Source organism: Hakea prostrata, chromosome 7 (assembly GCF_041222555.1).
Source record: "Hakea prostrata isolate BN-2017 chromosome 7, UWA_Hpros_2, whole genome shotgun sequence".
Classification (NCBI taxonomy): domain Eukaryota; kingdom Viridiplantae; phylum Streptophyta; class Magnoliopsida; order Proteales; family Proteaceae; genus Hakea; species Hakea prostrata.
Genome location: NC_142606.1, coordinates 13,939,251 through 14,176,357, shown reverse-complemented (window position 1 = coordinate 14,176,357; position 237,107 = coordinate 13,939,251). Strand labels below are relative to the sequence as shown.

At 38.0% G+C, this 237,107-nt stretch overlaps 9 protein-coding genes and 5 pseudogenes across 26 annotated transcripts; 6 read left to right on the top strand and 8 right to left on the bottom strand.

Annotated features, from left to right (window-relative positions):
* Positions 1-1,072: 1,072 nt before the first annotated feature.
* KEG (protein kinase KEG) lies at positions 1,073-40,449 on the top strand. The gene is made up of 16 exons (XM_089161745.1): positions 1,073-2,152; positions 8,305-8,673; positions 8,753-8,983; positions 9,908-10,033; positions 10,152-10,488; positions 10,580-10,737; positions 18,444-18,601; positions 31,247-31,377; positions 31,507-31,641; positions 34,212-34,336; positions 34,527-34,631; positions 34,774-35,007; positions 37,617-37,950; positions 38,048-38,236; positions 38,334-38,639; positions 38,755-40,449. Exons 1-16 carry the CDS (start codon positions 1,392-1,394, stop codon positions 39,991-39,993), a joined length of 4,938 nt encoding a protein of 1,645 aa, XP_089017871.1. The 5' UTR covers positions 1,073-1,391; the 3' UTR covers positions 39,994-40,449.
* Positions 40,450-43,332: 2,883 nt separating this feature from the next.
* On the top strand, positions 43,333-54,007 carry LOC149009997 (pentatricopeptide repeat-containing protein ELI1, chloroplastic pseudogene; annotated as a pseudogene). Of its 2 annotated transcripts, XR_016174624.1 has the most exons (3): positions 43,333-47,322; positions 52,420-52,536; positions 52,763-54,007. The product of XR_016174624.1 is annotated as a pentatricopeptide repeat-containing protein ELI1, chloroplastic pseudogene, transcript variant X2 (transcript). The 2 variants fall into 2 exon arrangements; XR_016174623.1 differs by having other exon boundaries at positions 52,420-54,007.
* A 7,164-nt stretch (positions 54,008-61,171) lies between these two features.
* CLT1 (CRT (chloroquine-resistance transporter)-like transporter 1) lies at positions 61,172-77,689 on the bottom strand. 3 transcript variants are annotated; one of them, XM_089160814.1, is made up of 11 exons: positions 77,477-77,689; positions 76,838-77,377; positions 73,952-74,097; positions 73,068-73,105; positions 72,685-72,800; positions 71,208-71,307; positions 71,076-71,111; positions 70,880-70,930; positions 70,609-70,732; positions 66,103-66,228; positions 61,172-62,464 (listed from the first exon to the last, which is right to left on the bottom strand). In XM_089160814.1, exons 2-11 carry the CDS (start codon positions 77,308-77,310, stop codon positions 62,271-62,273), a joined length of 1,404 nt encoding a protein of 467 aa, XP_089016940.1. In that variant the 5' UTR covers positions 77,311-77,377; positions 77,477-77,689; the 3' UTR covers positions 61,172-62,270. The 3 variants fall into 3 exon arrangements, with proteins under 3 accessions (XP_089016940.1, XP_089016942.1, XP_089016943.1); XM_089160816.1 differs by having other exon boundaries at positions 76,838-77,352; XM_089160817.1 differs by having other exon boundaries at positions 76,838-77,323.
* Positions 77,690-81,052: 3,363 nt separating this feature from the next.
* On the bottom strand, positions 81,053-85,694 carry LOC149009995 (Thioredoxin z). Its single transcript, XM_089164011.1, has 4 exons — positions 85,368-85,694; positions 85,107-85,229; positions 81,863-81,943; positions 81,053-81,735 (listed from the first exon to the last, which is right to left on the bottom strand). Exons 1-4 carry the CDS (start codon positions 85,587-85,589, stop codon positions 81,619-81,621), a joined length of 543 nt encoding a protein of 180 aa, XP_089020137.1. The 5' UTR covers positions 85,590-85,694; the 3' UTR covers positions 81,053-81,618.
* A 4,676-nt stretch (positions 85,695-90,370) lies between these two features.
* On the bottom strand, positions 90,371-93,531 carry LOC149009994 (uncharacterized). 2 transcript variants are annotated; one of them, XR_016174496.1, is made up of 4 exons: positions 92,922-93,531; positions 91,630-92,299; positions 91,239-91,428; positions 90,371-90,981 (listed from the first exon to the last, which is right to left on the bottom strand). XR_016174496.1 is itself a non-coding variant. In XM_089162062.1 (3 exons), exons 2-3 carry the CDS (start codon positions 92,114-92,116, stop codon positions 91,322-91,324), a joined length of 594 nt encoding a protein of 197 aa, XP_089018188.1. In that variant the 5' UTR covers positions 92,117-92,299; positions 92,922-93,531; the 3' UTR covers positions 90,998-91,321. The 2 variants fall into 2 exon arrangements, 1 of the variants encoding a protein (XP_089018188.1); XM_089162062.1 differs by lacking the exon at positions 90,371-90,981 and having other exon boundaries at positions 90,998-91,428.
* Positions 93,532-95,026: 1,495 nt separating this feature from the next.
* LOC149009993 (rho GTPase-activating protein 6-like) lies at positions 95,027-116,389 on the bottom strand (annotated as a pseudogene). Its single transcript, XR_016174538.1, has 14 exons — positions 116,132-116,389; positions 115,953-116,027; positions 115,760-115,796; positions 110,946-111,022; positions 107,645-107,715; positions 107,483-107,561; positions 107,198-107,360; positions 106,934-107,053; positions 102,882-102,959; positions 102,658-102,713; positions 102,502-102,571; positions 96,843-96,930; positions 95,730-95,973; positions 95,027-95,188 (listed from the first exon to the last, which is right to left on the bottom strand). The product of XR_016174538.1 is annotated as a rho GTPase-activating protein 6-like (transcript).
* Positions 116,390-118,793: 2,404 nt separating this feature from the next.
* Positions 118,794-167,745, bottom strand: LOC149009992 (ferredoxin-dependent glutamate synthase, chloroplastic-like). The gene is made up of 33 exons (XM_089164243.1): positions 167,286-167,745; positions 165,071-165,383; positions 161,486-161,928; positions 161,273-161,404; positions 159,975-160,073; positions 159,541-159,611; positions 158,463-158,559; positions 158,222-158,314; positions 157,283-157,428; positions 145,722-145,881; positions 143,106-143,216; positions 142,731-142,946; positions 140,190-140,347; positions 138,427-138,556; positions 136,470-136,528; positions 136,217-136,322; positions 133,995-134,091; positions 129,831-129,946; positions 129,509-129,706; positions 129,265-129,375; positions 128,761-129,000; positions 128,576-128,674; positions 127,848-127,943; positions 127,528-127,725; positions 127,348-127,422; positions 127,015-127,143; positions 126,808-126,906; positions 120,776-120,918; positions 120,523-120,616; positions 120,203-120,441; positions 120,032-120,110; positions 119,598-119,681; positions 118,794-119,498 (listed from the first exon to the last, which is right to left on the bottom strand). Exons 1-33 carry the CDS (start codon positions 167,589-167,591, stop codon positions 119,337-119,339), a joined length of 4,899 nt encoding a protein of 1,632 aa, XP_089020369.1. The 5' UTR covers positions 167,592-167,745; the 3' UTR covers positions 118,794-119,336.
* A 5,789-nt stretch (positions 167,746-173,534) lies between these two features.
* LOC149009991 (ALG6, ALG8 glycosyltransferase family) lies at positions 173,535-177,396 on the top strand. 5 transcript variants are annotated; one of them, XM_089161161.1, is made up of 9 exons: positions 173,548-173,617; positions 173,708-173,775; positions 173,868-174,026; positions 174,191-174,610; positions 174,707-174,890; positions 174,998-175,105; positions 175,455-175,616; positions 175,721-175,973; positions 176,083-177,395. In XM_089161161.1, the coding sequence occupies exons 4-9, from the start codon at positions 174,222-174,224 to the stop codon at positions 176,526-176,528; spliced, it is 1,542 nt and encodes a 513-aa protein (XP_089017287.1). In that variant the 5' UTR covers positions 173,548-173,617; positions 173,708-173,775; positions 173,868-174,026; positions 174,191-174,221; the 3' UTR covers positions 176,529-177,395. The 5 variants fall into 5 exon arrangements, with proteins under 5 accessions (XP_089017288.1, XP_089017286.1, XP_089017287.1 ...); XM_089161162.1 differs by lacking the exon at positions 173,708-173,775 and having other exon boundaries at positions 173,535-173,617; positions 174,181-174,610; positions 176,083-177,396; XM_089161160.1 differs by lacking the exon at positions 173,708-173,775 and having other exon boundaries at positions 173,535-173,617.
* Positions 177,397-177,879: 483 nt separating this feature from the next.
* LOC149009990 (bet1-like SNARE 1-1) lies at positions 177,880-189,060 on the bottom strand. Of its 4 annotated transcripts, none has more exons than XM_089161166.1 (6): positions 188,999-189,060; positions 188,416-188,511; positions 182,056-182,206; positions 179,175-179,231; positions 179,034-179,093; positions 177,880-178,918 (listed from the first exon to the last, which is right to left on the bottom strand). In XM_089161166.1, exons 2-6 carry the CDS (start codon positions 188,427-188,429, stop codon positions 178,829-178,831), a joined length of 372 nt encoding a protein of 123 aa, XP_089017292.1. In that variant the 5' UTR covers positions 188,430-188,511; positions 188,999-189,060; the 3' UTR covers positions 177,880-178,828. The 4 variants fall into 4 exon arrangements, with proteins under 4 accessions (XP_089017292.1, XP_089017291.1, XP_089017294.1 ...); XM_089161165.1 differs by lacking the exon at positions 188,999-189,060 and adding an exon at positions 188,860-188,967; XM_089161168.1 differs by lacking the exon at positions 188,999-189,060 and adding an exon at positions 188,896-188,914.
* Positions 189,061-202,341: 13,281 nt separating this feature from the next.
* On the top strand, positions 202,342-210,517 carry LOC149009989 (nonsense-mediated mRNA decay factor SMG7-like). 2 transcript variants are annotated; one of them, XM_089161521.1, is made up of 8 exons: positions 202,342-202,576; positions 204,333-204,443; positions 205,259-205,864; positions 206,009-206,131; positions 207,198-207,418; positions 207,541-209,477; positions 209,658-209,797; positions 209,990-210,517. In XM_089161521.1, the coding sequence occupies exons 2-6, from the start codon at positions 204,372-204,374 to the stop codon at positions 209,453-209,455; spliced, it is 2,937 nt and encodes a 978-aa protein (XP_089017647.1). In that variant the 5' UTR covers positions 202,342-202,576; positions 204,333-204,371; the 3' UTR covers positions 209,456-209,477; positions 209,658-209,797; positions 209,990-210,517. The 2 variants fall into 2 exon arrangements, with proteins under 2 accessions (XP_089017647.1, XP_089017649.1); XM_089161523.1 differs by having other exon boundaries at positions 209,650-209,797.
* A 3,451-nt stretch (positions 210,518-213,968) lies between these two features.
* LOC149009988 (non-specific phospholipase C2-like) lies at positions 213,969-216,344 on the top strand (annotated as a pseudogene). Its single transcript, XR_016174457.1, has 3 exons — positions 213,969-215,159; positions 215,241-215,420; positions 215,754-216,344. The product of XR_016174457.1 is annotated as a non-specific phospholipase C2-like (transcript).
* Positions 216,345-217,058: 714 nt separating this feature from the next.
* Positions 217,059-218,722, bottom strand: LOC149009987 (aspartyl protease AED3 pseudogene; annotated as a pseudogene).
* Positions 218,723-222,334: 3,612 nt separating this feature from the next.
* LOC149009986 (hydroxyproline O-arabinosyltransferase NOD3-like) lies at positions 222,335-230,392 on the bottom strand. 2 transcript variants are annotated; one of them, XM_089161930.1, is made up of 9 exons: positions 230,224-230,392; positions 229,141-229,686; positions 228,663-228,730; positions 228,362-228,563; positions 227,906-228,003; positions 227,732-227,801; positions 227,538-227,609; positions 227,271-227,384; positions 222,335-222,906 (listed from the first exon to the last, which is right to left on the bottom strand). In XM_089161930.1, exons 2-9 carry the CDS (start codon positions 229,552-229,554, stop codon positions 222,832-222,834), a joined length of 1,113 nt encoding a protein of 370 aa, XP_089018056.1. In that variant the 5' UTR covers positions 229,555-229,686; positions 230,224-230,392; the 3' UTR covers positions 222,335-222,831. The 2 variants fall into 2 exon arrangements, with proteins under 2 accessions (XP_089018056.1, XP_089018057.1); XM_089161931.1 differs by lacking the exon at positions 227,538-227,609.
* Positions 230,393-234,116: 3,724 nt separating this feature from the next.
* Positions 234,117-235,377, top strand: LOC149009985 (NADPH:quinone oxidoreductase-like; annotated as a pseudogene). The gene is made up of 3 exons (XR_016174587.1): positions 234,117-234,384; positions 234,487-234,677; positions 234,838-235,377. The product of XR_016174587.1 is annotated as an NADPH:quinone oxidoreductase-like (transcript).
* The last annotated feature ends 1,730 nt before the right edge of the window (positions 235,378-237,107 follow it).

Sequence of the window (237,107 nt, the reverse complement as noted above, 5' to 3'; positions counted from 1 at the left end):
AGGTTTTGGGTTCGCACCCACTCGACGGCATTAATATAAAAAAACTCCCTTGAGGATGTAAATCGTGGTGCGCGCAAGCAACTACCTCATAACAAATTTCTTTATTAACCTAGTCCTTCCCCAAGGAATAAACCATACCCTACTGCTTCATTACACAGACAAGACCAACCAGATTTTCGTCCCATTATCCTGGGCAATATATCTTACAAAATTCTTGCAAAAAAAAAAAAAAAAACAAAAAGAAAAAGAAGTCGGGTGCAAAAATTAGGGTGCCATGTGAGCATAATGGTTCTTTAAGTTATGAAAGTATGTTTGGTAATTTTTTATCTCACATTGAACCAAACAGTCTATACTTCGAAATTTTGTTAACAAATTTGTTCATTTATTTATTTAATTTTCCCATTTTGCTTCAAATTCTTTGAAATAAATGATAGCCATCGAATGTTACTTTTGGAATGATTTTTCCTTGAAGAAGGAATCTCTTCATCTTTCCCTCTCGATGGTGATATCGGATTCTTCGAGTTGTGCCAAGGGTATTTCGGACATTTTAAGTATTAAAATAATTAATTATGAGATAATAGCTAGCAGATTCTCTTCACCCCGACCGCCCAACGTCCAACGCCCAGGAGAAAAAGAAAATACTCTCTCTCCTCGGTTGCTATTTGGACCTCTGTTGGTGGGCTTTATCAACGATGCACAAGCCCAACAGGCCCAACAGGCCCCTCAGATTCCACCAATCTCAGTCCACTTTCAGCAGCGAATCTCTCTATCTTGAAGCGTGTGGAGACTCAACAATCATGACCAAAGCGTCCGCACACGGTTTCGGTAGAAAACCCAAACCAACGCAAAATAAATAGCGACTGGTGAAAAGTAACACGAACCGTCAGATTAGAAGCCTAGGAAACAAAGAATCATCACATGGGTTTCAATCCAACGATCACAACCACATCTGCATGTGTAGACGTTCTGTCTGAATAGCTTTCCATTTACAGAAACTCCTTTTCCCTTCAATATATATATATATATTTTAATTTTTTATTTTAATAAATACAAACAAGTAAAAGTGAAAAAAATCGCCGGAAGAAACGGGTTGGGGGTGTCGAACGCAGCGAGGGCGAAAGAAAAGGGGTGGAAATTGTAGAGCAGCTTGTGCTTCTTTTTCTTCTTCTTCTGCTCTGCTCTTTCTCAGTTACGCTGTCACAAAATCTAATCTCATCTAGCCACTTGGATTCCATCTCGATTTCTGTTGTATTCACTTCTCAAGGATGGATCTGTTTCTATTACTCCCAATTTTCATTTCAATTGAATGTGAATCCGAATTCGGTTTCTAAGTGATAATCTCAATTCCGATCAATTTCCATCGATCTGCTTTCTCAGGTGAAGAAGAAGACATGAAGGTTCCTTGTTGTTCAGTTTGCCATACGAAATATGATGAGGAAGAGAGAGTGCCACTCTTACTCCAATGTGGTCATGGATTCTGCAAAGAGTGTTTATCGCGAATGTTTGCAGCGTCTTCAGATACTACTCTCTCTTGCCCCCGATGTCGGCACCTGACCGTTGTGGGAAACGCTGTTAGTGCTCTTCGCAAGAATTTTGCTGTTCTTGCTCTCATTCACTCCTCCTCCGCCGACTTCGACTGCGACTTCACGGATGATGATAGCGAAGGCGATGGAGCAGCCGATGTTGACGATGAAGAGGAAGAGTTCGGACGCTGGAGAAGGCGGAGCAGTCAGTCTCATACTTCCAGCTCTGGTTGTGGCGGTACTGGTGCTGGTTCGGTTATCGATCTTGCTTCGCACCAGGACTTGAAGCTGGTTCGTCGGCTTGGGGAGGGGAGGAGGGCTGGGGTAGAGATGTGGTTTGGTATGCTTTATGGTAACTCCTCTTTGGCTTCTTCTTCTGCAACGGGTAGGTGTCGACACAAGGTTGCGGTGAAGAGGGTAGCAGTTGGGGATGATACGGATTTGGTGTGGGTGCAGAGTCAGCTTGAGAATCTGCGGCGTGCGTCGATGTGGTGTAGAAATGTTTGCACTTTCCATGGAGCTACAAGGTTGGATGGTCGGCTTTGCCTTGTTATGGATAAGTATAGTGGTTCCATACAGTCGGAGATGCAGCAGAACAAAGGGCGGCTTACTCTTGAACAAATTCTCAGGTTGTCCTTAAACTTCAATTTGCATTTGCATTTGCATTTCAGTCTTCTACCTTTTAGATTGGTTCAAACATTGTTAGCCATTTTGCTCATAATTTGTGCTTAGAACATATTCTCTGATTCATAGAAGTATGTCTTCTGGGCAAACTTATGATGTCTTAACAATCTCTCTTTCTCTCTCTCTTCCTGGGTGAATTAAGATTTTCTGTTGAACTTCGTTCTACATCATTTTACAATTTTGAAGGTTAACAAATTGATGACGATAATATTTAGTCTGTGCCATTACGTATCTCAAATTTTTTTGTTAAAAGAAAGGGGCGAAGGGTTGTGACTTGTGAAACATGGTATGGCATTCTTTCAGTTACTTTTCATTTTATTTGGAATAAGTGATTCAGTAGTTTCTGTTTTCCCGGTAGAGTTGGTTGCTTTCAGCAAATTGGAAATATAGAGCCGTAGATTAAGTATTCTACTGTCTGGGCATGCAAGTCAGGAGTGCAATTTTTTTATCAAGGATTTGCAATAATAACAATGGGTGTCACTGAGCACAATCATGATTAGGGATTCCTTCCCACGTAAGCAGAAAAACTAAGGCACTCTTTAAGAGAAGTAAAACCCCGCCAGGGCGGATCCTTGTAGAGAGTTAGATAACAGAGGATATTTCCCAAAATTTTTGACAGGCTGAGATAGATTAGAGTCGTTTTTTTCTTTTTCTGTGATCAAGGCATTGAAATGAAATTGAATTCAATATGTAACAATCTATCAGAAATATAAGATGACTATCGTTTCAGTTAAACTTAATTGAGCATGTTGGTTGGTTAAGAAGCACCTCATGCAAGAATTGCATTGATGAAATAGACTAACAAGACTGGAAAGTTTATTAGCAGAACCATCAACCAAGAGAAGATTTAAACCTTGGGGTATACCATCGTTTGGTCATGTTTAACCAAAACTACTGGCTACCTCTGGTAGAAACATCTTTCTTAGCATGTTTTGAGAGAGAGAGAACTCCATTTTGACCTTGTTGGAGTGAAAAGCAAGGCTCTAAACTGCTTTCTACCTGGTTTTGCAAGTTCATCTTGGTTTCAAACAAGGTCTGGAAGTTTTGCAAGTGTCGGCACTGCAAAGGAGAGGCTTTTTCCCAAAATATTCATTTGTTAAGGGCTAATCACTTGATAGCTTTGTGCTTTTTGGCTCTTCTACTCAATCAATTCTTCTGCAACATGGTTATGTGTGATTGGAGGATGAAGCTAATAATCCTCCCCCTTCTCCCCCCCCCCCCCAAAAAAAAAAAATGTACTTTTTTATTGGGAAGGATTACTGGATTAGTGTGGTATATTGCTAGGCAGAAGTATCATGGGATACATGTCTGCTGCATTTGGAGGATAATCGCAACCACCTTTGGTGGTGTGCAACTAGCTGACTAGATTCGCTAAGACACTCCGTTTATTAAGTGTTGAGTGTTCTGTTTTATATTTCCCTAGCCTGATGTGTTTTGATTGCATATTTACATTTCAGTAGCTAAATTATATGAAAGCAGTCTTAATAATAAGGTTAGTGTACAGCACACATTCAGTGCACACTAGCAAGCTTGGGTCCAAACCGAAAATTACTATTTTGGACTTTCTCTTTTAGATACCAAGTCATGTAATAGCTGTAAAATTGTAAAAGTGGGCAGTTCAGAAAAAGAGATGTCAACAAACAATTCTTGGACTAGAAACCGTTTTGGTTGACCCAAGATATCTTGGTTTCTGGATGGCCTCAATAAAAAACTAACTAAAACAGCTGTAGGAGTTCTCCACGCATTAGTAACTGAGTCTTCAAACTGGAATTGATTTAGGATTCTTTTGTTTAATTATTTGCAACTTGCATGGGGATTGTAGATGTTTAGTATTTTAGTTAGTTTTAGGTTAGGAGTAGGAGTTTTCTTAGACTTGTACTAGTTTCCATTTGAGTTGGAACCCTGATTGGGAAGCCTAGTTAGACTGTAGTTTTCTTTTTTTTGGTCTCAATCTAGGGCCGGCCTTCGCTCAATGGTTGGTGGACCACTGTTATAGCCTGAGGTCAAGGCATTGAAACAGCATCTCAGCAAAAATTGCTGGGTTAAGGCTTGTTAGAAGAAAGCCACATTCGCCTTCACGTGGTCCCTTATCTCAGATTCTTTTCTTGATTTGCCTTACAGCTGTATTCTGTTGGTTGTTATTTCGGTCCACTTGTTTATGAGTGCCACAACTTGTCTTAAATGGTATAATTGGTGACAGGTTCTCCTGTGTTCCTGGTTTCCCATCTGCTCTTGTCTGTCTTTTCCTCTTTTTGTGGAGCTTTAATGGCTTCGTCGTCTTCTCTCTCGGTTTTTGGTGCTCAGCCTCCTGACTTCTCCTGTATTCCTATTAATAACTTCCAGCACTTCCTCATGTCAAGTTTATGCCTCAGAACTGTATTGTTTGGCGATCTCAGTTTCTTCCCTTGCTTCATAGTTATGATCTTCTTTGGTTTGTTGATGTTCTTATCCAGTCATTGATGTAACTAGGGTTGGCAACCATAGGGCACCTCAGTTTTGGAGCCCCACAATAGACCCCAGAAGGTGCACCTATAGGCTAGCCGAAACATATGAAGGGCAAATGTGGTATTTTACCACCTCCTTGGGGGAGGGGGTCCAAAAGGTCCTGCTGAGTCTAGACTAATTTTAGGATCCAACATGTAATTTTTGTTTTTCACTTGGACAAGTGGTTAGATTCCCAATCTGGTTAGGAGTCCCAATTAGAGAAGGGATATCCATAGTTGTACTCGACTTTCTACAAGGACTCTAGATCTACTTTTTGTTTTGAGTTTGAGTCCTTGGTTAACAAGTTTTTGAAGGGTTTTTGTCTAGTTGGGAGTCCCAAATTGAATCTAATTTTTCAAGTAGAATTCTTTCTGGAAGTTGGTTGTTTGTTCTGCAAGTTGTCTTTGTTCAGGAGTTCTTTAGAAGACTCCTTGTTTAGTTGTTTAAAGAGTCCTTTTTCTTAAGCTGTTGAGTTGTAATTGGATTCCCTAAGTTGAGCCCAAGTAGGGTTTACTAAGTTGAATCAAAATGGTTTCTTGAGTCCTACTTATTTCCTTCAATGTAATACTACTATGAATAGAACCACCCCACTATGTAACAAATCAGATTTGGTGAATTGAATAAACAAGTGTTGAAGGAAAACTTGAAGTCACCTGGGTTTTTAGTATTCAAACAATTTTCTGCAATTTCAATTCGGTCCACCATCTTCAAAGCTTGCGGCAGCCATAGAAGAGTCCAATTTTCTTCAATTGATCAACGGATGCCTTTCCCTACAGTACTGCATTCTCAACCCCCTCCCTAGCCTTCTCTCTTCTTCCCCTTTTGCTGCACCCTTGTTTTTTATTTTCTTGAATTTTTGGACCTTTTCAGTGACCCAAATTTTAAGGTCAGATCTACGCCAATCTAACAGTCAGATCTATCCCGAACTTTAGGAACCTCATCCCTCCAACACTTGACCTTAGAACCCAATGTGACCCCATTCTTATTGCTCGATTTCAAGATATAATTATTTTCTTAAATTCTCGTATTTCCCGAGACCCCAAAAGCAAGAACCTTAATGTCTTTTTAATTTAGCCATCCAAACCCTACCAAACTAGGGGGATCATATCCTCCTATATTATTATCTTCATCCCCTCCAAGTTTCAAACCCTTTCTGATAGCTTTCATCTCAAGGAACTTATCTGTTGTGATGGGTTGTACCCTTAGGATCCTAATTATCATCTTAGAGCATATTATAGTTTACCGCAAAACATTAACCGAACCTTTCCCCTTACGAAATCATCCCTTCACAACCCATATCACAAAGGAATTTCATATCCCCAAAAATTTCCAAAACCCTAGAACCTTTTTTATCAGCCATAAACCTACAACTGCAGGGTATTATTGGGCAATACAAGCTGCTTTCCATAAATTTGGTTGGGATCAGGCCTATTACAGCATGGTTTAACCCTAGTTTACTGCTGGTTCTCTAAAAGAGGATTCTGAAGACTGGACCAGACCCTGGGTTACATCAATTGGTGTCAGAGCGAGCATGAATCAGCAATTATCAGAGCCATGGATGATTCAACATATTAAGGAACTTGACTCTAAGACCCCTATATGAAGAATACCTTTACTGCAACTCTTCCCTCAGTGTCATATGACTCATATCAAAGATCCTGGTAGCAGAAACAGAAGAAGACCAGAGAAGTTGTATCTTCTATACCAAGCTCAAATCAGGTGAATATAAAGCTTTGGTAATTGTTGATAGTGGTAGTAGTTCTACTTTGGTGACTGAGATTTGTAAAGAGGACTAATGTTAAAATTGAGAGGCATCCCCAACCCTATAAGGTCTCCCTTTTAAACTGTGAGAGATTAGAAGTAACCCAGAGGTGTCTGGTTTCCATCAGTCTCCGTTCTTACTTTAAGGAGGTCTGGTGTGATGTAGTTAGTACCCATGAGGTTGTTTGCTATTATTTTAGGAAGACCCTTGTTGTATAATGATGATGTAGCTATCATGGAGAGAGAACACATGTAAATTCATACACAAAGGCCAAAAAATTCTTTCCTTTGAACCTACCAAGAGAAATCAGGAAGACACAAGACCTCAGAGCAGCTCAAAGGGACACTAATACCAAAACGCAGAACTTGGTGGTTCTGTCTTCAGAATCTGAAGGACCCAGTCAAGAAAGCAACCAAGGCACCCTAAAAGAATTTAAGGTTTGAATGAAGGCTTAGGGAGATCTAGGGTTTTGAAAATTATAGGGTTAGGGTTCCCTAATAACAAGTTGCAGAAATTCTAGGTTTTAGAAGTAGGATAAGGATGGGGGTTGGGATCGGGTGTAAGGGGATGGGAAAGATGATCCTGCAAGGTTGGGGGAATTGCAGATGGGGTTTAGAGTATATAGTTAATCTAGGTTTTAATGGGTTGGAATAATTCTGGTGTTGGGTTTTCTCGGTTTCCTAGCTGCTGCTGGTTAGAAGGTTGAATAAGAAGATAAGAGTAAGAAGGGAGGCTGGAAGCTTGTCCTATGGTTGGGGAGGAGAGGGTTTAAGTGGAATAGGGGTGGGGAAGTCCTAGGGTGCTGCCTCAGGATTCTTGGAAGGGGGGGGTATGAGGTTGTGTGACAGGGAGGGGCACTGTAATCGCAGAAGCAGGGGTTGGGGGAAGCTTGCGGGTGGGCCTCGGATTGGGGTGGGGTGCTTGTACTTACTTGGGGATTGAAGATGAAGGCTATAAACTGAAAATTTTCTGCAGAATTCTTCGTCTCTAAAGTGCTGCAAGCCCCCTATGAGGGAACTCAGAAGAAATTTTATCTGTTTGACTCAGGAGCTAGTGTGATTGTTGTTGGAGGGCATACATGCATAAAGATTTAAAGGAGCTTGCTCAAGAATCAAACAACATCCTAACTTTTTTTGTAAGCTCCAAGAAGAAAAACCAAAATAACAATTATAATCCAGAAAAAACCTTGAGATTAGATATTCTTCTGGTTTTATCTGACATTGCTTCTAAAACTGAATGGTTTTTACGAATCCTGAGCAGTTGTCTTAATTTTTCTTATGGATGACATTTGCTCTTCCGGTGATAAGGGCTTTGAGCAAGAAGCTGAGAATTTTCCCCCCTAGATGTTGTAATTGCCATGGGAAAATATATTTCTTAGGAGTTACTATTACCATGGGAAAATATATTTCTTAGGAGTTACTATTACTATGGGAAAATATATTTCATAGGAGTTACTAACCACTTGTTAATAAACAAATATGTTATAGGGTATGCATGTAGGTTGTTCATCTTGAGGGATATGTTTAGTTCTTATGAAAAATAATTTTGTATACAACTTACCGTTAGGTCTGTCAAAGATTTGTTTACCACCATTGACTTATTTGGGCCTCGAGTAATTCTATTTTAAAGTTTCAGGATGATATGAATCAAGTTCCTGGCGTTTACCAACTAGAAATGAAATATTGGACTTAATGCCTGTTTTTCAATAGTCAATGGTGTTTTTGCATCTTTCTTTTTTTGCTTGCCCATTTGATTGACTTTTTTGTTTCATATGATGTCTTCATTGTCTGGAAGTTATTGGCATCTGTAGTTCCTTCCAGTTTTGACCCATTGGGCATTTGTTGATTGCAGATATGGGGCAGATATTGCACGTGGTGTTGCTGAGTTGCATGCAGCTGGTATTGTTTGTATGAATCTGAAGCCCTCCAACTTGCTTTTGGATGCCAGTGGTCGTGCAGTGGTTTCTGATTATGGTCTTCCAGCGGTTCTGAAGAAGCCCTTTTGTCGAAAGGCTAAATCAGTTCCCGAGGATGATTCTTCAAGAATGCATTCATGCATGGATTGCACAATGCTGAGTCCACATTACACAGCTCCAGAGGCATGGGAGCCCTTAAAAAAGTCATTGAACATATTCTGGGATGATGCGCTTGGTATATCTACAGAGTCGGATGCTTGGAGTTTTGGCTGTACCCTGGTGGAAATGTGCACCGGTTCTGTCCCGTATGTAGTGTAACATATTTTTTGAATGTTTTGGAAGTTTGCAATTCATACTGCTGAATAAATTGAGACTTTTCTACAGGTGGGCTGGTTTAAGCTCAGAAGAAATTTATCGTGCTGTAGTTAAGGCTCGCAGACTGCCTCCACAGTATGCCAGTGTTGTGGGTGTTGGGATACCGAGGGAGTTGTGGAAGATGATTGGTGAGTGCCTACAGTTTAAGGCTTCGAGAAGACCCACTTTCCAAGCAATGCTTGCAATATTCCTTCGCCATTTGCAAGAGATTCCTCGTAGCCCTCCTGCAAGCCCTGACAAGTATGGAATTACATCTTGTGACCCTTCAAATTTTGCCCTTCTCTGTTTTCCTTTATTTTTGTTAGTCGTTATTTTCATCTTTTAAATCCCTTTGAAGCCAGAGATAATGAACTATGATGTTATGAAGTTATATTTTGCGCTAACTAATACTTGTCAGATAGATCAGAATACTTCTCCTGCAGAGTATCTTGGCTCCAGATCTAAATAAACATAGAACTTATTCTGAACCATGGAATCCCATTTGTTGATCTATTTTTCAGTAATTTGAGTACTGGTGACCAAAAAACCAAAGGTCCCCCCCCCCCCCACCACCAAAAAAAAAAAAAAAAAAAAGAAGAGTAAACCAAAAGGGAAAAAGAAAAAAAAGATTGTTCACTGGGTTGACTACAAATTCTGCCTGTCCAGGTTAGTTGCACGTATCTGTGGCACCAGTCAGTTTAAAGGTTGAATGCGCTTCCTGAATAAGTACTATTTCTGCAACCACCAATTTTTGTGTGTTGTTTTTCTTAATTATTTTGAAGTTGCTTTTTCTGAACACTAGTTATGAATATAATCTTTCAGTTCATATGCTTACCCCGTAGTCACTTTATTGGTTAACCAAAGGTGGAGTTTAAGCAGAATAATTCTATTAGCTTGTCCTCTTTGCGGTTTCATAACCAGAGTGTGACCAATATTAGGAGGAAACAGTGTCTTCTTTTTGGGATTTGGTACTTTGAGGGAGGATGGTCAACTCAGTTTCATGTCTCCTTTTCTGTGGCCTTCATCCAGACCTTGTTTTTCGGGTGTTCTATTGATTAGTTTGACGGTGAATTTTTTCAATGGAACTTTGTGTTTTCTGTAACTGCGAAACGACTATAGTTTACCCCTTTTCCCCATAAATGGTTTCTGAATCATGAAATGCCATGTCTTATTTTTAAAATTCAGTGAATTGGCCAAGTGCCCTGGTATGAATGCCACGGAACCATCCCCTACATCTGTATTGGAGATTTTCCAGGACAACCCCAACCATCTACATCAGCTTGTTTTTGAAGGGAATTTGGATGGTGTTAGGTGAGTCCAATGTGGGAGATATCTTACTTGTTTTGAAGGACCGTTGTATGAGGTTTGTTGTTTAACCTGTCTCTCTTTCTCTGTGTGTTTGCGTGTCTGTGTGTGCACGTGCGTGTAGAGGGCTGCTTGCAAAGGCTGCAACAGGAAACAATGGTAGCTCACTCTGTTCTCTATTAGAAGCACAAAATACAGATGGTCAAACTGCCCTGCATTTAGCTTGTAGAAGGGGCAGCCTAGAACTTGTAGAAGCTATTTTGAATTATGAGGAGGCAGATGTGGATGTCCTTGACAAAGACGGAGATCCTCCAATTGTGTTTGCCTTAGCAGCTGGTTCCCCAGAATGTGTTTCTGCTCTCATCAGAAGATCTGCTAATGTTAGATCTAGGATTAGGGAAGGGTTTGGTCCATCCATTGCACATGTTTGTGCGTACCATGGCCAACCAGATTGCATGCGTGTAAGTTCTCATTCACAGACATAACTGATTCCTTCCTTGTTTGATTTTAGATTTTTCTGATTTTCTCTTGATCTGTTTCTAATTTTTGCAGGAGTTACTGATGGCAGGGGCTGATCCCAATGCGGTGGATGATGAAGGTGAATCTGTGCTACACAGAGCCATTGCCAAGAACTACACAGAGTGTGCTATTGTCATATTGGAAAATGGGGGTTGCAGCTCCATGGGTTTTCGCAACTCGAAAAATTTGACGTAAGACCAAATGGTTCTCTGATGATATGATCTTAATTTTCTGTGAGGTTTATAGTCTTGAAATGGATGTGGTTCATATACTAGGCATTGACTGCAGCTTTGTGAAGCTTGGGTTAGTTCAACAATCACATACATACATGCATACATACGTACATATACACACACCCATAGCTATATGTTGAAAAATTTGATGTAAGACCAAATGGTTCTTTGATGATATGATCTTAATTTTGTGTGAGGTTTGTAGTCTTGACATGCATGTGGTCATTGTTTGAAATTTTGTTTTGTCTGGTTGAGACACCGAGATACTGAAATTTCGACCGTGCCGAAACTTGGCACACCACTATACCATGTTTCGGTGGGTTTTAGGTGGTTTTCGGGTCTGATTTTTGGTGTACAGCCTAATTTTTGGTGAATTGCAACCTGAGTAGAGGGGAAAGGGAAGGCAAAGGGGTGGGGATTGGGGTTTAACAAGAGAGGGGCTCTACTGTTGCCACAGGGGAGGACAAACCAAGAGGGGAGGGGAATGGGGGAGCTGTAGGGTAGGGGAAGGTGGGGGAGGGCCTAGGTGGTGTCGCAGGGGGTAGGGTAGGGGGATAGGGGAGCTGTAGGGGTTGGTGAGGCTTCTGTTGAAGTGCAGCAGCAAAGGGGATGGGGTTCCCTAGGTGCGCAGGAGAGGGAAGAGGGGGGAGGGCGCTGGAGATGAAGGGCCAGGCCCGCCAGGGGTAGGGAAGCTTTGCATGGGCAGGGAAGAGGGGGGGGGGGGATGGGGCTGGGATGATCACTTAAGTTGAGAGCTCCTGGAATTGATTAATGGCAACTGTGAACTAAGAATAACTGCTGGAAGTAATGGAAAGTCCTTCAAATCTGCTGTTGTCCTCCCAAAGAGAACTACGACCTTGTGTTCAACAAAGGCTCGTAAATTTATTCAATCAAAACTTAAGAATTACAATGAGCAGAGGCTAATTTATAGCCTTTACGAAGAAAGAAGAACTTGACTCAAACTCAACTAAGGCTTAGAGACCAACTTAACTACCACCTAATATAAAAGACTTCTTCTTGAAATAAAAGACTGACGTATCTATAAGAGTCCTCTTTAGGAAAAGACTCCCTAATGAAATAAACCACAACCACTTTATATAGATAAGTTCTAATCAAAGGCAAACTCCTAAGAGAGAAGAATACTTCTTATATATGAGTCTTATCTTATCCACAACTTAATTAGTGGAAACCCACTCAAACACAACTCGAATAAGAATTTAAAATGGACTGGGACTTTTTCATAACTCACATAGTATTATCCCAAATAAAAAATTTGATAGATACATAAACCTTGGATCGAGGGGGTTCCGGCCAGACCCTTCTTGAGCCTTCGTAGGGCTGGAAAAATGACCAAAATGCCTTGGGAATGGGCTTTGGCCAGCATTTTAGGTGTGGGGCCCGCATTGGGGTTCAGCCATTTTTTTTTTTGGGAGGGGGGGGGGTCTCTGTGTTCACATCAGCATGCTTTTATGTTTCAATGAGTTTCAAAACCAAAATATGCTGTAGGGATTTTGATGTTTTGAACCATGACCATTATTAACAGACATGTGAAAGAACTTGCCTTTTACTTAACAATCAGATATGACTTCTCATTATTATCTTTTCCTCTTCTGTTTTTTTTTTTTTTTTTGGGGGGGGGGGTTGGTGTTGGGGGTTGAGGTTACAAAGATTGCCTCTTACGATGTTGAAGATGTAAGTAAAGGCATGCATATCTAGGTCATACTCCTAATAGAGCCTAAATTAGAGCTGATTGTGGATCTAAGATCCATGTGGACGGCCCTGTTTGGTTCAACTTTGTTGTTGTCTGCTCAACTTTTCAGGACCTAGGGTGGAATGTTGGCAATGCTGGCAGTTATTAACGGATCTATTAGCTTTTTGGATTTATGTAGCGACTTAAATAAGTTTGGACATGGCTTAGATGTTGATGTTGTACCGTGTTGATTGTTGAAGATGTCTGCTTGCGGAAGAAGTTTGATTTTGGCTAGGATATGATTTCTGAAATATGAGTTGATTCTCTGTTGACTTAGTTTACAAATTTACAGTGGTGGAATCCTGTGATTGAACATAATGGTAGAGAGGTTTTGGATATGAAGAGAATATTTTTATCAATTTGTAAGGGCATTCTCTGTACAATATACAACTGTACATGGTCTTTTTTATGCTATCTCCGGCTGTTACTGCTACACCAAGAAAAGAAAGAAACGATGACACTGGTGGCTAAGAAGACCCCAAGGCCTAACCTTGGATGCTCTTTGAGCAGTGGTTCTGCATGGCATTGGTGCCACAACAAATTCTAGAGTTTTTCATGTTTGAGTCACTTAAAATAGGCTCAAATTCGGGTTGAGTCACTTATCCGCCCAAAATTACATTTGAGTCACAAGTTAACAGTTGGCAGTCAAGCCCAGTTAACTCCCATTGTTAAATGTCCAAAATACCCTCCTGTGAAATTTATAGCGAGAAAATTAGTAAAGTACCCTCGTTTTCATATCATACCCTCCCCCCTTCACCCTGCCCGGAAATCACCCACCAACACCCCCTCAAAAAAAAAAAAAAAAAAAAAAAAAAAATAAAAAACCCACCTTGCCCCTCTAAACCCTGGGAAGGGAAAACTGAAACAATTCTTTGAAGCTCATCAAGAAGTCGGTATTTGGGGTTCTTCAGTGTCAAGTTTGCTATTGACCTGCTAGTTTTCCAGCTACTTTAAGCCAGAGGCTGGAAGTTTGTCGTGGCACTTCAATCCTATCAAGTTTGGTTGATCTGCTAATCTTATCGGGAACAATTTGGAGGCGTTTTGCAAATTTTGTTTGATCTGGATTTATGTTGCTTTTAGCTGAATTTAATACACTAGACTTCTGTATTCTTCCTAGTGCCAGCTGTTAGAATTTGTTTGAGTTACAGTCGATCAAGTAGTGTCTGAGTTTTGCTTCATTTTGATATCTGGTTGGTGGAGAAGTTCAGCATCCAAGCGTCTAGCTTGCTCCTGATTCTCATCTTAAGAGAGGTGTTGTTTTTAACTGACGCTGGTCTGGTGATATTAGGGCTTTTATTTCTTTAGATCTTTGTCCCAGTGCTTTCATCTACTTCTCTGTTAGACACAGTTGGTTCTTTGTCTACTGCCGTTTCTGAAGCTTGCTACATGTGTCTTATCTGTTTCCGGCTTAAAATTCTGAGGGTTTTTAGCTTTGTTTGATTAGATGCAGTCTGACCGACGAAGAAAGGTAAATATACATATATATCCTCTTCTGATTTATCTCTGGATGGGGATTTCTTTGGTTCTCTGAGTAGGAAACCAAAAAAGCTGCAGCTACCAAGCTGTGAGTGACTGTGTATGATCAGCAATAAGTTGCAGGTTCAATTGGATGGGGATTTCTTTGGTTCTCCGACTGCATAATGTGATCGCCACAGATTTGTTGTTCAAAGAATTGTTTCCTTGGTAGTTATGTTCATGGTAGAAGATCTCGCTCTCGAGAGAGATCTCGCCACCTTGAAAAAGAGAGATCTCGACCATCTCGGTGAGATCTCGGTCGAGATATACAATTTTTTTCGCGTCAACTCGGTGGCCCATCTCGGTGGGTTTTAGGGTCCCAATTGGGTTGAAACTTGGTATTTAGCTTAATTAAGGCCTTTTGAACACGTTGGTGGCCTTGGATTTGTCATAAACAACCCTATGTATGATTTCTAAGTCTACCCATAGTGTGAAACCGAAATGTAGTAGGATTATGGAATGCAATGTTATACAACATGTAATATAGAACCTTTAAAGCATATAAAGGAAAAGCAAGTATATCAAATGCATCAACTAACTTCAATGTTATCAAAATTCCATCCATATGAGTATCATAATCTCAATTTTCAAGAATAAAATAATTATACAACCATTAGAAGTTCTATATAAGTCATTAAATCATAAATTCATCAGACAAGTAGAGAATGATTGATCTTCCTTGTTGTAGATGTGTTAAGAGTAGTTGCAAGTGAAAATTCAGCCAAAATCCACAAAAAAAAGGCAAAAATTGAGAGTTCCAGCGAGATCCAGGGCGAGATATGGCGAGATATGGCGAGATATGGTGAGATATGGCGAGATATAGCGAGATATGGCGAGATATAGCGAGATATGGCGAGATCTCTTGCGAGATATCCCAACTCGCAGATCTCGACCTCCATCTCGTCTCGCCAAGGTGGAAAAACGAGATATCTCGCGAGATCTCGGCGAGATCTCGCGAGATCTCCCACCATGGTTATGTTGTTATTTTTCGTAGTCTTTTAACATCCCTACATTTATTTGTTAGTCTTCTAATTTCTAAAGAGTAGTGAAAAATTATAGTCTTTGAGTTTGAATCTAGCTTTTTGGTATATTAATTTTAACTTGAGCTTGAATCTGGCTTTTGTATTTTCATTTTAACTTCTTGGAAACAGTTCTCTCTTGGGCACAAATTTATTTATCTTGAAACTGTGGTTGATTTATGGGGAATTCTAAAGGGGCTTTGAAATTCTGAGTCTCCATTTTAATGCTACTGTATATCTACTTTAGGCTTCTAAAGCCATCCTTTATACAGTGGGCTGCTTTCAGAGGATCCAATGATGGTTTACAGCAAACTGTCTGGCTTCTTTCTTGTTTGACTAAGGAGTGCTCACGTGAGATGCCTACAGCAGGGCCTAAGTGGGATTCCTGTGGCTGGAAAACTAGTTGGATTTGAGCTTGCCAAAGTTATCTTACTATCTTCAATGTCCATCATCCATAACCATTTGCACCATTACTACCTTATCATTCAACACCAATACAGCAGGATGAAAACTAAATCAAATCTGAACCAAGCTGTACAGCACCCACATTCATGCTGTTAATGTTGTCCATTTGGGGCTGTTGTGTCAGAAGACTTTATTTTGGCCTATGGTTGGGTTTTTATTGGCCTAGGCTTCGTAATTTTTGCGTTTTTGATATAATGGGCCTAATTTGGTTTGTTGAATTCGTTTTCATTGTATTAGGTCACTTCAACAGGTTTAAAAGGGGAGTAGACGCTAAGAATATGATATTATTCAAATAAGACTAATTTAGTCCAAATTTGTGGCTTTATTTGAGTCCTTTGATACTAATGGTCGAGTTGAGGCAGGAATCTTAGCATCATTCAATGTTATGCTTTTAAGACTTCTTGGTTGAGTAGGAGTGTCAATACTTATGACGTATGAATAGGTCTATGGTTGGGTTGTGTACATGTTGGGCCTTTATTCTTATTGGTTTTCTGTGTGTTGGACTATGTTTATGGGCCTGAACCATCGTAGCTGGGTGACAAGCTATGTTATCTTCAATTTAAATTATTATAATATGTCCTTCGATAGCCTAAAGCCTAAGGCCTAAGGGGCTTGATTGAGACTTTGTTTTGAGTTTACTTCAGTTTACTAGTCAGAATAAGTTACCAACTAGTTTGATTATTTGGTTAGGTCTATAGGAGCCTAATTTTAAGCATTTTGTATTTAGTTGTAATATTTGACAAAGTGTAGCTTGGTGAAACCCAAGCAACGACTTGATGACAAGGTGTTTTAGGAGGCCCAAGGGCGATGGCCCACCTTTTGTGTGTGTGTGCAAAAAAAATGTATGCTTTGTTTCTCTAGGCAACGCCTTGTATGCCAATGACGCCTTACAGGCTGAGCTGGTGCTTTTTTGACATTTTGTATATAGATTTAATTTTTTGGGTTATTTTAAATGATCAAAATTTATTTTATAAGTCACAACACTATGTACTATTGGTTGTTCACTTTGTTACCATGAAACAGGAAACATAAGATGAATTTACGACTAAAGAAACAGAGGCAAGTTAGGACTGATGTCATCTGTAGAATACTTTCATATCTATATAAATCATAATCATTTATGATATGGGATGTTGCTATTGTATTACGATGAAATGAACTTATGTTTGTGTTTTTATTTTTTATGATAATCTTGAATCATTGTGATTCTTTGATATTTGTTTAACTTATAAGCAGAATTATCTAAGTCATAAATCGTAATATGCTATATATGTCACATAAAATGGTCGTAGAAAGTGTACACTAGAACACTGTTATATCGAAGGTGACGCCATAGAGCCGCCTAATCACCGTGGCGCTTGGAGAAGCCCTCATACGTTGTGGTCACTTTGCCACTTTGATAACTATGGTTGGAAGAGAGGCAACTTTTGAACATGGACTAGATTAATGAAATTGCTCTGCAAGCTTTTGCGGCTCATTGGTGATGAAGTTAGAGAGTGATCTAACCTTGGTGTCATCGGTGTGTGTCCAATCAATTACTGGAACCATGTCTCCATCAATTATTTTGAACATTTTTTAATACTTTTTACTCTCAGTTCCTTTTAGCTTCCATCTTTATTCATGATTTTCTAATCAACTGAGCTGCTGCCGCAGTAAATTGTATGCTAGAGTAAATTTGATCCATCCCATCAATACTCATTCTTCTCCTAATGAGTATTTTCTTTATTTTGTTAATACATGTTGGTTGTTACTTGTTATGTTAGAAGAAACTCTCTGGCCCTGCCTTTTTCTATTCCATGATTCTCTCTTCTGTTTACTAGGTACTGGCTACAGGTTCTATAATTGTATACCCCCAAAAAATAAAAATAAAACTTAAGTAGATGGGAATTAGAAACTAAACCTTGTTTCTAATTTTAAAAGTAGCTACTAAACTATGACAGCGTTAGGATAGAAGCTTTCTCCCCTTGATGGGTCCTCATGATCATCTAAAAAGCATCCCCATACAAGGCAAATATGACCTTTTTATATGCTTCGTGCAAATAGTACCATGAACAGTGTTTGCTCTTTTATTCTTCATAGCTACATCAAAATGTCTTTAGAAGGAAAATTTCAGATCCCTCAAGCATGAACTGCCATGACTTGGTTATGAATATTTCAAAGAAGGAATACCATGGATTGAAACTTAGGGGCTTTCTTGCATCACAAGTTGAATAGTGGTTCGATTTCAGAATATCGAATTGACTCTTGTTGCCTCAGTTTGGGCAATATTCTAATGTCTATTGTTTCACATGGTCTTTATGTTCATGGATGGTGAACGTATTCCCTGACTGAGGCTTTGCCTGGATGTTATGGGATAACTTGGAAGTTGCACTCTTTACTTGAGTGTATTTCTCAGTGTGTAATTTCCCCCACCGGCCAACACCCCTCAACGACCCAACCGAAAACATCCCCCCATACCCCCTCCCAAAATTTTATTTTATTTTTTCCCCTATTGGATGTGCTTGTGATCAGTTTATTCAATTTGTTGATCAATGAAACCATCCAGTTATTAGTTAAATTATTCGATGAGAATGATTAAAGTTCCTGACCTGTACAGAATTTTGTAAGCTTCACTCTGAGGAGATTTTGCTCCTTTGGATGATAGTAGATTTTATATGAAATTTTGATCCTTCAAATATTTGACATGGTTTAGAGGAAACACTTTGTAGCTGGAAAATAAAATTTTCTTTGTAGTTTGCACTTGGCTCAAGGCATATTTTTGAAGTGCTCTTTTACAAGAAAAAATATATTTAATGCTTGATAACATTTCATTGACGTTTTCGGAGACAAGGATGTAGAGCTGGGAATAACTCTGCGTTTGTTTAGTGTGTCTTTCTCTAAATGTTATAAGCTAAGCTAGCCCCTTGATTTCCCAGACCCTTGCACATGTGCATACAAGCATGGAACGTGGCTATAGTAAAAAGATGGGTGGAAGTTGCATCCAAAGAGGAGATAGCTGAAGCAGTTGATGCCCCAAGTCCATCTGGTACTGCACTCTGTATGGCGGCTAGTCTAAAGAAGGATCATGAAACAGGTAAAACTATATTATCAGAAGCTGTGGTTGGCTCAAAATTGTAGGTTGCATGGATAACTTTGTTGCTTTTTCTATCAGCAACAGCTTTACAGCCATTCTAAAATTTCTTGAGACTGAACAATACGATTCATTCTTGTCAAGCTATTACTACTTTCACCGAGAACCAATAACGCTCATGTATATTCTTTCCACCGACCAGAAATCAGTGTCATGTGGATGACTAATTTGACCAATCAATATAGTGGACATTGATTAGAAATGTTATAAAGGAAAGACAATGCATAAAGGGTCTTTCTATTTATGTAAAATGATGCTTCAATCAAAATCCTCCCATTTTTTGAATTGTAAGCTTCTGCTGGTAAATTTCTCTTAAGTTCTCAACATTGGTCACCATGATTAATCAGCTGGAATTGTCAAAGTTTCACCTTGTAATGTAATTTCTGTACTTAATTAGACTTTTTGGAAATAAAATTCTTTGGGTTGCTTTTGTGCTATATGCTTGTTGAGAACTCTGGTCATGACTTGGGATTGCAACATGCTTGTTGAGAACTCTGGTCATGACTCGTGATTGCGACATGCTTGTTGAGAACTCTGGTCATGATTGCGAAACTCTGCAGACTTTCTTGATGGTTTAAAGGATGCAGGTATCCTTCTAGAATGAATATTATAGGATAGAGAAATCAAATTTGCTGCCCATTTTTTTTTGCATCAGAAGGTTTTTTTAGAATAAATGGAGCTACAAAATTACATTGAATCTTTGACATCATTGTGGCCAGGAGAAGATTTTTAGCAAGGGATTTCATATCTTCTTTTATAACAGGAAGAAAACCACAATATTTAGTGAGGTAGTATTTTTTGAGTCTGTTGTCCAGCAATTTTTTGACTGACCCTTAATGGAATGATTGAAAATTTGAGTTTGTAAACATGTGTACCAAGTCTTGTGCTTTGATCTAGAAGGTACAAACAACATCAGGTGAGGCCGTGAGGGTAGTTATTTTTGTCAACTTCTTAGGATAATATTTCATGGTTGAATTCACATTGATTTGCAATTTATGAAAACTTTTTTCCTTTTTAAATTGAGTATCATCAATACCTAATACAGAAGGAATGTGTAATCCTTTGGGTTTCCATTTTTAAAATTTTCGTTTGCATCTCTTTGGAATTTTGTTATGCTGCCCTTTGTTCGTATGGTTCCTTTGCATAGCTGTATGGGTGATGTAGATTAATGGAGGTTAAAGAGAAGCAAGAACCGCTGCCTGACCTGAAGCTCCACTGTGAGCATGGTTCAAGATCTAGGTTTTGGTGGCCATCTCTAGGCTTTTATATTAAGATCTCGCCGAGTTGGAGGACTTTTTCCTGTCCAACTTGATGGACTAATTCTGTGTGTTTTAGTTGTCTTTTAGGCTGGGGTTTGCTGCCCAGCCTACATGATATATCAGGACTTTTAAACACTGTGGTGGCCTCAGAGCATGGAAATGGTACCATAAATGGTTTTGTTTTTATTTAAAATAATAGAAAAGCCTCCAAAATCCATAATAGACTTTTTATCTATTATGGATTATGGTGAGAATTTCATTTTCTTCATTTATGCAAAGGTTTACTTAAAATTTTATAGTTAAGATGAGGGTAAAATAGTCAATACACATTCTTTTATAAAAAAACCATATTTTTTCTCTTTTCTCTTTTCTCACTTGTTCACTATCTTTTTCTAACAATTTTTTATTTTTACATACCAAACTTATTTTTCATTCTATAATTTATTTTTGACAAAATTCACCAAACCATTTTTCATTCTTGACCAATAATGAATTATTGTACCTATTTCTTTTAAATAGGCATAATAGAGAATGAGAATTGATACCAAAAAGAGCCTAAGAAGCTTTTGTCTTCTTTTCTTGTTAATTTACCTGATCAATGCCTTTCACTGCTTCGTAAGAGGTTTGGCTTTGTAATAGTTTTTCTTTGGTTTGGGGTCCCCCCGCCCCAGCTGTTTTGTTGTTCTAGGCTCTTTTCCTTTAATATATTCCAAAGGATCCCCTCAAAAGGCAAGATGCCTAGAAGTGTCTGGCCGCAGAACTAATGTGATGAAGTCCATTTTTAAGTCAAATGTCTTGGCTCCTAGATCTGCACAATAGAGCATGTTGAGGATTGCTGTTTTCTTTTACTTCTTTTCCACCAAATGTATTGAATCACAAGATTCACAACAATAAAAGCCAACTCCCCCAAGTATATCGCAAGAAGTCTTGCAACATAAGTCTTCATGATCCTCCTCCATTTTTCATAAATAAGAAGGATCTCAAATGGGAAGGCTTCCTAGGTTTCCTCACTATAATGCATTGATTGAGATCATCTTCTTTTATTTCTTTCTTGCATTTTAGGGGCTTTAGATTTCACCTTTTTATTCCAAGCAGATGAAGATGAGAGTGTCTAGGAAGAATGAGCAAGCCAATGGGTTAACCCCTACGACCTCGAGATCTCAATCTGATGCTAGGAAGTTCGTTTCGAACCTCAATCAGATTCTGGGAATTACTAGGGCCAGGAAACCAAGTGCCATCAAACATAACAGAATAATATCTTGGCCATTTAATCTGAGGTAGCATCATACTTGATTCTATCACCATATTGAGAAATGAGCACCTGTCAAGTTGCCAATTATTGAGCTAAAGGAAAGTGTCAACCATCATCAGTAGTTCAGTACTTGTGCATGTAATCACAAAAATGTCCACACTTATGAATCTTTCTCCAGGTACAGGCATGTGGCTCCAGATAGAGCCAGAATGGAGATACCTAGAATAGCCACATCAATGCAGTGGTCTTCTTTTAGAAGCAATATTCCAAATAAGCTTAATTATGATTGCAGTATTAGATTTCTTGACCCCACAAAGCCCAAGCCGTTCTCATCTTTTGGACAACAAATCGTCGCCCAACTGAGGAGTATGAATCAAGAGGAGGTCCAAATAGGTAATATGAATACAATCTTCTAAGTAACCTAACATATGACTGGCTGAGTTTTCATATCATCGGAAACTCTCTTAAATAAAAAAAACAAAATTTTGGGCTTTAATAGGGAGGCCATACATCTCAGAGAAAATAAATTAGTTAATGCCTTGGAAATTGTCGACATGAAAAAGAGGCTTTGATGAAAACCATGAGGTCATTGACAAAAAGATAAATTAGTTGACCTTAAAGCCTGATTTTAAGAATTGGTGGGATAGAATTTGCCTGAGTTCTTATCATCAAGGTTTGAAAAGGCCCTCCATTGCAATAGAGAAACTCAGCCGAGTGATAGGGCAACCTTGACAAGTTCTAAGGGGATATTAGCCTAAATAGGTAGAAAATGAGCTGATGATATGAAACAGTGGATCCAAGAGATGAAATTAACTGGGAAGTCAATCCTAGATTAAGACAATCAATGTATTTCCAATTGATTGTATCAAAAGCTTTGTATGTCAAGCTTAAGGGGAAGTGGAGCAGGAGGATTTTTCCTATTGTAAGTTTGTAGCTCCTAAAATTCATGACATAAAGCAATATTATCTCCGACTTTCCTACCAAGGATGACTTACTAGTGATTTTTGCAATTAACCTGTATGAAGATTTGCAAGAGAATTGGGGTGAAAAGTTATGATTGACAAGGTTCTAAATCTTGCAAGATTTCTTGCGAAATCTTAGCCATCTTGACCTTGGCGAGATGAAAAATGGTCCGAAACTAAGACAAAACATGGTCCAAAACTGACTGACTGAATCTCAACGGAATTTTGGTATTTCAGTGAAATTTCAAAAATTCTGGTGAAATCTCGATGAAATTTCAGAAATGTCGGTGAAATTTTGAATATTTAAAGGGTTTGTGCAATATAAATGGTAAATTCATTATTTGTAGCTTCTAAATTATAATTGAGATTTGACTACTCAGTATTTGTTTTTGCATTATAGTGACAGTTTTAATGTTTTCTTGTGTATCCATGCTTAGATTTGTGAAAATACGTGATCCAGGCTCATCCGCAATAGTCTGGCATGGATGAGTCGAGAAGACTAGTTTGTGTTAGGTTTTAGTCAAACATAATGTTGCCATTGTGTTTATTGGCCTCATAGGCTGAACATAAAAAATAAGGCCCAAAAACAACCTGAAACCCCACCGAAACGCTCAACTGAATTGGCGAGATCTGGCCCAAATCTCGGTACTTCCGTTGTATCAACTTGTTGAGACACCAAGAGGAGACAAGATTTTGAACTTTTACAATTGATGCTTATAATCTTAGCTGGCCCATAAAAGTATCTTTCAACAGCCTCAACAAGATCTTCTTCAAGAATGTTACGAGTGTTTCAGTTATGCTGGATTATCAGTCTCTAATATGACATTTCTTGCTTTATTTGTCCAGCTTTTTTCACTATTTTTATCTCCGATATGTTGAGTTAATTTCAGCTTCCTAGTTCGGTTAGGCTTCCTTGTCAGTTTAGCATTGGTTTATGCTTTGCCTGTGAAGTGTTTGAGCCTGCTTTTGAGTTCCCATATAAAAATTTGGAGGTTACAGTCTCTATCACAAATTTGAGTTGTGATTTTGGCTTGTTACCTTTGATTCTCTGGTGATTTAGAATGCTCTCTACTATGGTTATTCAGTAGCCTCCCTATGGATAATTCCAGATTTGATTGGTGATAATTCCCATCAGTAGCTTGGGGTGGGAAGCACTGGTACTGTTATCCTATTCTTTTGATGCATTCTTGAATTTTGTCATTCAGTTTCTGCTCTTGAATTTTCTGTAATTGATTTCAAGTCTGTCCCTATGATAAAGGCTCTTCCTGTTCTAAATATGATCCTACTTTTCAGTTCTGAATTCAAGTCTGGTTTCAGAAAACCTTTGTTGACATTATTCTAGTCACTAATCTGATATCAGCTTCTGAATCTATTTCCTAACCTCCATAGTACTACTCCAAGTGTGATTCGGTTCAGCTGATTTGGACTTTGAAAGCCATTCAGACACCGATATTGATGATGATAGCCAGATATGCTATCTTGTATCAACCCAAACTCAACTGGGTTTCCAAATAGAGATGAACTAGGTCTAGTTTGCTTCCGTTTTTCTCTTTGGTCCCCATCGAGTGTAAAAAGAATGACGAAAGAGAGTGATAGAAGAGGAGAGATTGTGGGGAGCAAAGAATCCAAAAATCATTAAAATTTAAGTGTCTAGGCGACTCCCTTTGGGCCATCGTCCATTGATGTTGTTGTAAAGTACCACTGCTCTCTAGTACTTTCACCAGTTTGCCCCTTTTTCCTCCGGTTTTGGCGATAGTAGCATTGCTGTTCCATTTTGTCTTGTTTTTCTAAAAGAACAGTGTGTGCTCTTTTTCTTCTTCTTTTTATTTATGTGTTTATTCAACTCTTCGGATTCTATTCCCAACCTAATAATCTCCCCCCTCTTAATTATGATCTTTCCTCGAGTTATTTCCCCCTGCCTAAACTGCCCTCCTTCTGTTGTATTTCCTTTGTCCTATTTCCTCCCTTGTTTCCGATTTTACCCCTACACATTCATTCCCTTTCTTTCTTATTCTTAACTTTCAAAACCACGGTATTACCATTGTGTTTGGAAGTTTGATTTATTTAGAATTCTATTACTCTTATGATAAACTCACACATCATGGACGTTGATGTAGTTCCTCATTTTGATTAGTGATGTGTTCCATAAGGTGCCAACTGAATATTCTAATTTATTGACTGGTCTTCAGGAGTTTGCCAATATTAGAAAGAACTTATATAATATGATGTCAAGCATGGTGCAATCATCAGAAGGTTTATTAAATGTGGAACAAACTGTGAATAATGAAAGCGACAATGAAATCGATGTACATAATTCGATTAAAGTTGAGATTGGAGAATTGGTTGGAAGTTTTCAGTTATGAGATCCTTGTGATTTCATTAAAGAGATGTTTGCTGACGACCATTAGCTGTTGACCATGACCTTCCTTGGATTGTTGTCCCATCTAAAGTTTTTCTCAACCCTGGAGGAGTTGATGCAGATACTTTACCTGGGATCAACCCTACTGGGATCCAGATAGAGATGAACAGGTCCAGTTTTGAGTCTTGGGTATAAAATATTAGGAATTTATATTATTTGAGGAAATATTGTTTTTCTTTATTCTGTCACTATTTTTATAGAGTTTGATGAATAGGATATGTGTTTTTTAATTCTTTTAATTTCCTTATTTGTATTGATGTTCTAGTTAAGAGTCATGTCTTATTTAAGGAGTCCTTTAATTTTCTCTGTGTAACCTAAAATATTGTTAAAAAACAGATTGGGTAGAATGAATTGAGTTATGGTGTGAGAGCTCTGCTGGGCATATTAAATTTGTTTTCTTAGCAGTCTGTCAACTCCTTGTTTGACTGGTTTGACCAATTCTTGTTCCAGTAGGACTTGTCCACATCTGCTGGTTTGGCAATTGGATCCTTCTGGAAATCTTGGCAAAGTTTATGCCGTCTGAATGGATATCTCAACCAGAGCAGCCTGATCTGGTTTTCTGATTTCGGTCTAGGTGTTTTTCTCCTAATTCTGAAATTTTACACACTTTTTTGATCTTGTCTTGGTGCTGGTTTTTAAATCTAAATTAGGACCTTCTTGAAGCCATCTTTAAAGTGTTTATTTATTCCATCAATGATATGTGGGTTTCTGCTGGCCTTGTATGAAGAGGATGCTTTACAGGGTTTCTCTTTCTGTTTGTAAGTTCTACCCTTAAGGGGGATTGGTGTCGGTCTCAAATTTAGTTTTGGGGGATAGGTTTCTTTTGGCCTTGTATGGAGAGGTGCTTTTCAGGGTTTCACTTTCTTTTTTAAATCCTATACTAAAGGGGAATAGGTGTCAGTTTCAAATTTAGTGTTGAAAAGAAGAGCGACTTCTGCTTTTATAAGGGGGTCTTTTTTTTCTTGATTCCAAGTTGATTTTTTTTTTTGGGGGGGGGGGGGAGGACTTGGCCTGTTTGTAATTTTTAATTTTTAATGTTCAATTGACACCAAAATTTTTAAGAGCTTTGTGGGACAGCCCAGTTCCTGGTCACATGATTGGCTAGTGTGGACATAGTAGTGATGGATCATCAAATACAAATTAGTATTATCTGTATGCAGGGTAATAATTTTGAACATAAAAGTGTTTTGTGATGATTCTATTTATTCTTTGTTCATTGACATAAGAGGTCATAACCATACTAGAATGATGATCTCTTGGGAAGTAGCCATGTTGCAATTAAAATAAAGGATTCAATGCTATTGATTTACTTGTATTTGTTAAAGTGAATTATGGCCTTCCCATTTCCTTGGTAGTAGACATCTTCTTGACGTTATCATTAATAGGTGAATCAATGTCACTGTTCATGTCATGTTAAAAATCGGTATAAATCCGTTCCTCCTTTGAATCCCTTTTGGATCTCAAAGTCAATTTTGAGAAATCCACCATCTTTCTCTCGGGTATCTATGACGCCACTCGTGCTTCTCTCCTGCAACTCTCCGGATTTAATCTAGGCTCCTTTCCGGCGACTTACCTTGGCCTTCCCCTTATCCCCAGTAGGCTCACCCGCCACCACTGCTCCCTAATGCTTGATCATATTCGGAAAAAACTCTAGCTCTGGAAGGGCAAGTTTCTCTTGTTTGCTAGGAGAGTAGTGCTTATCTGGATCGTTCTCCAATCTTCCTACCTTTACTGGTGTGGTATTTTCTCCCTTCCCAAACCCACCATCCATTCTATGGAAGTCATGTTCTGTGCCTGCCTTTGGAAGGGCCCAGAAGCATCCCGCTTCCTTCACCCTATTATTTGGAAGGCCGTTTGCTGTCCCAAATCTGAAAGGGGTCTTGGAATCCGCCGTATTCTTGATGTAAAATTTGGCATGTCTCATGAAACTCATTTGGAAAATCACTTCTAAAACATGATTCCATGTGGGTCTCCTGGGTCAACTTCTATCTTCTTAAATCGGATTCCATTTGGACCGTTCCTTTCCCCACCAACCCCTCTTGGATCTGGAGAAAGCTACTGCTTCTCCGGGGCCGTGCTCTTTCTGCCATTTCTGTTCTCATCTCTTCTGGCACCTCCACCTCTTTTTGGCTTGACCCTGACATCCGATGGGTATATTGTTCACTCTTCTTGGCCCTAGAGCTGTCCATGACTCCTGTATCCCAAAATCTATCTCCCTCTCTTCCTATATCTCTCTTGGTCCCTCTCCCCCCACCCTGGTCTCGCACAGGTATGGAGCTCTGTTCCCCCCTCATCCCATGCCTCTGACCGCACTATATGGCTTCACTCCCATATCAAATCCTTCACCACTACCTCGGCTTGGAACCTTCTTAGAACCGTTTCCCCATGTCCCTTGGGCCTCCCTCATCTGGTTCAAAGGCCATATCCCCTGTCACTCCCTCACCTTTTGAAGAGCCCTTAATCTCTCTCTCCCTACCCAATCATTTCTCATTAGCCGCCATATCCCTATTAGCCCCATCTGCACCCTTTTCTAGAATAGTTCAGAGGACCTTGACCACCTTTTCTTCTCTTGCCCTCTCTCTCGCTCTATTTGGACCTTAGCCCTTGCCTCCATTTGGCCCCAATCGAGATGCTCTTTTGGCTTTGCCCGAGATTGGAACTGGATCTTGAGAAACTATGCTGGTGCCATTATTTGCAACCAAGTGGGTAAGCTTGTCTTTGCTGTCCACCATTTATGGTGGGAGCGTAACATGAGAAGATGGACTTCCAAATCCCGATCTCGAGATATAATTTGGAATGCCATCTATTTTGATGTTTATTCGAGACTTCTCTTTTCTCCCATCCCCCAGTTATTGATTCTCCAAGAAATAGGCTGATCGTTAGTTCTTGGAGTCTCAACTCCTCTCTCCAGTCCCTTCCTTGACTGATCTCCCCCCCCCCCTTCTTTCCCTCCTTTGTATCTGCCCTCTTTGTTGTTGCTTAATTTAATTATTTATTCATCCAAAAAAAAGGGTATAAAGGGTTAGTCAGCAACTGGTAGTATGTCGCTGATTCGTGATTTGAAAATAGGAACTTTGACATCTCTTTTATTTGTACTATTTTGGGAAGTATCGGACAGTTCAAAAATCCTTTGAGATCTTGAAAATCTCTACCTGGTTGAGGCAAGATAACATATGACATGAAAATGTTATCTTGATTGAGCTCTCAAGATTTTGAGAAATTTTGGTGTATTGGGTCCCATGCCTTAATAACTCAACGCCTGTCCAAAATTTTGACAGGAAGGGCTTTGAAATTGCTGTTCTGTTATAGAGAAAGGGGACACTTGTTTTCCTTCACTTTTTGGCCTCATTTGCTGATTCTTACAAGATTACACTTTAAAGGTGTTGATTAAGAAGAAGCCTAATCCTTGAGATTTTTGTGTGTTCAGCCATTGGAATTTGGGACATGGAAGACTATGGTGGGGTGTCTTAACCTTCTATGACTTATGGTTATGTATTGTTGTTCACTGTAATTAGTAGTTTTTGGTATTCCGTACGTGGAACTTGTTAGTTGAAAGTTTGGTATTATACAATATTGACTTAGTTATTCTTTGAGATGAGTTGTACTTTGTGGTAAAAACACTTCCAAATCTTTATCTATATTTTACTTAGTAATTAGGGATAATTACTGTTGCCCCCCTATAGTTTGATTTTATTACTAATAAAACCCTGTTCTTTACAAAATTACTGTTGCCCCCCTTCCTTGTAACGGTGTTAAGTTACCGTTAAGTTTGAATATATAATGTCTAATATGCCCTTCATTAAAATTAAGAAATCAAAAGACGATGTTATCCCATTTATAAAAACCAGATTAAATGTCAAATTTACTCTAAACTTTATTTATTTTAAATTAATGAAATGGGCAAAATCCAAATCCAATTTGGTTTCCCACCTTCACTAAACTTCATTTGTTTTGAATTCATTTATTTTGAATTAAAGAAATGGGCAAAATCCAAATCCGATTTAGTTTCCCACCTTCACTAAACTTCATTTATTTTGAATTAAAGAAATGAGCAAAATCCAAATCCAATTTGGTTTCCCACATTCACTAAACTTCGTTTATTTTGAAAATATTTTAGGTGATATTCAGTTTCCAATTTGAGTTGAATTCGATTTTCCTTCCACTTCGGTTTCTATTTGAGTTTTATTCAATCATTCTTTCTTTTCTTTTGAGAACAAAACGGATTATAATTACTTTTTTCTCCACAGTTAATTAAGGGCACTACTGTAACTTGACAAAAGGGTAAATAAGTAAATAGATAAGTATAAGGGTATTTTGGGGGTTTTTGAAAAAATATAAGGATGCCACATCATCAGTAAACTAACAGAACTTAACAGTAGGGGGACAATAGTAATTGTAGACAAAGTTAAAGGTTGGATTAGTAATTTTGAAAAGTACAGGGGATACAATAGTAATAAAATCAAAGTACAGGGGGGCAATAGTAATTATCCCTAGTAATTATGTTTTATATTATTTGAAGTTTCAACCTGTGCAGAACATGTAGTATTACATGTTGATAATAAGAGTTCGGCCTTAATTGCCAAGCAAGGGTGCAAATTCAAATTGATATTGTTTATGTGTTTTCATTAATATTTGATCAAGCTTCCTTTAAATTTTTGGAAGCAATCATCACCAAAACCCAGAAAAAAGGAAAGAGAAAAGAAGGGGGTGGGGGATTGAAGAAGAAAATCTCTACCTGGTCAAGGTGGCAAGTCAAGACAAGTTTTTGAATCTTGGTATCAGAGCACTCCCAGCACAGTACGCATCTGCTAGATTTGTCTAAGTTACGCAGATATCTTAAATTGAGGGCCATAAATATCATGAAGATGATAGAGTTAGAATTATTTTTGTAGTTTTATACTGCAATTGTAACTGTATCAGAATTATGACTGGTGTGTGGTATGGTGTCCACTTTACTGATGGGTGACTGAAGGGAAGGGTCTCCTTGGTAGGCCCTTCTCCTCTACTACTTTACATGATCGAGATAGGAAAAAGTATAAAGGTAGTATGAAACCATATCTACTCCCTCTGTGTGAATTCAAAATATTTGTACAGATATTCCTATAATCAAGATGTTTCCATGCAGTCATGTTTTTCTTCATCATGAAATGGATTATATTTTAACACCCCCCCCCTGCGCAAAAATAAAACAAGAAATGAACTATTTCAGACATGTTTAGCTAGCTGAAGGACATAGAGAAATCAAAGAAGACAATAGAAAATTTGAGGACTTGAATAGAACACTGTTATTGTTCTGGTATGGATTGCTAAATTTTGGTCCATCTTTTAACTTTTAAAATTATGGACCTTTTAAGTCGAGCTAATTAGTGGAAAGCTGGTAGTCTGTTTTCTGTAGTGGATCATGTTTGGAATTTTCTTTTATCATCTTCTGCTGCTTAGTCAGATGCCTTTGATTATCTTAGGACCTTAACAAAGTGCAATCTGGTCAATCATTTTTGATGGAATTCATTACTAATAGCCATGGTAGAAGATCTCGCCACCTTGAAAAAGAGAGATCTCTACCATCTCGATGAGATCTCGGTCAAGATATAAAACTTTTTGGTGTCAACTCGGTGGCCCATCTTGGTGGGTTTTAGGATCCCAATTGGGTTGAAACTTGGTATTTAGCTTATTTAAGGCCTTTTGAACACGCTGGTGGCCTTGGATTTGTTAGAAACAACCCTATGTATGATTTCTAAGTCAACCCATAGTGTGAAACCGAAATGTAGTAGGATTAGGGAATGCAATGTTATACAACATGTAATATAGAACCTTTTAGGCATATAAATGAAAGGCAAGTATATCAAATGTATCAACTAACTTAAATGTTATCAAAATTCCATCCATATGAGTATCACAATCTCAATTTTCAAGAATAAAATAATTATACAACCATTAGAAGTTCTATATAAGTCATTAAATCATAAATTCATAAGACAAGTAGAGAATGATTGATCTTCCTTGTTGTAGGTGTGCTAAGAGTAGTTGCAAGTGAAAATTCAGCCAAAATCCACAAAAAAGGTAAAAATTGAGAGTTCCAGCGAGATCCATGGCGAAATATGGCGAGATATAGCGAGATATGGCGAGATATGATGAGATATGGCGAGATCTCGAGCGAGATATCCCAACTCGCCCTCCATTTCGTCTCGCCAAGGTGAAAAAACGAGATATCTCGCGAGATCTCCCACCATGCTAATAGCAATCAAGAAACATGGAAAATTTTGAATTTTTTAAGATTTGAAGATACAACAGTCTACACGTCTTCTGTACGCTTGAGATTGCCCTATTTCACCATATAGCTGGAATGGCTGTCTGAGGCTTTCACGTGGCAATAGTAATCATGATTCTCACTGACCTGGAAAAGATTGCTTTGCTATTGATGTAGGAGATACTTTGCATAACTGTATGTATAACACTAAATAATTACATTAGAAGAAAGCAGGCTTTGTTAGGCAAGAAATAAAGGTGAAAAAGCAATGATCTTTTGTATCTCTTTGTTTTCTTGGTTTTGCTTTTCAATACTTCTCTTGCTAAATAAACATAGCCTAAGCACTTTTTGTTCTTTCCATAGCCCACTTCCTTTGCTTCTAATCTTTGTGTTCCACCTACCTAACTAAGTTTTCCTTTTTGATATTATTTGATTTTTGTTCCTTTTAGAGGGTAGAGAATTGGTAAGGCTACTGCTTGCTGCTGGGGCTGACCCAACTGCCCAAGTTGCCCAGGAACCTCAACATGGGCGAACAGCTTTGCACATAGCAGCTATTAATAATGATGTTGACTTGGTCAAGGTATGATAAATGACTTCTTGGTTGGAACATGCTTTTATTCAACTTGATTCATAGGAGCAAAACGAATTACTTTGTGAACTTCTCTCTAACTTCAGGATGACTTATTTTATTTAATTTTTGGTTGAATAGATCATTCTTGATGCTGGAGTTGATGTGAACATAAGGAATGGGCACAATACCACCCCTCTTCATGTTGCTCTGGCTAGAGGTGCTAAGTCATGTGTTGGGTTGCTTTTGTCTTGTGGAGCAGATTGTAATATACAGGTATATTAGTTATGATTACCCCTTCTTCTAGATTTTTTAGTTTGTCATTACCACATTTTCCATTTCCCATCAATTTTTCCTTTTGCTCCCCTACCGTTGTTTAGCTGGTTGTGGTACTTTCTATAATGTTCTAGTAGGCTAAGGCTATTAGCCCTTATTGTCATCCTTACTAAGATAAAGTATGTTAAAATCATTCTGGTCTCTATGTAGTTTTATTATTAAACGCCAGTCTGTTTCTGGTGATCAAGGATTCTCCTAATCTTTTAGTGGTTAAGAGCCTATTTGCTTATAGTCATAATTTTCAAAGCATCACCTAGGTGCCTTGTTGATGTTGCACTGATTCTACACTATTATCATAATTTGAGAACACTATATCTCGTTCTTCAACAAAGGTGAGATTAGATTGAAGGGCAAAACTGGTGCTGTAGGCTTCTGCTCAAGCAAAGTGGGGGGGGGGGGTTAACAATTTTCCTATGCAGCCTTGCCTGCAATAAAAAAAATCCCAACTTGAGAGATATTGTGGTCAACTCGAGATATCTTGGTATGATTAGATTTTGAACCAACTTGACACAAAAAGGATCCCAGTCTTGACCTGGACGAGATAACTTATTATCCAAATCTCAATTGAGTTTATGAATTTTGTTCCTGTAAGCTCAACTCTTCAAGTTTTGGTTGGTATTTGCCATGCAGGATATGCCTCTCCCAAATCATGTATGATTTAGTTGTCTTTTATTACTAAATTTTGCTGAGAATGGGGTATTTTAGATTATGCTGAGAATAGGGTATTTTGAACTTTTAGCTATTGCCTGAAATCAACTCTGATTTTCAACTTATTGTTCTCATAAATCCAATGGTGCCATTGTGTTCAAAAGGCCTAAGGTTGGCTATATTATCTTATTTCCACCCCATCCCTATCAAACCTACTGAGGTGGCCAAAAAAATGCACCAAAACCTGATGTCTGGGAGCTGGTGACCAAAGCCCCCGTGAAAAAAGGCAGTCACTGTAACGGTTCTGCTTGTGTGAATCTCCTTGAGGTCTCACCCCAACTCGGTTTTCTGGGTAGCAAGTTGGGGCTTGAGTTCAAAATCTTGAACCGTGGCCATAAAATTGTCTCAGCATTTAAAGGGTGCCCTTGATTTCCCTACTCGAGGGCCAAGGGCTGCCTAGACCCCGTAATAGGTATCATTCTAATATTCATCAGGAACTTGGTGCAGCACAGTGTTGGATCCACTCAAATCTGTTTGAAAACCCAAATTGAGATGAACCAGGTCTAATTGAATTTTGGGTTAGATAGGATATTTAATTATTGAACTTTTGTTTATTGTGTTTTATCTTGTTATTTTTATTTTAGATTTCTGTTTGGGTTTTGATTAAGGAATAAGGATTACATTTTTAGGTTTTCTAATGTTTCTTTAAATAAATATATTTATTTATTTATTTTTGGCAATGAGCTTTGGCTTCATGCGCATGTGCACCCCTCTTCTAAAATTAAGAAATTAGTAAGGGACCATGAGAAAATGAGGAAAGCATTTTACTTTTATCAGACGTGAAAACAAGAGGACATGACAGTTATAATCTCCTGAAACACACTTATAGTGAATTCGCCAGAAAAGGACTGGATTCTGTGAGTTCGCCCGAAAATAATGATAGCAGTCTTCTGAGGTGGAAAAATGATATCTTTCTACTGGAAACGAGAAGAAACTAACCAGTAGTTGTCTGATGAGAAGATGGAATTTCGTAGGAAAGTCAGAAACTTCAAAAGAACCACTCAGGGGAAGGGGAATAGACAGTAATGGAAGAAAATAGAGCACAAAAGCTTAATAAGCATAAAAAACCCAGCAGGTCATGCTCATAATGCAAGAAATCAAGCAAAAAAGCCAAAGAAAACAGAAGAATTGAAGAGGAAAACCTTACCTGATAATCTGGGATTGAGATCAGCACATGAATTCAGGCAGATCTGAGGAATTTTGGGACTAAAACCTGAGGAAAGCAGCATCAAAAACCCCCTTTCATTCTTGACCATCGGACCTTGATTGCGAAGACTCAAAGACACGCAAGAATCTTAATAAGATGAGATAAAATAGGATTAATCCAACGCGAAGGAATCTTACCAAATCAGATAATTAACTCTAGATACTTGAGAATCAATGGGAAAACTATAAGTTCAAATAACCACTCTACCTTTCTACACATTTGAACATGCTCTAACATGCTCTTCAACATGACACAACGGGTGAGATATACATATGGAGGCAGGGAGCAAGGACATGGCACAATATGCTTGATGACAAGCAATGGTTCATACTGGATACTGCACACATCCTTTGCTTCTCATGTTCTTATTTCTTCAGTTTCCAACAGCTATCACATGGGTTCTTTCAGATCTTATATCTGGCAGCTTGATTTTGTTCTTAAATTTATAGTTCTGGGTGAAAATATCCCCCTACCCCACACCATGCCCTCAGGGAAGGGGGGGGGGGGGGCTAGTCTTTTTGTCTGTTGCATTTAGTTGAAGCAGACTCATCTTCTTCACATTTGTTTATGTAATGACCTTTGCTTACATTGGCAGGATGATGAAGGAGACAATGCTTTTCATATAGCAGCCGAATCGGCAAAAATGATACGTGAAAATCTTGAATGGATTGTTATTATGTTGAATTATCCAGATGCTGCTGTTGAAGCAAGAAACCACAGGCAAGTACCTGCTACTTGGATTGCCGATTTTATTTATTCTCTTGGTGTCTTTCATTAGGTTACATTATTTCATAATTGTCTCGATTTCGATTCTCATCCATTTGACAACCAAATAAGATAGTTGATGGATAGTACTGTATTATGATTATAGTACTGTATTATGAGTAATATAATTGTTCTGTGGGATTAGTGGTAGGACATTACGCGACTTCTTGGAAGCCTTGCCTCGAGAATGGATTTCAGAAGATCTAATAGAAGCACTTGCAAATAAGGGAATTCATCTGTCTCCTACAATGTGAGTAAATATGGTTGTTTTCTTGCATTTGGTTTTGATTTCTTTCTTTATTGGTGTCAATCATGTGCAACTTGTAGTGTTTCACTTTTCTAATAATGTTAACATGTGGTTTGTTTATCCTTTTTTGTGTGGTGATGGTTAGATATGAGGTGGGCGATTGGGTGAAATTCAAAAGAAGTGTAAATACTCCAACATATGGGTGGCAGGGTGCAAGACATAAGAGTGTTGGTTTTGTGCAGAGTGTTGAGGACACGGACAATCTAATTGTATCGTTTTGCTCTGGGGAAGCTCGTGTCTTGGTAAATGAGGTCATAAAAGTGATACCTTTGGACAGGGGACAGCATGTGAAACTTAAAGCTGATGTCATAGAACCGAGGTCTGATGCTTCATGTAGTTTCTATTGAATCTTTAAATTGAGTCTTTCTGGCTTTCATTTTCTTTTTCTCTTTGCAAAGAGTCTTTCTAGCTTTCATTTTCTTTTTCTCTTTGCATTATTTCTGTTGGTTCCTAGCATAGTTTTCTTCAATAGGGGCTGTTGTATACATGTTATCACTTGGAGTCTTCTTATAACTATGTCAAGATAGAAAGTTTATTCCCTCAACCCTTCTGCCTAAATATTATATATATTTAACATAAATAATTATGTCAGCTTTCCTTATCTAATTGGCCAGCTATTCTGTCCATATGAGAATACATCATATATCAAATTTCCCTTTTTTTGTTTTTCCCCCGGGGGGGGGGGTTTGTTGAAGGGCAAGTAGACTTGCAATATGTATTCAATCATGAAAGTTTTTAAACTCATTCTGCTTAAAGGATTGTCTGAGACTCTGGAAGTGTTTTTAGAACATTTAGGATTCTTCTGATTGCCTATTGTTTTGTTCTTAACAGTTTTTTCACGTCAAGGATAAAAAAGAAAATTCTAAATTATACTTAAATCATTATGTTGTTGTCAAGTTCTCAATTGTCTAGTTGTCTCTCTTAGTTTTCAAAGACGAATGTGAAGTGACAGAATTCCATTCTGCAGTAAGAAAAGTGTGGTAAACTAGGAGGGCATAAAAAAGGTGGCAAATCATGGCATCATTGGCATCTAATGATCCAAGAAATTATGTAACATTTTGAATAGAGGTGTCCTGGAAGCTCCCCCCTTGGTCACAAACATGGCTAGCAACGGTTTAGGGGCAGGTGAGGAGGACAACACATAAAATCATACTCCTGATTGTAAGAGCAAGTGAACAACGATGGGATTGTGGTGTTAGTTCTAATGTTGATTTCTCTTTCTGGTATTTTTAATATGGTGGAGCTTGCCCACATGGAGACTAACTTTCACAAATGCATGTTCTTGGCCTTGTGTAAAAGGTATTAAGGGCTTTGGTGTTGCCATCCTGATATTAGTGGTTCCTTAGGATTAAAAAAGCCTCCCTTTTTAAATTTTGACTAATTTTGAACTACACACACACACACACACACACACACATATATATATACAGCACAGCTCTGTGATTCCAACCTCCTTTTTATTTATTTTTTATTTTTTTTATGTTGATTGGTGATTCAGTTTTAAATATTTAACTGAACAAAGAGGTAAATATTCAGTGAACCTGCCCTGTTGCCTCAAATTTTGATTGTGTTTTCTTCCTCCTACCTTTATACCTTCTGTTCTCTGAATTTGTCCAAAAAGAATAGTGCATCTTTTTATTATTATTATTATTTTTTTAATTCCTGCAAACTCATGTACGTGAATTCCTTATAAGGGATTTCAATCTACCAAAGATATATTTTGGCTACTCGGGGATATGTAACTTCTTGTGTTAACTTCACTGGTTAAGTTTGGATTCAGTTCTAGCTTGTTCCCAGTTGCCTGGAAGTTATGTCATTCTCCTGGGCTGCTCAGTTCCTAATAATACTTATTTATAAACTAAATTGGAGAAAGGGTCTAAACATGCCCTTAATTTGTCCTGGCATGGTTGGAAGTCTGGAAGTAAAATGATGTGCTTTCCAGGTTTTGGTATCATCTTATGTCCCCATTATATCTTGTACCTGAAATGTTTTTATGTCCTGATCTTTCCATCTCTTACCAGGGATTCTGCATGAATTAAGTGGTGTTTTGTGAAGCCAGCTGCCCCTATTGTTTCGTAGAGATATATATATTTCATGGTTTCTCTAAACAAATTTTACGATAATTTATCCAAGTTTTTCTGTTTTTTGAAAAATATTATGCTGCTTCTTTTTGCAAACCATCTTCAGAGAAAATACTATTGTTATGGATAGGAGTCCTAAAATCTCATATGGGCATATGGCAACATGAGCTTGACAATTTGGTGGTTCCCTTTGTGGAGGCATGAAGCGCTTCTTTGTTACTTTGAGATTAGAAACACTGGAGGTCATCAATATAATATACTAAAATTCAAAGAAAGAGGTTATTCATACTTTTATTGTATTGAATATTCCTACTTGATAATCTCATCCGTTTGGCTGCCATGTCTATACCTTCACATCCATTGTCAATAATATTTTGAAGCTTTTTTCCTGCCACTTAGAAAATTTTGTTTGCCTGTAACTGATACAGATAAGAGAGTGGGACCTACGTATTCACTGAATTTTGGTGCTAGTTGGCCATTCATAGCCTGCTTATTTTGCTAGGCTTTGTGATAACTACTGTGCTACCCAATTGTTGTGCTTAATTCAGAGTTTCAACATTAAATTTTTCTCAGAAAAGTTCATGGATTAGGTATCGATACTATCTTGTTTTAAGTAACCAATAACTTTGGTTATATATGTATCACAGCCTCCATTAATACTTCACACAAAGGTAGATGTATAATTGAGTCAATATGTTGTAGCCCTATGTTGCTTCAATTGAGAACTAGAATTCAGGTAGATTTTGAACAGGAACCTTGAATATGAAAATTTTATATTTACTAGTGTAATGCCCTATGTTGAGACCCCAGTAAGAGAAAACTACTGAATGGATGGTCCTGTTCTCAGGTACGGATTACGTGGTCAGTCACGTGACAGCATTGGAACAGTTCTTTGTGTTGATGATGATGGGATTTTACGTGTTGGTTTCCCCGGAGCATCTAGGGGATGGAAAGCTGATCCTGCAGAAATGGAAAGAGTTGAAGAATTCAAGGTTGGCGATTGGGTGCGGATCCGCCCATCTCTGACATCTGCAAAGCATGGATTGGGAGCTGTAACTCCAGGGAGCATTGGTATAGTTTATTGTATTAGACCGGATAATAGTTTGTTGTTGGAACTTAGCTATCTCCCAAGTCCATGGCATTGTGAACCAGAGGAGGTAGAACCGGTGGAGCCATTCAGGGTAAAGGAATATTCAATTTATTTTTTATTTGAGAGTAGCTGGTTTTCATCCTTATTCTTTTCTTCCCTTTTTATTCATTTTTCGTCAATTTATACAGATTGGTGATCGAATATGCGTGAAGCGCTCTGTTGCAGAGCCTAGATATGCTTGGGGTGGTGAGACACATCATAGTGTAGGAAGAATAACTGAGATTGAGGGAGATGGTCTGCTGATCATTGAAATACCAAATCGACCCATACCATGGCAAGCAGATCCTGCTGACATGGAAAAGGTGGAGGACTTCAAGGTAGCATCCTTTTTTGGAATTTGTATACAAGAAGTACCTGTGAAGTAAAAAAAGATTTCTCTTTTACTTCTAATATGTTCTGTTTCACCATGAGCAGGTTGGGGACTGGGTGCGAGTGAAGGCTTCAGTATCGTCCCCCAAATATGGATGGGAGGATGTAACAAGGAACAGTATTGGAATAATCCATAGCTTGGAGGAGGATGGTGATATGGGTGTGGCCTTCTGCTTCAGAAACAAGGCTTTCTCCTGTTCTGTGACTGACATGGAGAAGGTGCAACCTTTCCAAGCAGGGGAAGAGATTCATATGATGCCATCTATTACTCAGCCCCGGCTTGGATGGTCCGATGAAACTCCAGCTACCATTGGAAAGATTGCAAGGATTGACATGGATGGGACTCTAAATGTAATTTATTGGCTTCTTTAAAGTTCTTTTGTTGTATCTCTATATTTAGTTGTTGTAGTGTCAGCCACTTTTGCTTTGCTTCTAAATCAGCAGTGGTTCTGATTAATTTATGCAGGTGAAAGTTGCTGGGAGAGAGAGCTTATGGAGAGTTGCTCCTGGAGATGCAGAGAGGCTTCCAAGCTTCGAAGTTGGTGACTGGGTTCGTTCAAAGCAGTCTCTCGGTACCAGACCCAGTTATGATTGGAATAGCATTGGTAAAGATTGCTTAGCCATAGTGCATAGTATACAGGATAGTGGCTATTTAGAGCTGGCATGTTGTTTTAGGAAAGGAAGGTGGAATACCCACTACACAGATGTTGAGAAGGTTCCAGGCTTCAGAGTTGGTCAGCATGTACGGTTCCGTGCTGGACTTGTTGAACCAAGGTGGGGATGGAGAGGCACTTCTCCTGATTCAAGAGGTGTTATAACTGGAGTACATGCTGATGGAGAAGTAAGGGTTGCATTCTTCGGTCTATCAGGTTTGTGGAGAGGAGATCCTGCAGACCTTGACGTAGAGGAAATATTTGAGGTTGGAGAATGGGCTAAACTGAAGGATGAAGCAAGTGGGTGGAAATCCCTTAGACCTGGGAGCATTGGCATTGTGCAAGGCTTAGGTTATGGAGGAGATGCATGGGATGGAAGTGTTATTGTTGGTTTCTGTGGGGAGCAAGAAAGGTGGGTGGGGCCAGTGTCTGACCTCAGCAGAGTGGATAGGCTTTTGGTGGGGCAACACGTGAGGGTAAAACTATCTGTGAAGCAGCCCAGATTCGGTTGGTCAGGCCACTGTCATGCTAGTGTTGGGACAATATCAGCTATAGATGCGGATGGAAAGCTAAGAATATATACACCTGTTGGCTCGAAGGCTTGGATGCTGGACCCGACAGATATTGAGAAGGTGGAGGAAGAGGAATTATGCATAGGAGACTGGGTAAGAGTGAAGTCATCTATATCCACACCAACATATCAATGGGGAGAGGTGAGCCCTGTGAGTATAGGAGTAGTTCACAGGATGGAAGCGGGGGAGCTTTGGGTAGCATTCTGTTTCATGGAGAGGCTTTGGGTATGCAAGGCCTGTGAAATGGAGAGGGTGAGACCATTCAAGGTTGGGGACATAGTTAGAATCAGAGCAGGTTTGGTGACCCCAAGGTGGGGATGGGGTATGGAGACACATGCAAGCAAGGGTGAAGTGGTTGGTGTTGATGCAAATGGGAAACTGAGAATCAAATTCCAATGGAGAGAAGGGAGGCTCTGGATTGGAGACCCTGCTGATATTGTCCTTGATGAGGCGTTTAGTGGCACCAGTGGCATTCTATAGCAATTGGGTTTGGTGCTTCTTGTGTTCCTAGTGGTGTTTGTAAACTATTGGTTCATGAGCTGTGGTTTTTTGCTGTCTCAGCTCATGACAGGTGACTGGATTTAGTTGATCAATTTGCTCAAGGCTCCGCTTATCAGGGGAAATGGTAGGGGGCTCGAGTGATAAAATTCATTATTTGTTGCCAGATAAAAAGGAACAGCAGTCGGCCGGTCTTCTTGTTCTCCATTCAAATTTACGTAAGTGCATGAAAGATAAAAGCAGGGGTGGGGGGCATTTGTATTTACTTCTTAGTCAGTGACGCCTAGATGAGCTCTTTGGTGTCTATGGTCATGTAATATTCTTGTAGCCTGTACAAATTAACCTACTATTCTTCGAGTAGGCCATCTTTTGAGGCTTTCAAAAATTTATGTCATTACCTTCATTTTTGGGTCCCAAAACTTTCATGTTCTGTGCAGATTTTTGAAAGTGGCTTGGGTTAACGAGCTTGGATCCTCTGCCGGGTTTCTCCTCATGAGTGCCAAGTTTTAGGATTTAATCTCGTGAAATATTCTAGTCTAAGATTAGGATAAATTTAATGAATTTTTTTGAATTAGAATATTATTCTGTGATGGAATTCTTAATAATTCATTGGACATTCATTGGCAGTGTCAAATATTAGGTTAAGCTTATTAATAATTTAATATAATCTAAGTAACCAGAGAAGAACTGGTGGATCGAAATTTCTGCTTCAGCCGGACAGCCACCCATGTGAAAGTTGGAATTTCCTCGCAGCATTGGGCAAGCCTCCTGCTGTGGTCTTAAGATTCAGTGTCAACGTTTAGAAGGTTTCCGTTTCGATTTGGGCTGTCTATTTTGTATTTTTTTTCTTCTCTCTTTTTCCAACCGTGTTTTGGGAAGTGTCAGCCTGCCTGAGTTCTACAAGTACATTGTGAAATTTCAATAGAAAAGAAGAAATTCTGCCAAGCGAATGTAATAGGAAAAAAAAAAGGAACTACAGATCCATGTGGACTTTACACTTGTACGACTGCTGAAGTCGACCAGTTCGTGCAACCAAATCAGACATGCTCCAAAGAATCTTTGTTTGGTAACAATGCGATTGCAGTTGTGAAAGAAGACGACGTTAATCATCAAGCCCTTCTAGCCACCATTAAAATTACCAACAAGGCATTCTTTACATCAAGAATATGAATCTGCAGTTAAAATGGCTTCTGCACTACTCGTTGTTTGGACAATATGCTCCGGTACAGGATTTTCACTTCTTTCGTTTTTCCCTTCTTTCTTTCTTTTTAAAAAAGAGTTTGGTTAAGTATAATTGTCATTTTGGCCGTACATTTCTCCTTTCTTTCAGATGATATCGAATGGGTCTTTGTTTCTTTGTATTTCAGGATTTGCTAGGGTATTATCATTTCAGTGGCAAGTTCAGCACATGAGGGTGTGTGCAAAGCTGCAATGTTTGCTCAGGAACTGGAATCATGGCCAGAGCAGAGCATCCGCCAGAGGAAATGGCTGGTTATCCGAGATGCAGTTGAGCATTGCAGGCATGCATGAATGCAAGAGGCCCTTGAAGGCTTCTCCATGTGGTATGCTGATAAGATAAATTAGAGAACACCCAATTTCTTTGCCTTCCCTAATCAGCCCTGGTTGTGTTGCTGCACATTCTATTGAAATGCTCACAAGCATGCACCTAACTGAAGAAGTTGTTTTTTTGGGGTTCAAGTTTCTATCAATTTCGTTGCTTCACGAAGTAACAGACCCATACCTGTGAGGATGCTGGTCCAGTCCATTTACTCATGTGGTATTTTTTCCTATTGTCCCCATGTTCCAGGCTTGACCTTTAAGATATATCATTCAACAACAAGAAGTTTCTAGGCTATCTTTAATATTTTTATGCTATCTCTCTCTCTCTCTCAGATCTTGATCTCACCTCATTTAGAGCGATGAAATCTAAGGTGATTACATCTTAAAAGTGTAAGCACTGGTAAGTTTCAGGTCCATGAAATGGAAGATGACCCGGGAATCCTCCTTCCTGGTAACTTTCAGGTCTCCAAATGACTCAGGCTAGTGGCTCAGGAGAATCACAAAATGTCACTGGACAGAAATAAATATAGAATACAAAACGCGATGGTTCAATTGCAATTTAGAAACTGAAGTTTGGACTTTGGTGTGTTCTGTTCATCTGGACTGGAATTACTAATGGAACAGTGCAGGTTGTGAGAATGATTGATGCTACTATTGTGAGGTTACCCAAAACCTTGATGAATGATCAAACATATTAGCGATGCACTATAATACTTGCTGCTGCTGTTCTGGTTGCTGAACCTACGTTTAACCTCACTTGCAGGTAGAATCTCCATGACCCGCAGACTGCACTGAAACAGATTGAATCAAATATTTCTGTTTCTCTGCGGATTCAGATATATGAAGTCCTCATTGACTGGAGAGCACCCGTGATCAAATTCTTGCCCAGTATTCTAGTTGGTTTTCTGTAACTTCTCTTAATCTTTCATTGATACTTGGCTAGAAAAAATCATGATTCCATGAATCACCTGCAAGGAAGTTCAATGAAATGGAAGAAGTGGCTGGGCCCACTGTACACTTTATTCTTCCACCATGCTTAGTATCCAAGATCTGCTGCACCCTGTATCTGAAAGGCATAGAAGAGCATCTTCCTCCTTTACTTTGAGGCCCCTCTGGGAACTTTTGACTTCATAAAATGCCTTTAACCTTCTCAGGCTAGATTGAAAGATTGATTTGGTCTCCATGACTCCGATTTTAGTAAGTTGAAAATCAGTTCCGGGTTCAATCTGAGTGCGTTGGACAACAATGAATGCGATGCGTGCTTCAAAAACCTTTCCCTTTGGTTTTGGGCAAAAACTTCAAGAAACACTTTCAGTGTTTAAAACACCATTATTAGGCACAGGGCATACTTGTTCAGGACCTTAAATTCGGTGAGTGAGATCATGAGAATAACCTCTACATCTTTTTCCATATAAAAAGGGCGAGATGCATTTCGGAATAAGGTTGTTAAGAACTAAATAGAGATTAGATCGAACAGAAGTGTTAGAACTTAGAAGTGAGACAAAAGCTAACGGGTTGGTCTCCATTGGGCTGATGCAGTGTTGAAGTATAAATATGAGTTCTTGTTCTAGGAGATAACTTCTTGTATAAGAACGTTTTTATTCTGTATGGAAATCTATTATTACCTGATTCATCTCATTTGATCCCAATTATACCCAAATGGTCTTATTAAACAGTAAAATAAAATAATAATAATAATACCCAAACGGAAAAAGATATATACCCAAATAATAGAAATACAAAGTGCAATAGAAAATATTGAGCTAGGTGGTTCGTTTTGGTTTCAGTTCATCCGGGCGAGCTGCATGCAGGGTTTAATTTTATCATTCAGTTAACCCTATTTATGAAGTACGTATCAGTATCAGAATGTCGAAGCAACAGGTTACTCGATTTCGGGTTTTGGGTTTTGGGTTTTGGGAGCTGATATTCGCAAACCATGAGCTGCAAAAGATTAAAGATTAGTACCTTTTTTGAATGATTAGCAGTTACGCAGATGATCTTCGGCATGATTGGTTGTATCCTCCACCGTCGTCGTACCCTTTCTACTTTGGCTCTTCAGGTGTGTCAGAGACCAGAAAATGACTTGTACCTATGGAATTCGAGGATTCAAGAGCTCTCCAAGCTCGGACAAGTAGATGAAGCTCGTCAGTTGTTCGATAGCATAATCCAAAGAGATGCCATCACCTGGAACATCATGATAACCGGTTACTTCCAGAATGGACGGATAAATGAAGCACAGGCACTTTTTGACAGTTTTGCTGGTAAAAACATCAAGACCTGGACTACTGTTCTAACTGGGTATGCTAAGAACGGCAAGATTGAACAAGCTAGAAAGGTGTTTGATATGATGCCAGATCGCAATATCGTATCTTGGAACGCTATGATTAGCGGTTATGCACAGAGTGGTGATGTAGAGTCTGCCAGATACTTGTTCAACAAAATGCCCAACAGGGATGTTGTGTCCTGGAACACGATGATCACTGGGTACTGCCATGTTCGTCTGATGACTGAAGCCCAAAATCTTTTTGATGTAATCCCAGAGAGGAATTCAGTATCATGGATGGTTATGATATCAGGTTATGTTCATATTGGCGACTATCGTAAAGCGTGGGATATATTCTTGAAGATGCACCAAGGCGGGTTTAGACCAGATAAACCTATTTTTCTCTCCGCACTCTCTGCAACCACTAGTCTGGACGATTTGAGATTAATTAAGAATTTACAGGCATTGGCAATCAAGTTGAATTTTGAAGGAGATGTGGTTGTGGGCACTGCAATTTTGAGTGCTTATACCCGGATTGGGAGATTTGATTATGCAGAGCAATTCTTTGAGAGAATGCCAGAACGGAATGAGTTTTCTTGGACCACCATGATAACAGCTTTTTCACAGTGTGGGAGATTGGATGACGCAGTTGCCTTATATAGAAGAATTCCAGAACAAAGTGTTGCTTCCCGAACAGCAATGATGACTGCATATGCTCAGAGTGGCAGAATCCATGAGGCAAGGTTTTTGTTTGACAAGATCCCAAATCCAAATGTGATTACATGGAATTCTATGGTTGCTGGGTATGCTCAGAATGGAATGGTTGATGAAGCAAATGCAATTTTTAGGAGAATTCCTATGCAGAATGCTGCTTCATGGGCGGCCATGATCTCAGGGTTTGCACAGAATGGACGAAGTGAAGAAGCTTTAAAGCTTCTGTCTGAGTATCATAGATCTGGGGCAGTGCCAAATGAGTCCAGTTTCACTAGTGCTCTTTTTTCCTGTGCAAATATAGGAGCTATTGAAATGGGTAGACAGGTACATTCTTTGTCCATTAAAGTAGGCTGCCAGTTTAATCCATTTGTAGGAAATGGCTTGATTTCCATGTATGCTAGGTGCTGGAAAATGGAAGATGTTTCTCATGCATTTTGTAAAATGAGAGTGAGAGATGTTGTTTCTTGGAACTCCCTCATTACAGGTTTCTCTCAAAATGACATGTTAGATGCTGCTCGTAGCACTTTTGACAAAATGCCTACACGGGATGTTGTTTCTTGGACGGCCATTATATCAGCATATGTACAAGCTGGGCATGGAGACATGGCTTTTGAACTTTTTATTGACATGTTGGCTGGAGGAACTAAGCCTAATGCATCATCATTGAGTACCCTTCTCAGCACATGTGCAAGTCTTTCCGCAACCAAGCTTGGCAAACAGATTCATGCATTGATCTTCAAATTAGGACTGGATTCAGATAATTTTGTAACCAATGCTCTGATATCAATGTACTTCAAATGTGGTTGTCTTGATGGGTTTTGCGTGTTTGAAGAGGTGCCTGAACGTGATTTAGTCACATGGAATGCAGTTCTAGGAGGTTGTGCAAAAAATGGGTTTGGAAGGGAAGCCATTAACATCTTTGAACAAATGAAGACTGAAGGTGTGTTTCCAGACTCATCCAGCTTTCTAGGTGTCTTATGTGCTTGTAGCCACGCAGGTTTGATTAATGAGGGGTGGCACTACTTCAATTCCATGAGTCGGGACTATGGGATAATGCCCGTGGAGTATCACTATGCTTGTATGGTTGACCTTCTTGGTCGGGCCGGGCTCCTTTATGAAGCTGAAGCCTTTGTTGAAACCATGCCTATTGAACCAGATTCTGTTGTATGGGCAGCTCTTCTTGGTGCCTGTAGGATCCACAAAGATGTTGATCTTGGCCGGAAAGTTGCAGAAAGGCTATTTCAAATGGATCCACAAAACTCCGGCAACTACATATTGTTATCAAACATATATGCATCTCTAGGCATGTGGGGTGAAGTGGGGGAAATTCGTAAATTGATGAAGGATCGAGGTGTGACAAAGGAACCAGGTATAAGCTGGATTCAGATCAAGAATAAGATGCACTCATTCCGCACAGAGGATAAGACAAATGATCAGAGTGAAGATATTTATTCAACGTTGAAAGCGCTCTATGGGCGTCTCAGGGAAACGGGTTACACACCTGATACAAACTTAGTTCTTCATGACATTGAGGAGGAACAAAAGGAGAATGCCCTCCTCTACCATAGTGAAAAACTTGCTATTGTTTTTGGTCTCTTGAACACACCAAATGGGATTCCCATTCAGATAATGAAGAATCTTCGTACATGTGGTGACTGTCATGCATTTACAAAATACTTGTCCAAGGTCACTCGGAGAGAGATCATCATGAGAGACGGAAATAGATTCCACCATTTTAGTGATGGATCATGCTCTTGCGGTGATTACTGGTGAGTTTTATGTTTAAGGGCACAACAGTGGAATAAAATATTTATCTAAAAAACTGGAGATAAGGGCTAATGGAACCCCATGAGTTAACCGAAGTGCTATAAGGCCTTGAGATAAATGAAAGATCAGAAAGATGCAACAGAGTTATTATGGAACTTGGGGGGGGGGGGGGGGGATGAGATATTCTTACCTGCCCAAACTCAATTCTTCTTGTGGAGGAGCCGGAATATGTGGACCCTATTAAACTAGTGACTCTCCATTGCTTGTATTTTGATGCACACTGGATGGTGTTGTATAATCTGTAATATGATGTCAGATGTTCTTGTTATCAGTGACCATAGATCTGTTAGGACATCTTTCATGTCCAATGGTTTCTAAAGAGTTCGTCATTGGTTAGAGGAAATTTCTACTTTGGGTGAGCTATGAAATATGGGATGTCAGGAGGAACTTTTGATACTTGTAGTGAAGGATTCGAGTTGGTTCTAATGTTACAGAAACTATGCTCTGCAAGTTTTGAAGCCTCTCGCAGCCTGTTCGGGCCCAAGACAGGTTTGGACCAAACTTAAACCCCTAAAATTATATTCTGTTATGATGGGCTTGTCATATCTGGAGAGTCATACACCTGGAGCTTTTGGTTGTATCCTGGTAGAAATATGCACTGGTTCTATCCGGTATGTAATGTAACTTATTTCTTGTATGTTCCAGAAGTATGTAATTCATACTGCCGAATAAAATTTTGACTTTTCTGCAGGTGTGCTAGTCTGAGCTAAGAATTGTGCTGTAGTTAAGGTTCGTAGATGGTCTTCACAGTATGGTAGTGTTGTAGGTGTTAGGATACTGAGGGAGTTGTGGAAGATGGTTTGTGAATGCCTACGGTTTAGGGCTTCAAGAAGTCCTACTTTTCCAGCAATACTTTTAAGACTTAAGAAGACCCACTTTCCAATCAATGCTTGCAATATTCCTTTGCCATTTGCAAGAGATACCTCGTAGCTCTTGTACAATCCCTGGTAAGTAAGGAATTGCGTCAATTGAACCTTCAAATTTCCACCCCCTCTGTTTTCCTTTATTTCTGTTAATATTGTGAATTTCTTCTGTTAATTCCATGATGTAGTCTAAATAAATGAACAATATATTATAAAGTAATGTATTGCGATTTAGCTAATACTTTTTGGATGGACTGGAATACTTCTCTTGTAGATTTTTCCAATTGCAGTACTAAATAAACATCAAAGTTATGCACTGGAATATTTCTCCTGCATTTATTCCAATTCCATTTCTAAATAAACATCAAAGCTATGCTTAGCCATGGAACTCCATTTGTTGGTCTCATCTCGCTCATTTGAGCTAACTTTTGCATGAAAACCTTTCTAATATTTAAGGTTTTCTATAGGTGTATTCCATTTAGGTGGAAATATTTTGAGGATAGTAATGTTCCCAACTCTAAGTAAGTTGTTGAGGTGCTTATGATCAACTCAACTAGTGGACCAGGTCTTAACATTGTCATATATATATTGTTATAGCTTTTACTAGTCTCCTACTCTGATTTGTTCTTGGTATGTCAGTCCTTTTTTCTACCTTTCCCCAAAGTTTTATCAAGTAACCTACTGAGTCACCAAGGATATTGTTGTCTGGACTGAAAAAAATGATTGAATTTGTTCAGTTTTATTTTTCCTGAAGGGGTTTTGTTCTTTTACTATTCTCATATTTTGTTCGTGAAAGCTATATTGTTCTTAGTGACTGTCTTTGGCCTTGTAATTCAAGAGGTGTGTGGTGGCTCTGACAAACTGTTGCATTTTAAACTTATGGCTCTTTTTTCATTGGTTTTGCTTGATGAAATTTGTAGATCAATGGGAAATACTTATTCAAAACAGAGTGCACCTTGCAATATGTTTACAAATATGTTTTTTCTTGTATCTCAACATGTCAATGTTAACAATAAATTAACCTTGTAGGAGGCTTCACTTTATTGAATCTTGACCTTTAGTCACCCATTTAATACTCTAGTTTCTGCTGTAGTCCTCATAGTATGTTTTATTTATTTCCTTCATAATGGCTAAGATTGATGGGTGCCAAATACTTCTAGATTGGAAGATCCAGCTAGGACCCAGTATCTAAGAACTGGGATGAACTTGTAAGCTTGGGTAAGTCAACAAAGGGTTTTAGGTCAAAAGTAGGGTCAGGGTTTTGTAGAATCTAGGTTTTGATGTTAAGGCTACACCAAATGGTGTAGGGGAATCCGATGGTTGAGGTTTTGACGGTGGAATAGTGCTGGAATTGAATTGGCTGCAAATTAGGGTATAATTTCTGGGTCTCGTCAAAAAAATAAGATGAAGGAATCCAGAATTCTAGTTATCGGAATGGGATTCAGCCTGGACTGAGTTTTCCTAGGCTGTGAAGGTGATCCAACCCAAATATGGTAGCATTTTTATGGTTGGATTGTACTGTGTAGGTTTTAGGGTTTGTAGATGGTTTATAGAGATGGAGGATTGATATAATCCCACGTCAGGGGCTAGTCTTCAGGATCCTCTTTTAGAGAACCAATTGTAACTTAGGGATTTAACCTTGCTGTTCTAGGTCAAATATCAGTCAATTCTTAAAGGCCAGCAGCTGTACAGGCTCAAATCACCCTGCAGTGAAGGGAGCTTGACTTCCAACGTTGGGTCCAGGGCTAACTGGGGAGTGATTGGAAGGGATTATTAGGGTTCAGCCAGGCTGTATTAGGCTTTGAAGAATTCAGTTCTGTTTCAAAGGATTCTCAATTGCAGAGTTGTTCCTCAAGCTAGGGTTGAAGTTTTAGGGTTTCTAGGGCTTAGGGGTGTTCTAGGGTTAAGGTAATTGAGGATAGGATTCAGCTAGCAGTGTTAGGGTTTTGTGAAATTAAATCTGAATTCTGTTGTTGTAGAGTTCAGGTTTGATTTCAGAAGTTTGGGATTAGAAGAACTAGGGTCTCTCCCAATTCTTGGGTTTCTAGGACTTAGGGTTGTGTTTAGGGTTGGAGGGAATGGGCATCAGGTTTGGCCAGGGGGTTTTTGTGTTGTAGATTAACTGAAATCAGAATCTGTGGTCGATTATGTAAATTCAGTTTTCTGTTGTAGGTTTAGGCTTTATTGGAGAAGATGAATGATGAAGTTACTAGGGTTTTGGGGTAGGCTTAGGGCTACTGTCTTATGGTTGAAGTCTGTGGGTGACAGCACAATTGTAATTCTAGAAGGGGGAGGGTTTTAGGGAAGGGAATGAGGAGTTACAGGGTTTTGGGTTTGGGATGATGTCCAGGTTGCTGCAGGGAGAAGATAAGAGAAGGGGAGGAAGGACAGCGCAAGGGGGAACAGAAAGGGGGCATGCAGGGTTGGGTTTGGGGATGCACTACTTACTTGCAGCGGGGAGAGAGGTTGATGACTTTTAGCAAAATCAGAATTCTCAAACCAGCCGCATGCTTCCCTCCTAGGGAACCCACAACTCTAATAGTCTTTCTTCAATTCTCAGCTTTATTCAATAATCATCAACTGTCATGATTACACATGGGTGGCTCTATTTATCGCCTCACAATTGGAGGAAATCATACTAGGACTCAACAAAATAAAAGACTGCTTTGGACTCAAGAAAGGAATTTAATTGGGACTGGAATTCCTTCTCACACTAAGACATTACTTAGGCAACTAGAAAAGGAATTCAAACTAGAACTCATAACCAAATAAAGCCTTGCAAAATTAAGACTTCCTACTTTAAGAAGGAATCCCAATTGAAAATTAGGATTCCAACTAGTGGGACAAGGACTTTGTCATAACTTGCTAACAAAGGACTCAAAACTCAAAACAGAAAGTAGATCTGAACTCCTAAAATTAAAGTGAACTTAACTTGACCATTCTGCACTCAAGAGGTTGGTAGAATGACCAAAATACCCCCATAAGGTTCATCCCGCCATAATGCTGCATGCTGTTGGGCTGTCCTTTTTTTATTATTATTTTATTCTTTTCGTTATGCTTTTGGGGCTTCTTCTTCTTTTTTTTTTTTGGGGGGGGGGGGGGTTCCCCTAGTCACATCAAGGAAAAGCTATGGATTATGATTTAGAGTTTTAGAAAGGACTGAAATTGGGATTGGTTCAACTCACTGGTGTTCAAGGTCTTATTAGACAGCAGTTTTGGTGGTTGAAGATTTCTTTGGAGGAAGAAAAGAGGAGAAAAAAATCAGGTTTGGTAAATCATTCTTGTATGCATTGCTCAACAGCACCAAAACTCTTAGGAGAAAACTTATATTCATTATTCAGATCATTGCACTATTAGAATAAATAATATGTTACCCAGACAAATATTGGGTAGAATCCTTTTAGTCTTTGTCTTCTCCTTATTTTGCAGGGTTTCGATATTGGATGTGTCCCACAGGTTCATGAGGTGCTTCACAATAGCTTCTTTGAGGTTACTGAACCCCTTTCCGGTGAAATATAGCCTACCTGTACAATCACTTACAAATAGATCCTGGAGTATCAGTGGGGGTTTAAAAAAAAAAAGATGCTTCATCATCTAATGGACTCAATAGTCTGCACTAAATCTCAACCTTCATTTACTTTGTTTATTCGCCTCTTTTTTGTATACAGTAAGTCTATTAGTTTATATTCTGGGATGATGGGCTTGGCATATTTGGAGAATCATACACCTGGAGCTTAGGCTGTATCCTGGTAGAAATATGCACTGGTTCTATCAGTATGTAACTTAACTTATTTCTTGTATGTTCCGGAAGTATGAAATTCGTACTGCTGAATAAAGTTTTTGACTTTTCTGCAGCTGTGCTAGTCTGAGCTAAGAATCGTGCTGTAGTTAAGGTTCGTAGACAGTCTTCACAGTATGCTAGTGTTGTAGGTGTTAGGATACTGAGGGAGTTGTGGAAGATGGTTGGTGAATGCCTACAGTTTAGCCCCCCCCCCCCCCCCAAAAAAAAAGAAAAAAGAAAAAAGAAAAAAAGAAGAGTTTAGTTGGTTGTTGAATGGATTTACTATGAAGTATGCTCATCCATTGTAGTTGAAGACGCCAGCGGCCCTGTAGGTTTGAAGGTTGAATCTGCCTTTTGAATTAGGGACTATTGCCACAGCTACCAATTTTGCGAGTCATTTTTCTCCTCAGCTTATGAAAAGTTGTACCCTTGATCACTAGTTATGAATATAAGCTTTCATTTCATAAGTTGACCCCTTGGTTGAAGGTTACCTAAAGGATTAGGGTGAAAAGATCAGTTCTAATGGCTTCTTCTCTGCTCAGTGGCAGAATCAGAGTATCACCAATATTAGCAGGAAATAGTCCCTTCTTTCTGGGATTTGGTTCTCTGGGGCAGTGTGATCATCTCAGTTTCACGTCTCTTTTTTTGTGGCTTTCTTCTGGACCTTGTTTTTTCAGCCTTATTGAAAATTTTGGCCTGAGATTTTCTCTGTGAAATCAAGTGCTGTTCTATAATTTTGAAACGACTGTATTCCCCTATTCTTCTAATTGGGGTAAGACTCTATTGTCTGAATCATGAAATACCATGTCTTATTTTTTAACATCACTAAGCCTTGTGTCCTGGTATGAATGCCTCAGAACCATCTCCGTCATCTGTTTTTGAAGTTTTCGAGGATGACCTCAACCATCTACATCAACTTGTTTTCGAACAGAATTTGGACAGTGTTAAGCGTATACAATATGAAAGATATCTTACTTGTTTTGAAGATCCACTATGTGAAGTCAATCTTTTGACCCATGCATCTCCTCATTTCTCTTTTAGAAGCCCAAAATGCAGATGGCCAAATTGCTCAGCATTTAATTTGCAGAAGGGGAAGCCTAGAACTCGTAGAAGCCACTTTGGATTACATAGAGGCAGCTGTGGATGTCCATGACAAAGATGGAGATCCTCCAACTTTGTTTGCCTTTGCAGCTGGGTCCCCAGAATGTGTTTCTGCTCTCATCAAAAGATCTGCTAATGTTAGATCTAGGATTAAGGGAGGTTTTGGTCCATCCATTGCTCATTTCTGGACATATATGTCCCTTCCAGTTGCATGCTGAGTTTCCCTCAACATAACTAGGTAACATCCTTGGTTTTACATTTTTCTAATTGGTCTCTTGATCTGCTTTTAATTTTCACAGGAATTATTGTCGGAGGGGGCTGATCCCAATGCAATGGATGATATAGGTGAATCTATGCTACACAGAGCCATTGCCATGAACTACAGTGTGTGTGCTATTGTCATACTGAAAAATGAGGTAGGTTGCCGATACTTTGGGTCTTTGCAACTCGGAAGTATTTTTTTATTTTTTTTGGTAGAAGCAACTCGGAAGTATTTGATGGAAGAGAAAAAGCTTTGTTGATCCCATGGAGTTTTCTATGTATTAGGCCGTATTTATGGAACCTCAAAATCTTCAAACAAATGAAGACTGAAGCTGTCTTTTCAAACTTGTCCAGCTTTCTAATCGCCTTATGTGCTTGCAGCCATGCTGATTTGATCAATGAGGGTGGCGTTACTTTGAGATTCTATGAGTAGGAATTACAGGATTATGCCCATGAAGTATCACTATGCTTGTATGGTTGTTCTTGGGTGCACTGGGCTCCTTGATGAAGCTGAAGCCTTCATTAAAATTATGCCCATAGAACCAGATTCTGTGGTATAGGCAGATCTTCTTGGTGCATGTGGGATCCCCCAAAATGTTGGTCTTGATTAGACAGTTGGAGAAAGGCTATGTCAAATGGATCCACGAAACTCCAACAACTACATATATTTTTCATATATGTCTCGTAGTAAATTGGAAGATTGGGACCTACAATTGTACGAGCTGGGTTCAGAGGATAAGACAAACGGTCATGCTGAAGATATTTACTCAATGTTGAAATCATTCGTGGGCATCTCAGCAAAACAGGTTACACCCTTGATATAAACTTAGTTCTTCAGGGCGTTGAGGAACACAAAGAGAATGGACTCCTCTACCTTGGTGAGAAACTTACTGTTGTTTATGGTCCATTGAACATCCAAATGGGACTCCCATTCAGATAATGCAACACCTTCATATGTGGGGTGACTTTTACAAAATACTTGTCCAAGGTCTCTCAGAGGGAGGAGATCTTTATCAGATGTGGGAGTAGATTTCACCATTTTAATAATGGATGCTCTAGTGGAGCTTTCTGGTGAATTTTGTTCTAAAGGTTCCCAGCAGTAGAAGAAAATATTTACACCTAACGAACTGGAGATAGGAGCCAATGAAATACATCATACATTAGCCGAAGTGCGACAAGGTTTAGAGATATATAAAAGATCAGAAAGTTTCTCTGATCCTGAATCAATTGGATCCTATGCATTTGCTGGCTGCAGTTATCCTTTGAGGAAAAATAGAGTTTTATGAAACCTGGATGAATGAGTTATTCTTATCTGCTTAAGCTTCATTCTTGTGTAGCAGCAGCAAAAATTGAATGGGAACCCCTACTAGTTACTCTCCATTACTTGCATTTCTCTGTGCACCCCATGGTGTGTATAACCTGTAAATATGACTACAGAATTTCTTGTTGTCAGTTACCATACTTTTCGTGTTCTATCTTCTATGGTGTTCAAAGAGGTTTTTTTTGGTCAGTGGTTTTCAAAGAGTTAAGTCATTGGGGATTTGAGAAAATTTCTACTATTTCAGAACTATGGAATGTGGGTTTGACACTTAAGAGGAACTCTTTAATCAATGGTATTCTCGCCTCAGCCATTATCAGCCCAAAAACGGTGTGAAATTTTGTGGACTTAACGTGTAAGGTTTGCACAGTTGGGGGTGTTTCTATAATATTGACGTAAAGTCAGGGTGCATATAAAAATTCTAAAAATAACAAATAAACTCCTAATGGGTACATTTTTCACCAAAAGAATGGTATGTTCCTGCCAGTATTCTTCCCATTGCCTATGTTTAGAACATTCCCATTTGAGATTTTTCAAACTTCCCCAAGGCCCCAAGGCTGGGACCCTCTCGATTTTTTGAAATTACCCTAGAGAGACTCCTCTATCCCTATTTTCATGTGTAAAATATCAGCACTTGACTCCCTTTCTAATTTTTTGAAATTGCCTTAGATTTATGTGTGAAATACCAACACCAGCCTCTTTCCATTCTCCCTCTTCCCTTCCAATTTTTTGAAAATTTTTCAGAGAAACTCCTTTGGTCCTTCCATGTGTGAAATATAGAACTTGCCCACATCTTAAATCTTGCTTTGCATCTACCTCCACCTCCTTCATAAATACATGATGAAAAGATGCCGAAATAATATTATCCTCTTTCACAAGTTACTGTTAACATCATGTTGACGTATTCAACAGCCTAACATTTATATTTAATAGAAAAGTGGAGTTTGGATCACCTCAATGACAAGGAAAACAATGCACTTTTTTGGACGATTTTTCATCACCCAATAGAGGTAGGACTCACCTATAAATACTAGTAAAATTAATTATAGATGAGACTCCAATGAAACCGGTGACCCTTCACCACTATTACCTGATGGGAAACCACAAGGACATCAAATTGTTCTCCTTGACAGAAAGGTGATCTTGGACTCCAAGATATTTCGAAACATGAGGTCAAGGTTTAAAACTCCAAGAAAAAATCAAGTGGGTTTCAATTATTCAAACGCTTTACTTTTTCTCTTACCCAAAAGCTGAGACTAGAAATAAAGGGAATCATCGTTCAGCCCTCTTTGGTAGATAGGATAGAAATTCAGGCAAGGAGCCAAGAATCTCTATCTTGTCCTTGCTCCTAAGCACTGTTTGGCTATACTTTCCTAACCTCTAATTATAACCAATTACGAAGGGAGAGAAAGAAAGTGATGGTGCAACGAATGATGGATAATCTCAGTCAGCTAATTCAATAAAGCTGATGACGATTGACGATGAAGATGGTGACGACGACATAGCTTTATGCTACGACCTTTGCATATCTCTTTCTTTTGATAAGAGAGAGATTTCCAAAGTACAATGCATCTGAACAAAATCTATTCTGAAACGTCTACATCGTCTCTTTGTTTCTTTCACTCAAAGACAAAGAAAGTTGGTGAGAGCTGCTTTGAGGCCCTGAGAAGAAAAACTAAGTAGAAACAGAGCTAGACACTAATAATTTAAAATTGAACCGATAAGAGATATACATAGAGGATAGTTGCTACCCTCACTAGATTTCTTTTCAGTTGTAATTCTCATTTTCTATTGAGATATTGATAGCCACCTGTTGCTGTATCATGGGCTATTAGGATCTTGGACACATCCAATGATCCAACATCGATAAGTCAAAAACTGAACTGCTCTCAGCTTCTGGTGAGGAAGAGCACCATCTGTATTACTGTATATGTGACTTGACCTGACGTTTCTAAGCTATAATGCTTCATTCTATATGAACTCAACCTCCAATTATCCATTGAAGCTTGACAAATGACTTTCTAGATAATGGAGCTCTGGTGATATCTACAAGTCTAGGATCTTCAATCCTCCTTCCTGATAGAGCCGTTTTTCATCACTTGATAACAACGGTCAAATCAATCAAACATTCAATAATTCCAGGAAATGAAGCTGATGCATGCATGAAGCTAGCTTTCCCTATAAGAGAACAAATGAAAAAAAGTTGAGTGGGTCGGTTAAAGACTTAAAATTGTAGCAAAACCTCCTAATTGCATAAGTGGGTTGTTTTGACTTTCCATCTGTTTGCCTCCCAGACTCCAACATCTTCTTCTACCAGGCGCAGTCACTGAATGACACCCATTGGAAGTAGTCCAAACGTACAGGATTCCACTGAGAATTGAAAAAACTTATCAAACACTTTTGTTCTTTCCTTCCAAATTGCATTAACTGCTACAGCTTTGACAGAAAACTAAGAGCAAATCCATCTCTAGTCACAACTTACATGCACTCGTCTCCTGTCCAACATATAACATATTGAAAGGGGAATTAACCAAATAAGAAAGAAAAAAAATAATAAACCTTCTTTTTGTAAATCTGGGTTATCACTTATTGGTATATTAGTACTTGATCTATCTAGTGGGAATTTTTTTCGCCTAACCTTGTGAACTAAGGTAGTGTGAAATCTTAAAGAAATGCTCGTTGGAGTGGTTTTAATAACAATATACAGATGGGAACCACTAAACCCAAATGGTGATTGATCAGATCCATTAATCTTCTGCCATCTCACAAGGATTTATTTATTTTTATTATTGTATTTTTTTGGGGAGATACAAGGAAGTTTGTATATATAAAGGATGTGATATTACATGTTTCGTCAGCAAGAGTCACACTCATAATTTATTCACTAAAAGGTGTTGATCCTGTCGAGCAACCATGCAGCACTTTACACGAAATTTGATTTAAGAATTAAAGAATTCTTCTATTTGAGAGAGAAAGCCAAACAACACTGTAAAGGACCACCTTAAATTTTAAGAGATTTTTATTTTTTGGCTAGCTTTTGAGAGTTGGGGGAGGTGTGGCTGGTGTAGGTAGTTAGTTTAGTTTGGTTTGGTAGACATTTGGAGGAAATAAAAGAAAGTAATAGGAAAGATAAAGTAACGAAAAGAAAGAAGTTTTCTATTTCTACGTTTGATTGAAAGCGAATGTGAATTCAATTTCACATAAAAAGTAAGAGCAATGTTGATTCTTAGCTAGATGAAGAGAACATACCTAAAACATAGAAAGAGAGTATATAATAATTCTTTTAGGATGTTGGGAAATGGAAACTCAAAAATGGTTAAAATTTTGATCTACACCTAACGAAATATATCCCACTTGGGTTAGAGGTTCCTTGGGCCAGTTTACGTGTACTTCGACTATATTTTTAGGGGGAAAAACTTTAACTAATATGCCGTCCAAAAGGGTCTAACCCATGTGTTCCTCATTGAAAAGTATGGAACTTATCACTCTATCAACCTTGAATTGACAAGTTTTTACATTTTAATGAGGATAACATAATATCTTTGCTTGCTTTTGTGTTTAGATAGGACTCATAAGTTTTCTCAAGTGTTTTTTAAGTATTATCTTCAATAAATATGGATGAAAGAAGAGAGCATTTTAGTCATAAAAATCATTGAACTAACATAAACTTTCGTTATTGACAATGCGTCTTGTATTTATAGCCTACATATGGAAAATAATAACATTGTTTTTCTCAGTTATCTTCTCTCTCTGGGAGGTGAGTGGAGAGAGAGAGAGAGAGAGAGAGGAAATGAAATAAAGAGTTTCAAGAGTTATCTGGAACTCAGACAAACACCACATATGGAGAGGAAATGGATCAAACCCTTGGCAATAGGGTACTTTTTCTCGCTATTTTTACTCTTCTTGTTATTCCAAAATCTCTCTGCATGCAATTTGGTCCACTGCTAGCCCGAACTAGATTCATGTGGATCAAAGAGATGTGAGAGTGGGCTGTCTCTGGGGACGGAAAGCCACCTCGAATGATTAAGTCAGATTCAGGAAAACACATATCCGTCTATTGAGGAGTAAATGCTCCAAGAATGAATGTCTTCCTTGGAACTTGCAGGAGAATTAATGCTAGAGTTATTGTAAGTGGGTTTACCCTCGTTTGTTCTGAATGTTTTGCTTGTATATCAACTCCCTACCTCTGATATTGTGAAGACGGATCTTGACTGTAGGATCTCTTCCATTAAGATGAAGGGTTGAGATTGTTGCAAGCGGATAATTTAATCACCAAGTCAAGAACTGAATCTCCTCCCTAGAGAAGCTTCAAGCCAGCTACACTTTTTCCCAAATTGATCATTAGTTCAGAGTCACATGGGCTTAGACGTGACATCCATCCCTTTAATCTTCAGACAAATCGTAAGAGAACAATGCTCGAAAAGACTTGAACGAATGGGAGGCTTCCTGATAGGCACTGAGCATTTAATGCGCTTCAAAGCATTTAATATTGAATTTAATGCTCTGATTGATGTTTGGATTAAGATGAACCGAATTCTCTTGCAGTGTTACTTTTGCTGAGAAGTGAGATTCCGAGTGCCACGTAAAGCATATGTCGAGAAGTCCCTAATGCCACGTGACATTCATTGAAAGACATTCCTCAAGGCCAACATCACTCTGAGAAGTGGCTTTCCTAAAAGTGCTTGAGCAACTTCTTCAAACCGGGTTTAGAAAAATGTTCTCAACCAAATGGTTTGCACCGGTTTAAGGGTCTAAACCATACTATACATAACACTTCTTACAACCATCATCTCCCCCGATGGCAATATTCTCTTCCCTCTCTACCGTTTCACCACCGCCTCTGGTGCTATCTTCATTGAATCCAAGCTCCGCCCTCTCTTTGTCCCTTCTATCTCTCTCTCTCTCTTGCACTAGCATTGGCAACACTGGACATAGCTGACAGTGGAGGGGAGACTTTTTTCATCAATTTGGAAAACCAAAAAACTCTAATCTTCAATGGAGAGGATGGGTAACACCAGACATTTTAATAATTTAATCATTTGAGAGGTATTTTATTTAGTTGACCATTTAAATTTAAAAAGATAATGGTCAAAGCTTGAAAAGTTAAGTGTGGGTAACTTGAAAATTTGAAAAAAGTGAATTGTGAACAATTTAAAATTTTTCCAACTAAGTGGCCAGTAGGAATTTAGACCTAATTTAAGTAAGCACCATTAAGAAAAACTCAAAAGAATAAGCGTCTAATCCGTGACACTGGGGGCAAGAGAAAAACAGCAAATTGCTTGGCGCTAGGCAGCCTAACTAAACGAAAAAACAAGAAATTTGCTAAGAGTGACAAAAGATGAAATAAAGATCGATTCAATCTTAATAAATTTTAATATGCTTATGACTTTGTATTCTTCATGCAGTAGTGATCCACTTGCTTCAAGATTAGAAAGTTAAACCATAAGAACATAAGAAGATGATTATGTAGTTTCACCCACTTCTTTCCTAATAAGTTCAATTTGTATTCTTCATACAATGCACCAACGATCCACTTGCTTCAAGATAAGAAAGTTAAACCATTAGACAAGAAAAAAACATTATGTTGTTTCACCAACTTGTTTCCTAATAATAAGCTCAGTACGTAATTATTGTCTTTCGAAATGTTATCTTTATATATAGAGAGAGAAGGACAAATTACATATAGATTCATGTGTTTGCAATCAATTACATTTACTATTGTTTAAAAAAATTTAATTACAAAAGCCCCCTCGTTGGTTAAATGATGGGGTTGAATGTTGATGTCATCAGTAAACAAACATTCAAAATACCAACTTTATCCTTACCAAAAGATCTTGATTGGATAGAACATTCCAATCAAACGGAATTGATTTGCAAATATCAAAATGGAATCATAGCGACAAGAAATATAGTTACACTTACACCAAAAGCAGAGGTGTGCTAATTCCTCACCTTCCACCAGTGACGATCATCTCTCTTCGCCACCCAACTCAACGGGCACTTGTTGTAGATGTGGTGGCGCCACCACTCTCTCGTGGCGCCAAACATTGTCAAAGTCAGACATCTCTCCACCCACTTACTGTAAAATTGCTTGGGTGTTGCACAATTAATGTGCAACACCTACAATGAACGGTCAAGATTTCAATTTCAATTGTCCATTTCTTAAAAGTGTATTATCACACTTATACGAAACGGATGGTCGAGATCTCAACCATTCGAAGCACTATACTGCACATTAATTGTGCAGCACTGAAGTAGAGCTCCATTTATTGCCCCCATCCACTCTCCAACGATTTACTTCCCTCGTAAAAACATGTAGCAAGCGATAATCCTTGCCCTTGTTCCTCATTCCAAGAAAGGTTCTACTTCTACTGTTCTCCCTCCTTACCTCTTCGAAACCCAGTCAAGAAGATCATTTTTTCATCTTGGGTCTTGGAATTGCATTGAAAAGATTTGAAAATAGGAATTTTGTCTCCTTGATTGTAATCCTATCTTTAAAAATCATTCTTCACGGTTAGTGCTGGTAATCTGAAAACAGTGAAGGAAACAAGAGAAATTTGTGAAGCTATTGAGCTAGGTGGAATCCTAGGTTGGAGGTTCAAGAAGGTTTGCAATCACCGTTCAGAACAGCAGAGTTAAAATAAAATGTGTCCTAAGGATTAGGGTTGTAGGGGAAGAGTTCCAAAAGGAAATTGGTGGAGGACTTCTTGGAACATTCTCTCTAAACAACAGCTTAAATCGGTATTATAAAAAGACCTGAATGGATAAGGGTAAAATTGGTATTTTGAATGTTGATTTATTGAAGACGTTAATATTTAGTTCAATTCTTAACAATAAGACGGCATTTGTAATTGATTTTTTTTTAAGGAATAGTAGTTGTAATTGATTGCAAAACAGGAAGTCCATATGTAATTTATCCTATATAAAAAGAAGGATAAGCTTCATTTGAACTCAATAAAATAATATCATTTCCCCTTTTTCACTTCTTAATGGTTCCTTTGACATAGTCTCCAGACCAATCTTATAAAGCATTTCTTGAAACAAAAAGATCTAAAAGAAAATTTTTGGGAGGAAGAATTGTTCCTCAAGTTTGAAAATTCCTGGTTACTGGCCTCATCATGCTATAAGAGACAGTTTTCAGTAAAGATAGCGTTTTTGACCCAACTCTTACTAAACTGGTCCCTTTAAATCATTTAAGTTTCTACCTGACCTGTAGGTATGAATGCATGATGGTTCATTGCACTTGGGTTATCTTTCTTTATTTGATCATTTTTAATTTAATTTTGCAACAATCTCTTAAATCCAGCAAGTTGGAATCAAACTGATCTTTTCTTCATACACGTTTCTTCTATGCAGTGGCTAGCAGTGAAAACGATAATCAAAATCGGTTAGCCTATTATGTGGGTCGGTGTGGTTGGGACCCAAAGCATTCAATATCAAAATTAGCACCAGAGGTTTGCAATTCAGTGGTCAAGAATTCAATAACTACATGCATCAATTGTGTTTTTGAATTAGGGGAATCAAAATCGTTCACTCCCAATTCCCAAGTTTCAGAACCTGGCGACCCGTGCTGTCCTCAACACAATCGAAATTCCATGATTTCCATGGTAAACTTTGAATTAGAAAAAAGGTAGAGAACAAACAAGTCGTTTTCAGGTCTACTCCTACCTATTTTTATTATTATTATTATTATATTTGTAATGACCCAGAAATGTAAATTATATATAAACAAGGGAAATTCAAATCCCCCAAACCTAGGTTGTTTTGTTGGCTCGTTCCTTCAAATACCAGCAATACCTCCAAACACACACAGAGAAAGAGTCGCTCACAGAAGAAGCAACAAGAGAAGCAAAATCAAAGAAAAGACCCATTTATATTTCCTTGGCTAAACTTAAGGAATCTGTCAGGGAGGATCTGACGATCGAACTGGGCAAGTGGACAGAGCTCTCTCTGCATCCAGATAAGAGAGAGGTGGTGAAAGACGTTAAAAAGGGGAATGCAGCGTCTCTAATGTCATTACAGTTACTACTACCGCTACCACAACAACAGAAGAGAGAGACCGACAGAAGGTGAGCATCATCATCATCTGCTGTTGCTGGGAATTGAGGAGTGTTGATGAACGGCTTCAGTACAAGCTCTGTTTTTCTCTTGCTCGTCTTGACGGTGACGCTATTGCTGTTGCCACTGATGGTGCCGCCGTTGCCTCCTCCGCCGTTGCTGTTGCTTCTAATCCCTGTCATCATCTTGGTTGTACTCATGTTGTTCGCCTTCTTGCTTTCCGATGTCACCAATGTAATAGCTTCTTCTGTCTAAACTCTCTCTCCTCCCCCCAAGATGAAATTTGCATGAGTTTATCACCACAACAGCGGATTCCCTCTGGTTTTCCAGTTTATGTAAATACTCCAAAGGGAAGCTAACAGAGGATGTCAGTTGCAGAATCATCTCCAATTTTGCATTCCCCTCAACACTTTCTTTCATTATTTATTGTTTGCATTAAACTAACAGTACATTTTCTTCAGTCTTCAGCTTTATTCTTTCTTGGGTAGAACAGGGGGCTATGATCGTTAGAAACTAGGCATGATGAGGGTGGTCAATGGAGGGGGAGGAGGAAGAGGTGGTGGCAGCGGCGGTGGTGGAGGAGGGAGACCAGCAGTAAAAGAGGAGGCCGGAGACAAGAACGGCCACACCAGCTACGAAACCAGGAGGAAGTGAGGAGGCGACCATGTAGGGGAGAGGAAGTGTGAAGGCGTAGACAGAGAGAGGCACTGCACCAACAAACATATCAGACATCAAAAGCAAAACCAAGACAAAATCGAAAGTCACAACAGCAAGAACAGCCACAGAGAGAGGGGGTCAATATCAGTTATCTATATCGCACCCACATCGTGACCTCACCTGAATACATACCATTAACGGCTAGAAGAAAAAAAAAAAATAAAGTAAGACAAGAAGCCCAACCATCGTCCTGTCTTCTCTCTCTGTCCTCACCTCTTCCGCTGCCCACCGGCATGAAGAGAGAGAGAGAGGCCAGTAGAGGAGTTGGTGCAGAACGGTGGACGTCGTTTTGCATTTGTATCTTACCTGTTGCTTTTCTTGTCTTGAGTTGCTGTATAGGTTGTATTGGGTAATTAAAAATTACCGATCCAAAGATTATTATTAGGGTTGCTAATTTATTTATATCTTCTATTATTATTTAATGACATTTTTTTTAATGGATGGTTTGATTATCAAGAAGTCTCTCTACCAGAAAAGCAAATAAAAAGATTATCAAGAAGTCCATAGATTTTGAGTGCCGCTCGAAACCTGGAAAGTGGAATGAGTTTTGTTTTCTGAATTCTGATACAGTCAATTGATATTTTATCCTTTTGGGATTAAGAACTTATATATCGCCATATCCAGCACATAAGGTTTTTTTTCATTGTGGACATTAGAGAAAGCAGAAGGGTGTCCACCCGTCATGGGTCCCTCCAGTGGCTCCTCTTTTTATTTTATTCACCTATTTTCTCTTGCAAATAGGGCTTTGATTTTCCTTCCGCCTACACCAGATAAAGTGATAAGATATCCCAAGTCTTCGATGTAGGCGAGGATAAGAACTAATGATGACATTCAAATTTTCAGTGAGTTCTCTAATAAGCAAATGGCATGGAAAATACAAGAATGGAAAGGGTGAAATGGTCTCGTGTCACCATTTGTTTAGAGCCTGGACGATCAGAGAATCTTTTGTCATTTTTTATTTAATTTTTCATTCATTTTATGGTTTATTTTGTACTTAATACTCAAGCTGGTACGAAATGGCCAACGAAAGAGCTGGATGCTTCATCGCATGAGGATTTCGTTCCACTTGCCTCCAAAGGGAAGTTGTTTATTTATTGGGAGATTCTAATTTCTAAGAACAGACTAGGTTAACTGTATTGACCCAAGATCTGACGTTTTCATTCCCCACTTTCCAGGTCTTGACGTCCTCCCACTGCCCATGTAAGCAATGGTGGACATTTTCTTAATGATCGGGACGTAACGTCCACTCTTGGCCTTTTTCACGAATCATGGTTTCTTAAGACTTAAGAGCACCTTCTCTAGCCTATTCCACTCCTGATGTAAGCTGGACTCAGCAGGGCATCAGAACAAACAAGCATTGTGTTTGCTGGCCTTGGACCTACCAGCCCACTTGACATAAACTATTAGCCCGTACAAACCCAGCCTTCAAGCTAAGGCTAAGCCAGCTTGAGACAGACACAGAGAGAGAGAGAGAGAGAGAGGTCATGGCCTGCACCTGGACAAGGCCGTACCAGGCTACTAAAGTATATCTATCTACTTGCTCATCTTGTCTATAAGTGAGGAAAGAGCGGCGAGAGGAACAGACTACCCCAAACCCCGACACTGCATGTATCTATTTACTGAAAAATCAATCAGTGAATATGTGTACAGGTATGGGTTTCTAAGCTGCCAGCATAAGAAGAATCTCCAAGAGAATTTTGTACACAGTTTCACCGTTCAGTATGCTGCTTAATATGTGAGAAAAGAGTCCTACACTCTACCCAACAGAAAGAGATCTATGCTTTCCGCACACCTATGAGTTCTAAGATGGCGAATCAAAGATAAGACTTTGTGAATCCCTATTTAATGTGTGATGAAAAAGTATAAGGGGAGCAAAAGCCTCTCTGAGCTCATGAGATCATAGGAAAGAATTGTCCCATCGCTCACATGGAAATCTTTTTCCCAAAAGCATATATTGATTTCTATCTATTTCTTATATCACTGAAAATAAAGAACTATTAAAAGAATGTATCCACTAAGATAAACTTCTTCCCACTTGGCGCTTTCTAATCTTTGAAATAGCAGTCATGACTATGAATAGATAATTATGGGGAAAAAAACACTTTATAGAATTTTCAAATGATGGAAAGTGGAAGGTCCAAATAATTAAACATCTATTTGAGGACAAAAGTATATTAATTACCTGATCCACTTGCATAATAATAGGGAAACATTCAAAGGGATCATCTTTAAGCAAAAAGGTCCAAGGTTGGAGATGAATGAGAATATATGTCAAAGAGAATCGTAGAAGAGACTAGTTTCATTGAACCAGACAGCTAAAAATTAAAAATTAAAAATACTGGGGCCCTGAAAGGGTGGCTTTCACCCTCTTGTTTTCTTTTCTTTTTTGGGTAATTGGCTTTCACACCCCTGCTCATAGCGATAGATAAATTTCTTCTATATCTGGCAACATTAGTATTTCGATGCATTGCTTCATTGTTCTTACTTCTTAAAGGTATTTTTGACTAAGGAGTCGGGATTTTTTTTTTTTTTTTTTAATAAATAGTTTTTCATCATTGAGTATGATTTATATGGGTATATTCGGGGGAATAGCATGGACATATGCAATGGAAGCCTCTGACTGCTCAGGTTTAGAGGGGTAATTGAATTCAGATTAAAGGAGTTTAAGAGCCAAGGGATAAAAAGTGACTCTAAGAGAAATGGTGAGGAAAGATATGCATAGCTAAGGACTCGTAACAAGTGAAATTTGGTATATAGCATTGGAGAAAAAGGACTCATGCAGTTTATCCCCTAGTTGGGATCAGGTTGAGTTGAGTTGGGATACACAGGGAATATTCTATATACAACCACGGTGATTCTTGCTAATGAGAACAATAATTAAAACTCTATGTGGACTGATAAAAACCTTTGGATGAATAGCCTACTTTAATAGGAGCAGAATTTACTTCTTGTATGGACACTGATACATGCCAGCTCTCCCTGTAATAGAACTCTGAACATTGTAAGCTTTATTTCAGCTAGCCAGCCCTAAGATTTATTTTGCAGCCGGTTAGGTCTTATATCAATCTTTTCAGCTAAAGAAACCTGAATGAACTATGTCAGGCTTGGCTACCCTAAATGTTCAGCTCATTTAATCAATTGTATGTGTCTAAATGTTCAGCTCATTTAATGAACTGTATGTGTCACATGCCATTCTGATATGTTAAGCTTATGAATAAATAACTAATATGTTCTAACATGTTATGATGTGTAGAGTAATGAAAAGTATCAATACTGGATGATATCCTAAAAGAATTTGGTGTGCAGTAGTTCTATCTCATGGGCTTTCAGCTTTAGGCCTTGAAATAACCTAGCTTTGTGAGCTGAAGCTGCACCTAGTCCAAACCTAAACCAATTAAATCTAAATGGAAGCCAGAGCCCTGCAAAAACAAGACTTTCTCATATGTATGCTACCCACTTCAAGAGTAATGAACAAGGGCCAAGCTGGGCAAAACTCAGGTGAAATAGACTCATTACTGCCCTTCCTGACTTGCTTGGACACAAGTCATGTGAATGTCCATGTTTACTTATGTTTATTTCATATTAGCATTGATGACTTTTCATTCAGTTGGTGGATAGGAGAAAAGACCTGAAAAAGTGGATGCAAGGCAAGAAACCACAGCAGAAGATATCTTCAGGAGGTGTAGCAGTGATATGTTGAAGCCCATATTAACAATTACAAACAGCAATGGCAGCCATGGTGCCCCTTCGCATCCTGCAGCCAAGGAAAGCCCACGTAAGAAATGATTTCTTTCCACTTATGGAAGTGCTACAGCAGAAAGTGACCATAGTATGCTAAGAAAGTGGTCAAAACTGTAAAATTGCTCACAAGTCACAGCACAATGAAGATATAATGGGGGAGAAGGCCATGCCACCTGCTTCAGGTAAGCTAGAAGGTGGCAGACACAAGGGAAGCCATGGGCAGGAAGTCTTTTACTAGGAGACAGGAGAAAGGCAGAAACATGGCAGGATGTGCCCCGCCTTTTCCCATTATATAATTATGTTGAACTTTCAGAAACCAATCCACAAACAAAATATCTACACTTATGACTACAAACAGATTCAGACCCACCAGTTAATGCTTTCCCCAATTATACTTAAATCAGCAATTTTCCCTGGTGGTTGGTCATACTGGTTTCATCAGAAAGGATATCTACAACAGCTGTGATTTATTTTTGAGACACCCGTTTTGTTAGTTGTGCCCATCAAATGTGAGGTCATAATAAACAGTAGAAGTATGATAGGTAAGAAAATCTAGACACTTTTTTATGGGAGCATATCGCATTCTTGCACATGGACATCAAGGGCACTTCAGGGGCCACACACATAGAATCCACTGTGGGACCCCCAGCACAATGAGTTCCATGTGTGTGGCCCCTGGAGCATCCTTGACGTCATTGTACAAGGGCATGATCTAGGTTCCTTTTCTTATCAACCTTTCAGAAGTGTTCCGCTACTTTCTAACCACCTGTAATTTTCAGTTCGAAAACAATTTCAGAAGTCATCCCTTTCTTATCCTGAGTCAGTGGCAATGACCGGACCTCATTTTAACATTAGCCAAAAGTTGCAAAAGTTTTTTAATCCCTGTTAGATCCTTTTCAGGCTTGAGGGTCTAAACAATGAAAACACACACCAACAGTTGTGTATGTTAATTTTCTGGTGAGCCAATGTTTTAGTAAAATCACCCCCAAGGGTAACAATTCAATATCAAAACAAACTTTTACGTTTTCGTGAAAATCACGTATATTTCATGAACTTCTAGTATTTGATTTTGATAAATTACAAGGGGGATTGAAGGGTGTTCTGAGACCGGTACTCGCACAGATGAGTAGGTAAAATTTTTAGTCTAGTTAAGAATAGGCCTCATGGATGTGTTCTATTTCCTTACCGGATGTCTCCTACAATGATTAGAGAATAGGCTTAAGAGAACAAAATGAGAATTTGATCTTCTGCAAAAAGGTTGACACTGGCTTCAGAAGGTGATTTGATGTTTACAGCATCCATTTTATCAGCAAAAGCTGATTGGTAAAGCAAAATTGTGTGTTATGTATTATGTAGACAACTAGTTTATTTGAAGAGTCAACATCCCTCCATTTTAATGTTTTAGTTACCCTTTCACCAAAAAGAAGCGTTCAGTGACCCTCATGGTTGTCAAGGCGACAAGGAGAGGAGAGGCGATAGAGGGCAACCAAACCAAGGCGACACCAAGCTAGGCGATGAGGCGACATCGGGTCGCCTTGACCCAAAACTAAGCCCAGGTGATAAGGTGACCGCCTAGGCTGACAACCTTGGTGACCTGTTCAAGGAACAAAACAATAAATTATCAACTTATAACTTACTAATAAAAAGTTAGTGATGTAACTACCCTTCGTGAACAACTACAAAAAAGTCCCCTACTTAAAGTTTCCTAAATGCAATTAACAAAGACTAAATAAACTAAAAGGTGACTATCAATCAAGATCATTTGTTATGTGCCTAATGGGGACCACTTTGCATGGGTGCCAGATATTGGGCCAGCCTAGTATGGGATAGGTTGAAAAGCTTGACTCAACTTGTTCCATCATCTTCAGAGCTTTCCGCGCACTAGTCAAGTAACTAACTTTTGGTATCAGAGCTGACACCACGTCAAGGGTTTGAATTCTAGGAAGGGCAACCAAGGAGAAAGGCGGCCTAAAATAGAGGGAAAGCTGTCAAGAAAAGGCTAGCTTCCGCCGCCAAAAAATTGAGGGAGCAAAGTCAACCACTTGGAGAGGACTACCTACAGCCAAAGTGTGAGATGCCTAGAGTGAGAGTCATCGAGGACGATGACTGTAGAAACTGGCGCTAGATATTGGGCTAGCCTAATACGGGATAGGTTGAAGGGCATGACTCAGCTTGTTCCATCAGCTTTGGAGCTTTTGGCGCATTGGTCAAATACACTAACATCACTAAATGTCACCACCATCTGAGTAGCGATGAATTAGGTTGGATAACTTTACATATATTGGGTGGTTCAATGAGAATGCTACATAACTGGCATTATCTTCCATCTATTAACTGAAAGGGTTGGCAGAAAATTTGTGTCAGATTTCTTGGAAGTTCCAAATGTCTTCTTCTACCATTTGTCAGGGTTATCTAACATTTGAATGTACCTGTTTTGAGATGCATTAATTGTCCAGAAGCAACATGATGCTTTTTTGGAGTAGACATCAACATTTCTGAACCTAGAAAATTCTCCAAGTTTTGGTAGCTTTATTTGCTCAGTATAGAGCCACCAAAGATTTTACACTCCTGACTAAGCCATATTTGTATTGGCCGTTCTCATTGTGCTTATCGACACTGAAAATTGCCAGGCAAGACTCTTACTCAATTATGTACCTAAAATTAAAAAGCAAAAAACTGTTAGTCAATACATGTAACTCTAGAGATTAGTTCCTTGTCAACCCCTTTTCTAGAGCATTCTTTGCATTAGGTATAACCTTTCTGTCATAATATACCTTGACCTTTCAGGGACATGCCTTCCCCAAGGACCTTACCACATAGAACCTCCTTGGAACATTGAGTTTTATATACATCTTGATGTGTCCAACGATATCATGCAAAAAAAGAAAAACTGCGTCCAATAGTTTTGACAAGGTTTTACAATCTGGACCCTAATAACTATATGTTCGGTACTTCATATTAAAAAGAAAAAAACTTTACTGTCTGGCTCCCCACCCCAACTAAAACCTTTACCTCGTCCTCAGCCTGGGACCTTCTCTGTTCCCCTTCCCACCCTTGGCCCCCGTTGATCTGGTTTAAAGGTCACATTCCCCGACTTACTTACCCTTTGAAAAGCCTTCATGCTTGCCCTTCCCACCCAAAATTTCCTCATTAGCCGTCACATCCCTATAAACCCAAACTTTACCCTTTGTTGGTGTAACCATAAGGACCTTGACCACCTATTCTTCCTTTGCCCTTTCTCCAACTCCCTTTGGAGAAAAACCCTTGCTTCTATTTGGCCCCGTTCACGTCGCTCCTTTGGGTTTGCTAGAGATTTGTCTTGGGTCTTGAGAAGTTTTTCAGATTTCCTCTATTTGTGACCGGATCAGTAAGCTTGTCTTCGGTGCTACAATTCATCATCTTTGGTGGGAACGCAATCTCAGAAGATGGACCTCCAAATCTTGCTTTATTGACATGATTTGGAAGGCCATCTATTTTAATGTTTCTAGTAGAGTTTCTTCTTCTCCCCATCCCCCTATTATTGACACCCCAAGGAAAAGGCTTATTGTTGTTTCCTGGGGTCTAAATTCCTCTTCCAGCTTCCTGTTTTGAAGGTTGTTTATTGTATATTTTTCAGTTAATTTAATTATTCATTCATCCAAAAAAAAAAAAACTTTCTTCACCAACTCCCTTTTATCCTGAATCACTCAACTCTTAACATTGTACTTTGCTTGTCCAATTCAGTGTCACATTATTGGAGCTTTTCCGTAAGATACCAGATTTTCTGCACAACTCACAGCTCATATCACCCCCAATGGATTTTCTACTAGAGCAGTCATGTGTGCGGTTGTCAGGGGAATGACTGTTGATGAATAATCTGGATTCTCATGATTTCCCTTTCAAACTCAAAAATGTTCCCATCGAAAAGATAATTTGATAATCTCTCCTTCCATAAGAGATTGGTTTATGGGAGACCTTTTTCTAGACTAAATTTTTCCAACAATGGCATTTTATTTTCTTTCATTTTTATATAGATGTAAATGTAATAGATGAGACATATTTCAGTTTTCTTTAAACATAACTCCTATAGTGAAAAATATTTGTTGGATATCTTGTTCCCCCTAAGCTTTTGGTTGTTTCTTAGTCTATCAACTGAACACACAAACCAAGCAACTGCAAGCCAGACATTTTGAGTTTTTGACAAAGGTGGACTTACTGAGCCCCAAGAACTCCGTTGCAGTCATTGGGTTAATAGGATCCATTCTTAAGCAAAATAATGATAAGATTAAATTGAATTTATTAAAGACCTATAAGCCTTTCCATATTCACATTTCTAGCTAAGTTGAGAAAAGTAATGAGATTTGATCTAAAAGCACAGAAACTGAAGATAAGATTAAAAATGGATATAGCATACCATTTGATAGAGTACCAATGTTTAGGAAACACACCGCCCCATCTCTAAGATAACTTGGCAGTTGAAGGAATGGGACACCCCATAACCTCGATAGAAAAGGTAGCAGAAGGCATATAAACAGTGCCTGATTGATTTAAAAAAAAAAAAAAAAAAAAAAAAAAAGGGGACCATGATAAGCATTTTACTCAGATATCATTTCGAAACAATATAAGAATGTCAGTTAAGATTCTTGTAAAATAATAGATACTGAAAAACCACTAGAGATGCTTACTTGGAAAGCAGACCCATAGGAATTCACCACAAAAAGATCAACAGAACCTCCCTACAATGAATATATGACCATTTGTGATCCCAAGACATAACTAGAAAAAGATCTATGCATATTACCAGCAAGTAAACAAACAATAAAGTTGGTTCTAAATTGGAAAACTTTAACATTAGCCGTGATAAAATATCAGTATGCATACCTTTAATCTTTTACGAGCATCCAAGAAAATAATTTCCTACAATAGATTGACTGAAGAAGTCATTACAAGAAATTAAACTCTTAAAAACCTCAAATACAAGAAAATTTTCAAGTTTTTTCAGTGTTAGGCAACCTTCAACACTGTATCACCAGCTTGAAACAAAAAGGACATAGTCATCAGAAGTGCCCAAAAGATTCCCGCATCTTTCAGTGAAAGACCACCACCAGATCCACTGCACATCAAACAGAGATAAATATTCCAGACACACATCATGACAGTTGTAATTTTAAATATTTCAGCAACAGATTTCAGAACTGCTAATCACATGAAAATTATGATTGATCACCCTACATCTTGAATGGGAAGTATCAAGGCTAGTGAAATAATTCAGCAAAGTCCATATATCAATCCCTTTTGGAAACAATTGTCAACATCAGCTGGTTGTTCACTAATAAATAACTTACAGAACTTTCCCTCTTACACTTGAGAAGTTCTTGTTCAAAATTAGAGGAGTTTCTCACAAAAGGGTTGTCTCCCCCCCCCCCCCCCCCCGCAAAAAAAAAAAAAACACTCTCTCTTCTCTTTTCTTGTGGAGTTTCTCTACCTCCAGCTTTGTATAGTTTTTGTATGCTTGTTGAGTTTTGTAATAAATTGTTGGTTATGAACTTTAATATTCCTATGTATAAGCAGCACAAAGAGAGCACAGACGACATCAGTAGTGAGTAAATAACAAACTGCGTAACATAAAAAATCAACAGAGCTCCAGGTCTGCAGAAGAAAAACTGAAACCCATTATTTAAAACAGTTTACTAACTTTATTTACAAATCTATTCAGAAACTAGCATTGAACATCCTACATTACCACCTCTTCATGAAACTCTTCTCATCCCATAAAAACATCCTTGGAGAAACAGCAATTGGGAAATAAATGCACTAAAGCTGCTTGGTCAATTGTGATTTCCGATGATGACCACATGTTTGTAGGCTTTCTCAATTCCATGATCTTAGAGAAAGCCAAAGTTTGCAAGATTCTGACATTCCTTAGCAATATAACCTCCAATTACATTTCCATTCGAAGTACCTTTTCCTCTGACATGCTACCCATATCAAACATCAAACATCTATTTCTGTTCTTGTCATCAAACATCTATATAAATAAGAGGGATACAAGAGAACCAAAGAAAGACAAAGCCACAGCCAACCATCAATAGAGGGGGGACAGAGGGCTACAGCTGGGACAGGGGGCTGCAACAAGGACAAGGACAAACCCCAGGATACAACAATCAGCCTATTCCTTGGGGAGTCAGAAATATTAATATGGGTAACAAACCAAGCTTAGATATCTTTTTAGATGGAATATCTTCTCAAGAAACTCAATTCTACAGTCCAGAGATATTTAGAGTGAAATTTCAAAATACTAAATCTAAAAGTCTAGAAAGGCATTTAATTAAAGCTACAACCACAGTTAGTGTGCAATTTAAGCTCCTGACATGGAAAATGAAAAAATATACTCCAGAACATAATAGATCATTGAAAAAATAGTTTAGTACAGGCAAAGCCCAGATTTGAAGTGAACTTCAAGGGATGACACTACCAGGAAAGTAGTTACCTTGCAACAGTTATTATAACACCAACAGATACAAGAAAGCATCCAAGAATTTGATTGTATCTGTATCTTCTCCCAAGGAAAATAGCTGACAAGAGAAGCTGCCACACAAGAAAGGTCTGCAGGATGAAGTAAAGAACAAAAATAATTCCATCATTTCAATATTACCATTTAAACATACTGAAGGCGACGAAAGAAAACTAATGTGACAAAAGACCAAGAGTTCACCAAGGGGGAAAAATACAAAACTATACTGTTTCACCCTCCCACTGGTCATACTATAACAACTTCAGAAGATAGTATTTGGCAAACCAGAGGAAATTCACTTGTACAAAAATCAACTTTGCAATGGGAAAGTAAAATGTCAAAAAGACCAAAAAATATACCTGAGACAAAATTGGAATGGATGCCCCAGAAAGCATGGCTGTTCAAGAAAAGCAAAATGAAATGATCAGGCAAAAAGACAACAATGTACAAAGAGTAGGTGAATACCATTTGAAATTTGAGAAATTTAAACTCTGGTTGTCATTTTGGAGAATATAACAGATGAGAAATGTCGGTGCTGAACAATGGGATAACACATTTCTAACTCAATCAGATAAATGCTATTGAGTAAGAAACATCAAAGCCAAAATTTACATCTCAAATCATTGCTTAAAATTTTTTTTACACAACTTCCAATATAGGTCAAACCCACCTTGGCAGGGTAATAAATCAATTGATTGATTAGTGGTTGTGCTTATAAGCAGCCGTGGTGGTCCCTGTGTGGCAAGAAAGTACGAAGATAGATAACAACAGAAGAAGCTGTCTCAAACAACAGAAGAAGCTGTATTGAGACGGGAAGAAAAAAGACTGAATGAAAGGATGAACTGACTGGATCTACAAAAAAAAAGGGTTAAAAAAAGGGCTTATTCTCAATCAGGTGGTTTTTCACTGGGACTCTACCAACAATGCAATAAACAGGGTAAGTATCAAATCAAAACATAGAAGAAACATAAAACCTACAGCACTTGAAAATAATTATAAAGATATCTCCATTACCTTAATAAAACAAGAATATAATAACTTCAACCTCACAGAAATACAAAACTCTGATATGACGGTCAACGTGAATGAATGGAACCACAATAAAATCACCCAAAACAGACAGTTGCTGGAAATGAATTTAGATGAGAAGAAACTATTCAGATTTAATTGGTCTCTGGTATGACTAGAAACACAGCCATATGATAAAGGCAATTGAATGAGGTTAGTGAAGAATATTTTTTACCTCCTGCTGCCATTCCAGAAGCTGCAGCAAGGGCCTCTAACAGACCAACAAAAAGAAATGGAGCTTTTGGCAAAGCAAGCATCTCATCAGTTACAATGCCAGCATGATAGCGGGCATACAATATGGAAAAGTAGACCAGCACATATCTGAAAAGAAGATAAAAATTATGCCCTTTGATCTTGGAAGAACTCAACAATTTATACAACAACAAATTCTGGCACATGATCCAGAGGTCATCAAAATGGTTTATAGGTGGCACTAAAGCAAAATAACTAGTTAATGAATTAGACAAGAATTAACCAAGCAAAGGCTTATCTGATTTATGACCAGTCTCTCCCATAAGTCAAGCTGATTGTAAACCAACCAAGCAATAGAATGAGCGTGATGTGTGAGACCCATTGTGTGTAGTTGTGCTGCTCTTTTATTATTTTGTATTTTACCAATACTAATATATTGGTGCTACTTGTAGTTTAATTGCTGCTCTTTGGAATATATTGGTGCTAACTCTAAATTTGGCGATTATGCAGTAGATCTAGATCAAACAAAGTTTATGATTCATGTCATTTTAAAATTGTGAAGCAGCTAAGGTAAAACAATGTGTTTTCTGTCACTTAAAACTATTCAGCAGTTTTAATAAAGCATCATTCTTAGTAACTGGAGAGTAGTTCAACAAAGTTTTCTTGCATTATGATGGGGCTGGAGGTGGGGGAAAAGAGTGGAATTGATCAACTAGTTAACAAATAATATTTCAATTGTTACTGTACAGGTTACAAAAAACATGTATTCAACTGCAAACACAGGTGGCATGGAATGATGGAATACATCCCAGTGGTCTGTCAGGTTTGATTTTGATATAGTTTAAGATATCTTTGGATCATTTTCTTCACAAATTTGCATCCCCTAAGAAACCATTAATTTCCTCCCTAGTGTCTGAATTGGTCTTGTCTCAACTTAAGAACTTCCTTCCTATTGTACTTGCATTTAAAAAAGGCAGTTGCATAAGAAATCATATTAAACAAGGTAGCTTATTGCGTGTTCCAAAGCAAGAAACTATCTAATTATGGCATTGAACTGTTCAACGAGAAGCAACCCACCGTTGGATTGAGATCTCGGTTGAGATTTCGATCTCGACCGTTGAAAAATAAGCAGTCCAGATTCCGAGATCGAAATCTCAACTGGAATGAGCAATCCAACGGTAGTGAATCTCACTGAACAGTTCAGAGCCATAAAGGTCCTTCGGAAGCCAATCGAGGGTTAGTGACTTAGTGGAACGGTGGAGAGGTCATGGGTTCAACCCTTACCGGCGGTATATGTAATATTCCCATTCTCAATTTCCCTATACACCTTCGGAAGAGTTAACTAGAAAACTTTGAACAAACTGTATACCAGCATGGAACATGGACGTTTACAACGCAAACCCACAACCAAGCATCTTGAGTTTTCAAGAAATGACAGATTCTACACTTGTCATCATTTGACAGAGACTTACCTCCATTCAATATCATGTTACCCTTGGTCCAATATCAATACCTGACATTCCAGGGATCGGCATTCCAATCTGGCCAATCCGAAACCCATATGAACACTCTCAAGTTTGAGATCTAAAGGACTGATTCTAGCTTTTCCACTACCAATTGTGGCCAATTCGAATCTGATTATCTAGATGAGAATTCACCAATTCTATACCTGATTCCAATTTTAACCCCGTTCAAAGGCTGCCACTTAATTTGGTTCAGATATTTTCTATCCAGCTGGTTTTTCATCGGTTATTCATGTGGGGACCGAGGAACCAAACAAAATTAATATGTAAAGCCTGAGTAATCGTTTTCGACTGGTTTTGGTCGAAAACGTTGTATTGAGATCTTCGTCTGGAACCTTTCTCAGTTTATCCGTAATACCAAATAATGAAAATGTTCAACAATTCGAGTATGACGACAGGAATGAACCAAAAAAAAAATGCAAGTGTCATTTCCCATTTTCCGAAGGAGATAAACGTGTCATACAGATTTTGAAGGTAAAATTCAAGTGGGTCCCACGTATGACCCATCGCACGATTGCCACATTTGTAAGACAATCTATGGTAGATTCTCGTAGGGACCAACTCCCATTCGTAGCTACTAACCAACTAGCTGCTTCGAATTTCGACATGCTCAGCCCAACTAAATGTTTTATTTTTAAATCGGACGGTCACAAACCTATGACAAAATTTGTCCGATCGGAATCTACTCACTAACTGTTAAAGCTGACAGTTACAACATCACAGTCTACCTACCAGGATAGACTTCCCTCCTCCCCCCCCCCGCTAACTGACAACGCAACGTTGCTCGATTGCAAAGACCACCATCTAGAGTTCTCTCACACATCTACATCACATGTAGAGCTCACCAGGGTCTTGTCTTTTATTCATCTTATTAAAATTCACAAGTGAATCACATCCTCAATGTGTGACGAAGGGGTATGATGGGAAGCTAGACCTTTATCTCTAACGAGTAAAAAAATATATACTCGAAAGATTGTGCTTCTTTTACATCTTCCACCAAATGTTTAGGAGAAAACCTGTACCCTTACAAGAGCCTTCTTCCCAAAGATAGGACTTCTGGTAAGCCCTCCCTATTATGCACAGGAAAAGCATGTACCTATGGGGAAGTGATCTGGACTCAAGAAAGGGATCATATCATTGCCAAAAAAAAAAAAAGAAAGAAAGAGAGGGGTAGTGGGGAGTAGAGTCCTCGGAGTCTTCTACTAACGTTCGATTGGAATCGATAATGCCATCGAAGTTCGAAAGACAATGCACTTCATATTAAGGATTCCAATCGAGCGGCAAAAAGAAATTCGAATTACTGAAACTAAATCGACCGTGACAACTCGGAGAAAGAGAAAAATTACCCGAAAGTGGCGACCTGAGCGAGAAAGAAAGGATAGTTCTTGAGAGGGACGAGAGCAAGCTTGTATAGAACCCTATTTCCAACTCCCAAAATCACCGTCGCAGTAGCTGCCACCACCACCTTCACCGTCTGATCATGATCTGCACGCCGCCGTGCTTCCACCTCCACATCCTCTTCGTTGATGCTGCTCTGCTTCACGTCCTCGTTGATGCTGTTCTGTCTCACCGAATCATTTTTCTCTTCCACACCATACAAACACGGAGTGCAATTCCCCTCGCTCAAGCTCTCTGATCTGATCGATTTCACAACCCAAATTCTTTGCCTATTCCATCTTTCCGATCTCAGATCGATCTTCTGTTGTCGATTAATCAGAGGCGGCGCAACCGCGATTGCACGGTAACGTTTCGGAAGAGCGGAAGGAACAAGAACCTCGGCACCGGCGGGTGAAAACCGGCGACACCAGCATGCAGACATAATGTAATAGTAACTGACAACAGAGAGAGAGGCAGAGATGAACTGCTCCAAGAATTATCGATTCTTCCTGAATTTGAAGGTTTCAAAAGGAAAATAAATAAACAAACACAAACAATTGGAACGAAACATGTGTCCTAAGCACAAAACAGTAATCAATCGGTCCTACCTTTTGTTTTCTTTTTCTTATTGGAACTTATCCTTCGCTTTCCACAGCATAAAGCGGTGAAGTAAAATCCATTTTTCGTTCTTCTTCTTCTTCGCGTCCTCTACTTTGGGTTCTACTTTTTGTGGGGAAAATGAATTTTCAAAGGAGAGGGAATCCAGAGGAATCAAAACGGATCTAAATATTAAAGTGGAAAGGTGCTTTCGCCTCTGCTTCTTCATGTATTTCTTTATTGGAGCACTATCTATTAATCATTTCTCAATTTTGATCTCATCATTATTTTATTATTATTTTTAGAAAAAGAATATGAGAGACCCAATGTCAGACTTGGGTCCGAGTTTGCATTTCTTTGCTGACCTAGATCTGACATGAGAAATGAAAATCTTATATTGGTGTATCTGTCATGCTGGGCTACAGTTCTTATCTCTCCTTTGAATGTATATGAGATATTAAGATAGAAACTATTATGTGGGATCCACTTTTGCCAGATCCCATTTGAATGTCTCACATGCATTTACATACATGAAAATTCACACTCCAATGCTTTTGAAAACTAAACTAAGAAAACCAATCATTCTGTTAATCTTACTGTCTTAATTAGAAGCCAAACTGATTGGTTATCTCTTGTCTCAATGGTTACACTTTCAGTAATTCAGTGCAATTTCGGTATGGTACTAACTTTGAATATTGAAAACCAAAACCGTACCGTACTGAATTTACATAGTACGATACGATTTTGGTATTAAATCTGTATAGAAAAACGGTTTAGTACAAATGAACCCATGCCATTTTTGTTATTAGTTCACTAAGAAGCTAATGAAATTGCGATCAAACGATTGATAGAAAGAACCGTACTAATTCGGTACATACCGACTGTATGAGTACCTAAAACTAGAACCGTATCGAATTTTGAATTGTGCGGTATGGTGCGATTTTAGATGGCGCATTCAATACAAGTTAAACGATTTCGATACATAATTGACACACTTAATTAAAGGCATCTTTTTGAATAGTTTGAATTGGTTTTTTGTATAAACTGCTGAAAATGTATGTAGATTTGAGAGATTGGCTCTGAGTATTTGTAGATGATTGGGTGAGCTTTGAGTCATACAAGCTCAACAAATCTACACTACGGATGAAGGTGAAGATGACCCATACATGAATGGGGCCAAGGGCTGCTAATTCATTGACAATTTTCAACCTAGTTATATCCATTTGGAAATTTGGGCACCAGATGTTTGACCTACCAACCCACCCACCCAAGTGGCGAATATGACAAATTAAATTTGTATCAAGTGCACTTTTCTGGGTGTTAATATTTGACTGCAATAGAACACAAGTTAGCCGTCTTCATGCATTCTTCTTTTTTGGATGAGATCATGGCGGCTTCAATTAGTGAATCCTTTTAACTTAAGAATTCATTGATTGCTAATGACAGGGAGCTAAAGAAGAATTTAATGTAATGGAAAATATTTAAAAGTATCATATGGTAATTGAAAATAATATTTATATTATAAGATTACATGTATTATCACCCTTTTTAAACCTAGCAAATCTGTTTTTAGTGACTCTGGTCAAAGCTAGTGGCCATCTAAGTAGCCGCCACGCTTGTTTTCTATAAAAATCTAAAACTTAGTTTATACTTTTATCATTTTTTTTACATTTTTTTATCATAAGTTCAGGAAGGGCGTTCACCGGGATAGATGATTGTATTTCTTCGTACCATTTTTTCGTATATTTAGGAGAAGAGCTCACCTCTGAGTATTGATACTGAACCCCCAAATATAGTAGAGAATAATCTTAACTCATTAAATGTGAACCCTAACTCAAATATATAGTGGAGAAATGTGAAAAAAAAACTAATCTGATCCAACTCATCAATTTATGTGATCATGTATAAATTTCCTGAAAAGATGAACAACATACAATTGAGTTTAAGACTCCTTTTGGCAACTTGAGAATCTTTCAGTTTAAGAAGAATTTGGAGATCGTTTACATCAATTATATATAATTAGCAACATCACTAAAAACGAAAACCAAACAATTCTCATCCACACATTTATTTACTTAACTCTTTTTATGTCAAGATTTGCGTTTCCAACCATATATTAAATGAGGCTAATGGTTGGTGTGGGATAGTAAGACAAACATAATAAACATGCATAAACAATTTAATGCAAACAGAGACACATGCATAAACAATTTAATGCAAACAGAGACATATGGCAGCGCCTAATCTGTGTTCTATGTCGTAGCTTACACTTCTCCAACCAGGATTTATCAAGCTAAGTCATTTATTAATGATTCAACTGATGATTTCTACAAATTAAATGGAAGATACATCACATATTAATGAATTCTTTTCATGTTGTTGTCTCCTTAAGTTGGGCCAAAATTATTGTCTGTCAACTCAATTAACATTCTGTTCATACTGGTCATTTTGAAAAATTATAATTATTATTATTATTTTATTAACTTTGAAATTAAAATGATCATTTTGCACATAGGGTGAAAGAAAAATTAAGTTTTTTATTCTACAAAAACTTCACTTAATTTTCTTAAATTTACAACAAAAAAAAACCCTAGTTCACTGATTGACTCGAGCTTTTGAGCTCTAATTTGCTCTCTCCCTGAGGAACAGTAATTTACAAGCAAACTCCTTGGCCAAAAAAATACCCACCACCATTTCAAACTACTAGTAGCATCGATATTCAAGGCAGCAATGTCCTTTCTGTAATTCAAAGTTTCCCTTGCCTCTGTGAAATCGAGCTCATCAAATGGAGCAACCACTACCATCACTGACCCAAATGGGATAGTGGTGGGTATTTTCCAACAGAGACCAAGGTTTAGGTAGAATCGCTTCACCCACTTAAGAATGAAGGTAAATGATGGACATTATTGTTATTTATAATGCTAAAGAGTATTTTAGTACATTGACATTCAAAACTTGAAATACTTAACAATCAAAAAGTCAAAATCTAATCGAAGGTAACTTAACTTATAAGTTTTAAAATGACGAATGTGAACAACATGTCATTTTGCCATTTAAGTAGACAACAAAAAAACACCCTAAAATCAATTGTAGAAACTGGTTAGTCCAAGTGGCAAGCAGCTTAATCATCTTAAGCAAAGTTCTAGTATCGAAACCTTGTGGATGCAAAAAATTCCCCGCTATGAGACGCACCCACTATGCCACAGGTGTGCGACCCAATTTTGACAAACCAAAAAAAAATAAATCTATATATATATATATATATAACGTGGTGCATGAAACGAAAAATAAAAAGCAGACAAAACGAACCACACCACAATACCTTTAACCCTCAATCAATATTTTTTGGTAGAAATTTACCCTCAATTAGAACCATAGAAAACGTATGCTGTACACACAGTTCAAAGTTCAAGAAGCCATCTCAACCAGAAATTCTTCTTTACCTTTTATTCTAAAGTGCTCTTCTTATCTTGACTTTTCAATCTAACTTTAAGGTTGAATTGCTGCTTGAAATCTTCACATACTGATAGACCAGGCAGCACTTACCAGTACACCAATAGACAACAATTTTCCCTAGCAACATAGGAAAATTAAAATTCACTTTCTGACTATTAAAGAATTATGCCCTTTGCTGATAGAAAATTGAGCTGTGATCAGAAGAAAGATAATTTTACACATCAATGAGGTGATCAGTGGAATGGTCACAAAAATAGGAAGGCAGCAAAGGGAACTTTTCTTTTCTGGTAAATAGCAGAGAGAAACTAAAGCAATGGAGGTGCAGAGACCGTCTTGAAATTAAAGCTCTCTCTACATCAAATTTTGACACTCACAAAGTAGAAGTGATAACATGAAAGCTAAAAGAAGTTTATTGCAACATGTTACAGTTAACAAGAATCTAAATTCAAACAGGCATCTATTATCAAAATTGAACAACGCCCAGCCTCGTAAAGAGTCTGATATATCCATCATCATCTTTGAAAAGTCACACTCCAAAAATCAGCAGGAACATTTCCTGAATTCATGAAGGCTTTCTACCCACCTTTTAGGGTTGATCCCTAGGGTGATCCTTGGAACAGAAGGTGAATAAGCCACTTCAACCCCAGATCATCTGTTGAAACTGGTTTCAATCTATCGAGTTCTTAGATGTTCTCTTTCACATTTCATTGTTAATGATATTCCTTATCATCTCAGCTGGAATCAACCCTTCAGTCCGGATTGCATCCTTGTCTGGATCCGGACTAATGAAATATAAAGTTGGTAGACCTCGAACCTGCACCAGTAAATCTAATTTGGGCGTATGTTTGAAACTAACAAAACTAAATTCGCGCCAAAAATTTTTAGAAACAAGAAAGCACCATGGGAGGCTGGGAAGGGGAAAAAATTAAAGTGAGAATTACCTGCATATCATTAGCGAAGTCATACTCATCATCAGTGTCTACCTTGACAAATAATGCATTGTTCTCATACTCCACTACGAGCTGCATTTGGCAATTAATGTAAGAAAACAGATCCATTAGATGCAGTGCCTCTTATCTCTGGTGACCCAGTAACCTTGTCAAGGCAAGAATAGATAGAAGGATATGCATAACAAGGTTACATTGCTAAAAATGTGATATCACAGAGAACATTATCAATTCTCACAAGTGGTCGAGGAAATGCCTGTCTGACAAGGCAAACCTTCATACACAAAGACACTGGTCACCTCGAGTGCCAAGCTAAAAGAGAAAAATATATTCAAAGTAGCCAACAGAAAGATTTCAAATTTATTTTTCTCAATTATGTGAAGTGCCCTAGACTGTGTCATCTCAACTTCAAACCATAGTTCAAGATCTCATCTAGTCTCTGTATCCAACCTTGAAGACTGAGATATTGAGATCTCAGCTAGAATCTTGAACAAGGTCTGTGAGATTTTGGTGGTATGTTTTAGGTATTGTTTGGGTCTGATTCTTTTAAGACAACTCATTTAAGGGCTATGAACACATATCATGTTTATAGATAATCATTTGTGGAGATAATCATGTTTTTCTCTTACGAAAACTACCCATGCAAATACCTATTCCCTGTGAAGAACAGTTGGAGTTCAAACATTCTTGCACATAAAATACATGGAATGGTGTTTAATATGTTTAATTCATCGAGGTCACACTGCCGAGTAGACCATGCCTGTGATTGTCTAATAGTGCTCATTTTTGCACCCTTCACTTTTACATGTAATAAATGTCAAACCAAGACCACAACCTCATGTTTTTCACTTGTTTCCCCTTTCATTTACAAAGTGATCATTACACTAGTGTACTATAAGACAAATACACAGCACACATGCATCACAAACCTTCTCAGTAATCAAGCATTCTGTGGAAAGATCACCATCCTTTGTTAAAGGCCTTACTTGTCCAATGTAAGATAATAAAAAAGGAAGAGCTATCTACAGATGCAGGCTGTCCCTTTTGACCAACAACCAACAAGAGGAATCCTTCCTGGCCAGTAGAGGATAATTACAAGAGGTAAAACAAGCAGCCTATAGTCCAAATGGGGACTTTTAACCTCCATAACAAAACAAGGCCACCAAACACAAGTTCCAGGCAAAATGTCAAACAATTCCGTGGGCTTTCCTTAATGAACTCTGGATATATTCAACTGAGTCTATGAAGTTCAATCAATGAGAAAACTGCTCATACTGAAAATCAACTAATGAAAGTTTCCATAAAAAGCTACAGCAACAAGATGAGAAACTTATGGTAATCATAACCCCCTCTTGATAATTTCAAAATGTCCATTCCCCTCTGAATCTGGATTAGTAGGTACACCATCATATTAAAGTGGATAAAGTACAGAAACATGTATCTGCTTCTAGATTCTGACTACTATCCTTATAAAAAAAGCAACTTTGCTCAAGATATGGTTTGCAACTGAACATCTTGCTAGGTAAACAATTATGCCTGACTGAATGAAACACAAAAGCCAAGTGCTTTTTTATTGGAAAAGGGAACTCGTATCAATACATATGTGAGGTATGGAGAAAAATGAATAAGATGATGGATGATACTCCAAGAGCAAAGCATAAACAATAGGATACCAAAAATCTTCCCCAACCTCTCCCCCCCCCCCCCCCCACCCAACCACCACCACAACAACAACAACAACACAACACACACAAAAAAAAGGGTCAAGAGAGTCAGATCTGATCAGAATGGTCAAGATCACAATCATCAAAAAGACTGAAGCTGACAGTTTTCAGAATGGTCATATAGAGTCAGATCTGATCTCGTACAACTTGTGCGGATAACAACATAACCAATAACTATATGCTAGAGTAGGTTAGTTCATGTCAGTCACATCCATAAGAGTATCTAAAGCTATACGAAGATTTGAAACAATACAGAAACTAGATGCAGTTGGATGATTAATGAATAAGTTAGCTTTCCTTGCTTCCAAAGCTCTATGCTCTTAAGCATAAGAAGGGGAGTTCATAACTCTGACTATTTTGACTGGTGTGCACAAAAGACGGAGTATTATGATAAGAAAATATATGATTTACAGGATACTTGTGTTAGTACTCACCCAACCCAGAAAGAGAGGAGACTCCAAGGACTAAGAAGATGTCAAGGCAAAAACATTCAAAGTAGTAACATTTACAAGCAAAAGCCATCTTTCTTGCATATGTCTCAGTTCAAACGTGTAAATGTGCCTTTGGAATGTGAAAGCAAAAGGAGCACCCATGACATAATCCAAATATGGGTGTATTGCTTATGACATTCATAGCTTCTTTTTCTTTGTTAATTCTTTTACAGTGCAGGGAGTCTATGAGCTTGATGTCCACCTTTAAAGCAGAAATAAAAGGTAATTACTTAAGTTAGTCTTCTGACAATGAAACTCCATGTTGTAAGATGCTAGTACTTAAGGTAGTTCCAGTCCTATAAACTAGGTTCACGTTTCCTGCCAAAATTTGATAATTTGCAAGCTTACAGAAAGAAGGGAGATTGAGAAATGAACAGAGCATCAACTCGTAAACTCTGTCAATTTCTCTCCTATGGGACTGCAGAAAGTAAGCATGGATTCATCATCATGCACTCGTTAATCATACACGGTTACACCTAAGATTAACAAATGCAGATACCAAGTCTGACTGGTTATAACACCAGAACTGCCATCAGTAGTTGGGGTTCCAAGACCAAAAAGGGTGACCCCAGTGCACAATGCTCCCACCCAACATGGTCCAGAGAATGCCATAATGTTTGCAGCCCTCCCCCCTGCTTCCACAGAGAGGCTGTTCTTAGAACTGGCATTCCTTTAAATAATTCGCCTTTCTTTAGGTAACCTATCAAAGAATCAAATTTAATCAGGAATTTTCTTTCAAAAACATATATATGTATTTGTTCATTTCAATAGCAGTCATTCTTCACAAGTTCATCATCCGTCCTTCTTCCAAAAGCACGAGGACATAAAGATGAACTGAAGCCAAATAGAACTTCCTAGCTCAGTGGTACTTCGAACTAATATACAGGTCCAAAATGTTTTATTCGTCTTTACCTTAATCACCGGTGCTTCATATGCAGCTCTATATGGCAATAAGCAAGCAAAAACATACTACTAGTAACAAAACTGACTTCCAACGAGAGTTGTCGAAGAGAACAAACCCACCATTTCGAGCTCCTGAGCCATCAAAATGCAGGGGCCGCACCATGTCGCATAGAAATCAACAATAAGAGGTACAGTCCTTTCCCCCCTAATCAGTTCCTCAATCTCCTTGGCCGACATTTTCTTCTGTCAAAACCCCAAAACCCAAACCATTAAAACAATGAAAAAGGCAATTTCTAATCCAAAATAAAGCAACAGGTAAGATTTAATACAAAAGAAAGCAACGCAGAAAACAAAGAACCAACACTGTTCTAACCAAATTACCACTAAATAGTCTTCTCTGACATACTTGCCGGAAGGGGGTTTGCAGGGTAGCCTTCTTGTTGGTTTTGGGGAAAGGGGTGAGTGAATAGAAATTGAAGAGAGCAAGTTGAGTTGGTGGGTCTTGAAGAAGGAAGGGAAACGAGAAAGGGTTCGTGGCGCTGTGAGAAATGCAGAGGCAGTGGAAGTAGTAAGCAATGATGCGTTGCTCTGTATCATCGCCATGGTTGATGTGAGAGAGAGATGAGATGACGTTAACCGTCTCTTGTCTAGAATTTGTTTTCCGAGAGAATTGTGCACTGTGCTCCGAAGATAACACTAACCAAAAGTCTTAACCCCACCCACCACCCCCATAAAAAAAAAAAAAAAAAAAGTTCAAAACCCACAAACGAAAGAAAGCCTGAAAAGTTTATATCATATCAGCCTGGTGATTTTAAAAGACCTATCGTCCTGTATCTGAGTATCTAATGTATTTTAGTGTAATTTAATGGAGAGACGTATCGAGATGTATCGTATCAGTTGGGTCAAAATATACGATACTAGGCGATAAGTATGGTATCGTGTGATACTTTAAACCTTAACTGAAACTACTACCCATATCGGAATCGGATGACATCATATCGGTTTTCACAGTTTTCAGACGAATTCAATCGAATTGGGATGATTATCAAATAGTTATTCTTCTCAATAGACTTTTCTCAATGGAATTGAATACAGATTGAATACAATTTTTTAATGATCTGTTGACATTTTTACCATTTTAAGCAGTGTGAGGTGAGTAGGTAGAATACTGGCCTTCACTACAGTAGGTGTGAAACCCTACATATCCTCCTTTTATTCCAGTTTTTCTGTCCAGTAATCCATCAATTCCCTGTTCTTCATTGTTTCAGTTCAAAACCAGGTATTGTCAGTACTGTTTGATGTTCATGTAAATAACTGTCACTGCTGTTAATCTCCAGTTAATTCCAACATACTTTTTTCAAGTACTGTTAGTGTTCGCAATGATCTGATTTTGACATAACCATCTACGAATATAAGTTTTCAAATTAGTTTATGATGTCCCTTTCATTGTTTGCCCCAGTTAATCATAGTTTGGGATACATCAGACTGCTGGATTGATAGATACGGTAAGTTGACCTAATTTCTATGTTTTTTCTTCATCACATTTTATTCACTGAATACAAAGTTTTTTCTCCACATGTTCTATGTTATAGTTCACTGTGATTCTGACCTGCTTGTTTTGAGCCTAACACTTCGTCTTATACATTACTACACATTAACCTCCAAAGCTAACTCTTCATTAGAAATTTTGTAAGACCAGCAACCAGTACTAGTGACCAAGGTGTACATAAACCTTGTGAACTAATGAAACTGAAACAATGTTAAACTCAAAATCACAAGGACCCCACTAATAAATCCCTAAAATTTGGATGAAAAATGTGATGACATGAAATTGAAGGAAAAATAACATATAACAAAATTGAATATAACAACCATTAGTTTTCATACTTGTAGTTTTGTATCCTGAATTGTCTAATCGTAGGTAGCAAACCATTTGTATTTTCTTGTTTCCATCTTTAAATATCTAGTGTTTCCAAAGGAACAAATGGAAATGTGTAAAGGAATTGCTCTATACTTTCCCAATTTGTGTTTGTTTTTTTATGAGTTTTGGAAATCAAGACATAAAATCGCATCTGCTGTTGATGGAAAATGGAATTTGTGTCCGTTCTTTTTATGAGTTTTCACACTTGTACTCTTGTATTTTCTTGCTTCCATCTTTATTGGATTCATCTACTACTAGTTGTGTTTATGGTTAAATGTTAGTGGCTTGGCTTACTTTAGTTGTGATTATTGGTTATTAATGTTTGTTTTTGGTTCCTGGTTTGCCAACCCCAATTTTATAAACCGATGGGTTCGACCCGCGTTGTTAATGGTGCTTTTATTGATGGATGATGATGAACTGAAAAAAAAAATTTTTTTAAAATACAAAATGACATGGTTCTTTGCTTTACCTTTTGTTTGTCATAGAAAAAAAATATTTATTTTATGACTATTTTCAAAGTAGGGATTCTTTTGGATTGATCCAACATGTTTTTTGTATTTATAGGTGAGAATCCTTAGCTCAAATGGAAGAGCAACTTAGAAAGTTTATAGAATAATAATGGTTCAATTTCCATCAGAATTCATGTTGTTAATTTTGTTTTGAAAAATAATGAAAAACATTTTTCCAATAAATAGATGGAGCCTTTGGTGATTTTTCCTTTGTTTTTTATGTTTGTAAGTGGTATTTGTATTTAGTTTAGTTTTCTTTTGGTTTTATTAAAAAGAAAAAGTGTGTTCATTTTGTACTCTGACTTTTTATATACCATACAAGATTCTGTGACAATCTTGCCAAAAAAACGTAACCATCTGTGTCCAATCATACAAGATTTTAGTATAGATTATGTACCAAATTTGCTCAATTCAGACACAAAAGCATAAAAAGTGGATTATGTACCAAATTAGGAATTTTGCATAGAATCATTGCCATAAACCACCCCCCACCGACTTTAGAATTAGCAAGTTTCTGAAGACCCCTATTCTCTTTTATTTACAAAGTTGGTTTGATAATTCCAGATTTGGCAATTTTTCTGGTAAATTGCATCATAAAATACCTCAATAAATTTTCTTAGTATGTCAATTCGATCAGAATCACCTCATAGTAATAAATAGTATTGTACTTGGTAGGACTACCAGGACTGAATCCATGACTATAGTTTCAAATAGGATCTCCAAGGAAAGGTTGGGGATGGAGAGAACAAGATTTTCTGGATTGGCCCCTGGATCCGCATGATGGACAACAAGAGCTCACCCCAAACTTTGATGGCTGGCCAAGGAAGATCATAGTGGTAAAAGTGATCGAATCATTGGAGAGCTACAACAGGGAGTTACTCTCAACTTTACAATTACATTTTCTTCCCCCTCTTCAATCAATAAATTTATCTAAACTCTCCAGGTTCTTGGGTCTCCTTAATATCGATCAATGGTGAGTTCTCCACCAAACTGGTGGGCCAAGCACTGTCGAAGTAAGAGAGCATCCAAGAAGCCTACAAGAGTTGGTGGAGATTCTTCTGAAAACTCCAAATTCACCTTAAATTCAAATCCTTCTTTTGGCGACCCGTGATTGCAAGGTTATTAGTTAAAAGTCTTATCACAGTGGACAACAATTAACACAAGTTGTGAGATGTGCAGAGAGTCAAATGAATCAATTTGACATATCTTTATTAATTATGAATGGACCAAAAGAGTTTGGGCAGCAAGTCCCATAGGACTAAGACTAGAATATCTCATTCAAAATTCCATCCTCAGTGTCTACAACTCAATTCTCGCCAACCAAAACAATCACTTGACCAAATAGAGTGATCACTAAAAACAATCACTTGACCAAATAGAGTGTTATAACATTTCTAGATAAATCACGGACCTTAGATTAGGCCAAATTTGAGACTAGAAGCACAAGCACCTTTAGAGAAGGAAATGATTGGTCTAAGGAACTATCATGCATCTGAATATCCGATTTTGTTATTAAGAAAATTAATTATTTTATCTTAATGCATGCTCGGGTTATAACCAGCAATTAAGGATGACAGGATGGAGCATAGGATTATTTTAGGAATGCCAGATACAATACATCAACATAGGAGTTTTGGACGTTGGGAGGCAGTAGAGGCTCTAATCAAAGGGATATATGTTGGCATAGATCAATTGCGGCATTTTCAACACCAGCTGGTAGAAATTTGGTGCAACAACAAAAAAAGTGATTGATCTACTCTAACAACGGTCCAAAAAGATTTGGACCCTCAATCAAATCCCCATTTTGGGTGACATTAAGCTATTAAGAACTCTAAATTCAGTCTATTTAAATATCTCACACTTAAAAACTGGTTCTTCGACCTAGCAACTAAGTACCTAATAGTAGTAGTAGAGATATGGATGTAACAAGATTGTAGCCACAGCACTTTTAGAACTTTAAATTCAGTGTATTTAGAGTTTTCTCTCCTTTTTTTCTTTTTTCATTAAAAAAAATTTCCAAGTGCTGTATAGCATTTTTTTTTTCAATTTTGGTTGTCATTTTTTGAAACTTTTATGTAATCGAAGATTTTGTTTAAAAAAAGAAATTGATGTGTACATAAAAATAAATTAGTTCATAAAAAAAAAATTCTATAAAATCTCAATTGTGAAAGAAATAAATTTAATTTCTGTCAAAAAATAAAAAAAAAATATCCTATGTGGAATGCCTTTTTATGGTGTCCCTTACTATATATCTTGTTGCAATTAGAAAATTATCGTACCACTCTTATTATTCATTCTCAACCTTCACATTGAATGCTGAAAAACGCATTGAATTTCTAATAGTAGAACCAGATCCATAATAAAAAAAGTGTTTGTAATTGTTTCAGAATAAATGAAACAAAAGATAGAATAGAACTAGAACAGTTATTGTATGAGGTCTACCCAATGCTAGATGCAGAGGCGCATAATAGATTGATATGAACATCATGAGCTGTCCCATAATAAAACCAGTTGATGCTGATACCTTCTTCTCGGTTACTTCTTCCATAACTTGAGCTCGGAGAAAGAAGAAATTAAGAGGCCCAATGGAGAATGTGGTTAAAAATCCATAATAGAGTCCGACCACAACGACCGAATTGATTATCTTCATGCATAAGGATAATAAATTACCTAGTAAAAAATGTAGGCAACTATAAAATGTCTGCTACTCTTATTCTTCATTTTCAGTCTTCCAAGAACCAACATGAAACTCTTCTTTAACTAATGAAGTGGAATCATAGAAATCAAAGGATCTAGAAACCCTATCGATAACTATTCATGACATCAATATAATAAATTTGATTCATCTCAAAGAGGCCTATGGATTGAAATGATGTGATCACTAGTGAAGGTAAGAGTTGTTGAAAGCAGCAACAAAAGGGAAAATTTTGGAGAAAATAAAGATGATCTGAGTATTGTTGCCACTGCCACCTTTAGTGGCAAGCAGAAGCTATTCTACATCTCAGGTGTTTTAGGTAACAAGCCTTTGGCGGACCATTTATTTGTATGATAAATTCAACTTTATGCTTAAATGCAGTTACCTACATTTGGCTTTCTCCAATCTCTCAGAACTGTTCAACCTCTTGAATCTCCTAGAATTTCCAAATCCATACAATTATATGCTATCTCATGTTTTCTTCTAAAATCACAAAGATTATGAAAGAAGAGGATAGTAGGGTAGGCACATTAGCCTGATTCAGTTGCAGAACAACAATCCAAATGATATCTCATATTCAAAACGTTGGTAGTGTCATGTTGATAAAATGAATATAGAATTTCATGTGAATAGAATGAATTAGTTCCAGACTAACGAGGGAACTAAAAATATTCTTATACAACATTCCCAACCAGGGTTGTTACAAATTTGTGCAATTCAGGGTCGAGGTCTATCTGACATGAATCACCAGAGTTCATATCTGACACCTCCAATATTATCCAACCGGTATATTTGAATTTGAGCACCATGAATCCATCCACACAAATTTGAATCACCATCCAAATGAAAACCTAGGCATATTTCTGGTGACTGGTCAATCACAAAAATTCAAAAATAAGAATAGAAAATCCATGAACATCATAAAGGGAGAAAACTAAAATTTATTTTGAGAAAAATTTCTTTTTCTACTTCACATATGGACAAGTAAAACTCCGAAAAGTCAAAAGCTCCCAGCTATTTTACATCATGGGCATCCAGCAAAATCTAAATGAAATGAAAACACCCATCTCACTAATGGTGACAATGAACTTAAGCTACTATTGAGCTAGCCAAATGAGAGTTGGGACCTGAAATTTTAAAACAGCAGATGCTCTTCTCCACTATTCAGCAGAAACCATGATCACCACGGTCACAAGGTTTCATCAATTTGCTACCTTCTCCCAACCAAATTTCCCAGCCATCCGAATGAAAACATCGGTTGCTGTGACTGTAGCCCCACTAGGACTTTTCTGTAGGGTATCAATATATTCTTGAGACCTGGAAATGCAAATAAGCACAAACCCTTAAGAAGAAGATATACATAAAGCTCTCACAAGGAAGAATGTTCCAGATTCATATTCATACAGAAACACAGGAATTAATGGAGGGAGAGAAAGAGAACAATGATGCAGGTAGCATGCATAACTCTTTCTATAGTCATTGAAGGCAACAAACAAATCTTAAGAGTCATTCCAGTACCTGTAGTGAACATTGTTTTATAAAGATGAGCAACACCAGTGTCTCCTTTCATGGTCATATGAGGTCTTTCCAAGCATCCAAGAAATGCCAGGTCCGCCTTCAGAAGTTCAGACTGATCAACCGTATCATAACCCATGTCATGGCAATAGCAACAAAAATCCAACCAGTCAATGGGGCGTTTATCCCAGAGAGGAGATCCATTATCCTTCCCACTCGACCAATTTGGACCACAGTAATGCCCGTAACGTGGGAAGAACTGAGAAAGGAAACCTCTTGCTCCTTTATGCCAGGGAACTTTAGAAACATATGGTCTGAAGATGATGCGAGAATTAGCACCAGATTGTACAACTCCACCGGCCCAATTCGGTGTCTGCAATTCCCTGTTCACTGTAGTTGGCATTCTCAATTTATCCTTCTCATTGATCCCCCAAGGAACAATGGACAGGATGGACCATCCCCATGGCTTGCCATCAATTTTTGGTTCCATTGCTGAATTTAAAGTTCAAGCTGGTTCAATTTATGGCTTTGGATTTGGAACCTGGTTCACTGTATACTGGGGGTCCAAAAGGCAGAGATTATCAATGAATCCAAAGTTCAAGCTGCATCAACAGAAGCAATCACCACATGCTCATCCTGCCTCCTTGGCAGCAATGATTCTGTAGACCTTCCACTGAAATAAAAATGTTCCAGTAGGATAAGAGAGTACATAGCTTGAATGAAAACCTTTTAAGGTATAACATACAACCCAGAAAACCATTATACAAAAGTTTCACCAGACAAATTGTTCAATAACAGTCCAGATCCCCTAATGCACAGTGCCAGAAATGCCAAAAAGAAAAGAATAAATTGGATTAACAACGGAGACTAGTAACTGTTCCAAAATAAAATCTAAACAAGATACAATGGGGCAACAAAAATAACCCTCAAATGATGAAACAAATTAAAGAAGAAGCTGTTGTTCAAAGAATGAATGAAGCAGAATAGGACTCGTACCAACAACCCTATCTTCTGGAGCACTTAGCGAGTTCGCTTCTCGCTGAAGAACAGGTTTTTAATTTCTCAATGAATAATTTGTGAAAAATCGTAATCATTGTAAAAGATTAAATTTTCTTAGCTTTCTCCCATCTGAGTATTCACCCGAACACTGAATCAATCCCGAGACCCTCAAAAGGCAATTCGGTGGATTGGCACAAGAACGGATAGAAACTCCGGCAACAAATCGGTCAATTCATAATGGCATAACATAGTATGCAATATCAGAACTGAAGAAAAGAGGACATTTGTTAGTTTACCTCTGAGAATGGAGATTATTAGTCTACAGAAGAAGCAGGTTCGGGTGACCGACCAGATCAAGAAACAGAGAACAGGGAAAGCATCTTGTAGCTTTTCTCCTCCCCAATGTTCTCCCGAAGTAACGCCTGCCCCGCTCCCACTGGTGCAAAATCTACGATTTCATCTGACCTCTTCCTCAATCAGTTTTTGTTTATCCTAAATAAGATGTGAATATTTAGTGGGATATTCTAGAATCTAGATGATAATGATTTATGAATTAAAAATGAAGAATCTGGCGTTTTGGTGAAGCAAATGTATGTGACAGGCCCAACAGAAGTTCTGGCTTCTTTAGAAGCAAAGAAATGGCAATAGAATGATCAATGATCCACTCCGCATTTCTATTTGCATTTGTGGTTGATCGTTATGTGACGCCTGAGAAACGAAACGACCTCGTTTTTTCTAAATCCCTTGTGGGTTAATTCACCTATGGCCGACGCTTGATCCTCCGACATCCCAGTTCCAGATTGGTCATGTGGCAAAACAGAATCCACGATGGCAAGACACAGTCCACCAGAAAATGTTGGGACATGATAACACAACAGAGAGCATCATGGCATTGAATGCCAAGCTAAGTAATCCCCAAAATATAAAACGGGTAATTTGCATCATATGCTTTTTTTTTTTTAAACAAATTGAAGCGAAACTAAATTTCAGTAGAATACCTTCCATTAAGTGTCAGAACTAGTACATTAAAAGAATACAAGGCGTACTCCACTTTTTCCATCAAGGAACAAACAACATGTATAGAAGATGATCATCAATGAATTAACCCTCAAAAGTAACAATGATACAGTAGAGGACTCCCTAGCTCTAGACCAATTACTCTGTACAGCACTCCCCATGGTATGGTATGTTATATACAAAGGCAAGAAGACACTCTTTATCTCACAAAGACAATCATTTGAGACTGCTCCAAGGATAGGACGAAGGTTTATATACCAAGTCTTGTGAATAGGCTCTATCCGATAACTCAAGTCAAGATTCTTCGATCCATGACTTCAACGAGGGACTTCTCTTATATTCCATCATCCACTGTTACAAACAATCCAGTAGGTCCTTTCATCAAGAATACATTTTACAGGAATATAAACAGCCAGAAAGAACAGGGAGTTTACTGGATGACCATCCTACCTCTGCTGTTCTAGGTGGGGAGGGGATGGAGCCTGAATCAACATCACTTGGGCTTGCTGAACCCTCAATCAGCCCTCGTGTAAAGTGCCTGCGGCCAGTAGCAGATGGCAATACTTGACCCTTTGGGTTCTTCGAATCTGCCCCTGAGGAGCTCTTCTGTAAAAACAAACTAAGAATAGCTAAAGATACATTTTACAGGCAATATAAACAACCAGAAAGAACAGGGATTTTACTGGATTACCATTTTAATTAACTAAAATTTTAATTGGAAGCTATAGTGGTCAACAGGTTTTGGTGTTTTTGATTGAAGTGTATTGAGTCATCTCTAATAGTTTTTGACAGCTTGAGAATGTGAATCCAAATGTGAGTTGGTCATACTTATGTACTTACACAGTTACACTCCCCAACCCCTAAAAACAGAAATAAAATAGGGATAATTACTGATGACCCCTTATATTATAGCTTAATTACATAATGAACCCTGCACTTTATGAAATTACTGTTGTCCCTCTCACTTCAAGCAGTGTTAAGAGACTGTCAAATTTTACTTTTTAGTGCAAGATGTCCAAATCACCCTTCATTTATAAATCTGATCTAAAATTGTTTTACAAGATAGGTGAAGAAATACTCTCTTATCTTCTTCAACCAGACGGTGGGGCTCAATTGAATTAAAAACTCCAAAAATAAAGTTTCTAATTGATTTCTGTGGTAGCTCATCCCTTCCAAATTCCAAACAATTCTCAATTTCACACCCAAAAGACCATAAACCCACTTCTTCCTCTGTTTCCTTCTTGTTCTTGACACTTTCTTTGTTCCCATTTTTCATTCTCAGTATTCTTTGCTATGCTCTCAATAATTTCTGGTTTTTTTTCTTTTTAAAATCGCTGTTCTATCCCAATTCCTAAAGAAATGAAAATAAAAAACACAATCAGATTTAGACATAGAAGAAAGAAATATAAAAGGAAACAGTGGATATTTGCAAGCAGTCAAATGTCTTCAAATTCTGAAGAGGTGGATGCAACCCAAACAGTACTGCAGCAGCTTCTAAACTAATATTGGTGGACCCAAATCCTCCTATCCTACCCAATCCCTCTTCCTCCTGCAAGATAATCTATCAGGCTGCCATTTATTAGGTTTAAGAGAGTTAATGCAAGCTTTCACCCATCCCAAAAACTTGTTAGGGAATTGCATCCACAGTTTTATTTCTAACAAAAACTTCCTAATGAACGAATCATACACCTTGTGCAAATCTACCTTCAAGTGTCAACACAGCTGAGGGGGAAGCTTCCTTCTGTTATATCCCTCACACAATTTCATTACACACAAGAATATTATCTGACATTGACTTTCCCTTGGCTGGTTCTCGCTTCAAGGCCATCAACCATTTGCTGCATCCTATTAGTAACAACCCCATGAATTCTAGTTCTTAAAACAGAAAATATTGATTTACAAAACAGTTTATCATAACACTAAAAATGTTGGACATAGTCTAGTCAAACGTGTAGAAAATCTTTTCACCTTTTTGGTTTAATAAACATACGAACTACGAGTTATCTCAGTTGGGATTTAAGAACCAAGGTTAAACAAGAAATATGCATATTCATAAATATCACAACTAATGGTAGAAAGAATCTTACATCAAATATATTCTCATACTCCTCCACAAGAGTTGTAACAATGGCTTTAGCATTATTAGCAGCATTTGCTGCAGCAAGAAGCTGAGCGGAATCATCAGCATTCAAATCAAAGCCACCATCCAACTGACATTTGCCATGTAAAAGCGGGCATAGTAACAGTGGTGCCATGCAAGCAGCAACAGCAGATGAATTCATCTGATTCTCAGATACATGGGAAGCAATAGTGTGCATCATTTTCAGAATTCTGTGAAATGTAATCATAAGTAAAAAATGAAACCGCTGTAAGAAAGAGAGGAAACTACTGCAACCATAATTAGTGAAATTTTATCACTCCATATACTGCAAAGATGAAAAGGAAAAGGATGTCCATATAAAAGAAAAACTTGATCACTTCATCTTTCAGTTGCTCTAGAACCACAACAGAAATGGTTGGTTAGTAAGAGCCGAGACTCGGAGGTAGCCAATGCTAATACGAGATGAAATCCCACCAAACAAATTAACACAATAATGAAAGCCAGGACCAGGGGGCTTCTTCATGCAGTCACATTTGGTTGGTTAAGACATCATAGACTTCAGAAACCAAAGGGCTAAGAGGTTTAGTCCATTCTCTAGTAATTGAGCTCAAGGTCGGGTACAAAGAAGATCAGTCTTTATACAGCCGGTAAAATTTTTGGTCTCCTAGGGTACTAATATTATATGTGTAACCCAACAACATGATAGGGCTTAATCAATGGAGGGTTTACTTTTGATGATCATTGGCCCAACCTACCCCAAATAGTAATGACCTATGCACATGCCCCAGTCATCAGAAGAATCAACAACATTAATACTGATTTCTAGAAATACTGACATCTAAGACATTTAGGCTACAGAAACAGAGGTCAACATCAAAAGACTCATAACACAGTAAGATGATGCCAGAGTAAATAAAACTAAACAAAATTATAAAGCATAATTATCTTTTTACTCTCCCCCACCCCCACCCCCCCCCCCCCCCCAAAAAAAGGGGGGGGAAGAAAGAGAACAAATAAAAGAATCAATAATTCACCAAAATGAAAATGGAAACCATAACAATTATATCAATAATAATAGTAGTAATAACAATCATTGTACCTTCGGAGTAATCGTTTATTCGGCTCCGGAAGTGTCTTAAATATTGCAAACCGCATGGCAATAATCCTAGCCTCTTTCCCCTCAATTCCTTCACAACATGAAAACAACTGAATTGCCAAATTTACATTTAAAATGAAAAGAATAGACCTATGAAACTGCTGACTCAGTCTGGAGTACAAGTTTGTCTATAACATATATGGATCCAAATTTAGCAAAAAATATGGCTTTGTAACTCATGTGCATAGGCCAGTACCTCAAGGCGGTGGAGGAGCCTAGGAGAAAAGGTGTTCAACTAGGTGTCACGTAGACATCCTAGGCATGAATTTATACAATATATAATGCAAATATAAATATCGAAGCCAAATGAACACAGGATGATGTAATTATGATAATAATGACCCAATATAAGAAAATCAACATACAATAAACAAAGCATACCAATAAAAAATATAAAAAAAATACAAAAACATAAACCAGCCTGAAAACATCCAAAAACAAATCATCTAATATAAGCATTTTGATTGAATTGGCATACAAAATGACACCAAAAAAAGGGAAGGCTGAACAAAGGGAGGGCTGCCAACACACCCCATGTTTTATGAATTTAATTTAATAAATGGCTTGAGCCTTATGTTTAAAGTGAGAGACAGTGGCGGGGGTGAGAGGCCCTTTCGATTCGTGAAAGACTGGCCAAGGCCATGAGTGAGAGGTCTTGGTTAATTTCCACCTTCCCTTCTGTATTCTACTTGCTGATGTGTTCCCCTGACCTTGATTTGTTCTATTACAAGGTTATTGTGGTGGAAATCCAGGTTGAACCCTTATTAGGTTGCTTGTGAGTCCACCCAAACAAGGAAACAATCAAGCACAAAAATCAAGTGGCAAAACAGTAAATAAATCAATGTTTACAAGAGTGGTGACTTTGTAAATGAGTTGAAGTTAATGAGTGGCAAGGTTGTAATTTATGAAACTCCAAAACATGTGTAAAGGATTTTAACATGTAAATAGAGAGGGCTAAAAGAAAAATAAGAACAGAGGAGATGCTAAGGGTGTAAAACAGTATGGTATTGGTAATTGGTATTGTATCGGTATGGTACAGAAGCTCAGCACCTAAAACCAAAACCGTACTGGTACAGTACAGTACGGTTTCAGTATGAAAACAGTATGGAAAATCGGTACGGTTATGGTATGTAAATGGTACATAAATGATATGAATACAGTATGGTATGTTTTTGGTATGTGAACTGTACAAAAATGGTACATACTGTTAGTATGGCACCGGAAACCAATACTATACCATACCAAATTAGAAACTGTTTTTTGTTGAAGTATATACACTTGGGCTATTTACTGTTCACGACACTATTCACGTGAACAGTAAAAAATCTGTTTTTACTATTTACGGTACTGTTCACGTGAACAGTAACACAGTGTTACTGTTCACGTGAACAGTATATACTAGTGATGCTACTCTACTTTCTATTTCTAATGTTGGAGTCTTGCTACATAAGTTTTGAGATTTTAGAAAGCATAGTTTCTATTTTGGTAGTAGTTTCTATTTTCAGAATTTTCTATTTTAGGAGCTAGGAAGTTACTAAAGTTGTAATTTTTTGTTTCCTTTTTCTAAAGGACAATTACTTGTCTCTCAAGTTGTATTAGATTCATTAGAAGCTATAAATAAAAAGGCTTTATGATTCTAGTCTCTTAAGCAAGAATCACAAGCCTCTTCTACTAGTTCTTCATCTCTCTACTCTTCTTCTTCTTCTCTCTTTTCTTTGTTCAAGTTCAGCTGCTGTTTTGATTATTTAATGCTTGTTTTCTAACATGGCATCAGAGCAAGTTTAATCATAGGGACTGTTTTCTCTCTCTTGGCTGCCCAGTTTTTTTTTTCTCCTTTTTCTTATCTAGGGTAGCCCCAACATTCGCTGCAGTAATTGTGCATGGCTGTCCTTCTTCTTTAACTTTTGAAGCACCAAGTATCTATGTATTAATACTATAAAAAGGCCCTAAGCTTTCTGGGGATATGTCTACCTATTTGATTCAACTGAGGCTGCTACTACCCTTTTTTTTGTGTGCAAATCTGAAGTTCAATCTGCACTATACTGATGTCTTGGGATTCCTCTTGATTCTTGCAAAGATATGCCCATAATTCGGATTGCAAGACCTAAGTATTGTCTTCCATTGTTTGTGCTATAAGTTTAGTTGCAAGTCGTATACTAGTACCCTTGTTTCATTGAATTTCTCTCTTCTGAAAAATTCTGCTGCTACCTTCTTGGTTTACTACTTCTTCCGTTGTTTATTTCAGAATCAATTTTAGCCTTCTTTTTATCTAATACTTCTACAAAGACCTAGATGACTATTTTTCCTTCATATCGAGATCTGTTAGAGTTTCAAATCTAGCAGAAGTTTGCTGCTATGGTCCGAGATCTGATATTATCTGCTACTGCAGCAAACGTTATTGCACTTCTTCCAAGTGGATTGCTGCAACGACTACTGCAATTTTGAGATTCCAAGTTGGTTAAATATATTTTTTTTCCTGATCTAATTTGCTCCTGCCTAAGGGTTAGCGGTGGTTCAGAATTTTTCCCCCCCCCTTGGTGCACAAGACTTTGTCCTGTGAGACGATTTTCTGCTGCTTGATCAACTTTATTGGTGAATAATACACTGCTCATCATTAATTGTCCACGTGTAATGCTACACTGCTCATCATTAATTGGTGAAACAGTAAGGTTTTATACAGTTGGTTTCACTTTTGGTATACAGTTCGGGTACTAGATTGACACCCTTAGGAGATACGGCGACTGGACAGGTAATAAAGAGAACTCAAAAAATAAAATAAGTTAAAGAATATTGGAAAGGGGGCTTTCTTCTTCAACCTTACTATGGATATGAATGGCAATAGGTGCTGACGTAACAGTAGTATTTTTAGAAGAAAATTCTCTGTTACGACGTGGATCGACTTAATAACCTAGAACTTAGACCTTGTGGATACACTTAACCATAGGCCAAACAATTATATAATACAGAAATTGCTAAAACTAATCTGCGCATAATCATGGTTACAGCTTTGGCTCAGAATATTTCACCAAAGACTTTGGAGATAAGTTAGCTTAAATCCATCACAGAATCTATTTCATATAATGTTCAAGAAAACAATAGACTAAAATATCTACTGAAGGTACAAGATAGGCCAAGGCTATGCCCAAGTAATAAGGTAGTTGCCTTTATTGCTTCAGTGAAGTGTTCTTGTTGCCTTGGCCTGAAAATCACCTTGATGCCTTGACGACTATTCTCATGTGAACAGGCTTAGGTTGTCTAATGGACAGAAGAGGAACAATCTAGTATTTTCTGGAGTAAAAGAAAAAAAGCTACATGGTCATAATAGTTCCATTCACTAAGTATGAGTTGTACATGTGGTATGAAATTTCGCAAGATTTCATTGAAAGTTTTCTGAAATCTCACTGTTTCTGTAATCAGCGAAAGATACCATGGCCGATATTCGTCTGCAAAGTTCTGCTGAAATTTCGGAAATTTTGCCGAAATCCAGAAAATTTCGGTGAAATTTTTGAAAATTCCAAGGGGTACTGTACAGGGCTTATGGCTATGCATATGGATATGGTGGAGATGGTGGTTCATCTATTGATTCCAATAGCATGTCTATGTATGGATGTGGACAGTGGAGATGGATCAGGTGCATCATTTGTGGACTCTATCTTTGGATATCTATCAAGACCAGCACAGCCAGTAATGTCAATTTTGCAACAATGTTACCGTCCATGGCTGTATGACACATTCCCAAGTGTAAGAAATCTACTTAATGTTGATGATGCAAACTGTAGAAGAGTAGTGACAGACTGGATAGATAACTTTTATCTGTACCATGTTATGGCCTGCTTATGTCCAATATTCAAAGTACTCCTCCATGACCAAGGGAAAGTCCAGCCTCACACATACTTATATGGAATTTTACTTCTTGTATTTGTTGTTACATTTTAATGAAAATCCTAGCATTGTCTTGCATAATATCCATATTTACACTTGTGAAAATGCATGTTCTAGACTTTGAGTTTCGCTCACATACACATGGTCGCCGTAAGTAAGATCGGAGATGATGTATCTATGGGATAATGCTTATCTCATAAGAATGGGGCCCGATCAAGTAGGGACTCGGATTGACCTTACCGAGTTTAAGATCAACTCGACCAAAGGAGTCCAAGAAAAGAAGCTAACTGTGTAGGGTTTGAGTTCAAGATAAACTCAAACACTTACAGATCTAAAAAGAGTTTATAAAAGGAAGAGCAAAGGAGAGGAGGATGTATGTTCAGAAGAGCAATTACTCTTACTGGCATGTACCCAAAAAACACCACTTTGGGTTAGGTTTTGGGCAAAAATAACACTTCCAAAAAAAACCAAAAACCCACCGAAATCAACCATTGAGATTTGAAAGAAGAAGAAGAAGAAGAAGAAGGAAATTTTGGTGTTTCGGCCATCTCGCCCTTGAACTGAAATTTCGAACTATGGTTGTACATAGGGAGAAGTCCTTAATTGTTCAAAAACAAAAAGAACACATCATTTTGTGTCACTCATAAGAGGTGGAGCAGAGCAACACAACAAAGAAACCCCAATAGCATAGAAAGAGAACATATACATCTAAGAGCAAGCTTTCCCTCCCAAAGATCACTAAAAATTATAGGTAACCCAAGCCCCCACCAAGCACCTTGCAAGAGGGGATCTTTATGTGATGGGAGATGTATCAAAAACCACAAGCACTACACCATGCAGGCTTGCAAAACATCCATATTTAAATACTCTTACAAACAACACACTCACGTGTTTCTTCAATTCCTTTCAATGATAGCATCACCAAAAAATATCAAGGCACTTCAGTTATTCTCAATCTAAAGCAAGAAGAAAGATCTCAGACTCACACTGAGGCTTTCTTCCTTATAATGATAGCCCTCCAACCTGCTCTCCACTAATGACAAAGAGATGAAGCCAGCCTCTTGGCACCAACTGGAGGGCAGCGACAACATCCAAGTATGTTTGTGGTTCTTCTCTAAGCAGGATCCAACTGGTTGCCAGAAACCAAAAGTGCAGTGCCATATTGACTGGCAACACAAGTACTTGGGGATGAAGAGAAGGATCTATCTAACAGGAGTTTTGGGATTGAGAATTGCTAATCCCAATGAGGAAATCTTGCTCAATCTGAAAAGCAATTCACTGTACTGAAATTGGTATCCTAGGTAATCATTCATGAAAAAGCAACCACATTTTAACATTGTAAACATAACCAAAAAAAAACATGGTTGATCAATCCTTGGTTGATCTAGAAGAACATTTTTGCCACAGCCCATAATGTCAATACAAGCAAAACCTTTCCACTTTTTCTGTAGCCTCCAATCTCCATAACAAATTTCCGTATCACAAATATACACAAGAATTAAAAAAAAATAGTAAACAAATATAGGAAGCATATGCAGTCATACACAAACCAAAAATCAATCACCACGCTAAATTAAATTTACAAAGACCTTGGAAAAGCAGACCAGTATAGATACATTAGAAGTAAACCATCAATTGGATTTAAAAAAAAAAAAGTGTCCACCAAAAGTGAGCAAAACACTGAAAAACAATAACTGGGAAAAAAGAATCATGAACTTACTCTGTGCCTCAACTAAAGCAGCGCAGCAGGATGCTGGAACTGGTGATGAGGGTAGCTTCCGAAGAACAAGCTGTAAACCAAGAAACTAAGTTCAACATACCACTTTAAATATTGAAAAGCAATCTTTTTAATTATATTTCAGGAGAACATAAATACCTTCACACAATCGCCAACAACATGAGCATCCTCATCAGAATTGAATTCATTTCTACCTGATTACAAGTGAAAATGCAGTCCCATATTAAAATTGCATTAACAAAACAAGTCATAAACAACCATGTCACAGCAAGGAAAACCACAAAAAATCCCATGGAAAAAGACCAAGTTGAAATGTTCTCCAAAGTTATATACTTACAGTCAAAGTCAAGACACATTAATACCTTGTTCATATTCTTGAACCCTTCGTCCAACCTCCTCTACATCTGCAGACTGCCTCAAGATTCCTTCCACCTTTGTTCCTGTCAAAAAAATGGATTAATTAATTTTTCTTTTCTTCTTTTTGAAACAGCACATATATTTTGGTGAAAACAACTACACGTGTTGTCATAATTAAGATTTAAGAAACATAAAATATAAAATCATTTAATAATGAAACTGTGCATATATAGTACTATACCTTCTCATGAAGTGTTGTCCTCCTTCAAATCAAAAATTATAGAAGTAAATATAAAATCTGAAGCCCAGTAAATTTTCAATATTTTATTTTTCCATGTGATGATTGTTCTGCTAGTAGTGTTCACATTTTAGGAAGTGGTAAAAATAAAAAATGGTAATGCAATAAACTTAAAACTCCATTACTTGATCTGAAGACTGGACAAAACAATTTGGATCTTGGGACAGCAAAAACTGAAAAGGGCATTAGAACTCAGACTTCAGCAATAAAATCAAGAACCAAAAAAAGTAGAAGAAAGAAGAAGAGCCATGGGCTAGGGAGAAGTAGACCTGTGATTAGACGAATCTAATTCCAGGAGGCTGTACTATCTAAAATAAAATTAGTTAAATCTGAAAAGACCTTGCTGCCCTTAGGCACCAATAAAATAGACCCATGTCAGCTGTCTACCTGACACCACCAATAAAATAGAATTTTTTTTTTAAGGGAAGAACCAAGATAATAAAGGAATACAAGGAGCAACTACAATGCTTCAGCATCAAATAAACCAAAGAAGGTAATACAAGCGGAACTACTCGAAAAGTGGATACCAACAGACAATAGAAAAATGCATACAGTAGATGCACAACATCTAGACTCTACCAAACAAACATTTTAGAGATCAACAATGGTGGCCAGCACTTAACTAGTTCAAGAAAGTAGCATATGAAGCAGATAAAGTAACAACCTAGACACATTAATAGTAATGAAATAGCAAAAAGGTGAAGTACAAGGAGGGAGACTTAGCCGCATTCAATATAAACCATGAAGTACGAAAGGTTATAACCACAGTAGAAGCCAGGGTGGGCCCTTCAGTTAAAGGAGCTGGGTACTTTTATCGGAGTAATGTAACAAGCACAAGCGATTAGCGAGCTTCAAGAAATAGGTTTACCAAGGAACGAGGTTGCCTTAAGGTCAGCTCAAATGTCAGTCACCAATACCAAAATTTAGGGGGGGGGGGGGGGGGATGCACAGTGGGTAGTTGCAATTGGAGCTGTGGTGAGAGGGTGGCATCCTGGCAGGACAGGGAGAGTCTATAGACTCACAGATGATGGGTGGCTGGGTATTGTGTTTGAGCTTTGAGTTATGATTGATGGAATGATGGTAATTAGGATGGTTAATGTGATAAGTAGGGCTGAAGACTGAAGGAAGAGTTTGTTGGTTCAGTGGAAGATGTTGTCCCGCCTGCGCCCAGCAGCCGGGGGGGTGAACAGGGGCACACAAACAAAAGCTGGAAGGAGCAAAGAAATGGAAGAAAAGCCAAAACCACAAAAGGTCAAGGAGGTAGCCGGACTAGATAAGGCTAATCGAGATGCTGTAGGAAAGGAATTAGGGTAGTTAAGTGTTGAAATAGTTTTATGGTTAGAGAAATAAGGAAAAAAATGGTTGTGGGAACAGGGAAAGAATCAACGCAATGAGGAAGAGATCTTTAAAGGAGGGAAAGTGGACATAAAGCTGTGTGTTGGTTGTGGTGATGGTGGTATTTGACATGGTTAGGGGTGTCGATGGAGGTAGCGGAAAATTGTCATGGAGAGGAATATGGCAGGTCATGTATCTGAATCTGGAAACTACAGCAAGTATCTTCCCAGAGTAGTTCTACTGTGATCTAGAGCCAGAATGATAATTATTGCTGTGGTGAGGACTTACAGTTAGGGCCAATTCAATGATGGGAGCTGTTCAATATAGAAATCTGAAAGCTAAGTACCTAGGTCGAGAGCAAAGAAAGAGAGGGACAGGCTTAGCAAAGAAAGAGAGGGACAGGCTTACTGGTATCTCAGGTCTAACGGGGAAAATCTTTGAGAAATTCTGACCTTCAAAATAAGAAAAAGAGCGAGAAACTGAGATGATAGTTTCTGCATGGTGGCTATGACCTAATTTTGAAAAAAGTTTCTTAAAACTATATCTAAATGGAAAATTTGTAACATTGACCAGAATCCCTCCATTCAAAGCAGAATGTCATCTCAATCCTCTATGACGTAAGAAAAATAGGTGAACTACAGAACCCAATAAGGTGGAATATAAGAGAAGCACACCAAGACAAATCACCAATAAGCACCATTAAGGAAAACAAAACAGTTCTGGTATGCTAAAAAAAGAAAAAAAATTCAGTAAAAACTTTTGATTTCTACAGAGTCTCGTTACTTTAGTCAGTATAGAAAGAAAATACACAGCTACCATCCATAATGTAAGTGAAACATGGCCACAGTATTATCACCCACTATGTGACTGTCATCACTCTATGACAACATGTGCATCATGTCACTTACTCTATGACTAATGTATATACCCCACTGCACCCAATCTGCACCAATGGGTGTTTCCACAACCCCATGGAAAACTCTCCCTCTGTGGAGGCTATAACTCTCAACCGGCAAGGTACAGTCTACTTATCCTCAAAACTCCGCGTCTATCACCCAAATATTGTTTAATATGTTCATACTGTTAGCCACCGTAAAATAACTTACTCAGCTGTAATCATGAAAAAATGATTATTCCATTATCAACAGTAACAACTAATAAAACAGTAACAATAATGATGCTAAGCAGCATTAATAATCATGCAAGAGAGTGGCAATGCTTACACAAATCAGCGGGAAGAATTATACAAAAGCATACCCAGTAGTGTGCACCTATTTTATCCCATTTACCTCAATTTGTAAGATAATCTGTCCACTTCTCAAGTTTCAAGCACTAATTTTATTCTCGACCTGCACAACATATTCTTTATTAAATTACCTATTCACAAACAATCAGTGCTCTAGTGTTCCCCAGCAGGTTAGCCTATCTTTTAAAAATTGAAGTCTAACACTCAGATTTAGTCTCCTAAGACCACTACTGATACCCTCCACCTGAGATTGAAAATTTGAGCTGAAATATTCAAAAGAAAACTTGAAAACTGAGGTAACTTGAATTAGACTTGAACTAGGAAAGCAAGTTGATAGTTAATAAAAAAATGGAGTCAAGAAGCTGATAAAATCAATGACCCTAAGAATAAGTTCGAACCAGAATCTGAATTACAGAGTTTGTCCCAAGAAGAAAAAACTAGCTCCACAAGGAAGAATCTCAAATATCCGTGGTAGGGAAAACATGTCTATAATTTGGATTAAGAGAGTAAACTAAAATCAGAATTGGATCAACAAGAAAACCAGAATTTGAGAAATGAAAAATAGTCTCACCCTAAACCAGAACTTGATGAATGAGAAAAATTCTTACCTAAAACCAGAATTTGATCGCTGCTCCCTCTTCTCCTTTCTTTCTGATCCCTTTGGATCTACTCTCTCTCTCTTTCTCTTTCTCTTTTTCTTTTCCTTTTTCTTTTCCTTTTCATTAATATGCTCTCTCTTCCTACCTTTCCCTTGTATTTCTTTCTTAGGCTTACTTCATTTCTAGTCATTCTCTTCACAGTTCCCTTTTCTTATTTTTTAATATCAAATCGAAGTCCCAACCCACTAGGCTAGATACTCACATGCTTATTAAATGGACAAATAATATTTAAATAAAAAGAATATATACTACAGTACTACACTAAAAAACACAAATTTTATAAAATGTCTATTTACCAGAATAGATCTCAAACACATCTAATAATATTTAAGAAATACCTATTTCTGAATTTACATAACTGATCCTAATGTGCAAAATTATGAAAATGCCCCTGAGATGAAATTATTGATTTAAAACATATTCTGATTTTATAACCTAAGGGTATTACACCAGTTATATCACTCTAGTAAACAGAAACTAATCATAGAATATCATGATCAAGCTCAGGATTGAACTTACCAAACATCTCAAGAAAGATAAGAGCTTTCTCAAGAAAAGATGTTTCTCCATCTGTATCTTCACGTGCAGGAAAAATGGGCATTCCGACAACCAATGACTTGACATGACTCTTAAGTCTCCCTAAAACACATACAATACATGCATTAACATGACAAATTGAAAATTCTAAATTGAGAATCCAAGAATCAGAAGGAGCAACAAACAGACTGAGAACTAATAAATAAATTGGTCTCAACTAAGAAGTTTGCAGCTAAATGTTTCAACAAGTCTGATACTACAGAAGTTGTTTGAGTGACCCTCCAATAGTACCATCTGTCTTATTTTGGGAAGTTCCCCTCTGTCCAGTGACAAGGGCAGCATCAGGAGCTTGTGCAAGAGCCATTTCCAGTGCTTTCTTCCAATCGTGCAAATCCTTTGAGGACTCCGCCTGGAATTCATGGGAGAAAAGTCTCACAGGCAAGAAATTATATTATAAGAAAATTATGGTGGATTACCAAAAGTTACTGCCTGCGTCTCAAAAAATTTGTAGAAAGTAATCAAAGAAGGCACCTTAAGGGTGAATTCATGTCCACCATGCCCATCAGGAAACAGTACAGTCAAAAGATTTTGATCTTCTGCGACAAATACACTGCAATTGAAATAGTCAATACAATATGACAAATGGAAAGTTTACCACTCCATGTCTCCAATAACATACAGTGATTAGCTTACCTCCCTGAGTTGTTCAACTCAATGCCCCCCAAATTCTGGTTTACTTCATCACCTTGCTGAGAAAGACTACTCTACAGGACAGACAGAAATGTCAATAACTGATCAATTTAACCAAGTTATAATAGTAAGAGAACTAGGCTCATTTGAAAAATAAATACATAATAAATAAGGCAATGAAGCATCAGCTTGTTAAGACAATTGAACTCATGGTTGATCATCAACATACAGCAAAAAATACTAGCAAACCAAATTAATTTTCAACTTCAGTGGCATCACAGCTATCAGAACTAAAGGCCAACAAAACCAGAAGAATAGAGAGAAGAACAAGAGTTGCTGGCAAAGAATAAATTAGATAACATCACTCAGTAATAGGTTTCATGGAACAAAGAATAAATTGGGAGGATCGGTAGAGGTGAGAAAATTGTGATAATAAACCTTATTATAGATGGGGTGCAAGCTTATCTGTCCCTCAGAACTTGAACCCCAGCAAATGGGATTTTCAGGACCCACTAAAGATAAAATGCTTAAGGCTTTTGAAATGCCTCACCATTTTTTCACCATCCATGTCTGATTTGATTGGCAGTGCAAAAAATCACCCAAGTTACTTACCCCAGGAATCCTCACAGATAATAACTATAGATTGAAAACTCAGAAGATATCCCTTTTTTCCAGAAAGGCCAAAAGAGATATAGGTCAAACCAGAAAATGAAATAGCTCGCCAAAATCATGGTTGAGTTGAGATCTTGGGTTGGCCAGTTTCCAAACCAAATCCTATTAAGAGAGACCCAACTCAACTTGGTCTCACCAAGGCACATTTCAACTGTTATGCCACTGGATGCTTCAATCGTGAGATTCTTTCGGTTTTTTCTCCAGATTCTTGATCATACACTCCATTACAGGAGCTGGTAAATCTATTTAGAAACTAGGACATGTTTCTGTCATGTGGAGACATAGGACATACAGCCTCCAATTGTACTTGTATTAGTTTATTATAATTTCAAGTTTGAACATTTGCATTGTTTATCAGAAAAGTATATTATGTATATGTTAGAAGTCTGAATTCTATAACCAGCCAACAGTAGAAGAGAAAGCAAGAGGGAAGAGAATTGGGAAGAGGCTGAGCTGCGCAAGATGCAACAGCTCTCCCTAAGTTGCCTTATTTATAGATCTGGGATAATCATCCAGGATATTACGAAATAAGGGAAGTTATATTCTGATATATTCTCAGAATATTTACATAATCTGTAACAAATAAGGGAAGTATCTTGAGAGTTGAGAATCATTCCAATCTAATCTTTCTTGCAGCCTAAGTAAAGTAGACTATAAAAGTAAACACACTTAGCAGAAAGACAGCTTTACCCCATGGTACATATTTTAACAGTATACAATAAAGCATTTTAGCTTTTTACTTCATCATAACAGTTTACCACTCGTGGTCCAATATAGAATTCTGATTCATACTTGTTTCTTCGTAAGCCTGAGGCTGCCACTGTGTTCAGGAGGCCTAAAATAGGCAAGACAGCAAGTTTCAGCACCAACAGTTATCATATAACCCTTGAGATGGAGCTTCAAATACAAGATCTTGGCATGATCTTGAGCCAACATGGTTGTTTAATGGACCGGGTTGGCGCTCAAGATCAAGTTCTTGATCTATGATGAAAATAGTGGGCTCCGGGGAGTGTTCTTCATAACAAACAAGTATAGATTGAACTTTGAAGATTCATTGTCTACTGGCCAATGGAAATACTAGAATGTCAAATTTGAAAACAGTTCTCAGATCATTCAGTTCCCCCATGCATAGGAGCTTCTGCCCCTCAAATTGGACTCTTAAGGATCACACTACGTTGTACAAAAGTCTATATAAAATGACTTTTAGGGAAAGTTTCAGGTACACTCCAAGATATATGGCATAAATCACAGACATCCCACAAGTATGCCAAATTGGCAAAGACACCCCAAATGTTACCAATGACATCACACAATAGTCCACTCTGCTAGTAGTTTCCTCTAAGTCATGGTTGTATAATTTTGTAGTTCCTAAAACACCCTAATGCATAAAGTAAAATTTTTTTCTCTCTCTTGGTATTCTTCATCAATGATGCTCACCTGCAAGGCTGCAACCCCTATGCCTTCAACCCTTACCCTTCCCCGTAGCCTTCTCACCTAACAACCCGACTCTAAATGTTTGTAATATAACTCTTCAAAAACTCCGCAATTCCATTTGACCAGAGCATTTTCCTCCTTCAAAATCCAAGACAGATTTGTTCTAACTAGTTGAATGCAATCTGAGAATTTGGAATAAAGCCCGTGAAGGAAAAACAAAATCAACAAAAGTAGCTTTTGGAAGCTACGAAAACATGATCAGTCCCATCACTTTGATTCCAGATTGGTAGCTCAAAAAAGATGAAGACAACCGCAAAAGCTAACAAAAGCTTGCACTTGACCAATTGCCAGAAACCCATTTTCAAAATTGAAGTTACAGGAAACGTAAATCGCCACAAAGAAGACATCAAATTCCCATAGGTCAAGCGTCTTTATATTGCTACCTAATAGAGCCTTGCGTATCACGACTTCCGCAGGAACAGATGATTACCGCTCACCTTAGATCATAGAACAAACCTTAGGGAATCAAACAAGATAAGACACTTAAACGATAGAAGCATCCGCTCTTAGATGTTCTTCTGAACACCATCTTCCCGAACATTAGAAGCCAAAATAATCACAAAAAATCAAAGAGTATGAAATGGGATTTAATCATTCAGCCACCGGAATAAGTGCCCCATTTTGGATTCCCCAGTCAAAATTAGCATTGAAACATTTAGATACTGTTCTTAACACTCTTTATTTGGACGAGCATAAATGTTCTCTAAGAAACCATACCAAGAAGCCTTAGTGTCATCAGTTGCGCAATCAGGAGGCTAAGGTTTTGAGGCTTGGGTTGGGTTCTAATGTGAGTCAGTTGACTAGAAATTTAACATTTAATATGAAAAGAACAATTAAACCCACTGTATAAGCCCAAAATAAAATGATTTCACAATATAAATAATTCATGAAAAATTTAAGCAGGAGGGGCACAGGAAGTCCTCTAACTGAATTCAATAGCTTTCAAATGAACTCAGTCCAAGAAAGAAATGAAATAATATAAGGGGTGCATGACTGAAGTCAGTAAACATCATAAAAAAGTAGGATCAGATAGTGCAATTTACTGTATGGCTGCATAACAACATTAACAAAAATAAGTTGATATGGAAAAAGATATTATGAAGGAACCCATGAAAAATTATAATGATTTGACACTAACAGGGTCGCTTTCATAGAAAACCAAAGATGTCCTTGTGAGGATGAACCAGTGCTTCTTCCAAAACTTCCAACATAATCCTGAAAAAGCCCAAAAATATTCCACAGAGAAATTAAAAAAGTGAGTGAAATATCAAAGGCAGAACTACTGTTTATAGTCTTCTTGCACAAACAGCACTGGTTAAAAAATAACCAGCCTGATTTTTGGTTAATAGCCAATACACTTCTAGAAGCTGCTCCGAGCGCAGCAAAAGAAAATTGGTGTCCTCTGCAGCCCATCAAAGCCTATAAAGCTCAACATCTAAAATTCACTCTGATGCAGAAACAGGCTTGCCCAGTGTAATACCCATATTTCTAACCCAAATGACATGTTGTAGAAACCAGATCCGCAAGTACAAGGATCGAGATACTGTGGTCCATTTAGGTGGACAGCATAGGGATGCAACTCAAATTTCCAGTTGTGGGGGATGACAAGGACATAAACATCACTGGAATTATTTTATCATCATGAGAATGAGAATGCGGAGGAGCATGAGAATATAAATGGGAATGTGAATTGTGGCATCTTGAATGTGTCCCTTGCCATCAAGCTAAAATGCATCATGGTAAGAAATCTAGCTCTTGACACCCATCTTGGCCCTTAAAAAAGCGAGATCCCGCTCGAGTTGGTGAGATCTTGAGCAAGATCTTCCACTTTTTTGATGGGCCAACTTGATAGAACTCGAGGGCCCATCTCCGGGGGTTTTAAGGCCCAGGTTGGGCTCAAACTTGGTAGTTAGACTAATTTAAGCCTTCTAAACATACTGGTGGCCTTAGACTTGTGAAAACAACCCTAAGTATGAGTTCTAACTCAAACCTAAGTTTGGAACCAAAATGATACTGGAATGAACATGCAAGGTTATAAAACATAAAATATAGAACATTTAAGACATAAAAAATTTAAAAAAAACCTAGAGCACATTTAAGACAATCCTTCCTTATTAGCCACCACATCCCCTTCAACCCCAACTGCATCCTTTGCTGGAATGGTTCGGAAGACCTAGAGCACATTTTTTCTTTTCTTGCCCTTTCTCCAGATCCATCTGGGGAAAAGCCCTTGCCACCATTTGGCCCTGTTCGAGGCAATCTTTTGGGTTTGCTCGTGATTGGTCTTGGATTTTGAGAAACTTTTATGGCTCCTCCATTTGCAATCAAATTGGAAAGCTAGTGTTCAGTGCCTCCATTCACCACCTTTGGTGGGAGCGCAACCTTAGGAGATGGACCTCCAAATCCTGAGCCATAGACAGAATTCGGAATGCCATCTATTTTGATGTTTCTTCTAGATTGATAGCTATCCCCCATCCCCCGCTTGATGATACCCTAAAGAACAGGCTCATTGTTGTCTCATGGGGTCTTAGTTCTTCTTTTCGGTCTTCTTCTTAAAGACATTGTTCCCCTTTTCCTCCTTTAATATAATTATTTAGAGTACAATAATACAACCATCATAAGCTCAATATAAATCATATGTTCATAACAGAAGTATTGGGCATGGCTCATGTTCGCATTTTGTTTCCAACAACCTTACCCTAGTGCACATGGGGGTCTTTAGGTTTGGGCCCATAAGTAGCTGCTACGCCCTTGGTTGAATAACTCCTTTAAATGCCTTGTTTGATCTTCCATTGTCAATGTAGATGTGCTAAACCTTCTACGGGTGAAGATCCAGTGTCAATCTGCAAAAAATTCGGGCAAAAAAAGGGTTTTTGAGTGGTTTCAGGTGAGTTCAGGGGCGAGAGAGAGCGAGACAAGTCAAGATCTTAACTTGTCTCACTCAAGAGGGTGGATTTTAAGTGGCTAGGTGGACTAAGATCTCAGTCAAGTTGTGGTAATTGGAAAGTCTCACCAAAGATCTCGTCTTGAGATCTCACTGATCTCATCCCATGGAATGCATGCTTAGGTAGTCGTTCACTAATTACATCCCTACCAAGCCTTCTTGCTCTTCTTCGTCTTCTCCAGCAGAGGCAGCTGCTGCTTCATCTTCACCTTCTCCAGCAGTGGCATTGATGACAATTGCTGTTGCTGCCACTGCTACTACTTGTCTACTTCCTCCTCTTCCTACTCTTCTCCAGTATCGGAACTGATGATGGTGGTTTTAAGGCCACCACTGCATCTTCCTCTTCCTTCTTCTCCCCAAAGGGTTTTTTGCCACTTATATCATCTAAAACTATATTTATTTCAAATCCACCATAAATCTATTTCTTTTTAGCCATTTCCTCCCAAGTTCTTTGGGCACCAGCCACCAAGACAACTTGGTAGGAAGACCACACTAGGCTCCAGAAACCACCAACTATGATGGACAATTGAAAGGTAAAACTAGAAACAAAGTCAGAGTTGGAAGGGGGAAGAGAAGAGAGGGGAAAGAGTGCACATGCACAATAACAGCCACACAGGATCTCAAACTATAAAGCAATTCATTCTATTTAGAGTCTCTGATAATAGAGGATTACATTATATATAAAGAAAATTAAACAACTCGCCAAATCCCCATCTATGAGACCTTAAATGGGACACTCCGCAAAAAGAAAGTCTGATATCCAAGGAGTTTAGACATTAGCAGAGGTAACTGAATCACCCTGCTGACTACATGGCAGCAGTGAGAGTGGACATTGGGCCACTCTTGTTGACACCAGAAGAGCTAGCTGATGAGCTTCTAGAGATGTTCTAGAAGACAAAGATGCATATGTGTTTCATATGATGTAATGGGATGATGGAACAATAGTAAAGTGGGAATCCTCTACTGAGTTCTAGTTGACAGCCTATTTTGTAAACTTCTCCTTCTTATACAAAGCTTAGTTGTCTTTAAAAAAAATAAAAATAAAAAAAGAAGAAAGAAACACTACACCTATAACTAGGACAGTAATCCAAATAAGACAACTAACAAATATCATACATAACTAGTTTCTAAAAGAAACAACATAAAGACATTATTTCCCAACGAAACAAGAATTCCTCAAACAATAGCAGACCCATGACTTAAAACTGGACATGCTTCATCTCTATTTGGAAACCTAGTTGGACTTGGGTGAGTTCAAGGCTGTGTATCTGCATCAACTCTCCCAATGTTGAGAGAGAAAAAAAAAAAAAAAACTCACCTGCAAATTTTGTAAAATGAGAGTATCAATACCATTCGTATGGAATCGGCAAATAGCGATTTTGATGGAGCAGTGATCCAATGCCAGTTGTCGAAAAGGGCACAAGCAGAGCCAGGGGGCAAATTTTCTTAGCAGCCTTACCCCAAAAATTTTTGCTGAGAGGCTGTTTAGATACCTTGACCTCAGCCTATGAGTGTGGTCCACCAACCAGTCCACCAAGCCTGCCCCTGTCACAATCTGCTAATGGTTGTTACTAAATGACATTTCTCCAGTGGAAATATGATCGTGTGACAGCACAACTAAAATTAGACAATTGATCGACTCTTTAATCACCACTTTGATCAGAACATGTATTTCACTTTGATCTCGCTTTCATTGATCACAAGCTTCCATTTTTTATTCATCTACAGAATATTGTATCATTCTTTAATATCACATCATAGAAGCTGCTATTAAGATTGTAAACTCCTGAACACTAGGTGTCAATTTCAAAAATTCTGTTTGCATTTTACAGAACCCATCATTAAGGGGTAAATTTCAGCACCAATTTCAAGTGTATAGTCAACTATTTAATGATTTCCTAAAATAATTTTAACTTACAAGCCCCTGGGGGCAAAATATGCCCATTCTGACCACTAGATATATAGGGGGATCATTTATCCAAGTTAACATGCAACAGAGGCCTTTAGATGCTCCAGTATGGAGTGAGTTGATTTAAATTGAGGGGCTAAAAAAGCTAGAGGTTTACCTAAAAGCACTCTACAAGAATGGTGACTGGTTAGGAAAGATATGCTTAGCTTCGGCCTTATAACAAGTATGGTTTTACACATACCTGACCGAAGGGAAAGGTCCATATAATCAAACTCCACTTCGTAGGAATAAGGGTGAGGTAAGTTCGATGTGTAACAACAGCATCATTTGGATTGGTAACATTCCATCTTTCAAAGCCACACTCAATCATATGGCCTATTGCACATGAAACATTTTGCTTAATCATTCTAAGCTTGATGAAACTTTAACTGCCTAATGTCCCACATGCAACAATTATACAGGGCATAACTTTACCACATGAGTCAAAGACAATGTGAATAACTTGTCTACAAATTTTGAAGATCATATTCATTGTCGCATGGCAGGTAAAATCATCGAAAGACCGCAATTAAGAGATATCTTCTGGTAGGACAATTATAGAAACACTTTCCCTTGAATAATTTTTTTTTGTAAAGTAAAAGGTTCCAGAACCCGCTCCATTTCTAAATTACTACAGCATGAGTAAGATTTATGTGCAGATATACAACTACAGAAACTAAGTTTTGTAACACTATATTCCAAATGATGCATCAATGCAGAAGCAGTAATAAGCTTTGTGGCACTGATATACAAAGTAGAGAGATATATAACCATTTAAATGTTAGTGTCATGCACATCGAATGCCAAATATAAAGGCTTGATCCCATAGATATGTTCTCACAAATAAAAAATTCCATAGATAAATATAAAAGGTCTACAAGAATCCTGAAACCCAGGAGCAAATCCTCAAAATGGCACATGAGCATGCAGATTGATATGCCTTTACATAGCATTAGTTCTTAATGTGTCTTGGTTAAATCTTCCAGTAGGACATAAGTTTGATAAACGACCTGAACTTTGAAAGACAAAAGTAGAGCGGAAAGAAGTGGATGCTACCAACCTCCTGATGTAATGGAAAGTGATCCACTTTTGATAACCTACAGAGGGTACAAGTGTATAATAGATTAGTGAAGAAATTCAATAAACCGTTCTATCACACCATTTAAACTACTCTTAAGAACCGAATCCACTCAAGAAAGAGTAAATACATTGGCTCCAAGAATCGAATTAAACAACAAGAAAAGCCCACTTACCGGGTGCGTATGATCGGGCCTTGGCGGCGTGGATAGCGACGGGTGTAGGTAACTGACGAACTTCCATAAAGCGCTCTATGACACCATTTAAGCTACTCTTAAGAACCGATTCCACTGGAAAATTAAGTGAATAAATTGGCTCCAAGAATCGAATTAAACAACAAGAAAAGCCCACCCACCATGACCGTATCTTGGGCACTTGGCGATTGCGACGGCGAAGCAGACATTCTTGAGCACTGAAATAGTTCCAGATCAAACCAAATGCCGATTATTTCCAGTATAGAAACCTTCCTATTTCTTCATCTACTAAAATCTTGAAGTCGAACAAGAAATTCCCGGGAGCTGAAGTGAAAAACAGTTGCGGAGCTAGGGTTTAGCAGAAACTCAAATGTGAAGTACCAAGAAAGAAAGAAAACAGAACCTCTACTAAGTAAGAGCCTGTTTCAAGAAATATGGCTTGTTCTGTAACGATGTTTGTGCGTGCGTGTTAAGTATATTAGGAACAGAAGAGAGAGTGACGAGTGACGACCAACGACTGTTTCTTTTTTTACTGCGGTCGTTACTCGTTGGATGGTAAATTTTAACTTTTACCTGCTCTGCTAGTAAATGTTTTGGGCAAATTGCTTGACACGATTGCCAGATTGCAACCTGAGATTCTAATCGACCGTTCATGAGTAAAACTAATTGTTTTCTTGAGACGGTTATCATTGCTGGACGGTTTTTTCCTGATAGAGCACAGAAGGCTTGAATGCCACTTGTGCGCGGGAATATTTAAACAACCTTTGACGGCGGATGGTGGGGTTGTAGCGTAACGGACCGGAATATCACTTCGTTTCCGTTACCGATCCCAATTGTCCATGGATAATGGGTTTCGTACTCAAAAATATGGTCAATTTCCTATACTAGATTGGACAACTCTTCAACACTATCACTTCTCCACTTGAAGACCTAAAATTATGAAGATCTTTTTATGGGAATTGATAACTTTATATTAGAGATCAGAGACTCCTACATATATCATAGAGAGCATCGAATCTGTACCCTCTTCGCTAAAAGGTGATGGACATTACTAAGTGAGCAACCCTTCAATGTCTATTTGAAGAACTTTGATAGCTTATTATTTTTTTCTAGGACGTAATTTATGCCAAAATTTTCACTTCAACTTTGAAATGTAAAATTTTTTATGTTGAAAATTGGTCTAATGATTTTGTTACATTCGCCAAATGATTGTTTTGATAGTAGGATTTGCCTTCAGTCTCACATTGGTTATCTGATAGTTTGAGTAATATATCTACTGATTTCATATAATACGGCTCTCCTTTTAAGTTAAATTATATGATTTATGATAATGTATTTTAAAATAATTTATAGACAAAAAAAATTAATACCTTGGTTTTTAATGCAAAAGTTACTAACCTCTCACCCAATGTTTGGATTGTTGTAGCATTAATTTTTGTATTTAATGGAATTTTATCTTCCATTTCTAACAAAGAAATAAATCATTCATTTATTTATGGATGAGTGATACATGTTTATAGATCACATTAAAGAGTTGAGATTAAATTAAAAGAAAAAACTTTCTATCTTCTAAATCTAATCTCAATCATTTGATTTGACCTATAGACATATGTCACTCATTTTCTTGTCAGAAATGAACAAGATGAAAATCATGTCTAATAGTCATTAATTTTGTCTGTCCACTAATATGTCCCTCCAAGGTATGAAACTATAAATAACCAATGCAATAAAATATTTTGCACTCTCTTATCAATTTTATTTTTATTTTGGTATTCTCTTATCAACTTATATCAATAGTGTCTCCACTATGCAATATATTATTTCTTTCTAGATTAGGACATAAATACATTAAAAACATTTTTCTTATAGCTCACATGCGAGGAGATACACTACAAAAATCGATTTTTTTTCTTACATATATATATGGGGATGCAGTAGTGGCAACCTAGCACCCCCTACTACGCAATGTTTAGCACCCCCTACTACGCAATGTTCGAACTTTTTTCTCATATTTGTGAATCATAATAACTAACAACTCATGACGCCTCGGTTTATACTAGTTTTCTTATTCAATAAATTTTCATTTCACTAGGAAAAAAATTACACACCACCGTTCTATAAAATTCATTTTTTATATAGCATATTCAAAGTGTATCTGAGAGACCTACAGTTTACATTGGTCATCATCTCATCATGCTTGTTTAAGAAGCTCACAGCTGAGGGAATACACTACAAATATTGCTTTGCTTTTTCATATTTTGTGTGTGGACTTAGTAGTCAAAGTGAGGGAAATGAAAATTCTCAAACTATGTAAGAAAAATATTTCTTAAAATGCCCGTAATCCTTCTTTTTTAATGGTAAAATTATTTCTTAAAATGACACTCCAGTTTACTTTGTATCAAAATCAAGTCCTTTGGATTTGGGAAGTCAAAAGAATTTACAATTGAAAAACATAATTACCAAAATGTAAGAGGGATGCACATTGGTTATGGATCGACATACCTTACTCCAGTCAATGTGAATCATTTGTAACTCTCCCCCTGTATGCTACAGGTGTGGTACCTTATTAAAGACAGGCCTGGTAGCTATCATAGAAACCCTTCATTCCCTCCCACAATCCCAATCTAGTGCTCTATACATAAATACAGGTTTTACAAGGGTGCTTCATTCACTAACCAACTAGCAGAAAAATGGGAAAACAAACCAATTATAGTACATTGCCCATAAAAAGGGAGTTGTGAAGGACCTACGAAGTGCGATCCATACTCCAGATAGAACTGTGTTTTGCTAATTATTAAATGTATTGCCAAAGAAGTGAAGAACATTAGAGATCTCGGTAAGAACCACTTTCAGTGTTGTCAAACTCGGACCAACTCTTACCATAATATGAGAAATTTCTGTCGAAAGATATGGACAGCTCTTATAACAATATGACAAACTTATATTGAAAACTACCAATGATAAGGAGAGCTTTAATTATATAAAGAGTACGGTGTATTTACAACAAACCAGGATGGTCTCCATTATTATCACAATCAGCAACCTTTGGCCATGAAGGGGAGCTTTTTCAGTAACCAAATTTTCCAGTCGGAATGGTGTGGCAGAATTATCTTACAGTTGCCATACCATAATGGAATTATGAAACACTTGAGGAAAATTTGCATCTCCAACCTCTACATCAACAAACTTCTTGTTCCCTTTCAACAATTAGGTACATGTGATCACATAAAGAGAATGTTGGTCCTCAACAATCGTGTATCAGGAATTACCAAAATTGAATCCAACTCCTTCGCCATTATCAGGATTAACAGATCGAGCAGGAAGTAGCCAAAAGTAGAAACTCACAACCTCGATTCTGAAATTGTCCTAAGCAGATTGCAGTGTAACCTTTCCAGCAGCTGTTTGTTTGAACTCTGCACAGGCCTCTGGTGTGTCTTCTTCACTAGGTGGAACAAGCTGCCAGAACAGAGGCAAATATTTCTCCCAATCCTTCAGAATCGCAGAGCCTTTGTTGCTCCCAGTTTTCTCCTTTGAGACAGAATGAACACAAATGTCAACAAAATGAGTAGAATAAAAAATAAAAACAGTAAAATGCATGCCAACCTGAAAAATCATAAATCGACTTACAACATGGGTTTCTATAAGGTTCTTGAGCTGCATCTGCCCTGCAGGGGCGTTTAGTCTCTGAATTTTGACAATCTCCTTATTTACCTGGAAGTTGACCACAATAAGAGTGGAAATAAAAATACAGCTCAAATGAAATACAAATGTAGTGAAACAGATATCATAAACACACCAAAAATAAAATAAACACATTCTCTGTTTCTTTCCAGTGGAAGTAGCTTTTGATTTCCCTTACTGTGTTTCCGTCCATGCACTATGCAGTGCGACAGACAAGAAATGCTAAAACTAGAAAGGCCAGAAAGGAGTCAGGATCTCATGGTTTTCACTAGGAGTCCAGGAAAATATAACAGGTAACAAACCTAAATGGTAAGTCCAAGAAAGAAAATATCACATATCGTCTGATCTAGAAGTTTGATAAATTTTTATAGACAACATACCTTGGGGATGAGGGTGTCATCCTCATCAAGAATGTATGCCAAACCCCCTGTCATTCCTGCAGCTACATTTCTTCCCACTCTGTAAAAAAATCATAGGTTATGGTGCTATACATCAAATGCATCCTACCTAATTTGGTTGAATATGACGAAAGAGGGCAAAACAGTACTCACTTTCCAAGTACAACCACACAACCTCCAGTCATGTACTCACAACAATGGTCTCCAGTTCCCTCAACCACTGCTTCACCAAGAGAATTCCTCACAGCAAAACGTTCCCCAGCTTTTCCTCTGACAAAAACTTGACCACCGGTTGCCCCATAGAGACACGTGTTCCCCACTATAGTTGCATCCTCTGGGCAGAACCCGGTATTATCAACAGGAGTTACGACCAACTCACCTCCAGCCATACCCTTGAAAGACATTACTCGGTAATGTTAAAGAGGTTATAAACGTATTTTGAGTCACTAGACAAGAAAAGATTTCATCAATACCTTCCCGACATAGTCATTAGCCTCCCCAACCAATCGAATGTTCATTCCAGGGGTCAAGAAACACGCAAATGATTGCCCAGCACTTCCGAGAAATCTGGAGACATGCTGTAAGCAGTAAGTATTACTTCCTACAGATCTGGACACATGCTGTAAACAGCAAGTAGTCTCCGTCATTTAATTCAGCTTGGAACACAATCAGGCACAGATAAATTAGACCCTCAGAAAACTTGTGCAGTTGGAAAGCCATACTTACGTTATGTTGAGTTGCCCTGCAAAACCAGTGTCTCCATGCTTCTTTGCAACCACACCAGCTATACGACCACAAACAGCACGGTCCACATTGTATATTTTTATGGTTTTGTTGACAATCTTTTCATTCTCAATTGCATCAGATATCTGTATGAGAATTGTGTCAGTTGAAAATCCCATACTACAGATTCTACAAATAAATGTCATAAAAGCACATAGAATCCCGAGGAGGGCTCAGCAAAGCAACACTGACAGCTTTGTTGATGGTGAAAAAATTAAGATTACACTCTCCAATTTGAGAATAAAAATTCAAACAAAACAAGATGTAGCATGACATAATCACCCAACCTTAGTAAATTGTGTTTCGGAGGCCATTTTGATCTGGTGATGAATGAAATTTGCATCTATATCAGCCATTTCATTCAGATATATTGGTGCACATTTACGCTGATCTTATGCAATAAGCAATGTACTAAATCTCATTTTGTCTCGCTGTGTCGACCATGTAAAGACAGCCAACATGCCGTGATGTCGGCAAAACATGGTACAGCTTTGCACCATGTTCCAATAGCCTGTTTTGGTGGTTCTTTTAAGTGTTTTTTGGGATTGATTTTTGGTGTACAGCGTAATTGAAGCCAATAAACACAATGGAAATGTCATCTTTTACTAAAACCTAACACAAAGTAGTGTTCTTGATTTGCACATGCCCGGTTGTGTGTGGAAGAAACTGGATTATGTTTTTTCACAAATCTAAACATGGATTGGAACTTTCATTAAGAAGCAAGAACAAATACTGAGAAGTAGTAAAATCTCAATTATAATTTAAAAATTAAACATTACAATTTATATTATATAACCCCTTGAAATTTTCAAAATCCGAAATTTCTGAAATTTCGTCGACATTCAATCAACTGACTGAATCTCATTTCGTCTCACCCTGCTCAAGATTACCAACATCTCGCGAGATTTTGTACTACAGCAATAAGTCAGCAGATGTATATAGAATATCATATTTGTGAAGGCAGACATGAATAAAATTAGAAGTAGCACACTGCAATAAAAATAATCCCTAGTCACCTTATGGTTCTTTCCAAGCCATAAAATTGAAGATGATGGTGAGACTTTGGCTGCAGTCCTCTCCCACAAGGCTTAATAGAGCTCCTAACACTGATGGCTTCAGCATGGGCTTCTTCTCTTCTTAGTGGGGGTATCATCAGATTTGATCTCATCAAAACCATTTCAACCTTGCCACATTAAAGAGGTCAACCCGCCTTTCTCTTTGGCTATTGGGAATTAAATTACTACCAATGGTGCTAGAAGCAGTGCAAATAATATACTCCCTTGTAATGAGACTGTCAAAAGTTTCGACAGAAATTCCATCACTCCAGCCCTTATGGAGATTAACATCCACAAAGCCTTTGACTACCTAAAGTCGTATTTCATCTCCAAAGTCTTGCTCAAGATGTCCTTACCTCTTGCTTCCAAATACTGGATTCATTCTTGTATCACCTCTTCTTATCTCACTGTGTTGGTCAGTGGTAGTCTCACCAACTATTTTGCCTCCTTTGGGGCATTTGTCAAGGTTGCATCTTCTTTCCCCCTTCATTTTCTCTTTGGCTCATGAAGTCCTACTGAGAAGCATTAATGGGGGACAGTATAAAGGAGAAAGAAGATAGGGGGGAAAAGGGGAAACCAATGAAGAAACAGACTTGAAGAAGGGGAGGATGGAGAAGAACACTCATAAGAAGAAGAAGAAGAAGAACAGAGGAGACCCCCCCCCCCCGGCAGCAAGCATACAAAACTCAAGCTTTACTTGATCTTTCTATTCCCTCCCCAATATTTGATCACAAGTTCACAACTGTTTAAATAATAAAGACGTACTTCAATACGAAAACAACTATAGTAAGACTTCTGGTAATTTATAACTAACAAAAAACTAATCCTACTAGGATTCTTTAGCAACTTAAAACTAACTAAAACTGATCCCAAAATCCTACCCGAATTAAAAATCTGATTACATAATTATCCCCAAAAATAAATAACAAAATCCTACATTATCTCTAAAACTCCCATAAAAACAGTTCCTATTTTATCCGTCACAAGCTGGACTTGTGGCCCCTCAGATATGAAGAATTATCTCCTAACTTACTGTTCACGTTACTGTAGTGTGAACAGTAACTTCCAGTGGTGCTGCATCAAGCATCCCATGCAACAACGACCAACACTCCATCTCCCCATCCCCAAATGTAATGCCATCCTGTTAACCCACTATTCCTTTGCAACGATCTCATGATTTTCTCCATCCAGTCCATGATGAAGTTAAGATTGTCCAACGGGTATGTTGGGCTCAGAAGACTTCATTTCGAGTCTTCGACCCATGATTGGATTCTATAGGCCCAAGGCTTCCTATTTTTGGGTTTATTGATATAATGAGCCTAATTTATAAGCCTAGAAAGTGAGGATAATATCAGTAAACGAGCTTAGTAGTTAGGAATATTTAAATTGACTTTAGTCTTATTTTGAAGTTCTAATCTTAGGATTTGACAGTGAATCCTACTTGGCAATTGTAGCTTTCGTTTGAGGTACAGTTCTATTTTTAATCTTTAGAGCAATTAGCAGTGCTAAGTTAATTAAGGAATTTTAGAAGGTCTATGCATAAGTAATACGTCCCCCCATCAATTAGAGATGACTTGAATAAAGAATACAACTTTCCTTCAGAGCTTTGGTGCTGCTGTGTAATGCATAGGGGATCAACACCCGAAGCCTGATTTCTTATCTTCCCTTTTCTTCCTCCCAAGAACATCTTCAACCATTCAAGCTTGTCAGAACATCAATTCAGTCCCCTCTTAACTCCCCAAACCCTAAATCTCTCTTTATGAATTCATTTTCTACAAACCTAGCCACTGAAAACCCTTCACAGTCTTATTTCAGCATTAAAATCATTCAGATTAAATCCACATCATTTCCTATATCTTGTCCACCTTCCTGCCCATTCCCTCCATTGAAACCCAAGATTTAATCAACCCTAACCTCAACTGAAAACCCAGAATTTCAGTCCAATCCCTAACCAGCCATTAGCCCCTCATCAACATAAACCCCATCTCCAAATTAAATCCCTAAATCCTAGTTTCGGTCAAACTTCAAGTTTCAAATTTTAAAACTTAAACCATGATTTACTGAAAATTTAAAACTCGCCTTCAAATTCTTCCGTGAAATCTTAATGTTACCCAATAGCTTCCAATCATCTACTCGACAAAACTGAACCATCACATCCTTGTGGTAACTTTATTGTCTGACACTAGCCCTCAAGTGGACCCCATACCCTGTTTGGATCTCTTGAACTTGGCTGGTCCATGGTAAATCCTGGATATTGGCTTCTACTACATCAGTCTAGTTGTTCTTCCTTTCACCTCTTTGAAGCTATGTATGCCCCCCACATCAATCTCCTCAAATCCCAAACTTTCCTAGTTGGGGGAATCCTTGATCAAAGCAAAATCCAGCTTCTTAAGTTGACTGGTTTCTCTCCAGGCCACATATCTAACCCTCCTGGCCACATCTCAGTTAGATAACTAGGATCACTTAGTCAGATAATTAGGATCACCCTCGATCCTTTGTAGAATGACCTGGCTACATTGCACCTTAGATGTTCGATCTTCTTTGCAAGAGGGGCTCCAACTCTAGAAAGCCAAAGTCCTATATTACATGGGTCATCTGGAAGTGTAATCAGATCGATCCTCAAGCCATCTTACCATTATTGGTTCGGCATACGTGGACTGCCTCATTCTACTATCGAGGCAATGTAATCTCTAATGTTTGCTTTTCTTTGGAAAGGGGGCTGACTCAGTTAAATTTCTTCATCCAACTAGCTGAGCTACTGCTGTCTCACTAATAATACAGAGGTGTTCGCTTGTGAAGAATCAAAGAGGCAAATATAGCTGGTATCCACAAAGCTGATTTGAAAAAATTCGAGCTAAAGACGACAGTATATACGTTGTATGGGTCTACTCTACTATTCTCCATGATTACTCTCTTTGGATGGTTAGCCCCTTCAATACTTACCAAGGCAGCAAGGCGACCATGGCATTTAAGGGTTTTCTTATGGTGACAAGGCTGCCATAAGCCGTCACCACGGTGAACACAGCACTCTGGTGTTCCTTTTATTAATATAACAATTTTGTTTAGCACAAAATAGAATAGTTAAAATTATATAATTCTACTAATATGGAAAATAAATATTAAATAATTACAGCAACAAAAGATATCATGGTAAAAAATAAATAATAAATAAAATAAATGAACTATGTTTCTCATACTACCATAGCAACATAGAATATAAATATGTTCATCTCCACGAGCTTGTTTGCTACAAAATCAGATTGTGAGACAATCAGACAAAAATCACAAAAAGTGGACTGCAGTCCACAGTGTGGGTTCCAAAATATATTCCTCGGCACTCGTTTACAGCATGAGGTGCCTTAGGGATGCTTTACCTACTACGAAGTCTTTCCTAGAAGAAACATCTAGGTGCAAGTGTGCAACTGAATTGCATTTTCTGTTGGGTTGGAATTGAAAGCAAGGACCATCTTTTTCTTTCCAGAGCTCATTTAGCCCCACAGTTTGGAGGTGTATCTTTGCTAGATTGCTAAATGAAAGAAGAGCCATGACAAAAGTGAATGAGCTAGCAGAACGGATAAAGCCCTAACATGAGACAAACGGCATAATTTGAGCTATACGGAAGTTACATTCTGCGCAACCATTCAGCAATTTTTGACAGAGAAATTATAGGCTATTCAGGGAGGGAAAAAAAAGAGAACAAGAACCAAGGACCAAGGGGTAGCATCCAACATTATTGTAGATGTGGAGACCTAGTGTAAATGTGTAATGCTTTGAGTGCTCCAGGAGAGCAAAATATAGTCAGAATATGTTGCAAAAGTGGGGCATTCAAATAGCTGGAGGTGCAGGATTCCAAGAACATGATCATAAAACAAACTCCCCTCCGCATTATGGCCTTGCATTCTGATGAGCATTAGTTGATGCAATAACAGCCTATGGTGATTTGATAAGGGATGCACTAGGCAAATGATGATTTATCAGTTCTAGCAATGAAACTTCAAGCAAATTCTGAAATGTTCTGTGTTGAAAGGGATTTTATGGCTGTTTCTATTCGATCAGACTCTAAGCTTGCTACTGAGTATTGGCATAATTAATTAAGAAGATTCAAGGTCATTGGAAACTACAAGAAAGCAAATGGGAGATTAGCCAAAAAGCCAACTTGCTATGTGGATGGGAATTCTTGCATGTGCAAAAACCAACTTGCAGTTACATATTAGCAGTCAAAGAGGACAAGGCCCAGCTGTTTGGAGTCTGGAGGAGCTACCTGCTGAACTCCTAAAGTTGAATCAGAAGAACGTAGGCTCTTATGTATTTTACAGGCTGTAGTTGGCTATACTTACCACATTAGGACAACAGTTAGGGGGGAATGCCTTTATATTAGAGTTTCCTCTCCTCTTTCCTTCAAAGGCTATATATATATATATATATATATATATATATATATATATATGTATGTATAGTCCAATAATTTTATTTTTCCACAAGATATGGAGCACAAACCCAGCTTTCCAAGGCGTCCAACATTGTTTAAATCTGATTTCTATAAACCTTGTTTGGTGTATTTGTGTGTGCAAACACTATCAGTACTGTTCTGAAACAAAAAATCTTTTATATATAAAAACAGATGAATATTGTACCATAAATAGATACCAACTGAACAATTTATATATCATAAATCATCTATCTATGTTTTTACAATGAGCCAAATTAGAAGGTGAAGGAAATTTGAAGAGCATGACAGAAATGAAATAACTCAAATTAGGTTCAAATACCCTGAACCGGTAATCAATGGATCAATTAATTAAAAGTTACAAGGAATCCAAGGCTCAATTAAGGATTTCAGAGTTCAATACTATGTTCAATTAGCTAAACCAGTGCACGCATAAAAAGAAATACAAAAAGAATAACAAAAAAGACAGTTACCTCTGGATCTGAAAGAAGAATATCATCTAGAACACCACCGTTAGAATGAACTTCTTGGGTCCTAATGGCACTGCTGCTCAACTTTGGGAGCCCCACATTCTGAACAAAAAACAAGATCTCAGGCTTTTGAGGGATTTCTATGGAAAAATAGTTCAAAAATATAATCCATGTAAAATAAGTGCACGCTAATGAGGGTTTAGCACATACTGAGAGAATGTAACTGAGATCAAGCTGTTGAGTTTTTAATAATGACACATTCCGTGGTTTTAATAAGTCTGTCCGTCCAATTATATCATCCATCCTCTCATACCCCAACTGTGCTAAGATGCCTCTGACCTGGTAAAACCATTTAATTTAATTTAAACATTAACAATAATTCAACATTTAGTTTCAGCGTTTTCAAAGTTTCTAAACTAATTAGTCCAGAGAACCAAAATAATCGGACAGGCTGAGTCCAGATATGGTTGACTACAGTTAAACAGAAAATGCTAAACCGGGAATACATTGCCCTATTACGTCAGAATGGATCAATGAGCTCACCTCCTCGGCAACATACAAAAAGTAGTTGACGAGATCACCTGGCACACCAGGAAAACGAGCACGTAGTTCTTCTCTCTGAAATACATTTTTGAAAAGAAAAACATAAGTATCTGCATCTGTTACACAGAAACCCTGGCTACAAGAAAATAAACATCACAAAAGAAGTTACCACTCTAATACCTGACTAGCAACACCCACAGGGCAATTATTTGTGTGACAGATGCGTGCCATAACACATCCCGTAGCAATCATTGCCACAGAACCAAATCCATACTCATCAGCACCCATTGCTGCAGCCATTAGAACATCAACCCCACTTTTGAAGCCACCATCAACTCTAAGAATAACCCTTTCTCTAAGTCCATTTACAATGAGTGTCTGCAAAAAAGCAATGACTAATCAAGGTGAAAATATTACATACAAAAGGAAGGGGAAAAGAGGTGAAAATAAAATAGAATTGTTCAAAAAGAAAATTATTCAATTAAGGATATCACATGAACCTGGTGTGTCTCTGTGAGTCCAAGTTCCCACGGACCACCAGCATGCTTAATAGAGCTCACGGGGCTAGCTCCAGTTCCTCCATCATGCCCTGATATCTACAGTTCAACATGAATGTTTGGTCAAAGCCTCCCACAAGCCCTCAGATTAGCAAGGATTTCATCCATCCTTCAACTTATTTTCCAAAAAAGGGGGGGGGGGGGGAGAAAGGACACTAAAAATGTGAACAATTATAAATTCCAAAATAAGACCTGGAAAAAGGTAGTCACTTAGTAGGTTACTAATTCAAATATACCTTATCAAATTGATAGAATCTATTAAGTTGATGCAATACATTGAGAAAGGGGCATTAAGTGTATGCTTCTGAAACATCTTAAAAAAAAAGGGTGCATTTAAGTGCACAAGGTTTCTGCTACTGTGGGGAGAGTAATACTGTATGTAATCCTAATCCTGCTTCACGAAGAGGCTGTTTCCCAACTTGAACCCTGTAACCCTAGGTTGCAATGGAGCAACTTTACCACTGCACCAACGCATACCCTCTTTTTATGCCACAAATTTACATGAACTAGATATAATGATAGGAGCAAAAAAAAATTAAACAGCCAATACAAATAATAGGACACACAAATTTCCTTTGTTATCAAATGTTGATGACGAAGAACACTAGCCATGACCAGAATAAACTCTGTATCTGGTAGGCAAAGATAGAAGTCTGTTGAGAATTGAATACCTGTATTATATCAGCATTACCCTTTGCGACACCAGAAGCAACAGTTCCAATCCCAGCTTCTGCTACAAGCTTAACAGATACCTTAGCCTTAGGATTGACCTGCTTGAAGCAAATATAATCTACCAATGAATTTCAAATTAGAGAAGCTGTCAAAGAACATGATTTGACATGTATAAAACGATCACCTGATGAAGGTCAAAAATTAACTGTGCCAGGTCTTCAATAGAATAAATGTCATGGTGTGGAGGTGGAGATATAAGAGGAACCCCAGGTTTCGAATTTCTCAGTCTGGCAATGTATGCACTAACTTTCTTTCCAGGCAACTGCCCGCCTTCCCCAGGCTTTGCACCTTGTGCGATTTTTATTTCTAGCTGATCAGCATTGACCAAAAATGTTGGGGTCACACCAAAACGCCCCGAAGCAACCTGAAGAGGATCATACATATGAGAAACTAGAATGAAAAGAAACACAAACTCCCACATTCAGCCATGCTTATGATCTGTCTCCCATAATATGCAAAATGACGAAGCTATGTGACTATTGTTTTGGAACAGCGAGATCATGTTTTAGCCACCGAGAATTTCTCCCAAGCTTATCATGTTTAATCATATTAATATACCCATAATCATCTCATTTTCATGCAAGTAAAATAGTTTGTTTCAATGAAACAAAGGACCATAAGATATAACCTGTTTGATTGCACTTGTGGCAGTGTCCCCATTCTGAAGACCTTTGAGATGTGGAAGAGTTGGAGAGTAACCATCAGTGACATCTGAAAGTGGTTTCCAACGAATGGGGTCCTGGACAAAAAACAATATCATGCTTATGTTATCTCTATGATGGCTGCTATGGTTCAGGGACCATGACAAGTAAAGTACTAGGTTAATGAAATTTAGCATTCACAATTTACAACTATGTAGCAATGGGAACTACCTCACCACCTTCTCCCGAGTTCGATTTTCCACCAAGTCTATTCATTGCAATTGCAATTGCTTCATGAGTTTCTCTGGAAATAGCTCCTAGTGACATACCACCAGTGCAGAAGCGCTGAACAATGGAAACCGCAGGTTCAACCTTTCCCAGTGGTATTGGGGACCGGTCACTTTTAAACTTAAGAAGATCACGAAGTACCTAAGGAAATACAATACATAAAAATGTTAAAAAACTCAGAAGCAGCTAGACAACGATTTTAGCAGTATGTTGTCATAAGTACCCTAGACAAAAAGACTGAACCAAGAAATTTCAGAAAACTCACATTTACAGGTCGGTTAGAAAGGTGTTGCTGATACACTGAATAGGCACTCTCACTCTTTTGGCGAACTGCTTTATGTAGCAATTTTGACATCTCCGGATTATTTCCATGATATTCTCCTTCGGAGAGAAGAAAAAAAAAACAACTGTCAGCAATTGGATACGTGGACGCAAACACTACAATTGCAGTTCAGTTAAATGAGTATGATATGCATACATAGATCCAGGAACCAGCTACCAACTTATGAAAATTTCAACCTATTTACATACATATCTAACCATTTTTTGGGAATTTTAAGCCTCCTAAAACTAGGTAGATACTAAATAAGACTAGAGGAACACTTTCGCGAAATCTTTCAGACTAGGTAAAATATTTTTAAATAGGGATAATTACTATTGCCCCCCTGTAGTTTGATTTTATTACTAATAAAACCCTGTTCTTTACGGAATTACTGTTGCCCCCCTTCCTTATAACGATGTTAAGTTGGTGTTAAGTTTGAATATGTAATGTCTAATTTGCCCTTCATTAAAATTAAGAAATCAAAAAATGATGCTACCTAATTTTTAAAAACCAGATTAAATGTCAATTTTACCCTAAACTTCATTTATTTTGAATTAATGAAATGGGCAAAATCCAAATTCGATAAACTTCATTTATTTTGAAAATATTTTAGGTGATATTCAGTATCCAATTTGAGTTGAATTTGATTTTCCTTCCTCTTCGGTTTCTATTTGAGTTTTATTCAATCATTCATTCTTTATTTGGTTTTTCTTTTTCTTTTTTTATTGAGAATAAAACGGATTATAGTTACTTTTTTTCTCCACAGTTAATTAAGGGTACTACTGTAACTTGACAAAAGGGTAAATAAGTAAAGAGATAAGTATAAGGGTATTTTGGGGTTTTTGAGAAAATATAAAGTTGCCACATCATCAGGAAACTAACAGAACTTAACGGTAGGGGGGCAATAGTAATTGTAGACAAAATTAAAGGTTGGATTAGTAATTTTGAAAAGTACAGGGGATACAGTAGTAATAAAATCAAAGTACAGGGGGCCAATAGTAATTATCCCTTTTAAATATCTTTAGATATTTTTAATAGTCATTAACTATTTTATGTGAAAGGCACTCTAGTTGTTGGTCTGACTATAGGATGTTAGGTGGTCAGACCTATAATCCACAGGATAAAAGGTCTCTTAGGGCTATAATTTGTGTACACGCATGTTTCATGATACCCTAACTGTTAAATTTGAACTCAATCAACGGTGGACATGAGTAAAATATTAAGGTAAAAATACTTACAAATGCATGGACAAAAATACAAGGGAAAGGTGACAATACATGGGTCTTCAAATAATTAAGTTTTGCATGCCATTCCTATTCAATGGTTGGATTGCCAAATTGTCGTTCCATGTGGCACATAAGGCAGGTTTAATATGGAAGCTTTCATGAGTGCACTGACCACAAAAAATTATTGTTAGTTTGTCATTAAGAAAAATATTACAGAAGAGAAAAACTGTCAACAGCTTCTCTGAATTTCATCTCCCCTAGCATTGGCGCTTCAATTGCATGTACTAATAGAACAATAGGTATGGTTCCTTTCCCATAATCCTTCTTCTTCCACCATTCGGTGTTGCTGGTGGCAATGATGCTGGCTGCCGCTGTCTATATCTACTACCTTGACCTGTATGGAGCTGTCTCAGCCAATGTAGGTTGAGACAACTCAATATGAACCCCCCCCCCCATCCTGCAGTTGTTTGACCAATACCATTTGCATGAGAGAGCTAGAGGCGGCAACACTTTGCCAGCTAAGCAGCTTAGAGCATGAGGCATCGAGGACAAGTTGCCACCATGTGCACGGCCAAGGTGGTGGTGGCAATCGGAACCCTGCCACATGGCGAAGCAAGGAGATGGCTATGATTAAAGGTTTATTAAGCTGAGTATGCCATGTTGATGATGGTAAGATAAATTAGTAATTATAAATTAAACTAGTTATTATCTTATTTTGAGCAAGACTATTGTTTTGCTCTGCTGAGTTAAGAATAGGAGAAGCCTAACTGAACTGCACATTTAGCAAAATGCATGTGCCAATGTGTTCTTTATGCTCTAATTATCTTATATGCAGAGTCTCACCCCAAGATACCCCCTAAAATCTGTCAAAACTTGCTGGAAAAAGTCCCAAATTTCCACAAAGTTTCCCCAATTTTGACCTAAAATTCCCATCTTCACAGGGTCAAAACTTGAGTTTCCCTAGAATTTTGTTCCATGCGTCTGACTGCCCCTCTACAAAGCCCTCCCCTTCTTCTCCCTTCCCCTTTGCCTCTGCCAAGTCAACCGCATCCCTTTCCCCTTCCTCACAACCCTCCCCTATCGTGAAACCCACCTCCCCCACTCTTTCCCTTTCCTCGCAACCCCTCCAAGTCCTCAACCCATATCCGACTCTCTCCCTCTCACCTGGCTTCTCCCACTGCCACTTCCTTGAGCCCCACCTCTCTCACTAACCACTCCCACACTTTAACTCTCTCTCCCTCTCTTTTAGTTCGGCTTGCAAGCCCATTTTCCTTAACCTTAAGCCCTCCTGGGCCCAAACCATCTTCCCTATTCCCCTTAGCCCATTCACTGCCACTCAACCATCTTCTCCTACTTTCTTTAACCCTTTGACCTAGCACAAGTGCACAACTCCCATCCCAATTCTAACCCTTCCCCTACCTAGCCCACCAATCCAACCCATCCCACGCTCACTCTTCACTCTTCTTCCCCTTCTCATCTACCCCCTAACCCTCTCTCCCAAACCAACCCATTAACCATTAAATTCCATCCCCCCATCTTCCACTCGCAACTCCATCACCGAATTCAATACCCCTCCCCACTTCATCCCCCCCCCACTCGATCTTCTTCTCCTTCTCACCCCTCCCACCCCTAACCTAATACCAAATTCTCTCTCCCCCAAACCCAACCACCCCAATCCCTCCCCCACTTCTCTCATCCCTCTCACTCCTCAACCTCCTCCCCCTCCCCTCTCCTCCTCTAATCCATCCTTCCCTTTCAAATTCCACCCTTACCTACTCTAACAAAAGGCATCCTCCTCCCCCCCCCCCCCCCCCCCCCCCCCAAAAAAAAAAAACCCCCTTCCCAAAACATGTCTTCAAGCCCTCCTCAACCTTTGATTCCCCAACCCTTCCCTACTCCCCTGTCCCTTCACCTAAGGCCCTCTCCTCCCATTCCACTATTCTCAATTAATCCCTTCTTCCTCTTCTCATCCATTCCTATGCCCACTCCCAAATTGGGGACAACAAATTTTCCAAAGACCTTGGCTAGCCTCTTCTCCACCCCGCTAACTCATCCGATTGTGGGCAGCCTTGTCCACAACATTAAGCACTAAAGCACCTTTCTTCGTTGTGCAAATTGGAGTCCCATGAGGTTGCTCTAGAGACCGAAATTTCAATGCCTTTGTATGTCTCCCATCATAATAGTTGCAGGAGAAACAACCGATTACCAAGGGCATCACCAAATAGATGGAGATTTCATTGTAGATTTGAAGTCATTCAGAAAGGAGGAAAAGAAATAGAGTGCACTTCTAGGCTTTGCCTCAGTTTAGCTTGGCCTTTTGGCCTCTGTTTTCTGGTCCTCTCCTGTCTGGTGTCTTTTAGCTTCTTTTCTCTTTCTCTTCAACCATTATGTTTGGTGTAAGGCTCGGTCCTGCCAGTTGAGCCACAGCTTGTTTCGGCTGGGCTTTGCCCTTAGTTTGCTACTGTATTTTTCCCTCACCTTCTCTTTCCTTTCATAACAAATTTATTTATTCATTCAAAACACAAAACAGAGCTTCAACTTTGTCCTGACGTTGAAAATATATGTATCTAGGGCTAAAGAAAATCCATGTAAAACTCTTCAAGTCTACAAAGGAAAAAAATAATACCAATTAGCACAACAAGAACACTGACTTAATATTAGAACATAATGAAGTCTCCGGCAGCTGAATACATTCAGGATCTAACGTAATTATAACAAAGTTACCAAGCATGAAAATTTAGGCAGTTACACATTTATATTGTACCTTTCAAGTAACTGGTTTTAACCCGAATAAACATATCTTATAAGCGTCAAATAATTTAGTCTAGAAGAGTGAATAACATCATCAAAAAGACCCCAAGGATACAAAATCTGATTATACCTCCAGGTCTGAACTGAATGAACCCAAAATTTTCCAATCTCTTTGCTGTATCCTCTGAGAAAGCCTTCACCCAGAAAGATAAGGCCTCCCGAGCCAACTGCCACAATAGACCAATAAGTAATCAACACCAATTAGACAGGTCAAAATAAGAAAATACAAAAATTTGAATGCTAGGCTCTGAGCTTGCAAAATAAATAAGAAGTTTTCATTTCTTAAGAAACGTGTGCATTCCTCCAATTCCATAAGCTGAAATCCACAATTCCTTGAGACTGGCCAAAGAAACTCAAACTGATTGTTGAACAATCAGCAACTAATGAATTAAATGAAAAGCTGTATAATTCAAAGGAGAAGCTGAAACTATTTTAGAGGGGCAAGAAATTGGCTAAGGAGTCCACCATGGTTGTCAAGGCGACATGGCGATGCTAGGCGACAAGGCAACACCAGGTCGCCTAGACCCAAAAATGGGCCAAGGCGGCCGGCTAGGTGCTCCTAGGCGGATGCTTTGACAACCTTGGAGTCCAGCCTCACTTAAGTTGTTTGTCTTATTTGATCCAATGTTTTGTATACTACCTCCATAGCTAGGCAGATGCTTTGACAACCTTGGAGTCCAGCCTCGCTTAAGTTGTTTGTCTTATTTGATCCAGTGTTTTGTATACTACCTCCATGGCAAGCTATTGGCTGGAAAATTATTTTCACTTTATTTGGAGCAGGAAAAATTAAAAAGGCCAAACCCAGTGTACAAGGATCCTGCATCTAGAAGGTTCTGGGGAGGGTCAGATGTATGCAACTTTACCCCTATTTACAGAGAGGCTGTTTCCAGGACTACAACCCATGATCAAGCATTCAGCAAGTGAGCACCTGACCAAGGTGCCGAGGACGACCTTTTCTAGACTTTGTTAGAATATACACAATTTAACACTTCAGTGGTAACCACTATATGGAGTCACCTCAGGTTGGATTAGATATGATTTTACTGTGCTGATATTTCATTTTATTTCCTTAGCTCCTTATTTTATTAGATTAGGATACTACTTTCTATTTTTATGTAGCTTGACTAGCAAGCAATACTTAGGGAGAATTGTTTCCTTTCCTGCTTGTTGCCTGGGTGTCAAGCAAGTTGATTTTAAGATAGTAATATTTGAGAATCACTCTAATCTCGAAACTTTTCAATAATAAATATACTGCTGGGGTGCGAGAGCTGCACTTGTCACAACTCTTCATTTCCTCCTCCATCTCTTCTTCTTCACTCTTCTCTGCTGTTGCTGTTCTCAGAGTCAACTTTTGATACATGGCATTAAAGCAATATCCATTGCTGTCTCAAGAGTCGTTTCAGGTTCTTAGGTTGAAAAATATACTCTGGTTCTAAGAAGAAGATGAACCAGGATTCCAAGAAGGTTCTAGGCTAGTTCGTAGATAGAATTTTTTTATATTTTATTTAACTTAATGATTCTTCTAGGGTGCTTAGGAATTCTATTATAAGTCAAATCAGGAATACTAGAAGGTCTATATATATGTAATGCATCCCCCCCCCCCAACTGGAGATGATTTCGTTATTGAATGACTTTTTTTAAGAGTTTGAAGCTGTTTGACAGTGAATACAGGATTCTTATCCCAATTCTGATTTCTTCTTGTCTTTTCTTTCCTAAGAGTTCCTTCTAATCTTCTAACCAAGATCCTTCATTGTCTTCTTCTACATTTAACCTTTTGAATGAGATCCTGGAAGATCAGGCCCTGGCTAATCCTCTTCAGTCCAGGACTGCATCACTACAGTCTACATCCCTGGACAGACTCCACAACCAGCAGAACAAAAAGAAAAGGGAGTAGAGGTCAAACTGGAATCTCAAGGAATGCTACTCCCTGACTACTGCCACAATAGCAAGCGTGGGAACCATGGTTTGGATAAATTCAATTGATTTCCTTCAATTGCTCGCTCTTCTGGAAAATACTCAGGAGAAACTATCTATTGACAAGACTGGGATTTAGCCAGACAGTCTAGCCCAGCAAGGTATCTCAGGTCATGAACTGTCTCAATCCACCAAATATGTGAAGCAAGACCATATGCCTGGTAGCAATTGCAATAGTATAGAATTAAAGATGCACATTTCCCTCCTTACCATTGTCATAACAACATTTTTTCTAACTTCAGCTTCTCTGCACAAAAAAAGCAACTTTTTTTTAAATTCACATTAGTTCAAGTCCATGAGGCTTTTTTGTCTTCATACCTCGTCAAGACTCAGCCCACCAATTTTGGAAACACTCCCACAGAATGCAAGATCAACAACTTCTTTGTTCAAGCCATAAATCTCAAATATCTGAGCCCCACAATAACTGGGAAGAAGAAAAAAAGATACATTTTTATCCATGTGATATAATTGACAACTACATCTGGAAACAATTAGAACCATAAGTTGCAATTGCAAAACACCAATAAGTGGGAAAATTAAAATTTAAATGAGTAACCGAATTCGTTCCTACCTGGAAAGCAAAGAGATGCCCATTTTGGAAAGTATTTTCAGAAGTCCAGATTTAACTGCCTGAAATGGTAAGAAGAAATAAGCATGTGCGTTGAACATTGGGAAAGAAAGAAAAAAAATACAGAATTTAGGCTGCTGAACTTCCTAAAGTAGCAGAAGTAGATTCCACAAATGCATACCAAAAAGAATAATTACTGTCTCAAGGACCAGTCACAAGACTCACAACTACTCAATCAGCAACATGAAAGTTTGCACATTTCCTACTTAAATAATGGGAAAGCCGACCACACTTAGCAGGGAGTATTTTTCAATATAACTGCAACTTATTAACAAGATTGTTCTTATCGGTAAATTTTATATTCCTCTGTCCCAATGACAGTCATCTTTGAAAAACTACAAATTTTATGGAGTTATGGCATTACAGCCCTACTTTCCTATGTCCCCATCCCTCCACAGCTTAAGTGAATTTTTTTATGTAACCTCCCAATTGGGGGCCAATTACAGGATCGATCGATTGAATCAACCGGACAAATAAGGGATTCTTAAGACCCTGTGGCTAGGGTTTCCTAGCATTTTATGGGAATTTAAGGTTGAGGAGGTGTACATGATTTGGCCAGAAGGTTTAGGGTTTCAAAATCAGAAAATTAAATCTGATCCTGGTGAATATTCAGTTTCAGATTCAACTCCAAAGGTTAGGGTATTTAGGAGAACTAGGGTTTCAAGGGGTGGGCTAGGGATAATACAAGGGTCAAAAGCTAATGGGGGTTGGGGAATGATGACTCTAAGAGGGAATGGGGTTTGGTGGACGGAGTTGGGAGCTATGGAAATTATGGTTTTGGAGGAAAAAGATGAAGTGCAGGTCTTAGGGTTTCAGTGGCCCTTTGGAGTGAGGGATGGGGTAGGATGCTAGGGATGGGGTAGGATGCTAGGGAGGGGGTGCAGGTAACTGTTGGAATTTGGGGGAGGGGATTAGAAGATGTGGGATTTTAGGGTTTGGGGAGAGGAAGAGAGTATGCCGCAAGAGAGAGAAGAGGAGGAATTGTGAAGGTATAGGGTTAGGGGATGTTAGGGTTGAAGACTTACCATAGTTGGGAACTAGGGGTGCTCAAATTGCTGAAAGAATGCCAAAGCCAAAGCTGTCACAGGGTTTCTTCCCTTGGAGATCCCTTGACTCTACTCGATTCTCCTTCAATCAACTTATATTCAATATTCAGATACTGATTCGATTACATGTGTTGGGCTATATTTATCGCCTTACATTGAAGGATTTCTACTATGACTCAGATTGGAAAGCAAAACAAACAAGGAGTTTTATTTAAAGAGAACTCCTAACAAAAATTAATTGCAAACATAAAAGGGTTTCTAACTTAAGAAGGATTCCAGTTTACGATAAGCTTCCAACTTGACCTCTTCTAAGTTCTAACTAGACTAGGACTTTTTCATAACATAAGAAGGACTAACTGAAATACCAAAATAAAATTATATTTGCACTCTTAGCAACATGCTGAATCCAACTAACTGGATTGGGCTTGTGTAGGACTAACTAAAATGCCCTCTTAAGATTTGGTTTTCCCCCAACTCTGGAACTTCACATCAATCTCCTAAACGAATTGTGATAGTCAATGAACAGTAAAGTTAATATAACTAATTAACATCAATCTCCTAAATGAATTGTGGTAATCAATGAACAGTAAAATTAATTAACCAAGTTGAAAAATGGACCAAGAATTTTCGATGACCCAAAATGTAAAGGCCTGATTTTGTGGAAGAGAGGACAAATATTTTTTATTCCCAACTACTAATGATCAATGTGAATCCTTTGAGATTTTTAGTATCCTCACCAAAAATAAACCTCTAAATGTTTAAAATAAATTATGTTCATCTTTAGATCGTAAAGAGGGAAAGTAGTAAAGTTAGCACAAACATCACCGTATGTACTCCAGAACTAATATACCAACCTTGCAAAAGTTGTTTTGAGCCTGTTCAATTGTTACAGTAGGCATCTTCCCATTTCGCATCAAGTTCACCGTTTTGTTGCTTAAACGCCAGTGGCGACAGGTTTCCAATGCCAAGTATGGGCATACAGCACTGCAGAAATGATTGCAAGAGGAAAGGGTGACTCCACCTCATAGCACAACAAAAAGTACCACAAATAAGGCAAGCACTTAAATTTTCAAAACATTCAACTATAAATAGGTTACATAGCAACGCCCAAGTGAAAAGGCACTTCCTGTGACTTGAAAAACCAGATAGTACGCAGTCAACAATTGATTTGCTTGAGGACTTTTTTGGATAATTCTAATTGTGACACAATGGGTGACTTTTTATTTAAAGCTGACATCTCTCATATCTGGACGGAGCAAAACCTCCATCACTCGACTTTCAATATGATTCAGAAAATCCCCTTTGATGTTACTTCCAAACTTCACAAGTCAGCCCGTAGCCTGGGTGGTTTAATCATGTACAGCTTCCCCTCCCCCTCTCAAGATTTTTTCCCTTGTATCCTCCCTTATCCCTTTGGGGTTTAATAATGATATTTATCCACCATATAATAAAAAATGCAGGTGCCACAACCATTAAAACATGGATATAATTCTTGTAAATATAAAGAAGAAACAGAGGAAGGAAGAAGAAGAAGAAGAAGAAGAAGAAGAAGAAGAGGAGAAGAAGTTTACCCACAGCCAAGGAGGCCTCAAGTTGGCTTGTAAGGCTCTCCAATAACTAGCTCTTTATTTATAGAATTTTTTAGGTAGTACATTCCAAAGCAGAAAATAAAAAACAAAATCCAAATTAGCTTAGGAAACCCTATTGCAATATTATTTTATTTCCCTCTTTGCCCTTAAACCTGCTTTCTAACAATTCCTAACAAAATCCAGTTCTGCAACCCTATAGTAAATGCTTCATAAACACCATAAATGATGTCATGCCTAAGAATTTTCATTTTCTAACCATTTTGAAGCTTGGTTTTATATGTACAGAAATTTGAATCTGTACTCAAAAAGATATCAAATAGAATTTTACACATTTATGTGTACCCAAGTTATTTTGTTGCTCATGCATTTTAGGTTTGTAGAAGCTGCACCTTATTTTGACAATTTGTAATGCATTTTAACTGAGTTTTCTCAATGATACCAAACTTCAAGTGAGGGCCACTTGTCTGTGTGTTGGTTTCCCTATGCTCTATAGTCCATCTTCTTCACTACTAACTCTCCCTTCATGTACCATGGTGGTGACTGAATTGCCATTGACTCAGTTTAAGTGGCCATTAAAACTGCACCACTACAGGAAGAATACACTTCTAATATGATGATTCTCGCCAAAGTCATCAACAGAAAGCATTCAACCTCCAGCTTTCATCCTTCTGTTATATCTAAACTGATCTTTGATGTCTGAAAGCCAATGGAACATCAGGAGCACGCAAGGGGGGGGAATCAACCAAACCCCTCAAAAAAAGGAGGGCACTCTGATTATCTGGGTCCATAATTCTGCCGGAGAACATATCAAATGATCTAACAGATAAGGATGAATGATGAAGGCAAAAAGGTAAGGTTCACCACTTACAACCAAAATTTCCTAGTTTATCGCCTAATGAGTATAAAAAAATAAAACGCATCAAGTAATGCTCAAACTTATGCGTTGGGAAGAAAGATTCTACCCAAAAAGAAAAATAAAGTCACAACCACTCCACATGAAGGAAGAAAAAGAAGAAGAAAAAAGAAACCTGGCACCATATCCAATTAAACATGCAAACTGATGGGTGCTGAAGCACTGCGCAGTTTCAGCAACAATAGAAGCTGATGTCCGCAAGCCATTTTGAATTAGATGCTGGTGGACAGCACCAACAGCAAGAAGAACAGGGACAGCAGGCCGGGTTGGTTCCTGTTAAGGAAAAAACACCTCATCATCCCAATACTAGATAAATTAATCATTGAACAATTTCCTAAAACATTGCAGATATAAATTGGAATTTTTAGTAATGAAAAATTGAAGACCTATAAGACATTAATAAAAGAAAATAAGAAGACTGTTACAGCAGAATTGTTGTACCAAAACACCCAATATGACATCCATGTTCCCCAAGCTTGAATCCTTTTCCCCCAAGGTTTGGATTACAAACCACCCCCCCCCCCCCCCCCAAAAAAAAAAATTCTTGCCCACTTGCCCATCACCACTAGTCCCTTGTGACGTAAGCAGGCCCAGCAAGCATAAGGTTCATCAAAACTTGGACCAAAACCAAAGCCCAATTGGCACACCAAGGAGCTGACAAAACCCTCAAAAGGGCAATTTGGTCATTTTCCCACCCACCTTGAACACCAAAGGGGTCCAGTAAATTCCAGAATAATTTTACAGTCCTATATCTACTTCTTGTTTTTCAATTGGACTAGTGGTTATAGTCCTTGTCTAAGTAGGAGTCATAATTGGAATCCAATTTTCAAGTAGGATTCCTTCTGGAAGTTGGTTGCTTATATTTGCGAGTAATTTTTTATTAGGAGGTCTCTAGAAGACTCCTTTCTAGTTTGTTTATTAAGTTGTTGAGTTTTAAAGGGAATCCCAAATCCAAAGTGGATTTCCTAGTTTGACTGTTTGAGTCCAAGTATGTTTCTTTATTAGGTAAGAGTCCTAGTTGCATTCGTTCAACAAATGAGGCTATAAGAAGGCCCCCATACCTTGTAATCAAATTAGATTGGATTAATAAAATTGCAAAGCATTGAAGGAGAATTGGACTTATGAGTACCAAGAGGGATCCCACAGGTGTGTGTGAGGTTTCTGCAATTGTTCATCTTCTTCTTCAACTTCTACACCCTGCGGCAGAGCCTTGTGGTCTCTCCTAGAGCACAGCTTAGAGTGAACCAATCCACTCCCTAACAAGTAAGTACAATTTCGCCACCCATTCCCAATCCAATTCTCCAATCGCAAGCCTCCCCCTCTCCCTCTTCTTCCCTACGACAGCAGCCTCCCTCCCTAGTAAAACCTTAGAAAACCCTTAACCCTTCCCTCAATCACCCTACTCCTAATTTTAGCCTAACCAAACCCTAAACCCCTACCCAATCCACTTGAGACCTACCTAGACCTAGATCAAAGGATTGGAAACCTAGTCAGACCTAACCGCAGGAGTCCTTGAGCATTTTAAGTACAATACAGCAGCTGTCCCTAGATTCCAGACTTGAACAGCAGGGTTACAAGCCATAAACTACTGCTGTCCTTAGAGATTTGGCCCCAAATAGCACAGTTTCCACCCTAGAGTGCCTGCTGTATTCTTAGAAAGATCCTATACTGGCCCTAATCCCAGGGGTGCTGCACCCGGAATGAGGTATCTTAGACTAATTTGAGGAACAGGTGTGAAGGATGAGTTGAGCAATGAGCATTCACAGTTAGGCTGGAGTTTTAAAAAGCAAAGCCTGTTTCACCCCTAGTAGTAATCTGGTAATGCGGTTGAGTAAAAAACAGACAATGGTGGGTTGACCCACTGCTGAGACTGACTATAGAGATATGGCACATACAGCAGCTGAATTGATGTGGTTAAAATTTTTATTCATAAAATTAGCTTTTCCATTGCCTGACATGTTCTGTTCTAACCAAGCTGCTATCTGTATTGCCAGTAATCCTTTTTCTTTTCTTTTTTTCATGAACATACCAGGTACATAGGTGCTATTTTGTGCAGGTGTGGAGATGAGGAAACTGATTTATACTGCTAGTGATAGCTCTGCTGATCAGCTTGGTGACTTATTTTCCTAGGGTGCAGCATTGAGAGTGTTGAGCATTTAAGTCCACCATCAATACAGCAGGGGTATTTTCATCATTGAATCATTTCTTCTGGGTTTATGATAGGATATACATAAAGCAAGGGTCTATTTGTAATTTCTATAATGTAAGTTATTATAGATAATCCAGTTGCTATCAATGGAGAGTATTCTTTTTTCCTCCTAGCCCATAGTTTCCTTCCTCTTCTCTTCTTTTCAATTGATTGCCTACTCTTTTCTTCTTCTTGCTGGTTTTCTTTACATAATTATGTTGCAAAATTAAAAGATACATATAACCTTTTCAAAAGAGAAGCGCAACCTGAAGATAAGGTTTCTTTCGTGGCACATCCACGACATGACTTTGACAAAAAAGGATGTGCAGCAACAACAAAGTGACAGAAAATTTTGTGGAAGCAAAGGAAAGATTATTTAACAATACAAGTTGTATATGAAACTACAGAATTGGGACATGGCTACTTGGATACAATTATACAAATACCAGCATAGGGGATAATACTTACCAACTCCTCGGAGCGGTCAGAGAGAATTAGAAGTTGTGAACCACTTCGAACAGCCTCATCAGCAGCTTCACATAGTTGCTTTATCGTCCTTTCTAAGGAACCCTCAACACCCGTCCTAATATCAAAAAAGATTGGTAATATTTGAGGTTTCAGGTTTGGATCCTTCATCAATGCCTCAAGCTCCCCTTCATTCAACACTGGACTAGACAGAGTAACCTTATCAAAACAGAAGAAAAAAAAGTATCAGTGTATTAAAGAAAGGTATTCAATTCATAATGTTAATAGTTAAACACTAGCCAACAGAATTAATAGAACATCCACTGAATTCATGGCAACATTTCGCAAAACATATAAAAAATAAAACTAAAAGCAAACCTGCTCAGCATTTTCTGGTCCGACCTCTAGGATGTTTCCACGCTTCCCTAAGTTGACTTCGAGAGACATAACTAGTCCTTCCCTAAGGGGGTCAATAGCTGGGTTGGTAACCTGAACCCAGAAGATAATGTGATAAAATTGATAGGTAATCAGAAAGTGAAAACTAAGATATAACAAAAACCATAATAATTTTCAAAACTGAATGTCCTTGTAAACAGAGAAGTATAACAATTGCTTCTGAATGCATTGACATTAGGAGTTAGCTTCCTTCAGTCTCCTCTTGCAGTACAGATTCTCAAGGAATAGGCATATGATTGTATGATAGTATCATGTGGTCATTCTTTCTCCATTTTGCAGCCCTCCTCTGCTGAAGAAGTCTTTTTACTTTTTTAAGTGAATAGAGTCCTTTTACTTTGTTAGCATTTCTGTCTTTGTTTTAACTTTTCACCTCGTCTGAGGCCGCTTTTATATTCTGCACTCGCAGGTGGCTTAACCCTCATTAGGTCACTTGTGGAACCACCCAACAAGAAAGCACTTAAGTTTAAAATTAAATAGCAAAAGTGTACATAAATCATACTTGCCCCAGCAGTTCAAGATTAATGACCTTGGACTCTTGAAATACTTGGATTGAAGTGCCAAGATCAAAGGAGGGAATAAATTATTCGTCGAAGGAAATTTTGTCCTGGACTTGCTGAATGGATCAGAATTGCAAGTTTAGTAAAGATTGTAATTCTATTATAGATGCATAAATGCACTGGAGATTAGTGGTGAAGCTGATATACCACTCCTTCATCCACCCAAAAATTTCGTATGCAGTTGGAGTGGTATGGCTATTTACAGATGCCCCCAGGAGTGGGCACTTGGAATTGATTTTTACATCATCAGGTATGTGAAGCGTTCTTCAGCAAGGGACTTCTATATGCCAAGCACAACCATTTAAGCATACAGGGCTACACTGATGCTGATTCGTCTGATTCAATTACTGACAGACGATCTAATCATGTTATTATAACCAGTAGGTAGTAATGTTGTTACATAAAGGAGCAAAAAACCTATTTGAGCATACAGGGCTACACTGATGCTGATTCGTCAGATTCAATTACTGACAGACGATCTAATCATGTTATTATAACCAGTAGGTAGTAATGTTGTTACATAAAGGAGTAAAAAACCTACTGTCGTAGCTAGGACTAGTGTTAGAGCTAAGTTTAGACTCATGGCTAATGGGGTATGTGAACTCTTATGGTTGATATAATTAATCCAAGAGCTGGGCTTTGACACTGAGGGACCTATGCAGCTCTACCATGACAGCCAGGCTGCTACAAGTATTGCCTCTACTCCCATGCAGCATGACCACAAAAAACACATTTAAATATGACAGATATTTCATCAAAGGGAAAATTGATTTTTGAGTGTTGTTAAAATTTGTGTGAGATATGGATACACATTATTTGGAGTGGAGATGTGGATCTTCTATAGTTTCTATTTGGTGCTGCCTTCCATAGATTCTATTTTGGTGCTGCAGTTTCTATTGTCTGTAGTTTCCTTTTTCTTGCTTTCTAATTTTAGTGAACAGAATATTGGACTGAATATTTTGTCTTGATCTCTTGTAATTGTTTCTATTTTAGTGGACGGAATATTCTGTCCTAGTATGTTGTAATTGTAGCCTTGTGGCCCACAATTCTGGGTGATCTATCCCAGAATTGCAAGAAGTTATCCTATCTCTGCTGGGTTCATTCTTCTTCTTCTTTGCTTTTTCTTCCTTCTAGATTCTGGTTTGATTCTCAGAGTTTCTAACAGGTGTGATTGTATTCCTTTTGTGAAAACAGGTGACCAATTGGGAGATAACAACAGCCTTGCTCAGTTGCTCCTCACCAGTTAAGTAACCTTTTGTGCAAGCTCGGATGTACGGCATAATTCTTTATCTTGGGGGAAAGTGTTGAGTATTCCCTCAAAAAGAAATGAGTGTTGAGTTTACTTAATTGATTAGTCACCGGTTTGTAGTAATGTCAACTTAAGTTCTATCCTCTCCTTTTTACCTTTTTACACCTTAACTCCCTAGGCAGGTGTACATAATTCAAACGAAAAATACTAGTGAAGAATATAGAATTAATCTTGCCCACAATTCTCGGCTTCAACTCATATTATTCTCTTTTCCTAGATCTTACTCCTTGTCAACACGATGTACAATGTAACTTGCATTACTGTTTTGGATTCTTTTCCCATGGCTTCCTTTTGTGCAAATATTGCAGAGCTCTAGCAACTAATAAATGCTTTCACTAATAATAAGTTTCTGCATTTTGGATTATTGAACAAAGGACCAAGAAGTTGGTCCAATTAATAGAAAACAAAGGGTATACTTCAAGTTTTTACTGGTTCAAAAACAATTGTTGTAAGAGAAACAACTAAACAAGAAACTGTGTTTAAAATAAGTTAAATATCAATAACAAAATGAAACCAAATATGAACCTGATTCCATAATATGAAATTTGGATCTCAATGCTTCATAGGAAGACAGCTAAATCCAGTCCAGAATACTTTGTTTCATGAATAAGTAGAGGCTCATTAGGTTGTTTCATGGGTTCAATCAGACAAGCCTAAAAGGTTCCACCATACCTGTGCAAATCTTTGCTTGAAATAGTCAAAAAGCATGTGTGCCTTCTGAGACAGTACAGCCAATGGAATATCATCACCCATGCAAAATGTAGGCTCCTTCCCTTGTGCAGCCATGGTTTCAATAACCATCTGGACATCCTCACTTGAATAGCCATATGCCCTAGCTCCACCAAAAAATGCAAATTTTTATGAAAGACATATCACGAATCACCATTCAATTGGATTGTTAATCCATCATCTGATGTAAAAATAATATTAAATGACTATGATAACAAACTGAAATGTGCTCAGCAACAGAGGACTCGAATTTGCCATGTCCCACCCCATCTCTTTGAGATTTATGGAAAAAACACAGATGTTCATCAAGTTTGTAATACAGCCCCATGCCAGCAGGCACACAAGTTACTTTTCAGAAACCCATCCTAAATCAGGTAGCAGGAAAAGATAACTTCACATTAAGCAGAACAAAACTTGGCCAGGTTGTCCCTACACCGTTTCAGTCCCGTCCTTCCCCCAAAAGTAAAAGAAGGCAGCGATAGAAGGGAAGGAGCTAATCTGTAATTATGGAGTCTAATGAACACTGTAATGCAGTAAGTTTTGACCAATTGAGCAAATTCTGTGGATTAATAATTTCCAGGGTAATAGCCTGGTATATTAATTTCTAGTTTGCTCTTCCTGATTCTGATACAGCCATTAACACTTTTGTTTCATAGCCCGTTGAACTGTTCCCAGCAATAACCCCCTGATCCCCTATTACTTTCAGTCTATTTAACTTCTATATAGGAGCTTAACTTGGTATTTACAACTTACAAGTGACTTCTGCCCCACTAGGAATATCAATCCCTGCCATAAAAACCAATCAATTCAAATTGATAATCATATAATTTAATAGCCTTAACTTTCCACCCACGATACCACTCCCTTGTTCTGTCCAAGAATACCAAAATCAATCACATGCCCCTAAATAGTACACAATTTGTGAGATATTTTTGGCTCTCACCGTAACCTAAAAGAGGACCAACCTAATTTGGAGGCTGACAAATAAGCCCATTGAAAAATATAGATGTTCTCATAGATCTACCCTGCACAAGCTCTGACCCCATTCCACCAATTCTCAAGCCTAATTCCTTGGGTAAGGTTGAAGTTCATAGGCACCCTTCATCAAAGGATCACCCAAAACCAATTGGCATAAACAAATCTCTAATTGACTGTGCCTTGCATATTAAGACCAGAACTGGAACTTGCCAAACAATGCACCGTTTGAGATCTTGATCTTGACAGGGATCTTCATTCCTCAAAAAACTGAGATTTGGTAAAAACACCTAGTCAACTGACCCAACTCAAGGGCCCATCTTAGTGGGTACTAGGACTCAGTTTGCGTTGGAATTTGGAATTTAGCCTATTTAGGCATTCTACACACAGTGGTGGCCTTAGATTCGTGAGAGGACAAGTGTATATATGAGTTTCAACTCGACCCTAACTTTGAAACCAATATGCTTAAGGAGTGAACATGCAGACTTATAAAACATGAAATACATAACTATTACTTGATATAAATGACAATATAAAGATTTCAGGTCAAATAATACATTAAACATGTTTAGTTGTTCACAATTTCACATTACAACATTGGTGTACTTATAAGTTACACCACAAGAGTACAAGAGTAAAATCATTGACTAAGCAGCTCCTCCAACTCTGCTCCACTAGTGATAGCACCGGCACCACTTCCACCAATGGAGAACATAATTTCAAAAAAAATTAAGTTTGGGAAGACAATGCAATCCTAGGATCGCCAGGATCAATGCGGAGGATAAATAAACGAAAGAAAAGATAAGGATAGGGGTGTCATTCTTCAAGATGACAAATAGCTCTTCAAGGCTATAAACAAGGACTCTTCAAGGTCTTGCATTAACTCATACATAAATTCAAATCATTCTCCCATTACATTCCATTGATAAGTGGCCACAATGGCTTACATATAAAGGCAATGAAAAATTACATTTTCGGGTAACACAATAAAGCTACATTCCCATTTAGGGTAAAAACAATATACTAATGACTTAATTAGATAGGTAGAAAATGTGCTAGTTATTTAAATTAGATGGATATCAAATATGCTAGTTATTTGAATAGATGGGCAATAAATATAATAGTTATTTCAATGGGTCAGCAGTACATATACTAATAATTTAAATATATGGGCAATGGCATACTTCGTCCAAGGCTATCCAAATCAACTTGCTTTACTTTCCAAGCTTGGATGATATCAATGCAAGATTATTAGAAGAACACTCACCTTGCTTCAAGATTGGTTCAAATCAGTAGACCTTTGTAGTAGGCGAGCTAAATAGCTTGTTGATGCAGCCTAGCCAGAGATCTGACAAACTTTGTGGAGAAAATCCGACCAAAACACTGACACCAGCAAAGGCGGGAGTGTCTGAGACAAGTCGAGGTTAGTCGAGATCTCGACTGAGATGAGGTATTCTTAAAAACTTGGTCGAATCAAGATCTTGCAAGATACAAGATCTCGATTTGACCAAGATTTTGGCTGAGATCATGTATTTTTCTAGAATCGTCTTGATTCACATAAGGACTAGTCTCAAGCTCTTAAAAAAAGGAGATCTCAGCCAAGATCTAGGCGAGACCTCGAACTATGATACAATCATAAGTTCTTTTTCTTTTGGTGAAATACAGTCATAAGGTCAAAGCCCAACTGATGCCAAACAGAAAATTGCAGGTGCTTAGCAAGCTTCAAGATATGTTGGTCAAAAGGGGCCCAAATGATGTACTGTTTAGCGTTGAGGTCTATATCAGGAGATAGGATTTCATCTATGCATTATTTACTATATTAAAACAGATTTTATAAGACTAAAGCTTAGTTGTTCAACCATTCAGCTACCCCAACAAAAACAAAAAAACCGAAAAACTTCTTCTTAGTCTTATCCCAATTAAATGGGATCCACCATATGGATCCTAGTTAAGCCAAGATAAAAAGCTTACAGTAAAAGGGAAGGAACGCAAGAACAGAAATGATAAATCCATCTTATATCTAGTAATTGTGGTAAAAAATTTGATCCTTTTGCTTCAAACCAACCAATGACCTATCATACTTGAAGCAAGAACTAAACTAAACATATCATTCCTCACTTCTTCTAGGGTCATTTTAGCCCTAGCCCAGCTACTTTAGAACCTCAATCAGAATCAAGTCACCCTTCTGAATCAGGGCATTCAAAGGCCTCCATTGAACATGGTCATGCCACCTCAACGGTGTTCTTATCTTGAGTTGGGGTCACTCCCAAGCCAATCTTATAAACCATTTCTTACTTTAACCTCGTTGATTTTGCCAATCATTCATCTCAACATCTGCATCTCTGCTACACTTTGCTTATCTATTGTTGACAGCCCAATACTCTGCCCCATACATTCATAGCCAATCTTATGACTGTCTTGTAAAATTCTCCTAGAAGGGTAAAAGGGAGCTACTGATCACATCCACAAATTCATTTCCAAAATCCTTGCAAATCGTCTCAAGATGGTTCTCCCATCCCTTGTGAGTCCGAATCAATCAGCCTTCATCTCAGGCCGTAGCATTGCAGACAACATCCTCCTTTGTGTGGAAATTGTTCGTGGCTTTGATAGATCCTCTCATTCCCCGGCTGCCCTCCTTAAAGTTGATCTTCACAAAGCTTTTGATACCATTCGGTGGGATTTCATTAGCGATGTCCTCCTTTCTATGGGCTTCCCTCCCCCTTTCATCCGCTAGATCAAAGCCTGCATCTCCACCCCCGGTTTCTCCGTCTTGGCAAATGGATCCCCAGTAGGATTCTTTCCTTCCTGTGTTGGCATTCGCCAAGGCTGCCCCCTATCTCCCTACCTCCTCTCTCTTGCTCTAGAGGTCCTCTCCCGTATCCTTCAATCCAGAACCGACCAACTCCTCATTTCCTCCATCCCTAAATGTAGATCCCTAAACCTCACCCATCTCGCTTTTGCGGACGATCTCATGATCTTCTCTAAAGCGGATCACCTATCCATCTCCTCCATCCTCTCGGCCCTTTCACTCTTTGAATCCCTCTCTGGCTTTAGGGTCAACCTCGGCAAATCCACTATCTTCCTCTCCGGCATCTTTGATCCACTTCGGGCCTCTCTCCTCCAGCTTTGGGGCTTCTCGCCTAGAGCCTTCCCAATAGTCTATCTTGGCCTCCCGCTCATCCCAGGTAGGCTCACTCGCCATCACTGCCTTCCAATGCTTGATAACATTCGCAAGAAATTACAACTTTGGAAGGGCAAACTTCTTTCCTTTGCTAGCCGAGAGGTCCTCATCCGATCTGTGCTCCAATCCACCTACCTCTACTGGTGTGGTATCTTCTCCTTCCCCAAAGCCACCATCCATGCAATGAAATCCTTATTTTGTGCCTTCCTTTGGAAAGGGCAGGAAGTCTCTCGCTTCATCCATCCTGTCAATTGGTCCTCCACCTACTGCCCTACCTCTGAGGGGGGGCCTAGGTATTTGCCGGGTCTCTGATGTTAACTTGGCTTGCCTCCTCAAACTCATCTGAAAATTTGCCTCAAAACATGATTTTATTTGGGTTAGGTGGGTATACTCTTACCTTCTCCGGTCGGATTCCTTCTGGACTATTCTTATGCCCTCCAATCCTTCTTGGGTTTGGAGGAAAATCCTCCTCCTCTGCCCCCGGGCTATCTCTGCCATCTCTATCTCCATCTCTATTGGATCTTCCAATTCCTTTTGGCTTGACTCGTGGCATCCGATGGGCATTCTCTATAATCACTTTGGTCCCCGCTGTCTATGACACCCATATCCCCAAAACCATCCCCTTGTCAGCTTTCATCTCAAATGGGTCTTGGACCCCCTCCCCTCTCCCCATGCTCACACAAGTTTGGGATTCCCTTCCCCCTCTCTCCAGCTCCTCCCATGACCTAACCATTTGGCTCCCATCCCCCACCAAATCCTTTACCACCTCTTCGGCCTGAAACCTCTTTAGGCCCCATATCCCTAAACCTCCCTGGCCCCCCTTGGTCTGGTTCAAAGGCTTCATTCCCCGCCACTCACTCACCCTATAGAGAGCCTCAACCAAGCTCTCCCCACCCAAGCATTCCTCTCTCGCCACCACATCCCTGTTAACCCCAACTGCATCCTTTGCTGGTCCGCTTTGGAAAACCTTGAGCACCTCTTCTTTTCCTACCCTTTTTCCAGTTCTATCTGGGAAAAAGCCATCTCCTCCATTTGGCCCCGTTCGACGCGTTCCTTTGGATTTGGTCAAGATTGGTCCTAGATTTTGAGAAACTTTTCGGGTTCTTCCATTTACGATCGGATTGGTAAGCTTGTGTTTTGTGCCTTAGTCCATCACCTTTGGTGGGAGTGCAATCTCTGGAGATGGACTTCCAAATCTTGATCTATATATCAGATTTGGAATGCCATCTATTTTTATGTTTCCTCTAGATTGGTGGCTATTCCCCATCCCCCTGTTGATGATACCCCAAGGAACAGGCTTATTGTTGTCTCCTGAGGTCTTGGTTCTTCTTTCCAGTCTTCTGCTTAAAGACCTTGTATTCCTTCTTTCTCTTTAATATAATTGTTTATTCATCCAAAAAAAAACAATCAAGAAGGTTGAACCCTCAACCACAATAGGAACTTGGATATTTTGGAGATTACTCACCAAAGCCCTAGAAACAATTGTCAATGTTACTCACCCAGGATCCAAGGCCTTTAATGTTACTCACCAAAGACCTAGTCCAACCTATTTATGATCAAATAATTCTCAAAGAGGGAACACAACAAAGCTAAGGCAAATACCAATATTCCGTGTTCTTCTCATCGACAAGGGGGTATTTCTAGCTTTAAATATGAAACCATAATGGAATGAGCATTAGAAAGCTGATTCCACTTAGGACTTCAACACTAAAAAACTCCTGAAAGACTGATCAGCCAGATTCACAGGCCGTTATATGATTTAATAAACTGAAAATAAAAGCTGTTTAAAAGACTCAACTGAAAGGATGGATGCCCCTAATTTATAATTTAAGTTGGTAGAATTTATATTACTCCACTGCCTAACAGAAGTTACTTACACGCAAAAAGAAATTAATAAGTTCGTGGAAAACCAGTAGTTACTAGAAGCACTGCTAGGCACCAAGCCTCTAGGCAACAAATCGAAGCGCTCCAATCTGGTGGTGGATCTGCATCATGCACCTCTCAACTGTATCCATCCTACTCTAATTCTCTGAGAGCCATCTTTAAATATCACCTCCCTGATTGACAACTGATCCCAGATACCTGAAATGCTCACTTTGTGGGATCTTGATACAGTGACAAGCCAGAGGAAGATCCCACATGATGTTTTGGTCCACATAAAAACACTAGACCCAGTCTGTGACCAAGAAAAAGTGCCCATTAAGCCCAGATGTGGGATACGTTAACCAGGGTCTGACGCAGATTCATCACCAAATTGAGCTTCTTATCTTAGGAATAAATAAGGTGTCATATATGCGTTGCATCACTGCATGGTGCAGGGTATAGACATATGCCCGGGGGGGGGGGAGCTCAATGGGTCAATCCAATCAATGGCCTAAGGATATAACCCAAATCAGCCCATGACTTTCATGTGCTAGGACTATTTTGATGGGTTAAAGTCAGCCCACATGTTATGATATTGATGCGCTAGACCAAAGCCCACGTCTAATCTAATATGAATGGGAACTTGAGAAACATCAAAGTCAATAAAAGGGACTGTATTTGAAAATAAGAAACCCATTATCAAAAGAGTTTTCCTTTGTCAAGAGTTAGGTAGTAACTGAGTCAATATTAGGTGGGTGTTAGCTAGTGATTGGTTGGTGTATTTAATGTTTATATGTGTTTAAAAATGACCAAATAGGGACTTATATAAGAAGATGGAGCACCTCAATCAATATATATGTCTTTACTGGCCCCTAATTGATCCTTCTTTATCTAAAGCTACATAAGAGTTAGTCATTGTCAAACTAACTCAGAAGATATCTTGCTTTTTTTCATAAAGCGAAATCAGATGATGTGCTTAGCATAAAGTATGTTGAGTCTCTACACTCCACACTCAAGCTGTAACTTAGATGACTGGATTACCATTCGAACTTCTTAATTTGAACTATGAAATTGTGTAATATATTGAACTTGTTTGAACTTTGAGCATTAATTGTATTGATGTAATGATGTGTAAGAGTATTGATGTAATGATGTGTAAGATAAACCATTTTAGTGTTTCACTTCAGCGTATCGGTTACCAAATTGGGGATCCGAAGTGGAACTCACATTTACACTGTTCTTTTCATAAATCGGTGAGGTGCCACTGTTCAGAAGGCCTTAATAGACTACATAGCAAGTTTCAGCATCAAATAACCCCTCAAGTTGAGGGGGTTATTTTGAGATGGCCACATTGGACTTGATTCTTGAACTATGGGGTTAATCACCCGTGATATTATTGGTGGTAAGGCCCATGAAAGAGCCACCAGACCGGACTTTAGTTTTGTTAATTAGCATAGACCAGAAGTTCTCTAAAGAAATGCAGCTAGGCAACATTTCTGTGACTCACTACTTCAATACCAACAGAATATGAGTGTTCAAATTGAAGAACTATGTTGATCATGAGAACTTCAGAAGACACCATGAATAATTCAACAAGGAGGTGTTTGATGTTCTGTAAAAAATGAAAAGGAAGCCCTTTCATATGAGTGGCTGAGCCTACAACTGAGGTTGCTAAGGAAGAGACAGACAAATGAAGTTCCACTGAATGAAATTGAATATGATAAGTTGATTGAAGGTCCAACTGCTTTTATCCTTTCAATCCTTATCTACCATCCAGATACACAGTCTGAATCCTTTCGGTTGAGAAATGCCATGTCACCATTGCTAAATCAGTGTCCAATTGTTTTGATGATAACAAACATGATATATTGAGTTGTATATATCTAGTTCAATATGAGAGCAAGTTGACCAAATCCAACTCAATGCCGGATGTCCAAGCCCAAGTCAAGGCCAAGACCAAGCCAAGATGGACATGAAGTTTAAGTCAAGATGAGCATAAAGAATGGAGTAGTAGAAGATTCAAGAACATCAACTAAAGCTCAAGCAAAAAGACTTAGCAAATTAGAACCTATGACACCTTCGTGCATATATTTATGTAATTGCACTCAATTGAATCAAAACCTTGTGCATTATGTCATTAGATTGACCTAGGAAATGTTAGGACAGTGTATGAGGACATAGAGTTAATTAAAAGAACCTAAATCCCCTTAAAATCCCATCTTGGGCCACCAAAAGGGAGCTTCATTTGGTCACAGAAGCTCAGACGGAGATCCGTCTTATTAGAAAGCGATCCATTTGAGCTCCAATGGCTATTTTTTAACGGCTATAGTTTAATCAGACGGTGATCCGTCTAGGCCAAAATTTGCATGTTTTCTATCCGTTGGGGGTTGGGCTAAGGCACTTGAAGGCCATCTATATAAGCCCAATTCACCCCATTTGAGAGGGGGAACCTTGCCAATTGATTGTCTTCTCCCCAGATACTTTCAAGCTCTCAAATTGCAAGAAATCAATTGTATTTTGCCTTTCACCCTCATTACATTCTTGAAGAACATTCCAAGGAGTTAGGCAAGCTTGTGGAAGCTAAGCTTGAAGTGTTTGAAGGCTTTGGTAATTCATTAATGGTGCATATCATTTTCATTTGAGCTTACATTCTCATTGCATCACACTCACACAAGGGATAAAGTGTCACATCCATTGTTAGGTAATATCATTCCATCTATTGTATTTGGTTGTTTTCAATTCTAGATCTAGATATACTAGAATTGGTTTTGGGTGCTCTTGCCCTATTGAACAAAGATTGTAGAGGGTGCTCTTGCCTGTGAACAAAGATTGTAAAAGGGTGCTCTTACTCTGTAACAAAGATTGAAAGGTTTGATTCTCTACCCACCGTATTGAAAGAGAATCACTAGTGGAAATCTCTCTTAAAGCCAAGAGAGGAGTGGACGTAGACTTTTAAAGTCGAACCACTATAAAAACCTTATGTTGTGAGTTGTGTGTTTGCAAATTTGTTTAAGTTCAATTTAATTTGCTTAATTATATTGAAATTTACATACTTAATCTTATATTTGCGAGTAAACTGAAAAATTGGGTAAATCCACTAGTTGCAACCTCTTCACCCTCCCCCCCTTTTAGATTGCATTAACACTTTCAAAGGCGGGTTCCTATATGTATGTTCCCCCCACTCCTCTTCCTTCTTATTAGCTTTTCAGTTTTATGTTTAAGTTGTGCAAAACCATTGCCAAACACATCACAAGTTTGTTTTCTCCATCAGCATTCTTCATTGAACCATCACCAATCCAGTAGCACAATCCCTAACCTAGCAATTTAGTAGCCATATAAAAACATTGTCAAACCAACCATTTTTTATTAACAATTTTCTAAGAATATAATGTAACAAGGATTCAAAACCATAGGGCAGCCCATAATTTGGGCCCACAAAGCTTGTGGCAACAAGGGCTGGCCAAACCACTTGAGGTGTATTTCGGTCATTTGACCAACCCCTCTTGAGGTCAACGTGGTGTAGTTAGATTCTCCATAATTTTATGAGTCCATATCTACTTTTGGTTTTGCATTTGAGTTAGTGATTAGAATCCTGATGTGATTAGGAGACCTCGTAGAAATTCTAATCCCAATTAGATTCCTTGTTAGAATATGAAGTTTACTTGTGCAAGTCCCTTTTGTTTGGGAATTCTAATTAGGATTCCTCTTTTGGTTATGTGCGTAATCTTAGTATGTCAAGGAATTCCACCTCAAATTGAATTCCTTGTTTGAGTCCTAATTAGTCTTCGTTTGTTGGTCCTAATATCCTTCATGTAAAACCATTCATAATGTAAGCAAGGCAGATTCGAATGAATGAAGAATTGGGTTGAAGGAAGACTTCAATGGAGTCATGGGTTCCCTAGGAGGGAGGCCCATGGCTGTTATTGTTTATGGTTTCTGCAATTTCACATTCCCTTTTCTTCTCCAAGGCCTGCAGCAACCATAGAAGAGCTTAATTTCCTGCAACTGATCAAATAGCCCCCCTTCCCCTATAAATAAGTCCATCCCCTACCCCTCACCCAACCCTAACTCCCTCTCAAAACCCTTGTGCAAGCACCCCCTCCCCTCCTTCCTTGTGGCAGCATTCCCTATCCCCTAGATTAAACCCCAAATTCTTCATCCCCTCCACTCCATCACCCCTCCCCTAGGAATGCACCTCTCTTATCTCTCTTCTCATTCTTCTAAACCCATTACAGCACCATTCCTCTTAGTTACAGAAAATTCCTGAACTTCATCTTCTTTATTCTAGAACCCTAGAAACCCTAGAATCACATAAACCCTCATATCTCTCTTAATCATCTCTCCAAACCCTAGATCCTTTTAGAATAACCATCCTCTTCCCCCTCTCCACCTTTGATCCCAGTGCCAACCCTAACCCTATCCCCAAAACCCTAGGAAATTAATAAACCATAATTTGAAAATCCTAGTAGAGGAATAATTCTGTAAATAAAATTCAGCTAAAACAGAATTATGTCTCTCCAATTTCCCACCTCAATACAGCTTAGCCAAATCCTACTTCCTTTCCCATCATACCCAAATCAACCCTAGACCCCCCCCCCCCCCCAAAAAATAAAGAAAAAAAGAAGCCCTAGCCACAGGAGTTGGAAGCCAAAACCCCCCTAGCCACAGATGATGTTTGACCAATATACAGCTGCTGTCCATTAACAATTGAGTGATATTTGACCTAAACAGCAAAATTAAAACCTAATTACTGCTGGTTCTCTAAAAGAGGATCCTGAACATTGAACCCTGTCACCCCAATCCGGGGTTACATCACCATAACGCTGATAGAGCATATTCACCCTGTTACTGTAGATTCATTTCCACAGGACCCTGCTTCACTACCATTCTAGCTGTGTCCCTTCGTACTCACTGACCTATTAAGATCCACATCTATAGTGAATGTAGAACCATAACCTCAGACCCAATTGTATGGTTGTTTTGAAGGACTTCTCAAAGGCCCAATTTGTTAAGAGGTTTTGGTGAGAGATTTAAGCAATGGGAAAGTTGTACTAGTTTTTCCATCCTCATGGAAACTGAGGCGTTTGCCAGCTAAGCCATTTGCGTCTGTTATTGCAACCATGTCCAACGTCCCACCAAATCGATGCATCTTTTGTGGAAGGGATCATGGCACTGTTCACAGAATGTAAATGTCTACTTTAAGTACTTCATTCTAGTTCCTTTCATGATCCAACCAAACATTTACACTTTCCCTTGAGTCTATTGGTGAAAATGCCAAAAGCACAGTTAGGACAAAAGAAAAAGCGATGCAGTATTAATTTAAAAGAAAGAAAAAAAACTGGTAAACATCAAATAATAGGGTGGATGGTGCTTTCAGGCTTTTAGCATATCATTTTGAAAATATAGTGACGCACCAAACTATCAGTTGCCTTGTACCAAATTTAAGCATTTAAAAAAAAACAGCCTAAAGAAAGTACAATCTTACTGTTGGCATTTCAAAATTGCCTCGCCATCCATTACTGAGGTGGAAAGGAAGTTGACAGTTTGCAAGGATCGCATTTTTTCTTTCAACCACTTTCCATATGGATAAGATGCTGCCACTCGTTGTTTAACATCTGTGTTCTCATAAACCTGCAATATGAGCAATCCAGAATTAGAAATCTCACCATAGAATCTATAAAGCATGCCTTGGCAGTTGCACTCCCTTTAGGCTTTTACTAGAAAGGTCCATTATGTGTAAACTGTAAAGACAAATAAACTAGTTAAGACTTAAGAGAATTCTTCAGGATAAAAGTATGTATAAGTAAAACTAGGGCAACAAAACCTAAAAGCCACATTCACAATATAAGACTGCCTTCTAGTTTCAAGTGTATTCAATATTCTATTTTCCTAATTTAGAATACTTCCACCAAAAACTATAGTACGCTTGTGCACACAATAACAGGAAAACTGACCAAGGTATGCAGTCAACTAGCTTTTCACATTTTGGCACTAAATTTGATTGCCAAGGCATCACCTTGGCTGACCTAGTCAAGCAACGAAAATTTCAGAATAATGTGCTCTTGTTATGTTTTTATTCTGCACTTCGTTGTAGCTTTATATCTTCAGAAGGGAGTCAAAATTGGAAAAACACTAAAAGTAAGCCGTCAAGATAGAATTCTTTTGATTGTTTTGAAGGAGTCAAGCTGATTGGAGGGGAAGGTAACATGCAGCCACTGTATAAAGGTGAGGCTGTTGAGTTGTTGTTACATTTTTGTTTTAATGGGTGTTGAGTGGCCCTAGCGAATGTTCCATTTCCAATATTAGGTTATATGTATTCCAATAGCTAAACTTGCAGAAGTGACACTCAATGACCCAATTACCAAACACGAAAAATTAAAAATAATAATGATGTGTTGAAGCCCAGATGTGTTGAAGCCCAGACCTTGCCATCTTGTAGATCAGCAGCAATCATCATTCCTGGACCTAGACGGCCTTTCATTATGACTTTTGATTCATCCATTGGCAGGACACCAACCTACATAGAGAGAAACATTTGGCTTGATTAGGATCTAAACTGACAATGTTCTACAGCAACTCTGACAAGCTTTAAGTAGACAAGTGAACAGTAACAAATCCAACATGCTCATCAAAATGAAAACCTAAGTGAAGATGAAAGAACAGACCTCAGAAGCAACATACACAACATTGTCTACTGTCCGCCAATACCTAGCAGGGCGAAGGCCATTTCGATCAAGACAAGCACCCACTGTTTTTCCATCACTGCAACAAGCGAATGAAAAACAATAAATAAACAACAAAGAAACTTGAAGCTTTGATCATTAACTAATTATTAGAGAGAGTGATTAGAGTATCATATCAGAGGTAAAAGCCCACAACAGAATTTATAACACCCTTCAAATAGAACCTACTTATAAATAGTACCTCATCACCCATATCCTGATTCCTGACATCTGATGATCCCTACTCATGGAAGCAAACTTCTGGAACAAGTTTGCATCAATTCCATATGTCATGGGGAACTTCAGTTATAAAAAAAAAAAAAAAAAAACAATAAGCCCCAATTATACTGGTTAGCTCTGGGAACTTTCTTATTGACAAAGCCTTCAGTTACATGGCTAAGTGCTGTTAGAAACCAGACATCTGTACAGCCAACTCTGAAATTTTTTGAACTTAGACATCTGTACAGCTTAACTCTGAAATTTTTTGAACTGATTAAAATATGATTATATCTGACTAGAACATATAATCCTTCAAGAGGACTTCTACAGTATCATCAGACTCTGATACAGAAAACTTAATCAGAGATGCAACACATAGAGATCAAGTTATTTGTATGGTCAAGTGCCATACTTTCATAACCATTGATTAAGATAAAAATTACTAAATTAATAAGACCTATACAGGTGTAGGATCCAGGCAGTGTTGAAGACAACCTTGGCCCAGCTTCTAAATTAACAAGGTTAGGGAAATTAAACTGCTCCTTGCTCAGAAACTCCTAAACCTCTGAAAATCTGGCTCCTTTACACAGGAAACAGCAAGTTTGCAACAGAATAAACAAATGCCATCAACAATAGCTGCCTCCTTGTTAAGGTAGCCCAAGGCACTGGAAGGTGCCTGGAACCAAGCCAACACCAACCCGAGGTGCCTGAATGGCAACACAACGCAGGCACCCTTAAACTATACCATCAAATTAAAATATCTGACAATAGTGAATAGACTAATCTCCTTTCAAAGTATTACCTAAATAAGAGTAAAGCAGGGCCATCCCAAGCCTCCATTTGACCCTTGTAGAAGTCATAAAAATCAACAACCTACAAATGGGGGAAAACGTATTTAATGGCATTCAAAAATAATGAATTCAAGTAAAACGTCAACATACAGTATACTGACAACCAAAAGTGCAGATTATTATCATCTTATTGTTTCAAGTGAAAAGAATTTAAAGAGCATAATTGAAAAATATTTAACAAATTGGCAACTTCAGTGAAATAAGATCAAAAGAAGAAAAAGAAGAAGGGGAAAAAAAAGAAGAGACAATTTGTATTACTTCATTTCCAAGAAGGGCTTCAATAGTGAGGAATAATATAAAAAAGTTCACAACCCCATGGAAACAAAGCAAATAACAGTAGAAGCAGATGTAACTTCGCAAAACGGTATCCATACAAGTGAATTACCTCTGGATATTTTATCATCAAAGTAGGATGGTTCTTGTATGCCTCTGGAACCAGAATCATGAGAGCTTCTTCTGGACTGCGGCCACTCCTTATTAACAACTGTAAAGGCCAGAAGGAACCAAATTAGACTGAATGAAAGCTTTAAATGATCTATAAAGCCTGTCCCAGAATAAATAACAAGTGAACCATGTCAAATCAAGACAAACATATGAAATAATCTAAGTACATCTAATTCTTAGAAGAATTAGCAGATAACAGATCCAACAGAGCTTTGAAAAGCCGTTGCGTGATAGCATCAGTTTTTCTGTCTCCCAATACAATTGCATCAAATGTTTAAAGTTTAAGAAAATACCAAAGAAGAGAGAGTAAACCCCACATCCCATTGACATATAATGATGCCTATTTTCTGCCAAGTAGATGGGGAACTGGCAAACTGACCATTAGATGGATAATGTATACTCCTGATTGGTCACCTATCAAACTTCAAAACTTTTTTTTTTTTGGGGGGGGGGGGGGGGGAGGGAGAGAGAAACTCATCCGAAAAAATTCTATGATATTGTTGGGGTTTTATATTCTAATTCCTAAGACTCTGCATTGTGACAGCAAAACTTCCACTGGCATTACTCATAATCCCTTACACCGTGGAAGGTCCCCACCGATAACTTTAATGAAGAGGAAAAAGGCCATTCTTTACTCCGTACATGAAGACCAGCTCCAAACTGTATTGACTAAAGAGACAATAATGCCCATCTCTATACAATTTTGAGCTAGATAGGCCTGTCTAATATCCATATCTCAGGTTGACATCTAGTCTTACAAGATTTGGGAACATTTATTTATTCTTCACTCTGAACCCTACATGTACTTCAAAATTTTCATTGAAATCTCAGCAAAATTATTTACACCCTTTGCCGAAGTCTACACCAGGAATAACTGAAGCAGGGGCCGAGGGTCAGCCAATGGATGAATCAATTGTTCTGTCAGTTACGTGGTCCTAGTGGAGTCAGTCAGGGAGTTAGTTGTTTCTGATGGTTTTGTTTGGTGGGAAGAGAATTACCGTCATCATATCCTCATAATTTGTATAGATATAAATTATATGGATAATTAAAATATAATAAAAAGGAAGCAACTATCTGAAGTTTCAGACTTCAGAAAACTATGGACTGATACAAATCAGTATCAACTCTAGTTTTCCATAACCCCAGTAAATAAAGCAACAAAGTATGAAATTTAAAAAGCGTATGTAAAGGGGGAAAAAATTATCTCAGCAAAGATAACAGTTGCTTAGGATATCATACTTCAGCTGTACTATCAAGGTTTGCGGAGTCAGATGCCTTCGAGTTTCCAAAAGGACAAATTTCGTTTTCACGACCACGCCAAACAGGAGACTTGAGTGAGGCTTCTCGAGATTGCATCCAGTTCAAGTTCCCCTACAAAAAGTTGCTGCTTCAGGTAATTGCATGTTGAAAACAACAATGAAGACGAGGGAGAGAGGGGGGACAAAGGCAAACCTGTATTGTATTAATCTCTCCATTATGACCAAGTAACCTCATAGGTTGTGCAAGTGGCCATCTGGGACTAGTGTTTGTACTATACCTCCGATGATAGATGGCAAAAGGAGATTTATAGAGATCACTCCGGAGGTCGGAATAAAATTGTCCCAGAACTTCAGAGCGAAGCATACCCTTGTAAACTATAGTTCGATTGGACAAAGAACAGAAATAAAGTTCATCACCCCACATTTCTGATTGAGATGCTCTTTCAATCAATTTCCGACAGATGTAGAGTTCCCTTTCAATATCATCATTGTTCTCTTCCTTCAAAATTTTTACAAATACTTGTTGTATATTGGGCATGGTTTGTTTTGCATAGTAACCAACTACAGACATATTAACAGGAACAGGTCGCCATCCAAGTACCTCAAGACCTTCTTCTCTAAAGATATTTACAATAACTGCAGAAATGTCAAGGAAATTATTCTCAGTGTATTTCAAGGGGAGGAAAATAAAAAAGTCGAAGGAAAAGAAACATCAAAACTGCATTGGTTAAAAACATTCGACCAATGGGCTAATGGAATAACTTTGAGCAAGCTTATCCATGGAAAAAGAAATTATATGCAAAAATAGACATTACAAGCAAGGAAATAAAATCAAATGGAGTTCATCGTGATCAAAAAGAGGAGAGGAAGAAGCTTCTGCAATCTGTAGCTGATTTTCTAAAACAAATGTACTTATTCAACCATGTTCTCCAATCATGATGTAAGAATCTAGTTCCATCCAACTCTAGATGTCAAAGTTATAACTAACAGTTTATTGCATCATATAGTAATGCAGATCCAGCACCCACATTAGGTTCTTTTTCCAAGGAATAAGCCTAACTGTGGGTCATATGGGTATTGAGCTTTCATTAGATGGGTTTCCCTTGAAATCGGCCAATGGACCCAAAACATTGGTACATGAACTGAGTACGAGAATTCCCCATTGCAGTCCTTTTTATGTTTTTAAAGTGAACCATAGTTCAGTTGTTTCAATTTCTGGTCCAATTTAAGTTAAGGGTATATAGTCTGATGCAAGTCCGACAACAAATTGGCCAACTTCCCTTCGGAAAATCAACTTAGGTTGATAGATATGGGTGTTGGGCCTTTGTTCAGCATGTTTATGTGGTCATGGGCAATTTCTATGGGCCCATGAGTTTAGTGTTTAGGCCAAGTACGAAAATAGGTTTTTATTTTAGTTTAACTGGTTTAAGTATGTAAATTTTGCCCAACTTAAGTTATAAGGGCAGAATAGTCTTTTTCTTATGTTTTATTTTAGTTTTGAGAGTCTAAGTCAGTCTGGGATAAGATAAGGAGTCCTTTTAGTTTAGTTATAAGAGTCATATTCGAATTTGGATTATTAGTTGAATACAACTAGGAGAGTCAGTTTCTAAGTCCTAGTTTCACTAAGACTTCTTGAGCAAGGCTATAAATAGAGCCCTATGCATGTTAGAAAGGACAAGTTGAAGAATCTAATTAATCAAAAGTGTGTTGCTGCCTACAAGTGAGGTTGGTAGAGCTTCTCATCAGTGGTAAGGGATGTCCATGAGATCATGAAAGAAACCTGGGGTTTCTATTTGAAGAATTCCCCTTCGGCAGTGCCTGTAGCCTTTCCCCACTTCTTTCCATCTCCATCAAACCCCATTACAAGGCTTGTGTTGTAGGTAAGTAACAAGTCAGCTACTTAAAATCCATTCCCCTTCTCATACCGCCCTTTTTTATTTTCTTGAATTTTTGGATTTCTCTATAGACCCAAAATTCAAGGTCCAATCTACGCCAATCTAACCATTAAATCTGTCATAAACTTTTATCCCCTCCAACCCTAGAGAACTTAGATTCCAGTTTAATCCCATTATGACCATCTAATTTCAAGATATAATTATTAATTATTTACTTCAATTTTTATACTTCCCTAAACACCAAAAACAAGAACCTCTATATCTTTTAATTTAGCCATCCAAACCCACCGTACTTGGGGAATCATATTCTTATTTTGTTACCTACGTTCCCTCCAAGTTCCAACCCATTCTAACACCGTAAAACCCTAGTTTCTCATCTCAAGGAATTTAACCCATATCTCCCATGGGATGGGCTATATATCCTTAGATCTTAAATATCATCTAAAAGCACATGATCATTAACCACAAAACCCTAACTTAACCTTTTTTCCAAAAAAGATCATCCATCACAGCCCATTTCATAAAGAATCCTGTATTCCATTATCGAAATTTCAAGAAACTCTTCCTTGGTCCAGTATGATTTAGTTCTCTTAAAAAAATATCTTGAAACATTCACTTAGTTATTAGGATTTATATTCCTAATAAAGTTCAAGTGTCCAAGTTCTATTTCAATCTTAAGCCCTAATTCTGCCCTAAGTTTAATCCTAGTTTTAGTTGGTTTTCAAGTCTTATTTCTTGATGAACATCAGTTGTAAAGCCACATATAGACAGCCCCATCAATGGGAAGAATACAAGGTGATGGTTTACTTGCTTCAGCTTTTTCTCTTACTCTTATGAGTGCTTTACTGATCTAGGTATTTATTAATGTTAGCCTTGGTAAGGAACCTCCAAGGTGGCTTTTATCTAGGGTTCTTCATGAAGTCAAGCTAGATCCTGTTGTGCCTGAGGATTCGACCTCGAATCTAAATTCCAACTCCTCCACCAATCATTACAAGGCCCCTCTATCAAGGTAAGCTTGAGACCAGCACCTCATCCCCCCTCCATATCATCCTTTTTCCCCAGAAAAAAAAAATGAAGAAGACTTTTCAGATACCCTAAAATCACAACAACAAGAAACTCCATATCTTCCAATATGGCCATCGAACATAAGCAAACATGGAAGATCATCTCCTATATCGCTACCTACATTCCCTCCAAGTGTCCATCCATTCTGACATCCCTAACCCTAGAAACGAGCAAGTTCTTGAATTTTGGTCCTCCCTAAAATTCCTGAAAGCAAGTACCTAAATCTAGCCTAAGTTACCTGTTAGAACATCACGAAACTTTAAGATCATCACTCTACATCATCAACTACATTCCCACAAGTTTACCCATCTGACTGCAGCATCTGTAGATCCAAGATTTCCACCCTAAATCTCTGTAACAACTTCTACAAAGATCTTTTGATCACTAACTTGACACAATCTATTTAGCCCTTCATTATCACACCATCTGAATCCCATAGCAAATAGTTATCCTAGGAACATCTTTATGGATCTCCCTTTTCTACCCTAAAGACACCCTAACGAAAATATCAAAAACCTTTTAGTTGGACCTATTTGAGTTGATTCTCTTAAAGCTTGGTATATTGAACCTCACTCAACTGAAGCTGCATCATATAGGAAACAAACTACACATATCCTAACAATATTTAGTAGGTAGAATGTTCTCATGGTAAAATGATTCTCTTAAAGCTTGGTATATTGAACCTCACTCAACTGAAGCTACATCATATAGGAAACAAACTACACATATCCTAACAATATTTAGTAGGTAGAATGTTCTCATGGTAAAATTTAATGATATATCACAATGACATCATTTGGACTTCCTAGAAGAGTTACCTTTTTTGGCTTCTTGCATGAAGTTTTCGTCCTTGGGAAGAAAAACCATTCCAACACCAGTATGCAACTTATCAAAAGAAGCAATGCCTTGTGTATTGGCCCAATTGTTGAACAGATCCCAAGGAATCGAGGTCATCAGTCCAGCACCGTCGCCAGAGTCATTATCTGCCCCACATCCACCACGATGTTCCATGCAGCCAAGGGCTGTAAGAGCATCCTTCACAATCTCATATGATGCTTTGTTTTCTAAGTTTGCAATGAATCCAACTCCACATGCTCCTCTCTCTGATATAATATCTTCCAGGTTTGACACCTGACAAGAGTACCATATCAATGTCACAAATAGGTTTTAAAATAAAAAAATAAAAAAAAAAAAAAAAAACCTCCTCTAGAATAACACAAAGTACCAAAACAAACCCAATGGATTCACTCAGCCTCAAAATGCTAAAATTAGTCATATCAGCCAAGAAGGGGCCCCTGTCAATGGCCATTATGAATTGTAATAGCTCTCTCTTAATGACCAAATGAATTGCTTGTCATTTAAATGCTCAGGAAAATGAATGGTTAAATAAAAACAATAAAACCAGTTCAAACCTATCCCATAGGCCATGGAGGTCTCACAATAAGAGAATGAAGAAAAGAAAAAGAAACTCTGTGGGGGGGGGGGTTGAAGAGGAATCCCCATGATAGAGATCTGCAGGATATTTAATGATTACTGTAAGGTTCTCTATCACAGAATATGAAAATGAGATCGACAGAACATTAGAAACATTCACGTAATACAAAGAATATGCAAAATCATGCTCTGAATCTTCCTGTGTTGTTTTATGCCCAATGTCTCGACGGAAAGATCATATCATACCTCTAGAACAGAGAAGGGAGCACCAGAGATATCAGAGTACCTAAGTTTTTTTGAACATCTAACCTAAATAAGGAAAATATTCATCTCTTCAAAACTGGAACTTGTCAGAATTGCAGTGTAATATTGTAATTACAAGGGCATCCTTCATGTTTCATAAATTGCTTCAGTGTGCAGCGCCGTGCAATCTACAATCCATACTGAAACTTGTGGTTGAGATGAAATCTCGACCACTCATTTCACGTTGTTTTGCATAAGTTTTTTTTTTGGGTAAAGTTTAACTACGAAACAAGTGGTCGAGATTTTGTCTCAACCCCAAGTTTTGATCTGGACCATAGGTTGCACTATTCTGCGCATTTATTGTTCACACACCCAAGTAAAGCTCTCATGTTTCAGGATCTCAACTGCAATTGCATGAATGGAGCTCAAATTCTTACATGTGCCCATGCCTTTACATCTCTGTTTACCCCGAGCCTCCTTTCAGGTATTCCAACAAAATTCTCTTTTAGCTCTCTTGAAGTGTTACATTCACTAAAAAGATGGAAGACTGAGGTTTCCAAAGTACATCCTTCAAATTAGTAGTGAGAAAAAAAAGGAGTTCCAGTGTAAATATACAAGCAAAGGGGTGAGGATAACCTTTTTAAGAATTAAGGTTTTTTTTTTTTTTTTTAAGAATTATGGTTACCAATCAGTAAACATAAGGAAATGAAAAGGTAAAGAGTTACAAGATGATCAATCCACAAATATTAAGAATCAACAATATTAGTAAAAGAGTTGAATAACACCAACAACTACCTGCTGACCATTGATCTCTAAAATTAATAACTACTTTCTAACCATTGAGCTCTAATATTAAACACAACCTTCTGACCAAAACTACCAAAAAAAAAAAAAAAAACCTAACACATTGTCTTCAAAGCTCATGATTACTCAACACAGAGTTTGTGAAAATCCTATGCTACTAGTCTACAGGCTCCCTTACATAAGCCATCGCACCAAGCATCCAATACCTCATGTACCCCTTCCACCGTCAATCACTATGACCTTATTGTTTCGTAACAATTTGCACTGTTTGCTTCACACTAAACGTTCCAGCAGCATTGTAAATAATTAAATCGTTGAACCACAATTACGTTCCATCACTAATCTCAAATCGACAGAATTTCTAGAGTCGAATTATTAAAGTTATCAATGCGCAACTCCAAAAACAATAGAACTATACAAGCCTAGTGGAGATTTAAATTCCACTAACACCACCAAAACATATAAACAGAAAATAATTAACAAGGCACGACAAGATGCAAACAGAATTCATACAAGTCTTAACTCGATTCAGAAAACATCAAGCCTACATACCTTGGTTTCGTTATGTCGAATGACATCAATGGAATCCTTCGAAGCGACATCGATGCGTTCCACGTCAAGAACTGCTTTCACTGATGACCAGCTCCTCGAAAACGATCCCTGACCTTTCCGGACTGCTCCTCCGATTCTCCGTCTCGTCCGCTTTGATTTACAGCAAAGAAAAGAGAAATCTGCAAATAAAATTCCTCTTTGTGCCGCAAAAACTGGACTTGCCTTTACTAGTGAAGGTGAAACACTGGCTGTAAGGCCATTAGAGTAGAGAAGCTGGGACAGAGGAACCATGGACTGAAGAGCCATGGTTGATCAACGAAGAAAACCCAGAGAGAAAAGAAGAAGAAGAAGAAGACGGAGATGATCGTGTGGAGAAAAAAAATCACAAATGGATTTGAAGATAAAAGAGAAAAGCCCGGAACCACCCGCCTCTTCTCTCGTTACATAGTCTCCGCAATGGCGGTCTACAGAACGGACACTGCTCCATTTTGGTGTATTTCTTAGGTACCGTTTTAAAGACATACAACATCTCACGCCGTAGATCTCACATGTTATAATGATCTACGGTGAGAATATTACCAGAATTTAGTTGATAAAGTGAGCGACAGACCAAGAAAACGGGAGAGCGTGAGTTTATAATTGGACACGAGAGGCGATTCGGTCCATATTCCTCTTCCGGTTTTCTGAGAAACATTTTATTATTGATGTCATCCACGTCATCCAGTTTCCGGTAAGAACCGAAGGAGCCACCGCTGACATTTGACATTGAGATTGAGAGGTCGAAAAGAAACGAAATCTTTGTTTAATTGTTTCCTTTCCTATTAAAAGAGGCGGGAATCTGAGAAAAGGTCTTTTAACGGAAAGATAAAAAAGAAAAGGGTGTTTCTGCTCCGTCAAAGCCGTTCGTATTCTTTCTGAATCATTGCCGTTCATTGCGAATCCTTTGGTTGATCGAGTTAATCAACCGTTGGATTCTAACATTCATGAAAGACTCTTCGGTAACTATACAGTCATAAGAGTGTAGATCATCTCCCCTTACAAGAAGTATTCTGTGCTTTTCTAAAAGCTTTACAATCACAAATTATGTAAGGCTTACAAGTAAAAAATAATAAAATATTTAAAAAAATCACATCACCTTAATCCAGTGACCACTTGCAATTTGTGGTCAATAACAGTTGGAAGAGATGATCCGAACTCATCATACGCACCGTGACTTTAAACGGTGAAACGTACAACGTGTCTGGCACCATTTTGGCCTTTCTACTTGCGGTCGTCAGAGGAAGAAGACGCCATTGTTTGTTCTCTGAAAATATCAGAAGGATGATGTCCATGTAGGCCTTGTTTGGTTTGTGTTTTAGATAAATTTTAGGCTGCTTTTTCAATTATTCTTTATGATATTTATCTTGCCGATGGATATTCTGCTCCACCTCTACTTGATTTCCACACTTCAACCACACAAAATCTGAAGTATTAATATTCTTTCTTTGGCACTTAGCTAAAGTTTTTTTTTTTTTTTTTTTTTTTTTTGCATAAGCTGAAGTATATATACTAGAGTATTAGACTGATATGCAATGTGTTCTATTTAATACATATTTTGTCATCTTATAATGCAAAGTTTACTTGGAATGTATCCAATTATGCAGAGCAAACACAGCTTTTAGTTGGTTGAACCTTGTGTTTTTGTATTGGTTGGAAATTTTAAAAGTTTAAAAACTTGGAAAAAATGTTGACCTTCAATTTTCTTCACCACCATTTGTGAAGATAAGCCACCTTCTTTTATAACACTTATATTATTTGACTTGAAAGTGATGTTATCGTCCGAAAACATAAACCACCACTTCGAGGACATGTCAGTGAGTCACGTTAAAAATTGAATGGCTAAAAAAGCTAAGGAGGTGAACACAGACCATACAACAGTTATCCTTTGTATGACTATTTTGTGGTTACTTGTTTCTGTTTTAGAAAGGGAAACAAAAAAAACTAGGAGCATTATCTTTTGCTTGTTTTATTGAGGCATAAATAGTGTATAATTGACTTTTGGTTGATCAATATTATTGAGCATCTGTTTATATCAAGAATCAATAGAGCCATGATTCATGAGCCTTATGTAAACCATGTAAGAGGATTGAATCAACAAAATATATTCATTTTTTATTTATAATATTTGTTGAGAGTAAGTGGGTTGGGTGTTAAAAATCTTATTTTGCAAAATTAGGTCTTAGTAATGAAAACTGCTTGAAGGTTGTGGTCCCATCTACAAGTTGTTAGGGATAAAATGTTTAAGAACATATAGTATTGATTTTAATTCTGAATTAATTTTTTTAGGTAAAGGTTGGAAACAACCTATCATGGGGATGGAGAAGCTTGGTGGAGGGTTGTGATTTGCTTATAAAATGAATGGTTTGGATCGTCGAAAATGGGGAGAAGATTGATTTGTGGCATGATAACGAGATCGAACCATTGCTGATTTTAAAATTAGATATACTTAACCTGTTTGTTGTAGATATTTGTAACTAATTGATAGATCAAAGAAGCAGACCTTGAAGGCTAGATATTTTGAAGAAAGTTTTATGCCAAGTGATATGTTGGAGATTATCAAAATCCAGCTCAGTTTATTTACGTAGAAAGATAAATTTATTTGGAGAGAAAATAAATTAGGAATCTTTTTAGTTAGGTCAGCTTATCATTTTCTTAGTAATTTGAGAGACAACCTCAATGTGAGTAGACCATCTACTTCCAATGGCCAACACTGCTTCACTGGTAACTATTGGCAAAAATTATTTTGAGAGACAACCTCAATGGAGTTGATTAAGCAGAGTAAAATTATTTTCCTAACAAGGAAATCTAGCAGATTATTTTACGATATTTGTAAGCTTTCAATTTGAACATGATTATTCATGTGTCACTTGCAATTTCTGCTTTTTCCACTTGGAAATCTACCACCAAATGAGACCATGTCGGATGGCTAGTGCTTCAGCAATGAGAATATCATATATTATGCAACATGTTCTAAAAACAGAGTAACATTTTTCCCTAAAGATCCCAAGCCAATCCGCCATATCTAGCAAGCTGCTTCTCCTTAAAAGTAATATTCATCAACATTGGTTTGATGGTTTTTTCATTGGGTATCATCCATCCAATATGATTTTGTGTCCTGGATAATTTTTTTTCATTTATGTTATCCAAGATTAGTCTGATTAGCTTGTTGCAGCTCTCTACGCACTCTCAAACAGTCAAACTTACCTGCTTTGTTGAAGGTGATGCCCTGGCGCCAAATAAGGATGTATAAGATTTCCAAAGCATCTAGAGTGCAATTGGAGATCCCATAACTAGATCCTCATCTTTCTATGCATGTCATTGGTTTATAAGTTCTTGTGTCTTTCTCCAAAAGGGATTTGGAATTGAGCATATATGGCATTTTCAAGTCTATCCAAATCATTTTCGTGAACTAGCACTATATGAATATGTGATCTTGAATTGCATTGCCATCTCCACAATGAAGACAAAAGTTTGGAATACAACCTCCACTCGACTCTAAATGGGCTACAGCTGGGAGTCTTCGACACAAGACTTTCCAAATGAAATGTGAGACTCTTGGTGGCATCGAGATTCTGCACATCTTTGTCTAACTGATGGTAGTGTGAATTGGCTGTGAGAATCCATCTTGCTCCCTTAAAGCTAATCGACACATTGACCTTACATAAAATTTTCTTGAGGTGCTCTGTTGCCAAATCAATTTATCATCACTTGGGAATAAAGGAATAGATATTCTGAGAATTTTCCTCACCAGATCTAGGGACCACAACTATACAAAAGGTCCTGTCCTTCTACTTCCAAGATTTGTTCTTGACTAAATGAGCTGAACAACTGTGGATGGAACTGACAAAGCAAAGGGGTAATAACCTCTACCTAGATTCACCTCAGTATCTAATTGGAGAGCAAGGATTAATATTTTGACAATTTTCAAGTTGCATGAATAGTCCTTCTTTAATTTATTATATCCTTGGCTTGTAGTATAGATCTCCAGCCCCATGAATCAGAGGGAGATGGTATGACCTCCATAAAAGGTATATCTTATCTGTGGCTCATTAATCTTCCCCACAGGGTATCAAGTCCCATGCTTTCCAAGAAAAAGTGCTACGTTAAAAGCTTGTAGGTTTTTGAAGTGCAACCCACCTTCACTCTTAGGAGTACAAATTGTTCACCAGTTGAGGTTATGCACTTGCTGATTTTCAGCATTGAACCAAAAGAAAGTCCTCATCATCTTCTCTAACCATTGAGTTACGGCCACTAGTAATCTAAAACAAGATATAAAATGGATACATTGTGATTTGGCTAGCACTGTTTTTCCTAGAGCACTGAGACGTCTAAATTTTCATCCTTGTAATCTACTCTTCACTGTAGGTAATAGGGATTCTTAGTGCTTCAACTTTCCTGCGAGAGTGGAATGCCAGAATAGACGTCCCATTCAAAAGTAGGTTTGATATGAAAATGCCTTGATAAATCTCTCTTCATGCTTGCAAGGGTGCTAGGATTATAATGAACTCATGTTTTCTGTATGTTCAACTATTGCCCTGACAACTCACAATACTCTAGAATGGTTTTGCTTAATATTCTTGCAACCATTGGAGTAGCCTAACCAAAAAGGATTAAATCATCCACAAAGGCTAAATGGGATATCTGCTCTTCCCCTCCAGACAACCATATCCCTTTCAACTTCTTTTGAGACAGTGCAATATCCAAGTGAGAGGAGAGAACTTCAACACATAGCACAAAGATGTAGAGGAAGATAAATACTATAGTTCAAGACATTAAAACACTAGCTCAACATTTAATCACAATGTCTTCAACCATATGTTCAAGGAAGCTAATCTTGCAGCAGATATGTTAACTAAAGAAGCAACTTTGACCCAGGAATCCTTTCTTACTTTTAAATGTCTGCCAATATCTTTGGAATGGATTATCTTGTATGATAATCTTGGAAATGGTTGTAATCATGGTTTTAAGCTATAAACCTTACAAAAAAAAAAGTGTACTAGTTGAAATGATTTAATTACCCTCACTATTTTTTATTTTTAAGTTCAAAACACTTTTATTGAGAAATAAAGCTTCAAGGATAAAGGATTCAAAGATCTTTCAATTGCGGAGTGGACACAAGTACATATATCGTACTTCTACATGACAAGGCCTTCTTAACTAGATTATTTGTTATAGAATTTGCCAACTTAAGAACATGCTAAAAAATACAAGACTCAAAGCTAGTCTTGATAAAGAAAATATCATCTAGAATTGGCCTATTGGAGATATGAGACAACCAGCGGGCTCTAGAGATATGACTTTATTGCAACATAAATTTATCTAGCCCATTCTCTATAGCTTCAAGTAAAGCTCTTTTCTACAAAAAAAAAATAAATAAATAAATAAATAAAGCTCTTCTCATCAGCAATTCCTCACTGCTGCTAAAGCTTTCGAACTTTGATACAGTAAAGACTAGACTTCTCTGAAAGTTCCCTACACATAATCCCCATACCTCCCATTTACTCACCTTTCTTCCAACATATATACAATTAATTTTGAGTCAATTATCATTACTACTCACGGACCCCAAAAAGAAAAAAGAAAAAACAAACCAAACCAAACCATGATTAAAATCCGAGTTGAGTATAACTCCTAGGGGTGTCAATTTATAGCCCAAACCTTTAAAATTGAATCGCACCAGCCCGTTATAGTTTGAACTGGCCTGAACCAAACCTTAATGGGCCGTAATTTGGCCGTAATTGGGCTGAGGATTGTGGAGCCTGCACCAAATCGAAATCGAACCGCAACCCGTTTTGTAATTTTACATTAAATAGTATTTGAATCATTATATTACACCATTAGGTAGTTGATATAGATAATTAAAAAAAATTAAACATGAACTCAAAGGTCAAGTAGTCATTTTACTATTTAATATCTAGGTTCTTGATTTCTATAAAATGGATTGATTTTTTTTAATGAAAATTGATTAATAGCAACTTTGCTTTTGATATAATTTTGGTTTTTGTTGTAGATGCTCAATTGTTTCTGCTTGTTCTTTTTTTTTACATATAAACCAGAATCTAAACCGTTAGCCTGAACACAAACCGCACCAAACTGAAACCCGTCCGAAACCGTTATTTTGCTAATGGACCGTGTTTGGGCGATGTGTTTTTCAGCCCCGAAACCGCCCCGTTGACACCCCTTTATTAACTCCTCGAAGTCTCGAACAACTATTTGTATCCGGCGAATGCTCTGCTAGCAAACGGCTCCTTTGATATCCTCTCCGGCTGCTAATCGACGACAACGCAGCTCAGGTAATCAATCTCAACTAATGCTTTTCTTCTTCTTGCTAGACTTTTCAGTATAAATTACTCAGACCTGCCCACGCAATTGTGGCGTTGCAGAGGCTGGAGGCTGTTCTTTTTGACGAAATCTCGAGTTATGATACTATATCACTGTTAAATTATTCAAGGTTTTGGCCTCTTTCAATGAATTCATTGTTCCGTTAACTTCCGATTGCCTGATTAGATATTGTCGTTCACCCCCATCTCCAATCGTTTGCAGGTTCTCCCACCTTCGCCCAACCCCAAATCCAATTTTTCATTTCTCGTTTTCTCGCCCTTCAATGCTGATCCAAGATTCACGGAGCTTGGCGAAATGTTCTCATAAAGGGCTAGTAGTTAGTGCAGTTCATTCGTAATCATCATCATCTTTGGTGACTTGGTATGCTGGATTTCCCTTTTTATATATTTTGGTGGAAGCCAGAAAAAAGTTCATATATAATCCAAGGAAGTGAGTCAGATCAAGAGTGCAACTCGGGTGAATTTTAATCTTGAATTAGTCCCATCCTTTGTATCTCCTTATAACATTGCTTCAGCGTTTTGCAGAGTTGAAGGGGAATCAGTGGATTAAGAAATAATGGTGAGGAAAGCGATGAAGAAAGAGCAGGTTGATAAGTGTGATGTTTGGTCGTGGTTTGTTAATGGAAATTGTGCGATTTCGTTCCTTTGCATCTTCATATTTGCTCTGGTGGTTCGAGTGGGGGTTTCCTTCCATCCCTACTCAGGTGCTGGAGATCCGCCGAAGTATGGCGACTATGAGGCGCAGAGGCACTGGATGGAGATCACCCTTAACACTGCTACTAGGGAATGGTACCGCAACAGCACCACTAATGATCTCAGTTACTGGGGACTTGACTACCCTCCCCTAACTGCCTACCAGAGCTATTTGCATTCTCTCTTTCTTAACTACTTCCATCCTGATTCTGTTGCTCTTTCCACATCGAGGGGTCATGAGTCTCCTCAAGGGTGAGTTCCAATCACTTTCTGAGTTCTCTTTTGCAATTTCAATTAAAATTTTTGTATTTTGGGGTTGAGATCTTAAAAAGCTCTTATTTCCTGCAGAAAACTTCTGATGAGGTGGACAGTGTTGTCCTCCGATATCCTCATCTTTTTCCCCGCGGTTCTATGTTTCATCATGGTCTACTACACTGGTCGCCGCAGTGGCTACAAAGAAGACATAGCATGGCATCTAGCTATGATATTAATGAGCCCATGTCTTATCTTAATTGATCATGGCCATTTTCAGGTCTGAAGGAACATGCATCACAATTCCTGTTCTACTTCCAGCTTTTTTTCGACTTTATATACCATGCACCAGGAGAAGAAAATAAACTTATATGGGTTCCTTGCCAGTACAATTGCATTAGTTTGGGCCTGACGATTGGAGCTGTTGCTGCCATCTTCTCTGAAAACAATCTAGTAGCTTGTTTCTTGTTCAGTCTTGCACTCAACCATAAACAGGTGTGTTTCTTTCCCTAGTGCTGTGACAACCACTTCCCCTGATTTGATTTGTTTCTCTCCTTCTTTTACAGTTCTCTAGTTAATATATGGTTGGATTCACTTAGTTTATGAATTTATATTGTTGAAAATGTCTCGGTTGGCTTTGAAACTAAAGTTCAAGTGCTTGTAAGAGTTGCTTACATGGCTTGACTAAATCATTAACTAAGTAAAGTTCCCTTTGTTGAAACCTGACAACTACATGATTTATTTACACATATGTTGCATTTTAACATGTGCCTTCTCTAAATAGCTAACTAATTATTCTCTGCATTGATTTATATTTGGGTGTATTGTCTGTGGTTTATTGCAGATGAGTGCATATTTTGCCCCTGCATTTTTCAGCCATCTCTTGGGGAAATGCTTCAAGCGTCAGCATCCACTGCTTGAAGTGTCAAAACTGGGCTTGATTGTTATAGGAACATTTGTTCTTATTTGGTGGCCTTATCTTTATTCAACAGAAGCATTTAAGGAGGTAAGGCCATAGTGGAGATAATATTTGGTCGTTGATCCTTCTATTTTCTTCCTGCGATATGTTACCCATTGCAATTTACGTTATTGACGTGATGGATGACATAGGTTCTCTTTCGCCTGGCTCCTTTCGAGAGAGGGTTGTATGAGGATTATGTAGCAAATTTTTGGTGTGCAACATCTGTGCTTATAAAATGGAAGAAACTATTCACAACCCAATCACTGAAGCTTATCAGCTTCAGCGGAACTGTTCTTGGTATTCTTCCTTCTATGATTCAGCAGATAAGGTCTCCAAGTGATCAGGGTTTTCTATATGCACTATTTAATAGTTCATTTGCATTCTACTTATTCTCATTCCAAGGTATGATGTGAACTATTCTTCTCCCTTTTGTGCTTTTATTTTCCTTGGACTTCTTTTGGGAATGGTTTCTGATAATTAGCTGTTATTTTGGTCATGTAAAAAATGACAGTGCACGAGAAGTCTATCCTGTTGCCCCTTTTACCGGCAAGTCTGTTGGCTTTGGAAGAGCCTCTTCTTTTCAAGTGGTTCACATTACATGCCATGTTCTCAATGTATCCCCTTCTTTGCCGTGACCATCTGATTTTGCCATACATTGCTCTACTGGCACTATTCCTCCTTACTTACTATTCGCCAGGTAGCAGACAACGTGGAAGCGAGGTTCATCTCCCTAAATGGGCAGGGTTTGTGATGTCTCTACTTCTTTTATGCTCTGTTCTACTTCATCTCATCTACTTGGGAGTTTCGCCGCCTCAGAAGTATCCTTTCATTTTTGACGCCATGATTATGCTTCTTTGCTTCTCTCAATTCGTTTTGCTTACCGTTTACACAAATACAAAGCAATGGAGGTTGTCAAACAGCCTTACTTGGATGGAAAAGGAAAAGAAACTTGTTTGAGTTTCATACATCAATGTGCACGTTCGTGAACATATTTGAGTTTTAACTTAAACTAAGTTGTTCCTTAGTGATCTGACCTCTATCTGTTTTGTATTTTGCCTAGAACTGACGCAACTTTTGGATTCATATTGTATTCTTTGAATCACTTCTCATAGTTAAAAAAAAGTAGGATGGAAATATCCAGTGTTTGCAATTTGCCACCCTCTCTTTCAAACTCGACTCAGCTTGAACAGTTTGCAGATATGCACGAAACAGATTGTCCAACTTATAGAATGGGGCAAAATGAGTGACAGGAGCTTCTCCAGTCAATGAAAGTACTCACTGTTTCTCTTGGTAATTTTACTAGTATATGTTTGGTATTTGTGTTGGCATGATTTTCTAGCACGAACCGAATGGCTAGGGGCACCCTCTTTGATCCAGTTATAGCTAGTCACTTCATCCAGTCGAATGAGTTATATGCTGTCCTCATGTAGAACGTTGCCTAATCATGAACCTTTCGTGGCTTCCACACTTAGGCACAAATCCCTTCGCCCTGAGTTTTCTCCCTTTAACATGAGGATAAGGCTGTCATTTCTAGATTGCCAAGGTGATTTCTGTATCCAACCATGGGAACTAGGGAACGCTCTGGATTGCGTCTTTTCTCCCATGTTAATAATAAAACTCACGTCCAACTCCCTGGAGGATCGAGCAACATCAACTTTGAATAGAACCTATATCTTAGGCACCACTGAGAATGCTAGTAGCTTACTCTTTTCGGAAAATATGTTTAAATTGTTACAGAAATCATGTCTCATAACCATCTAGGCTTAATCAGCTTTTGCTGGTTTCAATATATTGCTCCGGGGTGGGGGGTACGAAGGCTGAACCTCAATTAAGGTGTGGAACACCTACCGTTTGTTAAGGAACTTTTAAGTTACAGTTGTTCTCTTCCTTTCAAAGAAAATGTTTTATTTTTTTATTTTTATAAAAGAAGTGTTTTATAGTTACTTACTTGCTAGTGGTCTTCGGAGGAGGGCTTGAAAAGGACTCCATAGGAAGATCTGTAAATGCTTGTTCTTCCCCTAACCATGGTTACCTTCAGATGTTGGTAACAAACATCAAAAGATTAAGTGATAGCTGAGGATGTCTTGTTATTTGTTAAAACAACCAAAAAAAGAGCAAGCTTGGGATTATTATCGGCTGCTTCAGTGATAACAGGGTTCCAATAAATGATCAAATGTTAAATATATTAGCATATTACCGAGACCAGGGATCGGTTAAATGTTTTACCAAAAAAAAGGATTGGCTAAATGAAAGAATCTTCTTGTAATTAACAACCAAAGCCAACCTTTCTGTTCGCGTACCTGGCGATTTTGTTGGATGCAAGTCTTGAGACATTCGTGGCGACTCGTAGGTCGTAACTCATCCCACACTAGCCAAAGTTCCCAGAATCCCCACTGTTACTAGAACTAGAATAGCAAAAACTCGATCTCGACTCTCCACAATGACACATCTGAGTTCAGCTTCTCCAGAATCCATACAAAAGTGAAGCTCATAAAAACCAGATATACCATTGATCCCTTCTGACGTTTTAGGTACGCTCACGGCAATGAGAATTGAGATGCATATCAAAGTTTCAGTCTTAACAGGTAAAATATTTCAATTGGGTAGTAAAGAGTTCCGCGATACAAGATTAGGGTCCCTTAAAACCAAAACGACGGCAAATATCGATACAAGCTTGAGTCTAGTGTAGACGCCTGCCTTCTGCAATCAGTTTGAGATTTAATGGAAGACAATAACCTTCCACTGATTAACTCCAAGCTGATCAGTATGTTCGATATCCATTCTTTAGTCCTGGTCAGTGCTTGATGCACAACACTTAAAGAAGGTATCATCCAACTCCAATACTCAAACGATGTGATAATCAATTCTGAAGGTTGACAAAAGTGCTCCTTGTCCCAAGACATTATGTGAATGAACAATCATTGAAGGTAAAAAAGGCCAAACAAAGGAAGTATGGTGCCTTTGTTCTGAATCAAAATGAGATGGGAATTCACCATCAGAAAACACACAAAAGGGTAAATAAATTGGGGGAAAAGAGGAGTAAAACAGAGAAAAAGATGCAGAAAACAAGGTACTGAAACCCTTTTCACATACAGTCTGATGCACAGAATGTACTCATGAACTTGCATAGGAGTATATTTTACAGGGGATGTGGTGAACTATTGTTTCTAGTTGGATATTAGATGCACCAAGAAGATTATGGTCCCTCCATTTTAGCAAAGCTAGCAGTTGCACTAAAGTAGATTATGAATCTATGATCATCTAGTCAGATAGTATATTATCAGGAAGATGACAACAAAAGATGCCACAAGTATAAACATTCTCCGGCTTGATTTGGTCTCGAAAACCTACAGCAGTAAAGAGGTCATACTCAATATGAATCGTTCGACATAAAGAGTAAAACAGCAGGAGACATTGTTTTTCAAAAGACAAAAAACAGAGCAAGCAATGTTCTCTGCATACCGACTTGAACCGATCCACAGTTCCAGACAGGATTCCCCTTGATGTATCCATATCATTGCCCTAGATGCAGAAAACAACCCTTATAAGAACAAACATATATACAACCTTCAGTAAACAATAGATGACTTGGTTTAAATTTACCATTCGATCCAGCAAACGGTTATGACTCTCGACCTCCTCATGTATATCTCCTGTCAACTGTTCATATATACAAGACAGCAAAAATCAGTACTTTGAAGCATGTATCCAAAAACACACACACACACAGAGGCTTACCCTTCTTGCATAGGGGAATGTACACTGATTAGACAATAAACCAACAGCTTGGATCTTTCTTACCAACTTAAGTTTACACAAGAATTTGAGTCATGGTACCCATGTGCAATGCAGACGTGCCATAAAATATGGTGAGGAACGAAATGAAGGAAATGTTTATAGGGCAAAAGGTTTTCTGGCAGTGGTCTTTGAATGGGCACCTAGTTTGGTTTCTTGGAGTGGTGATGGGGAATTCCTACCATTGGATATCTAAGTAATGGTGGTTGATTTTCCAAGTGTTAATTTAGACTCAATTCAACAATATACTCTTGCATAATGGATATCCGTAGTGTATTTCAGCTATCCATGATTGGCCTGTGCCGTCTTGCTGTCCCAGACTTTTTTAGGTTATATTATTCCACTTGGTGATTCCGAATGGGCTGAAACTTGACATCTGAAAAGACCCAAAAGGGGACCTTGGGTCTAGTGGTCCATAAATTTTCAGCCTCTTCCAACCTGCCATGTGGCAGGAATAGGTGTCTGCCCAAAGATTTATTTTTCCACCACCATTCACGAAAATTGCATCCTATTTAATAATGGATACAACAAATTTAGGACGATATCTGTATGCAAAATAAGGTTCTAAGTTAAATATCCTAATGACAAGAAACCAATTTGAACTTCAAAACAGGTTCTTGTTGGCCTGGAGAATCTGGATATTATCTGGTTTTCGACATACATGAGATGCAAATTATTCACTGCTGAAAGATGACAACCACCACAACTAAAACAGCTTCTGTTCTTATTTCATAATCCTATTGAGAGCTTGGTTAATCAGGATAAGCCTCATATTCCTAAGCTCTTCCACAGTTCAATTCGGACCCTATCTGTTCCTGGTACCTTGCTTACTTGCATCTTCTTTAAAGTATATTTTACTTACAGGCATCCTAAAATTCTGCTAAAGTCTATGACATGAGTCATGATGGGTAATACAAACTTCCAGGAACACCAGACACTATTACTATTAATGTCTACAGGCAGTAGGCTCTACAAATAATTATTCCATCTTATCTTAGGGCCTTTCTGGTAGCATTTTTCATTTTGTTAGGAAACTACAATAATAATTTTCTGAAAACCATTTTCAACCTAAATGCAGAGATTGTGAGTTTTCAACTCTCAACCAGAGCCCCTCAGGTATTTCATCTATTACGTGTTCAGGGAAAGACAGAAAAAAAAAGAGAGAAATAAACCCTGCCAAATCGGTTGAGACCATTTTTGGGGTTGGATATGTGAATCAGACAACTGACATCAAACTTGCCTCAAGGTATTTGGTTGGTTATGATTCTCCTACAAAATATAAACAGGGATACGGATACATGGTGAAGTATATCCAACAGATGATTGGTTTTTGAAGCACTACTGGCTGTCATCAAACCTGCAGGACAAACTGATCTCAAAACTGACAAGTACATGAGTTACCCCACCGCAGACATCATAAATCATCTAGGACTCTATAATTTAAGTTTGACAGTATGATAGGATACCATGTTGAGGGTGTAGGAATGGGGTAGTGGTAGGTTATCAAAATAACCCATGTGGGAGGCATGTATAGAAAGAAGACTTGTTAGGATTGTTGAGGCCATATTATGTTGTAGGAGGTAAGGGGAAAGGGGGGAATGAATTCAGTTTTGGGGCAAGCTTGCTTGCAGTGAGTGAACTGGTTTAGTAGCAGTAGCAGTCATAGGATTACGTAAGGGTCTAGATGCCTGTAATGGAATTTACAGATTGTTAAGGGAATTCATATGCATTTGATTGCCTATATAGCTGCATGCTCCATTGTTCATTGTTCGTTACTTGTTCCATTTCTGTTTAACAATTTCAGTTGGGTTGAGTCAGTAAAATTGCATCGGTGAGGAGGGAATCAGTGCCAGAATTATCAGTGCAGCAGTAGGAGGTTGTCGGAGGCTACAGGGATAATACCAGGATCTTATCCCAGTACCTATGAGAAACAGAATGTTGTCAAACCCGCAGGACACAGCGAAGTCAAAACTGATGAGAGTAGATAGAAATGATCTACTACAGACCAGGCAGAGTTCCCTAAGTTGATCAACTAGATCTCCAAGCTGCAAACTCTGTTCTTTAGTGGTGTTTTTGACATAGGCTTTACCATCCCCATCAAAGATGTTTTTCACTCCAAGATCTAGCAATGGCTGGGCTCAAGATGTGATGCACAAAGGAGGAGAAGGATGGCCAGGCTCCAGATGTGATGCAAAGACAAGGAAGAAGAAGAAAGGATATGGTGGAGGATATGTTTCTAATAGCAAGATCAAAGGATTGTTCTGACTCCCCCCCCCAAACCAAAAAAAAAAAGAAAAAGAGGAAGAGATTGGTCACATGAGCATTGCCCATTAAAGTATCCGCAAGGATAAATGGCTATTGACCCATTATGCTTTTATTTATTTATTATTCTTTTGATCAAGTTATTAAATAGAAACAGGGTCCATAAATGAAATCAAACACCAGCTAATACGTTTTGTGTCAAAAACAGATGATACCAAAAGACCCTTGTTAGTACTTTACCATCTTGAATTCATAAAAGACCACTGCATACAAAAATAAACAAATATATACAGTTCAAAGAAGAAAATTTCACCATGAATCAAGATGCAAATCACATATTATGGAACAATTTGAACATTTCCTGCCAAAGTCAAGAAGAAAAGCCATAAATATATAATTAGTAGTATAAAAAAAATTGATTATTTACTCTCTTCAGTAGATTGACTCTGTCTTGCAATCCATCAACAGCTCTATCATTGTCATGTTCATCAATTTCATGGGAAGAGTATGATGAGGAGGCTCTGATCCCACCCTCCTCAATGCCATCAAAAGTAGCAGTTCTGTGGTTACGCAAGTCCCTGCAAGCCAAGACATAAAAATGAGTCATGGAAACAATGACCATTAAAATTGACAAGACAAATTATATGTTTCAGAACAACATGATTTAAGTAGACATTCCTCTGACAGAAGAGAGAGTATGTGGGACTAAAAAGATGGATGAGCAATTCATAGTTACTCTTACCATGAGCCGGAGAAATTAAAAGAATACCGATTTCGATTGAAGCAGGTCAATCAACGGAATGGACAAATTTGGCATTAAAACATTCAGTTGTAACCCCATCCATGTTTTCCAGACAGCATTTATATGCAAGGGAACTGCAGAAGAAAAGAAACAAAAGAAGATTTAACATAGTTTTGGATTGGTAGGTGACTAACTAGAAGCCAGTAAAGGGAGAGCGTCAAGGTTAGATGGTAGAGTTTAGGTTAGTTGATGAAGGGGTGAAGGTTACATCAAGTCTTGATCGTGGGAAGTAAGATAAAAAATGAACTGGCATAAGAGTCCGGGTTCTGGAATTTTGGAAAGAGGAAGATGGGGGAATATGCAGTCTAGAGTGTGACCTGTTAGGAGTTATGACAGCAACCAGGATTGAAGTGTTCATTAATATTGAAATTCGTGTTTGGTGATTGTCCTGCTCATAATTTGATATCAAAGACTTAAAAAAAGGGTCCAACGCTGAAAAACAAATGCCTAACCCTATCCTAAATGTATTAGGTAATGTAAACTGCCTAGTAAACTGTTATAGATTCAAAATAAAGTATTAGTCCAGCCCCACAAAAACACTTAATAGAAGTTACTCACATAAATCATTAAACCACTGATTGAACTGGTTAAATTAAGAACAAAAACACCCCAATAAAACTAAATATGGAACTAAAACATCTAATCCTGTATGCAATTCGATTATCAATTTTAGGACCATAAAAATAGCCTCTTAAAAAAAGCCACGGAAGCGAAGGCCTAGCATGCATAAATACAACCCTAGATTCATTCCTGAGCAAAGAAACCCCACTGTAGTGATAATTCTGCATCAGAACTTTTCCAATATTTTTTCACAAGGATATTGAAAATAGAGCTGAGATATTTATCCTCTACTGTAAGTTTTCCAATTCTTTAATAGAAAAACTTTATGGGAATGAGTTAATTACACCTTAGAGGAGTGATTTGCAACAATATCAAGGCCATAAGAAATTTTAACAGCCTCAAAAAGCATGGAGCTCAATGCAAGCTTAATTTATAATTAAACAATGCAGATTAAGATAATGAAATTTCTGCTTCTTGATTTATAAGAATAATGTTGAAGAATTTCACAACAGATGATGGGTTTGAAAGAGATGTAGTTAAAGTACATCATTAATACTTATTATGACAGTACTTAGTTATGAGGTTTTGTCAAGTGTTTTTACTTGTAAACATGAGGCCCAAATTCTCAGGTCCACAAGGGTACACGTATTCAGTCTATAACTAAAGTTACTTAGTAATGGAAAAATTTTGGGTGAATAAATAATACTCACTGAAAAGGAGAAGGAGAAACGAGGTTCCATGGAAAGGGGAAGAAAAATTACACACAACCTAAGCGCATCCCCAAAGAGAGGAGAGGAACTTAACCTGACACAACAGTCTGCCTCTTCTTTGGGGAATCTACATGACTAGAGAAAACCACTGCAAACTTGCTCTTGATATCATAGGATATGGAATCCCAGATTTTCTGAAAAAATCTGAAGTTGGAGGATCAAATTCTGAGATTGTGCTCTATCCATGAGTGGTTGATAGTGGCACCAAAAGCTAGCTTGCCTACAAAATCAAGCGGAGTTTTGCCAGCAATGATAGCCATAAGGTTGAAACAATCCTAAAATCCTCTAGATAGGATCCCAAGTGTAAACCCCTTCCAATAAGAACTGCAAATTGTTATGAGACGTTAAACTTCTCAGGATGACACTAAACTATAGGAAATAAAAGTTAAGAGGAAGGACAAGAACCTAAAAAAATCAGGAATAATCCAATTAACATTTGACGGTTTGGGACAAATTTAAACAACATCAATCTCACGATTAGAGATCCCAAAAAACAACAAAATTCAAATTAAACTCAATCAAGAAAATGGATTCGTTTCGCATTTGGGAAGACTATAAGACTAGAGAAGGCTAGTAAAACCACCAAGATTATAAATTAGATGGTTAGATATAAATTAAGACAGTCAGTAATTCCAAGATCCCAAATTTGCAGGTTTGAAGTAATTATTTTATGGCAGACAAATACAGAGGACTCTGTTGTACCCTAGTGGAGGCATTTAATATCCAAAATTTCTCAACAGACAAGCAAAGGGGTTGGGAATAATCACAACTTAACCACATGCTGAACGCACAATGAAAACAGTGCACCTGAAAGTTTGGCAAACCAGAAAGAACACTTATCTGAATTCAATAGGGTAGTTTGTTGGAACAAAAGGCAATTGAATCTGTTGAATGCAGTGACTGAACTCCATCTAGAAGCAACAATAGTTGATCAGATATCAGACCAGACATAGGTTGCACTAGAAAAAGAGAAAGAAGAAGAAATTAGGAGCAGTTGATCTCTCTCAGGTCTGGGTCTCTCACCCATTCACAATTCTTTTGCAGCAATGTGATTTCAATATGTCTGACTACAGTACCTTACACTGTGCTTATAAAAAATAAAAAAGTATATCCAAACTATGAAAATCCCACTCCTATCATGCATATGAGTACTCAGAACCTTATTGAAATTAGAATCCAACTAACAACTATATCTCTAGACTCTAATTGTACTAGGAAAGTAATACTAAATACAGAACCACTAAGTAGCTCTTGCTGAATCAACACAGCGCAGCTGGCTGTTGCCTCCCTGCTGTCTTCCTGGCAACAGTAGTGCAGTCAGAACCGTGCTGAAATTAGAATAAAAAAGTATATCCAAACTATGAAAATCCCACTCCTATCATGCTATAGTCTCGAACCTTGCTGAAATTAGAATCCAACTACAACTATATCTCTGACTCTATTGTCTGGAAGTATCTCAACCACTGTGCTCTTGCTGAATCCACAGCACAGCTGGCTGTTGCCTCCCTGCTGTGTTCCTGCAACAGTAGTGCAGTACAGCATGCTTATCCACATCAGGTAAAGGACATGACCACCAAAATCTATTTCCTCCAAATTGCAGATCCATTTCCTCAATTAGTAGTTACTTATTCTATTAGAACCTGTTTGAAGTGTTCAAAGATTGCTCAAACATTACTTTGATTTTTCAATTTTTCATATACAGATGTAACCCCTGAATAGGCTACTCAACTCACTAAGATTTATTCTGAAAGAGGGCGATGAGTTATAAATCCACACAAGAATAGGGTTCCGCAAACCAACCACATGCCAGAATTCATCCAAGAAAAAAAGAAACCACATGCTAGAATCAAAGACAAAGGAAATACGCCAAATTCAAGGAAAGCCAATATAAATAAAATCAAAGACTTAGGATGTGAATGAAAGCTTTAAAAAATACAAATAAAATATACAAGAATAACATACAGAAAAAACCAACAAGAGCTGATAGAGTTCCAGTGCAACAAGTAATCTTAAAAAAGAAGTAATGCCAACGAGAAATTTAAGAAGACTGATACAAGAGCAGTAAGGCCAAAGGCTAACACAACTTAATGTTTTGATGCCATGTGAGAATACCAAAGCACTAGAACTAGTAGGCAATGCAGAAGAATAGAAAATGAAAAAGATAGAGAAGGCAATAGAAAGAGAGAAAGCTGCCCACAGCTGAAATGTGAACAGGATGCTCAACCATGGGCCACTAATCTTATACTAATAATAAACGGGTGCAAGTACATAACCAATTGAAGAAAAGAATGAACAGTATCCATACCCCTCTATCTAACACTAAGAAAAGCAAATTGAAAATGGTATCATGGTAGCTTGAGACCAACAGAGGCTAATTCTTAATAGTTGCCATTATGTTTCCTCATAGCACAAGGACTTCATTGACACTACCTATTCTGTAATCAGAATAGCTTGTTCCACGAGTAGGATAGATAATTTTGATTCAAATATTGGGTCATTCTGATATCATAAGTTAGAAATCTTCCCTATTTTCTAGTTCTATTTATCTGTTTTTGGTATAACTCTTACCATTCTGCTAAATTTTCTGGTTGGATGCTGAATTACACAAAGAATAAGAAATACTTTTCAGGTTCCTCCGTTTGCAACCGGATTGGTAAGCTAGTCTTCTATGCGCAATCTTAGAAGATGGACTTCCAAATCTCGCTCTTTAGACATGATTTAAAATACCATCTGTTTTGATGTTTCTACTAGGCTCATTTCTATCCTCCATCCCCTAGTTGATGATACCCCAAGGAATAGGCTCATTGTTGTCTCCTGGGGTCTTAGCTCCTCTTTCTGGTCTCCTTCTTAAAGGCTGCCCCCCCCCCTCTTTCATCCATGGTACTTTCTTGGCTTTTAATTTAATTATTTATTCACCAAAAAAAAATATAATTTTTTTTTTTATATTTTTTATATATATATATATATATATATATATATATATATATATATATATATATATATATATATATATATATATATTCTATTCATCAGCTAGATATCATAACTCCTTAATTATGACACACAGATGTTCACATTCTAAACAACCAACACACTGGGAGAGTTTTTGGGACATATTCTATGAGTAAAACAGTACAGTACAGTACACTAATTTTATCAACAGCAGCAAATAAATAATCTATAGCAGAGAAGCACTTATTCACAAGAATATCCTCCGAAACAAATTATGCAGTCTATACGTGTAAGTCATGGTAAAAAATTCGAGGGAAACTCAAGTTTCGACCAGGTGAAAATGGGAAACTTAGGTGGAAACTTGGGAAATTTTGAGAGAGGACTTTCCGACAAATTTCGACATCAAGTTTTGACATTTTAGGTATTTTGGGGTGGATCCGTATTTAAGCTAATTAGAGTATAAAGATACATTTGTTGTATTTGCTAAAATTAATGTGATATGTCATTCATGTACATACATCATGTGGTTGTCCAAAGTACATTTAAACTTAACTACTTAACCTACTTCATATATATTTCTACTTCAAATAGTTGACAATGGGAATACACTTGCGTGAGGGTGCTGGTGGTTCTCCGTGGTGGTGTCTTGCCCGTACATCCTCTCCTCCAACCAACATGCTCCCATGACTTTTTGCTTTGGTTGTCGTTAATCAACTTGTAATTTTATGAGTCGATCATCATTCTTGTACCACTGGGATCGCACTTTGGTAGGGGTCGTGGGGGGGTATTTGTCGTGGGTTTGGGGAACATGAAATACAATTGGGGTTAGGGGTTTACAAGAAGTCTCGTTCCACAAATTTCCCGGGTTTCCGTTTGGGTTTTTTCTCTGCGGGTCCCGGGTTGCCAGTTTCGCGGTTTCAGGTTCGGTTCGTGTTTCGGTCTCCGGCTGGTTTTCGGTCCTCTGAGTTTCTTTCGCATTTTCCTGGTTTCGGTGGTTCGGTTTCGGTTTTGTTCTATGCACATTGAATTCAGAATCTTGCTTTGAACTAAGTTGTGCAGTCTGCACAAATAAGCAAGCATATTATTCAAATCCTCTTTGAGCTAAGTTATGCAGTCTCCAAAAATAACCAGTTATTATTCAAAATACTCTTTGAACTAAATCATGCAGACTGCACAAATAACAAAACATATTATTCAAAAGTACTCTGGAACTAAGTTATCTTCAAATATGTACTCTGTGAACTAAGTTATCTTCAAATATCAGTGAATCAACCAGGAAAGCCACAGTGAGTAGTGAACCAAATGAACCAATAAGGCTACCAAAAACATTTTGTATTAAAAAAGAAAAAAGAACAACTGTTTGTTTTAGTTTTTTACTGTACACAGATGCGGAAGATTTTACCAATAAAAGAACAAAAAATACAAGTCATATGTAAGGAATGCGGCAAGAAATTCTAACCACGTGGGGGAAAAGGAGACAAAGAAACATTAAAATTTCTATATCTTCTTATTTCAGATAATTTAGCCGGAATTACAAATCCTATACGAATTATTACTTCGACTTATTCAACACGAAATTACAAATCTACTAAAGAGTTGCGGAATGGAAACGAATTAGCTTAATCAAAATCAAACTGAATAACCAACCAAAAAAAAAAAGAGCAGAAGATTGAATGACAAAAGGAAAGCAACTGAGGCAAACCTCCTGGGCGTCATGGCTCGCAAGGTTTAGACTTCTTTGATCTTTCTTCCCCTTCTCGAAAAAAGTAAGACAGACTATCGGCAGTATTTGGTCCCCCTGCCAAGAATTTCAACAAAATACCTAGCATGAGCGAGTCGGTAAGAAATGAACAAAGAAACGATATAGCAACCAAAAATGGCTACAAATTCGATCTAATCGAACAAGAACCTGACAGCAAACTTGGCTCAAAGCATGGAAAAAACATTACTAAAATTTGAAAAATTCAGCAAAATGCAGGACGAAAAACTCTATGAAGCAATCAGCTCGAAAGAAAGGCAAGAACCAAATGACGGAAAAAACAAATTTGAAATCAAACACTAAGCAGAAAACTGCCCGCAAGGTGATAAAAAAGGAGAAATCTCATAAACAAAGACGTGAAACTTCAAATTCCAGATGCAGATCAACCTGTTTAAACATAAATGAAATCGATTAAAATATCACCATCATAAGCTTTACACAAATCTCTCCAACGAAAGATTTCGAGATCAAAAGAATTCAGTTCAGACCGGAATACGAACCGAACGCTAAGAAAAACGGAACGTACTTTTGCCGGCCGGAAGCTGACTAGAATTACGAAAGCAAAACTAGATGGCGACGGAATACTTCCTGATTTTTACATGGGAGACGTGTACGGCGCGCGTTAAATAATCTAATTAGTAGGGCCCAACTATGAATTGAGACGGAAATCGAGGTGCGCCGTGCGTGCATGCTGGCCCGATAAACTAAACAAAAAAAAACTATAAATTGAGATGTAAGGTCAGTTTGTATATGGGTCAACCCCAGGATATGAACCCAGGCTACGTAAAGCCCTTGGCCCATCTACAACGTATAAGAAGAAAAAAAAGGATGCCAAATATTGGAGTTTGCCTCTATGTTTGGTGCCATGTAATACTGATGCCATTGCTTGTAAAACCTCCTTGATTCAATAAATTATTTTCTATCGAAGAAATATAAAAGAAAAAAAGGTATAACAGTGAATTCATGATAGGAATCTCTAATTTCTCTTTCAAAATTTGGGATTTTTTTTTTCTTTTCTCATGCTGTCTTCCAAACATAACCTAACAAAAGAGAGCTCTATGGAAAGAAACATCGCAAGTGAAGATTTAACCAGGCAACCCAAAAATGTATTTCTCCCTTTTATGGTACCACTGTTAAAAATCAGTGATTTAAACAATTTCATTATCACAAATGAGATGCTTGATTTTGCTTAGATATTAGAAAAGATCCCAAGGTTTTACCAAAAAAATAAAAGATCCCAAGGTAGTCCACTTTTATTAAGACACTGGACCCCTTGGCTCTTCAAGTTAGCCACCACAGACCACAGAATGTGTTCTCTATACTTGTTGATGCTACATAGATTTCATGATTTTGGATTAGGTGGTGACTTGGTGTATCATTTGAGGTCTAGGTTCTTCCTTCATGGCTGCAAGAAGCTCATGCACACTAGGTTTTTTTGCTCTCTCCTTGGAGGCAGAGACCATCTCTAACTCTTAGCCTCGACCTTTAAGATTATTTCATTTTTCAGGATCGCTTCTTCGTGGTTGCTTCCTTAAGCAATGCTCCAGCAACTTTGGACATCTCTTGATGTCATCGAAGTCATCCAAAGCATCTGTTTTTCAGCTAAAAATCGTTTAAAACTCCAAATTAGCAGCACTTGGTGGATCAAACCACCGAATTTTATTGATAATCCTTCCATTGTTGAGTTGAGGAGGTTAATTATCCTCAAAGGCTTTTGATTAATGAAAATTTTTCCCTTCAAAAAAATAAAACAAAACCATACCAGTTAGCCTTTCAAATAACACTACCTATGATGCGTCATGAGACTCATGACTGAACCGCCAAAGATGAAATTCTTTGCTCAGGTCCGAAAAGGCTTGCCAATGGGTTTCACTTGAAGGGACTGGTACAGGCATTGTAGGAAGCATAAATGCAAGGGTGGCAGAAATAGCATATAATTATTCTCCACGTACAGGCGCAAAACCTGATCTCATCTTATAACTCTACTACGAGAGATTTACATACAAGAGTAAGTATCCAATCATCCTTCATAGTCTAAGCTAAGAAAGTCAATCTACCAAACGAATATATAGAATTGACAAAATTAGTATTTAGTGTTTTTAATAAATTGATTGATACAAACAATTAAATAGAAAAGGATCTTGGAGGATTTGAACCACCACCTCTTTGAATAAGAGAGTCATACTCAATATCCAAGTGTTCTACCAATTGAGCTAAAGACCCACAGAGTGAATATCGTCTATCATAATGTTCATGACTGCAAAAGTGCTGATTTACCAGGTATAGTACTGCAGAAATAAGAACAAAGATATATGCATGTGAATGTCTATGTTAGAGTTTTGCACAGGTCATTTGCAATTACCCCCCATTAATTGAAACTGGGTACAGAGATAGAGTTTCTATATTGATAAAGACTAAGAAACATGACTTGTCATATTTGGTCTTTGTAGAATGAATACAAAGCAGATTAACTCCAAGAAAAAAGAGAGAGAGAGAATATAAGCCCAAGACTAATTGCTTCGCAACACATGTATCAGGCAATCCTAATGTTTTGCTGCCTTCCGCACGCTTGGGCAAATAAAACAAGAATTTCAAACAAATGAACCCAGTGCATATGGTGAATACTGCACAGATTCATGTTCCAGCAGCTCTTAGAATATAAGGTGCGCAACTGCAAGTACTTGCGACATCAACAATAATACAAAGAAATACTAGTTTGTTACAGGTAAAGCCGGAGTCTGAACTCCAACGCACTGGTCTCTTCTTTAAGGGTAACCTACTGCCTATGGATAAGATACGGTATGAGACATTATAAAGACCCTACTGCATATTTAAATAACTCCAACTCGTCAAAGTAAGTAGATGAAAATTTGAAAACTAGATCACTTGCACACCAACAAAGAAGGGAATGGATAAAATAGAGAACAATATGCCTGTATCTCATTCCACTGGCCTAGTTTCTTCTCTACATTTTTATTTAATAACAAATACTACAAAGATGAATATCTCACAAGGGCTTTAACATCTAGTCCACCCCAAGGAAGATTGGTTCAGTCCGTTGCAGATAAGACTTCTGAAACCACTCCAAGGCTCCTTCCTCTTATAACCGGATATGCTGTGAGCCTGTGACTCCTGCGATTTTCAATAAGATTTTTAATCTTACATTATTGAGAGAGAAGGAAGAAAAGAAGAAGAAAAAAACCCAAAAAAAGTCTTTAACATGGTTCCAACTTGATCATACGATCAAATAAAAATGTCGACAAACACTTTTGGACGTCATTTATCAAACTGGTTCAAAAATTGCGCCATCCCTCCTGCAAACCGTGGTTTTAATCGTGAAGAAGCAGGGAAGGCGCTTTTTTCCGATGTAATATTGTTCTCACCTTGCTTTAAAATAAAAAACCATTGCTTTAGGAATTAATGAGACCCGTGAATATTTTTTTTGAGCCACAGAGTATACGCTCAACAAAACATCTTGCATATACTAACACAAAAATAAGGACCCAGAATTCCCCAAAATCCAAAGGAAAATAAAAATCTGCCCTATCAGAAGCAAACTCCACCAGAAAATTTCTCCCTTTCGTGGAAGCCTCTTCTTAAAACCATCTCATTTTGACAACGCAACCAGAGTCTTGATATGTTCGGTTTTATTGGACATCACAAGGATAAGAAGGGGGTTGGATGATGTTCAAAGTAGATATATCTGAATTAGGATCGGTTACAGAAAACTTCAATCCACAGGTTAACTCAGCAAAACCAAAACCAAAACCACATCATAACCAACAGCTCATGGAGAACAATATGATGTACTAGTGGTAGATAATTGTATCGACGAATACAAGTGAAATTAAACGATATATGATGTATAAAGTGCATAAATAATAAAGAATAGCATGCAACATGACAACAATTTAAGAACACCGGTAGATTAAGCAAAAGCATTATGGAGGCTGCATTTGGAAAGACGATACAAAAAAAATCTTTGGGTCGCAATAATCAGGTTACATTGCTTTGCTGTATCAAAGGGGTAACTTAACAGAGGTGCCAAATTCTATTATATGCCAATAGGCGGGGAGTAAACTAATCCTTTTCTTGTTGGATGTCAGGCTGTGTTCCGTAGCTGGGGCAGTCTCATTAAAGTTATCTAATGGGTACCAACTCCCAGATGGGTCTTTTTTGCTCTGTTAAAGAGAAAGTAGATGATTTAATTGCCTCATAAATGCAAACTTCAAGCAACGGCTCTCTGGCCTAAAGCTGGCAACCAGATAACAAGAACAAGACTTACAAGTTGAAACCATCAACCACTACAACTTAAATTGGAAGACGACCTCTGCCCTTTTGGAGAGTATATCCAGCCCAGCCTTGACAAAACCATGACGAACCAAAATTAACAAGTAATCGGACAAAATATAACGGGCAAGTTTGGAGTGCCTGAGTGCCCAAAATATTGTAATTGAAACAAAATTAGAGAATATGAGTATGGCAATACTATTAAAAGAGAACTGAAATTTCCAGCAATGTCACCTTTGAAATTCCTATCCAGCCATGAGCGACAAAACAAAGCATCCTCCGTGCAACGAAGAGCCTCAACGCCATCGCGTTAATCTGCGCGCAGCAATACTCAACTTCCGCTGTTGAATCTCATAGAATGAAGAAGGTAGGTAGAAGTAGAACCAACATCCCTAAGACTGTTGAGTTCGTCCACAAGACACCAATTACCAGCAGGATCATTGCACGCATATTTACAAAGCATTTCACAGCCTAGACTATAATTCCTTACAATCTTTGCAGCAAAAACAAAACCACCCTCCCATACGATGTAGTTGGTACAGCAAATCACGATTCACGCCTAATTCCTCGGTTTTTCTTCGATGGATGCAACAGAAATATTCACCAATTTTCAATCGAAGATTTTAATATTTCCATGGAAGTCCAGTGAATGTTAGGAACTACTGTTTTCATTTTTATATGAGACAGGAACTACGAGTTCATGGTCATCTATCTTAAAACGATAGAGTTGTGTTTATAATATTTTGATCGATAGTGATGCAGCTAATGAATCGATTGACAAATATGTTGAATACTGAATAAATTAGAAGGAATGGAATTAACGTTCGCGAATGTACCTTCTGGATTTGGAATGCGTCAAGTTTGTATACCTTGGTCGCTTCTGTTGGTAGATTAGTGTGTTTAGGGTTCTCAAGTAACGTCAAAATCGATGGAGAAGCAACTCAGGGTGAAACGCTGGAGAAACAAACGAACACACAGCACCGACGCAACAGCGGGGAGATCCCGGGCAAAAACCCGTGCGATCTCCCCATAAAACCCACAAAAGATGATTTTTTTCATTAACTTTTGTGACCTGCCATGCAAGCGCACCTGACATGGCAAAGGTCTGATGATACAGAAGCTTCGATACATATCCCTTGGATGTCTCGGGCCTTGTAACGATCTCCTCTCCAACATATCACTGTAAATAACACACCGATCCCTCACCTTTCTCATCTCCATCTTCTTCCAGCAACCAATATCATCAAGCTTCTATTATCTGCAATCGCACCATAAACAAGCAGTTCCAAGAAACTCCTTCATAACTAACCGCCCTCTCTAACCGAAGATTTCATAAAATCGCGCGCGCTTTGTCTCCGTAACGAGAAATCGATGAAGAAAACGTGTCATCTTCGGGTAAAAGCAGAACCTGCAAAAGCAAAATTCGAGAAGGGCAAACAAAATCGACCATAAATACGTTAGATAGAAAAAACAAACCATAAACGGATCTGACTGGCGCTCGCCTCAATTCGACCTCGACGAAATCACTCTTCGAAGCTTCATCCGCTGGATCGACTACTACGCGGATGGAATCGAAAGCTGAAACACATAGGAGACACAACCAATCCAGAGATGCGAAAGACGTTACAGAGCCAATCTATAAGAAGAGAAAGGAGGTGAAGAACACACTTAGGAAAAAATCACATCGAGTGAATGAGAGATGGAAACAAGGAATGAAAACCCCAGTTTATAGAGACACAGGCTGTTAGCGATCATTCCAAAGATGTGACCAGAATAAATCTTGACCATAAAGAAAGGCGGTAATCAAAATCGACGATGTGAAATCATTCTTAACAAACAATCTATCTATTCCAAAGAAATCACCGCCTATTCTCAGCCGTTGTTCTGAGGCCCATGGAAGGTCGGTGGCGTGGCATCGCGCTGTCTTTTGGATTACACCAAAAAGCGGTTCGGGTGACCTTTCTTAAGATGGAACGTTGGAAACTGCTACGAATAAGAGTTCTTGTTTGGCCAAAAAACAACAGAAGAAGAGGTCTTGTACTAATCGGGTCAGATGGTCTCAGGCCGGGTTGCTACCAATTGGATATTACCCCAGATCAACCTGTACCAAATACCAATTGTTTAGAAAGTATATTCGATTTTGCTCCATCATAAAATGCTGAACCGCCAACGGTGTTTACCATCGAAGGTCCCCTTTGAAAGTGCAGCAGGACCCTTTGAAAGTGAAGCAAGGAAAATGACTGTTGCTATGGAATCTCACTCGTCCTTTCCTGTCACGAACCTGCAAAATACGTGTTCGACCTTGTGTAGTACCAATGATATGATTTCAACTACTCAATAGAGAATTCAAGTAATTGATCACAGAGTATGAATACTTACTACATAAAACTTGTCTGAGGTATTTATATAGCTTTAGATATCAGAGTTAAACTCCGAATATAACTCTAAAAAGAATTGTGTTAGGAAAGTAACTCTAGAAAGAGTCTTTTACCTGACTTATCCTTTCTAGGAAGTTGGCAGATGATAAAAGTTTATCCTGATCAGGTACTCTTGACACGATGGTCGGACCGTCCATTAACACTATGGTTGAGACAATTGTATTGAACTAGTTGGTAACACTATGGTTGAGACAATTGTATTGAACTAGTTGGTCAGACCGGTCAAGGTAGAATGACTATTTTAGTCATTAACAATGACTTGGGGGGGGGGGTTTGGAAGATTTGCTAACCCAAATTCAGGTTTCTGTGAAGATTTTTAAGCCACCGTAAGATAGGGATGTGTTGCAGAAAACATTTTGATCTATACCACAAAAGTTATAGTAAAGAAAAGAAAATGACGAGAATTAGGCACTTGAAGGCTGAAGCTTATCAATTCTTCCAGTTTCACTCGAACCTCCTTTTGTGTTTTACTTTTCCTCAGATTTCAAGGCTCTATTTATGTTTAATAGGATGTTAACTAGTCACTTGTACTGATAATACAGGTACGAAGAAATATTATGGTGTTTAAAGTTAACAGCTCCAGCATAGTTAGAGTAGAATGTCAATTTAGTTACAGAACTACATAGTAGGGAGAGAGTTCTATGATGTTTATGATCCAAACTGGTCCAATTTCTGTTGTGAACTTGCTTTCAACAACCCATTTGCTGGGATCAATCCATGGACATTCAATCAGACCACTTTGAATCCTGCTCACAATAGATTTCCAGGTCATGGGATCTCAGAGAAATTGGGAACAGGAAGTGTCCAGAATGAGGAATTAAGGACCAGGAGTAAGATGAATGGCTAGCATAACTAGGTCCAGCAAGCCACTCCATAGACATATGTAACCCAGTTCCACTCCTAGCTCCTAATATATGTTGAACATTAATAAAGGATTCAGTAAGTTACTTGGTGAAGTTCAACTCTCATGAACGAATAAAAGGACTAAGGATATCAGAGATGAAGAAATCCTAAATGTCATCAGAACTTTTAGTTCCAGCATAAACACCAGCTCTACAAGTACAAAGTAGCAAATGTAGCTGTTTCCACAATAGCATCTCCTAGTTTTTCACAGTTGTCACATACTTCAAGAGCATATGGACAACATTGGATATCCTTGCAGCCTCCGATTTCAGGTGGATGATCTTGCCCTCTCCTATCTAGCTCAAGGCGCTTCACATTAGCACCTGAATCTCCAGATGATTATTGTAGAGAAAAATGGTAGAAGATTTAAGTTAGCGCATGGAGACCAAAATGAGCACATATGTGTGAACATGAAATTCTAAAATCTGACTGATGCCTTCATCCAGCTCAGATTTATCTGTAATGGTTCATGGCTAGCACCAAAGTGCTCAATCCAAAATGCAAACAACGCATCGCTGACAGATGAGTAATGTGTACAGAAGCATACCCAACTGGGCCAGATTTAACTTCAGACTTCTTATTTACCTTAGCAACTTTATCTAGAACTCACTAACCATTTGTGGACGAAACTCAGCTATCTCCTTGTCTTCCTCTCCTTTGGCTGCTTGTTACAATCTTAGCTAATTTTGCCGAAGACAGAAAACAAAAGAGGGCATGAATCAGTATTAAGAGTCAACACTCACGCTTCAACTATGAACAGTCACAAAAAGCAACCCCTTTGCTAAAGCAGCACCACAGCAAGTCCCATCTGCAACCCCACAACCACATCTGTTCTGTTTTTTCCCATTTCGTCCAAATAGCATTTTGGTGGGGCAGTTCACTGGAAATCGACCACCTTTCAAGTTTCAATCTCCTGAATGAGATTATCCAAAGGCTGTGGAAGCTCAATGATAACATGAATGCATACAGAAGAATGGGTTTTTCATTTTAAATTCTCGGATGACTCAGATAGAGCCAGGGTACTAGAAGATGGTCCTTAGCTTATCGTGAGGAAGTGGATTACTCTCCAGCAATGGAAAATAATGTCTTAGTTAAACAGAACAACAATTGAGTCTTAAGGCTTGAAGCACTAACCAAACATGGCACAACCATAACTCATAAGGTTGCAACTGTCTTCTGTCAAACAGAAATACACTAGAAAGGAAAGACTTATATAATTGACAGAAAGCATCCGTAAGAGTACAAGTTAGTCTTTGACATGTTTTAAGGCATCAATTCGTTAGCACATTATATGGAGAAGAAGAAATCCCTAGACAAATTTTATTAAGATAAATAAATAAATTTAAGAAATTGTAACACTGGAAAAATTACGAGTGTATAATCATAACTCATTGTCAGCAAGATGAAATACGTTAAAAATAGACAAACTAACTAAAGTGAGTTTTTAAAACTAACTAAAATAATTATCTAAATTTTTTTTTTATTTTTTTTGACCCCCCGTTCTTTTTTGTATCATGTTGGGCTGTTTATTTCACCCATCATAATGGAGGGTTCGTTTTATTGGGGTGAGCTCTGGTTTCCCATTATGGCATTCTTCTTCCTCCTTCACTTCTACCTCGTTTGATGGTTGATTCTTGCTAAATTGCAAGTTAAGGAACATCGTTTCTTAGTGTTCTGTGGCTTGGAGTTGTTCTTGAGTTGACTCCTCTGTGGCTTTGAGAAATTAGGCTCAACTGCCCTGAATTTTTCCCCGTTTATCAGAATGATTAAGCTTAGTTTCATTGGGGGGCCCGTCCCCCGGGCCCGGGGGCGGGGGCCCAAGGCCGACTCCGTCATCAAACACCGTGTCCTCTTCTTCTTGCTTCCAATTTCTTGTTAAATCACACGATCGGTTGGCTTGACTAGGTTAGGGTTTATAGGTTGCTTAATTCATTTGATTCAATAGATAATTGATATGAGGTAATCACCTAATGATAACGAGATTTGAGACCTGGGTACATCATTAGGTTAAGTGAGTTGAAAAATTATAAAAATGCCCTGAATAGCAAAATGATTAATTAGTTTCATATAATATCCTCTCATACCCAACCCTTAGGTGAGTCCATTTTCAACCTATCCCTAGTTGAAAGCTGCCCACCACCTTCAAAAACCACCACACCCCGTCCCAAAAAACTTGCAAATAAATTTATTCTAAATATTAGAGGGGAAAGCATGCAAATTGGAGACTCATTCTAGGTAATAATTTTGATAAAAATGTGTCTTACTTGGGTAAATGCGCAAGATCATCAAGCCAAACAATATGGGCCATCGGATCGAAATTGAAATTTTGATCTCAACCATTGAAATTCAACGTCTGAGATTCAATTTCAGCCGTGAAATTTCGGATTTGATAGTTCAAAATCTCGGCTTGATGGTCATGCACATGAGATGCCGAAGGGTGTGGAGGGATTGTTGGGAGGAGACTAAACCCACAAGAATGGCGTCCGTCAAGAGTCAACCGGCGGCGAATTGTAGGCAAAATTAGTCAATCGCCAATGACAATTTTACAATGCTTTTCAAATGGAAATAAGCTGACCAGTGGTGCCCTTCGGATCTGCCGATCTTGAGGCCGGTGACATATTGGATCTGGTATTGACAATTTGACGGATATGAGGCCCCCTAATTTAACACCAAGATTTTTTAACCAAATCAGATTGATTCCAAATCCGATCCCAATTCCTACCATGACAACAACGTACCCAATTTAAACTTCAAATTTTTCAAAAAGTTCGATTATGATTGTAGAAAGCAATATGGAGAAAGCGTAGGTAGGAGTCCAGATCGACTCCCCGAAAGAGAGTATTGTGCTCCCCCAAATTATGGGGGGCCCACAGGTTAGGATAATGGATTTTTTTTTAATAAATATTTCATTATTGGGATAATTACTATTGCCCCTCTATACTTTGATTTTATTGCTATTGTACCCCTTGTACTTTTCAAAATTAATAATCCAACTTTTAACTTTGTCTACAATTACTATTGCCCCTACCGTTAAGTTCCGTTAATTTACTGATGATGTGGCATCTTTATATTTTCTCAAAAACTCCAAAATACCCTTATACTTATCTCTTTGTTAATTTACCCTTTTGTCAAGTTACAGTAGTATCCTTAATTAATTGTTATAATCCGTTTTATTCTATAAAAAAGACCACCAAATAAAAAAAGAATGATTGAATAAAACTCAAATAGAAACCAAATAAGAAGGAAAATCGAATTCAACTCAGATTATAAACTAAATATCACCTAAAATATTTTCAAAATAAATGAAGTTTAACAAAGGTGGGAAACCAAATCAAATTTGGATTTTGCCCATTTATTTAATTCAAAATAAATGAAGCTTAGTAAGGCGGGAAATCAATTCAAATTTGGATTTTGTCAATTTCTTTAATTCAAAATAAATGAAGTTTAGTGAAGGTGGGAAACCAAATTGGATTTGGATTTTGCCCATTTCATTAATTCGAAATAAATGAAGTTTAGGGTACAAATTGACATTTAATCTGGTTTTTATAAATGGGGTAGCATCGTCTTTTGATTTTTTTTAATTTTAATGAAAGGCAAATTAAACATTACATATTCAAATTTAACGGTTACTTAATACTGTTATAAGGAAAGGGGGCAACACTAATTTCGTAAAAAACATAGTTTTATTAGTAATAAAATCAAACTACAAGGGGACAACAGTAATTATCCCTTTATTATTTTTTATTTGTGGTTGTAACTTTGTCGGGGGAGCACAGTTCTCCGTTAAGGGAGATGATCCTCACTCGAGTATGGAGTATGAATTGTTTCCCCCACAAGGAGTGTGCTCCTCCGACAAGCGGTTGATCACGAATTACAGAAAGATCCATGGGATTAAGGTAATGGAAGTTTTTTTTTTTTTAATATTTATTATGTTTTACCTTTGAATGTACCTAGTGGGCGTATAAAAAATTTTAAAAATAATAATACGTAAAAAAAATAAAAAATAAAAAAAAACCTGAATTACTCATGCTGATTTTTATCTTCTAGGTGAAGGTTTACCCGCGCAGATAAGAGATAGACATTTTTCTCTTTGGAATGTTGGATGAATACAAAAATATGACCCAAAAAAAAAAAAGTGAAGCTTTAACGGAGGGGCGTAATTGTCTTTAACAGTGAATCTTATCCTTCAAGTAATGTAAGAGTGGTGGATGGTTCCAAGGCAAAATAAAGTTAAAAACATGTTTTTTTTTGTGGAAAAGTTAAAAAAACATGTTGACCAGATGCATTGGTGTGAGTATGTGTAAAATTGATTAGCAATAAATGAGTATGTGTAAAATTTTGGCCTTTGTGGTTGGCAGATCTGTGTTATTTTCTTTCCACGACATTTAAAAAAAAAACAAAATTTTATTTTTATAAAGAAAAAAAAGTGTAAAACAACTATTATGCTTCATGATAACGCAAAAAAATCTTTAAGGACATAATGGTTATTTTAACTAATTTTTTTTTGTTTTGTACATTAATTGCTTTATATCTGACCACAAGAATCATGCATTGTGTATATGATAGTGGGTGTTCTTCCATATAAGTATTATATATATGAATGGTTTGCATAGACAATTAGATGTATATGAATAATTAAAATAATATACAGATTTTTATTTGAAGTTGATGAATAAATTAAAGAAAGTGTTAATCCACAAAATAGAGCGTACAACTAATTAGATGGCCAAGCCCATTAAGCAATACTTGAAAATTGGACTTTATTAATAAGGAGTTTTTTTCCCTCTAGGTAAATGGAAGTTCATTCTTTTGCATATGAAGGTTCATCAACATAAGGCACACTTACAAAGTGGAGATTTGATCAACTATCATACACTTTGTATGAAGGGATGACCCATTTGGGGTATGGAGATTCTATTGTTACACCGATTTGTTTAAAGTAATGTAAGTAAAGTTACATTAGACTTGTCCAATGATATTGTCCTCAACTACATTGGCATCTCTATATCATAGAATCTCCATAGTGCAAATGTCATTTTTTTTCGTTGTAAAAATAGACATTAATCATGTAAGTAATTTATTTAAAAAAGAGAGTGAGGAATACACATTATATTATAGACATCGACAAGATTAATATTGTTTAGTGCACCCATGTCATTGTTGTAACATATTCACCTGAGCATATTACATATACACCCATTGGATTTGTAAATTTTTATATTTACACCCCTTCAAAATTTTATATTCCAGACATCCGTTGTGCTTCACACCTTTAGATTTAAATAAAAATAGCACATCTTACCTCCATTGGATCATCTAAAAAAAAAAAAAAACTGAAATACATAATATAATGTATAATTTTTTCTAGGTTTTTGATAATTTATTTTTCAAAAAGGATCTTCCTTTTGTGCAAAATAAGATAATTACACAATATAATAAACATTAATTGATCGTTGAACTTTATTATTCTAATGATAAGGGTATGATTTATACATTATTTGAAACATAACACGTTTCATCCTTAAGTATAGTCTAGAAGTGAAAGCCCTTGCAATTTTCTATGCAATTAATGGACAGCATTGAAAGGGTTATCAAAGGTGGTTCTCAAATCCAATCATGCTTCATTATTGAATAGTCTCATCTCTCCATCCAGGTGTATGACACACTGGAGATGCAACCTATTGTCTTGATTATTTTGCGTTGTTGTGTTTGTGTTCCTAGAGAGCTGAAGGCATGCACTTACTCTCTAGCCGTCATGGCCATCTCTCTACCTATCTTCTTCTTCTTCGTAGCTTATTGGTCTTTATATTAAGTTTGCATCATTTATTGCATTTGAATGAAAATTTTGTTTATGAAAAAAAGAGAAAAAAGAAAAAAGAGAAAAGAAAAAAGGAATTGGTAAAGAATAGTAAAAAAAATCAACAGAGTTTAAACATAAGATAATGGGTACAAAAATTGTAATTTTTTTTTTTTTTGGGAATAATCAATCAACAGAGTTTAAACATAACATGTTCGAGTATATATGTAATAAAAGAATTTTAACAAGAGTATACTCCTTATTCGATCAGAACAAGTGCACTTGAGTCACTTGAGAATGTGGACGCCGTGAATTCACGAGTAACCGACATGTGAAATTACCGGAGAATCCACTCTTTGCAATCGGATTATATAATCGCGTAAACCGGTTGAACCGACTCAACTGCCCCATATAAGTCGGGCGAAAAAAACAGAAACGATATACTAGTAAAATTATATAAGAAGTCAGGGTCGTCGGCGCCTGGACCTAACGCGGAAAAAGATCGTTCAATGGCGAAAAAATACCCGAAACCCTAGATTTCTTCCCCAAATCCTCAATTCAGTCTCTCTGCATCCTGGAAATTTGCGGGTATCGGAAGAATCGAAAAACCAAAAGAAGGGTTTCGATCGGGACCTGTTCAGCGGAGCTCGAGATCTCTTTAACTTTGATTCAAAAGGTTAGATTCTTCTTCCTCTTCTCCTACTCTCCTGTCTAAAGCTGCACAGATCCGATCTTCTATCGACTTTTTTTTTAAAGGATTTGCTTCCGTAAAACCTTTTATATTATTGATACTTCCTTCCACTATTTTTTGTTTTAATTGTTTTAGGAAAATTGTTGGGAAAACGTAAAACTCTTAAGAGGTTGTTAGTGCATAATCATGAAAGGGAATCGGTTCCTGGAAAATATCGTAGGATTGCTTGGAAAAAGGAGGCTAAATTTATTGTTAGTTTCACCGGTCGTAAGTTTACGGTTTTGCTTTTAGTATTTTATTATGGGAGCATGTTGTTATTTTTCACGAATTTAGCGTTAATTGATGGTTCTTGGTGGGTATTTCTCCTGTTGGGTCCCTTTTGCCTGTCACAGAAGGTTTTCTAGAGGTTTGATGTAGGTCTTTTGCCGGGGCTCTGGAAGCTGATGCATACTTTGTTTTGTCTTTTAGAGTTGAATCGCAAAACTTGATTCATGTGGCTGATCCATCGAGTTGGGCTTAGCCTTTATTTGATTGTACTACGTAGTATAGTTCGTCGTCTTGGTCTGTTTCTGATATGGATTTTGCTAGTTTCTGATGATGGGATAGTATTAGAAAAGATAATTTTTTTGGTTGTCTCTTAACGAAGTTTGTGGGTACCATGTTTACCAGGCATGTTTGTTACAATTGTCTTTTGGGGAAACCTTGAGTGTCTGAAAGTTGAATTCTGAAGGGGGGAAAAGGGTCTAGTTTTCGACCATCCAAGAGGGGGAAAGAGAACGCTCATAAATTTGTTTGGTGTATCAACAGGATACCCTATAAATTTATACCATCAAGGGGCTAAATTTGAGACACAGCCTAATTGTTGCATGTGCTATTGATTTTCCATTTGGAACTCACATATTCACAGCTTGCCAGATTAGCATGGGATCCATTCAGTTATGGTCATTATGCCTCCTTGAATATTTCACCAGTTTTATTCGAATAACTTCAAATGTTGTCCCTTAAAAAAAAAAAGAGAAGATTTTTCTTTTTGGTGCGGAAGGTGGCAGTTTTAAGCATTATCTGGATGGTGACTTCCTGATATTTATATATTAGTATAGGATAGGAAAGAGTGGAAAATAGCTATTCGTTTCGAGAGAAAACAAATGCAGTAATTTTTTTCCCCATTAGGATTATTTGGTTTAATGAAAAATTTCTTAGGTATTTCATTGGAAGCTGAGTTTAGTTGTCTATTGGTTCCATCAAATATAAGGCGATATTTGTGGAAACTGTAAATTGGAGTAGATCTGGCATCAACAAGGGGTGCCGCTGCTGTATTAGGGTGTCATAGCATACCAAATGTTCTGTACAGAAGCAGTTCATGAGTTTCACATTGCAAAGTATCATGGTCTGGTGGTCCAAACATATCCTATGTCATCAGCAGTTGTCCTTCCAGTAAAATGCCTTTCATAAATTTTATATGTTTTCAGTGTAGCAGCTGTCCCCCTGTTTGCCTCTGCTTTTAGATTTCTATAATTAAGCTAAACTTTATATATATCATGTCTCAAGTTCGTAGAGAGTCGTACATCTTCATAATTGCAAGTCACAATTGATTAATAATATTTGTTTCATTATAGAAAAAAAAATGTTACTGGGCTCCGTTTTGCCCTTGATTACCAGTAGCTCGTCTCCCCCTGTTTATTTTGTACTTTATGATCAATTCTTGATGTTGCCAATTTAATAATATTTGCTTGTGTTGAAGTTGTGTTGTCCTGGAAGTGGAGCGGAACATACTTGATGGATGATGACTGTTCCGATGGATAACCAGTCTTCTGCTCCCTCACAGGAGCTTGTCCAGCATCTCTACAACAAGGTAAGCTATTGGTTTTTTTGAATGCGTTGCCTCTTTTCAAATTTCTTCTTTTAACAATTTTGTTTTAATGGGAGAGAAAGTTATCTCATTTTGTGCTCTCAAATGTGTGCATTTTGTGCTATGTAATCCAGATCTTGGATGACAATGGAGCTCAATCTTTAAAAGAAAAAAGAAAATCTAATTGCCAATACTGCCCCCTTCAATTTCCTCTCCCTCCCTATCTGAGGATGTGCAAGTTGGCTGAAGGTTCTTCACATTAATGGGCAATACCCCCCCCTCCGGAGGATGGGATGGGGTTGGGAGCATTGAGATAGGGGTCAAAACTCAAAATAGGATGAGCCTTATGGGGAAATGAAACCTGAAACAGCACATGGTTATTCTAGCGCTGAGGCTTGTATGACCAAAGATGTTGTGCAGGTGCTTTCAGAAGCTGCTGTTATGTGACAGCTTTTGTTATTAATCATAAAAGGAACTTGAAATCAAGTACAACATAACATAGTTAACCGAAATGGTGGTGCATAGGTTTTTACTATTATCTTTGAATTCTTTGTTTAAACTCTTGTGATCTAGCTTTGTTTGGGATCTGCTCTAATTTGATTACATTAATTGTTTAATTGGCAACCTATTTTTTTTTCTTCCATGTGACATATGTTTGGCTTTATTCGTTGGGCTTTAAATTGTTTGATACATTTCTCTGTTCTTTCTTTCTGTATGTGGATTCACTTTGTTGATATTGGAAGTGAAGGATCTTATCCGTAAAATCTTTCATGGTTAATGGTTTAGAAATGTATTGATTCAATAAGTTTTTCCTACAGAATATTGAGTTGGAGAATAAGCGCCGGAAGTCAGTACGGGCAAGAGTCCCCTCGGATCCGAATGCATGGCAACAGATGCGTGAGAACTATGAAGCCATAATTCTTGAGGATCATGCTTTTTCCGAACAACATGATATAGAATATGCACTATGGCAATTGCACTATAGGAGGATTGAGGAACTGAGAGCGCATCTCAGTGCTGCTCTTGCTTCTACAGCATCCAACACTTCTCCAGGTCGTAAAGGCCCACCTCGTCCTGATCGAATCGCTAAAATCCGTTCTCAGTTTAAAACCTTTCTTTCAGAAGCAACTGGATTTTACCATGATCTATTATTGAAGATTAGATCAAAATATGGGCTGCCTTTGGGTTATTTCTCTGATGATCCGGAGAATCAAACAATTATTGGAAAAGATGCTAAGAAGTCTGCTGAGGTGAAGAAAGGCTTGCTGTCCTGTCACCGTTGTCTGATATATCTGGGGGACCTTGCACGGTACAAAGGATTGTATGGAGAGGGTGATTCCAAAACTCGTGATTATACAGCTGCTTCAAGTTATTATATGCAGGCTGCGTCACTGTGGCCTTCAAGTGGCAACCCACATCATCAGGTTATCTTTGTTTTTAGTTCTCTATTGTGCTGAATTTTAGCTCAGAACCGATTTATTGCATATCCATTTTTCTCATATTTCTCAGTTTCTGTTCTGTTTTGATTCTAATTTTATGCATGGGATACATCTTTTGTTTACTCTCAGCTTGCCATACTGGCTTCTTATTCGGGAGATGATCTAGTGGCAATTTATCGATACTTTAGGAGTCTGGCAGTGGATAGCCCTTTTACTACTGCGAGGGACAACTTAATTATTGCATTTGAAAAGGTATTACTTATGCATGAAAGTCAGTGAGAAACATGTGTTTTTTATATATGCTATATGTAGTGAGCTTGCTAATCATTCCCTTTTGAAGAAGCTATAGTATGTAATCTGGTTGAAAATTTTTCTTTGGTTTTGTATATGAGATCAACTTTAGATGGCTATAGGCTTGTCACAGATTAGAGATATTTTTGTTGATAAATATGGATAAATGTCTAGTGTTCAATTTCTTTTGGAATTATATTGATGGCATTGAAGAAAGGTTTAACTGTTCAAATATGGCTGAGAGCCCCTAATTTGATTTGGTCAATCGTTTTTGGTTTATTCTATTTTTAATATTTGTGGCAATGTATGTTACTATTCTTGAGAATGAGTTTCAACCTGAGCTAAGGAATATAGACGGCCTTGCAAGTTTTACTTTTAGAAGATGAGATGGCATGCCACTAAACATATTTTCCATATCATCTCTATTAACTAATTAATTTCCATTCATAACTGTTCCCTGTAAGGTGAGAGAAGACTATGAGCAGAACTTTGAAACTTCAATATTTGTCTGGTGAAATACAGTGATGTTGTAGACCTGCATTCTGATTATTCTATGAATTTTAAAATTGTCCATCAGATAATTTGTCTAAACCTACCATGTCATTTTTTACATATTGCATTTTTGTATTAAATTTTGTGAAATCAAAAGTCAGTTCAGGATTCTGAGAGATTGAGGAGAGACCGAAGTTGGTTTAAGGGTAAGGGTTTGTGTGGTGGGGAATTGGAGATGGGAAGATTGGGGCAGTAATTTGAGCAAACGGAAATTGTAGAAAAACATCTAGTTAATCTTTTTTTCCTTTCTGGCATCCAGAATGAGAAAGACATGGAAAAGCATAGGTGGATATCTGTTGAACAGACTGCTGAGGCTGTCGACCATTTCGATATTTGGAAGGGCTGATAGGCTAAGTGGAAAATTGAGCTGTTTTCTTGCTTTATGCATTTATTCTGATGGCTTGGACTAAAGTTAATGCATTTGGTTGTTGGCCCAATATATTTTTTCTTTAAATGTATTTTGTATCTGTTACAGAACCGTCAGACATACTCACAGCTGCCTAAGGACACAAAGGCTTCCATCAAGGCAGTTCCTGTGCGAACTGGGAAAGGAAGAGGAAGAGGGGAAGGAAAGGTTTTGTCCAAGGACACCAAACCTCAAGCCACTTCGAACAAGGAAATGACCATACCTGAGATTTTTAAAGCATTCTGCATTCAATTTGTCCGTCTAAATGGCATTCTATTCACACGGACTAGGTCTTCAATCTCAAACATGAAATTTTTATTTCTAATTTTTTTGTCATAATTTCTAGTTTACTTTGTCTATTGATGCTCAAGTAACACATTTTTTTTGGTTTCTAATTCTTGTGTCTATTCAGCTTGGAGACATTTGCAGAAGTCTTCTCCTCAGTTACCAGTAATCTGGATGTACTTCTTTCTTCTGGGCCAGAAGAGGAGCTTAATTTTGGTTCTGATGCTGCTGATAATGGTCTTGTTATCATTAGGTTTGTAGCGATTCTCATATTCACAGTACATAATGTGAATAGGGACATTGAAGGCCAATCTTATGCTGAGATATTACAGCGTTCAGCTCTACTTCAGAATGCATTTACTGCTGCATTTGAGTTTATGGGACACATCTTTAAAAGATGCATTCGGTTGCAAGATCCTTCGTCAAGTTATCTCCTGCCTGGTATTTTGGTTTTTGTGGAATGGTTAGCTTGTCGGCCAGACATCGCTGCTGGTAGTGATGTTGAGGAAAAACAAGGTGCTGCTAGGTCATTCTTTTGGAATGAGTGTATATCCTTTCTGAACAAGCTCATGTTGAACAGTTCAGTTTCTGTTGATGATGACAAAGATGAGACCTGTTTTTTCAATATGGGCCGGTACGAGGAAGGTGAGACTACGAATCGACTTGCATTGTGGGAAGATTTTGAACTGCGAGGGTTCTTACCTATTCTTCCAGCACAGCTGATATTGGATTTCTCAAGAAAGCATTCCATTGGCAGTGATGGTGGGAATAAGGAGAGAAAAGCTCGTGTACAAAGGATTGTAGCTGCAGGAAGAGCCCTTGCAAATGTAGTGCGAATTGATCAGCAAGGAATATATTTTGATCAGAAACTGAGGAAGTTTGTTATTGGGGTCGAGCCTCAAATGTCTGAAGATTTCATGCTGGCTGCCTCAGATATAACCATGTCAAATGGTATGACACCAGATATTCCAGTGGATAATAAATTGAATTTGGGTAGTGTGCATCCAAAAACACTTTATGTGGAAGCAGAAGAGGAGGATGAAGTCATAGTATTTAAGCCGTCAGTTGCTGAGAAACCTGCCAGTATGGGTGCTCCGAAGTGGCCCTCGTATGAGATTGTTGAGCTTGCTGAAAATGTTCCCAAAGGTGAATGGAACGGCTATACTGGTCCTGTTTCAGCTCCTCTCAGTAATCTTCCGTTGCATGGTGCTTTGGATTTCAGTTCTCGACCACCTGCATCGTTTGCTAATATCGTCCCCCAACCTGTGCAACCGATTAATGCAAGTGCTTCAAAGTGGCTTGTGGAACAAACAGATTCTCTTGCTAATGGAATTCAGAATATCAGCTTTGCTGGTAATGGCTCAGACCTGAAACCCGATTTGCAGGGTGCCTTTGGTGTTGTACAGTCTCAAACGCTTCCACTCACCCACCCTTATGTGAATACAACCAATGGAAGTGTTTTGTCTGCTGAGACAAAAGCTGCAGAAACCGAAATACCTTCCAAATTTGATTCAATCATGTCGTCAGGAGCAACTGTTGATGGTTTTATGGTGAAGCCATTCTCAACCACGCCACCAAATTCGAAGAAGAACCCTGTAAGTCGACCAGTTAGGCATTTTGGGCCCCCACCAGGATTTAGTCCTGTTCCTTTGAAGAAATTGGACGAGCCCATGGCAGCTTCAGATTTGAAGAATGATAATTCACTAATGGATGATTATAGCTGGCTGGATGGGTATCAGTTTTCGTCATCAACTAAAGGCATTGGATACAACTCCATGAATCACATGACTAACTTGACTCCACATCTCATGAGCAGCCATGACTTGACAGGGACAATCAGCTTTCCTTTTCCCGGAAAACAGGCTAATGTGCAGGTCCAATTGGAAAATCAGAGGCCCTGGCAGGAGGAGTACCAGCTTCAGGAGCAACTGAAACTGTATCAGGAACAGCAGCAGAATCTCCAGAATGGCAATCAGCAGTTTACTGCACCGCCAGAGCAATATCAGGGACAGTCTCTCTGGACTGGTCGTTACTTTGTGTGAGGCCCTTATCAGAGCATAGATGGTAAGATACAGTCATTGTTGTTTCTTTCGATTTTTTTTAGCTTAGGTATTGTATCTGCAGGGCTTGAGCCTGACAACCAGCTGAGACCTAGTCTTCACGTAGAGTTGAGAAATGGAACTTTGTAACACTGATAAATCTATGCTGATTTGAATTTTCTTTCTTTGTTTGTGAGGTTGTCAGGAATCTGTCATGGTGATAACTTCATGACCTGGTGCTAGTGATTTCAGCCTCCTGTCTTTCCAGCCGTCTGTTATGTTTGCTAAATTTCTGTTGGAGCATGGATGGGCTTGGAGTGCTGCGGGCACTTGCTTCTGATTTAGGTGGGTCACTGTGTGCTGATATACTTTATTGTACATGGTCACTTCATCTTTTCTTTTGCGTTAAATAGATTGAAATTGGATCTCCCGAGTGTATTGTGATAATATGTCATGCTTTCAGATTGACAGTAGAAAGTCTTCTTGAGCAGGAATATTCATTGAGGTGGACTTTGAATTTTTGTATTCTCTGTGCAGCATGTGTCATGCTTTCGAAACGGAAGGACCCCCGGATGGTGGATGGGTAATAAACCGATTGGAATTTCCTATTAAGTACATGCCTTGTCGATTGGCTCAAAGTTTGAACATCTTGGACGGTTTAGCATCACTTGGTTCAACAAGCTTGGTGGAGTTCGATACGTGCAGTTTTACTAGACTCTGGATCTGGTCTTGCTGTTGGAGCAATGTTCAGTAGTCATTCTCAGCATCACTGTCAGCAGCCGTAGTTGCCTAGTATGTGCCCGACGTTAAGTTAGATACCGCATAGGGTTGCAGCTGCCTGTCTTGAGAGGAGCATCCTGCATTTGTGGTTGCTAGTGAGGGGTTGGGCTATGGAGAAGTCCTTATGGGGACCCTGAATGAATAAATACCTATTGGAATCGAAACATAGGTTTGGAATTTCTCGTAGTATAATAACTCGATGCTTGTCAAAGCAAATTTTCTTTTATGTCTGTTGATTTTGATTGAATTGGAACTTGACAATGTCTGAATCTGGCTTGAAGTATACACTGTGTGCCGTTTTTCATATTTCTGTTCTTCATTATATGTGATTCTCAAGATCAACTACTTGGTTAAAATCTGGTCAATAGTCTTGTGGATTTGCTAGTCATCGGATGATTGGACTCGGTTTCAGTTTTCCTGACTCACTAGAAAACGTGGGTTTCTGCCGAGTTGCAGGTTTTTATACCCTCTTTCATCTTGGCAAAGGTCATTCATTAGTATATGAAGGGAAGTTATTTGGACTACTTTTACCTTCTAGTTCTTTTCTATTTTTGGTCGATTTTTACATTAAAGTTTCAAACCAGTTAAAGTTGGCCACGGCTGGTCCTATGTGTTATTCTTCCTGAGGTATGGTTTCTTCACTCTCCCTTCTCCATCCTCTTACCATGTTTTCTAGGGACTCTTGACTTGAATATTTCTGACGGTGGCGCAAATCTTGAAAGTAGTGGAGGGTGTAAACGGATAACCGAAATCCGCTTCTAAATTTGTATCCGCATCCGTTTAGGGATATTCGAATCCGTCCGATTATTAATAGGATGCGGATATGGTATATCATTTTCTTACTGATTATTATCCACAAAATTATCCGATTAAGTTATTTATTTAGATTTATTATTCTTGTTTTTATAAATTTTACTTATGATATGTAATTATTTTTCTAGATTTTCTACTAAAATAGTTACCAAAATTGTTAAATTCTTAAATTTCAAACTTAGCCCTCACAAATAAAAAGATAAAGATGTAAAAAGCTAGTCGAAAATTTGTATTCAATCTATATTCATTCCCATTTAAAAAAGAATCTACTTAAGGGCTTGTTTGGTTACATGAGTGGATATTTCAAATATCTAGAGATTTCAAATCTATGGAGTTATAATTTATAAAATTAGATGTTTGGTTGTGGAATGAAATCTGTGGATTCATCCTAAAAAACTATTTGATCGACGTGATTTTTGTGAATGTGCAAATGTATAGCTTTTTTGAAATCTCTGGATTTCACCCCTTACCCATAAATCTACAGATTCACGTTTTTAGTGTAAAAAGGTGAATCTCTAAATTTCATAAATCTAGAGATTTTTACAACCAAATGGGTATAATTCTCAGATTCATGAATCCAGAGATTTCAAATCTCTGGATTCATGTAACCAAACAAGTCCTAAGAAAATAACTATTTGATTATCACCCGAATCCGACAGAATCCGTCCGAATATAATAGGATGCGGATATGAATATACTATCATCCGATCCGAATCCGATTTGTTTACACCCCTACTTGAAAGTAATCAATTTAAAAAGAGTTCCGTCCCCTTTTCTTTGGTGGGTATTTTCTAGCGAGTTGTAGGGTTCAGTCAGGTAAATCTAATTGTTTGTCTCCGGATTAGAATATTATTGGTGGCCGATTCTTATAACTCTTTATCAGCTACTTATTATTGAAACAACTTCAAAAAGAAAGAGCCAAATGGATCTGAATTAGGTTCCATCAGAACAATTTTATTTCGGTGAAATGTTTCATCATGGTTGGATCTCTTCTTTCTCAGGTGGTATTAAAGATTAGGGTAGATGAGTGGGGTTTACTTTATTAGGTACACCATTGTGATATTACTGTTCAATGGACTTGATGATGTTGTCTTTTAGCTAGGGTTCATGGTGGCTGTTTCCGACCCGTGCGTTTACAGTGGTTGGATTCCTTGTAACAAAAATGAAACACAATCCCCAACAAGATTTTTATTTTATTTTACTTTTGGGGACTGAGGTTTGCGGGATGTGCATCTTAATTATGCTTTAGTGGATAGCTGTTACATATAATTTAAATATGAAGTAGGGTTTTAATCTTGACTTCAAAAGTATTTGAACTCAAATCTTCTAAGTGAAAGCGTTGATCTTCTCAAACTGAGTCAGTGAGGTTGTATTATAGCGATATATTTAAACTTGCCCAATAAATCAAACCAATCCAAATAAATTTGGTCTTAGAATGTAATATCTCATAATTTAACTGTTGCATTATAGTATCCCTTCGAATCATCATTGGTCCTTGAATGTATATAGGAGATATATTCTTTGACATAACTCTTCCTTGATATGTCACTAGTATTGTCAAGAAGGGGATGGTTTTCTTTGGAAAACTGAGCTAGTTCTTATCCTCATATCAGAACTAGAAACAAATAGGACTGCTGCACATTACACAGGTACTCCTGTGCAAAAGTGGTTACTACTCTGAAGTACTTTGCCTCTATAGGTCTAAAACTTCCGACTGTCTGTTTGTTCATGGAGTTTTTAAAAAAAAAACACTCTTAGCACCCATAAAAATAAAAATTTGAGCTAGGAAACTTGAAGTCATTACTTTGACCTGTCATCTTTTGGTCATGAATTCTCATTCTTCAGTGCCGCCACAGCACCGTACAACTTATGGTCCAGATGGAGACCTTCATCTCAATTATTTGTTTTGGGTAAATGAATTTTTTTTGGGTAAAATTTAATTACAAAATGAGTAGTTGAGATTTCGTCTCGACCATAAATTTCGATCTTAATCGTAAATTGCACGTTATTACGTAGCACCCAGACAAAGTCCTATACTTTGTAGAAGGCTTAAGCTATGCATATCTTTTGTTGCTACTTCTTTTAGGGTTATCTTAGGTCTACCTTTAGTTCTTTTACTTCTTATAATTTAGATTAGATGATTTCTTTGTACATCGACATTTATAAGGCCTCTAGTGAGTATGGTTGTGCTACCATAATCAAAATTTTCAGGACTTACCATTTATTGAAGTTACTCTCAATCAACTCTAATAGACTAATATGATTATTCGTTATATATGTAATGTTTCTTAATAGCCCAACCATATGTTATAATTGGCTTATAATGTTCCTATAGAATTTTTTTTTCACTTTCAAAAGAATACGTTGATGAAACAAGATATTGGAGGCACATCTCCACTTTGTTGACCTTATTTTAGTGTTTTGGAAAACATTATCCTCATGTATCACTTTTCTAGTTTTTATGATTGAGTTAAGATATTTAAAATAATGTTTTTGTGGAATTTTCTTCTGAGTAAATTTCATCTGTCTCATCAACTAAAATTACAAAATAGATTTCTTTAAATGAGCAAAATTGAAAATAAATTGAAACCTAAAACAGCCCTAGAACTTGAAAATAAACCCAATAAATCAGCATTTCAGAATTACAACGATTTATTCCCACTTAATAAGTCCAGCCAACTTTTTATTGTTCTTCCTGTTGCCATTTGCCACCATGACATTTAATATTTCATGACAAATGACAATCATGTTCCAGTAGCTAAAGCCATGCTTGAAAGTGCTAAGAGTTAGAACTTTGAAATGGGTCGGTTACAGCTTTGTCCAAAACACCCCACCTGCCAGATTTTCCTGAAGAAAGACAGAGATGCACATATAAAAGGACGAAAATATTTCACGGGTTCACCTTTGGAAATAATACCCGATCATTTTCCTACTTTTCACAATTTCCCATCTCTGTTCTTTCACTTTCTGCTCTGCTGTGTTCTTCTCTACTCTTTTCTTCAACAACAATGGCGACAAAGAAGATTTCAATGACTCCTTCCTTACCCTTTCTTCTTCTCCTCCTCCTCCTCCTCCTCTGCTGGAACTCTCCCTCATTTGCAGTTCCCATCAAGACAATAGTGATTTTAGTCATGGAGAATCGTTCCTTCGACCACATGCTTGGATGGATGAAACAGATCAACCCTGAAATCAACGGTGTCAACGGCACAGAATCCAACCCTCTCTCCACCGCCGATCCATATTCCAATCTCATCTTCTTCAACGATCAATCCCAATTCGTCGACCAAGATCCAGATCACTCCTTCCAAGGTATCCTTGAACAAATTTTCGGCTCCAACACCACCAACATAACAACTACTGCTACTCCGTCCATGAATGGTTTCGCCCAACAAGCTTTCGACATGAGCGGTTCGCTCGACCTGACCCAAACCGTCATGTCCGGATTCCAACCGGAAAGGGTCCCTGTGTACAAGGACCTCGCCTCAGAGTTCGCCGTCTTCGACCGGTGGTTCGCTTCAGTACCTGCGTCAACCCAACCGAACCGGCTCTACGTTCACTCTGCAACATCTCACGGAGCCATCAGCAACGACGTGTTCCATCTAGCTCTGGGTTATCCGCAAAGAACCATCTTCGAGAACTTGGACCAGGCCGGGTTCAGTTTTGGAGTCTACTATCAAAGTTTTCCGACGACGTTGTTTTATGGGAATCTTAGGAAGCTCAAGTACGCGACGAAGTTTCGAGCGTACGATCGGTTCTTCAAGAGAGATGCGAAGAAAGGCAAATTGCCGAATTATGTTGTGGTGGAGCAGCGATACTTTGATACGATACTGTCGCCGGCAAATGATGATCATCCATCGCACGATGTGTATCATGGACAGATGTTGGTGAAGGACATTTATGAAACTTTGAGGGCGGGCCCACAGTGGAATGAAACGATGTTTGTGATAACGTATGATGAACATGGTGGGTTTTATGATCATGTGGCTACACCGGTAAGTGGAGTTCCGAGTCCGGATGCTGTGGTTGGACCAGAACCGTTCTTGTTTTCCGTTCGACCGGTTGGGGGTTAGGGTTCCAACCATTGTCATCTCCCCCTGGATCAACAAGGGTACTGGTAAGTCACCCAAATCTCACTGCTTCTCCTCTCTCTCTTCACTCATTTTCCTTTTCCTCATTTGGGTTGATGATTATGTAGTGGTTCATGGGCCAAATGGGTCACCATTTCCTACATCAGAGTTCGAGCATTCATCCATACCTGCAACAGTGAAGAAGCTATTCAATCTCTCTTCACCATTCTTGACGAGGCGAGACGAATGGGCTGGTACCTTTGAAGGAATACTACAGGGCAGAGCCGAGCCCAGAACTGATTGTCCAGGTTTGATATTCTCTCTTCCATTCCAAACTGTTAATATCTTCACCTGATAGATAGATTTCATGTGAAGAACACAAGAAAAACACCTACACCCACAACATTGTGCTTCGGAAAAATTGCTTACAGTCAGTATATATAGTAGAAAAAGAAATTTCATTATTTCTTGAAACCCCTATCACTCTCATACCTTACAAAGTACTCTGTTCCTCTTTGATTGACCCACATCATACAAACCCAAACTCAACATTTCATGACTACGATTAGATCTCGTAATTAATATGAATACTTTGGGTCTACTGAAATTCTGAAACTAACCAGTATTGTTTGGTGTAACAGTGAGGTTGCCAATTCCAAAGAAGCTAAGAAAGGCGGGTGAAGCCAAAGAAGATGGAAAGCTAAGTGAATTCCAGCAGGAACTAGTTCAACTTGCAGCTGTGTTGAATGGAGATAACCAATTAACCAGTTATCGCTACAGCATTGGGAAGCAAATGAGTGTCAGGGAAGGTAAAGAATATGTTGAAGATGCTGTGAATCGTTTCTTTGAAGCAGTGCATTCTGCCAAGAGAATGGGTGTGGATGAAGAGCAGATTGTGAAAATGAGACCTTCACTTACCACAAGATCATTTTCTCCCAAACCCATCATACACCACCCATAGAAAATTATAATTATAATAATATTCTGCTTAATATATTCACCAAACTGTAAATCTTGATAATATATAGAATTAGAAAATAATAAACAACTCCATTTTCATATTAGATCAAGCTCAAAAGTTTGTAGTGTAGGGTTCAGAGTGATTCTGGTTGATCTCAGCTGGGTTTTATAAAAACTGGCCAAGGCCAATTGGATCTTGTATCAAATACATTTCATCTTGTTAAGTAGTAAAAACGTCTTCCTTTAAATGTGTTTTGATTCCTTTTTTCTTAGTGAGGCTACTTTCCTAGATCCAATTTTTTTACTTAAATTCTTTTCCCCAGAAGAAACCCCTTATTAGCTAAAGAAAAGAAAAAAAAAATGTTAATGAAGATCAGTTCTATGAGAAACATATTTTTTTCTGATTTTTATTTGAAAATCCACTTATCTACAGTGCCATTTCATCTCATGAGGTCCCAGTACTGCTGATGAATATCCTTGTTAGCTACCAACATGTTTTAAAGGTACTATTTTTTCGAGAATGGAAATAAACTTTTAATGATTTTTGTCTGAAAACCCATTTTGGCATGGTGCCAGATCATCTCATGAGGCCCCACTGCCCCAGTGTTACATCAGCATAATTGTTTTATTTTGAATTTTTTTATTATTCTGAAAAAAAAAAAAAAAAATCATTGAATCCAAATTTTGATATCAACCGTAAGAAAACAAGTGGTGGAACGAAATCTTGATGCAACAGTTTGTTTCCTTGCTAAACGTGATTGAAGCTCATCCCTTCCCCACACCATCTTGGTTCTTTCTTTTGGTCTGCGTGATCACCGGTAGATTTCTCATGCTAAAAAAATGATATTCTTTGGATGAAGCTTTTCTTCACCACTTTCATGATTTCATTTCCCACCATCTCAGGTTGGGAAACTCGTTATTTTTTGGGTAAAAATGTATTAAGCTATATTAACTAAATCCGGATAAAATGGACAAAATATAGAGAATATACCGAATCCGCTTTTCATAATTGATGTTCTTATTAGGCAATCTTCCAGTCAATTCTCTGAATCCCTAATGTCTAACTACCCAATAGCATCTAACGCGAGATGCTTCACAAACAAACCCAGATTCAAGAAATGCCAAACACTACAACTAAATCACACACTCGTTAAAATTTTCCATTGCCACCGACAAACCTTCTCATAACCAGGAAAGAAAAAGGAAAAAAAAAAAAAAAAAACCCAGGGTTCACGAGCTTCATAGTTTCTCTCTCCGTGTGTCTCTTTCAATTTTCTTAATGGGTACAAGGTTCACGGGCCACACCCAACCTCGAGTTTGGGATATCGTAAAGCAACCTGTGATTCTGCTGCTGCATATTCGCTATCACATTCAACACCGAATTCACATTAGCCGGCGAAGCTGCCATGGCCAAACACGTTATAGTCCCCGCCGTGCTGTGTATCAAAAAGTTCTCCGTCGGCAAAGTCACGTTCATCCCCGTAAAATGCAGAGTTATCGTCGGCGACACCACCGTCTGGGTATAACAGGTATCAAACCCACCCAACGACGAAACCGGTCCGGCATTGATCCGTCGCCGGAACTCGTCCCTCACCGCAATGTAAGCCGGTTGGACCAACCGGGTGAAAACCGTTCCGGAATCGAAGATGGTTCCGGCACCGGTTGTTGAGTCGAAGGCGAGTGCGCTCGAAGGGATGTTGACAAGCCGGCGGCCCACGCTGATTCCGACCATGTTGACGTAGTAAAGAGAGGATCTTCTTGGGTTAGTGAGTAGTGGTGTGTATTTGATTCGGATTGGCTGAGCTACTGGTCCGAGCCGGAGTGAACCGGAGAAATTGGCGGACCGGAAATCGGGCAAGCAGTAGGAGAAGGTGGACTGGTAGAGGGACTTGGATTGGGAGAGTAGTGACATGGGCCCCCGGCCCAGTCCAAGCAAGCCCTGCGGAGGTACCGAGTTTCCGGTGGCGGCGTTGATGCAACCAAAGGAGTAGTTAGGGACGGGATCGGTGGCGAGAGCTAGTGTGTCCTGCGAGACGGTGGCGGCGATGGTGGAGGAGCCGTAGGTGAGGTTGAAGGAACAGGCGGCGCCGCCGCAAGTCGGGTTTGGGACCTGAGTGCATTGCGCGGCGGAGCACCCGACTGGCTTGTAAGTGGTTGACTTGGTGGTGTCAAAGACAACGGAAGAGCAACCTACACAGCCGGTGCAGGGGATCCAAGCTACATCACTGCTGGTGTCCAAGGCCATAAACATGGGCTGGGCAGGAGTGCCAAACCTGGCCCGGACAATGTAGGTTGGGCTTTGAATAACCTGGCGGCCAGAGGCAATAGGAACAACTGACCTGCGAGCTACAAGGCTGGACAGATAGAGAAGACGAGCACTGTCTTTTGCAGCTAAGTCAAGGATGGATTGTTCCCAAGAAAGTGGTTTCTTGGGGCGGAAAGGTGAGCAAGGGCTGTAGATATGCATGACTTCAAGAGTGGAATCGTCATGGTTGGAGGAGCCACAGCTGAGAGTAGTTGCTTGAGAAGGGCAGAAGCAGAGAAGGGCTAACAGTAAGAGGGAGAGGAGCAGAAGAGGAAGAGTGAATGGTGGTGTGGTCCTCATGGCTGGGAGGGAGGGAGAGACGTGTGTGAGAAAGAAGTGATTGGAGAGGTATGTATTTATAGTGGGAGATGGTGAGGGAACGATTGATAGTAGATGAGGAGTAGATGAGGAGTACTGGGGGAGTGGGAGCGAATAGATAACACTGACTCACACAGACTGTATTCCATTTCGTTTGCTTTTGCAGGAAGTCTATGGGTTTGTCTCTAGTCTATAGGGTTTTTAAATGTAGGCAATATCTTGGATTTGGGGCCTTAAGGGCCTGGAGAATGTTATGGGCTTGATAATTGATCACGTTTTTTGGTAATGATAGGATGGAAATCTGATAGCAAAAGAATCTATGGTTAATTATAGGGGAATGAATGAATACATGGGTTAGTGGACTTAGATATAATTAATGTTTCTTGATGTTACCATAAGAAAAAAAATTCATCATAAAGAGAATTGATTAAAACATACAAGAATCTTTAACTTAGGACTTAATATGGAGATGATGATTTTGTAACTTGAATTGTGAGTGGAATGGGGTGGGGAGTAGAGAGGAAAGAAAGAAAGACAGTCAAAAGGGAATATGATTTGTTGTGTAGTGGGCAATGGGATGGCAAACAAACCTGGCCCACACGCTTGTGAGTGAGATTAATGGAAAATCTCTGACTGAAAGAGATTAATGGAATATCTAACCCTAATTTAATTGTCTCTTATACGGAAGCAAGTGCATGACAGGGGATCACTGTATGCATTATTAAATATCTCAAGTGCTAAACTTCACTTTTCAAAAAGTGTAGATTTGATGAGAGTTTGTGCTAGCTTTCATGTCAAGGAAAGCTTTTTTTGTATGTAATCATATTCATGGATTACATATTTGTATTCAATACACCTTTTTTTTTTGTTTTGTTTTACAGAGTAGACAGCTTTCTAAATAACTATGCTATAAATATCCCAACACCACCATCAGATTATAATCTTTCAACAGATTCACCACTACTATTTCCCGATTAATTCTTTATCATTCTTAACTATTCCATAATCAGTTTGCAGATATTGGTGCTTGGATATCACTGTAGCCTAATTTAAATATAAATTGAAAATCTGAAAAGAAATTTGCTTGTTCTCTTAGAAAAAAGAAAACAGCCTCATGGCAAAAAAATACATTTTGGTATGGTTGGATTGGCGAAAAAATGCCCATCTAAATGACCATATGGTTGGTTTCCTCATTGGGTGACAGTTGCTTTAGAACAAGGTACAAACATTAAAAAACAAGAAAAAGAATGCACAAAAACAAAAACAAATTTCTTTTATCAACAATGCAGCATTTGATATTTTCTTATATTCCAAATGCTATAAAACTGGGTATGACCAGAAAGGAAAGAGCATTATGGACTCATTTGGTTATCTTCAACTCAAAACTTATGATGGTGATATGACACAATAAAGAATCGTCGAATTAATTCCTATCTTGTATGTTAAATTGTGTGATCTATTCAAAAGTTAAGTTCTTCCTATGTTGATCTCCCTTCTTTCTTATTCTTTTGTTAAAAAAAAAAAAGAAAAAAATATAAAAGTTATTAGATTTATGAAAGGTTGAAAACATCGTAAAATTCATGCAATCTACGTTTTTATTTGATGACCACCTTCTTATTGATAACATGTTCCATTTAAGTCACTGAGTTATTATGCTTCTTTATTCTAACGAGACAAATTTATTTTCTCTCTTTTGTGTTTTGATTTTTCAATGAATTTTCTATTGTATCTTTCCCATGTGGACTCTATGGCGTGGAGAATGATAGGAGTTTATGCAAGAACATTAGCATGGACATAATTCAAAAATCTTTCATAAATATGAAATGACCAATACATAATTCATACTATTTTTTGTCATGAAACTGATGTTACTGTACTTGTGTGAAAATCTTCAGCACTGGATTCATCTTTTTACACAACTGTTGTACTGCACCCTTTTGGTTGGACTTCAAATTGATTTTTTTCTACTAAGACCTTGTATTTTGTAAGAATGTTTATAATGTTCTTTTCTTCATATCTAATTAAAAAAATCTTCACAAAAGCAAGAAAAGATCTAATTAAAAAAAATTTCATAAAGAACAAGAAATATGGAAGAAAGAAGTAAAGGACAGATTAGTTCTCATTGCCAACTAAATAATGTATCAGTGGGCGTACAGATATGATTATTAAGCTTAATCATTTCAGACTGGTCAATAGAATCTAGGTTTCTTATGAGATGATAAGGATCTAAATCCACTTTTAAGCTTTTAAGTAGCTTTTCATTGCATGGCTTAAAGAAAGACATGTAAAAGGCATCTTTGGGAGAATGGTGTGAATACTGATTGTGACAGCTTGTGTTTGATTGGGAAGAGCAAAGTATTTCAAAAATTTTGTGGCAAAATAGATAGTATGAGCTTTCTTCCACTTCCAAAGGTTCCATAAAAATTATGACTTCTCCCACTTGATCGTTTTGGTGGAGATGCATGGAGCCCAAAGAAAAGTTAAGGTTGCTTCATCGTGATCTGACTGATTCAAGTTAAGAAGCAGTTGCTCTTCAAGAAAGAAATCAAATGCCTTAAGAAACTAAACTTGCCCAACTAAACTAGTATAGAGATGGGGAATAACGAGAAATGGCCACATGGATACTCAGGTTTTACTGTACAAGCAGGTTATGAATGGGAGTGAGCAAAAGTCCAAGAGAAATTGCTGTGCCGACATGAGTGAGTTCAAAGGATCTGTAAGGAAAAGACTAGGAAATAGGTAGAAAGAGATAAGACCCACCCGTCAAATAATGCATAACAGAAGGTAAGACACAACTAATTGCTGTTCTTGACTTGCAGTAGCGTTTTCTATTCTATTTTGTCTCATCCATCCCCTCTCCATCTTCTCTTCTTATTTTTGAGACTTTGATTCTTATTTTTTATCTATTTAATTTAATTGATAACTGTTCGTCACGGGAACCATTTTATAGCCTCAGATGTCCCTCTCTTGCCCTCTTCGCTTGCTAGTTGCTTCTGCTTTTAGCTCTTCAAGTCGGCACACACAGAGAGACAGGCACACACACAGAGATGGTTCAGGTTATCCCATTTACCCACACTGTTTCCTGACATGTTTCACCTCATCAATATGAATAAGAAGGGTACGATGGGTACCAAGGCTCTAATATGATAAGAGGGTGAATTCCTCATTATCACATGTAATTTGGATTTACTCACCAATTGGCACCCAAATAATAGAGCTGACAACTAGGGCAGTTTGAAGTTAACTGTCAAGGAAGACGAGCTTCGTGTGGTGTAGCCCGTGACTGTGCCTTTAAATATGACCCAAGTACAAGTTGTAAACAATGCCAAAAAGTTAAATATAACATCACTTGGGACTTTGCTTCAGTCCACCGTCATGCCAAACACTTGGGACCTTCGGATCAAAATCTCAATCGAGATTTTGGATATGACAGACTGAAATCTCGCTTGACGGACATGCGCATTAACCGGGCATGACTGAGTCTCTCTCAGTTCTCTCAATGGCAGAAGGCTTCAGTACAATAAGTTTCAGCAGAGTTCAAGATCCAGGTCCCAACAAAAAAAGACACATCAATGTCTGTCACTTGAAAGGAATAATTGAACATTTAAGTTTCACTCTTAACAAGACAAACATATGATGTGATCGGCTCTAAGTGAGGCTGAGGGTCCAGTTACACTGGATTCTGTTTCAGAAAGCCAATTTCAGCAGCACCAACTTGGAATATGTCCACATGATGCACCAGAATTTTTTTAAGTCAGCTTTCCCACAGTTGTCACAGAGTATATGCACAATACAATCTACTGTTTCAATTAAAAAAAAAAATTCTACTGACAAGGCACCAGGTATTTGAAAAAGAACTTTTTTCTTGCCCAGAATGTGAATCCAAAAAGATGCACATTAAGAGCTTTTAATGTAAACATAAACATTAAAAAAAAAAAGAAAAAAGAAAAAATTCTATTTGCAGTCCTGTATAGGCTTATCAAGTTTCACTAATGAGACTCGTTTTCTTTCCATTTCTTTTCTTTCTTTTCTTGTTATCAAAATACTTGCCTCCTCTGTATACAAAGACTTCTCTATGGTGATAATGTTTAAAGAAGTTCCAAGAATTGAGGTTGTCAGGCTAATCTTCTTCCAGCTCAGTCAAGAAAACTCTGCTCTGTCCAATCAGGAATATTTGCAGTAGCTTCATTCAACATTTTTATAAGTGTAACCTAGAGAAATTATCAGAATGAAATTAGAGAGAAAAAATTGACAACAAAACACTTGGATGAATTGCCTCCACATTCATTAACCATGACAATACACAAACTTTATTGAATTAACAGACATGAGCAGTTCTTTTTGCTGATAACGTTTGGTGATTGTTTGCATAATGCAAGAAATAAAAGAAGTTAGGCTCCTAATATTTGTACAGCTCATAACACAAATATCATAAAATACACAGGCCACTAAGCAACCTTCATCAACGGCTAGAGATATCCATGAAAAGAATATACAGCCTCCATTGAATTTCAGGAAATCCTCAGATTTAATAATAATAATAATAATAAATAACTAAAAACCCCAATACATGGTGCAAAGGCTTCTGCATTTGTCAAGGTCTAAAGAGGGTCAAATGTACACGGCTAACCCCTGTTTCCAGATAGGCTGTCCCAAGGACTTGAATCTGTATACAGACTATAGTTTTTAATCTAATAACAGATAATAAAACCATGCTGCTGGAAAATGATGCAGTATCCAAATCATTCCATGTTTTGAATTCTAATATCAAAGCCATGAAGTCAACCACCTCCTGTAAAGAGTTCTTCCCACTTGTGGCGATCCCAAATTCTTGGTCCATCGCATTTATATCAATGTGTTGATCACCACGTTAATTTATTACCAAGTTATTAGCAACTTAAGAAGAGCTAAAACTAACGAGAAGGCATTTTGAGAACAAGCTAGTGTCTAATGCTTCAAGGGTGCACCTTTATCTGGGGCTTTTCCAAAGGAGACAATCCACTAAAAGAATAATTTTTCTGATTGCAATATGAGCAAAAGACGATAAACCTCCTATATCTAGCTTCAATATGGCCAATCAAGGATGGTCTCGAGGACTCCAAAGCCTTCCTAGAGGACTTGAAGCTTCCTAGGCAGGCTTCTACACACCATTGCGACCCAAGTAATGCCTGAACCATCATTAATTTGGATTAAACATTTTCAATTTCTCATTTTCCAATCGCCTGGATGGATGAAAAAAATGAGTTCTTTCATCAATAAATTATGATCTCTAGTGGACCTCTCAGCAGTATCCAGACCCAGATGAAAGTTCTGACAATCTGTCACAGAAAGAAGAAACTATAATTCCTATGGGCTCAACTAGAACCCAGTGGCTTGCAGAAAGGCATACAGAAAATGGGCATTGTCATTGAGCTAATAGCTCTCTTGAATTTTGATTTGAATGAAACTAGGATTTGGACTTAAGAACCAACAGAAGGGGAGGAAGGGGAGTGGGGATGGTCGGGGTTGGCTATCTCAGCCTGCGTGTTGTCATCCTTCGAAAGGGGCAGCCACTATTTCATTAATCAAATTCATGTACAATGCTGGCCTCCTTTACAAACTTACATAGAAGACACAAGAAAAGACTTTGACACTAAAAAAGAAAGGCCTAACCCTATCCTTAACTAATAAGGTAACCTAATTGACTAGAAAAATGAAATAGTAATAATTGATCCTGTTACCCTACTTTATAACATTATTTTAGGCTCGTAAGATTGGCCAATTGTCATTACCCGATAGAGGGGGAAAATTGGCCAATTAAAAGTATACCAATGGGATAAAAAACTGAATATATATATATATATATAACCAACACAAGGCATATCTCTGTCAAATAAGCCATCAAAGTGTCCCATTAACATCAACTAATGATGAGAAAACAATGAGTTAATGAAAAATGTGTTTGTATTAGTTAGATTTCTCTCCTTCCTGCAGTATGAATGACCCTATGAAATTCTTGGAGTGAATCCAAGTCAGTGTGAAGCCAAATGAACTTCTTTCTTGTCTATCTTCTTCTATCCTCTCCTTTCTCTCAAACTACATACCCAGAGACTCATATTGCCTGAATCATCATATTTCCTCCAACCTCCATTTTCATTTCCTTGAACCATCCCGTTTGTTCTTTCAACTAAAGGAGCCCATAAACTCCAATAAATTATATACTTGAGTGGTTGGAATAGGATTAGTTGTGATGAAAAATGTGGTATCTCAAATTTCCATCCACCCTCCTCAGCCAATTCTCTAAGAAAACCAATTGCCCCTTCTGGCCTAAACTTTATTGTTAACCTTCTTGCCAGTTTTCCAAGTTTTATCTCAACTTCAGCTCCCAAACACTTTTTGAGTATTCTTTGACCAACAAGGCAATAATAAGTAGTCCATGAGGAGACCATCCTTGAAGCCAGGTGGTGATTCAGCACTATGCACCCACTCACAGCCTTCCAACTCATGGGACGGGAAAGGAAGGTAACATGAAATTATGTGCAAATGATTTGTTTATTTATTTACTCTGTTTCTGTTCTTATATTTTATACTTCTAATCTTCCATTGTTTCTCTATATGTGAATCCATAATTCTGTCATTCAACAACCATAAACCATCCATTTCACACCCAAAAAAGTGTATTCATCAGTATTTCACCAACATACCAAAACCCAAGAAAATGAGGTCCTATTCTGCAATAAAAGATGGGGGGGGTTCTCCTTGAGTTGGATCAAAGTGTTGGGCTTTATCCAAGGGTTTCCTTTTGTAGATTTCTCACATGGTTTACTTTGTTATCGTAATCATCCCTTAGTTATTGGAGCTTCCACATGGCTTATATTCAACTTCTCCATGGATGTAGCATTATGTGTGAGGAAGAAAGTAAAATCCATCCTTTCATTTTTTTTTTTCTTATTTATTATTTTTTGTCTGGTATTTGAAATCTGTTATCTGGTGGTTTTAGTTGGTGGTGCTGGGAATAGTACACAAATTGGTCTCTATGCTATAGGTGTCCATTACTCGTGATGGGTTCCTGTCTGCCTGCTCTGGGCTGTTATCTATTTTGTTTTTCTTTTGGTGTGTTGGCTGTCTGTTGTTTGGCAGGTTATCCTGAGTTTTTCTTGATATATTTGATGGACGTGGGTTCCTTCGACTCTCTCTTATTAATGATGGTAATTCTAGCCTTTTTGCTCGCTGTTCTCGGTCTGGTTGTTTCTTAGCTAGAGATCCATGTCTGATTGCTCGTTTTTTTTTTTTTAGTGGTCATCATCGATGACTTTTCCTTTTGTAAATTTCATTAGCTCATTTCTGGTCCTCTATTTCCGCTGGTGCATCCATCACCTGGAAAGTTAACCCATGCCTGTTGTCACAAATATATTGAGATTTCGGATCATAAAGGAAACTCAAAAAACACAGCTAAATTAACTGGTTGGCATGGTATAGTCTAATACAACATAAACTGCCGCTAATACTCATTATGGATTGTCCTCAACCATAGGTATCTTTGCAGGATTGTCTTATAAATATCGGCAAGTAAGATTTACACCCTTACACCATGTTTTAGAGTTCGCCACATTTTTTAGGGCTCACTACCTCTTTCTAAGTGTAATATATAGATGTAAACATCGAAATGGTTCAAGTTCAATTTCTGAGAAGAACCAAGATCTCAACTAAATATCTATGTGGTTTGCTAGTGTTTTTTAGCTCTTTCTCTTTGTTTGCGAAGTTGTACTTGCTTCTTTGTCTTTAATATAATTATTCATTCATCCAAAAAAAAAAAAAAAGAAAAAAGATCTCAATATAAGTTGCAGAAAAAGAGAAAGAATTGCAGAAGAAAAGAAAAGAAATCTTATCACGTGAAAATTTAGAATTGTTTTTTTACTTCATTTTTTCTTTTTTCTTTACGGGCAGGGACGGGGGCGCGGGGGGGGGCATAGGGGGGTTTTTAAAAATGGTAGAGTTTTTGTAGGACAAGGCTTATTCAACAAGTGTGTTCCAAAATTATGACTTTTGTGTAAAAGGTTCACTAATTACCATGATGCCATGTGCTGAGGCCTGAGGCCAATTTTTAGCTATAAACCAGACCTCAGAGCAGCACATTGACAGGAGTAAATTACAACTCCAATGTCAGGTGTTGAGTTGAAATATAACTAATGTAAAGAGGTACGCAACTGTCCTCCAAGGTGTTGGGTTTCAACAGTGGAATTAATTACCAACCATATACGCTTAGAAGGGATTGTGGTCCTAGTAAAGTCAAATGATGCCTCAGTCGCCAATCAAGATTCATTTGACATGGAGAATGCAAAAGCTAGATTGAAATTTCCATAATGTATACACTTATGAGTGTCAGAGCCATTAAATGGTGAGAGTTACCATTTTGGCAAATGTAAAGTTCAAAGACTTGAGATCAAACTCTGTTAAACTATAAAATATATTTCATTTTATTATAGAACCTGATTTTTCCCAAGGCAAGGATCAATAAACAGATGATATAAACTAGTATTCTTATGCATTTCATGGTGTGGTAATTTTATTGAGGAAATTATAACAATAGACATACCACAGCTCTAGGAACACCAGGAGGAGGCAAGGAGAGGTTCCTTGGTGGAGGTCCTCGAAGATAGGATCTTTTGTCGAAGTGCCACTGTCCCATTTTTCCCTCCAATAATTCACCCTGCAAAACAAAAAACTTCAGATGCATAACAAAAGTACCAATAATGACTGTAATGAAGCAGCCAACAGTTATGTTTGAATATGAATGCATTTACCAAGTGAGTCCAATAATACACACAGCAAATTGAACCAAGTTTCATGACAGATTGCATACCTTCAAACTATAGTCGCATCCATAAGTGTAATGAAGGATGAATCTTTTTTCAATCTCCAAATCCCATGGGGGCTGAAATAACCATTTAAATGAATTAACAAGCAAAACTATGTAATAAATTAATTTTCAAAAGACTACAAAGTTCATTGTAACGGAATCAAACAAAAAAGAATTATTTGTACAGCATGACAAACCTGTAGCATAAAGTCTTTGCGAAGAATATGTTTAACACCATGCAGTGCTGATGCAACAGCATATGCGTACCTTAGTTCAGCAAGTAAATTACCAAACCATTCGAAAAAATGTTAGTTCTAAATCAGGTACTGCCTCTACCAAAACCAAAGCTGGGAAGATGTAAGATATCTCACATTTCTAACACCCATCCAAAAGCTTTATCAGTCTCTGGATCATCTTTCATCCTCAAAGATATATTCATCCAGGTAGGTGCAATTTGCTCTAGTAATGACTAAAATAGGAAAAGTTGTTAGCATTACAAATGACTTGGACAATTTAATCAATCAAGACAAAGTCGAAAATCAACGGAAAACAAGGATTTTTTGGGGCCCCAGGGGTGGTTTGGAGGGACAGAAGCAGAAACACTCCAAGAAGTAAAGATGACAATGATGATGATTGTAGTAGTAAAATAGTTTTGATGATACAGAGATCCTATATCTGTATACAGGACAAAAAGATGATATACACTTTTAAATCCACTGTTAGTGCTTGGCATAATTTGCAGAATCCAACTTCAGCATAATGGATAGAAACACAATCATTCAGTCATTCTGGTCATTGTCCTGAGCACATAGTAAGAAGAGCCTTACCTTCTTGATAATCACAGGAGAATTGCCAATTGGATCAATATATTTCAGGGGGCCATTCTCCTCAGGATAATATTTTCTTAGTACTTTCTCATGCTCATCAGGTTTAATGTAGAAGAAGGGGTACCCAACTGGATGTGCTCCATGTGCCAAGTTTGGCAAAGGATTAAGAAATATATGATCAGGCTCTGCCATGAGTATATATCTGCATTAGTCACAGAAATTCAGAGACTTCAATATCTACTCAAGAAAGAATTAAAGGAGAAGGAAATATTTCAGCAAATCTGGATGGAAGAAAACTCACTCCTCCTCAATTATGGCCTTTTCCAGCCATTGAACAAAAGCCCATGGTCTATTCAAGACAATGTAACCCTGGAAACAACATCAGCAAAACAATTCTTTTGAAATAAAAGAAGGGAAACAAGTAGGATGTATACTCGTTTACAACTCTTAAAATTTAAAGCACATCACTGTCTGAAAATTTTCCAATAGGCAATCTGTACTCAACATTTAGGACACCCCTTATCCATGTCAGCGGAAACATTTGCTAGTTTCTTCAAATTAATCAAAGGTTTTAATATCAAGCAGTAAAGTTGTTTTTGCAACTGCAATCTCCTAATTTAGAAATATTTGATAAGGGAAAGGGAAGGGAACTCCTCATGCATCAATTCTTCACCAGAAGAAAATTCTTACATGAGCAAATGCAAGAAAATGAAAGAATACAGCAATGATTCTCTATTCTAACTGAGTTAAATCAATGCAAACAGTAAAAGAATCCTCACCTTATCCAGACCTGCTGGAAGAGGATCAACAATAAAAGTTGGGATCTCATCCATCAGCTTATCAGGACTTCCTGAATGCAGTACCCTAGTGAATCCTCCCATATGTGACCCAGGCAAGTCCTTCACTTTCTTATACCAATAATACATTATGCGACACTGCCACCTGCTGTAAAGAACATCGGTTGCTGTCAAGGCCACATGAAAAGGCGCCTTCGTACTCTCTGTTGTCTTCAAATTCTTGGGCATATGCCTATGGGGATCTACAAATAGTCCACCGTCCAAATTATCAGCTACCTCTTTCCTTCTCTTGTGAATTATCATACTCGTCAAATTATACGTAGCAAAGAAAAACCCTAGTGCCAACAGCACTAGAAACAGAGGTGATGCCCATCTCATATTCTTCCTTCCAACCATCTTCGGGTGTTTTACAAGAAGAACCCTGAAATTCTCTAAATCAGCGATTTATCTTTTCCATAGCAGCTACTAAAACACAGACGTTGATCCCACAAGATTAAACACGTTCTCACGTTCAACACTCAACCATAGCTGCAGAAGGACAGTAGTTTATACGAATTCTAAATTATTCAAGCATATATCCACGCGAAAGCAAGCTCTGGTGAGCAAATGTACGAAAAATAAAATCACATTAGAAGATATCACATGCATCACTTTAAGGACGTAAGGCATGTAAGACGGAAAAAGAATTCCACAATGACAATTCAAAAACATAAAACCCAATTACATTTAAAAGATAAAAACTAAAAATGAACATTGCCATTGGTATGAAGACTCAGGAGACCTAAAGAGGATTTTTTTGGGCCTACAGAGGATTCCGTTCTTATTAAAAAAAAAACACTATTTCAGTCAATACGAAAAGAGAAAGAGGATTCTATACTTGCTTCTCAACCAAACGTGAAACTTTGGACATGAAATCGGGAACGCAGATCTGTAAATCTACCAATAGAAAACAAATTGTGATATGGGTATCAAACGGAATCCATCACCAGAGAGTGACGAGAAAGAGAATGATATTTGACGATAATTCAGAAAAAAAAATTAAATGCAGTTGTAAGGTGCATGTACCTGCCCACTGACGAGAAGTTTGATTGATGAAAAGAGGCGCGTTGACGAAGAAATCAGAAATATAGATCCAACAGAGGCCGAGAAGCTTAAGAACTGAACAAATACGTTACAGAGGGAGAGCTACAGACGCACGAAGAACTGTGAGAGTTACGGATGGACTTGTTAACGACTGGTTTGGTTGGCCTTTTCAGTAAGACAAGAATGCAGAGATTTAAAAATGTCAATAACCAAACAGGAGGGATTGACTGCCTAAGCAATTTTTGTATAGTTTAGTGTCTCTTGTAAATTTAATAGTCTGTCGTTTTATTTTACAAGAGAACCCTTACCAGGGCTCTTTATTTACACTTTCCCCCACTAAATCATAAACATTATGTAAAAACACCACCTGAACATGAACTTGAGCCGCTAGCACAAGCGAGAAACCCCTGGGAGTCCGACCCGAACCATATTACAGCCGGAGTCAAAACTGAATTTCGGGCACACCATTACTCTTTAGAATAAATCAAGTAACAGAATCAATAATAAAATGAACGGGTGGGTTATTCAGAAGATTCCAGTACAAGATTTTGATAGATCCGACCCGTTTCAGCTTTTCAGGTTTTATTCCACCTTCTTATCCGGTAGAATGAGGAGCCGCCTGCAAATTTCATAAGATACATGAAGGAGTATTACGTAAATAGCCATAATTGATGAAGGCTGTGGATAATTTGATTGACCTTCAGTCTTAAGATACGGCAAACATTAGTTTTTTATTAAAATGCGATTCGTTACTGACACAACCTTCAAGGCAATCCAGAAAATTCGGAAAAGAGATCCGTTGCCAAACTGGAGTTGGAAGGTGGGGACCGTATTTAAATTAGTAAAAGACTTACCCAACGGTTGGGTGTGAGTAGAGGTCCATCTCTTGTGAGTCTTGATCACCGGAGAATATAAAAAGCATGAGAAGAGCACATACCTGACAAATAGAAGATCCTTTACCAAAAAAAGAGTGAGTCATGATCACCGGAGAGTATGGAAAGTATGAGAAGAGTATGTATCTTTACCATGACAAGTAGAAGATCCTTTACCGAAAAAAGAAAAAGACAAGTAGAAGATCTGCACTCATCTTCGATCTACTTGTCAGTTTTTAGTAATAAACCCTAGTTCAAAACATATGGTGGAGAGATGCAAAAATAACACAATTCTTCACCTCTGTCAATAGAAGATCCAAACTCTTATGCAACTAACTAATTCACAAATGTTAGAACTTAGAATGATAAATAGCCTAATTAAAATAATGAAAAAACTTCATAATATTGAGAATGATAATTGATACAAAAAAGAGCCTTCATCTGCAAATTATTGTTTCTATTATCAGAGAGTATTTTGAAGCGAAAATTGTATCAAATAACATAATTGATTTGGAGTTTTTTCTAATATTGTTTTGATCCCTTTTAATCAGAATACCTCCTCATGACAACTTTTACTTACCCAATCTTTTGAAAGTAAGATTTATCTCCTTGCAGAGTTGCAGTGCTTTACTCATTCTCATGGAATAGAGTAATGAATCAATTGCAACAAAATTGTATTTTGTGTTCCCATGGAACAAAAAGAGCACAAAAAAATTGTTTTTGGAAGCCAAAATTGAGAAGGCTAAGACGGTGGATTGGATCCAAAAGGTATAATGGTGTGGAGTCTTGACCACCTTCAGCCTGAGAAGCCCAGTTTTTACTAACCATTAACTTAATGGGCAAAGAGCACTGGTGTAATTAATGGGCCAAAACAAACAGGCCCAGAAAACAGCATATACCCGAAGCAGTGATGTAGACTGGATCTCAGATTCTGGATTTTTTTTTTTTTTTTCCCCCGGTAAAATGCGCTTTATATTATAATAAGAAATATATCTAATACATTGTAAATTTAAATACAGTAATAAATATGACCATTCCAGTCCGCATTAGTGATTGCACTGAGCTCATCCGCTAGGTAGGAAACCAAATAAGAGATCTCTATTCCAGTCATAACATGACTTGCAAGATAATTAGCAGCAGCATTAACTTTGTGCAAGTGATGAATGAAAACACATTGGCGGAATCCAACACAAAGCCCCCAAATCTCTTCCAACAAATCACGAACTGACCATATTATATAAATAGGATCATTAATGTGATTAATTGCTTGCAAAGAGTCACTGTGTACCTCCACATCGACATATTGTCGTTCGCACGCAGCTTTGAGGTCCACAACAATCGCCGTTATTCTGTTCAAAGCACACTATTAGTGGTAAGCCCTCTGGCTATGGCAAAAAGGACTTCACCATGACAATTTCATCATAAGATTCTGGATGGTTCTTCCTAGGATCGGCAACCGTCCAATGCAGCATTTGTTTCTGGAATAAAGGTGGGGGTGGAAAAAAGGGGGTGGAAAAAAATTTGAAAAGGCAAAATTTTCCATGAATTCCAAAATATAGCTTGTTCGGTTCACTGAAGTGGAAAAGTTAGTAGCATACTAACTTTTTCACCTTTTGCCTTTTCAAAACCCCATAACATAGGTGAAATTTTGTAAAAAATGCGAAAAATTATAAAGTGGGACCTACATTTAATATTTTCCCACAATGTCCCTTCTTTCTCCCTCACTCCATTACATGGGGACCACATGTTTTTTCCCCCACCCCACCTTGGCAAACAAACGCAGCCCAAAATCTTTGAAAATTTATACAGAAAAAAAAAAACCCACCAAACCCAACCAAGGACTTGGGCTTTCAGTAGCAAGCCCAAGCCTGGTGCATAGACTTGTGAGAGGTTCCATCAAATGATCCAAAGTAGGTTTCCCAACTCTTGTTTTTGTTCTTACATTTTGACCTCTGCACCTGGCTTGAAATCTAGATAGGTTCCAAAATTGATGAGTACAATATAATAAGCGTGGCCAATTAACGGATTTCTTAATTAAATCTTTAGAAATTCCCAAACCCTTAATCAAACTTTACTTTTTATCTTTCTAATTAATTCAAAGTCATACCATAGACTTTGCCAATGACACCTTCCTCAATTAGCTGTTTTTTTTTTTTGGGTAAAAAGAACGCTGTCACGCACGACTCAACAGAAAACAAAACAAAGAAAAAATCAATTTGACCTAATTAATATATTTCTTTTTTGTTCAAACCCAACCAACATATCAGCTGAAGAAAATCTTATAATTTCGGAGGTGACTTCTGTAAGATTTTTAGAATTCCTCAGTTAGCTGTTTACTTCTGAAGGAATGTTTCTCATTCTCTCTCATGAAGTATAAGCCATGATGGATGGGTTAGAAGTGAATAAATAAATAACTTACTAAAAAAATTTCTGATAATCATAAGTTAATTAGATGAATATACATTTTCAAATAAAACTTCTAGAAGAATTTCTGTTACTTTTTACATATTATTATATATACATCCCAAGCATACATCGTTAGGTTTATTGTAAGGTGAAGGCTCAAAACACGCAATACAAAATGATCAAAAAAGTCTACACAGTGCATGGTTCATGCAATTTTGAGTGCTAATAATGCTGTTCATAAATATAAATTATTCTAAATTTTTTTATCTAAGTTTTTTTTTTTCTTTTTCTGGTGATTTCTTTTTTAAGAATTGAAGTAGATTCCGAAAGCAATGACACTGGCATGACATCTTAGTTAGGTTGATTTCATGCCCTCCACAAGGTACGAAAATAAATGGTTGGCGCCCACAAAAAGGGTAAAAAGGAAATTAAAAAGAGCATAATTCTAACCTAATTATAATTCAGATCAAACTCATGCAGGTTGTGCACGCAACAGCGAAAATTCAAACCAAAACCTTGATCCGAACTTATCTTTTTATAAATTTCTTATCATTAATGGTAACCAACGAAATCACCTTGAAGTTCTTTTTCTTTTCCAAAATCTTCACCTGCCTCATAGGATGACCTAGACTAAATGAGGATCAGGAGGTCTTGAACTAGATTCTTATCGGATCTAATTAAACGCTATCTAATCCTCTATAAATTATACCTTCAGTGCTTGAAGCTTAGGAACTACACACAGAACAGAAAGAAAACTCCAACAGAAAAGAGAAAAAAAAAAAGAAAGAAGAGATGGTTCTCAAAGTTGTTGCCCTCTGCGGTTCTCTCCGTAAAGGATCTTACCACCTTGGTCTTGTCCGAGCTGGTACTAAATTCATCAATCGATCACTTCGTGTTTTTCATTTTTCTCTGTAAATTGTAGCTTAATTTTGGGTTCTAATTCTTTCTCTGCTTTTCTACTTTGCAGCTCAAGAAATATGCAAGGCGTCCATCCCAGAAATGGATATTGAGCTTGTTGATATCTCACAACTCCCTTTGCTCAACACTGACCTTGAGGTCGATGGAGTTTGCCCCCAGTGGTTGAGGAATTCCGTCAGAAAATTGCTGCCGCCGACAGCATTCTCTTCGCCTCTCCGGAGTACAACTACTCCATTACCCGTACTGTCTCTGTCCCTCGTTTTTTGTAGCTGTGAATTTCACTTTCTTATCTTTCTCAATAACATAAGTTGGGTATAACTCAACTTATACCCATATAGCTTGGTTGGGCTTTATTACTTTGTTGCTAACCTTTGTATTCCTCTTTCTTCTGTGATTGTAGCTGCTTTGAAGAACGCAGTTGATTGGGGTTCTAGACCTGCCAACGTCTGGGCTGGAAAGGTAGCTACTATTGTAAGTGCCGGAGGAGGCTTTGGAGGTGGAAGATCACATTACCATTTGCGTCAAGTTGGGGTTTATGTTGACATTCACTTCATTAACAAGCCAGAGTTCTTTGTGCCTGCATTTAATCCTCCACAAAAGTTTGACGAGGAAGGAAACTTGATCGACCCTATGTCCAGGGAGATCCTACGGCAGATTCTTGTCTCATTGCAGGAATTCACTTGGAAGCTTAATGGCAAGAATTAGTGAGCTTGATCATTGCAATTCTTCACAAGTTCAAAAATGGTTGTTTCTTTGTGATTTCTGCTGGCAGCAAGCAGTTCATTTCAATCTGTTCTTGCATTGGTTTCGTTTGTAATAAAGAAAAGAGGGTAACCCAATAACACTGTTATACTGGAAATTTGAGTTATAATTGATTTTGCCCGAAAGAGAAGTTTGTCCTCAACCTGTTCTAAATCAGCACATAATAAAATTTGTAAATTTTTTTCATAATTTTTTTGGATCCATTGTTAATTTTGTTTTTCTGTAAGGGTTGAACCCACCCTTCGAGAAATTTGAATCTTACCACTCAATCAACCCTATATTGACATTGTTATTTCCGTATTGGTTCATTCATTCGATCTGAAAGCACTCATTGTTGAGCGCATGAATTTGATCAGATGGTTGCATATATAGATAGAAATTGATAAATTCGGAAACAATTTGAAGATAAGAATGGAAGTCTTCCGTCGTATTCACATTGATGGTGGAAGGTCATACAACAGATTTTCAAATTAGATTTATTGGATACATACATCACCCCTAGAAAGAAGGTTGGATACAAACTCTAAGAAGATGAGATAAGGTTCGTTACTCATCTTGAATTCAAATTTGAATTATGAAATAAATTAATTAGGTCTTTACCCAAAAAAAAAAGAAATAAATTAATTAGGTTACATGGGGTTATCCAATCGATGCATATATTTGGACCCTCTCTTGTTGTTGTTGTTATTTCTTTTTTTTAGCGCTAGTCCCAAGGAGACTTGAATTTTGATTTCTTATTAATGAAGTGTGTGTCTTTACCAAGTGAGCTAACCCCTTATGTAAAGGACACTAACTTTCACTCGAGCAAATGCAATGTATTGCCTCATCGCAGACACATAAGAGCAAGTGAAATGAGTGCACAAGTATAATGAATTTCAGGTTTTTTTTTTTTTTATGGGCTTTAAGCGTTTAACTATCGTGTTGCTTACCCCCGTGTGTAGGTGTAGATGCGAGGCATTCCATATGTCCAAGTAGCATTCACTATAAATGGTAAATATAACACTTGAAATTTTCTATCCGGCAGATAGAGGTATGTGCTCCTTCACACAACTCTCCACCACAAATTATGAGGGGGTCCAATTTCAAATTTTAACAATAAAAATTATAGGTGGGCCATCTTCTTATATGTCGTGAATAAGTGTGAAAGGAATACAAGTCTCTTTCTGTTAGGATAGAAGATTGGAATTCAAGAACAATTGTTTGATGACTTGACCTAAATCTAATCCACTGTAAATATTGGAATTTATACTTTTGTATGGTGTGTATTGTGTAAAGGTTATTTCTTGTGTTCTTTTTCTCACAATGCTTTGGGCTTTTCTTTGTGAGTGTGGTGGGTGCAATGAGGTGGAAAAAAATCCTCTACAGTGCACAAGTCTCTATTGTGCATAACAATGCACATGTATACTAAATGATTGGCTGAGAAAACAAAGTAATTACAAGACTATTGAGGAGTTTTAAAATTTAAAAGCTTACTTTTAATCTCAGCCAATCATTTGGTACAAATATGCACTATTGTGGACCGTACATGATTTTTTTAAGGAATGAGGTAAGTAACAAAAAGTATAAGCCCTCTTTGGTTTATGGCATCCCTCTTTGAAACTAATATTTCTAATCCACCCCCACTACATACGAAACCAAAATCACGGGGTTGTCCTAAATTTAAAAATTCACCACTAAGTTTTTAATTAACTTTCTATTATTTTTATGTGATATTTAAAGTATCAATATCGAGTATCATTTTGGTCTAGTGATCTTAAGAGATGTATTGTTTCGTAACGAGTATTGTATTACATTAACCGCTACTTGTTAGTGCAATCCAAAAGAAAGATGTATGGTATGGTATCAGTTGTATCTAATATGGATACATATTGGCTAGTATTGTATAGTAAAATACTTTAAACCTTGCTT

Bases quoted from the DNA above. Each gene is read 5' to 3' on its own strand.
- KEG (XM_089161745.1), top strand. From the start codon at position 1,392: ATGAAGGTTCCTTGTTGTTCAGTTTGCCATACGAAATATGATGAGGAA. The intron at 8,674-8,752 runs GTATGTAGTGTA...ACTTTTCTACAG, and splicing joins ATGTGCACCGGTTCTGTCCC to GTGGGCTGGTTTAAGCTCAG. The intron at 10,489-10,579 runs GTAAGTTCTCAT...TAATTTTTGCAG, and splicing joins GCCAACCAGATTGCATGCGT to GAGTTACTGATGGCAGGGGC.
- LOC149009991 (XM_089161162.1), top strand. From the start codon at position 174,222: ATGGTGAGGAAAGCGATGAAGAAAGAGCAGGTTGATAAGTGTGATGTT. The intron at 174,611-174,706 runs GTGAGTTCCAAT...TATTTCCTGCAG, and splicing joins GGTCATGAGTCTCCTCAAGG to AAAACTTCTGATGAGGTGGA. The intron at 174,891-174,997 runs GTCTGAAGGAAC...GTTCCTTGCCAG, and splicing joins TTGATCATGGCCATTTTCAG to TACAATTGCATTAGTTTGGG.
- CLT1 (XM_089160814.1), bottom strand. From the start codon at position 77,310: ATGTCTGCATGCTGGTGTCGCCGGTTTTCACCCGCCGGTGCCGAGGTT. The intron at 73,106-73,951 runs GTAAAAAATATT...TTTCTTGAACAG, and splicing joins TTCTGGAATGGCAGCAGGAG to CCATGCTTTCTGGGGCATCC. The intron at 71,112-71,207 runs GTTGCCTAACAC...AATCTATTGTAG, and splicing joins CTGGTGATACAGTGTTGAAG to GAAATTATTTTCTTGGATGC.
- LOC149009992 (XM_089164243.1), bottom strand. From the start codon at position 167,591: ATGGCTCTTCAGTCCATGGTTCCTCTGTCCCAGCTTCTCTACTCTAAT. The intron at 136,529-138,426 runs GTTGGTATATTA...TTACCATTTCAG, and splicing joins CTCAAAACAACTTTTGCAAG to GCAGTTAAATCTGGACTTCT. The intron at 120,442-120,522 runs GTATTGATGAAA...ATGTCTTTCAAG, and splicing joins CTAATGACTATGTCGGGAAG to GGTATGGCTGGAGGTGAGTT.
- LOC149009995 (XM_089164011.1), bottom strand. From the start codon at position 85,589: ATGGCGATGATACAGAGCAACGCATCATTGCTTACTACTTCCACTGCC. The intron at 81,944-85,106 runs GTGGGTTTGTTC...TGCCAAATGCAG, and splicing joins TGGCTCAGGAGCTCGAAATG to CTCGTAGTGGAGTATGAGAA. The intron at 81,736-81,862 runs GTAATTCTCACT...TTACTGGTGCAG, and splicing joins ACTTCGCTAATGATATGCAG to GTTCGAGGTCTACCAACTTT.
- LOC149009990 (XM_089161166.1), bottom strand. The intron at 179,232-182,055 runs GTAAATAATCAA...ATATATGAACAG, and splicing joins GAGTCAATCTACTGAAGAGA to TTGACAGGAGATATACATGA. The intron at 178,919-179,033 runs GTATGCAGAGAA...TTACTGCTGTAG, and splicing joins CTGTGGATCGGTTCAAGTCG to GTTTTCGAGACCAAATCAAG.
- LOC149009989 (XM_089161521.1), top strand. From the start codon at position 204,372: ATGATGACTGTTCCGATGGATAACCAGTCTTCTGCTCCCTCACAGGAG. The intron at 206,132-207,197 runs GTATTACTTATG...TATCTGTTACAG, and splicing joins TAATTATTGCATTTGAAAAG to AACCGTCAGACATACTCACA. The intron at 207,419-207,540 runs GTCTTCAATCTC...GTGTCTATTCAG, and splicing joins ATTCTATTCACACGGACTAG to CTTGGAGACATTTGCAGAAG.
- LOC149009994 (XM_089162062.1), bottom strand. From the start codon at position 92,116: ATGGAACCAAAAATTGATGGCAAGCCATGGGGATGGTCCATCCTGTCC. The intron at 91,429-91,629 runs GTACTGGAATGA...TTGCATTTCCAG, and splicing joins TAAAACAATGTTCACTACAG to GTCTCAAGAATATATTGATA.
- LOC149009986 (XM_089161930.1), bottom strand. From the start codon at position 229,554: ATGGTTGGAAGGAAGAATATGAGATGGGCATCACCTCTGTTTCTAGTG. The intron at 228,564-228,662 runs GTGAGTTTTCTT...TGACTAATGCAG, and splicing joins AAGGCCATAATTGAGGAGGA to ATATATACTCATGGCAGAGC. The intron at 227,802-227,905 runs GTGAGATATCTT...TGCTGAACTAAG, and splicing joins TTTGGATGGGTGTTAGAAAT to GTACGCATATGCTGTTGCAT.